This window comes from Rattus rattus, chromosome 18 (genome assembly GCF_011064425.1).
Source record: "Rattus rattus isolate New Zealand chromosome 18, Rrattus_CSIRO_v1, whole genome shotgun sequence".
NCBI classification, from domain to species: Eukaryota; Metazoa; Chordata; class Mammalia; order Rodentia; family Muridae; genus Rattus; species Rattus rattus.
The window spans coordinates 5749904-6032469 of NC_046171.1; the positions used below are offsets into that span (position 1 = coordinate 5749904).

A 282566-nucleotide genomic window follows, 5' to 3' on the forward strand; every position below is an offset into this window, starting at 1 on the left:
AGGCAGCTCGCAACTTTCGAGTACCTCCAGTTCCAGAGGATCCAACACTCTAGCCTCCTTGGGCACCAGGTACATAGGTGGAACCCGTACATACATGTAAGATAACACATATACATCTTAAAGGTTGGAGGGAAATTTTGAGAGCCAAGTCTCTCTTTCTACCATGCAGGTCCTGGGGATTGAACTCTGGTCCTCAGGTTTGGCAGCAAGCACGCCTTTCCCTATGTATAGTTAGAACCTTCCGTTGTGTCCCCTCTGTCTCCTACTAGCATTTCCCCACTTGTGACTAAAAATGTTCTCCTGACATTGCCAAACATCCCCATTGGTGTCGGGTAGTTTGAGACACTGAGTGAGAAACTGTCTCCCAGACTCCCTTGCAGCTACATGTGACTACATAACGTGCTACCGAATGTACAGCCTGAAACACGGATGTACAGATGCCAGGTCACGTCTTTAAAGGGAACAGAGGGCCTTCTACGTCCAGGCTGATCTTCCCACTGGCCGTGGCAGCTCTCTCAGGGTGAGGTGGGAGCTGTGTGTCCGGGTGGTGGGGCCGCCACTCCCACCCCGTGGTTTAAACTTAAACGGCATCTTGTGAGAGAAATAACATCATCTATCATCCTCTATCATCCCAGCCAAACTGTGTCCTTGTGAATGAGAGTCACAAAGCAGTGAAGCTGCGTCTGGGGCCAGAGAGAGGCTTCTGTGGTCAGTTACACTAGGGTAAGGGTGTGAGTGTGAATCCTTAGCTGTCATGGAAAAGCCTAGGGGTGGAGAGAGGGAGACAGGAGTGTTCCTGGAACTCAATCCCACCAGCCTGGCCAAATCAGTGAGGAACCCATAGCAACCTCTGGTCTTCATGTGTGCAAACCCACATGTGCCCCTACACATGCAAGCACACTTAAATATACACTCACACTCAAAACAAACACACACATATATGCACATACATATATACATACAACATATACACACATATACACTCAAAATGCACAGTCACACATACATACATACATACATACACACACATGCACACATACTCCAAACACACACACACTCATACACAGACAGTCATCTATCCATATACACATGCTTACACACATATACTCAAAAAACCACGTGCACATTCACACAAACACTCAACACGTGCATATACACACTCAAAACACACACTTATAGACATACACAAGTTCACACTCATACTCAACACATACATGCACACACAATGCACTCACCTACACATGCACCCATCCACACATGCACACACTCACACATACACACACATACTCAAAACACTCTTACACACTCACACATGCACACATGTGTACACTCACACTCAACACACACATACAGTCACACATGCACACACATCACACATAGGCTTACACAAACATACATTCACACCCTCACATTCACACGCTCACACATGTGCATGTGCACACACACATACACACTCATTCTCCCTCTCCCTCCCCCACCCTCTCTCTCCTACCTGTCTCCACAGGGCCTCTGTTGAGTTCGAGGCTCCATGTCAGGGACTTTCATAAATTCTCTGAGTAACTGAAAAGCATTCACCCTGTGATTCCAGAAGGAGATGCTAAGGCTCAGAGAGGTTGTGTGCGACCTCTCCAGGTAACACAGCTAGCAAGGGTCAGAGTCATGGAAAGCTTCCTGGGGTGCTCCCGGGTTTGGAAGGCCCCGTTCAAGGTGCCCACAGAAAGACAGGGTGAGAACAGGAGCCTAGCTTCAGCCTGCACCAGCTGTGCGACTCGGGCCGACTCCTGTCCCTCTCTGGGCCTGTTTCTTCATCTGCAAAACCAGAGGGTTAGGCTGAGCTACCTCTCTCTCTTTGTCACCTAGTCCCTAACGCCTTGTGGCCACAGGCCAGTGGCAGGCCCAGAGGACCCAAAGGAGAGCTCCCCCTGCTTGCTGCTTCCCACGTCCATGGGTCCATGGCCATGCTGAGCGGAGGCCACAGGCCGTGCGAGCTGCTTTGTGGGACCCTGCTGCAGCATCACACTCCACTTGGCTGAACATCAAAAGGGACGGGAGGGCTCCTCCACAGACAATTGCCGGGGAGCATGCCCGTGGCCAGGCGGCCCCGCAGGGTCACCGCTATGGGCAGTGGGCAGCCTTTTATGGACCCGACATGGGGGATGGGAACAGGGCAGGTTGAGGCCTCATATGTGTGGCTGTTACCTTCCCTGGTCTCTCCATCTCTGACTCCCAACCGCTGTCCCCACTGGGCGGGGGAGATGGGTGACTCCCCCGCAGCCTAGGGGGAGGGGAAGATAAAGTTTTTAAAAGGGAGGGTGGTGGTGGGTCAGAGAGGGAGCAACTACATGTGGGAAAAAAAGAACCGGGTTCATCCAGCAGGCAACAAGATATCGGTGTGACCGCAGTGAACAGCACGTTTTGCCCCTAGAGCCCGAAGAAAGGCAAGAATGCTTATCCTGACCCTCATAAGAACTTACAAGTGCCAGGTCTAGGCAAATGAATGGATGACCTCACCCGCTCCTGGCCAGACCCTATGAAGTCGCCAGGTTTCCAGTGTGCAAGCTGAAGTTCAGAGAGATTCAGAGGCCTGGCCAAGGCTACACAGCACATAAAAGGCGGGGGTTGGCTTTGATCTGAGGTTTCCTGGCCTAGGCTACAGCGTTGTGTGTGAAGACGGAGGGCAGGGGCAGCAGCTGCTGAGCCCGGTAACACACAGCTGTCATCCCAGCGTGTTGGGGGACTGAGGGAAGCAGGATCATGACTTCCAGCCTGGGCTACATAGGGAGACCCTGTAAAGAAAGAAGGGGAGGAAGAGAGAAAAGAGCAAAAGAAAGCAGAATCGGAGCGGGTCTCGGAGGCTCAGCAGCTAAGCTCGCACACCATGAGTTCCAACGGACGAGCTGTTTGGTTCCATCGCCTCAGGATCCGAGGCCCCCTTCTGGCCGTCCCGGGCATTGCACACACATGCACAGCCCCACACAGGGACGTACATAATTAAAAACAAAATCTTTTAAAAATAAAAGGAGGGAGTTGGGGATTTGGCTCAGTGGTAGAGCGCTTGCCTAGCAAAGCGCAAGGCCCTGAGTTCAGTCTCCAGCTCCAAAAAAAAAAAAAAAAAAAAAAAGGAGGAAAGATGAGGAAAGAAACAGAAAAGGCAAGATGGCGTGCTGGCCGAGTGGTGGAGACACTGACTGACAAGACCGAGGCTTGAGTTGCACCCCCCAGGACCCACATGGTGGAAGGGAAGGATCTCGATCCGGAAAGATGTTGTCACCTGTTCCCGACACCTGTGATATGGCCCTTACACCAACACAATAAATCAACTATTTCTATTGAAAGTAGAAATGGTAGCAGTAAATCTTTTTAAAGTTTTTAAAATATTTTTAAATTTTTATTTTATGTGAATTGGTGTTTTGCCTGCATGTATGTCCATGTGAGGGTGTCAGCTCCCCTGGAACTAGAGTTACAGACAGATGTGAGCTGTCTTGTGGGTGCTGGCATTTGAACTCGGATTCTCCAGAAGAGCAGCCAGTGCCAAGACTCGATGGCAAAGTGAAACTTCTACTCTGTGAGGAACTCTGTAGTAGTCAGTTGTCTGGTGATGTGAGCACTCCAGGAGCCTCATACCTTTGCCCTTTGGGGTGTCTGTGCATAGCATGGAGGTAGGCACAGAGACTCTAAGGGGTGGACCACTCTGAGGCTCTGATGCTCACCCCCCAGACCCCAGCAGGGAGCTGAGGGGCTGAGGTAGGTCAGCAGGGGCTGGTCGAGGACACCCAGGGAGTTGCTGGCCGACCTCTCTAGGGGATTCTGGAAGCCATCCCCTCTCAGGAGCCTCAGGTTAGCTGGGATTTCAGAATGTGGGAAGTGCCCTGGTCTCAGGATGGGGTGTCCTGCTCTCAGGGTGGGGTACCCTGGTCTCTTGCCTTTATTCTGCCTTCAGCTTTGGGGTGCTAGCAAGTCATTTGCTTGCCGCTAACCTTTTCCTTCAACTGTGAAAATGCGTTTGGCTCAGGTTGGTTCTGTGGTCTTAGATGATTGGACGTCACCTCAAGACAGAAATTAAGGCTTCCCTGTGTCTTAGGGGCAATGCTGGCAGAATGGCACATGTCAGGCCATCGAGGACCCAGGGGCTTTCCTAAGGAAAAGGGGGTCTTCTCAGCAAGATGGGAAGTGCCTCCCCCCCCCCGTGTCTATCAAGGTGAATATCCCAGAGGGTTGTTGGAACATGTCCCCTGACTGCTGTGGGCTCCTCAGAGGACAAGCAGACAGCGCCGAGGGGGGGGGCTGTGTGAGGAGGGGAGAGGACGAGGAGGGGGACAAGCAAGGAGGGGGCCAGGCTTCAGCTCCCAAAGAGCTGAGGGGCTTTACAGTTTGTGCCCCTTAAATTCATTCGCTTGTTTTGGCAGGGTCTCTCTTTGTAGACCAGGCTAGCCTAGAACTTTCGATCCTCTGGCGTGCTAGCGCTCCACCACTACTCGCTCTCCTTACTCCATTATTGTTGCAAGTCCCGCCAGCCCAGGTCATCCTTGTCCGGTTTTGGTGGCATTGAGGATCAAAGCCAGGACCTCATGCATGCCAGACACGTGCTGTGCCGGGGAGCCACGCGCCTGACGCAAGGGGTGGCGCTCTAGTTCCCGAGCGGTGAAAGAACAAAACCTGAGCTTAAATTTCAACTCTGCCGTTTGCTAGGAATCGACTTCACCTGGAATAGTCGCAGAACTTACAATTCACGTGGCTGAACTGTGAAGGAACGTGAGGAACGCTCGCTTGGGGAGAGGGGTGCGTGCACCCGCTCCATAGGCCAGAGCTTGACACTGGGTTGCTTTCAGGTTCCACGTTCTATCCTCTGAGCCACACTGTCCTCATCTCCAGAAGTCTGTCCGGGTAAAAATCATCACAGCTTCTAGACGCTTGCTGTTCCTTCTTGGGAGGAGGGGCGGGGAGGGTCATGGATTCGCCTGCGCACGCAGCCAGCTGTAGGCAACTGTGCCCTAATTGCACGGGGTCTCCAGGGCTCGGGGAGGGGCTGGAGGATGTAGGTGAGGAAGGCTGAGAGGAGGCAGCTCGGTCTACACAGCCATGGGGAAAATCGTTGTCTTCCGTGTCAGGTGCTCAACTTCCATAGTGGCTACTTCTGGGTCACCCCGCTCTGTAAGTAAGTGTGATAAACTCATTGGTCCCCAGGGTGGACTCGAACTTTGGTTCGTCTCGAAACCTGGGAGATGGGTGTTGTGTGGCTCCCTCGGGGCAAAGGGTTTATGCAACAATCATTCTTCACCTGCCCTTGTGAGGCAGGGTTCCTAACGGAAGCTGGAGCTCAGTAATTGGTTAGACGGACTGGCTGGCCCAGGGTCCTCCGAGTCCTGCCGCTCCAAGTACACTATACCCAGCTGATCTTTTCCGTGGGAAAACTAGGGATCCAAATGAGGTCCTCATCCTCGGGGAGGTCTTTGCCCACTGAGCCATCTCCCCATCCCTGAAACTATTTAACCACTGGGGCAACAGGATAACCCAAAACCAGAAGCAAGTTGGGACGAAGGGAGGAAACATGGACCGGGGGGGGGGGTGGGGGGGGCTTCTGGTAGAAGCGAAGATTCAGTGAGTGACATTTCATAGGTGCTGAATGCGAGCAGGCCGCATGTAGCCTGTCCCCTCTTCCTCACTTTTCCTGTTTCTAAGAAGGGCCTTGGCAAAACCGCCCAAGACTCTTTCCAATTCCCAGGTTCCTCTCTGGAGGACTCAGCTGGCTCAGGCCTAGGGCCCCCGCCTGGGGTCTCTTTGTCCTTTGATAAATGGAGTCCAGGCTTTTTCCTGGCGGAGGCCCTCCGAGCACAGCTCTGGGATTGTCTGGTGGAGGAGCTCTCAGTCCCAGGTGATTAGAGCCGGTAGCTACCAGGAAGTTTGTGTTTCGAGGCCTTAGTCAACATGCGGCTGTGAAAACTCCGGACGAGTTTCAAGGCAGAGTCAACCGTTTCTAAATAGGGACTTTCACGTTAGTCAGACTTCTCAAAACAACATGGTATTTGAACAAAATTCCACTTCCCTTTTCCATCATGGACGGCAGCGGCTAAAGATATTTCTGTCCTGACCAGGGGTTTCCCCAGCCTACATTCAGCTGGCGTGATGTCATGGCGCTGAGGGGAGGAGGGCCAAATTTGGTGAGTTTGTTTTTCTCTCGCTCTTTTTTCCCTCTTTCTTTCTTTCTTTTTTCCATTTGTTGCAAACAGGGTCTTAGGTAGTTCAGTCAGGCCTCAAACCAGCTATGGGATCACAGGCATTCACCATCATGCCTGCTTGAAATTGCTGGTCCATGAGCCTTAGTTTCCCCCTGGCTTCTCATAAGACCTCAAAGCTAAGACTGCTCGAGCCAGAGCCTCAATGGGTTTCATTCATGTTGAGTCTCTGTTCGGCTGACCTCCTGAGACTCCCAGCAGTGCAAGCCACAGCCTCTAAGATGCACCCCCTAAGCCATAGCACCACCCCAGGTTGCTGTGTCCCAGCCTCTCAGCTCCGGCCATCCCTACCATCCCAGGATTTGACAGAGGACACTTCTCACAAAGTATCGTGTGTCCCAGATGTGGTCGCCTCAAGCAGGCCCAGACTCATGCCTTACAGCCTGTCAGACCCGGCACCCTTCCACAGCCGTGAGCCCTTGTCTCGTCGGCTGGGGTTCCTGCCCTTTTGCCTTTGGAATTGGGGTCCCACCTCTGTGGCCAGATGATTAAAGTCTCCATGCTAAAGGGCAGGGGCTACCCCGTGCACCGCACTTGGCCAGTGGAGGCTTTGGGTGAGGTAACCAGCAATGGCTGCCTCAGCCGTGTGACCTTGATAAGATGCTTGCCGGGCAAGCATGAAGACCTGAGTTCAGATCCCCGGCAAACATGGCACGGGCCGAGCATGGTGGCAGGTGCCTGGGATTGTAACAGGGAAGTGAAGTGTTTGGGACTTCAGGCTGGCTAATCTTTCTGTCTCCGTGTCTGTCTGTCTGTCTCTCTCTCTGTGTGTGTCTGTCTGTCTGTCTCTCTCTGTCTCTCTCTCTAATCTTGTGGCTAGCTAATCTTGCTGAATAAGTGAATTCCAAGTTCAGTGAGAGACTGTCTCAAAAACTACATGGAAGGCTGGAGCCCAGTGGCTAACAGTTCTGACTGTTCATGGAGAGGACTCAGGTTCAGGTCCCATCATCACATGGGGCAAGGAATCCACATGGGGTGTGGGGAGAGAGAGAAAGACAGAGACAGAGAGGGGGAGAGACAGAGAGGGGGAGAGAGAGGGAGGGGGAGAGAGAGGGAGGGGGAGAGAGAGACAGGGAGGGGAGAGAGACAGGGAGGGGAGAGAGACAGGGGGGGGGAGAGAGACAGGGAGGGGAGAGAGAGACAGAGAATGACAGAGAGAGAGAATGATAGAGACAGAGAGGGGTTGGGGATTTAGCTCAGTGGTAGAGCGCTTGCCTAGCAAACACAAGGCCCTGGGTTCGGTCCTCAGCTCTGAAAAAAAGAAAAAAAAAAAAGAGAGAGAGACAGAAAAGGACAGAGAGAGACAGAGAGGGACAGAGAGGGACAGAGAGGGACAGAGAGGGACAGAGAGGGACAGAGAGGGAGAGACTACAGGGAGAGACAGATAGAGACAGAGAAAGAGACAGACACAGACACACACATAGTGACATACACACACACACAGAGGCACAGACAGAGTCACAACTGTCTGAGTTTAGTCCCAGGGGATCTGATGCCCTCTTCTGGCCTCTGCTGGCACCAGGTATGCAGGTGATACGTATATTTGCAGGCAAACATTTTATACACATAAAATTAAAATATTTATTTAGTCAATAGTTATTACTGGTTTTTTTTTTCTTTTTTGTTGTTGGTTTTTTAGAGTCAAGGGTTTTTCTGTGTAGCCCTGGTTGTCCTAAAAGTCATTATGTAGACCAGGCTGGCCTCCAGATCTGTCTGCCTCTGCCTCCCTGAGTGCTGGGGGTCAAAGGTACACACCAGCACCACCCAGCACAAATATTTTTTTTAAAGGTGGAGAGACAGCCTCTACATCAGCCTCTGACCTGCACATAACACACAAACCCTTATGCACGCAAAACATAGGAAGCAAATACCTAGGTTTGGTAAGGGATCAGTCACTGTTAGCTGTGGTTATGATGCAGATTCAGCACAACCCAACCTGACCCTGGGTGACTAGGACAAACACACACGTACACACACACACACACACACACACACACATATACATATACACACACATACACACATACACACTCACACACATACACACACATATACACACTCACATACACATACACACATACACATGCATACATACACACAGAACACACACATACACATACACATAACATACATATACAACACACAGACATACACAGACATACACAGACATACACAGACATACACAGACACACACAGACACACCACACAGACACACCACACAGACACACCACACAGACACACCACACAGACACACCACACAGACACACCACACAGACACACCACACACACACACACACACACACACACACACACACACACACACACACACACACACACACCACACACACACACACACACACACACACACACACACACACAACACACACACACACACACACACACACACACACACACACACATACATACACACACATAAGTAAACAGGGAACTGACACTCAGTTAAGAAACTTGCCCAGGCCCTGTGTTAGTTTTGCGCCTTGAGATCTGGGCTCTTGACCTTCAAGTCTGGGTTCGATTCCACCTCAGTTCCTATCCAAGGACCAACGCACTAGGAGCCAGGGGAGGGAGCCAGGCTGGATGGAGCCCAGGGAACTCCGCCCAGATCTCAGTCGGGGGCCCACGCAGGCAGGCGCTGGGCTGGGCACAGTTAATCTCCAGCCCTCTGCGCTGGCTTCACCTGGCTCATTAAAGCCAGACACTTTCTGAGTTTACTTAGCATCCGCATGGAGCGTCTTTCATCTTCAAAGGCTTCTTGGAGCACCGACCAATTAATCCTTACAACTGCCTCATCTCGTAGACAAATATTTATCCTCACTTCGTACCCAGGAAAGCTGAGGTGGGGAGAGAGAAAGACCAGACGGGGTGGGAGGTGGAAGACTGGCCCTGGACCATTCAGCTTCCCAGCCCGTTGGATGCTGGGAAGTTGTTTCCGGTAACACACCTCCCTTCTCCCCCTCCCTTCCCCCTCCTTGTCCCCATCTCTCTCCCTCTCCCCCTCCCCCGTCCCGCTCTCTAAATGGAATCAGAACCTGAAGGAAACACATTAAAAATATATTTTATCGGTTACAAATCTTCATGTCACCAGCCAAGAATGAGGGGCCTTGAATGCAGGGACCCAAAATACATAGAGTCAGCAGCTCCCGGGCAAGGGCTGAGAGGATTTATAGAGTGTGGGCTTGGGTCCACTGGAGCGGGCAGCAAGCTCAGGAGGGAACTGAAGCAGAGCTGTTCTCAGAGGAGCTGAGGGGGGAGAGGCTGCCCAGGGCGGCTTTGATTAATCATTGTTTCTCATTTCTCCTCATGTAAATTGCCTTCCTCCATCCCCCCCCCCCATGCTGTAAAAGTCAGGTTTAGATCTGTCTTGGGAAGATTGCCCTCATTACCTGAGTGTCTGTCAAGGGTGCTCTGAGAGCCATCAGCCCCTAGAAGTGGTCCCCACGTCCGCACACCTCTCTCCGTGATGTCTGCAATGATTCGGGTGGGGGATCCGGAGAGCATGGGCAGGACATCCTTAGAATTAATACATCGATTTCCTCTAACAGCAGGGATTATTTTCCATCGACTTAAAACACCCAAATAAAGCTGGCGGGGTGGCTCGAGCCTTTGGTTCCTGCAGATGTCGAATGGATCTGTGAGTTCGAGGCCAGCCTGCTCTACATACCCGAGTTTCAGGACAGTCGGGGTTCCCTAGAGACCCTGTGTTAAAAAGACCAAAGTAAATACAGCTCAGGGACAGAAAACACGGAGTAAAGCATTAGTGGGTTATGGAAAGTTAGTCTGTTTTGCATGGTTTTGAGGCAGGTTTATGTAGCCCAGGCTGGCTTCAGGCTCCCTACACAGCTGAGTATGAATTCAGACTCCTGCTTCTCTACCTAGTGCTGAGATGGCCAATAGCACTGTATACCTGTGTTTACCTGGTGTTCCAGACCAAACTCGGGGCTCGGTGTATATGCCAGACAAGCGCTCTACCCCCAGCCCTACACTGGTCTTTACATTTTTTTTCCTCCAAAATTTATGTGTGTGTTTCCGAGCGAGTATATGCCATGTGTGTGCAGTTCTCTCGGAAGCCAGAAGGGGGCGTCGGATTCCCCGAAGTCAGAGACAGTAGGTTGCTCTGAGTCTCTTGATGGTGGGTGTTGAGAACTGAACTTGTGTTTTCTCTTTTTTAATATTTATTTTATGTGAGTACACTGTGGCTGACTTCAGACATACCAGAAGAGGGCATCGGATCCCCCATTACAGATGGCCGTGAGCCATCATGGGGTTGCTGGGAATTGAACTCAGGACCTCTGGAAGAGCAGTTGGTGCTCTAACCACTGAGCAATCTCCCCAGCCTTAAATTACTCAGTTTCTGGACTTGGTGATCATTGTGACATACGTGAACCAAACACAGTCTCATAAAAGTAAAACTCGGGGGCTGGAGAGATGGCTCGGTGGTTAAGAGCACTGGCTGTTCCTCCAAAGGACCTGGGTTCAATTCCCAGCACCCACATGGCACCTCGCAGCTGTCTGTAATTCCAGTTCGGGGGGGATCTGACACCCTTATACACAGGATACAAGCAGGCAGGACATTAGTGTGCATTAAATAAAACATTAAAAAAATTTTTTAAAAAAAGTTAACTTTATTCAGTCATTGCTGGGAGGCTCATGTGTGCCAGCCGTTTGTGAGCTTGTCACAGAGAAATACAATCAGCTGTAGACACAGTCGGCTCCCAGCATCATCCCCAGTGCTCACGGGCGAGAAAACGGGTGTCAGAGCCAAGTAGAAAGAAACAGGATTGCTGGGATGGACTCAGTCGGTAGAACCCCTTGCCCAGGTAGTGCGGCCCCGCCCCCTCTAAATCCCAGCTCCCTCCAGGTTGGGGGCAGGAGTTCAAGGTCATCTTCCATTGTATGAAGGTAGTGAGTTTTGAAGGTAGCCTGGGCTAAGAAAACCCTCCTAGGAAGAGAGAGAACAAACCCTGCCTATCTTTTGGGGATCAATAATGACTACTTAGGAATTTTAAACAGCAGGGCTCAGAAGGGCGATAAAAACCCTTCCGGTTTGCCTGGGCTAGGAGGGTAACAGGTTCTGACAGCCTGGGACAGCCCTGGAAGTTGGAAGGTCGTTCACCCTGCTGGGCTGTGTCTGTGTAGTTATTACCTCCTGACTTTAATTGACTAATGGGCTCGAAAAGTGAATTCAAAACAAAAAACAAAACTAGGGCTGAGCCCCTGTGTGGTGTGCACTTGGGAGGCAGAGGCAGGCGGATCTCTGAGTTTGAGGCCAGGCTGGTCTACAGAGAGAGTTCCAGAGCAGCCGGGGTTACACGGAGAAACCCTGTCTCAGAAAAGAAAGAAAGAAAAAAGTTGAAATCGGTTTTAGGGAGGGGACACTGAGGCATGGAGTCCTAGATTTGTCTTGGTGGCCAACAGGAGGGGGGGCTCGGCAAAAGGTCGAGTGTGGCAGTCAGTATGGGTGCCTGCTGTTCCCCAGGTCCTCCGCTCAGGAGCCCTGGCGGGGTGCCAGCCCTCTGCATCTGTCTATTTAATGTTTAGGAGGGAGAGAGGCTGGAACCTTTCTAAACTCCACTCCGAAGACCTTGCTCTCAGCAAAGAACCTTGGTGGGGCTGAGGGAGGATGGGAACTTGAGGCCGTGGGTTGGCCCTCATCCCCACACCTGAGCAGCCAGCGGCTCCTGGGGCAGCCTGGAAGGACCCCGCACGTCTGGCATCGGAGCTGGAACCGCTCAGCACAGGAGCCTGGCTTGCTTTTCAAGCCCTTTCTTCCTTTTCTTTACCCCCCCCCCTCTCTCTGGTTTAACTGCTTTTTCTGGCCCCAGGGGATCCCTGGCAAGTTAATAAAACTCACTACATCAAAGGGCGCCACAACCATTACCCAATTAAAACCTACCCGGGCTCCTGAAGCAGGAGAACATGATTAACCCCGTTTTACGGATGGGGAAACTGAGGTTAAGTGGCTTGCCCCCGGGGCTACCTAGGAAATGAAGTCCCAGCTGTGTTAGGGCTTTGTGGGCTCGTTCTCCTGAGGGTACCCCTGCAGGTGCGGGTGGGGGGGCTGTTTTGACGGCAGACTGATTTTTATATACATTTTTTTTTTCAAAAATACCTTGATTCTTAGAAATTTCCCCTTCCTGCTGGAAATGATTCCTCCTGGTCTGTACTGGGCCTGAGGAACGTCACTGGTGCTGGTTGTCGCCTGGCGGCAGCTCCTGCCTACAACCGGGAGAGGAACCATAAAAACAGACGAAAGCCAGAGGTTTGGGGCAGCAATTTAGGAAACAACTTGGGCCTTCCAGAAATTAACGTTATTTAAAGGTGCCAATTCATCCACCCAGCAGCCTTCAGGAGCTCAATCAGTTTATTTTCTGGACCCCTAATCCTCCTGACTCAAACTCCTAGGGGAAGGGGTGCGGGGCGGGGCGGGAGGGGGAGGGAAATTCGGCAAGAATTAAAAAAAAAAAAAAAAGCAGAAAGCAGAACTTTTCCCTCTGCCAGCCCTGGCTACGGCTCCTCCTTTCCAAACAGCATAAAATTCCCTAATCCTGTTTCTTCTCAGCGGGGCATAAAGCTCAGCTCCCAGCAGACAGTGGGTCCCACGGGGTCTCCACACCACCGCCCCCGCAGCCTCACGTCTGTCCTCTCTATGGGTGCAGCCATGGTGGCTGGGATAATTCCTTCCTTCCTATCCTTTAGAACCTCCCCAGACACCTTGGTGATGCTGGGGCTAAGTGTGTCCCGGCCTGCTGAAGCAGGCTGGGTTATTTTGGGTTTGGAGCCCTGGAGCCTTGCAAGCCTCTCCGGTGCGATCGCAACCAATTACCGTTCACCGAGGTGGGGTACGCTGTGTTTGGGTAAACGATTGCCAGATTTTGGGTGGCCAGACGTGTTTCGGCACCCAAGAGGCAAGCCCAGAAGTTAATTTGGGGAATGGAGGGTCAGATTGGTTTTATCTCTGCAAATCAGGCCAGATTCTGGCAAGTGGTAGGGACACCGGACCCTGGGAGGTATAGGCTTAGGATCCAGACATCTAGGGGATGTGGCTGCCCGCCTCCCCTTCTACTAGGCTGGTTCTGGGAGGGGGATTAGGAAAAGAATCACCCCAACTTGCTCTCTGCTTGCCCTATAAAGGAGTGAAGTGTGGGGGAGGGGAGGGGACACCTCACTTCCCTGTATTTTCTTCCCGGACTACACATCGGCATCTAGACACTGTGGACAGCCCCATCGGAGTCTCCTCACAGCCCACTGCGCTCTCTGTGTTTTTATTTTCCAGCCGGCACACTTGGCACTGGTGCTTATGGCCGAGTACTTGCCTGAAGGGCACTGATGATTGTACCAGAGGGCTGTGGCCCAGGAACCAAAAGAGAGTGTCTTGTAGCCTGGGCTGGCCTCGAACTCCTCTTCTTCCTCCTTTCAGCGCCGGGATTACAAGTGTGCTCCACCAGTGTGTGGGATATTGGGGACGGAAGTTTGAGCTCACCACCTTCTCCGTGAGTGGATGACCACGACTGCACGTAAACCTGAAAGGCTCGCCCATCTGAACTGGATAGAACCATGCCTATAGTCTGTGTTTGGTGCCCTGTCTGGGGTGAGTAGACCTTTTTTCTGTCCCCACCACAGTCAGCAGAAAGGCCTTAGCAGAGGGCCGGGCGCCTCAGAAGCAGCCAGCAGGTACTGGTTGGTTGGGATCACTGTGGCGGCTGGGGTAGGCGTCCTTGGACCTGGCTTCGAAGGCTGAGGCAGCATTGGTCACTCAGAGAGGGACACAGAAAGGAAAGGTGCTTGCGTGGGGAGCTGGCTTCCTCAAGGAAGGACTGCTCAGACCGGGCTGGGCAGGCGGTTAACCGTTTTGTATAGTTACCTACATTTTGGTTAAACAATGACAAGCTTCAGAATTATAAACGAGTTTGGTTCCCGGCACTAAAGCACCTTAATTTTCTAGAGTTTTCCCTCCCTTGCCCTCTTGACCGCAAGTAATGGCCGACCGTGAGAGATGTTTATCACCACCTGGTATTCTTTAACTTTTCCCCCAGCCAACTGCGACAAGATGGAAACACTGCCCTCCCCTCCCCCTCGGCCTTTTCTGCCCTGTGTAACTGCCCCCGCTTGTAAGGAGACACTGGATGCCGGATGCTTTTACCCAGGCCCCCTTCTGCTGGCCTTTTCCAGAATAAACCCTTCGTCCTTGAGTCAAGTCTCCCCACAAGACTAAAAAGGATACATAAGAATTGCCAACACAGAGTGGAGGATCTTGGGAAAGCCCCCCCCCCCCAGATGCCACGAGAAGGAGGGAGTCCATGGACGCTGAGGCCTCTGTTGAATATATCTATTAAATATAGTCTATTCGATGGATTGAGGCCCAGCCTGTTCACTTAGGTTTACACATCATTGTTGGCCTCTCTCGGAGAGAAAGGAGCTGTTTTGAACAGAGAGCCCACATACCCTGGAGTATATAGATATGGCTGCCCAGTGACTTCTGGGAGGGGAGGTCTGCCCACCTCCCTCCTGATCTGCCCCACCAGTGCTGAGCTAGCAGGTATGGGCCACCACACCCGTCTCTCATGCGGGTGCTGGAGATCCGAACTTGGGGTCACCTTCTGCAGGGGGCACTTTCTTGACCCGACCATCTCCCCTCACGGCTCCTACGCCCATTCTCCAAAAGTGTGGTTTCCTCCTCTGGTGCTGCGCTCATTGTATGCCTGTGAGTTTCTGTAAGTCGGAAAACAGTCGAAGGCCTGTGGGCGGAGCTCAGTGCTGTGGGCGGAGCTCAGAGTGCTTGCCAAGCGTGCTGGTCTGCTTTTATCAACTTGACACAAACCAGAGTTCCCCGAGGAGAGGAACCCCAGTTGAGGATTTGGCTTTCTCAGATTCATCGATGGGGATGTGTTCTTGGCTTGCTTTCGCTTACTGAAATTTAAAAAAGCAAACAAACAATTTCACATATAAGCGTTTTTGCCGGCTTTGTATGTCTGTACACCCCGAGGGCGCCCAAAATGGCCAGGAGCGAGTATCCAGTTCCCCAGAACTCGAGTTACAGGTTGCAGGCTCCCCAAACTGGGCACTAGGAACCGAACCTGGTCCTCTTCAAGGTTAGTAATGACAGTCAACCACTAAGCACGTCTCCAGTCCCCAGTGGGGCACGTTCTTGGTTGCTAATTGATGTACCCAGGCCACCGTGGGCGGTAACATCCTGCCCTAGGCTGTGTAGAAGAGACAGAAGCCAGGAACCAGCGTTCCTCCAGATTCCTGCTTAAGGTCCTGCCTTGACTTCCGGGGTGATGGATTGTGACCAGGTAGCCATAAAATGAAATGGGTCCTTTCCTCCCTAAGTTGACTGTCGTCGGTATTTTGTCACCATTGCAGAGAGGCCAGCCGGGATGCTGGTAGACCTCAGGTTCTCCCCTGGCACATGCATTGCAGGTTTGAAGGCTCCATCGATGGTTGGAGACAGATGAGGGGGAAAGTTAGGAATTCAAGGTCATCCGCACCTATATAGAAAGTTCAAGGCTTGCACAGGCTATGTGAGAACTTGTCTTAAAAATGGGGAGGGGTGTGTGTGCCAAACACCCGAGGTCAGGTCTGCAGGAAACCAGATTTAGAAAGTATCGTCTCATCCTTCTGTTTGTGAGCCTGATGTTTAATGGCTCAGCTGTACCTTCAGCCCTTTCTGAGACAGGGTTTCCCTGTGTAGCCCTGGTTGTCCTGGAACTCTCTCCGTAGACCAGGCTGGCCTCAGACTCGAAGATCCTCCTGCCTCAGCCTTCCGAGTGCTGGGACTAAAGGTGTGTGCCACCACTGCCCGACTCTGAAAACATTTTTATACAGCATGTTACTGGGGGGAAAAAGTTAAGCCCGGGTCCGTGTAGTTTCACAGGAAAATTTTAATCTTCATTTGAGTGAGAAATGTAAGAATCGTTTCTAAAAAATAAAAAAAAAAGTCACCCTACTCATCAAAAATGGAATTTCTAAAGAAACTTTGCTTGAATATCATACCAGTTACAAAGATGAGTTGGTTCCAGAAACATTTGGCAAATGCACCAACCATGGGCCTGGGTTTGGTGTAGTGGCTACATAAGATGAGAAAGAATTTGAAAAACAAGTTGGTTTTTTTGGTTTGGTTTTGTTTCGTTTGTTCCAACTACAAAGGAGCATTGGCGGCTGTGTTTACTCTCCTGTCTCATGAAGGGGAGGGGAAGCAGGGAACAGAGGGGAGAACGGAAGAGAACAAGGAGTCTGGACAGTGGCTCAGTGGGTAAGAGCTCCTCCTAGAGGACCAGGGCTCGGTTCCCAGCACCCACTGGGCAGCTCACAACTGTAACTCCAGTTCCTGGGGATCTGGTGCCCTCTTCTGGCCTCTCTGTGGTACTGCGCTCATGTAGTGGTGATTGCATAGACAAGCAGGCCAACGTATAAACGCATAAATAAAAAATAGGATTATGTTTTTAAGCCAGGCGTGGTGGCGCACACCTCTAGTTCCAGCACTTGGGAGGCAGAGGCAGGTGGATCTCTGTGAGTTTGAGGCCAGCCTGGTCTACAGGGTGAGTTCCAGAATAGCCAGGGCTGTTTGTATGAGAAACCCTGTCTCAACAAAAAAGACAATAGAACCCCCAAAGGATTGTGTTTTTCAAAAAGAAAAGTGGGTGTGGTGGGGGAAGGGAAGGAAGGAAGGGAGAATAGTAGGAAACACTAATTTTCTGGTGTTTACCAGCTTCCTGAGAGGGGGAAACAAGACGTCCCTAGGATTGCTTCAGCCTATTTTGGACTAGAAATCTTGACTTAGCCCCTCTATCCTAACAGCCACCATACCCAGTTGTGAATTGTAAATCTAAAAAAAATATCTTCATGTGGGCTAGGGGATGGCTCATTGGTTAAGGGAGCTTGCTGCCAAACTAGGCAACCTGAGTTCAATCCCCAGGACCCTTGTGGTTGAGGGACAGACGACTCCTACAATCTGTCCTCTGACCTACATACACACCAGTGAGCGTGCCTGTGTTTGCTGCACACACATATACAGAATAAAAATGTAAGGAAAGAATAAAAATGTAAGGAAAGCTTTGAGAATAAACGTATAATAAAGGCCGTTTCCTACAAACGTCGGAAGAATTTTCCAGCAGCAGAATCGCACAGTAGGAAATTGTTAAAGTCCCCCAGACGGAGGAAAAATGATGCCAGATGAAACTGCAGCTCTGCCCAAAAGAACAAGGGGGAAAAAAAACCCACAGGATTTTAAGCCACAGTTTATATCTTTTTCAAAGATAATTGACCACTTAAACCAAAAATGTACGCTGTGTTGTGCGGTTTGAGGCGTGCATATGTAAAAAGTGTAACAATAAAAGGCAAAAGGTCAGGAGGAGAAAGGAATTCATGCTGTAGGAAGACTCTTGTATGCAAAATAGAGGAACAGCGATAAGATGTCTGTCTGTCTGTCTGTCTGTGGTCTGGAGAAATGGGACAGTGTTTAAGAGTGCTTGCTGTTGGGGTTGGGGATTTAGCTCAGTGGTAGAGCGTTTGCCTAGCAAGTGCAAGGCCCTGGGTTCGGTCCCCAGCTCCGAGAAAAAAAAAAGTGCTTGCTGCTCTTATAAAGGACCCAAGTTTGGTTCCCAGAAACCAAACTGGGCAGAGTATAACTGCCTATAACTCTGTGTGGCCTCCGTGAGCACCTACAGTCATACTCGCACACGCACGCACATGCACGCACACGTGCACAATGACGCACACACGTAGATACAGAAATTAAAAATAAAAACCATTTATTAAAAAAAAATGGTTGGGGGGTTGGGGATTTAGCTCAGCGGTGAGCACTTGCCTAGCAAGCACAAGGCCCTGGGTTCGGTCCCCAGCTCCGAAAAAAAAGAAAAAAAAAATGGTTGGGTATCTTGGTGTACACCTTTAATCCCAGCACTCAGGAGGCAAAGGTAGGCAGATCTCTGTGAGTTCAAGGCTATGCCGTGAAACCCTGTCTAGAAAAACACAAAACAAAAAGTATTTTAGGAAGGGTGGTCAGTTCACTGGTATTTTTTTGTAGCTTGTTTTTGAGACAAGGTCTCATAGCCCAGGCTGGCTTCAAACTCCCTATGTGGGTATGGGGGGTAGCCTTGAACTTGGGATTCTCCTGTGCTCACAGGTGCCACCGTCCTATCCTGTCTGCGTGGCGAGGGCCGTCAAACCCCTGGGTTTGTGCCTGCGAGGCAAACACTTTACCTGCCCGGCCACACACCCCAGCCTCCATTCTTCCCAGCTCTAAAAGTAATTTCACTTAATAAAAGAACTTCAAAATATGTGAGGCCAAAACTCCAAAAAGAAAATGAGGCTGAAATTTACGAATATAAATATGGTAATCATAATAATTGGCTGCGTTGATATTCCTTAATTACTTATATTGAAAGCGAGTAAGGCTCTGGCAGACTTGGGCGGCACCATCAACTTGACCTCCGTGATCTCACAGACTACTTCATCCAATGGCAGCAGAAACACAAATACTGTTGAGAATCCCAGAGAACAGTTACCAAAATAGGCCATATTCTTTCCATAAGGCAAGACTCAGTAAATTTAAAAAGATTCAAGTAATAATAAAAAAATGTTTTCTCACCACAATGGAATTAAATTAGATGCTAATAATAAAGGTCCTTGGAAAAATCCCCAAATATTTGGGGACTTGGCTTCCAAATAACTCATGGGTCAAAGGGGGAATACAGAGAGACATTCAAATGTATTTTGAGTGGGTTAGAAACCCAGCATGAAAATTTTGTCACCCAAATCAGTTTTTTAGGGATGTCTTCTGTTTTGGTCTCGTTTCTGTTGCTATGATAAAAGCATTCTGATTAAATAAAAACAAAAACAAAAAGTCGTAGGAGAGAAAGGTTGATTTTTTTTTTATTTATTTTTTTATTTTTTTAAGCTTATAGTTCCAAGTTCTGTATGTCATCTTGAAAAGCCAAAGTGGGGGAACTTTTTTTTTTTTTTGGTTCTTTTTTTTTTCAGAGCTGGGGACCGAACCCAGGGCCTTGCGCTTCCTAGGCAAGCGCTCTACCACTGAGCTAAATCCCCAACCCCAAAGTGGGGGGAACTTAAACAACTGGTCACATTGTTGCTCCAGTCAGCTCAAAGAAATGAGCACACATGTTCTTCCAGTACTCAGCTTTTCTCTACTGGTAAACAGTCTAGGATCCCAAGCCTAGGGAATTGTACCACCCATGGTGGACTGTGCCACATCCAGCAAGGCAGTCCTCCACAGACACATCCTCAGGTCAGCCTGATCTAGGCAATCCCTCATTGGAGGCCAAGCTGATTTAAGCAATCTTTCATTGAGATTCGTTCCCTAGGTGACTTAGGTCAAGTTGAAAATTGAAGCTAGGGCCAGGCATAGTGGTGCTCACCTTTAATCCCAGCACTTGGGAAGCAGAGGTGGTTTGGACCTCTGAGTTCAAGGCCAGCCAGGGCTATGTAGAGCGACCCTGTCTCCAAAAACAAAAAAGAAGGAAAGAGAAGTGGTGGTACACATTTTAATCCTGGCACTCCGGAAGCAGAGGCTGGTGGATCTCTGTGAGTTCGAGGCCAGCCTGGCCTACATCTCAAGTTCCAGGACAGCCAGGGCTACAAGATAAGATGCTGCTAAAAACAATGGGGAAAAAAAAAACCCTAAAACCAACTATTGCAACCTCAAACCAGTAACTTTAGCTTCCACCTGAAAACAGAGAAAAACAACCATGGCGACCCAGCTACTCAGAAGGCTGAGGCAGGAGGATCACAAGTTTAAGACCTACCTGAGCAGTTAGACCCTGATTCAAAAGAAGGCAGGCATGGTCACCATGCCTTTAATCCTAGCCCTGGGAAGGAAGAGGTAGGCAGGCCTCTATGAGGTCCAGGACAGCCTGGTCTACGTAGTTCTGGGCCAGCCAGGGACATAGAGTGAGATGTGCGTGCTGGTACGCACTTGGGAGGTTAAGGCAGGGGCTCAAACGAGTTCAAGGATACTTGGCGTATAGTGGGTCCCAGTCCAGCATGTGAGGGATTTTTCTCAAAACAAAAATCAAAGCAGCAAATAACAGTAAAACCTGGAATGATGGAGCCCTGTGATCCCAGCACCAGGGAGGCTGAGGCAGGAGGATTGCTGTGAGCTTGAGGCAGGCGTGGGCTTTTAGAGTGAAAACCAAACTCTCCAACAAGTCTTTTTGAAAAGGTAAATGGGGGTTTGGGGATTTAGCTCAGTGGTAGAGCGCTTGCCTAGCAAGCGCAAGGCCCTGGGTTCAGTCCCCAGCTCCGAAAAAGAAAAAAGAAAAAAAGAAAAGGTAAATGGAATATTCGCTTCACAAAGGAGAACCTGTATGATAAATATAAAGCCTGCTTTATGTCGGACGACAGGGACAGGCAAATTTAAGCACGGTGAGCAACCACCACATCCTGATGGGGCCACAAGACGGGCCCTAAGCCCATGGGACTGGTGTTCTTGAAAGCCAGTTTCAGGAGCGCATGGTGTCTGACACTGGGCTCACAAAAACAGCGCAGAGGCAGCTGCCTCTAAGACAAAGTGGCCAGACCTGCTTAACCTGTCGCCTGGACCGTGGGATTGTGTGGGACGCATGCACACTAAAGCCACACACACTATCTTCATGTATCTTCATGCCTGCACAGGGATGAATCTAGCCTAGAGGTGACGGGGGGTGAAGTGTTGGTTGTCTTGGTGCCGTATTAACCAACCTGGGCACGGAAGAAATAAGAGGGACAATACTGTTCGTGGTGATGGTTACCCAGGTATAATATGGCCAAAGCCCACCTTTGTGTGATGTCACACGTCTGGGATCCCAGCAAGCACACAGGCTGATCTCTGAGTTCAAGGCCAGTCAGGGCTACACAGTAAGACCGTGTCTTAAAACCAACTAAAGGTTAAGAAGCAGGCAGCCGATGCCTCATTCATCCAACTTGTGTCCTGTGCTTAGGGACCAGGGTTTAGTGTAGCTGGAATAAATTAACCTCCCTTTAATAAACTTACACATGGGTCTGAGGTAGCGATAGCCTCTTCACAACTTCCAGAAGCCCTGAGTGCAAACACTGGTTCCAACTTAGTAGAGGGATTGACATTTGCACATTGAGGAGAGGGAGGGAGGGAGGGAGGGAAGGAGGGAGAGAAGACAGAGAGGGTCGTGTGGGGCTGGAGGGACTCAGTAGTTAAGAATACTAGCTGCTCTTCTAGAGGACCTGAGCTGGGTTCCCAGCACTTATGTCGCAGGTCCCTGTAACTTGGCACTCTTCTTCTGGCCCCCTAGGGTAAACATACACATGCATGTACACGCACACACACACACACACACGTGTGCACACACACACATACATTAGGGTAAGCATACACGTACGTATACACACACGCACGTGCGGGTACACACGTGCATCCACATACACACCCTAGGGTAAGCATACATGTGCGTTTGTACACACATACACACATACACATACACACATATACACATAATTAGGGTAAGCATACATGTGTATGTACACACACACTTATACATACACGTACGTACATGCACACACATGCACACACATACATACACTTATACACACATTAGGGTAAGCATACACATGCGTGTACACATACACACAGGCAGGTACACGCACACACATGTGCATACACATACACACCCTAGAGTAAGCATACATGTGCATTCGTACACACACACACACACACACACGCATGCACGTGCACATGCAAGCATACACACACACACACCCTAGGGTAAGCATACACGTGTGTACACACACACACACACACACACACACCCCTTTTGAGGGAGATGGTGAGGCAGGGTCTTGCTGTATACTCTACTCTACATAGTCTAGGCTGGCCTGGCATTTGAGATAATCCCCTTGGCCTCTGCCTTAGCCAGAAACTCAATGGGAAATTCCATAGCATGGAATTTGAGGGTGCCCTGGGAGGCCTCAGTGTTTCTTCTGTGTCCCCGTGTCTCTTACCCCCTGCACATCACAGGCTGTAGGAACGTGAGGGCTACACGTGGGTTTCGGGCACCAGCTTATCTGTTCTTGCTTCCTCTGGACGATCAGGGTCAGAAAAATTCCTGCCATTCCTCAGCGATCAGCAGACTCAGCCCCACCGATCTCCTTTTGTTCTGCTGGGGGCTGTGGACCCTCTAGCAAGGGCAAACCATTCCAGCCGGCGGCAAGGAGCAGCGGCTTCATCACTCGGCCTGCGCTACAGACTCTGGGGAGGGAGGGGAGATGGTGCTAGGAATAACAGAGAAGGCAGTAAAAAGCAGTGTGTGAGAGTGTGTGTGTCTATGTGTGAGAGTGTGTGTCTATGTGTGGTATGTGCATATGTGTATGTGTTTGTGTGTGTGTGTGTGGTATATGCATATATGTAAGAGTGTGTGTTTGGTATGTGCATATGTGTATGAGTGTGTATTTGTGTATGTGTGTGTGTGATTATTGTTAAAGGTCACTGGCTGAGGTGTGTGTGTGTGTGAATGTGAATGTATGTGTGAGACTGAGTGTGTGCGAGAGAGAAAATGTGTGTGAGTATGTACATGGTGTGTATGTGCATGTATGTGTATGTGTGTACATGTTGTGTATAAGTGTATGTATGTGAGCGTATGTGCATGAGTGTATTAGTGTGTATACGTGTGTGAATGTGCATGTATGTGAGAATGTGCATATTTGTGTATGTGTGAGTGTATATGTGTATATATTTGCATGAATGTGTATGTGCATGAGTGTATTAGTGTGTGCATATAGATGTGTGATCGAGTATATGTATGTGAATGTGTATGTGAGTGAATGCATGTGTGTGTGTGAGCTCTTGCTACAACGTCCCGGTTCTCTTGTTGTGGGAAGGGAAAAAGGCCTACAGAAAAAATTGGTGTGTGAGACATCTTCACTATTAGAGAGAGGGGGGGGCTGTGGTGGTCAGGAAGGAGCGACAAGGATGGTCAGCCTTTGTCCAGAGAGGACAGCGCTTTTGTTGAGATGATGGGAAAGGCTTGGGTATAGATTAGTGATTACTCAACATTGCAACTTTAATTTATTTAATGTCCCCGAATTGTCCACGCAGGAATGGGTAAAGGGATAAATATTATACTATTTTACCACAATTAAGAACCCCTACAGCCATGGCCCCCTAACTTCTCAGTCGTTTCTTTTGAGATCAACTTCAAACAGACTGGCCCTCCAATGGCCCCGTTCTTTGTCAGCTCATTCCCGAGGCTCTCGGCACAATCTAGATAATTACATTAGACAGGAGTGATTGAAAGCCGTCTCTCTCTCCAGCTGGTCTGCAATGCCTTCATCCCTGTCCAGTCAGTCCTGTGTGTCCAGTAGAGTCTCTTTACCGGAGTCGGAAAAACTAAAACACAGGCCCCCCACCTCCAGCGGGGCCCTCTCGTAAGGAAATGGGTTCTGTGAAATCCGAAGATTTCGAAAACAAAATTGGTGGCTGATCATTTGCCTTACAAAGGCCGCCTCACTCAACAAAAGGGTTTGCTCAAACCGTCCTTTAAGAAGGGAGGCCCTGGAGCATTTAATGATATTATTGGATTAAAATGAAATCCGTGGACCATTCAAGGACACCAAGTTGGAAGTATATGAATGCATTGTACTGTGTGGAGAGGAGTCAGGGTTCTTGACAAATGGACCGTTTGGGCCCGAAGAAACACACGAAGAAAACAAAACGCGTTTTCTTGGCCTAAAATCCTGGTGGCTGTCTGGGAAGTCTTTAAGGGTTTTGTAAGTGATTTATTTAAGACCAGTCAGGCCCCTGAGGCCTGCGACGTGTCCATTTTATGAGAAAGGGCTGGTGTCATATTTAGAGTCAGAGTCATGACTCCTGCTGACCCCCTGTCACCTGCCCTAATCAGAATGAGTTTCTGGGACCTGAGCTCACTTCTGTTCTGCCAGGGCACAAAGGAAACAAAAAACAAAACAAAAAAAAAGAAACCCCCAAACCTCTGTTGCCAGAAAGCATATTGGGTAGAAATGAGGGACATTATTTATGTCTGCATTAGGTACATTCTGGGGCCCATAAAGGTTTAATTGTCCCTCCAACTTTTTTTTTTTTTTAAAACCCACAAAGAGGCTGCCAGTTTTCCCCGGGAGTTGAAAACCAACTGAATATAGTTCTTTGGGAACAGCTTAAGTGTGTAACTCGCGCCCGTGTCCCGGGCACAAGGAGCAATTGTTTTGGGGGACATAGCTTAGAGAACTTTTTCGAGTTGGTGTTTGTGGCTGCTGGGTCGCCAGAGAGAGGGGTTGGGGGGTGGGGTGGGGGGCCCAGGCTCTCCCGCGACTTTCTCTCTGCCCTCTGCTGCCCCCTAGCGGTCATTCGAGCCCTCCAGGCCTGCTGCTACCATGCTTTCCCCCCACCCCCATTTCAATCCAGATTGATCATAAGGGGCAAACCTGCGACTGCACGTTTTAATGGCTTCTCTGGAGAAAAGGCAACAGTGTGTGCAAAAAAAAAAAAAAAAAAAAAAATCGCAGAGCCTGAGAGTCGCTCGGAGGTGGTGAGGACCGTTGGGGGCATCCACCGGAGTGTGTGGGAAATCTGGGCGAAGTGTGCTTGCAGGGTCTGGACCCTGCAGAGCCCCTTCAGTCTTGTTGAGGAAGCGGGACGTGGTTGCGACTTCCAGGGTCGTCTTTGTCCTGGGCTCGGAGCTTCTCTCCGGGATCCGTCCTGGTTGCCCACCCGCCACACTTCCCTTTGACCCTTAAGGGCCACCTCCAAGCCAATCTCCAGATTACCTCAGCCTTTCTCACAACCTTGGGGTGGGGGGTGGGGGTCGGGGTCGGTGGAGTGAACCGCACTTGTCAAGAGACTAAGACCAATCGTTTGGACGTGCGGTTTTGTGTGCCGGGGAGGCCCCGGGTGGAGTCTGTCCCAGTTTACACGATTCCAACTGGTTCCATTTAAATGTCCCCCGCACTGTGTTTACGCATCACCGCCGCTTCAGCCGGCTGCCTATCTTCCGGTCGGACCGACTGGCTTGGCCTCTACTTAACTTCAGCCTTTACTGTTCAGCCTATCTTGTTTTCCCTCGGAAGATGTAAATATTTATTTACGGTATTGGCGTTTACTCTTACAAAGTTCTGTGCGCCACACAGCAGACACGCTGGGCTGTGGATCCTTCTCGCAATTTTTTCCATAAACTGGTGGCGACCTTGACCCAGTCCTTTTCCATCCCGTGCTCAGAACCGCTTTAGTAAAATTAGATTTATTTTATTTTTATTTTATTTTATATTTTGGCCTTTGGTTTTTACTTCCCCATCCTCACCCAGGATTTCTTTTAAAATTTGAGCTCCCTCATAGCCACGTGGAACCAGTAGGCCACTGGATTTTTTGCTTTTTTGGTTTTTTTTCCAGAACATCTTTGGGGATTAAACCAAATTTCAGTCTAATTTGTTCCCTAAGGTAGGAGTACACGAAACTAGATTTACCCAATGAGAATATGGATTCAGCCTCACCCACGCCTGGTAATGGCCAGGGCTTCAGAGGCCTGATGTTTCTTCATTACTTTCTCTCTTTCTCCCCCTCCCCAACACCCCCTCTCTTCTCTTTCTTCGACAAGTTCTCATGTAGCCCAGGCTGGCCTCAAACTCTCAAACGTAGCCAAGGATGACCCTGAAATTTTGGACCTCCTGCCTCTACTTCCCAGGGTGCTGGGATTACAGGTGTGAAGTCAGACTGGGGTTGGGCAGAAATATCTAACATCTGGTTCTCAGTCTGGGGTGTTCTCAGTCTGGGGTGTGGGGATGCGTGAGGTACATAGGTGTGATAATCCAGACAGGTAGCCCTTCCCTTCCGGGGCAATTGAAGAGTAGGAGTTGAGTGTTGGAACAGAGGTGAGAGGCTGCTGTGGTGTTACACACCTAGAAGCTAGCACTTGGGAGGCAGGAGTATGAGGATCACCAATTTGGGGGAAGCCTGGGCTACATCTTGAGCAGGAGGCCAGCCAGGGCTACAGAGTGAGACCCAGTCGCAGTGAATAAACAAAATCAGAGATACTAAGACTAGAAGTTGGGCTGGAGAGATGGCTCAGTGGTTAAGAGCCACTGACTGCTCTTCCAAAAGTCCTGAGTTCAATTCCCAGCAACCACATGGCGGCTCACAACCATCTGTGATGGGATCTGATGTCCTCTTCTGGTGTGTCTGAAGACAGCTACAGTGTATTCACATGCACAAAATAAATAAATCTTTAAAAAAAAAAAAAAGACTAGAAGTTAAAAGTCAGATGGGTCTGAAAGTGAAGTCCTTCTCGCCTTAGGCTGGTTGGGGAAATGCCTTGCCTGCCTCTTTGGTCTGTACACTGTAACAGGGTTAAAGTGTTGGGTTAGCAAGGAGGGAGAATCCAGTCGCCTTTATGAGAGTTTAAAGATGGGCTGAGGTAGAAGACAAGCCAGGTAGAACCAGAGACTCGGTTCCACAGACAAAGGGCCTTATAGGAAATCTTATGTGTTTGGGACCCCAGATAAAGACTTGACCTGGGACACCCACCCTTTTCTCTGACCTGCCCCCTCCCCCCCCATTCTCACCAGGTCACTGTATGCCAGTTCTCTTTATGTGTGGACAGACTCAGTGTGACTTCATAAGAAGCCCGTGATCTAGTCAAGATCTTGCCCATCCCTCCTTTTGGTAACACCTTGAAATCGCTCTCACCTGGCCTCATACGTGGGGACAGTCCAGCAGGACGCCCACTTTTCTGGGGTGATCATATGCATCTGGAATGTAAAAGCGCCCAGTAAATCATTAAGCAGTGAGTCAGTCAGTGATTAACTAAGACCCCTGCCCCACCAACCCAGAGGAAGGGGGCCATGTCTCGTTTCTCTGGGCCCTCAACCCTAACTTTTGCCTGGTTGCTTCTGATAGCTATTAAAGATAAGGATCCTATGCCTTGCCTGGCCCTGGGAAAGTGCTTCCCTTAGCCTTCCTCGGCCACCTCCAATGCTCCCCTCCTCTTGTGTCAGCCCCACCCCCACCCTGGATGCCCGCTCTGATATTGCCTCACAACCCTAGATCTTAAAAGTTTTAATTACCTGTGTGTGTGTGTGTGTGCGCGCGTGCGTGCGCGCGCGTGTGAGCGCTTGTGGCAGGTCTCTCATGATAGGAGTCCAAGGGACTGAACTCAGGTAGCCAGGCATGGAAGCTGGCTTCTTGGCCCATTAGTCCATTTTGCTGACCCATGGATTTAAGTATCAAGACCAGCAATTTCATGATTACAGATAAATTCCCAGGGGAATTTGGACATCTGGGGAAATCTTTATAGTAGTGATGTTTTTATCGGGAGGAAAATGAGCTATTATCTAAAACAAGCACTTTTTTTTCTCTTGACATTAAAATTCCCAGATGGCCAGGCGATGGTGGTAAATGCTTTTAATCCCAGTACTTGGCGAGGCAGAGGCAGGCAGATCTCTGGGAGTTTGAGGCCAGCCTGGTCTACAGAGTGAGTTCCAGGATAGCTGGGGCTACACAGAGAAAACCCATCATGAAAAACAACTTGGAAAAAAAAAATGTATGTGTTGTGTGTGTGTGTGTGAATACCTTCTGTGACAGGAAACTGTGACGTCATTGCATAGCTTCTGTCCACTTCACAGTTGACCACCCAGAGGGAAATGCCAGGGAGAATGGTGGGGGAGGAAGGAGGCTTAGTGTATGTTGGAAATAGTTTGGGTGGTCGGCGCTGAGGCAGTGCTGAGAACCGAACACAGGGCTACCAACCAAGCTACAGCCTTTAAGTCCTTTCAATAAGTCCTACCTTGCAGTGGCCCGCGTTTCATTACTAAGCGGCACCCATTGTCTGGCCTTATTTTGTTTTTAAATTTAAGTTGCTTTACCTGTTCCGGAACTGTGTAATCCAAGCCGGCCTTGGCCAGTCCGTCCTCTTGCCTCAGCCTCCTGAGTAGCTAGGATGCTGGTTTTTCCAGAGTCAGGGGTTGGAAAACAAACCGCTTAGGTGTCCTGACAACGAAGCTTCCCCTCCAGCACCCACAGGCATTCAGGCATTAAAACCATTTGTAACTCCAATGGCGGGAGATCGCACGCCCTCTTCTGACCACCTGGGGTACTGCATGCACGTGATGCATTTACATACATTTTCTGATGACTTCAGAGTAATGAAGAGGTGAGAAAGAATGTGAGGGAGAACACACCATGTTCTCTCCCCAAATCCAGGGTCCGGGTACCTATTCTATTTAAAAGACTTATGTAGGGGTTCGGGAGATGCATCACACGCATGCCTTGCCCAGCAGGGATGAAGAGGGCGTCTGTTCCTGAGGAACTGGAGTTGCAGATGACTGTGATCCACCATGTTGGTGCCGGGAATCGAACCCTGGTCCTCTGGAAGAAAACCAGTGGTCCCTAAAGGCTGAACTATCGCTCCAGGCCTCATCCTCCATCCTTTTTAAGATTTTTGAGGTGGGCTGGAGAGGTGGCTCAGTGGTTAAGAGCACTTGACTGCTCTTCCTGAGGTCCTGAGTTCAATTCCCAGCAACCACATGGTGGCTCACAACCATCTGTAATGGGATCCGATGCCCTCTTCTGGTGTGTCTGAAGACAGCGACAGTGTACTTATATATAATAAATAAATCTTAAAAAAAAAAAAAAAGATTCTGAGGGCTGGGGAGATGGGGCTCAGCCTATCTGAAACCCCTTCCATCCCCAGCACTGCAGGAACCCATGGTGGTGACTCACACCTGTGACCCCAGCACTCAGGCCGAGACAGGAGGGTCAGCACCCCTGGGCATGTTCTGCAGGCTACCCCTAAGCCCCAGGTCCTAACACCTAGAACCAGTAGGGAAGACCGTCTCCGCCCCGTCTCAGTCTTGCCCTGAGTGGCGGCAGGTGGTTCGTGGTGGGTCTTATGCTGGAGAGGCGCATGTGCCCGGTGTTGCCAGGACACCTAAGCTATTTGTTTTGCAACCCCGGGCGCTCCCACTCCTGCCCCGGTCACAGGGTGGGGGTGTGGAGTGTGTGACAGCATCGACGTGGGGGCTCGGTGGCTCCGCCCAGCTCCCCAGCCCCGCCGCCCCCGCCCCGTCCTCCTAGGTGGTTGAGCCCACACCACCCACCGCTCCGCCTTGCACACCAGCGCCCGAGCCGCCCAGCCAGCCAGAGCGGGCGGGCGGGCAGAGAAGGAAGTGAGCGAAGGGGAAAGAGAGGAGTGGAGAGGGGAAAGGGAGAAAGTGGAGGGGGAGGGCGGAGGATGGGAGAGGCGACTCCTAGGGAGAAGGGGGAAGGGGAGGGGGGAGGGAGGGGTGGGGAAAGGAGAGGTGGATGGACAAGGGGGGGGTGGTGAAGGACAGAGAGGGGTAAAGGTGGGGGGTAGCGTCGGTCCGGGCGTCCGTCCGGCTGAGGGAGGCGTCTGGTGTTAGACGCAGCCGAACTCTGCTGCCTCAGTTTCCTCCCTGCCCCTGTGCTGGTCCTTCTGTCCCCGACGAGCCCCTGTCATTTGTCCCCACCTAGATACCACCACCATTATCGTCATCACCACCACCAGGATGCCAGACTTGAAGGAGAGGGCGGCCAGGAAGGAGCCCGGCGCGGCAGAGAGCGCCTCCCGTGAATCCCGCGGGGGAAACACCCGGGAGAGCGCGAGCAGCGCCCAGGGGCACCGATCGCGTAGGTTCAACCGTCGCTCGAGCACGGCCGCCCTCACCCCAGGGTCCGCGCAGGGGCGCGGGGTACAGACGGCGCCACGAGCTCCCGTGGGCCACGGAGGACTGCGGACCGGCCTGACCTCCCGGTGTCCCCAGCCCTCCGCCCGAGCGAAGCTCCCCTCGGTCACGCGTGGGGCACCGCTTCCGCCATCCCCGGGAAAGGGCCACTTCGGCGCGACCCCGATCTCGCACAGGCTAGGTATCTGCTTGAGGCAGGGTCCCCAAGTGCGGGGACTGCAGGTCCGGACCACCCCTTCCCCTCGGTTCAAATGCTCCCGCGCAAGCGTTGCCATGGATTTCCTGCGACGCTCGACAGTTAGTCTGCCCCCTGTGGCCACAAGGGGTCGCTGCTGCTTAATGCAATGACTTGAGACAAGCCCCAGGTGTAGGGGGTGGAGTGGGTGGTGGGGTGGTTAGGGATGGGGCTGTGCACCCGAGTAGGATCCCGGCCGGAGTGGGGTTCAGGAAGTGCTGCTGCTGCTGCTCTGCTGCCTCCTTTGGGAACCCCAGTTCTTACAATGGTTGGTTGCATCCATAGGTAAAATGACTCCTGAGTATATAATTCAATTCCTTTTGAAAAACCTTGGAACTGTGTATATTAGGCTGGCTTTGTTGTCTTGCAGTTTTATATTTTGGGGCAGGGGGCGATCTGGATTTTTTTTTTTTTTTCGGAGCTGGGGACCGAACTCAGGGCCTTGCACATGCTAGACAAGCGCTCTACCACTGAGCTAAATCCCCAACCCCGCGATCTGGAATTTTTTTTTTTTTTTGGTTCCTTTTTTCGGAGCTGGGGACGGAACCCAGGGCCTTGCGCTTCCTAGGCAAGCGCTCTACCACTGAGCTAAATCCCCAACCCCCCGCGATCTGGATTTTAAAGAAAAAATTTTTTTTAAGATTTATTTATTATGTACACAGAGTTCCACCTGCATGTATACGTGCAGGCCAGAAGAGGGCACCAGATCTCATTATTGGTGGTTGTGAGCCACCATGTGGTTGCTGGGAATTGAACTCATGACCTCTGGGAGGGCAGACAGTGCTCTTAACCTCTGAACCATCTCTCCAGCCCGATCTTAAAGAATTTTATAGCTACACCTTATCTCTACTTTCTGAGCCCTCCTAGTTTACGTCTGGGGCTTGGCCCGGAGTGCTCTGGGTGGAATTTCTGGATGCTTCCTTGCAGCTGGAGGGTTCTTGAGGAGGCCCCGTGGCTTCGAAGGTTTCCTTTCATCTCGTTTGTGTACAGATTTGTGTCATTACCGGCTGGGATAATGAGGGGCATAAGGGCGGGGTAGAGCAGGGGCGGTTCACGCTTGTTTTTATAAAAAGGTTTTCTTTTGAGTGAGCGGATGCCTTGCCTGCAGGTCTGTCTGTGCACCTTGTGTATTCAGGGTCAGAAGAGCTGTCGGGTGGCCCTGAAACTGGAGTTACAGATGTCTGAGAGCCAGGGATGGAACCCGGTTCTGAGGAAAAGGCAGCCAGTGATTTCACAGTAGGAAAATTCTGCCTTTCCAGGCCTGTGGAGGCATCTGAGCAGTTAAAGCTCTCTACCTACACAGGAAGCCATGTGACGGTGGGAGGAGGGAACCTTCCTCCGGCCTCCTCACATGCACTGTGGTGTCTAATAGTAGTAACTTTTTTATTATTTTATTATATATGAGCACACTGTTGCTATCCTCAGACTCACCAGAAGAGGGCATCGGGTCCCATGACAGATGGCTGTGAGCCACCATGTGGTTGCTGGGAATTGAACACAGGACCTCTGGGAGAGCAGTCAGTGCTCTTAACCGTTGAGCCAGCTCTCCAGCCCAGAACATTAATTTAAAAAGACATATTTACAGAAGTAGAATGGCCGGCCGGCTGGCATCCTGAGCCCCCACTTAGCGTTCCTGGTTTGACTTTTATAGGCCTAGATGTGTATGGGTTGTTAAGTAAAATTTTCTCCTTGTCCATACTTGACAGCACAGAATCGGCCGACTGTGATCTTTCTTAAAATCTTCTAGGAAATTTTACTAATCTGTGAAATCCTAAACTCTGGCAACTACTGTCTTAGAAAAGCAAATAACTTTGGTTCTCTGTTGGAAAGTAAGACTCAATGAGTTGAAAAAGCTGCTCAGTAAACAAGTGTTTATTTTTGCAAACCACAAATTGTTTCTTTGTAGCAGCTTTAAGCAGCCTTTTAAAGACTGTTATTTTTTTTAAAAAAAGACTAAAGTGTATGTTTTTTTTTTTTTTAAAAGACTAAATGTATTACTATGAGTACACTGTCGCTGTCTTCACCAGAAGAGGGCATTGGTCCCATTACAGATGGTTGTGAGCTACCATGTGGTTGCTGGGATTTGAACTCAGGACCTCTGGAAGAGCAGTCAGTGCTCTTAACCACTGAGCCATCTCTTTAGCCCAACAGCTTTAACTTTGAATTGGCTTCATTCCGTGCCTTCCTGAACTAGCCTTAGCCTTCATGCTGTCGGACTCCTCTGAGCATGTCTAGCCTGCCCCTGGGGGGCATACAAGTGACTGGTGGAGCGGACTCTGAGATAACCTGGGGGGCCTACAGGCGAGTGACCCTGAGGAAATTAAGACTGGTGTGGGTCGATAACTGTCCACCAGAAGTCCTTCCCGTTACAGGTCTGACGGAGAGAGTCCACGATGCTTCCAAGCTGGATTGCCACTTGGAGGATAGGAAATCGTCAAGCAGGTATCGGCTGTTAGTTTTCTGCCTTTGACTCCCTGACGTCGTTATTTAGCACTAAAGGATTCTGGGGAACTGGGAAGGTGGCTCAGGCGGGCTGACACTGTTGCCAAGCCTGACAACCTGAGTTTAATCCCACATGCCCTTCCCCAATCAACGGACAAACGTTATTCAAGATAAACTCAGCGCTGCGTGGCAGCATTCGCACACCTGTAGCCCCAGTGCTGGGAGGCAGAGGCAGGCAGATCTCTGAGCTGGAGACCAGCCTGGTCTACGAGGTGAGCTGCAGGCCAGACAGGGCCACACAGGGAGACCCCACCTCAAACAAGCAAAGAGAACAACTCAAATAAATATATGTCTCCTTGTGACGAGCTGTGTTGATGGCCATGGTTCCTATTTTGATGATTAAAATCTCTTTGGTGCTACTTATAATGACTTAAAATCCACAGCCCAAACACAGGATACCTTTGGCCCACCTTAATGTTTAAAACCAGTCTCTACACGGCCTCTTTGGGTTGAAAAGATTCTCCTTTCTATATTGAATGGCTCTGTCTTTCTGTCTCTATCCTTAGACAGGATCTTTCACAGTCCAGGATGCCTCCTGAGTATGGAGATTAGATTTTTGTTCGTTTGTGTTTTTGTTTTATTTTGATTTGGGACAGGGTCTCTCTGTGTAGCCCTGTGGGTTCTGGAACTCACTCTGTAGACCAGGCTGGCCTTGAAACCATAGAGATCCCTCTGCCCCCTGAGCACTGGGACTCAAGGTGTGCACCGCCACCACCCGGCTTTTAATTTTTTTTTTTTAAAGATTTATTTAAATGTATATGAGTACACTGTCGCTGTCTTCACACACACAGAAGAGGGCATCAGATCCCATTACAGATGGTTGTGATTGCTGGGAATTGAACTCAGGACCTCTGGAAGAGCAGTCAGTGCTCTTAACCTCTGAGCCATCTCCAGTCCTGTTATTTTAATTTTTTTTTTCTTTTCTTTTTTTCAGAGCTGGGGACCGAACCCAGGGCCTTGTGTTTGCTAGGCAAGTGCTCTACCGCTGAGCTAAATCCCCAACCCCTTTAATTTTTTTTTTAAGGCTTAACAAAGAATGATAACAAAATGTAGGCTTTGAGACTGGGGAGATGATAATGCTCTCAGCATAAAAATTCCCGAGGAAGAGGTAGAGGGAAGCATTTTTTTTTTTGAGACAATTTTATACTTGTGTGGATGTGTGTATGCTTATGAGTGTACCTGTGTGTGTGTGTGACTGTGTGTGTGTGACTGTGTGTATGTGTGTGTGTCTGTGTGTGTGTAGCCCTCACTGATCTTCTGTATAGACCAGTCTGGTCTGGAACTCAGAGATCCTCCTGCCTCTCTGCCTCCTGGGTGCTGGGAAGCCATCACCCTGAGCTGAGTCATATTTTTAAAGCCTGACTGGTTTGAAGATTTTTTTTTCTTTTACATTCAATTGTTGTCAAAAAAAAAAAAAAGAAAAAGAAAAATATTTTCCTGACTTTTATGAGAGAAAATGACGGCTCCATGCAGCAGTGCTTACACACACACACACACACACACGCAGGAAGCAGGTCACACTTGTAGGCGAGACTCACACTGGACCAGGGGGACCTTGGCATCCCACCCGGCCCACAGCAAGCCGTGCTGAGCTCTGCGTGCGTGACCCCTGGTGTTGTCTTTGCGGGGCTTAGATTCTGAGCCTGGAGTGGTTTCTCCGGCTCCGGTTGGGTGATCTGTGCGTTTGACTCCCTCGTAGCCTGGAAACCAGAGGCAAGGAGGTCATGCCCAGTGACTTCTGGGACCATCTGAAAGAACAGCTGTCAGCTGTGCCCCCCGACTTCAGCTGTGCCCTCGAGCTTCTGAAGGAGATCAAAGAGGTGAGGGGGCCACGGTCCCGGGCGGACGGAAGGTTCCGGAGACCTGTTTGTGAGGCCGGCCAGCAGCTAGTGACCACAGAACCCTAATTGCCAAGGTGGCTTAGAAGTCTTGCCCAGGGGTTCAGGAAAGGGTTTGGACTTATAGATAGGGTGTGGGCACCTTGTGGGTGCTGGGAACTTAACCAAGGCACTCCTAGCTGCTGAGCCCTGTCCCCAGCTCTGTCTGTGTCCCGCGCATGCTCAGTGGAGTCCTTGGCTTTATTACTCTTTCTCTTGACTCTGCGACCTAAGAAGAGAGGGGCTGGGGTTTGGGTAAAGGACTGATGAGGCCTGGACGGAGCTTAGGATGTACTCACCCGGCAGATCCTGCTGTCCCTGCTGCTGCCGAGGCAGAGCCGCCTGAGGAACGAGATCGAGGAAGCGCTGGACATGGAGTTCCTCCATCAGCAAGCTGACCGTGGCGACTTGAACGTCGCCTACCTGTCCAAGTACATCCTCAACATGATGGTCTTGCTGTGTGCGCCGGTCCGCGACGAAGCTGTGCAGAGACTCGAAAACATTTCGGATCCCGTCCGGCTGCTGAGGTGAGGAGACGCTAAGTTTGCAGTTGCGCTACCCTTCTCTGGCCCGAGCTGGGAAGGGCTAAGCAGACCCCGGGCGGCCATGGTCTAGACTGTTTTCTTGCCTCCCCCTTGGCCTGTTGGTTCTCACTTCTTCCGAAAAGGACCTTTGGGTCAACCTTATCTCCATAGCACCCTTTGCTTTGTATAAGCCTCTTCCGTAGGGCAGAGTTCTGAGGCATGAAAAGACTGGTCTCGGTTCACATGAACTGTAAGGGACAGTGGCGGGCCCCCTTCTGTTTTATGGCCATGTGGAGTTTGGGAAGTGGCGTTCACACGTTAAAACTCAAAGACAACACCCGCTCCTCGCCTGAATGGAGGAGGGTGGCATCACTTAGAACCCTGCCTTCTGCTCACAGGGCCCTGTAGCCCTCGCTGGGACTCAGAACATGTCCCTCCTTGGCTCTCCCAGTTCAGGGGGGGGGGCGCCCCTCCATTGTGCACCACCACACCCGGCTCTCTGCAGAAAGGGCCCTGGGTCTTTCCTACGTGCCACAGGCCCGCGGTGGGCCCTGTCTCGGCTGCACGTCCTTCCACGCCTGGAGGAGACACAGCTCTGCGTTGAGTTCCTTTACAGGCTCTGGAGCCCTGTGCCTCAGTTGTCCCTCTGTGGCTGTTCCCTTCCTGCGACAGGGGGATCTTTCAGGTCCTGGGACAGATGAAAATGGACATGGTGAACTACACCATCCAGAGCCTCCAGCCCCAGCTGCAGGAACACTCCATCCAGTTTGAGCGGGCTCAGTTCCAGGAGCGCCTCAACAAAGATCCCAGTATGTACTATGGCGTGAGGAGAGAGAGGGTGGAGGGGGACCTTGTACCTGACTTCAGGAAGGGCTGTTCTCCCTCTGCCTCTTCAGGGAGGATGATGTTCTTCACCCAGTGGGGGCAGGGGTGGGAGAGGCCGACTGATTGATTAACCCGGAGCACAGACTTTTCACACTTGGACATAGCGATTTACTTTAGTTTCTTTGTGAAACTTAGTTTCTTTGTGATTACTTAGTTTGTTTCTTCTCAGCCTAAAAACTCACGTTTTCAGGCCGACCCCAGACTTGCAGCATTGCTGCTGTGTCAGCCGCATGGGACCCTCACACGCTGTGCTCCTCCCGTTGCAGGCCTCCTCAACCACACCACGAAGTGGCTCACCCAAGCAGCTACACAGCTCATCGCCCCTTCTGGGAGTTGCTATGACATACAGGACCCCTCCAGCTCGTCGGGGCCGTCTCCCAGTGATATAGCCATCCCGGAGCCTCTCAGCCCCGCAATGGTGCTGTCTCAGGGGTTCCTGAACCTTCTCACCTGGGACCCCGAGAATGAAGAGTTTCCTGAGGTAGAGATGTGGGGAAGGGGGTATTTCCTCATTTCCTGTCTTGAGCTTTTGCCAGAAACCCTGATAGCTGATGGCCTCCTCCTCCTCCTCCTCCCCCTGCTCCTTAGACCCTGATGGCGGACAGATCCCGGCTGCAGGAGCTGGAGTCGCAGCAGAACCAGCTAACCATCCTTGCCTCCGTCTTGTTGGTGGCCAGTAGCTTCTCTGGCAGTGTTCTTTTTGGCTCACCTCAGTTTGTGGACAGGTTGAAACGAATCACTAAGTCCCTGGTGGAGGATTTCAACTCCAGGTGAGCGGTGGTGGTGGGCATCTTTTTTTTAAAGGAAGGAGCTGGGGAAGCGGCTTCGTTGGTAAGGTAAGGAGTTTTCTTGAGCAAGCGTGGAGACCTGGCTGTGCCCCCCAGCCACATGCTCAGCAAGAGCCAGGCACAGGCCCGCTGTGGTCCGCACGCCTTTAATCCTAGCCCTCAGGAATCGGGGACACGCAGATCTGTAAGTTCAAGGCCAGCTCGGACTTTGTAGAGACTGTCTCCAAATAACAAGAAGCCGGGCATGGGGGTGGTGCATGTCTGTGACTCCAACGTTTTTGCGGAGGGTCTGGTAGGTTCGGTGGCTCAGCTAGCCCAGCCAACATTTGAGTTCCAGGTTCAGAGAGAGAGTAGAGAGCTACGAGGAAGACACCGGCCTCCAGTCCACATGATACCAGTGGGTGTGTGGTGTGTGGTGTGTGTGTGTGTGTGTGTGTATGTATGTGTGTGTGTGTGTGTGTGTGTGTGTGTGTCTGTGTGTGTGTGTGTGTGTGTGTGTGTGTGTGTGTGTGTGTGTGTGTGTCTGTGTGTGTGTGTATGTGTGTGTGTGTGTGTGTGTGTGTGTGTGTGTGTATGTATGTGTGTGTGTGTGTGTGTGTGTGTGTGTATGTGTGTGTGTGTGTGTGTGTGTGTGTGTGTGTGTGTGTGTGTGTGTGTGTGTGTGTGTGTGTGTGTGTGTGTGTGTGTGTGTGTGTGTGTGTGTGTATGTGTGTGTGTGTGTGTGTGTGTATGTGTGTGTGTGTGTGTGTGTGTGTGTGTGTGTGTGTGTGTGTGTGTGTGTGTTTGTATGTATGTGTGTGTGTTTGTTTGTGTGTATGTATGTATGTGTGTATGTATATATGTATGTGTGTGTGTGTGTGCGCGCGCACGCACGCCCTGGGGAGAGCCAGGCTGTCCTGAAGAGCTGGGAGCTCTTCGCCAAGCTTCAGTATAGAGCGCTGCTTGCAGAGTCAGCCGGTGTGTTCGGAGGGCATCACAAGGAGGCAGAATCTGTCTGTCATCAGGGTTTTTGCAGTTCTCTGGAGGCAACCCGCTAGGCAGCAGCTTCCTCCTGCCATCCTACAGAAGGTGCCAGCTTCCCTCTGTTGTGGTCTAGGCCGGAGGAAGTGATGCAGACGGTGAGCGATCAGGTGACCGAGGAAATTCACCAGAGTCTCAAGAATATGGGCCTGTCCCCTCTGAGCGGCGAGAACACAGAGTCCCTCATAGGGCAGCTCCAGAACATTGCCAAAAAGGAAAACTGTGTCCGCAGCGTCATTGGTGAGCGCGCCCGTGTTGCGGGCGGTGCAGATGCTGGAGGGAGAGGACCTGGGCGGGTTTTCCAGTTGAAACCACATTCCTTTTCCAGCCACAGGTGGACTCTGGTCCTATGGGAGGGAGGTCTGCATGGGGAACCCTGCCCACCTACCCTAGATAAGGCACTCATGGCTTCTGATGAGTCTCTGTGACATCCACACCCACCTACCGGCAAGGAACGAGCTCCATCAGTTTAAGAGAGCGTGTCTCTGTAGTGTAGGCCCCAGCCCCGTGCTGGGACTTGAACCTGTCCCCAGCTTTAAGCAACTGGGAGTATCAATCGAAGTGTTCCTTAACATCAGACCCTTGATCTAACGGTGGAGCCCAGGTTAGCCTGGGATACCACATGTATCTCAGACTGGCCTTACTCTAAGCTTTCCCCCTGCCTCTGCCTCTTGGGTGCTGGGATCACAGGTGTGAGTGAGTCACACCCGGATACCAAACAGTCTGGTGTGCTTGGGAGGCTCAGTAACAGAACGCCTGAGAGAACTAGAACTCAGACCCCCCTACACCCCCTGTGAGTGACCCGGACAGTGGGCGAGTGGCCCAATCCCAGCTGCTCGAGTTGATGCAGTCGTCGCCTCCTACTCGCCCACAGACCAGCGGATCCACTTGTTCCTCAAGTGCTGCTTTGTCCTGGGTGTGCAGCGATCTCTCTTGGACCTTCCCGGGGGCCTCAGTCTGATTGAAGCAGAGTTGGCAGAACTGGGCCAGAAGTTTGTGAGCCTGACCCACCACAACCAGCAGGTTTTTGCCCCTTACTACACCGAGATCCTAAAAACCCTCATCAACCCAGTCCAGACCCTCACCACAAAAGTCGGTTCCCTCTAATGGCATCGGCTCGGAGCCCTGGCACCTCGGACCCAGGGGAAAGCCCATTTTCCTGGGATGACGTCACCAGTGAGCAGCAGAGCAGTGGGTCCCCTCTGCCCCACCCCCGGACAGCCAGCACCCTGGGGCTGTAGGGACCAAGCATGTAAACAACCGGCCCAAACCCGCTCCATAATAAACTTCCGAACTGCAAGCTGACAGCCGTTCTTCTTTGATGCGGTGGAGGCCAGACTCCGTGACCCGGTGACTCTGCAGTACTTCTCTCTCTGGCCACGTGACGCCCCCCACATTTGTGCACAGACAACAGCCAACACGCTAGGGCGCTCTGGTTTAGGGTCAGCTTCCCGGGAGCCTTCATGTTAACCTGGAGGGTTTAGGTGCCACAGCAGGAGGTCAGGGGATGGCAGGGGCCCCAGCCTCTTCCAGAGCAAGCACTGGAGGGACCTGATGTTGGCTGCAAGCAACCGCCATAGCCAGCAGCCCCTGCTGTCCTTGGCTCAATTCCTCAGGTTATTTAGAGTTCGGGCTGGGACCCTTGGATCTGCTTAGCCCTGGTCCAGTTCTTCTGTGGTCTTAGCAATGGAACACCCACCCCGAGAGACAGGCCACACACGCGTGTGTTCAGATGGGAGCAGACTCCGTCTCTCTCTGCCAGCGTAGGTGGTTTGGGTGGTTGACTGTACCTTGCCCCAGACCGACATCAAGTGTGGGACTCTGTGGGAAGGACCTGGGCTCGCACCTACTGTCATGCTGGTTGCAGCACACTGTGTGGGTACAGACTTGGGGCTGATGAGCGCCTTGCTTCCGTGTTGCCATTGAAGTCCGGAGTAACCCAAACAGTAGAAGTTCTGAATTGATTTTTTCTTGTTCTATGTGGAGGAGACAGGAACCCCATCCTTACGTAGAGAAAGCACTGCTCAAACTCGCCCATGGGTCTGAGGGTACTTCTGTTTGTTTGTTTGAAGACAGGGTCTCACGATGTAGCCCTGGCTATCCTGGAACTCACTCCGTAGACCAGGCTGGCCTTGAACTCCTCTGCCTCCTGAGTGCTGGGATTAAAGGCTTGAGGGCGTCTTAAATTTTTTTTGTGTTTGTTTTCAGTTGTGATAAATACAAAGTCTCTTCATGAGAGGTTATTTCCTTTCATTCTAAATGTGCACAAGTATCGTGACTTTAGAGCCAGTTTCATTACCACAAAAAAGAAATACCAGTAGCCAGTCACCACCCCCTTTTCTCTTTCCTTCAAACCAGGTGACTATGACTCCGCTGTCTTGTCTCAATGGGACTTAAGCATTAATCTATTTAAACATTTTTTTAAAAGACTTATGTGGGTGATCGGATTAATCCATTTAAACATTTTAAGACTTATGTGGGTGACTGGTGTGTCTGCATGACGCATGTACACCAAGCACACGCAGTACCATGAGGCCAGAAGAGGGTGACAGCCTTCTAGGAATGAGGTCACCAATGGTCGTGAGCTGCTGTGTAGGTGCCAGGAACTGAACTCAGGTCCCCTGCAAGAGCAGGGACTGCTCTTAACCACTGAGCCATCGCCCCAGACCCTATATAAATGGCGCTCATGTTTAGAAGCAGAGCATGTAGTTTTTTTGATTGGTTTCTTTCACAAATGTTTTTTTTTTTTCTTTTTCTAAAGATGTCATAAGTGCCCAGGCTGGCCTTGAACTTGCAGTCATGCCTCAGGCTCCAGGGTGCTAGGACTCTACCTCGCCAAGCACTTGTGTATGATGTTTTCCCCAGTCTACTGTTCCTTCCAGATGGCTGGTTTGGAACGCCAGCCATGTGGCAGTGCCACATCTGCCTTGCTGACCATCAGCCGTCAGGCGTGGTGGTAGCCTTCTGTAGCTTCTGTGAACGCTACCACCAGGAACCTTGTGTGGCGCCATATATTTTATCCCTTGATTTGAGTCTCTGCAAACTTGTCAGCCTGCAGCGGGCCACTGTCGCACGACCAGTCCATGTTTAATTCATTAAGGACCAAAAGCATGGATTGGTGTGTGGGGACCAGAGGACGTGAGGCAGGTTTGTCCTCCTGGGTGGACACATCGTTCTAGGCACCCCTGTTGAAGCGACCGCTGGATCTCTAGCCATGCTGTCAAAAAGAGAACCAACCGGCTCTTTGGAAGACTGAGGCAGGAGAATAGCTTCAGGCCAAGGACAGCCTGGGTTTGTATTCAGGCCCAATCTCACAAAAGAAGACACGGTGCACGTAAGTGTTTGTTTTTGGCTCTTCTAGTCTAGTGGTCTGCAAGTCTGCCCTTACGTCAGTAAACTACCACTTTGATTCTATAGCTTTGTGGCTAACCTTTGAAACTGGGAAGTACGTGTCTCCTCCCTGGCCTCTCTTTAGGGTTACTGTGGTCATCTCCTGCATTTTGACACAATATTTTAGCATTGGCCTGTTCACTTTTGTTAAAGGTAGTTGGGAATATCTTTACATTTTATTTAATTTAAAAAAAAAAAAACGCACGTGGGCGCTGGAGAGATGGCTCGGTGGTTAGGAGCACACGGGCTGCTCTCCCTGAGGCCCCGGGTTCAATTTCCAGCCACCCACATGGCGGATCACAGCTGTCTGTAAACCAGGGGATCTGACGTCCACTCACAGACACCTGCAGGTGACACCCTCACACAGACATACGTGCAGGCAAAAACACACACACACACACACACACACACACACACAGTGAATAAATCATTAAAAAATGATGTGTAGGCATTTTACACGCATGTATGTATGTACCCCACATACATGAAGTGTCCATTGAGGTGGGTAGAAGGCGTCCGATCCCCTGAAACAGGGGCCACAGATGGCTGTGAGCCACCATGTGGTTGATGGGGATTGAACTCAGGACCTCTGGAAGAGCAGTAGGGTGCTCTAACCACTGAGCCATCTCTCCAGCCCGACATCTGACAGTCTTTAGAGTACGGATGTCACATGTCCTCGACTCTGGTTGTCCCGAAGTGCTTCTCCTGTGCTGCTGTGAACGGAACTTGGTAACTTCTGCTCACTTGGTAACGTATAGAGATAAGCCCGCCCATCTTGTTCGCGGGGGCCTTGCTGGATCAGGCGCACTTTCTGGTATGGGTGGGAACTGGCATTTTTCTTTTTCTACCCAGGCTCATGTGGACATCAAGAATAAACGTTTGTTGTTTTCCTTTCCAGTTTGACTCTATCTTGCTTTCTTGCCTAGTGGATCAGGTTAGGACTTTGTAGTCCGATGATGAGGAAACGTGGTTAGAACACAAGACACCCTTTCCTTATTCCTAACTGGGGGAGAGGAGGCCTTCTGGCCATTTTGTTTTGTTTTGTTTTGTTTTCTTTTTTTCGGAGCTGGGGACTGAACCCAGGGCCTTGCGCTTGCTAGACAAGTGTTCTACCACTGAGCTAAATCCCCAACCCTTGTTTTGTTTTTTGAAGACAGGGTTTCTCTGTGTAGCTTTGGCTGTCCTAGATCTAGCTCTGTAGACCAGGCTGGTCTGGAACTTAGAGATCTGCCTGCCTGGGTGCTGAGACTAAAGGCATGTGCTAGCCCCATCCCAGTGGCTGCCATTAGCTTTTTCACCATTGAGTCTGACTGCCGGCTAGCTCTACATCAACTTGACACAAGCTACACTCATTTGGGAAGAGGGCACCTCGGTTGAGAAAGTGCCTCTACCAGACAGGCCAGCGGGGCATTTTCTTGATGACTGATGGATTCGGTATGCCCAGCGTTGGCTCATGGGCCTGTAACATGTGAATTGTGTAGAGTGTGTACACTTCTCCCTATGAGGGCCGCAGGGGCGTTAGCCTGTTTATTTCTCATCCTGGTTACCAGGATTTGAATAATGTCCTTCAAAAGGCCATGGCTAGGGCCTGGTGGCCGCCCACTGTACCACCGAGAGGTTTTAGGTTATCAGGGACATGCCGTTGGAGGGCCGTGGGTGGCCTTGACTCTCCCTGTGTCAGAGAAGAGACTGGGGAACTTTAGCAGAAATCTGCCTCTGCAACATTGGTGTTTCCTCTCCTCTCTGTCTTGTTGAACTTTCTCGAAGACGGCTCTATTGTCTGTCATTGACTCTAAACTTTTCCTGTTTTGGTTTCACTACTCTGCCCTCTCTCACTTTGCTTTGGGCTTCTTTGCCCTGGAAGACCTGCCTCTCCCCATGTCCAGTTAGCACTACAACCCTCTCCAGCAGCCATCCGTGTCCCTGCCCCCGCGAGGCAGACTTTCAATTCTTTGTCCCTGATTCACTCCCTACTTCGTAGGCTGCCCTGCCTGCCATTCTGCCATCGACCCCTACGTCGACTCCACGGTGGCTGAACACATCATACGCAGTTTTAAATCTTATTTTGCGAAGGCTCGTTTTGTGGCCCAGAATCGATTCTCTTTTGGTATGTGGTTTGTGGGCACCCGGGGACAGAATGCTCTGCTCTTGTTGGCTGGAGCGTTGGCTCGGGTCAGAGAGAGCCTCATAGTTCAGAGGTTTGTAATGCCCTGCTTTGATTCCCCTGATGAAAGGGGTGTGGATGTCTCCATCTGTATAGTTGTGCAGTATTTTTGGTAGGAGATCCTGGGGATCCCTTTCAGATCACAGGTTTGCACAAGCTCATATATGAAACAGAATAGGAACTGCATATAACCACCATCCGTCCGTCCTGTGCACTTTAAACAGTTGTTATGTACAACAGGCCATTACAGTGTAAATGCTATGTGTGTATGCATTACTTAGGGATGGACCAAAACTCTACATGTTTAGTATAATTAAAAAAAAGCGGAAGAGGGGGGAGCTCAGAGGCTGAGAGCACTGCCTTCTCCTCCAGAGGACTGGAGTTCGATTTCCAGCACCCATATGGTTGCCTTCTCCTAACTCCAGTTTTAGGGGACCCGATGCCCTCGTCTGGCCTCCATACCAGGTGTGCACATGGTGCACAGACACGCAGGCAAGTAAAACACCCATAGGCATAAAAAAAGTAAACTTAAAAACTATTTTTCAGGGGCTGAAGAGATGGCTCAGCAGTTCAAAGTGCTTGCTGCTCTTCCAGAGAACCCGGGTCTGTTTGCCAGCACCCATGTTGTTGGGTGGCTTGCGGCCATCTGTAACTGCACCTCCAGGGAACACAGTGCCTTCATTTGGTCTCTGAACGCACCTACACTCACATGAAATTCACACACATGCACACATATGTACACACACACATGCATACACTCACACGTATGCAGATAGGGAGGGCATTATTTTATTTTATTTTTTTTTACCATAAATACCATAGACCAAGTAAGTGGCGTCAACATCGGAAATTTATTTCTGACTGCTCTGGAGGAAGGAAAGGCACGAATAAAGAGCGGCGAGGCCCAGTTCGTGGTGAGTGTTCTTTCCAGGGTCATAGGTGTCTCCCTTCTCACCTCAAGGGACTTTGTCCTTGGCTCGGGGTGGGGGCGGGATTGCATGTTTGTACACATGGGGTTGGGGAGGAAAGGAAGGAGAGAGGCTGTGGTCTAGAACCTCCTTGTAAAAACTAGCAAACCCAGTGAATTAGTCGTCTCCTAAAAGCCTTAGTTTACCTTAGCCTCCTCATGAAAACTCCACACGTACCATGCTCTGAGGGCTGGAAGTCGGCGTGGGAACTGGGGTGGGATTCACTCCGGAGAATCTGGAAGCTTTGCATTTTCCCTTCAGTCAGGTCTCATCGCACAGCGTCTCAGGCCTCGCTGGGTGGTGCGTCCGCACTGAGTGTCGTTAACACCCTCATGCCACGACCCTCAGTTGTCTTTAATTTGTTCTTCATAAGCGATCTGCGTATTTTCTCTACCTTTAGGACTAGTGTGTGTGTGGGTACGTATGTAACATGTATGAATGTATGTATGTCTGCATGTTATGTACGTATGTGCGCGCGGTGGTTCCCTGTGAGGGTCAAAGGACAGCCGCCCATTCTCTCCTCCTAGCATTTGGGTTCCAGGGACTGAACTCAGGTTGTCAGTCTTGGCAAGAACTCTTCTGCACTGACCCTCTTTAATTAACCAGCTCCCCCACCCTCAAATATATTTACTTTCAGTATGCCTTGAATGCTAGGAGTCCCTTGTGGACATATGGTCCAACCACCCATCCATCCACCCATCCATCCACCCATCCATCCACCCATCCATCCACCTACCCACCCGCTCACCCACCCACTCACCCACCCACCCATCCTGTTTATCTGTGATACAGGACAGCAAACCCAGGCCTTGTGCACACATTCAGGGCAGGTGCCGTTCCATCCAGCAGCGCTCCTAGCCCCAGACCACGTTATCTCTGAAGAGATTTTGAGTGTTTGCCTCATGTGAGTGTGCCCTGTGTGTAGTCCCCAAGGAGTCCAAGAGAGTCTTGGAGCCCCAGGACCTGGAGTTTACAGACAGCCGTGAGCTGCCGTGTGGGTGCTGGGAACTGAACCTGGGTCTGTGCACGGAGCAGCCAGGGCTCTGAACCACCGAGCCATCGCTCCAGTCCATCTGGATCACATCTTAAGGATCTACTGTGCGGATGTTCTACTCCTCCTCTTCCGCCTTCCTCTGATGTTTCGAAGCCGCATGGGTACAGTGCTGTTTTATGTTTCACTTATTAGGGGGTTACCCCGCACTTGGTGTGTAGCTGAAGAGGGCTTTACATCCCAGATCCTCCTGTACTATCTCCCTCATGCTGGGGTCACAGGGAGTGTACTACCATGCCTGGCTCACCGATCGTTTAATCGGTGATTGCAAACAACTCACGCTTAACATTATTGTGGTTGAATAAGAAGCATTTCCCAACAGGTTCTTGTGTTGACTTGATCCAGGCATCCGGAGGTGACCAGGTCACAATTACCCCAGGGGAATCTGTAATTTGATGGCTTTGTTGGGAAGCCTGCAGTAGGAGGCAGAGAACTGATTATACCTTGCTGTAAGCCCCTTCCTTGGCCCTTTCTTGCTTCCTGGCTGCCCCGAAGTAAGTGACCCTGAGACCCTGTCGTTCATACCACACGCTTTCCCCACTGGAGGCATGGCGCCTGCAGCCAGGAGGGACAGTGGCCTGGGCTTCTAAGAAAGTATAAACCTGGGCTGGAGAGATGGCTCAGTGGTTACGAGCACTGACTGCTCTTCCAGAGGTCCTGAGTTCAATTCCCAGCAACCACATGGTGGCTCACAACCATCTGTAATGGGATCTGGTGTGTCTGAAGACAGCTACAGTGTATTCATAAATAAAAATGAAATTCCTTTAAAAAAAAAAGTGTAAACCCAAATCTTTCCTTTCCTGGGGTAATCTGTCATAACAGCAGACGCCCGGCTAACAAACTGGCTTTAGAGCGTAGGCCTGCTGTTTTCTACTTAACATATTTTTCTCTTTTTTTTTTTCTGCCCTCTTGGAATTAGTTGGCTTTTAGATGGGGTCTTGGTGTTGCCTAGGCTAGCCCTAAATTTGTGATCTTCCCAAGTTGCTAGATTATAGGCATGAGGTACACCTGGCACCCCGGCATACGTTGTAGTTGTACGTCACTTTGGTTTATCTGTAGTATCTCCTTTTCCCATAGTAGTATGTATGTATGTACGTATGTGTGTGTGCATATGTGTGGATGCATGCATGCATGCATGCATACATACATAGTCTGTATATAACTTGCCACACTCATCATCTACCAATTCAAGTAACAGAAGCTTTATCTCCCAGCGCTGCCCTTTAAATGTCACTGTCGACGGCTGTGTCTATACAGGCAAGAGCTGAGAGCCAGAGTTTTGCATTAAGTATGCTTCTGTTCCTGTGTCTGACCTCCCTGTGTGCCCGGAGAGCCAAGGCCTCTGTCTGGCTAACTTTCTCACCACCTATTTGAGGACAGTTTCCAGTGACAGAGTCTCTCCATTTTCTTCCACCCACCCCATACCCCAGGTTCTCGCTCACTCCTGAAGAATACCGACTGTTTTCACTGAGGTAGGATTCTGGCTTGTCAACTCGTTCCTCTCCCTCCCCACCACATGATCTCTTTTGGGGTGGGGCTCACCTTAGTCCAGAAATGGACTGGAAACTCACGACATAGCCCAGAGTAGCCTCGAATGGTGGCGGCACGCCTCCTGCCTCAGCTCTCTAAGGTGTAGGATTATGAGACAAGCTGTGCCACCAGGTCCGTGTCGTTTGGCCTTCTCTGTTTGAAGGTTTGTTCATGGATTCGGGCGTTTGTCTGTTTAGTAATGATTGCCCTTTTTGAAACGGTCCCAGCAGATAATCTGGCTGGCTTGCACCTCTGCCCAAGCTGCTCTCAATTCATGACCCTCCTAAAAGCTGACTAGAGACGGGTGCCGCACCACAGGCTTGAGGAGCCTTGCTCCTTCAGGGATCTGGACTCGTCAGTCTTACCTAAACCTGTGCAAGCGGTCGCTGTTTACCACTGCTCCGAGAGAAGGAGATATTACAGCCGCGTAGGGCAGAAATCCCGGTTCCTCCCTTCACCTCAGCTGTCCTGGGGGTTACAGCTGTTCTTTACTGCCTGGGGTGGGAGAGCACTCGACCGTCCCTCATGGAGAGCCTGACCTGCGCTGTTGGGGCAGCTTACGGCAGAGGTAGGCAGGCTTCCTTCCTATGGCATTCAGCTAAAACAGGGCCAAGATTAGCAGCACCTTGCCTTTTGAGGCTGCCTCTTCCCCGGTGCTGATCTAGAACGGCCTTTGCTTGGCTTTTTGAGTTAACTGCTGTTTCCCCTGTTAATCTGTCCCAGGTTTAAACTGTCCTAGAGAGGGGGAGCAGATGTCCTGCTTGCTCATGACAGCTGTCATCAGCCTCCTGTTTGGGGCACAGACATTAACTGCACTTGCTTGCTTTCGTGAATGGTCACACTTGGTAGTGCAGGGATGTTTGGCTGAGCACATGGAAACGGACCTGGGCTGTCACTGCATGCTTGGAAGGGCTTCTCACAGCAAGACCCTGCGGTGGAGCTCTGGGGACATGCGCTGTGGAAGGATTATCCTAGCCAACTGGGGTGGAGCAGTTCTCTCAGCTTAAGCCCCATGCTGTGACGAGGTGCTCAGTGGCCACCTGTGGGTGAGCCGGGCACACATCCCTTCTCAGTTCAGTCTTGAGGTCCCTGCTTCCAACACGGTTGACCGTCCCAGGGCCAGCTTGGCATCTACCTGCTGAAGGATGCTAGACAGGGGATTCCCAAACTGTCATCCAAGCCGAGCAGAGGACGCGTGTCCCTGACCTGCAGCGGTATCTGGCCTGTGTCCACGCTCAATGCCGGCGAGGAAGCTCCCAATTCAGAGACTCCAGAGCTACGACCGGTTTCTACCCTCCTTTATTAGCTGGGTCACAGCTACGTAAGAAACCGAGCTGGAAGCCCAGGGCGTGCGCGCTCTGCAGTGAGGTCAGTCTACGCCGATGCACAGATTGGTTACGTTTGGTACCACAAGGTGTTTATAATTCAAACAAAATTGGACAGACTAACAATTTTTATGTACAGTAAAACAAAAGGGGAATTCAAGTATCAAAATATGGAAACAGATTAAATAACATTTCTTACAGTCCAGTCCCACTGTCCGCCATGGGCAGTAACTCCCGTGACCTGCGGTGCAGGTCCAGGGACCTCACAAGCTAACTGTGAACCGTCTTGATTGCAGCCGTGTGTTCCAAGTGCTCAAAACCAAGGCTTCTCAGAACCCCCAAGTGGGCAACCTCAGAGGCAGAGTCCAAAGTACCCCGTTGGGACGCAGGGCAGCCGGCTAGCCAAGAGGCAGGCCAGGGAGCCTGTAGCCGCTGCTGTGAGGGGATTGGGCACATCTTGCCACTCCCATCAGAATGGCTCCTTCACAGTTCAGGCACAGCCTTGGTTGTCGCAAGGCATGATTCACACAAGGGCCAAAGGCAGGCCCTTCCGTTTGGCACCTGTCCTGAAAAGGAGAGACCCACCCGAGGAGGAGGAAAGGAGGAATCTCTTGAGCGTCCAGAAACCAGTCTTGAAAGAGACGCAGGGCAGACAAGCTGGGACTCTGTGGTAGAAAACCCTGAATAAGACAGCAGCGTCGAGAGGGGGAGGCGCCTGCCTGTGACCCTAGGGCAATGAGTCTGGGTGCCCATCGTAGTGTCTACAGTGTCCCCTGGGCTTGGTGCCCACCACACAGCCCGCTGAGCTCACCTCTGGCACAGGGAAGGGGTTCAACATAACTGATCCAGGAACCTAAGGGTGTCTCTGGGTTCCTGAGAGGTAGGAGCTGAGGGCTGCTTTCCAGGGCCGAGAGCGCGAGGCAGGAAGGGAAACACTACCGCCAGTGCCTAGCGGACGGCCCACAGGTCTAGTGGCGGGGGTGGAGGGAACCCCCTGCTTCCCACTCTGACCAGCCACAGGGTAAAGGCACCCAGGGCTGCTCCGTGCACAGGCCCAGAATTGCAGCTCCCAGCCGCTGTTCAAGCCTCTGGTCCTTTGGACCAGAGTGAGTACCTGCCAGGGAGGCCTGAAGCCTCCTCACGTACCCATGGGCCAGCCCCCCCCCATCTTTCTTTTTTTGCTCCCTACTCTGGGAAAGCTGGTGAGTGGCCGGGGTGGTTCCCCGACCCCAGCAGCCTGCCCCTCGCTGCTCCTTAAGCCCAGGAGGAGGACCAGCACCCAAGTGACTTTAAAAAGCAAAGCGAGCTAGCAGAAGAGTTGAAGCAACGTCAGCTTGACCTCAGGACCGACCACAGCTGGGGGGGGGGGAATAAGACTGTGACCCAACTAGCCTTCCCCACATCTGGAACAGATGTGCCCAGCCTGCCACAGAGGGCACAACAGCCAAAAAAATCAGAGCGAGTCCAGATCAAGTCCTAGTCTTAACTGACACTCCCATTAATGCCCTAAACAAAGCCACTTCTCCCTTCTGACATGGTTCCGACCCGGCAGCAGCATGGGGACAGCCGCCTCCGGCAGTGCTAACACAGACAGGCGAGTGAGTATGAAGGTGTCCCCTGCACCACGAACTGCTTGCTCGTCCCCACTGGGAACCCCATGAACGTCTACGTCATCACCTCGCTAGACAGTGAAGCTCGACTCTGCCCCAGGTTGCCCACAGGTGTGTCGTCATGGCTGTAGCCAGGCTGAGAGCCCATCCCGAAGACAGGCCTGCCCGCTCGTCCGCCTGCCCGCCTGCCCGCCTTCCTCAGTTCCTGTCTTGTATAAAGATTGGCAGCTTTACCGAGAGGCCGGAGCCAGGTGTTAGAAATGTATAAAAAGGATTACTTCTCCTATTAAAAACACATGTCCTGGACCGGCTGCTTCCTGGGCCATCCAGAGTTCCGGTCTCCTGGGTCTTCGCTGCCTCCAGGGCAGGGCACTGCAGGTTGGGGCAGGCCCAGGCCAAGCAGGTGATAGGAGGTCCCACTGCAGGGCTGGGCCTGGGTCTTCAGAGCTGCAGACGAGGCTCTCGGTGCTGGGGGCAGGAGCCTGTGCTCCCCACGTTTCTGCAGCACAGTGCGGCTCCTCAGTGGCTCAGCTTGGCAGAAGCAAACAGTAGGGGAGGAGAGAGTTAACCAAGGAGCCACATGTGGAGGACACGGAAAGGGACACAGCAGACAAAGGTCCCTGCCTCCCGAGCCCTCCGCAGCCTACAGCCCACCGCTGCTGCTGGCCCATCTGCTCAGAAAGGCACGAGGAAAGGCAGGCAGCCGGAGGGCCGGCCCTGGCGTGCGTACGGCCTGGGTGCTGACTGACACTACGCTGCCCGCACCACGGCCTCGGGAATCGCTTCTGTCTCCTGCCATCTACACTGATCTCTCCACATCAGGGCACGTGAGGCTTCTCCGAGACTCTGCTCCACCGGGCTAGCTCCTAGGCAGGTGCCGGGATGGCCGGGCGATGGCTGTCTCGGACCCCACCACCAGAGGAAGTATGAGGACGCTCCCCGACACCACAGAAGTGGCTCAGCTCTGCCCTGTCCAAGGACAGCTCCACTCGGAGGAGAAGGCGCACTTGCGTGCAGGGCACCCCTCAGTGAGCTGGATTCCGGAACCAGGCCCACAGCACAGAACGGGGCCAAGCACACACACGGGTCCCTTGGGAACCTGTAGTTCGGAGGATCACAGCCCGCGGTATCAGAGCCAGCCAATGCACAGGGGCGTGGCTGGTACCACCCTTCCCCCTGACAGAAGTCTGTCCCCGGTGAAGCCGGATCACCCACTGACCAGGAGAGAAACCAGCACCTGAGAGCAGCTGTGGGTAGGGCATCCTGGCACTGGGCAGTCACAGTGGTGGTTGGGTCAGGAAAGGTGACAACTGGTAGCTCTTGGCATCCAGCTGTGACCCGGGCGAGGACAGCAAGCTCAGAGGGAGCTCCTGTGTTTGCTGGAAGACTCTGCCTCCCTCACGGTGCCTGTCCCGAGGCTCTGGTGCCTACGAGGCCCCCGTCAAAGGCAAGTCAGCCCCCAGCTGTCCTCAGCCCAAGGGGAAGATTCACAGTGTTGGGTGGTGGAGGCAGGGGCTGCTGCCAGGAGGGCAGGTCCCAGGGAGGTGGGGCCTGGGTGGCTGCAGCTGGAAGGAGAGCTGAGAGCAGAAGACTGGGTGGCAAAGGCACAGTGGGGCGGCGGAGAGAGCAGCGTTAGAAGATAGTGGTCTCATACTTGGTGCTGAGGCTCCGCTTCGAGTCTGGCTTTGGGTCCACGATCCAGGAAACACTAGCGTGGGACGGGGCCTCTTGGTCAGAATCGGGAGGTTCCAGCTGCCAAACAAGGAGAGAGGGAGGGAGGGTCAGGACAGGACGGCTTACCTGCCCCTCTGTGAAGCTTCTGAGGGACCAGCATCCCCATGGACAACCTCAGCCGCTCTTTGGGGACCTCGCCCCACTAGATTTATGCCCCATGCCTTAGTATGGTCACAGTGGGCAGGAAGGGTCCCTCTGGCGGGGCAGAAGAGCTCAGCCTGGGGCAAGACCACAGCACTCATGCCAGACCTTCGCAGAGGACACAGGACAAAGACAAAGACACACGGAGGGCATCTCCAGGAGGAAAGGAGCATCACACAGACAGAGCATGAGGCCAGGGTATGAGACAGCTCACGGGCACTTGAGGGAGCCTGACACACAAGACAGCGAGAGGCGGAAAGACCTTGGCTCCAGGACTAACAGACGGCAGCGGTAGGTAGGAAGGACGGTGGGTGGTGCAGGTGTGACAGTGACAACAGCGAGAATCGGGGGGCACCGGCACCTGGGACGCAGAGCAAAGCAGACAGACACAGGGATGTCACTAGGTGCTTGCTGCAGCCGTGTGCAGCAGCCCCGTGATGACCATGCCCTGGATTGGGCCTGATAGGGAAGACACTGCCCTCTCCTGCCAGAGGAACCCAGGGTGGAGGGAGCTAAAGGAAGCGGCTGTTTTCCTGGGGAAGCTGCCAAGGAGCGAGAAGACACTGGATGTGCCCAGCTCCACCCGAGCCCTGGGGTGCCTTGGCGGCGGCAGGGGCACGTACTGCAGACTTCCTCATGCCGACCCGAGGCTTAGGCACCGGTTTGGAAGATTTTGTCTCAATCATCGAAGCTGCAGAGGCCGCCATGGTCCTGGATTTCTGGGCCTGGAGGGCCAGCTGATAGGCCACCTCAAATGCCTGCCCCAGGGTCAGGATGATCTCGTAGGTCAGGTTCTGGGGAGAAGCAGAGTGCCAGCTATCAGTGCAGCTTCCTGCAGACCCGCCCTCCTCACAGGGAGCAGGAAACTCAGGGTTTTTGAAAAGACAGATTTGTTTCAAAGTGGTCAGTGAGGAATTCTAGCAGAGCAGTGTTTCTTTAGGGATGATTCTGCTCCAAGCACCAGGAGAGTGCAATCCCGGCGGACTGCATCTATCAAGAGGGAGCACCCACAGCACAGCCCTGGGGACTATGCTCTCTCCGGAGTCTCTCTCTGGCTGGCTTGTGAGCTCTAACCTCTTTCCAAGGTAGAGAACCTAGCGACTGGGGATGGATAACATGCAGAATGTAACCCAAGCCCATCTGCCCATAATGTATGCAGCACGGTGCACTAGGAACATGTGTGCCCGCGTGAGCCACAGGGGGACAGCTGTTAGCTAACCCATGTGATCTTCAGCCCCAGATAGGGAAAGGAGAGGCAGAGTTTCTAGACCATGGAGCTAGCTGCCAGAGGCAAAACCGGACATCTGATGCCACAGGCCAGGGCTGAAGGACTTCTGTGTGGAGGAAGCCCCAGAGAGCTGGACATTGGTGAGTGTCCCTCACCCTGCTTGGGTGAGAAGGGGCAAGGAGGGTCGAGGCCAGAGTGTACAGCTACCAGCAGCCTGGGGATCTGGGAACAGTGGGTCAACAAGTAGCCAAGGGGAGACGGGACCTGTGCCACCCAGGAATGCATAGCTAGGCCACCAGGTAACCCCTAGGCCCAGGGTGCTTCTATGGACGTTGCTGGGCTAAGCCGCCACCGACAGCCAGAGCCTGCACCTGTCACAGGGCCACTCACCACATCCACGGTGCTGAAAACGTGGCAGTAGTGGTGGCTGGTCTGCAGGTCCTTGGTGATGTAGGCAAAGGTACAGAGGTCCTCCGGGTCCTGCGCGGCGCAGGAAATGTTCCGGATCTCATGCTCGGCGATGACATTCTGCCAGGGAAAGCGTGTTCTGGAGATCCTGCTTTCCTCAGGGCGTGCCCCACCCCTTTTTTTTAAACCGGCCTGGAACTCCAGACAGACCCCACTTTTTCCTCACTGGGACTGAGGACTGTGTCTAAGCTGGCTCACATAGGCACAGGGCCTCACCCCTGACCATGGCCAACGGGCAGCAAAATGTCTCCAGGCAGACACAAGCTCCATCTGCCCTCACGGGAGGGCGGGAGATGGCTCTCAGGAGGTGGACCGCAGGCGGTCTGTCTGTCAGTGAAGGAAACCGTAAGACCAGTACCAAGGAAGAGAGGAAGTCGGGTTCCAGGACAAGGACCTGAGCAGTGAGGGGCTGGGACTGGCAGACAGGAGGGGTGAACTCCAGCAACCCCACAGTGAGATGGGCTCCACCCACCGCTGCCCTTTGGACAGGAAGTGCTCCAAAGACTCATGGACTGAATACTTGTTCTTATGCTGGTATTTTGGAAGGTGCTGGAAAGTGTAGGAGGTGGGGCACAGGCAGAGGAAGTGGATCACTGAGAATGATCCTGGTCCCTGTCACCGTTTCCTGTCCGCCACAAGCAGGCTTCCTCTGACCTGTGCTCCCCCTCTGTGACTTAGAGGACTATAAGCCAGACCCTTTGTGCTTTGGTTCTCAGGGTGTGGTCACGGCGACCGGAAGACGTCACAGAAGTGGAGCCTCTGCGGTAGCTAACCTGACCAAGTGGTTCTCACACCTTTGTAAAGACGTCTGTGGAGGAATTCGGAAATGTGGGCTAGAGAAAGATCAGGATGCTGCCGCAGAGCTTGATGGGAAATTCTGGAGGAAGCTCAGACAGGGAGAGGCTGTCTACTGGGGACTGAGCCACTCATGGTGTACTGTGACAAGGAACTTTACACCCCGCCTGCCCCTGGACTGAGAAGCCGAGGGCGAGGATGACAGACGCCTGGACCCAGGCAGAGGAGGCAGCGGGGACACAGACATGTACGAGGGAGTATGGCTAGAGCTGCTCTAGTCGCGCTTAGAGGGAGAACTGGGAACAGTAACCAAGGGACAAAGACGTGGAAAACAAGTAGTTGGGTCACGAGAACCCGATGAAGCCGGCCCAGGGAGGACAGGGTGTCTGAAGACAGTGGGACACCATGAAGGAGAGTCAAGTGCACTGGGGGAACAGGATGATGACTCTGGAGACAGTTCTGGCACCAGGCAGAGAAGAGCCAGCTCCAGTCTGCTTGTCATGGTCACCTAGAAACGTGTGTCTCCAGGATCCATGCGTAACCATCCAAGTGCTCGAAGCCTGCCACAGCCGTGGCCCAGGAGGGCCCCGCTGCTCCTTTAGTGGGTGGCAGATCTTGGGGTCACCTTTGTGGCACTAGTCTTGCTGTTGTGAAAGAGTGAAAATGATGCGGACCGCGGAGGCCTGCACTCCGGGTTCAGAGAGAGACCTAGGGCCAGGCAGCGTGGGGGTCTGCAAGGGGAGCTGTGAGGCTGGGAAGGTGAGGGTACAGCGAGCACAGAGATGGCACCAGGGACATGGGTGCTTTCCAGGAGAGGCTGGGGGCTGGGAGCAGACAGGCAAGAACCGAAAGCAGGGCCTCCCACATCCACTGGCGCTCCCAGGACCGCACCACATGCCCAGGGGCCAGACACACTGTGGGCACTGTTCGCCTTGTTGGATTCTGGTTTGCTCTGGTCTGATCTCGCTATTTTATTTCTTCCTTTTAGAGTGAAACTGTTTATTCTGTACTAATCTTGGGAGCATGTAATTTATTTTCCGATATTGATTTATTTATAAAATAAAATATCTTTTAGGTGTATGGAAGTTTTCCCTGTATGTACGTCCATACACCACATGTGTGGTACACAGGCCAGAAGAGGGCATTAGATGTCCCTGGAAGTGGAGTCATAGGCAGGTTTCCTGCCACCACGTGAATTCTAAAAACTGAACCCAAGTCCTCGGGAGACCAGCGAGTTAACACCTGAGTTTTACAGGGGTCACAATTATCAGTTTGCTTTGAAGCTGGGCATGGTGGCTTTTAACCCCAGCACGTAGGAGGCAGAGGCAGGGAGATCTGAGTTTGAAGCCAGCCTGGTCTATACAGTGAGATCCTGGGTAAAAATGCATTTGCTTTGAATCCCAGAGGGAACTCTGAACTTGTACTTTTGTTAAGTGTGAGATTGTAAGGGCTCTGCGGATGCTTCAAGGGGGACTGCGTTTGCGTTATTAGATGGTCACGGGCCATTTGGGGCCAGCAGCAGAATACTACAATTAAGAAAGCACCCAGTGGTGGTGCTATTCTAGGACATCCCCAGAGAGTTGTTCCTGCCCTCCCTCTGCTGCTTCCTGAGCACCAGGAGGTGAACAGGCCCTGAACCACAGAGGCAAGTGTGCACGGGCTGGCCCTCCTGAACTGTTAGGTTGTTGTTTCAGCCGTCTTGTCAGTGAGAGGGGACACAGAGTCCTCAGAGCAGCGTACCTTGTTGGAGGCGTCCATGAACTTGACACCCTTGTATGTGATGGACAGGATGATGGTGGGAATCTTCTTCATGTGCTCCGTCGACTTCTGTAGAAACACGGGGTGGGCTGAGGGGTGGGGCCCAGGCGGTCATAGCGGGCGTCCCCTTGCTTGCTGTTCTGGTCAACGCCTCCCACCTACCCACAGCTCCCTTCTCGTCCTCATGCTGTGTGTGTGGCTGCTTTGTCTGCGCATGTCATGCGCCTGCCTGGCCTCCGTGGAGGCAAACAGAGGGTATGGATCCTCCGGAACTGGAGTCATGGATAGCTGTGAGCTGTCATGTGGGTGCTGAGAACCGAACCCAGGTTCTCTGCTAACCGCTGGACCATCACGCCAGCCCCCTGGGTGCTGAGAACCGAACCCAGGTCCTCTGCTAACCGCTGGACCATCACGCCCAGCCCCTGGGTGCTGAGAACTGAACCCAGGTCCTCTGCTAACCGCTGGACCATCACGCCCAGCCCCTGGGTGCTGACCAGGTCCTCTGCTAACCACTGGACCATCACGCCAGCCCCCTGGGTGCTGAGAACCGAACCCAGGTCCTCTGCTAACCGCTGGACCATCACGCCAGCCCCCTGGGTGCTGAGAACCGAACCCAGGTCCTCTGCTAACCGCTGGACCATCACGCCAGCCCCCTGGGTGCTGAGAACCGAACCCAGGTCCTCTGCTAACCGCTGGACCATCACGCCAGCCCCCTGGGTGCTGAGAACTGAACCCAGGTCCTCTGCTAACCGCTGGACCATCACGCCAGCCCCCTTACCCGCATTTTGGCACAGGCATCTTGGGTGGACTCGGTCCCGCGCAGATCCTTGATCAGCATGGAGCCCAGGTACTGTGGGGATGGGCGGAGGGTGGGCTTAGGGACACTCGTGCTGCTGTGTGGGATGGCCTGGCTAATGGGCCATCCGGCTGTTACCGGCTTTAGTTTTCGGATCTCATTCTCCTGCTCCCACAGAAAGCTCCCCCCTCCCCGATTCGTTATCCGGCTAGTGTCCCTCGCCTAGCACAGCAGAGGCTGTCCTCTGGGTCTTGGGTCCAGCCTTGCTAACAGTTCAAACAGTTCAAGGGCCCAGGTAAGAGGGGCAGGGAGGGAGCTGGCCATCTTGGGAGGGCAGGAGCAACTCACATTGGCCTCATAACCACAGGATTCGAAGATGAGCTTTTCCGGCCGGTGCTGCCAGCTTTGTACAGGGGCGTAGGGGGCAGCCAGGCTGGGCGGGCGGAGGGTCAGCTTGCTCTCGCTGGGCTCCTCCTGCAGAGCACACAGTGGGACTGACTCTCTGGCTCCAGTGGACCCGATGAGTGGGGAAGCCGTGGCCTCGGCAAGGTCAGGGCAGACTGGAGTCTGAGCAGCGCTGGGGTCGCGGGAGGTGCCCTAAGTGTGCCTAGGCCCTGAGAGGGCATCACAGCCAGGGAGAGCTTGGATGTCTGAGACAGGAGCATGTCCAGGCAGGCCGTGTGGGGAATGCATCCACGGGGACCATTCAGCTCACAGAACTTAGACTGAGGCCATGGAGCCAAGCCCTGGGCAATGGATGCCCTCTAAACAGAGCCTCGCCTAGGAGTCGGGGTGGTTAGGGTGGAGACGCAGGCTCAGGAAATGGCGTCTGCCTCTACTGTGTGTGAGAACTGAACGACTGAGCACTGTGTGAGTAAGATTCACAGCCAGCCATGCTGCGGGAAGGAGGGACCGGGGAGACACCTCGTGACCTGGAATGTGTGCAGGGTGTCAGAGCAGGGGGAGTGAGGCATCAGCTCCCCCAGAAGAGAAGGGACATGGACCACTCTGCGGTCTAGATGGCTGCTTGCAGCAAGGAGCAGAGGCAGAGCTTGGCAAGGCGGGAGGTCAGACAGGCTGGACCGGATGGATCTGAGGGTACGGCTGAGCCCATACTGTCCCGGGGAGGCACAGAGAAGCGGGGAGAGCCTAGCTCTGCCTGTAAGCTAGAGAACACATGGTGCTGGGCTGTGGGTCTGCGGGCTGGGTGGGCCAGGAGGAAAAGGAGCTGAGAGCTGCAGAGGAAGACGTTCTGGGGATGGAGATGGGTCAGAGTGGGACTGCTGTGGGGATAGGCAAGGGCCTGCAGGGCTAGACCATGCTCCAGGAGAGCCCCAGGTCTGATGGAGAGATATGGAAGTGTTACGAGGAGGCTCTTCTCAAAGCTTCTGGAGGCCCAAGGCCTCACCTTGCTCTGGGTAGAGGTAAAGACAGCAGGTGGCACTGCCTCCTGACACCAATGGCCCCTGCAGACTCTGCCCCTCCTGTTACCTGGACCCGGAAGTGTTCTGCTCGAGAGGTGGTCCCGGTGTCATGCAGGCTGTCATGCCGCCTTCTGCTTGTGTCTACCGAGGGCAGCAGCAGGTCTGCCGACCGCCCTGTACAGGAATCATTCTGGCTGAGCGGGGACGATGTCTGGGAGATTAAATCCTGGCACTGTTGGGAAAGAAACTGGTGTTGAAATTCCCAGGCTGGAGGCATCAGACTGCCAAGGGTGGCACGGAGGCAGGGCGCTAAGAGGTGAACAGCAAGGAGCAGCATACAGTGGCATCTTGGCCAAAGCCTGATGTGGACAGAGGCAGCTAGGCCTTGCCTGTTCCGAGGAAGAGCCAAACCTCCCAGGGGCCAAGAAGGTCCAGCAGCCCACCCTGCAGAAGCCTGTACAAGGCTGTGCAGTGGAGAGGAAAGAGTAGGGGCCCCTCCCACATTCACCACAAGTGAAACTATCCGCCCCATCAGCAAAGCAGAGCCCTCTCTCAGGAACAGCCTCATAGCAGCTGACTCCTCCATCAGGAAGCCGGTCTTCATGGCCCTGAGAACTGAGGTGCCTTATGTGGCTCCAGCCCTGGCCTGTCTCAGCTTCCTCACGTGTGAAAGCAGCTGCTTCCTGAGGCTGCTGCCCAGCACAGAGCTGCGGATCGGCCCATCAGTCACAGTTGAGGGGTTCCCAATCAGCAGCCCTGAGGGGCTGTCAGGGACTGGCTGGTCTGAGGAAGCCCGAGCTGACCCAGGCCTATAACTGCTGCTGCTCCAGGATTTGTAGTTCAGAGGCAGGCACTAGGGAGGGCCTACTGTCTGTCTGTCTGTCTGTCTGTCTGTCTGTCCGTCCAGGGATTCCTAGCACTGCCTCAGGCACACTGGAGTGAGCATAGGAAGGGTTTCTTCAGCAAGTAGGTAGAGAGCGGAGTCTAAGCCCTAGATATGGCCCTCGCCTGGAACTGGTTACGCTAACTTCCTTCCTAATAGTCACAGTGGTCCTTCGTCAGCAGGCACCTGAAGGATTTTGGGTACAAGCAAGAGGCCGTCACCTTTAAAAAGGGCAGAAATTACTCTCTTGCACGTGAGCCCAGCAGGCGATGGTTGTGTGCTATCCCAAGAGTCATACTGTTACCAGGACTAACACACAAAGCTCCCTGAACTCACTCTTAGCTGGGAAAACCTCGGAGGCTTCTGGGGCGGCTCCTCATAGGGCCTGTCGGCAAGCGAGGCGATAATGCGTTTGCGGTGGCCCAGCAGGTGGACCTTCAGGACCTGCAGAGGAGCAGAGGGGCGGTCAGTGGTGTGGGGACCTTCGGCCCCCTCGGCCCCAGCCTGCCCCATGCACTCACATTGACGAGCTCCAGCTCCCAGAGGTTCTTCACGGTGTCGATGGAGCTGTAGCCACTGGACAGGAAAGAGTGGATATAGTCCTGCAGCCCCAGCGAGTCCAGCCAGGAGGGCACTGAGGCGGGGCTGACCCCATCATAGCCAAGGGCCTTCACCTGTGGCGTGAGGAGGCAGGAACGGCGTCCCTGAGTCACAGAGCAGGAACCTGGGGACCAAGGGCTACCGGAGCCCTCCCTTGGCACAGCCCATCGCTATTCTGGGATGTAGGGGCTGCTGGGTGTGGGGAGGAGGGGCTCGTAGGCAAGGAAGATGGAGAGGAAGGGTGGGGATGCTGCTCCGTGAACTCCAGGAGTCACTTCCTGAGCTCTGGTGAAAGGACCAAGGGGCACGCTGGCCATGGCAGTGACAGTCAAGGGTGGAGGCTGCGGCCTCAGAGTGGTCCTCTCAGGCCTCTCTGGGGTCAAGATAAGCTAGCCTGGATTCTAACGAGTCAAGAGACTCCAAAGGGGGCTCGTGACAGGCCCCGATGGAACTAGGCTCTGTGCCAAGAGGACCCCTGAACCTCCTCAGGGGTCCAGACAAGGCACTCACTGTGCTGGAGCCTTGCTACTCTCCAAGGGCCCTGAGCCCTGCTGGGCTCTTATGAGGGAAGGCGTGGGATGAGATCTGCATGCCTCAGAGCCACACTCCTTTCCTGCTCTGGGTCTAGCCTAGCGGTCCTCGTCCTTCCTACTGCTGCGACCCTTTAATACAGTTCCTCAGATGGTGGTGACCCCAGTCCTAAAATTATTTTTGTTGCTACTTCATGACTAATTTTGCTACTGTTGTGAACTGTAATGTAAATTTCTAACATGCAGGATATCTGATATGTGACTCCTGTGACCCTAAAGGGGTCGTAACCCACAGGTTGAGAACCTCTGGTCTAGGGGGTCAAGAGGGCCAAGGCCTGGAGTAGTCACCTTGGGCAAGGAGCGTGCAGCCTGCAGCAGCTTCCGCCGGTGCTGGGGGTCACTGATGCCAATCTCCCTCAGGTCCTGGTCTTCCATCACATTAGACCCCTGAGGTAAAGAGAATGTCAGATCATTCCTACACCGAGGCCTGGCGTCCAGTCAGGTCAGCCAGCCGCCATGCCATACCAAAAGTCAGGTCAGCCAGCCGCCATGCCATACCAAATGTTTCTCCACCACGGCCACTAAGAAAAGGCAGAACACCGGACCCCTGGGTAGCAGCCAGTGGAAGCTGTCGCAAATCTGCTTATCCCCGGAGTGCATGGCGCTCTGCTCCCCGCAGATACCTCTTAGTCAGCCTGGGGGACAGATGCTGACAGGAATCAGTCAGGACAATGGGGACAGGGCTCACTGCAGGAGGGAGGGTCCACGCTAAGCTTTATTCAGCTTTCTCACTGCCTTTCCACTACCTGAACAGAGCAGCCAAAGGGTAGAGAAGCTGCAGAACCCTGTCTGACAGGGACAGAGGGGACATCGGCAGGCCACATGCCTGCTTCCCAAGTGCGTTGGCGTGAGCTATCTCACCTCGCAATCATGACAATGTTAGCATCTCTGTTAAACTTGGTCACCATTAGAATTTTCCTGAACTTATATGTGGAGTAGCAGAGCTCAGATCTGAAGCCAGCAGTGTGACTCCGCCTGTGGCCTACAAGGTGGTCTGACTGACTGACTTCACACCTGCAGCCCACGAGGCCGGCTCGCTGTAACAACCATGAGAAGCGTTTGTAGTTTTTTTGTTTGTTTTCTTTTTTGGGACAGGTTTCTCTCACTGCATATAGTTCTGACCCAGAACTCAAGAGATCCTCCTACCTCTGCCTCCCAAGTGCTGGGATCAAAGGTGTGCGTCCTCATGTCCAGTTGTGAGAGCACATTTCATGTAGTCAAGGTTCATCGTGAAGTCTGATCTTTCTTCTCCCCTCCCTATGAGGGGGTTTCAGGTGTGTAACCCCACGCTGGGCCAGATTACACACAGATGGCGCTACCAGAACCCCAGGTATCACACCTGCTAGGCCAGAGCTGCAGAAGGGCACCACTTGCTTAAAGGGTATGGGTCTCCTCAGCGCGGGCTCCCCACGTTGGCAGGGGCTTTTGTGAGCAGTAGCCAGCCCATGGCGCACCACTCTCAGCAGAATGAGAGCTTCTCATCCCAGACAAGGTTCCCGCCTTCTTATTTTGCTTAGGCGGGGGTCCCTGCTTCATGTTCTGCATGTCGAGCATACACAAACCTCTCTTGGTTACTCTCTCCCCGCTTGACTTTCTGTGTTCTCTCCAGTGAGGAAATAGACCTTTCTCTGTGGGCAGGCTAGTTCAGCACCTGCAGGACATATCCCTGCCCACCATGCACAAAGCCAGGGCCAGCTTCTGGGTGATGTCGAGAGATCACCACACTGATTCTGCAGCTGATCTGGAAACTGCCCTTCCAGCTACTTCTGACGTCCATCTTAGCTCTGTTCTCTGTCAGACCCTTCTTTTTACTTCTGAAAGCGCTCGGATCCCATGGGCGTCTTGGTGTGTCAGGCTTGGGAACCCCTTCTAGAGTTATTCTTTAAGCACTGAAATTTTCTTCTGTACGTAGTGATGTCCTCCAACCAGCGTTCCTCCCTTGTAGGCAGAAGCTGTCTGTTTCTTCAGTGCGCGTCTTTCCTACCAACCTGGAATAACACCTGTAGGTCTGGAGCGGCTGCTTCTGGGCCTCTTTCTGGATTCTTTCTAGAACGGTGGGTATTTCGCCCCTACTTGGTACTTAGACGTGTGAAGTAGCTTGGGTCAGTGATACTGACCACGACCTGGTGGCCCCACTGTTGCCTTCTGAGCTCCTTTGTCCTGGGTGTGGGACAAATATCCTACAGAGGACACCACCAGCCTAAGCTTAAGAGAGCTTGGTGGCTCTGCTTTTCCTGGCCCGCAGAGTGTATCCCTGCCTACCGCACAAAAGCCCAGACACTGCCACCACTTCTGGCTGGAGCTAGAGTCTGCTGGTGGGTAAGCAGAGAGGGGGCCACCTACCCAGACTGCCCTTCTGCAGACACAGAAGCAAGGACCTGAGCTGAAGCGACATGAACTTCTGGAAGCAGGCCCCACAGTCACTTCCCACACGCCCATTGTCACTCCTACCAGCTCCAACACCAGACTGGTTCTCTTGTTAATCAAGACCCAGGTCCAGGGTCAGGAACTGTAAAGCTCTGAGAAAGGTGAGTGGAAACAAACAGAGGAAGGGCATGATAGGAATTGTTCCTGCTGTACCCTTCCTCTCCCTGGGACCTTGGCTGTGTGAGCTTGCAGGAGTCAGATCCCTCTGGAAGGAGACAGCGTTTATATGGATCTGTGGATCTTGCTACCCCAACAGGCCCTGCCGGGACTCAGCTCGCGACTTCTTCCCCACTGGTTTACATCTCCATATTACTTTCAAAGCTCAGGGCGGTGCAAGGTTGCCAACAGCTGTTACACAGCATTGTTATTGTGTTGCTTCAAACACCAATGGCTGAATTCGTTGCTATTGCACAGAGGGCTGACTGCACAGAACTATATGAGCTGAACACTCAGACTTTCTAAATAAAACATTGTAACAACTGGTGGTCTAGTAGTTCTGGGAGGGGGGACCTGGGTGGGGATGGAGAGGTTCCAGAGAGGTGGGGCTCAGCTGGGCCATCAACAGTGGGCAAGGACCGGATGGTAGAAGGCAGGTGTTAAGCAGAGAACGAGGTTGCCACTGCCGCTGCAAACAGCACCAGTCTCGGTCTGTATGTGTCACAGGTCTCAGCTCTCAGTGTTCCCAAGGTCAGCTGAGTCTGGGGTCAAGCCCATCTAAAAGGCTCACATACCTTCACCATGGAATAAAAGCCATTTCACAAAGACTAAGACAACCAGGCCCCTTACCCAAGTGACCTAGTTCTTGAGCTGTTAGCCGGTTGCGGCTGCCTTGCTGAGAGGCCTAGGGAGGGGCACAGACACAGGGCTCAGTGGTTAAGAGCACTGCCTGCTCTTCCAGGGGTCCTGAGTTCAAATCCCAGCAACCACATGGTGGCTCACAACCATCTGTCACAGGATCTGATGTCCTCTTCTGGTGTGTTTGAAGACGGCACGGACATGTCTTGGCACTCCTTACACCTCCCACGGACAGAGCGACAGCAGGGGTCATGCGTTCATTCCTGTGTGCCCCTTAACAGCCCCACATGAACATTCGCACATTAGGAATTCTTTCACCACATGACTTTTTCACATCTGTCACAACCCTCTGGCCTCAGGCCATCCAATTCTGCCACCAACACTTCCACGAGGCTGTTGGAGAATGACACAGCGTGCTTGAAGTTACAGGTGTGCCAGCCGTCACCAACCTCCTGCACTGTCCAAATGCATTTGCTTCTTAGTCCCCACAAAGCCCATTTCCTGTGGTCATGGTTTGTGGTGACGATGAATGGGCCATGAGGCAGCTGGTAGGGCTGCTGGCTGGCAGGACGGCCACACTCCCTGGGTGCTGGGTTTCCTGGTGCTAGGGCTGGGCCTCCCATTAGCCCCATTAGCAGAGGGAGCTCATGGTAGCCTAGCCCTCACAGCCCTGACCTCGCCTGTTCTCTCTGCCTACAGGCAAACGGTGCAGGAGAAGTTTAAGCTACAAGGTTTGCTTGCCCAAATCCATCACAACTGTGGGGATGATCAGGAGTAAGAGCACTGAACCCAGACAACAGAGAACCCATGAGGCCACTATAGACTTCAACAGAGCATAAGTGTTGTGTGTGGCCCCGAAGGTGAACCTGAGAGCAGCGGGCGCAGGACCCATTGCAAATATGAACATTACGGCAGCCAGAGCACTGGGTCCTCTGTCCCCAAAGACATCAGGGCAGACTGTCCTGCAAAGCCCCCTTAGCCACACACAGAGCTTCCACAATGGTCACAAGTACACTGACAGGGAACACCACAGTAGCACCTTGTCTGGGAACATGTTTCCAGATGTCCCCAGCATACCTGGATCTGGGCTTACCGGGGCTACTTTGTATCTAGTAGAAATCTCCAGGGAATCTCAGAACCAGGCGAACCATTTCCTGTCTACTGTGAACCAAACTGGATGATCTACACCAGGACCAGGTGCTGGGGAGTTTCAGGAGTGGGAAAATGTATTTTAGCCCCTGCTAAAATGTATCCTTAGGCCACCTGGCAGTTTACTTACAGTCACCTAGGATGCTGTGTCCCTCACTCAGGCCACTCCAGGACTGAAGCAACATCATACTAAACTCGGGTGTGCTCTGCCCACCCCTGGTGGATACCTCTGTGGATGCTCAGGGACTACAGAAGCCCTGGGGGGACCAGCTGCTGGTCACCAGGGTAAAAGGTCATACAGGCTCTGCACCTTTCATCGGCATCTGGCTAGGGGCATGCTTGCCCCAAATGTCATCTAGCCGCTCTCTGGTCTGGCTCTCAGGTTGGGTCAGGGAGTCCTGAGGCTGCTCAAGGACTGGAAAGTTAATCCTTTCTCAAGTTTAGCAGAGCTGCACCATCATTCCATTCACAGACTTAGCCCCTGAAGGACCGGAATGCAGGGAGCGTCTGCACGTCTTGCTGGCAACGGCAGCGTGGCAAAGGGTACTGAGAAGGAAAGACCCCAAAAACCCAGAGCAAGGGCAAGCTGTCCTCCCCACTAACTGAGCCCTCCTCCTTCCTAGTTCATGGTCCTCCTCTAAAGAGCACTGTGAGTCAGAAGTAAGGTTCCAGCAACCGTCAGCACCCAAGTAGCCTAATTTTCAGAAAGGAAAAACAAACTGCTATTTTAAAACTGCAGATTTTTAAAATCTGAGAAAGAACAGCCCCCAGCCTTGCCATGAGAGGGCAGCTTGTTGCGGACTTGCCCAGGACGGGATGGCTTGGTTAAAGCACTCTCCATTGGGCCTTTCCTGCAAGTCACAAGCAGGATCCCCCCCCGCCCCCTCCCCGAGACACCAAACTCTATTCTGACAGAAAAAACCCCACTCATCCCACGGGGTGGACGGTAGACTGGGACTCTGTGCCAGCTCTAAACACGGCTCCTCACGTGAGGTCAGGGCGAATGGGCGCAAGTAAGAGAGCTCTGCTTCAAGGTAACAGTCTGAACCCCCAGGACTAGGAGAGGAGGGGCTAGGCCTCTCAGAGAATGGCGGAGCTGGGCAGATGGGTCTGTTTGCTTACCAAGATACAGAGCATATAAGTGACGGTGTTCAGAGAGGGACCTCTTGCTTTGTCCCTTCCAAGTGTACATTTTCACACGGCCAATTACCGGCAGTGTGACCCTGAGCGAACCACTTAGCCTCTGCCTGAATGTGGGAAACAAGCAGACATCAGCACACAGCCCGTGGTGGGTGCTGGGGAACCACAGAGACCATAGATTACCAAGTGCTGAGATTGGCACCCAGCTCATAGTAAGAACGTGAGCTGTCACAGTCACTGCTGTGACATCGAATGGCCCGCTCCTGCACATGTCTTGGCTCACTAGGACACGCTGGGCAGGGCTTCTTGGAGACGGATGACAGTGGGACCACTGGCTTCTGAGCCCGGGGTGTAAGCTGAGTCCCATCTCGTCAGAGAGCAGGGCTGGCCCTGGGTTTTCCTTTGACCCCTTGTATTCCCTGTGAGTACAGAATGAACCTCGGAAAAGCAACCAGACCAATACTCAGCCCCTCTCTGGTCAGCTCTGGGGCCAGGCCCACGTGAGGCTCTGTTTCCTCCAGGAAGAAAGTTTTGGTGGCCAGGGCCGTCTGCGAAGTGGGCATCAGCTGCCCAGCTGACCTCCTGGTGCCCACGGCCCTCTGTTGGCTCTCCCCTGGGGTAAGGGATTATACACCCTTTCAAACTCCAGCTGGGTGCGCCAGTTCAGTCAGGGAGCCCAGCTTCCAACAAGCAGCGCCAGCCTGGGCCAGCACATCTGACGCACTTACCAGGAAGCGGACATCGTCAAAGCCGTTCAGTAGCAGCTTGCTCTCATACTGCTGCAGGCCGATCGACTCCAGCCACTCCCCGACGCTCTGCTCCAGCGTCCGAGAACCTGACGAGAGAGGAATCGGCAGACGCTTGAAAAGGGAGAGCCCGTTAAGGCGGTAGCAGCGGCACTCAGAGGAAGACAGATGGCACTGCCACATCATAGTCATTACCATGAAGCAGCCAGACTATGTACAAGAGAGCAGAGAGCGGGCGCCCGGCTTCTCTTCCCTGTACTGGCAGGGACAGAGCTGCCTAACGCTGGACAAGAGCCAACTCGTGCGGCTGCTGCCCACTCACACCCCACAGCAGGAGCTGTCGGGGCTGGGACCGAGGCTGCACATGCACGATCTTGCCCCAGGGTTGGGGGAGCCAACCCCCAGTGGTCTCTGGGTCAACTGCTCATCAACGTCCACACAGAGGCATGGCAGAAAGTCTGTCCCCACAGGCACTAGAGGGGGACGCCAGAGCTCCTAAGTGCCCGCCAGCCTGGCTGCTCCTCTCATCCATGCAACTTCTGGAGCTGCTGTGGGGCTGTGGCGAGGGGCTAGTTGTGCGACCTTGCAGCATAGACCAGTCAGGAGAGAGCGCGAGTCTTCATGCAGCTGAGGGACACAGGCACACAGCGAGGGCTCCGGGAAGGAAGCGGCCGCGGTCATGGGGACCCAGCACATGCAACACAAGCAGCACACAGAACGGCAGGGGGACAGAAGGGGCTTTTACTTGTTTTCCCCCAGCAGTCCCGGAATAAGCAGACCATGGCCCCAAGCTCCTTGTGCTCCCTGCTCAGGACAGCGGGGGGCTGAGTGGGACAGGTGGGCTGGCGTGTTGGAACCAGGCTCAGGTACGGCTCAGCTGGGTCAGTGGCATGGTCTTCTATCGGGCAGTGTGGCTGGCCGACTGGGGCCCACCTACAGCCTCTGGAGGACGGCGGCAAGCAGGGCGCCGCCTTCCTGGCCTGGGTTGGTTTCCAGCAGCGTGGTGTTCATGCTCCCCGTCTTCGTCTTCGGCGGTGGCTCCTATGACCTGCCTGCCTGCTTAGGGGACGGCAGTCAGGCTGTTCAGTTCTTGGTCAAAGAAGACAAAACCAAGCAGACGGAAGAAAGGGCCACTTGTCACCGGGAGCTCGGCAGTGTCTAGTCACAGTGTGGGTCTCTCCCGCTGAGCGACACACGCACGGCTTTCTTCCCAGGGTCCCTGCTCTCGAGATCTTTACAGATGCACAGGAACTGAACGTCCTCTCTCTATGCTCGGTCAGGGCGGGACTGAGGCAGCGCTGGGAGGGCCAACGTTCCGTCCCTCCCGGCAGCCCTCACGGGTTCAGTCGGATGCCTTCACACCCACCTGACTTCTTTAGTTCTTGTAGCAGGAACAGGTAAGAGGGGGTGAGGAAGGGGGGACGAGAGGGGAGCAAGGTGGGAGGCAGAAGAATCAGCTACAGAGACACCACCTCCAGGAGCTCTTCTTTGGCACGGTGAAAGTCATCCAGCCGTCACTGGCCGTCTCTGCCCTTCACAGCAGGGCAATGCCAACTTGCTTGTCTTAGGGACCCTGCTGACCAACTGTGGCAGCCTCTGCTCCTCTCCGGTCCTCCGCAGCACAGACGGTGGGCGGTGACCCGGTAGTCTCTGGATGCGGGCTGTGGCAGAGCCCCAGAATGCCAAGTCTGGGGGGTCTCCCGGACTTGCCCTTGAATGGGAAGTCGGCTCCAGGAACCTACGCGGCAGGCTCTCGAGTGCTCGTGAGCTCACGCAGCCCCGGCTGCTGATTCATTCCTGCTTGTAATCCCAGGGCTGGACAGCTGCGGTCCAGTCTGCTGCCGGGAGATGCGCGCCGACAGAGCCGCGGCGGAAGGCTTTGTCTAAAGGCTCTGGGGCTCCACACCGCTGGCTGCCGGCTCCGCTGTCCTTGCTCACTCTCGTGTCTGGCCCTCCCCCTCGTCCCCTCCCACCCTTCCCCCTTCCACACTCAGGAGAATACATCAGGGATCGGACACCGGAGCAGAAGCTGCGGGCGCTGAGGGGGAGGCAGAGCGAGATGACAGGTTTCCTGGGAGTGATGCTGGAGATGAAGGCACAGGCACTAAGGGGACAGCAGCAGCATCTCCAGCTCGGGGCTGGGAACCTCGTACAGGGCACAGACAAACTGTGTCTGTAACTTGGGCTGGTAGTTTTGAGAGCCAGGGGAAGGGACCAAGGGGCACCACAGCCCACAGTTAGGTGACCCCGCTGGCCACTTTAGGAAGCACCGTCCTATTAGCGCAAAGATAGCGAGACAGGTCTATTGCACCTGATGCTCCGTAGATGAGGACACAAAGCCCAGGGGAGAAGCACCTAGAGCAGGACGCTCGGCAAGGGAGAGCCAAGGGGAGGCCTGACCAACTGCAAGTCCAGCCAGCGAGGGACAGCAAAGGTCAGAGGTATACAAGAACCACACGTCACCCCATCAATATGCGGGAGGCGCCTGCACTCAATAGGTCGCATACAGGGAAGCTGTCAGGGGTCTGGGCTCCAGGAGGATGCGCTCAGGAGGTGCTCAACAGTGACTTGGGTGAAGCGCAGGAAAGCCAGGCTACCTCCCGACAACGTAGCCCTTTGTTAGAGAGTCCAGAGTCCTTGGTGTGATGGAGTCTGGTTCCTGGTAGAGGTGCGGGGCCATTGTGACACCTGTCTTTGGGGACTTGGGTATCTAGCTCCAGTGTGGACACGCTGGGGTTCTTGGGACTCAGTGCTGCCATCCTGACTTTGAGGAGAGAACCCGTGCAAAGCCAGTCTTTCTGAGCAGAGGGTGCTGGAGGCTATGCAGAGCCTAGGAGTCTCCTCCTGGACCCTCTCTGTCAGGTGACCCTGGTACACTCTGACACTGGGTACTGGAAATGTACAATGATTCTGCTTTGGCCTGAGCCAGCCTCTCCGTCCCCTGGGGCTCCCTACACGGCATGGTACACGGCTTTGCTGTCCTGGGGGTCCCTGTGCTGTGGTGTACAAGATGGCAGCAAAGTGAGCGTGCGCACAAGAAAAGACCAGGTGCCGGGTTAGCACAGCCCAGCCCAGCCCAGCAGAACACAGAGAAGCCCTCTTGCTACTCCCATGGGAGGGCCGGGGGGAAGGGCAAGAAGCTGAACACACACCAAGGGCAAGGCTCTTCCCAGGAGGCCTGACTAGACCCAGAGGCAGAGCTCTGCTGAATCTGGCCTCTTGACACCCGATGGTGGCTCGGGCTTGGGCTCATGGTCCTTATACAAGGGACAGTAAAGCAGGTGGCCACAAGAAAGCTTAAAGCTCTTGGTCCCAGCTTTGAAAGTGGCCTACACTACTCTACAGACGCCCGACCCTTGGAAACACGTGTGCACGCCAGCACGGTAGAAACCGCGGTCGGAGAGGCATCCAGGGTTCCCAGCTGGGAAAGCCATCTCTGTCACCTCCAGCAGACGTCCCATACCGGCAAGGACGACCTGAGCTCAGTCCCTCAGCTAGGACCCAGAAGTGGGGCTGTGGGAAGGAAGGACCAGGAAGTGGGGCTGAACGCGGAGGGAGCCAAGCCAGGAGCGGATGCTCTGCTCTTGGAGCTCCTTAGCACCACAGACAGAAAGGGGCAGGGCCCCTGTGGACACAGGGCTCCTGTCGCTCTTGAGTCACAGGTGCCAGTGGCAGGAACCTGGCTCTCGGGTGGGACGAGATGACTTACCCTGAAGTCTACATCTAGAACTGGGCAGTGTGTCTCCAGGGCCCAGGCTCTGCCCAGCGAAGCCCACAGTTCCCTCCTCCACTGCACACGGTGCCCTCCCTTGTTAAGCCCCTTAGCAGGGCCACAGGGGGCCTGCTGGTCTAATGCTGAGGGAGGTACGGAACCCTGCCCTTGAGGGTGGCACTCGTCAGGAAGGGGAAGCTGGGCCTCCTCCTGGGTACCACAGTTCTGGGGCCTGAGTCAGGACTCTACGGGGTGGGGTGGGGACTGTGAGCGCCGGCTCTCAGAGGTCCTTTGAGGACATCTCTCTTGAGAAAGAAACCCAGCAAGCATGATGGTCCATTTCACAGAAAAGGAAACCGAGGCAGACCTGACTCTAATGGCTTGGATGAAAAGAATGACCAACGCAGGGATGATCTGCGTAACACCAGCAGATGACTGAGGAAACCAGAGGGAAGGAGACAGCTAGTCACTTCAGGAGACTCTGACGTGCTAACAGTGAGGACACTTGTCTACCCCCCAGGCTGCCAATGTACACAAGGCACGCAAGGGCCACGTTTTCATGCCCAGAGCGAATAAGGACCAGTGTGGAAGTAACCCCAATGTGGGCCGCTCTGATGAAGTCCACACCGACAAATACAATCACGGACATGTCACCTACTAAGCAGTACAACCCCGCCCTTCCCTTAATGAGCTGCGTCAAACTCAGTTCATGTGCACCACGAGGTGGGGATGGCACCGTACCTGAGATCTTCTGCTGCTCCTGAGAGAAGTCAATCCCTTCGCCGATGGAGCTCATGATCTTCTCAATCTGAAACAGAGAGACGAGAAGCAGAAGGGTTAACTTGGGGCCGGCATTGCCAGCCCAAGGCCAGAACCACTTGGCTCTCCTCCCCGAGTCCAACCCAGCCTGGGATGGGGTGGGCAGCCACTCCGCAGAGAAGTGACCCCCTTCCCCCAGCGGTCTGTACATGTCACTGTTCTCGTTCGAGCTTGGGTTCCCTAAGAGGGCAGTTGTCAGCTTTGCTCTGTACCGTGTTCCAAGTCGTGCTTGGCAGACTGTGAGCACAGTAAAAGATAACTGGTGGCCATGACCGCCAGTTCTGAGGTATAGAGGCAGGCACACAGGAAGTTCCCGGAAGCCAGGGGAGGTAGGCATGCTGCCCTGCAAGGAACCCCTACTGCAGCTGGGAGCCCTATTTGCACTTACTGGGTAGAAAGAGTCATCAACACTGTCCTTCCCCTGAACCGTGGTAGAGACAGTTAGCCTCAATGCATCCAAATGTCTTGAGCACGGCCCCTAGTATGGACCACCTGCCTCAGCACCTGGCTTGGGCCACCATGGGCTGGATCCAGGCTGCCCCACCTGCCCCCCAGTCTAGCATTCGTGGCCCTGGGTAGGTCTAGACAGCCAGATGAAGAGCGCCTGTCCCCTTTCTTGGGCCGCAGTGATAATGAGCTCATTCACAGCCTCTTCCAAAGCCATGAAAAGAGGGACCTTTTGTACCAGGGCTTGGATGTTTTTCCCCTAAGTGCAAGCGAGGAGCCTGCGCCTGACAATCAGAAAAACAACTCCCAGCCGGCCTCCAGCTGGCAGGCAGGGGCGCAGCTGACAGCCAGGAGAGCACAGGGCAAGTGCCCCCTCTCTCCCTGAGGCCAGTTCAGCTGCAGAGCTCAGCCCAAGCCCAGGGGCACAGCAGAGGTGACAGCCTTCCGAGCAGAGTGGGGGTGGTGGGAGGGTCTGCACTGCCCCTCGGGGTACACGGCCGCCCACATGCATCCCTCCCTTGGGCTCCAGTCATTTCAGGTGCTGTAGCACAAGTGAGTGTCCCAGCCAGGCAGGGAGAGACCTTCAGCCTCTGAAGGCTGGGATGTAAGTGGGGCTGTGTGCATGACATGGCTCACTGTGGATGCTCAGTAAAAATTAGCCGTGCCCCTGTTTTCCTCCGGATCACCGAAGACTCCAGCCTACCAAACCGGAAGTTTGAAGCCTGAAAAATTATTTTTATGTGTAGGGGTGTTTTGGCTGAAATTATGTTTAATCACCGCATGTGTGCCCGGTGCCGGTGGAAGCCAACAGAGGGCATAGCATCCCCCGTAACTGGAGCTGTAGATGGTCAGAGCCACCAGGTGGGTGCTGGGAATCAATCAAAGGGCCTCTGCCAGCGGCAAGTGCACCTAAACGGCCAACCACCTCTCCAAACTGCTCGAAAACACTATCTTGGCTTTTTTCTTTTGCTGTTTGCTTTTGGCTGGCCTGGAACTCACAGAGGTCCTCCTGCCTTTGCCTCCCAAGTACACTGCTAAGCTTGGTCCTCTCCTCCATGGAATCCTTACATACAGACTACTCAAGAACTCCAAAAGGTTATTTAGAGAGCCGTGTCTGTCCTGCTTGCCCCCCACTACCTTGTTCTCAGATACGGGCAAACACCAGGACAGCCCTGCCCGTCCACCGCAACAGACACCCTGTGTATTGCTTTTTCCAATAACCACGCTCCGGAGCTTTCTCAGGGTTCACAGAGAACTTGCAATGCATGGGCCACAGTGTTAGTGCGGCTCTCAGATCGTACTTCTGTCCCACGAGTCTTTGCTCACTCACAAGCACATGAGTGGGGTCAGCTCTGTGAGTCTGCTGAGGGCCGGCCAGGCGCCACACGACAAGAGCCGGCAGCGTGGTCTGGGGAGGTGGCAAGGGGGGTGGGGGCGTTTGCTGTGAGGCGAGTGACCCCGAGGCAAGGATTCCCCCAAATGCACACGAGGATGGATGTGGTAAGGGGTGCCTACAGCCTGCACACTAAGATGGGAGGTAGAGACGGGAGCCTCCTCCAGAGCTCGCCAGCCCGGGGGGCACAGTGGCAAAGAAGAGACCCGGTCTTAAAGGAGGAGAAGGGTGAGGGGGGTGCTGGCCATCAGATATGCACCATGATGAGGCACACGCTTACACATGAACACCGGCATGTGTACGTGCACACAGACAGAGCCAGCATTGGGTCAGAGAATCCCTCCCCTCATCCACAGTTCTGTCAAAGGTTGCCTGAAAACCGGCGCTCACCGACTCATACCATCAGTTCACCCCGTCTGCAGAGTGTGTCTACTGGCGCCATCTTGTCTTTTTCACAGAGTTAAAGCTTTTCTGTAATTTTTAACTCGGGGGGTGGGGGGTGCCCACCTCCAGACCGAACCCACTCCCCCTGGTGAGGCAAGGCCAGCTCGTGAAGCGCACCTCATCCCCTGGGCATGGCATCTGGAGGGTAAGTTAACACAGGATAGGCAGGCGCGTCCCGTTACACAGGTCTAGCAATGGAGGGCTGTTTTCTGACACCATGCTTCATACAACCGGTGGAGAGAGCTCAAGGTGGGTGGTGGTGGTCCCACCTCATTCCTGAGATTTCCCAGCTGGCCACTTGACAGTAGTGAGTGCTGCTGGTCCCCAGATCCACCCACTTGTGCCTGGAGGCCAGCGCAAGTCAGGGCTCCCACAGCCTGCCCCGTGTGCCTAGTGGACACTGCCAGGAGGCTTTGCCCAACCACCTCACCGTTCTGCAAGCTGCCACAACCAAGTCAGGCAGAAGAGCCACTGTGCAGGGGAACTGGAGGGCACGCCTGTCTTCTGCTAGTCTAGGGAGGCAGAGGCAGTCAGAGCTCCGTGAGTTCCAGGGCAGCCAGGGCTACACAGAGAAACCCTGCCTCAGACAGACAGACAGACAGACAAGCCTTGGAAATGATCCATTTCAGCAGGTATTCACGATGCTTCTGTTCAGACGGCTCCCTGCTAGGCTGCATGGAATGTCTCCCCAGACGGCAGACACTGGCCATGCTGCTGACGTACGCTCAGAGCCCCCAGGATCCATGGGCATGGGCCTGTCCAGCCACTGAGATGGCACCGTGCCGTTCAAATAGCCCTCGGAGTGAAAGGAAAACCTCCTCAAGTCCCCAGGAGAGTTGTGTGTGAGGTGCAGGCAGTCCCTGTGGCGCCCTGGGCCAGCATGATCCCGCTCTTAGGCCTGTGGGAAACTTCCCCTTTGGGCAACCGTGTGGCCAGAGGCTCTCCTGTGGGACTAAGTCATCAGGATAACAGGCACCATTGCGGTGCGTAACTAGAATTTCGGGTTCAATAGGGAGGAGAGGACCTGCCTTCACCCTGTTCTAAGTGTAAATATTAAAGGGGAGTTTCTGGAGAGCAGCAAAGTTGGCTACCGGCAGCTCCCGTTCCTTCCTGGGCTGTCCCCGCATACACAGGATTTCTTAGGGCCAGAAAGCTTGTGTCCTCAGGTGTGCCCGCCCCTCCTCCTCTACCTCACACTTACGAACTTATCCAGAAACTTGTCTGACCCTGTTGCTTCGACAGTCTTAACGGTGTGTCCCAGTGATGTCGAGGACCATCAAGGGGCAAGGCCTGTTTCAGGGCTTTAGATCTAACCCCATGTCTTTTCAGAGCTGGTGAGTGTCTTGGGGGACATTCAGGTCTCCATACGCAGTGGCAATATTCGATGCTCTCACCAGGCTGGTCCCCGAAACTCGAATCGCTCTTATATAAATGGAGAACGTAGGGAAGGTGGCCCACAGTGCCGCTCCTGGGTCTGGCTGGACTCTCTGGCATTCTTTCCTTGTTTTCACACCGGCCCTGCATCCAGGGAGGAATCCCGAGTGCCACTCCATCTTAAACGTGCATGCAGCACAGCCTGATGAGCATGGAGCCGGCTGGGCAGTGTGTGTGTGAGTGTGAATGCTGAGGACTGAGCAACGACCTCTCAGTCCACCAGAGGCTCACCCCACCCTGTCCTGTGACCACGGATGCTGTCAGGGAACCTTAAAGATGCTGACAGTGACACTCCCACACCAGAAGCCATAGAAGAACTCACGGCCCCCTCTACAATGGCTGACTTGCCTCTCGGGGCAGACGGGCACTCAGCTTTGATTCCGTATTTGAAAAGGGGTCACTGACCGGAGGCTACATTATTATTTTTTTTTTTCTTCCCCTTCCAGACTGAGTTGCCCCAGGAAAGACAAAGATGGAGTGAAGTAAATTATGTGTCCTGATTTTCTAATATTGTCAACGGCTTTTAGGAGAGGCCAGGATGGCGTGGAGAAGCGGCGGGGAGGGCGGGAGCTCGGTGTGGGGATAAAGAGTGAGCTGCCGGTGGGTTAAGGGCTCTTCTCAGGCAGGCCTGCCGGGAACAATGGCCAACTTCTCCTCAGAGCACTGTTAGTCTCAGCTTAATTTATCTCAGCAGGGAGGGCACACAGGTTGAGCCCGTATTTACTGTGGTATCCCCTCACTCCAGTTTCCTTCCCTCCTCTGCTTGCCTTCTCTCAGGTCCCTTCTCTTTTTTTCTGGGATACGGGATAACAGAGTTGTTTCATTTCAAAAGTGCTTTGTCCTGCCCTATGAAAAGCCTCCCCCGCCACCCCCCCCCCGTGATTGCTCCAGATGTAGAGGGGCAGGCAGCCTGGTAGAGAAGAGAGGGGAGGGTGCTCAGTCCTAGGCTGTGTCTCTCTACTCCTGTGGCCTGCACCTTGGGGTTGTGGACACCGGACACTGGCTCCTGAAGCCTCTGAGCACCTCCAATCCCACAGCCACCAACAGGGTCCCTTTTCCACCCAGGGCAGGCTTGTGGTGGTTAAATGTCATTCTGACATTTGGACTCCTGTGAGAGCACCTCTTGGCATTTCTGCTGTGGGTGCTTTCCGAGAGGTTTAAGCGAAAAGACCCCCCTGAATGTGCCCAGAGACACCCCACAGGAGCTGGGCTGGACTGAACAAGGAATAGCCTGGGCAGATGTCTCTCTGCCTCCTGACTGTTGGAGCGGCCACACACTGCACCACGCCCTGCACTCTCCCTCAGACTGCAATGAAGTAGACCTTTCATCTGCTTCTGTGACAGTGACAGGGAAGCATAAAGGACACAGAGAGGCCCCATGGCAACAAGTAGCCTTCTCCAGCAGGATGGCCCGCTCCGAAAGCAGCCTTTGACTCACACATACCAGGAAAGTGCTGAAAAGGAGAAACTGGGAGACCCAGATTCCAATTAACTTGATTATTGCTTGCCCCGTAACTCTGGGTTATGCGCCAGGTATTGGCTTCAAAAAGTGGGACAACTGCGTGAGTGATTAATGGGACTTCCTCGCTTGGGTTCTGGTCCAGTTTATGCTTGGCCTGGCCCCTGCAGGAGGGACACGAGCCTAAGGTGCCTGGCTGGGGACTCTCTCCTAGTGTCATACTCACTCTTCAAGTCGTCCCCTGTCCTGTTCTGTGTGTGCCTGTGCCGTGATTAAAGAGGCCAGGGGTTCGAGGCATCACTGCACCAGCACTGTGGGGAGAGCGAGGCGCTCACCTGCTTCTCAGACCTACAGGCAAACAGCTGTCTGTAGTATGGGCGGTCAGATCACAGCGTGCTTAAGCTCAGGAGCCAGCACGCCACCTGCACATCCATCAGCCTCCCTAAGGTCTCCTTAACTTGCTGCCCCTAACGTCCACTGAACAGGAAGAAATCAGAGTAAGGGAACTGACAGAGCCCCAGTCTTATTTCTAGACACTCAAGTAAGTCCTTACCTCACACTCAAGGGCACGCCCTGCACTCTGCTTAGATGAGGTCACAGATCAGGTAAACAGCGGCGGAAGAAAATGCCAGAAGAGTGGGTGCCCAGGGAGGCTTTAGGGTGAGGCTGGGTAGGGACTGACTGGGAAGGGCGGAAGGGAACATTTTGGGACCATAGCAATCTTCTTTGTTCTAATGGAATTTGTGGTTACGTAAGTGTGGGCGTCTGTTGAAGCTTACGCAGTGACAGCTATGATCTGAGCTTGTCTTTGAGTATACACCCCTTCCCATCCCAAACTCTATACAAGTACTCGACTCTAGTTAACGGCACAGCCTTCTAAGCCCAAGAACGATGTACTTATGCAGTTTACCCGAGACACATCAACAATAACATGGCTTGCCAAATGGACAGAGGCATGAAGGGGCTAGAACGTATAGCAGGCCCCGAGAAACAGCCTTCCCAAGACATTCTCCATCCCAATCTCTCAAGTTTCTACAGTTCAAAACTCAGAATGAAATCCTGTGAAGAATGTTTCAGGTGCAAATCTTTTAGAAAATATCAAATTGTACAGCCACACAGATTCCCTTTCTATCTGTAAAGGACTCTGTTTAGCATGCCACACCCGGCAGAGGCCACACAAAGGTGTGGGAAGCTGGCACCCCTGCCTTTCTGTAGTACACAGCTTGGGTGGAGGGTTCTCCCAAGACTCAATGTTGTGATGTCTGGAACCAGGCAAACTCCAGGCCTTGCAGTCTCAGAACTTGAATTCAGGTGTTCTCAGGAAGGCAGAGCGTGGGAAACTGGTCATACCCATCGGGCGCCAGTGGAGTTGATCACCGCATCGGGAATGAAGTGTGGCGGGACGACGTGCACAGAGGAAGCAGCACTCAGTGAGCAGAGCACATTCCTACCCCTCCCAGGCTGGGATCCAGGGGATCAGAGCCTCACCCAGGATACGGAAGGAGCATGGAGCAGGTGTGGGTGTGCTAAAGGCTTGTGGGCTAGTCCTCTCCTGCTTCAGGAGGTGCTGTGTCCTTGGAAGCATTACAGCTCTAGCCTTGAACTCCGCTTGGTTCTGCCCGTGGACCTGGAGGACTGGCCACCAACACGGCTGGCCCTCTCCCATCTTCTAGCCCATCTGTGATGTCTGCGTTCCCAGAGCTTAAAATCTGTGGCTCTGACTGACCGTGATCCACTAGCTTCTAGTGTCCAGCTTGATTTTTGGGCTAGCCTCTGGTCTGTGAAAGCTTAGGGCAGAGTTTCAGGTATGACAGAAGGGCATCACTAAATAAAGGTGGCGATCAGGGAAGAGCAGACTTCAGAATAAAAGGCCTGAGTTCACAATCTTGGAGAGACCATTGGGCTTCCCTGAGCTTTAGCATACCTCCAGAGAGTACAGGAGACTTCCTTAGCTGCCGGATCACTGCTACGGTCAGTGACTTTTCTTCTCCCCTCTCCCTGCTCCCCTGAGCTGGTGTTACTGTGCAGCCCAAGCTGACCTCAACCTCAAGATTCCCCTGCCTCAGTTTCCCCAGTGCTAGGATTTAGGGCATGTGCTAGCATGTTCAGCTATTTCCTCCTCTGAGCTCCAGCTTCCCAAAGGATGCTGGGAAAGTCTAAGACGTGGTAAAAAGCACAGGTGGGAGAACAGAGCCTGAGGCCTGCGCTGGTGCACTTCCTCCATTCCGAGGACATCATCCTCTATGACTCGGTTCTGTGGTTCCTCTCCAGAGGCGATCTGTCTGTCCTTCCCAGGCCAGAGAGGGAAGTTAGTCTTAAGGGCCTCCCTGGCCCAGTGAAATGTGGGCTGGGCTGAAGCGCTGTCTCCTTCCCCTGCTCTGTGACCCACCTGACCAAGTGCCATCCTTCCTGCTCGAGGAAACATCTGTAGTCTTCCAAAACTGCATATGCCAGGCATGTGAGCTGCCTACCACCTCTCACTACTGATTCAGACTGCTGTGACTAGAGAGACTGCTGGAATTTGTATGCATTTCATTCTGAAATAAATAGAAGTCCACCTCAAAACAAGTTAAGAGCCGGCTAGGTCCCTTAGAGATAAACCAGAGGGAAAGGGCAGAAAGTGTTCACAACCTTCTGTGAACAATAGCGCACTTCCTGGACACAGCTGGTGGTGGCTTCTCCATTCAGGACAAAGTGTCCAGTGAGGGAGAGGCTTCCTGTTAAGAGCTCAGGCCTGAGCTACTCCACCGGTGTGGAGGGGGATGGGGTGGGGGGTGGGGGCGCTGGAGGCTGCTGTATCTGCACTTTCCATACCTAGAAGAGTTTGTCCCCAAGAGTTGGACGGCGGGTCACGAAACGGGCAAAAAGCATGCTGGAGTCTGCTCTGGAGGCTCCTGGTTACCATGAGCCACCAGCTCATAACTCTCTGGCCACCTTTACCTCAACTGACCCGGCAGATTAGCTAACTTTACAGCATGTCCTCCTGACAGGAGGCACTGCGCGGCTCACAGCCTGCAGATTTCTGTCAGCACCCACAAGGGAGTGGTGTGCTTATCCAGAGAGGTGGGACTCACTCCCAAACTGATAATGGTGGTCATATCCACAATGACCTCGGGGCTTGAGGGGCTGAACAGAAGGTTCTAGAATCCGGGGCCAGCATGGGCTATACAGTGAGATCATTTCTGAACTTAAAGCAAATAAATGAAACTTAGGGCTGGGACCATGGTTAGTATTAGACTAAGTGCCTAGCACGTGTGATCTCCAGCCCCGCCCTCACACACACACAAGGGAGGAAGAAGAAAATGTAATTAAATGTTACAAACGGACACAGAATGAAACAAGTACAAGTGCTGTTTCTATGACAACCAAGTGGCTACTTCAAAGAGATACAATAGTAGGAAGCCTTCAAAAATGTGTTTTTGAATGAAGTGTGGTTGGTTAAGTAAGTTTGAGAAATTCTGAAAGAAATCTATGCTCAGATTGCTTCAAGAGTGGCGTAATTCTGGCTTTAACAAAAGAGTCAAACTGTAAAGGCCAGTCAATGGAGCATCTTGGCTGTGCCTAGTGTCATGAAGAGAGGCAGAGAACACAAGGTGAACAGAGCCACGGGGAGAAACGCCCAGGTTCCCCTCCAAGAGTGGACGCACATCTCTCGTTAGAGTAACTTAATGTTTAGATTCCTTTAACAAAATCATTGCTTTCTTTACCAGGGTTTGTAATTAGCCTAAGAGCCCCGTGCAAGCTGCTATGCCAGAAGCTCCCATTAAAGATGGGATACCTAGACCAAACGAAAGCCCCTGCGGAAGCCTGGAAGCCTCATAAACAAGGCAGCAGTCACTTTCCAATCACCTTCATCATCGAGGAGATCCGCCTCCCCAAGCAGAATCTCTATCCTCTGCTCTTTCTTAGGAAGTCTCTCCACTGACTAGGGAATGGCACTAGGCGGCTTCCTTCTTCTTCCTGGAAGATGGTTTGGATGGTGTCCTGTGGATTGCTACCTCGGTTCAGGACAAACAGTGGGTCTGTCCTTCCTGACCTCCCCGGCAGAGCACATGGGCATCAGTAGAGCCTGAGCTCTGCTCCGTGCCCAGAGGCCACCCAGGTCCTAGTTCCAGACTTCATTCACACACGTGGCAGGTGGTGAGCCAGAGCCACTCCCAGCCAGCCCAGTGCCCAAGCTGGGAGCACAGAAACAGGTTACGAGGCTAACTAAAGCCCCTTTCTGCATGTGGAGCCCTATCTATCCTGAAAGCCTATTGGACAGGGAGGCAAAGCAGCTCCAAATCTCAAAGACCACTCTGAAGCTCGAGGTCTCCTAAAACACTGAGAGAAGGGTTAAGCTAGGAGGTAGGAGCTAACCTGTGCTCAGCCTGATCTTTGACCCATCAGGAATGCAAGAATCCATAGGAAAGACATCTTTGTGTCCCTGAAGGTAGGTCTCCACACATGAGAATTCTCAGGACACCAGAGCTCAGGAATGGGGCAAAAGTGGGAAGTCTGGCGTTGGTGGACGATGTGACGATGCTTTGCCCGTCGGTCCTGCCCCTATTCCTGCCACCGCGGGTCTCTGGCTGGAGCCAGCAAGCCTCTGTTCTGAACTCACGCCCTCCCAATGCCTCTCAGGACCAGCCAGGTCTCTGCCCTCCCCCGATGCAGTTGGAGCAAGGCTTCTGGTTGGCTGGCCCTTTGAGCTAGATATAACCCACCTAAGCCGGGTCCATGCGTGAGAACCAAACCCCTAACGAGAGCAGCAAGGTGAAATGCAAGCTCACGTGCGTGCTGCACTCACTCACTGGTCCTGTACCCAAGGTTACTGCCTGGAGCTCTAGCAGCAGAGGTGGCCTGGCTGCACACGGGCGTAAGTGAGGCTTGGCCCCGCATGCTCACAGGCCTCTGAAGCTTTCCTCTGTGTCCACTGCTGCTCCTGCAAGGACTGGACCCTGGGTGACTTGAAAGGCTGTACAATGAGCCTTTCGTGAGGTTAAACTCTAACTGGGTCTTAGGCACGGTTATCTGGTTATCTTAGGGGTTTCCTCTTTTCCTCAAGAGGAAAGGGGAGGGGGTAAATACTGGCTCACTCTGAGAGTACAAGGCATCTACAACTGGTGCCTTTCCTCTTGGGGCTCAGGAAATAAAAAGAGGGGATTCTTAGATTCCAAGCCTCACATCAGCACAGCAGACCCTTCATGATTTCCCTGACACACACACCCCAACGGCTCTCCACCCGTCCATCCCCAAGCCCTTCTGAATGCAGCCCCTCCCCCGCTCCTCACACTGCCATCCGGAATAAAGTGTTAGCGCCCCTGCCAGTGGTCAGACCGAACACAGGGTTCCTAAGAGCACAGGAGCAAAACTCTTGCCTCCAGTGCTTCTGGGCCAAAGCTCAGGGGTCAGGGGCTCATTTGGCTGGGGAAGGGATGGGAGGCCACAGAAGGACCGAGGCCAGAAGAGACGTACAGGGAGCAGATCCCCTGGCCACCCTGTGTGCGGACAGCTGGGTGAGTTCCCTATTATCCAAGAAGCACAGGGATGAGCACCTGAACAGAGCCCTAGAGAGGCTCTGAGACCCCGGTGGGGCTCACGGCCAAGGGAGCTGCAAGGTGGGAACTGTGGAAGGGCAGGAAAAGTACTCTGACACCTTTGTGCAGGGAGACCCTTAGGCTGCCCTGCCCATCTGCTGAAAATGCTCTCCTTCCTCGGCAAGCATGGAAACCCACAGCAGCCCACAGCAGCCCCGCCCCCAAGTCCAGTGGCTCTGTAAGCATGGCTCAGTGCCAAGGCTGGGCCTGTGTGTGTCTGGGCTCTTCAGACAAGGAGTGGGTGCCTCCACCTCCGAGAGGAGCCGAGGAAGACCCAGTTTATTAATGCCGGAGTAAGACGGAGGACAGTAAGACCTCAGTATTTCTCCTAATTTTATAAGAGCCTGCTTCTGGTTACTTATTGGGCTTCCGCCAATCTCGGTGTCTCCCACTTTTGTTACAATAATCAATAAAGACTCGGAAGGGGGATGCGTGCTCCTTTCAGTCAGATGCGGCAAAATCGCGGCCGAGCAGCTTTGCTCCTTCCGGAGCTCTGGGCAACAGGAATGAAGGGAGGACTGGGGCAGACAAAGGATCCCGGATAGGACCTAGCCTGGGCTTCCCAGCTCTGCTGTCACTGGGGTGCCTCCTGAGATAGCCCTTGTGCATGGTTGTGAGTGAGCTGTTGGGGTGTGTGTGCACGCTGAAGGAGTGCTCTACACTCGCTTTTCTCCCTCTGAGCTCAGGCTGTGTGCACACATCACACTCTCAAATGCGCTCCCACAGGGGTGAAAGTAAACTGTTCTAGTCAAAACTGTAGTGCACGGAATTTCTACACTTTTCTCCCAGAAGTGGGAGCGAGTGAGAACGGCTAGTGCAGGACCCCTCCTACGGGTCGGGGCAGGGACCCTGTGAGTCTCTAGGTCAGTCAGTAAACCAGGCCAGGAACTGGCTCAGTCTTGCTTCCTGCCTTCGGCTCCCCTGCCCTCTCCCACTCTGTGATAAGGAGTGGCAGATAGGAAGCAGTCCTTGGTGAAGGTGCCCTGGATGGTGTCCCTGAACTCAGATGCTAGAGCCTAGCCTCTGAGGTAAAGTGTGTGGATGAGGCCTTTGCTGAGGGAATACGGTATCTATGAGCCGGGAGGAGAGCCCTCAGGAGGGGGCTGGCTGGTCCTGACTCGTTCCAGGCCTGAACAGCCACAGGACAACGACGAACGGTGAGCACTCCAGCCTGTATGCTCCTGGCTCCACAGCAGAAGAACAGTGCACACCTGTTCTAACACTGGGTCTCCAGTTGGGACACGGTTATGTCCCAGTTCCCCTGGGAGCCAATGACCCTGTGCTCGGCCAAGGCCCACCGTGTCTCTGGTTCCCTGGAGGAATGCGGTGAGGAGCATTGACTTCTCAAGGCACAGACCTGAGGCCAGATGAGGTGGGCCTTGGTGGGCGGGGTCTCGGTGCTCGGAGTGGGACGCTGCTGGGGTGTGTTTATATCCGTTATGAACTATTTCCCCACAGCCAGAAACTGGGGAAACCAAGGACCACTGGGAACTATTCTGAAACTTCTAATATACAACTACTCCAAATTAAACATTGAGATGAAGAAAATGTTCAATCAACCATGGCTTTTCATAAAGGAAGGTCAACCGAGCCCAAACGCTGGGGAGGTCAGGCCTAACCGTGCCTTACTTAGTTCTCTCCTGTAGCCCAGCTGCTCGGGGTGGAGGGAAGCCTCCATCTTCCTCAGCCTGGCAGGCACGCGAGGTGCCACCGTCCTGCCCCAGCTTGTGAGGGTCTCTCTTCCTTCCCAAGTGGGCACAATGACAACCATCGCTGACAGGCCTGGTGATTCTGCTGATGAGACTCCAAGTGCCTGCTCTACACCTGCCTGAATGTCACCAGGGCCTCTGCTCCCACTGTCTCTGTCACCGTCGCCCAGGGCTCTGTTCATGGGTCGTGAGAAAAGCGACTTGATGCCAGCTGTTCCCTCTGCTCAGTTTTGCATTTTTACTCGCTGAACCCTGTTCTTCCTGGCTGACTCTGAGGGCCAGTCCGTCCTCAGAGGACCCAGCCCCTCCTGCTACCGGGCTGCCTCAGCTCCCTGTGCTGCTTGAAGCAAGTCTTCCTCTGCAGAAGGCAGTGGCCATGCTCCTAAGACCCAAGGGGCGGCACACTGGACGGCAGAGGCCTTGGGCTGTAACCTCAGGGTGGGGAAGCAGGTCGCTGAGGGGTCCCCACAGCTTTCCCCACTCAGCACTTGCAACTGTAAGCCTCTGTAGTTCCTGGGAGGGGCCGCCTTAAGTATCAGTGACCTGTCCTGCCTCCCCTGGGGGGAGTCGCTCACACTGTAATCTTCAGCCCTAGCTGCACCTCGGAGTTTAAGAGGGCCTGTGCCCTGCAGCCCGGGAGGTCCCTCTCCTCAGCTCTCACCAGTGCCCACTGAAGTCCCAACTCCAAATAGTCAGCGTGCACTTAATTTCTGCTTTTGGAGATCTCTACCCAAGATAGGTGCTCAGAGGGGAATTAGGGCCACATACCAAGTGCAGGCAGTATAAACAGGGTGTGCATGAACTACCCCTGGCAGTGGGGCGGCCAGCAGACACCCAAAGCTTGGGTAACTCACAGAACGAGAGTTTACAATTAGAAGCGATTTCCTTGAAAGACTCGCTGCAGCTGCATGTATAAACTACTTCCGCTTGCCTCGTTACCCCAGCCGACCACGCACCTACAAATGTGTTAGCTAAAACTCGCATGGAATTTTCCTTCCGTAGCAGTGTTAAGGAGGCCCAAGCATTTGAAACAGCTCCTCACACACTGGGGGGCCTGAGAACTTTCTGAGGGCTGGTCAGAGCCAGTGCACTGGGCAGCTCAGGTGTCTAACTCTGAAGGATGAGAAGCAGAGAGAGAGAGAGAGAGAGAGCACGTAAGCCGTGGCGCCTCTGGAGGCTGTGGCATGGGCTGGCCCATGATCACACTTGGGCAAACACAGCTGAAGGGGCACGAGCAAGGCAGAACTGCAGGCTGAGCTGCCATTGGTGAGAGCAGGGGGTGACCCCTGCACAGACCATGAAGAGAATCAGGCAGCGCTGCCTCAACCTGTATGCCAGGCCCCGGCTCACGCTGGGTCTGAACAATGGGAGCGGACACCAGCTCTCCTCAGGCAGATGCCAGGAGACACCGGTTTGCCCGTGTACAAGTGCCCGCCTGTGCCGCCATGTGAATAAGCAACAGAGACTTGGCTTCCTCCAAGGTCAGGTGAAGTCGGGGGTCACCTCCTTGCTCCTTGTATTTAAGGTCTTCTAGCTGTGGTGCTCACAAAGCAAGGCTGCAGAAACACTCTGTCTTCCTGCAACCAGCCAAGGACTGCCAAGGACTGCCAAGGACTGCCAAGGACCCTCTGGCTGGTCGGAGTCCAACGAGGTTCGATGGGTGCCAATGAAAGGTGTTACCAAGGTAAGATCGTGCCGCACCCAGGGGCAGCCCACAGTGCAGAGGCGCCCGGCGTGAAATCACGTCTTAATTGGCACTCCCCTGGTATATTATGACGGTTAATCACAGCACCGCTGAAAGGAAACCAGGCCCCGCACCAGAACTGAGAAAGCTGAGATAGCCTCAACCGGGCTTTAAATGAGCCCTCCTGCTTGGAATGCAAAGCAGGCAGGAGTGCAGAGGGACAGGGCAGCCACCTGTGAAGGGCATCCACACACAGCGCTCAGTGAGGGCTGGCGCTGCAGAAGCCACCAGGCCCTGACCTCGCAGGCCCCACGGGAAATGTGCAGGGAATGCTCTTGTCTTTTTCGGTTTCCTATGAAGTGACACCCATGGATGACAGCAGAGCTGTGGGCCTGAGAAGGGACAGGAGGGTGGCCCAGGAGAGCCAGCCGTGGGCACTGAGCAGCCAGGCTTCAGGTAGGGAAGAATTCTGTCGTAATTAACTACTCTAAGACCTAATGCTGCTGTGGCAGTAAGGCTGAAAGGCTGGATTAGAGACCTCTTGGCGGACCAACACGGGTCCCGCCCTCTTCTGACACATTTCAGCCTTAAATAAGTAAGAGACCCAGAAAGCTATCCTTGTTGACCTAACACACAAAACCTAAATCAAACAGGGAAACTCACTGAGATGAGCCCATGCCCTCCGTGAACAGCTCTGCTCTCAAAGCTCTTTCTGAGCCCTGCGTGCCTGCAAGCTCTTAGAGGAGTTGTGTCCTTCAGCCCCAGCCCCTTGCCTGCCGGCACCCTGTGCAGCCTACCACACAGAGGCTATCGTAAATACCTGTTGATAACAACGTGAAGGGTCCTGCTCCAGCGAGGGCATCGACACTGAGAACAAGGCTCCTCCAGGGAGGCCAGGCTCAGCGCTCGCCTGTTACTCAGGGAGAGAGTGTTCCTAAGCCAACCCGTCCCACCTCCTCACATAGCAACCAGTCCCTTGGGTTCACAGTGGCCTGTCTCTCGGATCTGCTTGCTTGTGTTTTAAAATACCAGCCTACGTCTCGGTGTCTGTGCTTTCGCTGTGGACGCCAGGATTCGAAATCAAGGCTACGCTGCCGATGTGGCCTCACAGAGTCACACACCTGTCACCCACAGCAGAAGCTCCTTGGACTCAGCTTTGTGGCTTTGTTAGCCTCTGACAATCTCAGGTCAGATCTGTGATACTTCGTTCCCTTTCTAGATAGATAGGTTGGTCTACACCCTACACAGAGACAGACAGACAGACAGTCTGTCTGTCTGTCTCTCTCTCTCCTTTTTTTCTTTAAGACAGGGTCTCACTAGGCAGCTCTAGCTGTTCTGGAACTCACTATATAGACCAGGCTAGACTCACAGAGATTCCCCCTGCTTCTACCTCCCGAATGCTGGGATTAAAGGCATGTGTCACTATACTTGGCTTGGAATATATTTTAGTTAGGACAGTAAAAAAAAAAAAAAAAAAAGAAAAAGAAAAAAGGTGTAAATTAAGCAAATCAAGGGCACAGCACAGACCTGAGTGGGGTGAACTTGCCACAGGCTGGATCTGATCCAGGAACGCTGTCCTTCCCTTGCTTTGTACACTCTGACCGGGGAGAGGGGTGACGTTCCTGCACCATGGCGGCTCCCTATCACGTCACCTGCTCCCCCACCTCATTCACCTTCTCAATCTGCCTGGGCACACACTGCGATGGCCAGCCACCGGGGCTGCTGCATTTTAAGGACGGAGGACATTGAGTGCCCCTCCCTTCCTTCCAGGCTCTTGAACCATTGACTCCCATAGATTTCTTCTTTCTTTCCTTTTTGTTTTCTTTGTTTGTTTGCTTGTATTTTTGAGTCAGGGTTTCCCTGGCTGTCCTGCAACTCCCCTCTGTGGACCAGGCTGACCCTGATATCTAAATGGCCTCTGTGGGCTTGAGAGAATGACCCTGGCTTACTCCCTCGGAAAGGGTCCTGACCTGGCTGGGAAGACAGGTCTTGCACACACAGACAAGAGTACCCACACACACAGTGCCAAGTAACGGGAGAGACGGCTGCCCAAGCAGACGGAAACCCAGGGTGCAGGGAAGACGGGGCTGCCTTTCACCCTAACACGGCCTGCTCCTTGCTGTCTCTTCTTGTGGCTCACTCCAGGCCTGCACAGCAGGGAGGGTGTGCAGTCTCTCCACCTCGCCACCCTCACAGCTCTCTGCTCTTCCTTCAAGAGCCTTTATTTCATCTGTGATCGTCTTACTGGTTTGACCTTGTTCAGAGTGGGCTGCCCTTCTGTTGTCAGCAGCAGAAGGCACTGGCCAGGGCCTCAGCATGCGAGGCGAACACTGTACGCTGAACTATAGACTCTGACCACTGTTTCCTTTTACTCTGTCTTGAGATAGCATCTGGTGCTAGACTAACTCTGCAGCCCAGACAGGCCTTGAATTGGTGAGCCTCCTGCCTCAGCCTCCTGGGTAGCTGGGACTACACAAGGCCACAAGGCGCAGATAAAGCTGTGTATTTATCATGGTCATACTTTCACTTGGCATGACCGACTCTTAGAACCACGCTAGGCATGCAGTGGGCTTTGAATAACTGTGGGACTGGGACTGGGAGGCAGCTTCCTGGGTGAAAGGCTTTCTGCACGAGCCTGACAACCTGAGTTGGGACCCCAAGCAGTTGGGTGCCATGGCAGGCATCTGTAATCCTAATGCTGGTGGTGGAGACAGGTAAGCGCCGGGGCTTGCCGGCCAAACTGTCTAGACAATCAGCTCCAAGTCCAGTGAAAGCCTCTACATCAGAAACTGAAGTGACTTGTGACATGGGGGACAGACGCACACACACACAGACACACACACACGCACACACGGGAGAAGTGGTAGAATGAGCTTTAATAAAAGGTGAATTTCAACACAAGAAATGGAGAAAGGTATCCTGAGCGGCATAAGGTGTGAACTAACAGAGTAAGGGAACATGGCCAGAAACGGGAACAGATGTCAGCAGGGCGGCGACAGAGGCCACACCAAATGCTCTTATGTGGCGAGTCTCAAGCTCCAGCTGAGGACTTGGCTCTCTGCTCTCAGCACCAGGGAGCCCAGGGGGCCCGGGGAGCCCAGGGAGCCCAGGGAGCCCGGGGAGCCCAGGGAGCCCAGGGAGCAGAGAACACAGGGAGCAAAGGGAGCACCAGAGAGCACAGAGGGCAGAGGGAGAGGATGCCTGTGGTCGGGGACAGTGAGGTGAAATGGTTAGGGGCACAAGGAAGCAGCCACCATGAGAGCCTGGAAAGGCCTGGACGCTGTGTCTGTCCAGAGGGGGAGACTGATGAGAAGAGGGGGAGAACGATGAGGACAGGCAGACATGTCAGAGGAAACCTTGGTAGTGACAAATGGGTGGAGGGGTTCAGACATGGCCTTGGCTACCCTCTAGGATCTGGCTTGGCTCATCTATAACACCAGGGCTTTCCTAGCCTCCGTCCGTCCTATTGATTTCAAATAAAAACTGGGACAGAGGCGTCTGTGCTGCAGATTAAGGTCACGGCGAGCGAGGCTGCTATTACAAATTGCTTGAGAAAGTCTCTCTGACCCAGAGCAGGCCGAGTTTACCAGCGGGGAGAACAGCCAGAGCCACTGGCATGAGGCAGGACACAAGGAAGACCTGTGTTGACTGTGCCAAACATGACAGCACAGGAAGAGGCTCTGCTGTGTTTCCTGGGGCAGGAGTCACAGGAGGAAGAGTTAAAGACTGCCAGATGGCTTCGGATGTAGGTCAGTGATGGAGCTGGGGTGTGTGTGTGTGTGTGTGTGTGTGTGTGTGTGTGTGTGTGTGTGTGTGTTCCTATGTTCAATACCCCAGCACCAGAGACAAAAAGAAAGAAAGAAAGAAAGAAAGAAAGAAAGAAAGAAAGAAAGAAAGAAAGGAAGAAAAAAAAAAAAGAAAAGCAATGTGCATTACACAGCGATGGTATCTAGGGGATCAGCACGTGGCCATCAGTGACTGAGCTCCCGGACGGACTGGGAGGCACACGCAGGTCCTAGATAAAGTAGGATTTGGTGAAAGCTCCCTACGGCACACGATGAGTCCCACACGCATTCTTCTGCCCTCCTTGTGGCTCAGCAGGTACAAGCAGGGCAGGGTAACCGGAAACAAGCAGAGAGAGAAGCAGAGGGTAGAGCAGAGAATGAGAACGGACTTCCCAGGACTTCGCAAGAGGAATGACGGGTGACAGAGGGGATGCGGAGCGTCTGAGCCGAAGCTGGCAGGCCCGTCAGGTAACATACAGGGAGTCTGTGCATGAGGCGCCGGGCTATACTGAATTTGAGAACTTAATGGAAGTTGTTATGTCCACTTTGTAAGCCACAAAAGAAACAAGCAAACAAACAAAACAAAGCGAACAGTCTGCCAGGGACGGCAGCAGTGCTGAGCTTTAGGGGACTGGGAGCGGCACTGCTCACAGGAGGCCTCCTCCCCAGCTACTGAGTGCATGCATGGGGGAGAGAACCGACTCCCACACCATCCCCAACTCCCCTATGTGCACTGTGGAATGTGCACACATCCTCACTGAATAAAGTTAACGCTTCAAAGTGTTCTGATAATTGAAACTAGAGCAATAGAAAAATAAAAATCAAGCTTGCCCCACTGCTAAGTCAATCGTTTTGTTAAAAGCACCGCTTCCTCCACTGGTCGGCACGGAGGCCGCAGGCCGGCTCTTTCTGCTTCCAAACTCTGCTTTCCTCCGCTGGAGACTGAACTGAACTGTGGGCTAGATCAGATCACTGCTACAAACCAACAGAGAGCTCACCAACGAAAGAGACATTACAGAAGAGACCAAAGCTGGAACCTGAAATAGAAGCTGTAAGGTTTGGCGGGAAAACAATGCTGCTTTTGGAAGCCGGTGCTTAGGGAAGATCTCCGTAAGCCAGAGGTCAGAGGTCACTGGGAAAAGGCATGTAAGAAAGAAAGGAGGGAGGGAGGGAAGAAGGAAGAAGAACAAAAGAAAGAAGGAAAGAAAGGAAGGAAGGAGGGAAGGAAGGAAGGAAGGAATAATAGGGGTGTGGACAGCGAGAGCTCAGCTCAATAATGGAGCATTTCCCAGCATGCACAGGTCCTGGGCTCCATCACCAGCATGAGAAACAAATCCAAAAGGCAGCTGACATCCTTGAGAAGGACCAGTCCCTTCAGGCACACAGAGCTTCTACAAATCAGTAAGAAAGAGGTACATCAGCAGCAGAAAAGAAAGAAAGAAGAAGAAAACAACAACTGTTTCTTTTTGTTTTTTTGAGATAGGGTTTCATGTAGCACAGGCTAGCCAGAAGTTACTTTGTAGCGGAGGATGATCTTGAGCTTCTCCTGCTTCTATCTCCCAGGTGCTGAGGTCCATGTTACCCCACAGCCGGCTAAAATTTCTGCTGCTGTCATTTTCAAACCGTCTTTTAAACAAATGGGAACGTGCCAACCTCACTCGTAATGAGACATATTGTAATACTCTACACTGATACAGTGCTGCTGAGCTGTGGGCACGGTACACGCCTGCAAGTCTAGCACGGGAGGGGCTGAGAAAGAGAAAATTTAAGTTCAAAGTCAGGCTACACGAAAAAAATCTGCGAACTGAAAGGATGCTGAGAGGGCTGACTGTCCCGTCGGGGTGTAGAAACAGCTCTCTGTGTGCTCTGAATGGGAGAGCGCAGCCATTCAGCTTCTGGAAACCACTGTTCCAGGATCCAGGTCAGAGCAGGGTTCTTAGAGGAAGGGCTTCATAAGAGCCACAAGTCCATCGTCAAGAAACTTCTGAAGTGAATAACAGTGTCTGTGTGCGCTTGTGTGTGTGTGCTTGTGTGTGTGCGAGTGTATGTGTGCTTGTGTGCGTGAGTGTATGTGTGTATATGTGGTATATGCGCATGTGTGCGTGCGTGCATGCATGTGCCACTGGATCCTAGGAGGAAGCTCAGCGTGTCCTTGGTTGTAATCATCACAAATCTATTATTGCATGAAAAGGGATTTGCAGGAGTGCACTCGGGACGGCACCACTTTTTCTCTTAAAGAGAAGATGTTCATTGTGTTGGAAGTGTTTGCTTGAATGTGTGCAGGATATTTCTGGAAGGATATTCACAACGAGGGAGAGGAACTGGGGGTGTGAGTGGGCCGGGGGAGACAGTTCTCACTCCGTGTTCCTCACTCAGTACTTTTGGGTTTGTGGCCACATGGCCAGTGTGGTGGTCCGTGTTTGCAATCCCAGCAACCCAGGAAGAAGGCTGAGGAAGAAGGGTCGAGCACCCAAGATCTACCTGGGTGAAGACCCAGTACAGCGAAGAAAGACATTTCTTCCTGCCCATTAGCAATTATCTAAAAAAGAAAAAAAAAAAAAAAAACCCCACCCCACGGTCTAAGAATTCCACTTTCAGAGTTGGCTTTGCCCAAATTTCCATACAGCTGGGCAGGAGGCTGCTTCAGGCCCGAACTCCATGCAAAGGCACAGAGACAGCTCCGAGACGTGCAAAGGCACAGAGGCAGTTCCAAGATGCGGCCTGGGCAGCTCTAACCTGAACTGTATGAGTGTGGAGACTCTAGACACGCCTCTGTGTGGACACTGAGTGTCAGAATTCTCTACTATCCAGTGGGAAGAGCTGGTGGCTGGAGAGACTTCTCCAGGACACCATTTTGGTGGCAGCCCAGAAGCAGTTTCCCAGCGAGGACTACAGGACCTTGTCCTTGCCCAACAGACACGAGGCCTCACTGGGCTGGAGCACATCCTGCTGAAACCAAGGCCTCCGAAAGCGGAAAGGGAGTGCAGCTCAGGGTGTTTGCCTGTAACCCTCAACCTAGGAAGATCGCTAGGAGCTGCACACCAGACCGACCTACAAGTGACACCCTGTCTCAACACCCCGCCCGTTCATATCTCCCCCCCCAAAAAAAACCCAGAGAGATAAGAAAACGCTGAGGAACCAGGATATCTGCACAAAGCGCGAATTTCTTTGTGTCTGTAATGACTTCGTGGCCGTTTAATCAGGACAGCCGGGAACAGATTGCCAGACAAGCTGTCATTTGTAAGGCCTACTGTGTTCAGGCTGTTTCCCACCTGTCCAGATGGACGATCAGGCTGCCTACAGCTATGGACAAGGGGTCCTGGGGTGCCAGACACTGGGCCATTAGAGCTAGTGAGACACAGCAGAGCCACTTAGCTCCTGGAGGCCTGGGCTTCCTTCTTACCTGTTCACTTGGTGGCACCGAAAGGGACCAGTGCTGGGAAAGGCAGCAAGAATAGAGCAACATAGAAACCCTGAGCTGGAGACCTGGGACTGTAAGAGACCCCAAAGGAATCAAAAGCCCTGGGCTGCCCACTCCCAAGGAAGCCAAAACAAGCTTATAAATTCCCTCCTGGAATAAATGTTTGTATAAAATGTTTGTTCCCCACCCCCAACCTGTCTGAGGATATCACCTTCTGCCTTCATTTCTGGTCCTTAAGAATCTCCTACTGTATACAGACCTACAGATTCCAAGGCCAGAGGTCCCTATAGCTCAGAATTCTGCAACTGGCTATGGTGAATGGTTTGCAAATTCATTATCAGCCTCCCGGGGGAGATGCATGCAAAACAGTTCATGCTCCAGTGGATGCATGTAAGTGCACCAGGTCCTGGAGGGACACAGGTAAGGCACACGGTGCTCCTGGGCATGTATGTAAGGTGCACCAGGTCCTGGAGGGACACAGGTAAGGCACACGGTGCTCCTGGGCATGTATGTAAGTGCACCAGGTCCTGGAGGGACACAGGTAAGGTACTCCAGGCAAGTTCCTTGTGGCAGGGCCTCGCGCGTGTGCTCATCTCCAGACTTCCTTACACCTGATCCGCTGCTGGCTCCAGTCACGGCATCTCTTCCTTAGCAATTCTGAACCCCTTCCTTTGTCTTAGAATCCTGAGCGTCTGATGAGCTCATGGCAACTTCCTTCCTGAGATAAGGGGGCCACCATCTATCCCCTCCACACACAGAATTCACTCCTGGGTCACACCCACCGGACAGTGTAATGCTTCTGAGGAAGCTTCAGGAAGTCAGACCTCAGTATCGTCCCACAGCCTAGAATGGTGATGTGTGAGTGTTGGAAGGCACCGACATGGTCTAAAAGAAAGACAACGAGGAAACCAAACACTGGGAGGCAGATGAGGAAAGACAGGCAGTGGCACTGCACAGAGAGACAGGAAAGGAAGCCACCTCACAGGGCCGACTCTGTGATGACTTAAGTATAGGGTGGAACTTGAGATGGCTTTTACAGCACAGATGAACGGGAAGTAGCTGAATAAGGCCGCCGGCTTCCTCCTCCTCCTACCACATCACCGGCCCAGCTTTTCCCTGTCCTCAAAAGCATCCTCTCTCAGCTGGCCAGCTGCACCCTACTCCTCGACCCGTGGAATTCTCTGGAATTCTCCCGACACTTGCCACCAAGCACACTGCCAGACCTGCTCATTCAGCCTCTCCTTTCTCCTCTACCTTCTAGCGTGCCCATGGCATGAGAGCGAGAGAATTTGTCGTTTTGAACAATGCTGTTTTCCCAGTACCTGGGACACAGCAGGTGCTCAACAAAGTAGCTTGATTAATAACTGTACAGAAAAGAATACACGGGGGGAGGGGGGAGAGAGAGACTCCTACTGTGTCTCAGAAATGGCTGTTTAGAATTATCCAAGGCAAATTACCATGGCCAAAAATCATACAAAACCTTTTTGTCCACAGTCTGTTGGTGCTATGACTACGTAACCGGAGCTGGGGTGAATAAAGAATGTCCTAGAAAGTGAACGCTGGGGGCTGGAGAGATGGCTCAGAGGCTAAGAGCACTGACTGCTCCTCCAGAAGACTGGGTTCAAGTCCCGGTTCCTATGTGGTGGTCCACAGTCTGTAACTCTTAATTCCAGGCAATCTGATGACCTCTTTAGGCACGCATGTGGTACACAGGCATAAATGCAGAAAACATCCATACATAAGTCTCAAAAAACCCCAAACCAAACCAAACATAAAAACAAAACCAACCAACCAACCGACCAATCAACCATGGTGGTACACACCGTTAACCCTGGTATTTGAGAGGCAGGCACGGGACAACCAGAGCTACACAGTGAGGTGCATACTTTAGTGCCCATGTTTGTTTATGCAGTCCCTCTCTACCTGACACACACACACACACACACACACACACACACACACACACACACACACACACACACACACACACACACAGAGCTGACAGATTCAGCACCACAGAACCTGTTGTGTGTGCTGTACCCACTGGGCCCTTTGGCCCCTTGCTTGCTGCAAGGGCAGCGGGGAAGCCAGGCTGGGGGCAGTGTGGCAGACAGCAGTGGGAGGCAGGAGAAGTCTGCGGCTCAAGGAAGCAAGCCCAAATTTGCAGGCTCCAGCTCCCTGCTCCCCAGCATGCTGCCATGATGGGCCAGGAAGGTTAGCCGGTCTGACTACAGAGTGTGGAGCCAGGATTTAGGGGCCCTATGCAGGTAGAAGACAGACCTTGAGAGCCCCTGGATCTGACACAAAGACCAAAAGGCAGAGCTGCGGGGACACAAGTGTGACTTCGGCATTGTGAACAAATGCTTCAAACCTGAAACCAACTGAAACTCAGAGGGTACGGCTGCCACTCCAGTATGTGCCAGGAAGCAACTTAAATAGACATTCCAGGCTCCGAGCTGTCCCCAGAGGTGGGAGGGCCACATTCTTGTTTAGAGTGGGAGGGCTATGCCCAGGATCAAGCACGCCAGTTTACATACCAAGGAACAATGCACACTGCAGACCCGTGGCGAGCTGAGGGTCAGGGGTTGAAGTGCAGACCTCCTCGTGTGCACTTCTCAGGGGCTAGGGCAGCCAAAGCCTCAGTGGAGCTGCACCAATCGCCTCTCCTCTTGATGACATCATGCTGGCTCTAAGGAGCAGTGCTGGAAACGGGGAAGCTCAGGGCTTGGCCTGAAAGGGTGCTTTGCCTCTCAAGAAGGGGCTCAATTGAGGGTCCCTCAGCCACCATAGCAGACTAAAAGCACGGCACTCTCCACATGGACATTCCTATGCAAGAGTCGTTCTGAGCTGCATACAGAGCACATCCCTGCTTTCTACCATCTCGATTGTTTAATATTTATGGAAACTGATTACAAAACACAAATTTATCACTTAAGCCTTCAGCCAAGTGTTCCCTGGCTCACGTGTTTATGCTAAGTACACAGGCAGCCTTCTGTGGTTTTCTCTTCCATAACCTTCAATCCCATTCAAAAGTAGGCACGTGGGGACCTAGCTGACCTCTCAGACATCGAACCACGATGTTCTTACAGTCAGCCTCCACATCTGAGGGTCTGACATCTGGTCTGAGGTTCGACCAATTACACAGTGGAAAGTTAGGGGACATAAAATTGATGCCTACAGCCGGGCAGTGGTGGAGCACACCGCCAAGCACTCGGGAGACAGAGGCAGGCAGACCTCTGCTGAGTTTGAGGCCAGCCTGGTCTACAGAGTGAACTCCAGGATAGTCAGGGCTATGTAGTGAGAGCCTGTGTTGAAAAACAGAAAACAAACTAACAAAACAGTCAACACCCATAGTCTACACGTACTGACTGTTCTGCCTACACTGCCAAGTCAAAGGACTTTATTAGGTACCTAAGTACCTCAGCGCCATGAGTAATCAGGAATGCGTGAAGTGGTTGTAAGTGGCCCTATCTTGCGCAAGGGGCTCCAGTATCCTCGGGTCTTGCTTGGCATGGGAGGGCTGGTTTACAGACCACTATGGTGTGCAGGGCACTTAATTCTGGCATCAGTCACTTTTGCTGCTGTATACATACATGACTGTGTGCAGGAGACAGGCTGGGAGTTTCTCTGAGGAGACTGAGGTACGGTACGGAGCACACCACTGAGCCTGCCACCTTGGCAGGACAGAGCATTGGAGCCTTTCCTATGGCTGGAAGTGGGGAAAGCTTTGAGTTCTGACCCCCTCCCCAGCACCCTGAACACCCAGCCTCGCCGACACAGGGGAGCTTGCTAGAGCTCACTGTCTGCCCCAGCGCACAGCATCAAACCTGCTTAGGGGTGACAGAGATAAGGTCCTCGCTTGAGAAGGACCTCGCATTTCACTGAACCTGGGCACAGTGGCAATGTCATAGGCGGAGGCACAAGGACTATTATGAGTTCAAGGCCAGCATGGACTACCAAAAGATAAACCGAGCCAGCACTTACTTATGCAAACAGCGCCATTACTAAGCTGCTCGGTGGGCCATGGAAGGTAGGCTGCAGGGTCACGTCACAATTGGGGACGCATGCTGGAGGGTAAATGAGGGACCCTGGGCAGACCTGCTGCTGGGCAGAGGCCCTATAGGAATCTAGCCTACAACAGAGGCTCTCCCTGGACTGCCAATGCAGAGCACAGGGCAGGTTAACAAAGGCTGAAAGAAGAGAAGGGATTTGAAGGGTAGGAGGTGCGTGGTTCCACAGCGGCTAGGAACCCCAGCAGTGCCCAGCGCAGCCACACAACACAGCATGGAGCCTTCAGACCCAAGGGCATTGAGACAACCTGGTGGCATGGCGGAGCATGGGGTTCGCATGCTCAGGGTCCTGGGTAGATTCCCGGCAATGGACATACAGGGGCAAGGGTGAGACGGAGCTCCTGCTCTAAATCCTGTCGTGGAAAGGAGTCTACGATGCCCAGTTATCAGGTGAGGAGAGTAAGTCATAAATCAGTAGGCACACAACCAAATTGGGTCATGTGACAGCTACCACACGGGCTATCTGCGTGGGAGGTGCGTGTGGTTTCCCGTCTGTGAGCCACAGGGGTCAGGACAACCTGCTCTGACCTGACTGAAGAACTCAGAAAACACGTGGAGTTTGCTGTCAGAGACCCTCTTGGGAAGCTGTTTAGTAAGCAAGCTCCCTCACTCCTGGGTTAGCAAGACTCTAAGGGAGCGTAAGGAAAGGCCAGTGTCGCTAATGGGTGCTCCTGGACATAGACTTTCACCAGGGCAGCACGCACACGTCCTCTTGCCCAGGGATGTTCACCGAAGGCTGTTTCCAGCAGTGAGCAGCATAACCCCAACTCTATGCTCCCCAGTAACGCCTCAGCCATCGACCAACGCCCTGCTGGCCGTGGTGCATAAGAAGCATGCGGTAAATCCAAGAGGGCTGGCCAGTGTGCACCTCCTCTGTCTGTGACGGGGAGGAGCCAGGTATGAAAGCAGCCCCAGGCAAGTGATACCAGAGCCTGTGGTGTAGCTGCCCGTCCCAGGGAACGCAGGGATAGTGACCGGCACTTACACAGGCCCCTGCGTGGGCCTGCTTCATAGTAAGACAATAACCCGAGAACGCATGCGTGTTCACACCATGTGTAGTGAACGGTGGTACTGGCCGTAGAGCCAGATCTGCAGAGGCCCAAAATGTGTCTACTTTGCTCTGCGTTCTAGAAGCGCCAGCCAGACTCACCACACCACCACCGGGGCTGCAGTTCAGCTGCCCGGGGCCTTTTCCTCCTCCCCCAGGGCCTCTGGAAGGAGCTGACCACACTCTATCTTCTGAAGCACAGCACACATTGGTCACAGGACTGCCCCACCCCCAGCACGCCCTGACTTTGTGAGGCTCAAACATGAATTCTTTCCAATAATGGCTCAACCATCTTTGCCCCTTTTCAGATTTAAAGTACGGCAGTGTAGCCTAGCACAGTAGCACTGCACACCTACAGCCCTAGGGCTCCAAGTTCAAGGCCATCCTAGGGTACACTACGAGACCAACAACTGAACCAAACCAAACCAAACCAAAATACCAAGCCAACAAACCAACCAACAAACCCGTACAGTAATACAGCAAAGCTTCTGACGCTACCACAGAAGTCCGAGTGCAGTGTGGTGGTGCACACCCATGATCCCAGCATTCCACAGCCATGGCAGGCAGGCAAAGCTTAAATTTGAGGCCAGCCTACACCACACAATGGAACCCCATCTTGGGAAAAAAAAATGTGCATGCATGCGTACATTTGTGTGTGTGTGTGTGTGTGTGTGTGTGTGTGTGTGTGTGTGTGTGTGTGTGTGTGTGTATGTAAAAAGGTGGTAACAGCATCTTTTAAGGCAGAGAACACTGTGCACAGGTCTAAGTGGCCCTCTTCACTCAGGCTGGCACTGAGTGTGGCTTACTCTCCAGGGGAAATGCAAGGGGAAAATACCTAAGGCTGCATGCAAGGCCGTACCGGTGTCCATGCGCTTGCCCGGCGTTATGGACATCGGAGGGTAAGGACACCAGGAAACAGCCAAGCTGCCTTCTAGCACATCGGAACACTTCTGAAATGCTGTCTTCCTGTGATTCCCCACTCTCGGCCCCGTTCCAAGGCCTCTCTCTGGTCCCAAGTGCGTTTTCTACCCTGCCTCTTTACCAGCCCGGCTACATGTGCACACTTCCCCGCCCCAACAGCTATCCGTTCAAGTTGTCTAGTTACTGGGTTACCCTCAACCTGGTTTGAACCAGAGGCGTTATTAGTTCCTTAATTCCAGTGTAACTCCACTTCTCCATGGTCTTCCTGGAGGCTCTCTCCAGCAGTGTGGCTCCTGCTTACCCCTCTTACTGCTCTTGACTACGTCCCCACCCCACCCGTGTGCTAACCTAACGATGTTCCGAGGGACATCCACACACACACTGCTCTGCAGTCTCCTGGGGGACACAGTGCCTGGCACCACCCCAGGAACAGCCCACCGAGGCTTTGACTAAGCAATGAAAAATCCTTTGCCCAGGGATTCCTGTGTCTACCTAAACAGCCCTGGGCCTGGTCTTATCTGGAGACAGGGGCAGGAGGAACTGCCCCGCCCTGTCTCTGCAGCTACCTCAGCAAGCTGGGTTGGGGATAAGGGTTACGGCGTGTTGGCATGCGCACGGCCGCTCTGCTGTCCCCTTGTTAGGGAGCTAAATGCTTCTCCAGGTTGTTCCTGGGAGGCACTCAGTCCACTTCAAAGACAGGCAGCAGATTGTGAGGCAGGCCCTTTAACATTCCCAGGGTACTTGACAATCCTTCAGACATGGCTCTTCTACCCCCTAAGACGCTCCAAAGCTCCCTGGGAAATAGGCTGGTTATACCTCCAAAGAGTCAGTAAAAAGGTTGAGAGCTCTAGGTCTCTCAGTGAAAAACGCTATCTTCACACCAGTCCTTGCTTCTTGAGTCTGCAAAGCCTCTGCCTCACCAAGCTGGGAATGTGGGATGGGCGGCACACATCTGCTGGGAGAGGCTTCTGGGTCTCAAGAACATGGCAAGAATAGCCGGGAGGAACCCAGAATAGAACCCTTCCCCGGAACCCTCTGGGCACCTTCTTGCCCAGCACCCGCACCCCGGCCCACCTGCCGCCCTGCTGAGCCTGTTTTCCCTCTGCGTCCTTAGGGACTCACAAGAAGTGCCATGCTGTTGTGAAGTAACTTTAGGCAGATGGGCTCCAAATGTTTCCAAACACATGTCATTTCTAGGAGCCGTCCCTCCCTCAGCCCTGCTCTGCTGGGCCTCCACCCTCAGGCTTAACTATTCGGGGACCTGTCCTCTGGGTCATGGGCTCTCCTCAGAAATGTTCTCGGCGCAGTGCTCAGGACGGGGCAGCCCTGGTCCAGATCCAGCACGCGGGGAGTCAGGGTGGGCTACAGCCAGCTCTGCTGTGCGCAAGCTCTCTGAGGCCAGGACGGACTTACCTCATCCCACTCGGAGGCAAAGGAAGGCGACTTCTCCAACCTCTTCTTCCCAATGCTGCAGTTGGACAGGGACTCGCTGCGGCTCCCCATCGTGGTGTCCTCCGTGGGGGAGCAGGTCAGGAGGTCAGAGTCAGACTTAGACAAACTGCGGCTGAGTTTGAGCTCCGCTTTGGGCTTGCTAGTGGGAGGGGCTCTGCTTCTGGACCCGTCTTCTTCCTCGGCACCAGCACGGTGCAGAGGTACTGTGTGAGTCAACGCGTCGAGGTATGTTCTGCTGGCCAGGGCCGTCAGGCCTGCCGACAAGCCCGCTCTCTTGCTTTGGTCCAGGACGCCAGGCTGCGGGGCCCCAGTGCTTTGCTCGCCCGGCTCCTCTAGCTGCATGCTGGCCTCCTGGCAGGCGTCCTGCTGGGAGGACTCGGGGTGGTTCTGGCTGGGGACAGTAAGCAGCTGGAAAGGGTCCTGCCCCACCTCACACACTGGGGAGGAGCCGTGGAGGAGACCTGAGAACTGCTCCGGGACCTGCCCGTCCTGCCCCTCCACAGAGTCCTGGCTCCGGCTGCCGCCGCTCTGCCTGTGGTCTTGGAGTGGACAAAGAGAAATAAAAAATTAAACGTGGCAAAAATCAACAGAGTTCCTATGCAGCGCTCGGTGGCAGAGCAGAGTTCACAACGGAGAGGCAGAGAGGGGGGGGGGGGCTGGACGGGCTGAGGTGGGGGAGAGGAGAGAAGAGAGCAGGGAGAAAAGCAGTCTCATCTCGTTCACGTTTATGAAGTTCCAAACACTGGCCTGGTTAATGCTGTCTGGCCGCCATCCCCCTTGTTAGGTCTCTGTTAACGTTACCAGCCAGACCTTGCTATATAAGGCAGGGAGAAGCACGGGCTACAGGCAGAAAGGACACGGGTAGGACGGAGTCAGGACAGAATGAGGGACGGCAGGAGTGTACCAGTGGGAGCGACTCCCGGGACTCTGGATACATTTCCATAAAGGCTCAGTGTTATTTAGAGCCACCCGCTTGCCTGCCTGCCTGCCCGCCCGCCCGCCCTCCCTTCCTCTGGCAAGCAGCGACTAGGGGAAAAGGGAGGTCATGACCGCAACCTGCGACTTCTGGAGTTCCTTAACTGAAAGTGCAAAACAAAACCGCGGGCAAGTAACGGCTTCCTTTCTCCTCCAGGCCACTCAGATCCACATCCACGCCTAGCCCATCCGTCCGTCCATCCGTCCGTCCTTCCCCAGGAACACTTTTCCTTTTGTTTTTTGTTTTGGGGAATGTGTGCGCCTCACTGCTGCCGAGGCTCCCAGCTCCTCTTATTTGTCTAAGTTTAACCTTAGCTGATCCACTGGAGAAGGAAACAGTCCAGTCTGTCAAGCCAGGAGACAGCTGCCGCTCTCTAGAAACCCCTCTCACACCCTAGAAACCTGACACTGGTAGTTCCTGAGGCTAGCTACTACTGCGCTTTCAAAACCTGCTCTGAAGGAGCAGAAATAATCAGCCAAGTCCACATCTCCCACCAGTGCCCTGGGATGCCCTGTGGGAACTCAGCCTTGCACAGATTTGCCAGTGCCAGCCCCAGGCAACACCACACCGGGAAGCAGGTCCCATCCCAAAGCTGCGTCTTGGCTCTCTAGGGGGTATCTACTTTACAGGCATGGAATCATCAAACAACTTCCTGGTCCGTCCAAACTGCCCAAGAACCATTCACGGGGCTGGAGCTCCGCAGAACTGAGTGTGGGGTTCCGGGGCTTCCACAGGAGCCGTCTGTGGCTCTGGCCTGGTGTGCTCTGCCCAGGGTGGTTGGGCAAACGTTCACAGGGCGAGGTACTGGCTTTGTTCCTCTCTAGCTGTGTGGCCTTAGCTGTGGTGACAGTCATCTTGCTGAACATCTCCGTTTACAACAGCAGGCTGACTGCACAGTGCTTAAAAATCCCTTCACGGCCATGACAGTGAGGAGAACCCCAGTCGCAGACAGTGCTGCTGCCTCTGAGAGAGCCGCCTCTGCCCACCAACAACCAGCTCACCCCGGGTGCCCGGCACCACTCAGCTCTGGGCAGGTCTGCGGGGCAGAGGTGTGGCAGCCAATTCAATCACTGTGGCTCTGAGCCAACGGGGGAAGCCAGGAAGAGAACTCTGAACACTCTGGACCTCCCAACTCACTCATCCCAGCAGATCCTGAGCAGTGGACAAGGCGTAAACAACTCGATTGAGTTCTCCAGGGAGGGAGGGGGAAAGGAGGGAGGGGGAGGGGGGGGCACACATGAGAGAGTTCCAGTCAACCTAACTGGGGCCTGAGTAAGTCATAACTTTACAGCTGGGAATAGTTACTACAACAATGGGTAGCCAGAACAAAGTTGCCCGTGAATCTGAATGTTGAGGCCTCAGAGAAGGTAACACATGACAACTTAACGGAGGCTCAGGATGGCAGTGCTGTCCTGAGAGACTCACGGCAGCAGAAGCTGCCACTGCCCACAGCTCCTGCCCAAGCTGCACTATCCCTGCAGACATTCAGGAAGGGGCCTGCATTACAGGAGGAGCATGGGCCCCTGCTCCCCTGCATCCTCTCAGGTTCATGGTTAACCATTTGTGGGCAGTTAAGCCACAGAAGGAAAACTCCGCAGCCCAGAACTGGGGCCTGCTTGGCTCATCCTGACTGGTAGGTCTCAAAACCCAAGTCAGAGAATGTTCTAGCTGCTTGCTGGGAGCTGACAATGGAGGCCTTCAAACAGCCACTCATTCATGCCAGCCATCAATGAAGAAAGGGAGGCAGATGCCAAGAGCTCGACACCAGAGGGATGCCAGGGGGAAGCAGTGGGAGGAGGGAGAGCAGGGGTAGGGGCCTGTGCAGGATGGAGATCGGCGGGTAGAGGAAGCTCTGTGAGTCACGGAAGGTACAACTCGAGAATGATCACAGTTATGTGATTTTCCCCAGGAAAGACATCCACGCCTGAAGGGGCCATTGAACCACAAGAACTTTTACCGTGTCGGTTCGTCCCTCTCTTTGTGAATTGAGACAGGGTCTTGTAGGTAGCCCAGGCTGCCTCCAAACTTGCCATCCTTCTACTCAGAGCTGGGACCACAGCCTGCCTGCCTGCTGCTGTGCTCATGGGGATCTCACTGAGCTAGCACGCTGCCTGTCCCTAACCTCAACATGGTGGCTTAAGAGACTTGTCTATTGCTAGAATAAAACACCATGGCCAAGGCAAGTAATAGGGGCGGCTGGGGGCTCACATTCTGAACCATGAGCACGAAGCAGAGAGCGGGAACTGGGGATGCTGTGAATCTTCAAACTTTCAAAGCTCATCCCTAATGCCACACCTAATCTTCCCAGACAGTGCTACCAACTGGGACCAAGGACTTAATGGTCCAAAGCTGTGAAGGCCATCTCATTCAAACCACTGCACGGATAAGACCTGTAATTCAGGTCAGGATTCTGAGGCCGTCCATCAGACTGCACAGAAAGAGTCTCTCTCAAAAGAGCAAGAAGGGGACATAGTTAAGACACCCCTGCACAAGTCAATAGATGGGAATAACTGCTCGATGTCCAGCTCTCTGCCCCAGGTCTTGCTGGGTACCATGGTCTTGCCACCGTCCTGCCTCCAAGTCCGGAATGCAGGGGTTGCGCTCCTGGCTCATGATGGTTTCCATCTGTTTGGGAGGTTAATATCTTCCCTTAGAGACAAGGTATAACAAAGTAACACGAAATCCCAGACCCTGAACACATTATCTGATATCTTTGCCTATTATTGTTACAACTTTACAGAACTGCTAAGGAGACGAACTGTGGATGGGGGATGCTTAGGTCCGTGCCTGGGACACACCAAGCTCAGACGAGATGCTAAGGCTGTCTGTCCACTGCCACAGCTCCACTGTGACACTGCCCAGCCTGTCCCTCGAGAAGATCAACAGAGAAACAACTCGAAACATGAAAAGCCCCTCTGAGTATCTACTGTCTTCATCATCATCCCATCTCTCCACAATGGAGGAAGAAGCAGAGACGTAAAGAGAAGTCTAAAGCCTGAAACTCGGAGGCAACACCGAGCCGCCAGCCATGTGTCCTCGCCGACCGTGTGCGCGTATCGCTGCCTTCAGGGGCAGGCCCGGGTAATATGGAGATGGCGGAGCCATGCGTAGCTCGATGCAGGAAAGGGAAGGCGAGTTCAGAAATGAAATGCAAAGACTGACAGGTGCTCTGAGGAAGTCAAGTGTGACTGGGATAAGCTGGGAGCTCCTGGGGGTGGTGGACTCTAGCCTGGGCTTTGAAGGGGAAGGGAAGTCTTGGCAGGTGAGAGAGAGGCAGGCATGTGCCCAGGAAGCAGACTTCCAAATCCTGCCCAGAGCCTCCTTCTCCTCCCACAGCTAGCCCTTGCCCCACCTCCCAGGACAGCAGGCTAATTCCCGGCATGGCCTTTGTTCATTCTGGTGATGGTGTCCATTCCCTCGAGGGCTGTGGAGGCAAGAGGTCTTCTGTGCTGTTTGCAGGGGTCTCGAGGACTTTGGAATACTAACATTTTAGTGTTTGCACATTTCCAGAAATCGGTGCTCATTTCGACCAGGGCGGAAAAATGCAGTTCATGTGAGGAGCTAACCTGACCAGGCTGCCACACTGTCCTGCTTCCTGTCCTTAGGGTGAGGGCCCAGTCACAGTGAGAGCTCCTCAGACCACATGTGCCTAGCAGACCCAGCACAAGACTCCACTGTTCTCGGAGGGCACGTTTTCTCCAGGAGAAAGGTCCTGACTAGGTGATGCCTACAGACCATAATATGAAAGTGTCCATTCGGGTCCACAGTGACCCAAGAACAGAACGCAAACTGGAATGCGGGTCAAGAGGACTGGTGTGGTCTATCTCAGGGCTTTTCCCTCTTGGGGTCTTTTTTAGAGCACAGACAGCTGGGGCGCATGGGGTGCATGAGGATTGTTCTGAGACACCCAGGTGTAAACCTGCGATCACACCACATCTCCGTGCCCCCTCCCAGTTCTGTGACTTGAATCAGGGTTTCTGATCCAATGGTTCTAGTCACATAGGTGAAGATGTGGTCTGGATTCCGTGGACTAGGGCTTAGGTCCAAGCTCTAACACCAAACCAGCTCTTCCCCCACCCCTATTACATGGATCAAAATAGCCCTACCCTGAAGCTGAGTCTTGAGTTACACACAATGAGGTGACCAGGGGAAAGCACCCAGCATGGTGCTGTGCTGGGCGGGCACTCAGCACAGGGAGCTGCTGCGGTCTCTGTGTCATTCTCTATGCACAGCCATTCCCGAACTCCTCTGCAGACAACAGCCCACACAGAGGCTGGCTGACTTTCCTGACTTAGTAGAGGGGATGCTTTCTTCCAAGTGGTCTTGAAATCAGGCTGAGTAAAACCAAAGCTGGGAGTCCAGCAGCCTTGAGACTTGGTTCTGGGTGCCATGGGCTGGCTAACCAGCTCTCCCTTTTGTGTGCCCATGGGGACAGCCCAGGTCTGGGATTCCAGACTGCCCCACACCAGATCCTGGTGACCTCACCGGTACACACTCTGTCGTTTCCACAGTAGTAGTCCTCTGCCCCTCAGATCCCATTAATAGCCTGGCCTGGATCAGCTTCCTCCTGCCGTGACACCTTCCCAAGCCACCTTCAGGGCACCTGACTCTCTGCCCCCGGCTCTCAAACAGTTCCTACATTGAGTATTCACAGCCATTTTGCCTTCTCTTCCACAGCTGCTGCAGTGCTGAGCCTGTTAGAGTCTGAAGAAACAACTGAGACATAATGCATCCCTCCACAGAGCCATCTCGCCCTTCAGCTCCCCCAGGTTCCCTGGCCAAGCTCGGCATCAGCTGGCTCCCATGGCTTCCCTTCTGCTGTGTCCATGGTGCCTCAGGATTCCCACAACCGTAAAGAACTGTTGTCCCTTGTTTACACGGACGCCAAAGATTCAAGAAGGACTCTGCAGATCCCAGCCAAAAGAGACTGAGCAAGGGTTCAAACGCAAGCCTCTGCTCCTGGCCTGGCCCTCTTACGCCTTTCTTCCTCTGATGTCACCACCAGAGTGACTGTCTCTTCTGTTCTTTCAAACTATCTTTACCCACAGCACCGTCTGGGGACATGACAGTCTCCTGAGAAGACAGCAGCGCAGCCGTCCTGAGGGAACCCAGGGACTGTCGTTCCTTGCTGTCTGTCTCAGGGAGGCACAGCCCCGTTAGGATTTACCAATGGCCTCCCAACCACCTGACACATTTCCTAGAGGCCGTTCTCTAGCTTGGTGTCACTGGCCACTGTGCTAGTGGGCCTCGCACACTCATCCTCCTGTGCGTCTCTGTCCTGGAGTCCCTAGCCACCTGGGATAAAGGGCGTGGTTATGGTTCAGGGCGGCTTCGCTCTGCAGCCCAGGCTGATGTGGAGCTTGTGACTCTTGTCCTGACTCCCCGCACCTAGCTTTTAAGGCTGTCACCTCGGCATAACGGCACCATTGAAGAACACTCAGCTTTTGGGGACTGCCTTCCCAGCGCTTTCTCCTGTGCTAACGGCTGGAGAGAACAGCCCCCTGGGCTGTGACTAACAGGTCCTGACAGCACCACCTTCCGCCCACCCTGAGCTCATCACTGCAGAGGCCATTCAGTTCCCAGGATCTTCAGGGTCTCTCTTCGTCATCAGAGCCACCTTCCTGGCATGATGGGCAGGGTCACACAGACGTTCTCCTAGAACGCACAACACTCAACCAAGATTTAGCACCGTCCCTCAGTCCTGGCCTTCCCAAGTGCCCATTTCTACTGGTTATGTAATACTCTCTCAGTCAGGCTGGAAACCGCCCTCAGCACCCAGCCCTTGCTCATCCATGCCTGGCCGCACCTCTGCCGTCAGACTTGTCCCACTCCTTCCTCCTCCCTCAGACTTGTCCCACTCCTTCCTCCTCCCCTAACTTCCTCCTGCCCCTCTGGGATAGGCTCTCATTACCAGCAGAGACTCATGAAGGTTCCTGGCTGCAAGCTATTCCTGCCTCCGCCGGCCTGTCCCAAGCCCTGACTCCCAAGTTCTACCCTTTTGAGCGTGTGGCTCCTAGGCTGTCACCCCACTCCTCGAGTTTCAACAATACCGCTCTGTCTCTGGAATAAAGACTGACATTTGAGATCCAACACTCTATGACAAGTTCTCTTTGTTCCAGTCAAACTGGAGTCTGGCCCTGATCCAGGCTACTCTCCACCCCCTCCCTCCACCCTGTCGTGTGCCACACCCCTGCCTGGAACCGCTGGTCATCTCCCTCCCCAGTGCTGGCCTTTCAGGTTGAAGTCTCTGTTTCAGGGCTTGGCTCACTCTCTTCACAGACCTAGCTCTGATCTCTTACGTGAACGTAATTTGTCTCACTTTTGAATATCAAATTGCTTTTTAAAAACCATTTTCGTGTGATCTTAACATATTCCGCCCCCTTTCACCTTTCGACTACTTTCTGTAATTATCGTACATGTCCATATATATATATATATATCTGTCAAAACATTCAGACAACACAGAGATGCTACTCACAAAGCTTGTTTAGTCAGAAGGAAAGCGAGCTGTTCTAACCCTGCAGCGGCAGGAGGAGGAGGGAGGCAGCCAGAGGCCTGGCTTCGTCAGGAGCCTAAGTCAGAGGCTGGGGAGAAGATGCTGGCCCATGAGACTGAACTGCCAAGCTTCTGTCCACAAAGTCACAAAGGCGTGCACGCTTCTGCCATGAAAAGCCAGCCCGGACCTTCAGGCTGAGGGAAGGGACTGAGGACAGCACTATTTTCTTTCTGAAATCTGAGTAAGGGGCCCTGCTCAGCACTGGAGAGGGCTCACCGAGGGGACAGGATCACAGGGAGAACTGCAGACAGAGAACAGGCCCCTGCCCTCCAAGAAGATCAAAGTCTTCTTACTCAGGTGCATGCATGGCTCTCGGGAACAACACCCTGACTCCCTCTGGAACCACACTGCGTGGCATTCACATACACCTCAGAGCAGCCACTGCCACTCGTGCTAAGTCACCTCTTCACGGACCCAGAGTGCCGAGGACAGTGCTGTGACTACTAGGCCTACTGGCTACCTTCCTATGTGCTATCCAACATGGAAAGCAGCCACTGCAATCCCGAGTGGTCACACGTCCGGGACGTGCAGTACACAGAGCCAAACCAATGGGGAAGTGGACTGCACGGACAGAAATGGCTCGGTCCCACTGGCCCTGACTTGGGAACAATTTGAAGCACAGAGGGTCCCTTCCTTGTTACAACTATCAGTGCCCAGTGGGCCTGGTGACTTTTGGGAGATGTGTTTTCTGCCTCGTGGATCTGCTAAAGCATTCTCCTGTGGCTGGGTGTTCCCATCCTGTAAGTGTGATCAACATTGCTGGTGGGAATTCTCCTGTGTTGTGGTGGGCTTAGCACTCCTGCTCTCCAAGACTGTTAGTTTTAGGAAAGTAGGGATCCTTTGTGGTTCAAACACAGACACAGGGCCACCTCTGTGGACTGGCCCCCAGAGGCATCGGCTCTGCTTTTTACACAAGATTTGAAGTCACTGAATGCCAGGCTGTCCCACAGTTCCTGACCCCACCCCCACATGCGGCCTGTGTCTATGGCTTGACTTCCCCGCTTCTCTTCTCCTCCTTCAGATACAGTGTGACAGCTGCAAGGAGGCTGGGGCCACAGCGAAGCCTGAGCTGTGTTTGCCCGCACGTTATCTCCACTCCTCCTCTCTGCTACTCCCCTCCCAGCCTCTCTTCTCAGGGTCACTGTGCCACGTAACAAGGCCACCATGGTATATCACAGTGTCACATTTTGGATACGCTTAAAACTCCGGGGCTTAAAAGGCCCTCTGGCCTCCAAATGATGGGACTACAATGTGCATGCATCTCCTCACCCAGACACCATTCATCTTAATGTAAAAAACAAAAATTGACAAAAAAGCAAACAAAACAAAACAAACAAAACAAAATAAAACCCACAAAATCATAGGCACCTCAGAAACTAAATAAGCAGGACTGCACATCTTGAGAAGAGAAGGCATTTCCCAATTTTGTTTTTTCTAGCATGTGTGTGTGTGTACACGCACATGCTGTTCATGTCTGTGAGACTGGATCTCTTACTGAGCCTAGGGTTGTACCAACAGGCTAGGACAGCTGGGGTCCTCCTGTTTCTACCTCCCTGGTACAGGGGTTAGAAATTCCTGTTGTCAGCCAGGTAGTCGTGGCGTGCACCCTTAGCCCCAGCACTTGGAGAGCAGAGGCAGGCGGATCTCTGAGTTCAAGGCCAGCCTGGTCTACAGAGGGAGTTCCAGGACAGCCAGGGCTACACAGAGAAATCCTGTCTCAAAAAAAAAAAAAAAAAAAGGAAAGAAAGAAAGTCACGCTTCCATGTTTGGTATCTCTGTGTGGGCTCTGGCGATCGGACTCAGGTCCTCAGGCTTGCAAGGCGTGTGCTGACAGAGCTTGGCCCCCTGCCGTTGGTTTTTTAAATTTATGTATGTATGTATGTATGTATGTATGTATGTATGTATGTATGTATCTATCTATCTATCTATCTATCTATCTATCTATCTATCTATCTATCTGTGTGCCTGTCTCCCATGTGTATGCAGGTGCCCAAAAGGGCCAGAGGAGGGCGCTACATTCCTGAATTGGGTAAGAAGGCAGCAAGCAGACTGAGGTGGATGTCAGGAGGTGAACCTGTGTCCTCTGCTGAGCAGCGTGGCGTCTTAACTGAGAGCCCACTCTAGTGCTGCTAACATCGCAGTGACAGTGCACTGTGGGGTGGGCGCAGTCTGGAAGGTGAGAGAGAGTGTGTGAGTATGGTATGGTGTGTGTGTGATTGTGATGTGTGTGTGATTGTGATGTGTGTGTGATTGTGATGTGTGTGTGCGTGTGATGTGTGTGTGTGTGTGGTATGTGTGTGAGTGTGGTGTATGTGTGGGATTGTGGTATGTCTGTGTGTGTGTGTGAGTGTGTATGTGTATGTGTGTGTGAGTGAGTGTGTATGTGTGTACAGCAGGCCTGCAGCATAATTTACAGCAGAACCCCCTGGAGACACATACATCCGCCAGCTGACAATGAGAGCTGAGAGATGGGATCTTTAGCAGTGACTAAGGAAGAAGCGGCTGACACGTAAGAACCAAGATGGAACTGGCTTCCTGGTCTTCAGACAAATGCTGTATAAAAAGCAGATTCCCAGGGTGGCTTGTCACATGTGATTCTATGCTGCGTTAAATGAAGCATGACTACCTCACAGCCACTACTGCGTGAACACAGCAATGGGGGGTGGGCCACACTCACACAACTCAGAACAAAGACAGGCAAAGCCTTAGCACACACTATTCTTGTACTGTTTGCTCCCCCCTTTAGTGAGTATATTCCAGTATAATTAACAAGGCCATTCAAAAGCACCCCACACTACAGACTAAGGTAGGCCCAAACTCTGTCTCATTAATGCTGACATAAACATAGCCTTTGGAAAACGGATCAGTTAGTTCTTAAAAGCTGCAAACAGAGATGATATTACTGGGAAAGAAAAAAGGATTTATCCAGTAGCACTGTAGGCCACTGACTGCCTCACTTCTGGGCTGGTAGTTTCTGCTCCCTGACAGGACATGCAGGGCTTCTGAGAAACCAGTGAGTTCAATTTCATAGTTCATGCCTCATTGCCTTCTCTGAAAGTTCCAGTGAGCCAGGCCGAAGGGCTAGCCTGGGCTAGCTTGCAGGCAGTAGGCCATGACAAAGGGCTAGCCCGTAGGCTGGGCACACATACACTATGGTTCAAACAGTGCCACAGCACTCGGTCCCAACAGCCAAACAGGACGGAGCAGCAAGGAGCAGAGGGGCAAGTGTGAGATTATAGGTCCTCGTTCAAAGCTCTCAGGAGCTGGGAGAATTCCTGAGCTTGGGACAGAAAAGCTTCACCAAGGACATTTGGCAGCCAGCAGATAGCCCCTCTGTCAACCTTCCCCTTTCCTTGAACTGCTGAGCAGGCTCTGTATGGACATTCTACATGAAGCCCCTAAAACAATCACCCTCTTTCTTCAAGAAGCACCATCTTCAAAAGCATGGGCCTGTTTCACCAAAGTTAATTTCCATGAGCTTTTTGGAAAGGGGCTCGCACCATAGGCTCACCTGGCCTTCAACTCTGGAACTTATAGTAATCCCCCTGCCTCAGTCCCCAGAGCACTGGGATTACAGGTGTGAACAGCTATGTGGTTTCAGACTCTAGAGCAGGCACCAGAGCCCTGGCCTGTTCCTGATGAAGATGCACCACAGGACGGGCAGGTTTATCAGGCCAAGACACCGGAGCTTCCTGAAACATGGGAGTCAGGACCGACCCACACACAGACCCAGTGTGAGCGCGGATGGAGGTCAGCATCCTGGCTCCGAGTAGCGAGACGCAGGAACTGGATGCTTAAGACACTTGGGATGACGCAATGAGGGAAGGGTGTCCCCAGAGGGCCACACATCCTAAGTACAGAACTTTAATCCAGTACTCAAGAGAGGCAGAGGCAGGTGGATGTCTGTGTGCTCGAGGCCAGCCTGGTCAGCATACAAGTTTCAGGGCATCCTGGGAAGTAATTATATCAATAAATTGGAAACAACTGAGGAAGACGTTTGACACCAACCTCTAGTCTATGCAGCCAGACCTACACGTGCATGTACACCCCACATTCATTCATACACACATGCACACACATGCGTGTACACACACACACACACACACACACACACACACACACACACACCATGGTTATGACATTATGAACTTATTCATCAAAAAAAAAAAGGACAAATTGAACTTCTCCAAAATTAAGATCTCCAAAGCCACTATAAAGATGGCCGTAAACTGAGAGAGAAGCACACTGAATACAGAAGTTGTCAGAGGGTTGTGGTGGCACAGGCCTGTCAACTCTATTTATGGCCAGCTAACGGAACTAACAGGAGACACGAGGCATGCACGGAGGAGGACCTCATATCTACAGAGAGCTGGGAGAGGCAGGCTCTGCAGACAGCACCCTCCAGCCTGCTTGGTGCCCCTGCTCACTCCCCTCTGAGGGCCAGAGCACACACCCAGAAGCACAAGCAGGCCGCAGTGCCAAAGCACTATGGACACAGGTCATGAGCCTGCCCTGGTCAGGACTCAGAGCCCATCATGACAACCTAATCTGCTGGCTAGCACAACAGGCTCCAGCCAGTCTCCACAGGGTGTTGCCACCCTGTGTCCTGCTCGCACAGCTGCCAGCTGGGTGCCCTAACCTGCCCCGCTGCACTGTGGGAGGATTGCATCTCCATCCATTTAAGGGCGTGGTGTCCAGGTACTGAACGAGAGCGAGCACAAGGCCCTCACCGTCCCAGCCTCAGGAGCCCACAGCTGCGGCACGTCCTTTCCTGCGGTGGGAGGCAGGTGGGCGGGCGGGCAGGCAGGCGGGCGGGCATACCTTCAGTCCTCCCGTCTGTGGTCCCCAGCTTCTTGGTCTCTGCTGTGAGCAGCAGCTCATATGGGTGCTCCTCCTCTTCCTGGGGGGCACTGCCCTGCATCCTGGGTCTCACAGCCAGGCCCTACGAGACAGAAACACCCAGAACATGAGGCCAGCACGGAAGCAGGTGCTACGCCACAGAGCTGATTCCTGCTGATTCCTGCTGATTCCTGGCACGGTGGGGCACAGCAGGGATGGGGAGTCGGGCGTCCTGTGAATTCTAAAGTGCTTGTCTAGTTCCTCACCCGCTCTGGCATCTCCCAGAGGCTGACATACTAGAAGTCTGATGTCCAGCGCATCAAGGATGGGACACAGACCGTGAAAGAGCGGGCATGGTGGGTGGGTGGTCCTTGGGAGGCCACGCCTAACAGATCCACTCCCGGGGGAGTTGGAGCTTATGTGACACTACAGGACAGCTTCAGTTGTCACCGTGTGAGCGTGGCACCCCCAAGCCCAACTGCCCAACACACTGCCCTCTGCCACATACTCCCCAAGCTGGGATGGAGCAGACCCCCTCACCGGAAGCGAAGTGGGCAGGCAGAGCTGCTTCATCTGGGCTCTGTGGCATTCCAAACCGTGAGCCATATAAACCCCTTTACTTTATAAAGTGCCCGGATTTGGATGCTTTGTGAAAGCAACAGGAAAACCTAAAACAATTCCTGTGTATGAAATCTCCACAATCTGATTAAACCGGTTTTTTTTTTTGCCCCATTTTTATCCTTCAAAATGAGATAAAATCTAAGCCTCTCCTCCTTCCCGTCTTCCTGTGTTTTCTGTGGGGACTGCTTTCCTAGCAGTTGTTACTTAAGCTGCACCCTAACTTACCCTTTCTCCATGCTTCTTCTCTGACACGCACATACCCAGGATCCAACTCAAAAGGAAAGCAAGATACTCCTGACGTTCAACCCTTCACAGGTACCGGACAAACTGGCCTGTCCTCATCCTCTTCCTCCCCCTCTGTAGTCCTGGATAGCCTGGAACTTGCTATGTAGAGCAGGCTGGTCTCAAACTTATAGGGATCCCTCTGCTTCTGCCTCCAAAGGGCTAGGATTAAAGGCCTCTGCCACCACAGCCAGCTTCTAACTATCTTCTTCACGTACTCCAGGAGCCGTGGGAATGAACTGACCCTAAAGCTAGCTTCTACCATGTTATAAGGCGACTTCAGATCACTTCCCACAGTCTTGAGAGTCAGCTACTGGCAGAGTGGGTTTCTGTGGGCGGCAGCAGCTCCATCTACTGAGACAGGCCTGATCCAAGCAGACAAGCGCCCCGGCTGAAGGCCTTCAGTTAGGAGCGCGTCAGGGGCTGGCTGTGGCATTGGAGCCGAGATGGTAAAAGCACAATGCTGGAGACACAGGGAAGGGTATGGAGACTCCTGCTCTGGTAATTCCACTCACCTGCCCTGAGCCCAGTACGTTTGAAAGGCAAGTTAAGAATAATTATATTCCAGGGGTTGAGGATTTGGCTCAGTGGTAGAGTGCTTGCCTGGAAAGCGCAAGGCCCTGGGTTCAATTCCCAGCTCCGAAAAAAAGAATAGAAAAAAAAAAGAATAATTATATTCCAGCAATCCAGGCAGAGCACCAAACTTCCAGAGCTCAAGTGTTGGGTACAGCCTGGGAGTGAAGGGGATGGGGCTGGGACTCTCTAACAGCAGCAGGTCCTACAGGGTGAAGGGGGCAGGGCTGGGACTCTCCTTTAACAGCAGCAGGTCCTACAGGCAGAGGTCCTTTGCACACACAGACAAGTCTCATTGCACACTGGGAAAGCAACAGGACGGCGACTGACCAGAGTCCTCCTCTGTGGGGATGGTTCCCTGTGAGCACTTCTGAAGAGAGGACGGCACTCCTAGTCTTATCTGAAGGAAAAGCTGATGCTTGTTTACTAGCAGGGCTGCTATTCTGAGGGCCTCTCACTCTAAGTCTGCAGAGCGCAGCAGGCACCCCTCTGTGCAAGCCCCCTGGGAGCTCAGGCTCCTTTATCCTGGGGTCCTGGGCATCTTTATTCCAGCTCTGGTTTCTCAGGAACACAGTTAAGGGAACAAGGAGGGGCCATTAAGTCTGCCCTACAGTCAACTCCATACCCCACGTGCTATTGTCACCGCAGGCAGGCGGCGCCCACAGGAGCTTGTGCCCTGCAGGCTTACACCGTAGGATCCCTCAGGCAGAGCTCTGGAACCTGGTTCCCTGTGTGTTTACCTCAGCAAGAGTTCTCGCCCGGCCCAGGCGAGCTTCCCTGAGTGGGAACTCACCTGGATGGCGGACCTACAACAGAGGGCCCGACAGAAGACTCAGTGGCAGGACAAGTGTGAGCAGAGGCATCACCCACAACAGGGGGGACGCCAGTCACAGCTCGAGTACCTGGTTCTGGCCCATCCATCTGTCAACCCAGCACGCCAGGGACCTGTGCATGGTTACAGCAGTTCACAGCAGAGCTACGGTCACTAAGCACACGTCCTCAGATTCTAATCCAGACTGGCCTCAGTCTTCCTACATCCAAGGTGGACGGCCTCCCCTCTTCAGCTGCAAACTGAGAGCCCTACCTGGACCCGGACCATAAACATGGATGTTCCTGTCCGAGCCCTTGCTCTGACCTGACCAAGCTATGGATTAAACTTCCGGAGCCAACACCGATCTCTTCTTCCAGCCATCACTCCCATGGAAGCGGCCCTGTGTCACATAGTGATGACGGCAGTGATTGAATGGACTCTGCTTTTTCTACATTACTACGTCTTCCTTCTCCCCTCTTCCTCTAGGGCTGGCAGTGACTCAAAGCTGAGGAAGTGCGCTGTCTGCTCTGTGGGGAGCAGCCCCGCTCGGTCACAGCAGAGCTGTGAGCAGCCATCACCCAACTGTAGCTTTGGAGGATCCAGCTGGGGTGCGGGTGGCTGAGAAGACCCAGACAGAGGAGACCACAGCTGCTGTGTGCGTGCGTGCGTGCGTGCGTGCGTGCGTGCGTGCGTGCGTGCGTGCGTGCGAACAAGCGCATGCGGTGCCTGGCATCACGATGGGGTCATTGCTTGAATAGGCTCTCCCACCGTCAAATGCTGGGTCACATGATTGACATCAAATGCTGGGTCACATGACTGACATCAAATGCTGGGTCACATGACTGACGAATAGGCAGCTCTCAAGCTTGGCTTAGCATAAAGTCTTCCTCCCTCAGTACCAGCGAGGTTCTGGGTTTAATCTTCCCAGTACCACAGACGAGGTAAAATGGCCTAAAGTTTACTGACATCAGTGTCTCAGAACGGAGTTTAGGTTTAAAGCTTTGAGAGAGCTGGAAACAAGGGCGGTGGGGTCTTGATGCTTCTGCAGACAAGCAGAGGGAAGGCCCCGGCACCCACTCATAACCTCAGTAACCCCAGTTCTAGGTGATGCGATGCCCTCTTTGGCCTCTCAGGAAACCAGGCATGGATGTGATATGCAGAAGGACAGATATGGAGGGAAGAACTCCCACATACGTAACACACAGCAGTAAAAGTCCTGTGTGGCTCGTCAGAGAACAAGGCTCAGGCCACATCTCCTCTCATTCAAGCACCCGTTGTAACAGCAGATAGCGAGACCAGGGCTCTTGCTCTCGTGTCAGCTGATCTGGAACTCCATGCTATTAGGATGCATTTCCAAAAGATGAATCTCACACACAGAAAGACATCCCATCAGGTGAGATGGCCTCTGCCCCTGACAACCTGTGTTTAGTCCCCAGAACCACATGATGGGCAACAAGAATTCTGTCCTCGGGCTGGAGAGATGGCTCAGTGGTTAGAGCACCGACTGCTCTCCCAGAGGTCCTGAGTTCAATTCCCAGCAACCACATGGTGGCTCACAACCATCTGTAATGGGATCTGACGCCCTCTTCTGGTGCAGCTGAAGACAGCTGCAGTGTACTCATATACATAAAATAAATAAATCTTTTTAAAAAATGCCTCTTTAAAAAAAAAAAAAGAACTCTGTCCTCTGAGCCCCCACATGCTGTAACATAATGAAATATTTTTTTAAAGGTAGGCTGTTCAAATAACTGCCTCCTTCCCTCCCACCGCCATCATAGGCCTCCTATTTTTTTATTTAATTCTATACACTTGATTACTTAATAAACTTGCAAACAACATAAATGTATCACACAGCAAAATTAACCAGGCCGAAGTCTCTATCTTTTCCAGTTGTCATTTGTGACCTGATTTGGATAGTCTCAACCACCAAAACTCAACAACATGGTACTGTTCACAGTGACAAGGACGGGAACTTGACACTTTGTATCAAAAGACAACAGGGTGTTTCAGTGAAAGTCTGACAGTGGGAAGACAGCAGACCTCACTTCCCCTGCGGCAGGGCAGGCGCGCACAGGCTTGTATGCTACAGCCACACCACAAGTCTTTCAGGGTGAAAGGCCCTGCTCCAGATTGCAGACACACGTGCATCCCAGACTTACTAAGCACAGGAGAGCAATGAGAAAGTAAGGAGGTCAAGGCAGGGGATATGGCTAAGGGGTAAGAGTGCTTGCTCTTCGAGCATCGGGACCCGAGTTAGAATCCCCAGCACTCACATTAAAAGCCAGGCATGGCTGTGTGTGCCCGTTCCCCAGCATTGGATTAGGGGCTGAGGGTAGAGACAGGAAGGTCCTGAATGCTCACCAGTCAACTGGCATAGCCAAAACGGTAAGCTTCAGTTTACCCAGAGACCCTCTTACACCAAGGCTGAGGAAGGAAGGAAGGCAGCCACGGTTCCGCTCTGGCCTGAGCACACAGGCACATGCACCTACACTGCACAGTGTGTGTATCTGAACACTCACACACATGTAACGCCGCTCTTCCCCTGAAAGAAAACATCCCGGGGTGGCTCAGGGGTGGAGGGCTTGCACTAGGCTCTGGGATTAAGCCCAGGACTCCAGAGATGGTTCGGCAGTTAAGATCACTGGCTGCTCTTCCAGACTTAAATCCCAGCACCTATATGGTTGCTCACAACTCTCTCTAACTCCAGTTCCAGGGGATCTGATGCCCTCATCTATCTGACTTCCACAGGAACCAGGTACGCATGTGAGATATATATATATATGTGTGTGTGTGTGTATGTATATATATATGTATGTATGTATATGTATATATATGTGTATGTGTATGTATGTACACATAAAAAAATCTTAGAAAAGCAGAGGGGGAGAAAACGAAGCCTCCTTTATGCAGACACTCATCTACCATCTAACAGATGCTATGTCAGTCATGGGATAACCCCCAGACCCTCTACCTCAGAAGCTGCCGAGAGAAGATACTTCTTATCTACGCGCTCTTCCTCGTCTTCATCAGGCGGCGGCTTTGCTGGAGGTGGCGGGCGTTCTCTCTATGGAAGAAAAATAAATAGATTCTACCATCTCTCTTTTGGGTTCACCCTCTTTATAGTCCTTGGAAATAAAGAGTTACGTAAACAATTCCCCTAGGACACTGAAGTTGAGGTCCGGTGTCTGAGCAGGTGGAGAACCCCACCCATGGCCATGGCTTCTGACTTCTGCAGCTAAGATCACAAACACCTCCTTCCTCGGCCGGGCTGTGAAGAGGGCAGGGGAAGCTCAGAGCTGAGTCGCTGGCACAAGACTCCAGACACAGAAAACTGGAAGCAAAAACGCAGCGGCTCCACTTTCAGACTCCACTGAAGAGAAGAAACTTGAGAGTAAAAGGCCCAGCCCAATAGCTCTTCTAAAGCCAAGGATCCGGTGAAGCAAGGGGAAAAGCAGCCGGAGATGGACACGTGTCCTTCCTCAGACCCCGGCCTTATCCGTACGCACCAGTAAAAGCCCGCGTCCCTCTAGCTCCTGCAGCCAGTCAGGGCTGAGCCAGGAGCATCTCAGGCCCCGGAGTCTGAAGTCACCCTCGCTCAAGACACAACATCTCATTTGTTTTTTAAATCAGTGATAGGGTCTCGCTGTGTAGCCCAGGCTGTCCTGGAACTTGCTATGTAGACCAGGCTGCCCTTACACTCACAGGGATCCTCCTGCCCCTGCCTCTGAGTGCTGGGATTAAAGGCGTGCGCCACATGCCCTGCACATCTCGGTTTTAATCACCCCCCTCAATAATGAGAAGCACATGGTTATAGGGAACCCTGTTTGGCCCATTTAGGCAGGAGCATGGCCACTAGTCTCCTTAGGGCTGGGACAGGCCAGCTTGTTCTTAAAGGACCATCGGTTCACTTCGCACTCAGAGAGTGTGGCTTGATTTTTAAAAAAATCTTCCTTCACAAATTCAGGCTGTAACGGGGCTGTAATTGCCACTGTACCCCAACTCGTGGAAGGGGTACAAGTGGACCAAGGGTGGCCAACTTCAGGAACACATGTGACTCCTGATGGCACAGTGGAAGGCTGGGAGGCCATTACGGCCCAGCATTTCCTGTGTTCAGGCTGGCGGGTCAGTTCAGTGTTGCTGGAGCAGCTGAGGTGCGGGAGGCAGAACGGTAAAGGCCTCCCACTCCGCACGCTGCAGAGGCAGCTGTGTTGGGCTTGGCACCCAAGACTGTCCTGTTCCAGCAGCGTCTCTGCTCCGTAGCTCCCCCACGACCCTGTCCTTCCTGGAGTCTCCAGAGGCAGCTCTAGGGCAGCTTATGCTCACACCAGGGCTGTTTGCATTGCACTCCCACGGGGAGGGCCTCACTTTCTCCACCCTTCCTGGTTCTACTACAAGTGCTGGAACGGACCTAGTCAATGCACCCTGTACAAAGGGACAAGCACAGATCCGCTGTGAAGCCAGCCTGGGGACACGAGTGTGGCAGAAAGTAAAATAAAGCAGCAGAAATGGCCCACCTCAGAAGCCTTCCGGATGGTGCAGACCACTGGAGACAGGGAAGGAAACCAAAGTCCCCATGGGTCTCTCCCTCTGAGGCAGATCTGCCACCATCGCTGTGCCATCCACCTACATGGAGGCCTTGGCCATGGTGAGCCAGAGGTCTGAAAACAAGAATGGCTACAGAACATGCATGCAAAGTGCTCACTCGGGATACTCTTGTTTCTGCTTAAGAACAACCACTACAGAGACCCGTGGCGTCTAGCAAAGGCACTTGCGCCCCCTACTGGGCGACACCTGCAAGCCCCACTCAAAGCAAACCTTCCCCCACAACTTACAGTGTGGGTGCCAATAGGAAGACGTAACTGTCCACAGAAACACCGTTCTCAGCACGTGCGTGTGCTCACAGTTCTCGCTAACACCTATTCTGCTGGGCTGCCATAGACTGCAGGGTTCATCGAAACCCACACCCAAACGTGTGACTGCATCAGGACATAGTAAGGGTAAGGAGATCACCAGAGAATGCTCCATGAAGTTCTAGGGCCTCACCCAGACCACAGTTAGAAAGGTCAAGGACCACTCTGTCCCCTGCCAGAACCAGGCAGGAAGGGAAGGCCAACAGGAAAAACAAAGGAACACCAACACCTATGCCCCCAAATCTGTACCAAGGTGGCTGGCACTAGGATCCCGTCAGCTGCAGCCGGGTCAGACCTTCACCAGGGTCTGAAAACTCTGTCAAGTGGAAATAAAGAGGGCACAGGGCTGTAAATGTGGAGCACCCTCTAGGGCAGAAGGGGGAGTCCTGAGGCGCATGAACAAGACCAGAAGTAAAAGCAGGTACTGGACAACACAGCAGGAGGCAGGACCAAGGAGCACACCAAGGAGAAACACGGCGTTGCTCTCAGAAGCGGACACAGGGCTCATCGAGAACCAACAGTTGGCCTGTCTAGTAAATGCGCAGTCTGATTAAACCTTGTTATGCCCTCTCCCCTGGACAGGACCGCACCGCCCACCCACGTGGCTGGTGAGGCGAGTGGGACCGGGGCATCACTGGATACATCTGTAGAAAACGGAGCACGCAGAGCAAGACCAAGGCTTGAGCAGCACTGAGGCTGAGTGAGCGCACAAGACATGGATTTGCTCCAGGGCATGGAGGATGGAGAGCCGCAAACTGGCTACACTGAACTTGGAAACGGCAAACTTCTACCTCAGTGTGAGCTACAGTTTTACCTTCCTGGGCAGGAGAGACTAGACAGAGCACCCTACAACAGCAGGTGGGCTCAGGGGTCCGGCAGCAGACTTTCTCTGGCTAGCACCCCCCTCCCCAGCACCCTACAGGCTCAGGCCGGAGCCACATACAGGCCTCACTCCAGCAGCCCGTGCTCCGGTGGCCTCGGCCTCCTTGTTCACGGAGTCTCTGTCAGACGATCGCCCACTGGCCGTGCTGTCCAAGGAATGGCAGGACACAGCGTTGTAGAGCGCCTCGTAGGGACCCTCCTCCTCAGCGAGGATGTCAGAATCAAGGGTCAGCTCAGTCACTGCCTTCTCCACACTCCCTGGAGGAGAGGACAGAGGGCAAATGATCGGTACGATGGTATGAGAGGGCAGAGCCCGTCCCCGACTTCTCTGTGATAGGAGCTCGCCCAGCACTGGTCCATCGGGAAAACTGTGACTTTGCTAAGGGACCGGAACTGATTTTTCTCTAAGTCAAAACAGGGAGATGAGGCTCAGCGGTGACAGAATTCTACTCTTGGTGCACACATCCAAGGGTCTAGCTCCCACCAAAAAAGGAAAGGACGGTAGTTATATGAGGGACTCCTCCCGTGCCCTTGGTAAGCTCCCTGGCATCTCAGTGCCTGCAAACATTACCTTAGCCTGAAAACGCAGCTGAATGCGTAACTGAAACTTTAAACTGGTGCTTTTGTTTGTTTGCGGTTTACTTCTAAGGCAGGGTCTCACTATGTAGCCCTGGATGACCTGGGACTCTCACTCTGTAGACCAGGCTAGCCCTAGCCTTGAACTCACAGAGATCTGCCTGCCTCTGCTTCCTAAGTGCTGGGATCACAGGTGTGTGTCACGTCCAGCCTCTACTTTTTGGGTCCTTCCTTTCTTCTTTCCAAGATTTATTTATTTTACATATATGAGTACACTGTAGCTGTCTTCAGACACACCAGAAGAGGGCATCGGATCCCCTTACAGATGGTTGTGAGCCACCATGTGGTTGCTGGGAATTGAACTCATGACCTCTGGAAGAGCAGTCGGTGCTCTAACCACTGAGCCATCTCTCCAGCCCCCTACCTTTTGTTTTGAGACGGGGTTTTAAATGCTTTAATCTAAACCCTGAAGCCTTTCTAAGATAAGGTGCTCCATGATTACATGGCTGTCTGCTCAGTGCTGGGATCCAACCGTGACTGCAGAGTCACTGTCAGAGATGGCATCTCTGAGTGGTGTAACAGTCACAAACGTCAGGGTGAGCGAATGCCTTCAAAGTGAATGACCCAGGCCAAGGAAACCGTGTGTGTGGGTGAGAGGCAGGGGTGCAAGGCCAGGGTGTGAGGCCAGGGTGCGAGGCTGGAATGTGAGGTTGGGGTGTGGCCGGGATGTGATTTGGGGTGCGAGGTCGGGGTGTGAGGCCAGGGTGTGGCTGGGGTGTGAGGCTGGGGTGTGACTGGGGTGTGAGGCTGGGGTGTGTGGCTGGGGTTATTAGACCGGGGGTAGGAGGAGCTTGAGAACCCTGTGCAGACAGGCCAGAGCCCGAGGCCATCCCCCTTTCGTGTTGCTTTACTGTCCATTACCGTCTACGGGGACACTGTCATCGCTGTCATTAGGATTTACTTTGTCTTCATCATTATCATACACTGGCTTCTCAGCAAACCGGAAAGGACTCAGCCAATGATGACCACCTACCACCCAGACCACTCTACCCTGGCGACTTATCGCCGCTACTGCCACCAGCACGACGACTGACCAGCAGACCTCATTAGGCACTTGCTTTGGACCAGCTGCTCCCACACCAGCTTGTGTTGGAAAGGAAGCGACACTGACCACACCTTGAGATGATCCTGCCAACTACAGATGTACAAAACAGAGCCAACGTGGGGGTGGAGACGTGCTCAGAGGTTACAAGCACTCTCTGTCCTTGTAAAAGGCCAGCGCTCATTCCTGGCACCTACAGGACAGTGCACAACCATCTACAGAACCCGACACCCTCTCCTGACCTCCGCGGGCTCCTGCCTGCACGCAGTGCACAGAAACACACACACACAGACACACACACACCACACATACACACACACAGACACACACACACCACACATACACACATGCATACACCACACATGCACACACACACACAGACACACACACACACAAACAGACACACAGACACAGACACACACAGACACACACACACAGACATACACACACAGACACAGACACACACACACAAACACACACAGAGACACAGACACACACAGAGACACAAACACATACACACATGCATACACCACACATGCACACACACACAGATACACGCACACACAAACAGAGACACAGACACACAGACACAGACACACAGACACACACACAGAGACACACAGACACACACACAGAGACACACACACAGAGACACAGGCACACACCACACACACACATACCACACACCACACACATGCACACACATGCACACACACCACACACATGCACATGCACACACACACACACATACACACACAGACACACACACACACAGTTTTGTTTAAAAAAAAAAAAAAAGACAGGGTCTTACTATGTGGCCCTGTCTGGCCTGGAACTAGCTTGAACTCCCAGAGCTGTCTATCTGTCTTTCAAGTGCCTGGTTGAATTAAGAAGTGTAAAGGGAACAGAAAGACAGACCACACCCACAGCAGAGCTGCCTGTGCCCACGGACGTCTTAGCTTGGAGACAACAGAGCATCCTGACGACCCTGCAGTTACCATTTCAGTGAAGAACTTCCCACTTTGCCCAAGAACGAACAGTTCCTCTCGGGCCTCACAGAACCTCACCCAGAGACTTCGGGGCTATGGCGTCTGTGCAGGAGAGGAGAGGTAGCTGGGCTGTGGAGGTCTTGTCTACATCTTTCACGCTTCTTCTTCCGGTCATGTGGTCTGTGAGGATAAGTGGTAAAGACAGAAGCTGCACTAAGCATGGTGCCCTGTAGGTTAGCCATGGCTGGCCCAGGGGCAGCGCACTGTAGGTTAGCCAGGGCTGGCCCAGGGGCAGCGCACTGTAGGTTAGCCATGGCTGGCCCAGGGGCAGTGTGGTGATGCACCCGTACCTTCGATCAGCGCAGCTATCTGCTGGCTCTTCTGAGAAGGCAGGTCTCGGACAGTGTCGAGGGCAGTCAGGCCACGGTTGTCCTTGATGTTGACGTCAATTCCTAGAAAGGGAGGCAGATGGACAGACAGGGGAGTGAGCGTGCCTGGGCCAGCCTCAGAAGCCAAGTCCAAGGACAGCCCTAGCTTTGAGGCAGCACAGCGAGCATTCTTCACTCACGGCCGGCTGTCAACAGTCGGGTGTCCCGGAACCGACCGAGTCGCACAACCCTAACCGCACACGTGCGTGCGCAGGTCTCAGACACCACCTGGCCCGTGGGATCAGCGCTGCCAGCCTCACCTGCAGCCAGCAGGATTTGCACCACATCGGTCTTGCCGAACAAAGCAGCTTCATGCAAAGCACTGCCCATCTCCGTCTGGAAGGCAAACGAGAGCGCGCGGCGAGTCACGTGACAGACGGGACGTGGGTGAGGAGGGATGGCAGTTAAGCTACGCAGAGCCCCCTGGGGGCCCTTCACCCTTCCGAGGTCCACACGGCAAGGCCACTGTGTGTTACCTCGGGCCAGGGAGCTTGTGAACTCCCACTGCTTACGGGGAGGCTGACCAGACCAGTAAGACTTGTGCACGCTCCGCCTGCCGGGTGAGGGCATCGGAGCACCTCATGGCCCAAGTGGAGAGTCAGCACCAAGCCTAAGGAAGGAAGCCGACTGAAGCACTGAAGCCCTCCATCAGAGAGGACGGCTGAGTCACACAGCAGTCCAGGCTTTGGCAGTGCAAAAAGGTGGCCCTGGAGTGTGTACGGGAAGGTAATGAGCCTTTCTGTTTTTTTTTTTGTTTGTTTGAGACGGCCCAGGAGCGCATCTTTTCAGGGGTTAATGACCATCTCAGACCCTGAAGAGAAACGAGCAGAATCACTAGACTCACTCCAGAGCTCATCTGCTTCTAAAACGTCAGGGCAGGACAAGGGACACACGGAAGCACGTGAATGTGATGTGGAAACACAAGCAGCCCAGCAGCACTATCCTCGTGCCTCTCCCAAGGACATCGTCCCTTACGCCACAAGAGACGTCCTGCTTGCTACCTGGTAGTTGCTGTCCATGCCGGCGTCCAGCAGCACCTGCACCACGGCCTTGTGGCCGTTCCTTGCTGCCAAGTGCAGGGGGGTGTGCTTCCGCGTGCTGCAGCTCAGGAGATTGGGGTGCGCACTCAGCAGCAGCTTCACCACCTCCAGCCGCCCGTACAGCGCCGCCAGGTCCAGCGGGGTTTCAAATTTGTTGTTGCGCATGGTGGGGTCCGTGAGCTCCTCCAGCAGGGCCTTCACTACCTCCGTGTGGCCGTACTGTGCCGCGCAGTGCAGGGCTGTCTCGTTGTCGTTGTTCTGAGGGTCAACAAGAGCGTCTTATCAGAAAGGCGTGGGGTGGGGGACTGAGCCTGCCCTGCCTGGGTAATCACCCGTAAAACCGCTGAAATTTCAATGAGGAAAACAGCAGCAATACTTGGGGACTCATACAGCCAAACTCCGGGTGCCGCCCCCAAAGCTCAGCCCGGCTGCTCCTGCTGGCTTCGTCCGGCCACAGACCCTGCATGAGGGGAGCATCCTGAACACTTGCAGTCTGTGTGCCTACGGGCATGCTTCCGCACTGACGGAGGGGGACCCTGTGGTAGAAGCCCCGGCATGCATGGACGCCGTATCACTGATATTGCTTCACTGTAAATTTCAACTGGCTTTACGAGCATTTCTTTGTTGAGCCTGTGATCCTGATTCTGGTTGGTCCACCATCCATACCCTTCCACACAAGCTTTATAAGGAGAGATCATCATCCGGTAGCTTCTTGCATGCAAATCAGTCAGCCGGTAAGGAGAGCGACAGAGCAGAACACCGCAAACCACTCTAAAGGTAGCAGCCAGCAGCCATTCCCCAGGAAGAAGGCACAGGCTCAGGCCTGAGGGCAATGGGACCCTCTCCTGTCCCAGGCTTACCGCGGAGGGGCACATGGGCCAGTGCACACAGCTTCTACCACTTAAGAGAACGGGCACGGGGGAAGGCCTTCTCACATAAGAAAGGGACAGTCCTGGGATGCATGGTGGGAGAGGTGCAAAATATTCCAGTGCGACACTGCCCTCCATTCGACTCATAGGCTGAGGGCCCCTGATGCCAACGTAGTCTCCAGGACACAGAGTCTGGGGTAGAGTCAGAGAACTCTGTGCTTTTTCAACTGTCGGACACAGTGTGCGAGCCATCTCGACTATGTTCTCTGCTGAGACTGACGGCACGTGACTGAGGCAGACAGCGCTCGACAGAGCACTGGTGAGAGCCTCAGAGCGCCTCAGCCCACCCAGGCAGTGCCCACTGCTTTGGGGGGAGACACGGCTTGAGAGCACCCGTCCTGAGCCAATACTGTGCACCTTCCTGGAGCCCCGAGTTAAAGATTAACTATGTCTACAGTTGGTTCAACCCTGTTAGTGGCATTAAAAGGAGCAGACGAGGAGTTACCCACGCGTGCGTCAATCCCATCTGCTTTTGACTACATTTTGTTGTTTTTTTTTTTTTTTTTTGTTTGTTTCCCAGCTAAACGAAAATGAGCGAGAAAGATTCAGAGCTGCTGAGACCAAGGCCCCAAGCGGCCAGTGACAGCTAAGAAATGTTTAAAACCCAAACAAGAACAGGAGGAGTTGCAGCGGGTGGGGCACATGCAGAGATAAAAGGCACACAAACACACAGGACACAGATGAAGGAACCAGAGTGTCAGTACGGCCAGCCAGAGCAGCCACAGGACACAGTCCTCGGTGGCCTCTGGCAACACGCCGGCCCAGAGAAGGAACCGGGAGGTCTGGAGGAAGGACAAACTCTGCATAGAAAGCAAATTTGTGGGGCTGGTGTGCCCAGTGGTCATTTCCACCTCCTACCAAGCTAGGGCCTAGGGCCCCTGAGCAAACTTAGGGCTGTCACCTCACTTCCTTGAGACAAAAACAGCTCTGTCGGAAGAGCTGGTGGGAGCTTTCTTTAGAGCGCACCCCGAAGATGGTTAAGAGGAGTCTCTGAGTTTTCTATCTCAACTTGTGCATGACAAATAGGGCCAAGAAATGTCATCCGCTAAAACTTGTCAACTATGAAACAAATCATTACAGCCATGGTGCCTTCCCCCTCTCCTAGGTTGTATAGAAGAAAGTAGGGCTCAGGCACTGAAAAATCATAAAGCTATAAAGACTAAACTGCCCAGCGAGGGATGGAGGGAGAGAGGAGGGCAGACAGACACATAAAGAACATGCTGGAAGTCTGGCTCAGTGAGTGGTGGAACAGGTGCTTAGCACGCAACAGGCCCTGGGTTTAGTCCCTAGTGTAGCCCAGCAAAACAACGAAGCAGAAAGACACGGGGAGTGTGTTTAGGTTTGCTTGCTTGTTTTCATTGGCCATTGGCTCTAACTAGGACGAAGACCGCTGTCCCAAAGCTGTCCTGCTAGGCGCAATCTTGGTCAGCCCTGGCACATGGCCTGCCTGGTGTTCAACACTGTCTGACCACACCTCCCTGGCACAGTGTACAAGCATCTGAGAGTGTATTGATTTTGTCGGACACGAGCTGGCGGTTAGCTTTCTTGAGTTGTCTGTGGTGATCACTGGCCACCACACACTCTCCTGTTTCCTCTTGGAGTTGACAGCTGTCTGGTTAAGGAGTCCTCTGGTTCACGGGCCCTCAAGAGGGGCAGTGAACCCATAGAGAGGCACAGATTGCCCTCACCAGCTATGGCCATCCCTCTCTTCCTTCCCTTCTGAACAACGCTGCAGTAACCAGCTTACCGAGATTCTGCACTGGGCGAAGGCCATTTGGTCCAAGCCAGCCTCGAACCTGATACGAAAGCCTTTCTCAAACCCTCCATTCCTACTCACTGAGGGTAAGTTTTCCCGCTATACTCTATGTCTAAGAAAAACAGACTATTCCTTTCTGCAGTCTCCACTGGACTTCATATATGTGATTTACAGATATACAAATTCAGCAGCGAGCAGAAAAAAATCATACAGAACATGTCCACAGTCACCTTCTCCCGAACCTGTTGAGAGCATCCCGTTACAGCCAGGCCCAGGCATCCCTGTGGATAGAGGCCTGTGCTAAGGAGCCAGAGCCGTAGCTCTCTGCACCTCAGTGCAGGTTCTAGAAACATAAGTGGGAAGAATGGCAAAACCATGTGTCCAAAGTTAAGACAACAGGAAAGTGAAGGCTGACTCCGGGATGGCAAAGGAGATGAGCTCCCTCGAGCAGTGCGATGTGGAAAAGCACACCCGCCCAACAGCTGAAAGGCGCCGGGAGCCTGGGAGCAGATGCTCCATGTGTCATTAGGAAAAGCATGGAGGTGAGAAGGAAGGACAGTCTGCTTAGGTAAAAGGGCGAGGACTCCTCCAGGCAGGAAGTTGGCTCAGACCAGTACATCTCAGACAGACACATTTACGAACTATGTAGGGCTGAACAGTAATCGGTAACTTGCCCAACTTCAGCTTTGGCCAGGAAAGCTGTTAGAGTGTAAGAGCACATGGAAGGACAAACCTATAATCCTAGCAGTCAAGAGTCTGAGGTAGGAGGATGGAGGATCGTGAGTTTGTGAGTTCAAGGCCAGCCTGAACTTCACAGCCAGAACTTGTCTCAAAACAAGGGCTGGGTATTTTGTTCAGCAGCATGTGTTTGCCTAGCAGATTCAAGACCCTCCTGAGAAGCATCTTCAGTCCCCATCCCTCTAAAGAAGGAAACCACTGTCCTCAAGGAGACAGCCACACACCCAGAAGGTGTTACTTCTATGGCATTTCCACCCCAAGCATGTAGCCTGCATCTAACTGCCAGAGCAACAGTGTTGCCATTGGTGTGTGATTGAATGACAAGTGGGGGGGAAAGGGGGAGTAGCAGGAAGGAGGGAGGGAAGGAGGAGGAAGGGGAAGGAGAAAGGTAAAGAAATGAATGACTGGGCTGGAGAGATGGCTCAGAGGTTAAGAGCACGGGCTGCTCTTCCAGAGGTCCTGAGTTCAAATCCCAGCAACCACATGGTGGCTCACAGCCATCTGTAATGGGATCTGATGCCCTCTTCTGGTGTGTCTGAAGACGGCTACAGTGTACTCACACACACACACACACACACACACACACACACACACACACTTTTTTATTTTAAAGAAAGAAATGAGGACAAGCTTTGAGGACAAGCGGCAAACGCGCAAACGGCCCTGTGTTGTGAAACACTTGCCATCAATCTTCCATTTTCCTAATGTAGTGACTGTATCACTCAGGTCTCCTCGCTGTTTTCAGACAAGGTCCTGTGGTACTCCCTGGCTGGCCTGCACTCACCAGGGAGCCTGGGCTAGCCTCAGCCTGTAGGCCAGGATTCCAGGCATGCCCCACAGTGTTTGGCTTCATAAGGGGGTGTCTTTGCTCTCTAATTTCCACTGAAAAGCTGATTAATACTAAAGCTAAGTTTTTGGAGTCAAGACACCAACAGTTTAATCTCAAATGCATCGCAAGCCAATGGCCACAGCTGTACAGGGCGGCGAGAGAAAGGCAAGGGCAGAACGCTCCCAGCTGTGCACACGCAGCCTGCACTGCAGCCTCGGTTGTGCAAGCTGAGACTCCCTCCAACGGAAAGTTGGTCAATTGCTGCTGGTGCTGCTGATGCAGTCAGCTCAAATTCAAGGGTCTTCCGGCTCTGGGACATGACTGGTCAGAAAAACTGGCTACTGCTTCCTGTGTGACTGAGCGGAAGCTGTTCTAGAGCAGGGGCGCATGGCTCCCAGAGTTCCACAGTACCCGCGGCTGGCTGTCATTTTTCTGGGCTTATGCGGCCGGCTGGAAAGGAAAAGTGTTGAGAGGGAACAGGAGAGCTTGGGGAATCCAAGTGTTCCCCAAGTGGTGCTGAGACTTCTAGGCTTGTACCCGAGCCAGACGGGATTTAGCATTCACACATGTGTTAGTAAGGCAAAGCCTAGCTGTGAGGCAGGCTAGTCCAACCCCATTCGGTCAGGACAAAACAGTCAGGTGAGAGCAAGGGGACTCCAGAAGGTGACTCCTCAGCACACACACATGCCACTCAAGGGAAGCAAGCACAGGACAGCACCAGGCAGGAGTGTCCACTGACCCAGACTTTTACTCTTCTGTCCTTGAAACCAAAGACAGGGAAAGCACTTTCAAGGACCAAAGGCCCAGCCTTTAGTCTGAGCGTTAAAAACCAATTTAACCAAAATGGAGACAGACTCCTCAGGCCCCACTTGAGTACACTGAGAGCGGCTTTGCTCCACACCCACCACCCTGGAGACCGGTTACACGGTGCCTTTCCAGAATAGCACAGGTATTTTAGGCCATTACACACAATCTTACCTGCCAGATACTTTCCCCTCATGAATGTAACTCCAAAACAACCCAGCAAAGGCGCTGGTCACATCCCAGTTTATAAAAAGGGAAACCAAGGCTGGGAGCAAACACTGCTAACTCGGGCAGCAGCCTGGCTGGAAGTCTTCGCTCTGGAGCTGAGCTGTCTCCTGCTGCTCTACCAGCAAGAGCCTAACCATGACTGCCTACTCCATGGCCTCCGAAACCAGCACAGGAGATGTAGAAAGTGAGGATGTCCCTGTCACATGCAAACACTGGAAGCCCTGGGTGCTTCGTTGGCCTGGGGCCGCTGCATTCTGGATAAGCACAGAGCACAAACGAGGACCATTCGTGTCCAGACCAGAGAGCAGCTGCAGAGCTGGGAAGACCGCTCAGCTGGGAGAGAGCCTGCCCTGCAAACACAGGGGATGAAAAGGTGGTGAGCACTCCAGCACGAGGCCAGGCCGGGGAATCCTGGGGAGTCACTGCCAACCAGTCTAGCCAATCAGCAAGTTCCAGCCTCAGGGAGCGACCCTGTCTCAAAACTTAAGGTAGAGAGTGATTGAGGAAGACATTCAACATTGACCACTGACCTCTGGCCTTCTACACACACACACACACACACACACCCCACTCATACACATGGGCATGGGAGAGCAGAGACAGACAGACAAAGGGAAAGGGAAAGACAGAGACAAAGAGGGAAAAAAGCAGGTACATGCACATCAGCCCAAGCTTCATCTGAGTAAAACTCAGGGATACTCGTTTAGCCTGTGAAACAAGAAGAAGCCACACCCACCAACTACTAAGTCCCGCCTCTTTACGGAGATGCCGCCTGGTGAGGTAGGCAGTGGCTGGCCAGGTAGGTCCAGCAAAAGCCACTGCAGTCACCAGGGCAGTGTTCTGCAGCTCCTGCTTCAGAGCCCCTCACGAGCAACAGTGGGAAGGGAGAGAGGAGAGATACTGGAGACTGGAGCCCAGGAGGCCCTGCGAGGAGCACTCCCAGGAAGAAAGCGCCAGCGGTTTCTGAAAGAACAGCTTGTGGTCACCTATGTCTTGGCCCCCACATCACCACCATAGCTAAAACCCAAGGTTCTACTCCCAAAGAAGCCTGGAGAGAGAGGAAAAGGAGGAGGCTTTGATCCTAAGCAGCACGGGCTCAACTGTTTTCCGTGCTTACTGAGAAGCCAGCTGACTTGTTTGATGGCCCTCTCTGCAGAATCCCCAGGACTGTACGAGTCGCACACACACAGTAGGCTTACAGTGTGGTCCTACTTTCTACTCTTGCTGCTCGGACGCTCCCAACCTTCCCGGGATCGTATGGTTTTAAAACTAAGGCCTCGGCCCACGGTGTTGTGATTTCCCTAGACAAGCCAAAAGCAGATGGGCTGAAGCAGGCGGCTCGAGGGTGATGAAGAGGAGCCCAGGAGGAAGGCAGAGGGCCGCAGCGGAGGGGCAGCATGGAGAACACAGGACGACGTGGGGGTCCTGGCCGGATGTACACACCTTGGCATTGATATAAGGGTCAAAGGGGCCGTACTTTTTGAGTTCTTTGATCTCAAGAGCATTCTACAAAAAGGAGAGGAAAAGACAAAGTGGTGATGAAGCGGATGAAATATCTCAAAGCAATATTAGCCCTGGGGCCCGATGCTAGGACAACCCAGATCTGAGCTCCCTCGGCTGACGGAGTGAGCTCACGAGAGCAGCTCCAGGGAAGCTCATCGGATCCACATGCCCACTGGAGCCACGCTGGTGGCTTCGAAGTCAAGGTGGTGCTGCAGCTGCCTGGATCCGATGTGTGCTTCCGGGTACTTTGGACATCCCGCCCAGTTGCTGCCTGCAGTATTTATGCACTGGGCTGCCACCCTCCTATCCTGGGCGACTCCAGGCTGGAGGCAGCTGTGAACGAGATAAGCTAGCACACCCAAGTGGCTCAAAACCCCAAGCAGCCATGTTTCAAGGCAAGAGTGGGTGGAGACAGTGTTAGGCATGATGGCTGAGAGTGGCTGAGGGGAGGATCTCCGTGGGTGGCCGGTTCCAACACTGAAGGGCATTAGTTACAAGCAAGCTTCTCTGTGTGCTTCCTTCAGAGAGAAGACTGTCCCTTCAGTCAGGAGAATCACACTTAGGCTCTAAGAAAGCAAGTGTAAGGCCGTCATCACTCCGTCACACAGGCACCCTTCACCAATGGCCTGAGGACCTGCTGGAAGCTTTCCCCCTCCCCGCCATGAAGGAACACAGGACTGACGATCACTGCTTATACCCAGTCTCCAACAGAGGCCTCGGGAACCCACGTGGTTTCCCTCTGGTATCTCAGTGGAAACCTATGTGGGCCTGGCTGGAAGGGGACTTGCCGGGTGATGTCCTAGGGTCTGAGGATGAACCCCATCTACTCCACAGAGAGGAACAGCCTTCTAGGGCTGTATCACGAGGAAGACAGCTCTGGGCTCACTCAAGTGCAGCACAGTGCAGTCAAAGCACCAGGGGCCAAAGTCCAGACATGGGGGCCCCGGGAGCCTTTGTCACTGAGAACAGAGAAGCTATCCCCAGAGTTGATTCTCTTCTCTCTTTTCTTTTTCAGTGTATGCTTGCCGTCAGAGTGGCGTCGGAGGACACAGGAAACGGTCTGTGTGCCACTGGATCACTCTGACCTGCGTCCACATGGCTTTTTCTAGCATCAGCACAAATACTCCCATTTCTGCGCATTGTGATGTCTGTGAAGTAGCAGGATGGCTCACACAGCGCTGACTAACGCTGGAACTGCTGTGCTGGCTACGTGTTGGTGGTGTAAGCAGAAATTATAATTAATGCAATCTCTACGGTTTGAAACTAATTCGACATGATTTCGAAAGATTTGCATCAACTTTTATACTGTGAATCTGTGTGTATGTGTGTGTGCGTGCGCACATGTGTGAAATTCTAGTACAAATCTGCATGAGTTAACTGTATATAAAATGTATCCTCCAGGCTGGGTGAGGTGGTACACACCTTTAACCCCAGCACTTGGGAGGCAGAGGTTAAGTGTCTTGGGTTCGAGGTCAGCCTGATCTACAGAGTGAGTTCTAGGACAGCCAGGGCTGCACAGAGAAACTGTGTCTTGACAATAAAAAAGCAAACAAACAAACAAACAAACAAGATGTAGCCTCCAGAACATGGTCCCTCACCCCTCCTGAGGAGGGAGGGTCATGTCTAGGGAACAGAGGAACTATGTCGAGGACACCCTAAGTGCATGAGGCCAGAGCAGAGGGAGGACGCTCTCTCCTGACCTGTTCGTTGACTCTGGTGTGCGAGGGCCCCTGGTGGATGAGCAGCCGCACTATCTGGGCATCTCCTTTCCACGCTGCCAAGTGCAGTGGGTAGCAGCCTTTCGAGTCAGCAACGTTGGTCAGCGCATCGTTCCTCAGAAGAACCTCGACCACATCCCTAGAAAGCAAAAAACACCCATGAGCTTATAGGTCTTCCCACGGGTGTACCGCAAATTACTCTCTGACCCTATCTCTCCAAGGCCAGCCTCTTCTGAGGCCACTGCCAGGTTTACTCCTAAAGCCCACAGCTACCAGTATGTGGCTGCTAGGTGGCTGACTCACGGTGACCAATGACTCACCTTCTGGGGCCTTTCGAGGTAATCCATCCATGTCCTGCTACTTTGAAAACATCTGGACTCCTTGTCTAAACGGTGCATTAACTCCCTACTTTGTGATAGATAAATAGCATTGGGGGTGGAATTTGCATGACAATGGTTACACTGGAGGAATGATGTCCTTCACTACCTATCCCAGCGCCTTGGGGTGTGGGAGCCAGAGAGAGAACAACAAAACCAATGTCACAGACCTAAGTCGGACACACAGAGGGGCATCTCAAAGCTCTGAAAAGAAGCCTCTCTGGCTTTCTTCCTGGTGACACTGCTAATGAGGCAGACATGCACGTGTGATCATCCCCAAGCACACAGAGCCAATGAAAACCTGCCTGTGGGGGCTGGAGAGATGGCTCAGTGGTTAGAGCACTGACTGCTCATCCAGAGGTCCTGAGTTCAATTCCCAGCAACCACATGGTGGCTCACAACCATCTGTAATGGGATCTGATGCCCTCTTCTGGTGTGTCTGAAAACAGCTACAATATACTTATATATAAATAAATAAATCTTTAAAAAAGAAAAGAAAACCTGCCTGTGAATACAGACAGGCAGGCCCTGGAGAGGAGCCTCGCTAATAAACTGCCACCTTGGAGTTAAGGTGTCACATTAATTTGGGCTTTCCGACTACTTGAGAGGGGTCTCGTATATTTCTTTTCTTTTTTTTTTTTTTGTTTTTTTTTGGTTCTTTTTTTCGGAGCTGGGGACCGAACCCAGGGCCTTGTGCTTCCTAGGTAAGCACTCTACCACTGAGCTAAATCCCCAGCCCCGGTATATTTCTTTTTTTTTTTTTTGCTTTGTGTGCACGCATATGTACACATGCAGAAGTCAGAAGATAATCTTTGGAAGTCATGGAAGTCATTTCTCTACATCTATATGTGGGCCCGAGGGATCAAACTCAGGTCACCTGGAACACAGCAAGTGCTTTACCCTCTGAACCATCACCCTGGCCCTGGATTTACCTTTAGAGTTGTTTTAGAAAAGACAAGGTGTTCACATTTCAAGTTGAGAAAAGATCGATGCTGGAGCAAACACTCATGGTGCACCCCCTGCACGATGGTGTCCGTCAGCTTGGTCACACACTGGATAAGTAACAGAATCCTGCAAGGTGGGGTGAGCCCGTTCCTTGCTATTACAATGTAAACCGGGGGCAGAGGGCGTCATGGGTTAATGGCGGAACGGGAATGTGCACCAAAGAAAAGGCCAGGGAGATGTCAGTGAGGCTCACAGCTCCGGCTCACCAGACTACACTCCTACAGCTCTTCTCCCCTCGGGCTTTGCTTTCCACTCTCCACACCAGCTTTTCTGTCCCCCTGTTTCTGTTCTTCCACATCTGGGCAAATTCACCTCGCACCCTGTGACTTCGGCCTGTGCTGCGCTGAGCCTTCAGTGTCATCCACTGATAACTCTCGGCTCCCCAGAGCCCAGCCTCCCCAGGAGCCTCTCCACACCGATTTCCCACTCAAATTCTGACGACCTCGGCTGCCTTGAGGGGGTGCAGTGGGCCAGACACACACTTTGCCTCTGTTACACGGCTCGGCATGTTCGCAAGGCTGACCTTATGAGGAAGGAATGACAGCAGGCAGGACAACTATCCCGACAGAACGCTAGCTCTTAGGACCCTTCTATCTACTGTGTTCATCAGGGGATGGCACCGTGGGGCCCCACTGTGCTCCTCACGGTGCCATCACTGTGTGATGCTGGAGCCCTCGACAGGAAGGACCACAAGGAGAGAAGGTGAAATACACTTCTGTCTAAAGACTTCCCTGGGGCTGGGGGTGGGGGGTAGAAAAGGAGCACCGTACGCTGAAGGGAAACTTGGTGTCTGCACGCACTGTGCAGTCTGCTTCTCTCTGTGCTCGGGGCCCTGCCGAGCCAGCCTCACAGGAGATAGACACACCTGAGCCTGGCTCCTTGGAGCGAGCCCCTGGTACTCACCTGTGGCCATTCAAAGCAGCGTGGTGTAGTGGTGTGTAGCCAGTGCTATCTACGCAGTTCACGTTCGGCCCTCTCCACATGCTAGAAGGAAAAAGAAAGAGGTGCATATATATATATATTTTTTTCTTTTTCTTAAGATTTTATTTCTTATGTATGTGAGTACACTGTCGCTGTCTTCAGACTCACCAGAAGAGGGCACCAGACCCCATTACAGATGGCTGTGAGACACCATGTGGTTGCTGGGAATTGAACTCAGACCTCTGGAAGAGCAGTCAGTGCTCTTAACGACTGAGCCATCTCTGCAGTCCAGAGAGAGAGAGATTTTAAAGGCTGAAGTTACAGCAAGGTCAGAGACGGCTGGCTAACGGTGCAGTAGATAAGCAAACCAGAGGTCGCCGCAGACTACTCGGGTGGACAGCAGGTGCACAGCACCTGGAGTCGGGTACTGTGCAAGCCACACCATCACCCAGAGGCCAGGTCCGCCTCTGCTGGCCCACCTGGGCTGCACTATTTACTCAGTTTGGAACTTTGGCCTCTGAGTACTCCCAACTAACCAAGATGTCATCCAAACAGCACAAAACCAAAACACCCAGCCAGGCATGGGTGCTGAGAACCACCCTGTTCTGGTGAGTGAAGCCAGCAAGCTACCTGAGTATAATCTCAGACAGCACCTGACAGGGTCAAAAGCGCACCAGGATACATTGAGTTGAGAAACAAACCAGACTGTGTCCCCTTCCTTCAAAAACACAGTTGGCTTAAGGGAAGAGTGGATTGGGCTGTAACAGGCTCAACTACTGTGGGTTGAAATAGGCCTAAAAATGCACGTCTACTGAACACACAGAGCCCCTTTTCCCATCACTGAAACCCAAATGATACAGTCTAAAATCTGACTGCATAAGGGTAAGTGGCACATGATTTTGATCCCAATACTCTGAAAGGCAGAGGCAGAGGCAGGTGGAGCTCTGAGTTTGAAGCCAGCTTGGTCTATATAGTGAGTTCCAGGATAGCCAGGGCTTCATGGAGACTCTGTCTTGAAAGAAAGCAAAAGAAAACAAAACAACAGAAACAAAGGCCTGTTGGCACAGCAGTCACGCCATATTAATTATGGGCAATCAAGAGGTGGTTGCCAATGCCTGGGGGCGTGTGTGGAGAGCATCCAGCGCACAGCATTTTCCATGAGAGAGTCCCGAGTCAGTCTCTGGTAGACACTGGTAAACCAGTCCATCCTATCGGTGGGACTTTTCATACGCTGATAAAATCTATACCTTGTGGGTCTGACCTCCGGGAGAAACAACGTAATAGGGAGACAGCATTACCCCTTTCAACTTGCAAAGCCCTAACTTTAACGATGAGCCTCAGGCATTAGAGGCCACCTTGGTCGTCTCTGATCCTGCCAGCACTGACGGTTGGGGGTGCGCCCCCCCCCCCCGTCTCAAACATTTAATTTTTGGTGAGTTTAGGGGTGGAGCCTGGGGTCTTGGTCAAGCTGTTGCTGAGCTATACCCTGCTCTTTTCTTTTTAAAGCGTTATCAGGAATGGTTGTCCAGTTAAATGCATTTTCTGCAGCTGTAAAAATAACCAGCTTTAACCAGCTTCATGCCCAGTGACTTAGCACGTGGTGGCTGCAGCTTCTATATTAAGCTGCTCTCATTCCTGGGTGACCTTATCTGCTGCCACCTGTGAGGACCTGGCTGGTGCACACTGGGTGGCCATGTCTACTCACAACACAATACTTGTCTGTGAGGCCGGTCCAAAGGTTCTGCCTTTTAGTGCCTCTGCGAGTGGATGACCTCAGTGCTATCTACCCGTTATTATCAGCAAACCGTCGTCCTAACTGGTTTGGAGTTGTTTTTATGTGTCTGGGTGTTTGGCCTGCATGGATCTACAAGGGACCGTGTGTGTGGTGCCTACTCAGAGAGTAATCGGGTTCCGTGGAACTGGTTAGGGGCGGTTGTGAGATACCACGTGTGTCTGGGACATCCTTGGTCACTTAGCACCACTGCATTCCATCTTTATTTGGGACTCAGACCCCGCGGAGAAGCCGTCTAAGTGTAGAGCCTTCAAGCCTGGTGCTGGCTTGATGCAGCATGGCTGGCTACAGGAGTGTTTTAGAAAGAAGCTCCGTCACAGTACAGCCCAGGCGGGGCCGTCCATCACCCCACCACCCTCTCTGAATACGGCAGAGCAGAGACCACGACCAGAGTCAACAACAACCAAAATCTTAAACACAGCAGGTTTTGCTCCGAAAGACCCCGTAAGAACTGATGGGGACGGTGGACTGGCAGCTGACTGACTTCATCTCATTCTCTGCCTGAAGCTTTAAAATAAAACGTCATCAATTGAGTTAGAAGCTGGGGCACCTGCGCCACAGCTCATCTGTGGAGGTCAGGGAACAACTTGTGGGGATGCTTCTCTCCTTGGGCTCGGGATAAACACTGTCTTTGCTTGGCCACCATTGCCCCCTCAAACATCCTGAAGTCTAATGGAGCGACAGAACAGAACCTTACAAACCAACTCATCCCTACAGAGTAAGGAATGACCTCGTCAGCTAACTGTCAAAACTGACATTTTTTTCCCCTTTGCTTTCGTTTTGGGGGTGGCAGGTTCCCATTATGCATCCAGAGTGGCTTCAAGCTCATAGTCCTGCCCCAACCTCCCAAGTACTGGGGTCATGTTTGGCTTTCTGAGAAATTCATGGAGGGAGCCTCAGAGGCCAACCTTAAGCGCTGGCCAGCAAACCCCCATAAGCTGCCTGTCAGTCCTCCCCACTGGGATCATAAGGTGTGTCACCACACCCTGCTTTCCAGTGCTGGGGACAGAATACAGGTCCCCATGATTGTACGGCCAAACATTTTACTGACCTGAGGGGGGTCTCCTTAGCCCCTTTACCTGCCAGTCCTGAAAGGTAGAAAGTCGATACGGCCAAAAGGAAGACACCAAGAAAGACAGGGTAGGTATACCCATTACGTCTGATTTTCTGCCTATCAGATTAACACAGAAGAATGGGGTCATCAAGTGTTTGTGAGGGCAAGCACACTATTGTTGTGATGGTTTGAATAGGCTTGGCCCAGGGAGTGGCACTGTTAGAAGGTTTGGCCCTGTTGGAGTGTCACTGTGGGATTTAAGACCCTCATCCTAGCCGCCTGGAAGCCAGTCTTCACCAGCAGCCTTCAGATGAAGATGTGGAACTCAGCTCCTCCTGCACCATGCCTGCCTGGATGCTGCCATGCTCCCGCCTTGATGATACTGGACTGAACCTCTGAACCTGTAAACCAGCCCCAACTAGATGTAGTCCTTATGAGAGTTGCCTTGGTCATGGCGTCTGCTCACAGCAGGAAACCCTGGATAAGAACTGGTATACGTCTAAGTTAGTAGCTCCTTTGGGAAGATGATTTGGCAGCATTTATCAAAACCAAAAACAGCATTCACTGTGAGCTAGCAACTCCACTTCCAGGCAACCGTCCAACAGAAACATCTGTGCGCGTGCACAGGAGCACGCCCTTACGGAGGACTGCTTCACCTGCACAGTAGATTCTACAAGCCAAGCATATCGGTGGGCAAGCAGTGGGGATGCGGCATATCCACCCACAAAACGAAACACGACACAGCGGGTAATGAAGAACGGAGGAAAGCTGGGCCCACGTGCCGTGCTGTGAGCTCAGTGAGCTGAGAGCTCAGAGAGGTGGGCCCGTGAGAGGTGGGCCTCTCCCCATTTCACAAACGCACAGGACACAAATGCTCTGAAAGTGAGTGAGTGCAGATGAGTGCTCACCAAGAACTGTTCTTAGTGCTGACCTTGGAGACATTGCAGAATGGTGGTCCAGGCTGACGCAGTGACCGTGATACTTAGAACAAGGGCAGCCATGCCGTGCTCTCACAGTCAGGGCTTCTACAGGAAGGACGGACATACGGAGGCAGAGGTTCCTAACAGTCCTTGGGGTGGGGCAGGCCCCTTTCCTAGGGACGCTTTTTCTAAGAGATGTCTGAGCAGCCACAGAAACAACCTGCAGAGGACCCTAAGTGAGGGAGGGAGAAAGCCCCTGCAAGCTGCGCCAGAGGCAATGCCAACATCTAAAACACGTGGACGTGGCTGACTGCAAGGAAACAAACCCATTTAAAGATGGGCAAAGGACATGAAAACTCGTCTCTACAGATGGAGCCTCGTGCAGCTCAGAATGGCCCTGAACTCCCGGTCATTCCCCTTCTACCTCCCCACTCCCTCAAAGCTGGGATGCCAGGCTATTTTACACAAGACATACAAATGATCAACGGATAAATGAAAAATGTCCCATGTCACTAATTCTTAAGGAAATACAAACTCAAAGCTACTTGCTATGACTGCGCGTCTGTCAGAACAGTCAGTGCAAACAAGAGGAAAGGCAGGAGCTGGTAAGGACGTAAAGGACACCTAGACACGGCTGTAGGGAATGTAAACTCAGCCATAGGGAGAGCAATGGGGGTGTCTTAGTCAGGGTTTCTACTCCTGCACAAACACCATGACCAAGAAGCAAGCTGGGGAGGAAAGGGTTTACTCAGCTCACACTTCCACATGGCTGTTCATCACCAAAGGAACTCAAGCAGGGCAGGAAGCAGGAGCTGATGCAGAGGCCATGGAGGGATATCACTGGCTTGCTTCCCCTGGCTTGCTCAGCTTGCTTTCTTACAGAACCCAGGACCACCAGCCCAGGGCCCAGCTGTCCTTCATTTTACAAGAGTCCCCAGCGGCTCCCGCAGAGGCCATTACACCAGCATGCACTCCCTCAAAACCACAGGAGATGACCAGGACATGGCGCGCACATACGTGTACACACACACACACACACACACACACACACACACACACACACGGCCTCTCTATCCATCTTTCTCTGACCTAGAGATCTAGGGGTAGGGTTCACCTAGAGATTTCAGGGTCCAGGGAACGGAATGAGCAAACGAACTCCTTCCTATACGGGAAGGAGGCCTGTGATCTCCTTGTTTGGATTTTTAGCTCTGGACAGGATGGCAGCGACATCCTCTCCACCCAACGGCCTTCCTTCTTGGCAGCTCAAGAAAAGAGCTGTTTACAAATGCCGGTCTTCCTCCCTGTGCTGTCCTCAAGCAGTGAGTACCAAAGGCTGCTCACCCGCAGACACAGCGGAGTACAGCGGAGGTGGGAGCCGGGCTCTAAAAGCGGCCCAGAGCATCCCTATACAAAGCTTCTGTGGGTTCCGCAGAGCCGCAGGGTAGACCTAAGCGGACTCTCTGCAGCCATGGAGCAATTCGGCACCCTTAGCCTCCTGGGATAGCTTTAGGTCCAGGTTCAGGGCCCAGGCTCCATCCTCAGCGGCTGCCCCTCCCCCGTGGCAGGCACAGCACCTGAGCCACCTGCTCACGTGATGCAATGGCCTCTCAGGACTTTCTTCATTGGACATTTCCAGAAGCTAGAGCAGATCCACATCCTGCTGTGTATCAGACGTTGTTTCACGTGCTGTAGAAGCAGCCCTGCCCTACTGCCTCGGAAGCGCCTACATTTAGACAGGACCTCAGAAAACCTTGAAGACGGCAAGGGAGTACAGGAAGGTGTGGATCTTCTTTGGCCCTGCACCTCGCCTCGAAGCTTCTTCGTCCCTGTGTCCCATAGCACGGCCACATCTGCAGGCTCTGAGCAAGGTTTGCAGGACAAATGAGTAGACCATATGACACAAGACCACACATTTGGTGAGTGAGCTCTGGCCAACAGGTCTTGGTCAAGGGGTTGCTCACACATCTGTTAATACGTGAAGTGTGGCCCTGCACAGAAGGCACAGAAAGGTCCCGAATGGAAGTCTTCATTTACAGTGAACAGGAATGGGTGTGCACGCAGGTTCAGGTACTTGGATACCCGCAGGGAGACCAGAGGCCCACATCAGCTCTCATCCTTTCTCGCTCCTCACTGTATGGATTGGGAGAGGGTCTCTCACTGGACTAGGAACCCCCGGGTTAGGCTGGTTGGCCAGTGAGTCCCTAGGACTCCATCCATCTCTGCACCCCCAGCTGCAGGTGTGCACCACTACTCCCAGATTTGATGTTTTGCTGGGGACCAGAATTCAGGTCCCTGTGCGTGCACAGCAAGGGTTTTACCCACTGCGCTATCTTCCTCTCAAAGGGTAAGATCCTGCCCCATGGCCCACTTGGCCTTCTACACCCAAACAGGAAGCTGCCAGATTATGTTTTGGAGACACAGTGACTCCAGAGGAAAGGTCAGGAGCTGCAGATCTGGGAGTTTTTCTTCCCTCTATCACGATATGGGGTACCCCCGACAAGCTCTCCTAGCCTCTGCACAGTGTCCAATTAGCTTCTTTGCCTCAGACTTCCACAAGTGCAGATGACAGAGAGGGATCCTGGGCACTGAGGAAACCTTCAGTATGGGAAGACAACACTAAACACAGGACGACTTCTGAGGTGACATCATTCCCAGCCTGGACCTCTCCAGCAGACACATTACTCTCAATGCTCAAACCGTACGGTATGTTTAGACACCCAAGATCTCAAACTTTGTCGGGAAGAAAACTGGAGGATATGCTGCTCCACCGAACACGTAAGCAGTGAGAAACAGGAAGATGGCTGTCCGGGAAACCAGGCCCAGGGACTCGGCCCGCCAGGGAGTATCTGTAGGACAGGGTAACACATCAATCTGCCTGGGATGCAGGGAGACGCTAAAGAGATTTAACAAGGATAGCCATGGTTTGAGAAGTAAACTCAGGAAACCAAGAGGTTATTGGTAAATGAGGAGGAAGAGGATCGGTGTATTCTGAGTGGCTCAGCAGATGAACTGCTGTGACAGCCACGGCGACACAAGCCGACACTGACCGGCAGTGCACCATCTGCAGGAACGGTGACAAGGCCTCCCCTTCCACAGTCAAGACTACTAAGAGGTACACATGAAAGAGGGAGAGGGACAAAGGGCCATGACAGCAATGACTACTGTGGGGGGGGGGGGAAGGCAGCAGAAACAGGACAGGCAGGAAGGCATAGTTCCAGACGGAACAGAGGACTGGGGACTTGCTGCCTGCTTGGCTAGAGGAGCCTTAGTAAACCCTGAAATGTAAGTCTGGCTGTGTGGGTGTTCTGTGGCTGTGTGTTTTGTTTCAGACGTGTAATGAGTAGCTGCAATACTGAAGGCCTTTTGCCCTCCAGAGGGAGACACAGTGAGAGAGGCGGTACCCCACGTCACCTCTGCACACATGTACCCAACACAGTACTGGGGGGGAGGGGCAAGGGGCAGAGCCACAGGTGACCTCCATTCTGTCCTGCACCTTATTCCAGTTGGCAGGGCGGGCAGACCCATTGCAGGCTGACAGGCGAGCTTCTGGGGGGTCACTGGGAACTCCTGGCGCCTCTTCCCAGCACCAATTTCCACCGCTGTGGTCGGGCGGGTGAGGCGCCGTGCCCTGTACCCTGCCTGCTGATGGCGATGGGAAGGGAAGTAGTCGGAACTCTGGGGCAGAGGACAGGGCAGGCTGAGGAGCACAGCCGCAGGTGAGTCCTAAGAAGCCTCTGACTGCACCGGTCTCATCAATGGTCTCGACCCTCAGGTCTTCAGTTCCTGACCCACAGATGCACATCAGGAGTGTCCGATCAGCTTACAGAATGGTCTCCAGGGCGCCAGCGCTAAGTGGGGACCCTCCATGTCTTCTTGCTAAGGCTACACTGTCCCCTGCCTGCCTGAGACATTGGACTGCACCTTGGGCAGAGCGCTTAGCACTGTGGGGAGGGCAGAACAAGGGGAAAGTCACTGCTTTGCTCTGAAAGGAAATGAGAAGCACACAACAGTGTGAGGCCCTCTGCTAAGGGAACATGGGTGCCATGGTGGTTGACTGGGATCTCACTAGGAAGGACAGGGGACACGAGGGTGATGGGTCAATAGCACCTTCAAAAGAGGCTTCATGGGGTTGGGGATTTAGCTCAGTGGTAGAGCGCTTGCCCAGCAAGCACAAGGCCCTGGGCTCGGTCCCCAGCTCCGAAAAAAAGAAAAGGAAAAAAAAAAGAAAAAAAAGAAAAAGGGAAAAGAGGGCTTCGAGGTTTCTGTATTTCCTGAGCGCCTACTCTCCCTGGCCTCTCCTGCAAGGCCCCATCAGCCCTGTCCAGGGTGAGGAAGGAGTGCCACCTGCGATGCCTCCCTGGCATTGAAAAGAGCTGTGGGTCCCTATCTGGTCGCTTCTCTTGGCAGACCAAACACATTCAGTTTTATCTACCTTGTGTTCTCACTGCCAGCGAAGGGCTCTACCTCGAACCTTCAACACCTTCGTTATTTAAAGAATGAAGGCTACAGAGATAGCTCAGTGGTTAAGGGCACTGGTTGTTCTTCCAGAGGACTGGGGTTCAACTCCCAGCACCCACATGGTGGCTCACAACTGTTTGTAACTCCAGTTCCAGGGGATCTGATGCTTTCTTCTAACCTCTGCAGGCACCAGGCATGCATGTGTTTGCACAGACGTACATGCATGTAAAACACCATACGTGTAACATATAAGTAAATTTAAAAAAAAAGAAAAAAAAATACAAAAAAATTAGGGGTGGAAAGATGGCTCCGTGGGTAAGAGCTTCTCCTGCAGGCATGAAGACCTGAGTCAGGACCCCGCACCCATGAACAAAGCTAGGAATGGTCTATGACCCCAGCACTCGGGGAGGGAAGGTAGAGGGAGGATTGCCGGGGCTTGTTGGCTACCAGCCAGATTCAGGTTCAGAGACAAATCTCAAGGGGATAAAACAGAGAGTGACAGGGCAGGGCAATCGGAATCAGACATCCTCGTCTGGTCTCTTACACAGGCAGGCACACCCCTCCCATACCATTACGTGCACAAGTACACGAGTTTGCATGCACAGGGATTTAAATGATGAACTGTTCTCCTCTAAGTTAATTATTGGTAAATAGTACTGCACGAATTTTCCTAAATGCTGGTGCAGACGCGTGACATTGAGGCGCTCGCTGCCAGGAGAAACAGTCTCTCCATCAGTGGACGCCACTCTCCCTGAGAGTTCTGACAATGATTGACTGTTCGTCCATCCAGTGAGCTGGAGCAGGAGGACAGGTGACGGACTCATTGTTGAGGGGTATGAATTTTGTGCTGAGTTGGTCCTAACGCCTAGCTTAGCCCTGGCAATCCCGCTTCAGAATGAGGTGAGCAGCACTTGGTCTGAACATACACCGTGGGTTCACTTCCCTCCATCTGGAAGAGACAGCTCGCACCAGGAGCTCCCTACATTCCAATACCCGGAACAGGACTCGGGCGCCCGCCATTCCGCCTGCTTGGCTGCTTTCTAAGGCTTTTGGAAACAAGGCCTCAACTCATCCAGACCGGCCTCTAACCCAGCGTGTAGCCAGGGATGGCCTTCAACTTCTGATCCTCCTACCTTGACCTCTCGAGTGATGTGACTACAGTCATGCTCAGTTCTCCCACGGTTCCGTCTGGTTTTGGGAGGGGGCCTTGTGGCACCATCCAGGCTGTCCTTGAAATCCACGCTTCAGCCTCCCTAGGAGCTGGGACGGATGGCGTGCACCACCAAGGCTGGTCTGTTTACACGGTTCACCCCCTGAAACTCCCCCCACAGGAACATGTCCGGGGGCCCTAGGGAGCTGATGTGTGTGAGGTGAGTAATTTACCCAGGGTCACAGAGCTTGGCAGGATGCAGGTGAGGTGAATTCTAAACCCTCAGCCCCACCCAATGCATCTGCTCGACCAATGGCTTTCCTCGTTCCTCTCGCTTCAGCTCTAACCAATGGCTTTCCTCGTTCCTCTCAGTCCTACAGCTCTGACCAATGGCTTTCCTCGTTCCTCTCACTCCTCTACTGCTATGACCAATGGCTTTCCTCGTTCCTTTCACTCTCCTACTGCTCTGACCAATGGCTTTCCTCGTTCCTCTCACTCTCCTTCAGCTCAGGTTCTCCCCTCTCCAGAGTGCTGCGGGTGAAAGCCACTGTCCTAGACACAGAGTGGGTCCCAGTGGGAGATGAGGAGGTGGCTAACTGAAGACCCACTAACGTTTCCAGAAATCCAATTAACTGACTTTAAGTAACAATATAAAACAAAAGAAAACCCAACAGTGCTACAGTGAAAAATACCAACTGATCTGTGTAACCTTAAGGTAGTAAGTTAATAATCCTCTTTGGAGGAAATTAAAATGACAACAATTTTCAATATACTGAATGAAATGGCTCACACAAACAGAACTACATGTTAAAAGTTATCCTCAGACACCAGGTCCTTCAGATGCCACAGGTATTTCCTGAGTGTCCCAAAAGGCCACAGACTAAGGCAGGGTTGTGACTGAGACTAGTGAGTGGGATGGCAGGGGACACCCACAGCGGAGGCAGCTGAGCCCTGGATTAGCTAACACAGCGGCTGCGGTCCCTGGTCAAACCGCCAGGTGGGCTTCATGTGGTAACTGAGATTCCCCAGGCGTTCGGAGTGGCAGCACAGAGCCTGGAGTTGCTCTGTGGAGTGGGACAATAAATGTGGAAAATGAAACCGTAGACTGCAGGTGGAAGTGCTTACATTTGAAATGACTTCAGTTTATCACTGTGTAACCACTGTGTCCAGAGTGAAGTGCGAGACCAGTGTGCGCTGACGGGAAGGAACGGGTCTGCTGGGTGAGGGGAGGCGTCCTGCCTCAAGTGTGACCTTACACCAACATGGCAGGCACACTGTTAGTCCTGACTGGTTCTGGGCATGAGGTATATGATTTACAGTAAAACATGCACTGTGCAGTCCTCTCTGATAGATTCCAGGTCCATTCTTAAAGCCCTGCAGGTCTGCTCAGCTCAAGGAGGACACCCGCTAAGTAAGTTTAACAGTCCCTGACCCCTGATACCTGATTGAGTTTCTGGTCTCTGACCTGGGATAGTTAAGTCTTTACAGCATCTTCAGAATCCCATGAGGTCAGTTCCATCCCTAACCTAGATGCCTCCATTGTGGAATTTCTGTCCAACCCTCCACCTTTTGACAGGCTGTAAGTGAGTGACGCCCAATATATATCTATCCTTGTCCCGCTCCAGGCCGCCACACCCACCCTCGTAGCAGAAGCCAGGTCAATTCCAGAGAGAGAGATGGGTTTCCCATGAGAATCAATGGGTCTCTTATGGGGACATTTATTCCTCCACCTTTTTAAAGGCACCCGTGGTCCCTGGCTTCCAACCTCTGGAAGCTGAGCGTCAATCACTCTCTGTCCCTCTGAAAGGAGCACCTGCATCACAAAGGTGGCTCAAAAATACTTGCTCTGGAGAGCAGCTGCAGGGGAGGTGGCCATAGTGGTCAGTGAGTTCAAAGGCTAGAGGATTTGAGAAGCCCCTGCAGGAGCTGAGAGACAGCTGAGGTTAGAAGAAGTGGAGGGGGGCTGGAAGATGGCTCAGCGGTTAAGAGCACTCACTGCTCTTCCAGAGGTCCTGAGTTCAAATCCCAGCAACCACATGGTGGCTCACAACCATCTGTAGTGGAATCTGAAGCCCTCTTCTGGTGTATCTGAAGAGAGTTACAGTGTACTTGTATATAATAAATAAATCTTTAAAAAAAAAAAAAGAAGAAGTGGAGGGCAGGTCAACAGGGAGTCCTTGTCTTCGTCAGTGTTCTACTGATGTGAAGAGACACCATAACCACAACAACTCTTAAGAAGAAAAGTATTTAACTGGGGCAGGCTCCTGTTTAGAGACTGTGTTCACTGCTGTCATGGTGGCATGGGAGCATGGCAGCTCTCAGGTAGCCATGGTGCTGGAGAGGCGCTGAGAGTTCTGCATCCAGATCAGTGGGCAGCAGGAAAAGAGTGAGTCACTGGGCCTAGCTTGAGCAGCTGAGACCTCAAAGCCCACCCCAGTGACACACTTCCTCCAACAAAGCCACACCTACTCCAGAAGGCCACACCTCCAATAGTGCTACTCCCTGTTAGCCTTCAGGGGCCATTTTCATTCAAGCCACCATATCCCACTTCCTGGCTCTCAAGGGCTTGTAGCCATATCATGCAAAAGTGCATTCAGTCCGACTTTATTTATTTTTTTTTTCATTTTTTTTTCAGTCCGACTTTAAAAACTCCCATCTGTAGTCTGTCACAGTCTCTATGGTTAAAAGTTCAAAGTCTCTTCTGAGACTCAAGGCTATCTCTTAACTGCAGCCTCTGTAAAATTAAAATTAAAAAGCAGATCATATACTTCAAACCTACAATGGCAGAGGACATACATTACCATTCAAAAGGGTAGGAAAAGGAGCATGGTGAGGAAAGACTGGACTGAAATAAGACAGAAAACCAGCAGGGTAAACTTCAAACTACACCTCCCTGTCTGGTGTCAGGGACTTCAGCTCTCTTATTCCTCTCAGCACTGTGGACTGCAGCATTCTCTTAGGCTGGTTCCACCCCGTTAGCAGTTCTCCTTGGCCAGTATCCCAAGGCTCTGGCACCTCCAGCATCCTGGGGTCTCCAAGGCAATTCAGACTTCATCTTCACAGCGTCACACAATGGCCTCTCTAGGCCTCCATGCAGGGAAATGGGTGCCACACACCTGACCTCAGGGGCCTTCCTCAGTTGCAGGGGGAGTTTTCTTCTATCCTTGACTCTAAAGTCACAACCACATGGCCGAAGGCTGCCAAGTTCTGCTGCTTTCTGGGGCTGCAACATGGCCCCCTAGTTCAACTACGCCTCCACCAATTTTCTGCTTTTGATGGTTCCCTTCGATGCTTAAGCTTGGCTCTCCTGGAACTTACTCTGAAGACCAGCCTTGAACTCTGAAATTCACCTGCCTCTGCCTTCCCAGAACTGGGATTAAAGGCGTGCACCGCCACACCTGGCCCTAGGTTCTTCTTTAATTTGTTTCAATAAACCCGAAGCTTAGCTGGGTGGGCTCTTCTCCTGAAGTCACCGATTCCCTGTTCCATTGAGATCAGAATTTAACGTCTTCATCTTTTTTCCTAACACATGATTCAGCTCCCTTCCACTTCCTGCTATGCCCCTTTCTCGTTAACACAGTCAATACTAGAAATCCCCTCTCCTCTGCCAAAGCGGTTAATTCCTAAGTCTTCACTTTAGCCTCAGGCAGATTCTTTTTTTTGGGGGGTGGGGGGGACAAAGGCAGAAAGCAGCTACCAAAATACCTAGAGAAGTGATTGGTCTCTAGGTCACTCATCAATATTACTCTCTGAGAAAACATCTCGATCCAGGTCCCCACAGTTCAATCACCTCAGTACCACTGTCTTCCCCGTTCTACTAAGATGGCCTGTTAAGCCCCACCTAAAGTATCCAATTGTTTTTCTAGTCCAACGTCTCAAAGTGTTCCATATTTCTCCAAGGAATGGTCAATCACGGCAATACCCCACTCCTGGTACCAACTTGTCTTAGTTAGGGTCTCCATTGCTGTGAAGAAGAGACCAAGTCCACAGCAACTCTTACAAAGAAACATTTAATTGGGGCTGGCTTACAGTTCAGATGTCTCCTACATTTCCTACTGTCACGTCAGGAAACATATTGATACACAGGCAGACAGTGCTGAAGAGGCAACTACAGAGTTCTACATCCAGACCAGCGGGCAACGGGAAGAGCCAGACACAGCCTGGCTTGAGCATCTGAGACCTCGGTATCAACCCGGGTGACACCGCAGTGCCCCAACCTGAGATGCTTCCCTTCCTGAGACAACTTCTAGATTGGTCTTTTCATCTTCATTTCCAAAGTCGCCCTCTTACTCTTGAATCAACCCCCAAATGACTGCAATTTAACAAAGAAACATTTTGCAGAAGTTTTCACTATCTCAATGGCTCACCCAGTCAGGTTCTGCTCAGAGCTTCCTAGGCTGCTCTCTATGGAACAGCTCCTCGGCCAGCCACAGGCTGTCAACCCTAGTACTGCCACCAGCAGTGCCAGCACCCGCCACCTTGTGCTCACAGGTGTCAGCTCTGTGTGTCTGCACACGTGCTCTCTCCACTTCATCTCAAACTGAAATCTCCAGCTTCCTTCAAAGCCACACGGCATCCTCACCCTGCTCTCCAGGCTGTGAACAATCGAGTTCCCAGCTTGTTATAGACCTGCCCAGACTCATTCCTTAAAACATCTATCCAACAGCTTGTCTTTATGGGAGTGGTCACAGTGGACACCAGGGCTAGCTGTCAAATGGTGAGCCACACTGGAACCCGGGTTTCTTGGTTGACAGTAATGTTCTTTCCATTACACTAGGCCCTAGGGTGACTTCTTCCTCTCACTTCATGCTCTGGGCTATGGTCAGACTAACTCAGAGGTTTTCAACCTATGGGTTGTGACCCCGCTGGGGGAGTTGTCAAATGACCCTTCACAGGGGTCACCTTAGACCACTGGAAAACACAGATATTACTATTCTTAACATTAGCGAAATTAGTCATAAAATAATTTTATGGTTGGGGTCACCATGACCAACATGAAGAACTGTATTAAAGGGTCGCAGCTTTAGGAACATTGAGAACCACTGGTCCAACTGGGAAGGCTGAACCCTTCACCGTTGGGGAAGTCTGGAAGAGAGTGCCTAAGGGATTTTCTGGTGCTGTGAGGAGCAAATAGGGGTGAGGGGAGTCTAGGGCTCTTAGAAAAAGCTAGAGTGTCTGGGGAGAGGTGCAGCAGAACCCCCCCAAAGGGAACTAACTGGCTCTGGCCTGCCTGGTCCTGTCAAGTGTCTCACTCAAGTGGGCCACACCCCGCCTTGGTGCTGCTTCCAGCCAGCCACAGCCACCCCCGCAGGCTGTTTCCTCGCTAGAAGCTGCACTCCGTTCGGGAGAGAAACATGGTCGTTACTTCTGAAATAGCTGTACAGGTTATGCAGACCAAATTCTGCTGCCTTAAGCTCTTCTGCTTAAACAAATTTTTCAAGAAGTTCTTTCTCCATAATTCAGTAAGTCACCCAGCTGTAACTTCCGTTAGTGAGAACAGCTGAGCGTGGCAAATTACTCGGCAACAACAAAACCGGATTTGGCTTTAACCAAGTCCAGGATTTTCTCGCTCTCTTTGTCTCTATTTGTGAAGTGTTTAAATTTAGCCTAATCCCAGGGCCTGTCGCAGGAACTCCAAGATCTGTCTTTAATCATGTCCCAAATCTGCTGTGGGTCGAATGCTTCATCGCTCTACCCTTCTGGCCCTCTCAGAAGAAGCGCAGTGCTTCGCCTTGGAGCCCTCTACAGTCCTCGCTCCGGACGGCCGAGGTTGGCAGACCCTCAGCTTTCGAAGCAGTGCCACCGTGTGTGACATCTGCTAGGGAGTAGAGACATTGTCACACAGTGAGAGAGGAAACCATCTTCTCATCTACGTGGTGTCCCTACAAACAGCTATTTTGCTTCCAGATTATAAATTTACAAGAAGCAACCAGTCACGACCCAAGCATAGGGAGGGCATGAAGCTTCCTGTGCCTATCATGGAGGGAAGCCTATCACGCCAATGGGCTAGGCAGGGTGAGTCCCTGTCTAGCAGCAACTGTGGCACCCATACTAGAAACACGAGAGGACAAGAGTGCTTGGTGGGGGGCTGGGGATTTAGCTCAGTGGTAGAGCGCCACCTAGGGAAGCGTAAGGCCCTGGGTTGGGTCCCCAGCTCCGAAAAAAGAACCAAAAAAAAAAAAAAGAGTGCTTGGTGGACCAGACTGTCACAGTAGGTGCCGGATCAACTCTGTTTTTCACGCCAATAGGAAAAGAAGAGTTTGCATTGCACAAATTATAACGGGCTCCGTGGTGTGGCATCACCTCAGGAAGGACACACGGTTATCCCGGAACCCGGATGGACGCTCTCTGCCTCACTTGTCAGTTCTACAGTTCTCCCTCCTGTTCACCAATTATCGACCTCAATCCTTAGAGACTTAAATGTAGGTCCATAAAACTTCTGAAAACTTAGAAGAGTCTACGGAGGCCACAGAGTCCTAATGATCCATCTGTTTCAGCTGCTAATCCCGTGCCTTTAAGAACGCGCGATTACTGGTTAAGAAGTAGTAACAGCTGAAAGCCAAAACGTCCCGTTCTAAACTATAATGTGAATCATTTCTAAGCCTTTTAAGATGGAGTGTAAACTATAATATCAACTGAAATCCCACACTTTGAATTACTGCTCTGAGAAGAGGAAATCAATCAATTTGATAAACATTGTCCCTTCCTAACTATGGAAACATAACTTAACACCGGCAAGCAAGGAGTCAGAGGCCACCACTGAGCTCATGGACAGGAAGAGAAAAACGGGGTGACTGTGCCCATGCAACCTTGGGACTTCCAAGAAGTGAGCAACCTGCTTAAAGTTAAAAGCCTCAACCTACCAAACTCGATGAAGAAGAAGCAGATATAAATATTCTGGATCTATTGAAAAAAAAAATTGAACCAACAAGTTCTTCCCTCAGCAAAATGCAGATGCTAGGGCCAGAAAATTTTACTTTCTGGTAAATTCTACTGAATTTATTTAAAGAGGAAATAGTATAGGTTGCTTGTCCTCTCTTCCAGAAAAGGGAAGCAGAGAGAGTAACTCATTCTGTACAACGGGCGGAATCCTAGTGTGCAAACCAGTAAGCAACTTGGAAGAAAGGAAGACAGTAGGCAGGGTAGCACACGCCTCTAAGACTGCCTCGGGGGCTGAAGGAGGAGGGGCAAGTGTTTGAGGTTAGCCTGGGCTACAAAGTGAGAGCTTGTCTCAAAGAAAAAGAGAGAGAGAGAGAGAGAGAGAGAGAGAGAGAGAGAGAGAGAGAGAGAGAGAGAGAGAACACGAACAGAAGTCACAGAACTTTCGGAATCTCTCTCTGTATCGAGGGAATTTATCGTAATGACCGACAGTCTGTAGTCCGACTACCCCAATAGTGGGCAACTGTGGATGGGAAGTCCAAGGAGTTGCTCAGTCCCACGAGGCTAGGTGTTTGAGCTGGTCTTCTGTCGAAGTCGATTCCAACAGACGTGCTGGCAAGTAAGTGCAAGCAGTTGAAAAGAGTGAATCTTCCTTCTTCCTATGCCCCTGTGTAGGCCTCCAGCAGAAGGCGTGGCCCCGATTTAAGGTGTGTACCACCAGGCCTAGATCTGGAACTTGCGTTGTCCCAGGCTGACCTTGAACTCAGAGATTTTACCTCAATCCCCCTGGGGTTAAAGGGCTGTATTATCTTGCCCAGGCCTAAGCATTTCCCAGGAGATCAAGATCTCCAGGCCAAGATCCGGGTCAGAAGCCTGTGTCTTCCAGCCTTAAGGTCTGGACTACAGACCTCCGATTCTAGATTGTAGTTCATTCCTGATATAGTCAAGTTGACGGCCAGGAACGGCCATTACAAGAAGAAAGGGAAAGGAAAATAAAGGACACCGTCTCCAGTGAAAGGAATATAAACACCAGCAGCAAAGGCCAAGCCAATCCAACACAGATTATACACCATGGCGAGTGCATTTAATATCGGGGAGTGAGAACAGTCCAATATTAACATCCATCACCGTCGCTATTCATTACTGGGCTGAGGTGTGTCAGCGGGGAAGGTGCTTGCTGCCAGATATGATGACCCGAGTTTACTCCGAGACGCACACAGCAGGACAGAAGCGGCTCTAGCAAGTTTCCCTCTGACCTTCACATACAGGTCACAGCCCCCCCTCCCCCCCAATTAATTAGTCCTGTTAAGGAGCTAAAGAAAATAAAATCATATGATCGTATCAATGCAAATAAGAAAAAGCATCCTTCATCATAAACGTCTTCAGAGCACAGGGAACAGAACTTGATGAAGAGTTTACAATGGGAGCCGGAGGGATGGTAAGAGTGGGGTCCCCAACACCCACATCCGGTGGTTCCAGCCCCAGGGAGAGCAGGTGCCTCTGGCCTCTGTAGACACTGGCACATGTGCTTATACACGCACGCAGACCCATATGCACACCTGATTAAAATGAAAGAGATAAAATGTTATCCTGAGTTAATAAGTAAGACTAGAAGCTACTACCTCACTTCATGGTGAGAAGCTCAGTGTTCTGGGAGAACAAGATGTGAGTGTCCTTCTCGCTACTGCAGGTGCTAATGTAGCAAAACGGTGTGCACGCACACATCGGCAGGGGAAACACCCATGCACATAAAAGAATGGCTTTCCAGAGAGTAACGAGTAAACCCAGTGCGCTGGCACACGCCTTTAGTGCTAGCACTCAGCAGGCAAAGGATGACGGACTCTGAGTGCGAGACACCATGGAGTACCTAGTGAGTTCCAGGCCAACCAGGGATAATATAGTGTGAGGCCCTGTCGACAGAATAAAATAGATCTTTGGGAAGTGCATGGGCGGGGTTGGGGATTTAGCTCAGTGGTAGAGCGCTTGCCTAGCAAGCACAAGGCCCTGGGTTCGGTCCCCAGCTCCGAAAAAAAAAAAAATACATACAGGGAAGTGCATGGGTATTGGCTCACCAATTATGACAAACGTGTGGGGGAAATGTTTATGTGTCCATTTGTTATGTGTGCACACGTGTTCATGTGTGTGCGTGTGTGCATGTGGAGGCCCATGGTTCACACTGGGTTCCTTACTCTCTCTACCTTTTTAAGACAGGGCCCCTTGCTGGAGCCATAATTTATCAGTCTGGGCTGACTTGCTGGTTTCGAAGCTCTAAGGAGGTTTCTGTCTTTAACCTCCCCAGGACAACGTAAACTGGAAGCTTACTTAAAGGTTTTTGTTTTGTTTGGGAGGGGGGCTTAAACTATTACTTTGAGATTTTTTTTTTAAGATTTATTTATTTATTATATATAAGTACACTGTAGCTGTCTTCAGACACACCAGAAGAGGGCATCAGATCTCATTACAGATGGTTGTGAGCCACCATGTGGTTGCTGGGAATTGAACTCAGGACTTCTGGAAGAGTAGTCGGGCGCTCTTAACCGCTGAGCCATCTCTCCAGCCCTACTTTGAGATTATTAAATGACAGCTGAACTGCATAGTTCCTCACATGAACTTTATAGATAACTGTGGTGTTACAGAGTCAGAAGTTTGGACGCGCCCTTGAGAGAACAGAGAAGAGTTTCACTTCCTCCAGAGTGGTGGCCTGGCACTGGAGGGCCATGCAAATAAGGGTGAGCGGAACCTCCCATGAGATTCCAGTCAGGACAATCAGGTTCCACAGGCGACACTTGGTGGCTGGTACTGTTGAGTTCTGTCCCTCACTCACTCAGAGAGATCTGGGACAGACATCCTTGGGGTTCCCCACCTGTCACACTCTGCTGCTTGGTGATGACAGGGTTTTTTTTTTTTCAAGGAGCAGTCTGGGTCAGATCTCAGAAGTGCCTCAGGATGGTCAAGACTGTCAGACATCAGAGTATCTGACCCATCCATTGTTAAAGAAGAAAAGTCATATGGTTAAGAATAGCTGGTGCTCTGTAATCCATCACCAGAGCGGCCGGAGGCAAGAGGGTGGCTGTGAACTCAAAACCAGCCTGGGCCATACAGTGAGAGTCTTTTCAAAACAAAACAACCTTGGCAATTCAGTACACTTTCATAACAATAACATAGGTTTTAATATATAATATTCTATATTTTAAATCATATTTATATCAATTATGTTACATAAATTATATATTAATTTATACATATAATATAATGTTTGTTTAGGTATTTTGGGGCACAGTTTCTATACATAGCCCTGGACATCTGGAACTAACTATATAGGATCAGGCTATTTTGGAACTCAGAGGTCCACCTACCTCTTCCTCCTGGGTGCTGGGATTTAAGGCCTGCACCACCACGCCCAGCTTCTCATGATTTTTTTAAAGAAAACCAACATGAGGGGCTGGAGGGGTGGCTAGGCGGTTAAGAACACAGACTGTCCTTGCAGGGGACCCAGGTTTTGTTCCGGGCACCCATGTCTGGACAGCTCGCAACTGTGTATAGCTCGAGCTTCAGGGAACCCACCGTCCCTGGTCCCCATGTAAGTAGACAGGAACACAGAGGTACAAACATGACAATAAAAACGCCATTGATGCATTACATGTAAAAAAAAATACAAAGGCGAATCAGGTCTCACCACTGAAAGAAATGCAGACTGCATTTGTATATGACAGAGAAAAAAATAATTTCTTACACATTATGGGGATCCAAAGGATAAAGATATTTTGCCAGTTTTTAAAATTTATTTTTACTTCACGTGCACTGGTATTTGCCTACCCTCAGGTGCCGGAGCCTCTGGAGCTGCAGTTACAGCTGTGAGCAGCCGTGTGGGTGCTGGGAATTGAACTCAGGACCTCTGGAAGAGCAGTCAGTGCTCCTAACCACTGAGCCATCCTCTCCAGCCCCCTATTTTGGAAATTTTATAGTTTTGACTTTCATTTTTTAACCCAAGAGGGCATATTACTTAAATAATTGTAAATGAGCTTTTGTATCATGGGAAAGGCTCGAGTCGTGTCTCCCTTGCTTCATTTGATGTCGAATAAAGCAGGTACAAGAGAGATAAGATTCATCAAGGGAAGTATCTCTCGATTCCGCACACCAGTGCAAACCGAATCACGTCCCATTTCTGTTTCCCCTCTGCAATTCCGTGCAGATTCCCAGAGGTGCTTCAAGGACGCAGGCCCTTCTGAGTGCTCGGCCTAGAACATTCTGCACACGGCTTAAGTACATGCTCGGAGCAGGAGAGACAGGGAAACAGCACACTGCACATGGCCCCATTCACCCCCAGGTCAGCCGGCTGCACGGCTCACCCAGGCAGATACGGACTCAGAGCTGCGGCCCTCCCTTCTCTTCTCCATGCAGTGTTTCTCAGAGCTCGTCTTGTGCAGTACGGACACAATGTCCTCATCAGCGCAGACGCTCCCTTCTTAGACCCAGCTGCTGATCTTGCAGCTCTGCTTGGTGTGAAAAGCAGACACCCACTCTGGAGATGAACTCTGTGGCCATCTCTCCAGGACCCAGATAAAGACACCCAGCCTGGGCCGCAGAGCTTCCTCCAGATGTCAAGTGACTTCAGCCACTCCCTACCGGCTGGGACATGAGGTGAAAAGGCCACAGGGGGCAATATGCCCTGGCTCTCCCAGTTTGCCCGTCTTCTAGGCAGAATGTGGGAAGCATTATCGAACACCGGGATACAGGAAGAGGCAGCACCAGCTGTCCCTAGGAACTGCCCAGCGCTTCTTACTTCTCAGTACTCGAAAGCAAACAGAAGGCAAGCAGTGACTCCACCCCAGTCCCCAGTGCAGGTCAGGGCACCATTAAAACTAGGCAAGCTCACAGGAAAATGCTTACCGAATGCCTACATAACGGGCTGTAAGGAACGCATTCTGACTGGCTGCAGCCTGCGAGCCTGACTTGGGAGGAAAGGGTCCGGAGACACCGGGTCAGTGACTGCTCTGCACCCTGTCTGTGGATGGTAAACGTGTACGTCTGTCTCTACGGACTATTTCAAACTCTTGAGTTGTTTGTGAAATAACTGTATTCACCGAATAAAAGAGCTCGACATCAGTACTCTGGGCCCCGACATCGTCTAAAAACCAGTTTTAAGAATAAAAACTCAAGGGGCTGGAGGGATGACTCAGTGGTTAGGAGCACTGACTGCTCTTCCTGAGGTCCTGAGTTCAAATCCCAGCAACCACATGGTGGCTCACAGCCATCTGTAATGGGATCCGATGCCCTCTTCTGGTGTGTCTGAAGACAGCTACAGTGTACTAATATATAATAAATAAATAAACCTTTAAAAAAAAAAGAATAAAAACTCATAAACTGTCTCTGGAGGTGCTCAGCCGAAGATGGTGAGTTCAACCTGGCCTCATGTACTACACAGTGAGACACACAATACATATACATGCACAAAATAATACACACACACACACACACACACACGCACACACCACACAGGGTGGGGGAACTATTCTACTGCTGTAACACTGAGGAATTTTTAAGAAACATTCGGTTTGTTGGTTTGTTTGCTTGTTTAAGACAGGGTCACACTATGTCGCTCTGGCTGGCCTGGAACTAACAAGGAACTGCCTGCTGGAATCAAAGGTGGGGCTGCACACCCCCTCACACTTGCCTTTTACCAATTAACCATGGGCTAAAACCATGTGGGGTCCTGTCACTGAGTGTAGGAATAACAACAACAATTATGATTATAATAAACAACAACAAGGGGAAATAATGAGAGTTAGTGGTAGGAGGAACAGTAAGATATTTCTGGACCTACAATGACCAAAACTTCATTCAAATCTAGCATGTGATGAATCCGAGGTGCTTCTGGCAGCGCTGGACTGAGTTACACCGCGGCTTCTCTGTGTCTTTGGTTGCATACGGAACACCAAACACTGCTGCCCGAGACCCCTATGCTGAGGTCCGGTAGACTCCATGCTATTAGCGGTGTTGACTCCACACAGCAAGCTCTCTACCTCCACAGAAAAGTGATGGCTATTTATAGAAGACAAAGACTTTTAAAAGGCAGATTCTCAGTCGGGTGCACGCCTAAAGCCCAGCACTCGGGAGTCAGGCAGGCAGATCTCTCCTTAGCTCGAGGCCAGCCTGGTCTACAAAGCAAGTTCCAGGACGGCTAGGCCTACGCAGAGAGACCTTGTCTCGAAACGACAAACAAAAGAAGTGGCTGAGTTAGTAGATCCATAATGGTTTCCTTATGGTATTTTCATACACACAGTGCTCTCTTCATCCACCGCCCCTAGATGCCTCCCTGGCTTCAAGGTCCACTGCTGCTCCCCAGTGGCCTCCTTTCTACTCAGAGATCCCACTACCTTCTCTTGTTCTCCTCCCCTTCCCTACTTCTGATGATCCCCCTTTCCAGTTTCATCACACGCACACACAGACACACAGACACACAGACACACAGACACACACACACACACACACACACAGGATTTAACCTCACATAATGGTGTTCAGCTCCACCATTTCCCTACGAACCTCACGATGACATTGGGATTTACCCCACTGCGTGCCCATGCCATGTTTTCTTCAACCAGCCACCTGCTGACAAGCATCTAGGTAGTTTCCATTTCTTGGCTCCTGTGATTACTGCTGCAATGAGTGTGGACCTTTGAGGACACTTAGGGGACACTGTGGTAAGCGGTAGCTTTTGTTGTCTTAGCCTTCTGAGCTGAGATGCTATGCAGCCCAGGCTCTGTACCAGCCACACCGCTCAAGTCCCATCAGCGGTGACTAGGCCATCCTCACCGGCATCTGTTCTTTGACTTCTTGCTGTTAGCAACTGTGACTTGGGTGACTAGAGATGATGAACGACTTTTCAAATATTTACTGGCCTTCTGGTTTCTTTTCGGAACTGTACGTTCTGAAAGAACTGTGGACTGAAAGGTTTTTGGGGTGTTTGGTGTTCTTTATATATTCTCTGCATTAGCCCCTGTCTGAGGTAGATCCTCCCCGCCCCATTCTGTCTCTTCACTCTGGTGTTTGTTCCCTCTGCTGTACATAAACCTTTAGAGTTCACGTAGCCACATCTGTCAACTCTTGGGGTGCTTTTCAGAAATCTCACCCTTGCCTGTGTCTGAGGAGTTTCCCTCTAGCAGCCAAAGCTTTGCTAGGGTTTCACACACACACACACACACACACACACACACACACACACACACACACACACACAGCCCTCATGGTACCCAGAGGGGCTCCTGGGACCAACAGCTTTAGGATACTGCAAAGGGATGCTGTCCTGTCCTTTCTGCAGTCACTGGCGTGGAGATGCTGTTCTGTCCCTGAGTCTGCCTGCTGTATTTAGTACGTGATGATAACAGGAGATAAAGTCCTCCTTATCTCTCCAACCAACAGGTTGGCCGTTGTGCTATCAGATGTTAGCGTGGCCACAGCAGTGTGGTTGGCTGGTATCTGCTTGGTAGGTGGACTTCTGTCTCTTGGCTCTCAGTCTGTGTGCATCTTATCTGTGAGAGGCAGTGTTTTCAGATTCTCCTACCGTCCTTACTTATCATGTATTAACACGTCAACATATCAAACTGAATCATCGCATTAGACAAACACACCCATCCTGGTAGCATGCAAATTTTCTTCAGTTAGTACGTAATAAAATGGTATGTAAACAGAAGAATTGTTTTAAAATAAATGTCTTTATGGATTGTTACTGATAAATACTTGATTTGTTGACCCTTGTTATGAATCTGTATATCAGAACAATATGAGAACTCCTCGTGGGGAAAGGAAATGTTTGGGAGGAAAACCCAGGAGCAAGAACTGCTAGAACCGGGGCTGGGGATTTAGCTCAGTGGTAGAGCGCTTACCTAGGGAAGCGCAAGGCCCTGGGTTGGTCCCCAGCTCCGAAAAAAAGAACCAAAAAAAAAAAAAAAAAAAAAAGAACTGCTAGAACCCAGCAACCACAGCATAGTCCAGTCTTAGTGAACACTCAGCTGGGACGGAAACCGGCCACGGCTGGAGTGAGGTGCTCCAGATGTGCTGAGCGCAGCAGTAGGGCAGACACCAGTACACACGCAGGGGGCGGGAAGGTCAGGCAAGCAGTGGCACAGGCATCCTTCACAGCAGGTTCACCTGCTCCTCAAGGCCGAGGACAGCTCTCTAGAGTGGGATTCAGAGCCTCCCCATGCCTTGTTCTGAAGAAGTCCAAAGGAGACTGAATTGTTCAGCATGCAGACAAGGGTCGCAGAGTCAACGTCTGCTCAGTGCTGATTCTTCTAAGGAAAAGAAAAGCCTTTAAAACTGCAATTAGAAATTAATGACTTGGGCTGGAGAGATGGCTCAGTGGTTAAGAGCACCGACTGCTCTTCCAGAGGCCCTGAGTTCAATTCCCAGCAACCACATGCTGGCTCACAACCATCTGTAATGGGATCTGATGCCCTCTTCTGGTGTGTCTGAAGACAGCTACAGTGTATTCATATGTATAAAATAAATCTAAAAGTCAGTTGATATACACACATTTTAAAAAAAGAAAGAAAAAGAAATGACTTGCAGGCGATGATGGTGCAGGCCTTTAATCCCAGCACACAGAAGGCAGGGGCAGGTGGATCTTCAAGTTTGAGGCCAGCCTGGTCCCCAGAGTGACTCCCAGGACAGCCTGGGCTACACAGAGAAACCCTGTCTCCAAAAAAGTAACAAATCAAAACAAAAACAAACAAACAAACCAAAATGAAACGAGAGAGAATCAATAAATGGCTTAAAATGTACTTTAAAAATGGGTAAATGTAAAAGGCACCCATTCTGACTGCACTTCCCTTAACTATGAGTCAAGGATGTGTCAGCAAGTCCCTTTCTGAGGGAAGGAAAGAGAAAGAGGTCACTATGAGGCAGTGCCAGGAGAAAGGTCCAGGGGAAGCACTGTCCCAGACAGCAGCACTTACAATGATGACATGTTTGACAGCTCAGCAACACAGGACAAAGGTACAAATAAACAGGGCTGAGTTAAAGGCCATGGTGGCCATGAGGCTAGGTGCTCAGGACCCGAGGAAAAATTGCTACACAAATCCACCCCCACATCAGACTCCGCCCCCACACTAGACTCCGCCCCTCACTAGACTCCGCCCCCACACCAGACCCCACCTATCATGCCAGACTCCACCCATCACTAAGCTACCAGCCCTTCAGGATGAGGCCAAGTCAAGCAGCAATTCCATGGCTGAGCAGCCACATTTATTTTCTTCTTAGCCCTCACACCACCTCTGCCTTCCTCATGTCTTTCCCTACTGCCTCATGCTGCAAGTCAGGGCCACAGGCCCACACTTCCTTCTCTCCTCCTCCACCACAGAATCAAGGCCCACATGGCTCCCTCACCTGTCCGGGACGTGGTCAGAACTGTGGAGCAGTCAGTCCTGCCTACGCCTTGTTTCCATACATACACATGTGCGAGGTAACAATCAGACAAAGAGGAGACACACAGTAACAACTCAGAGCTGCACGGCTGCAGTAGAAGCCATTTAAGACTGAGATGCCAGCCTCCCAGGAGGATCACGTTCAAGACCAGCCTCAGCTACAAAGTCACCCGAGCCGAAATATACAGTAAAACAGCAGCAAGGAAAAAGAACTGCAGCTAGCTTACTTCTGGAATTTTCCACCTAAGTGTTTTGGAATTGCAGTTGACTGTCCGCCAACTAAAGCTGTAAAAAGCAGCTACGTCGGAGCTGCACCCTACCCTGCGAGGTAACACCTTCTGCTGCAGGCTCCCGAGGGCCACCAAGCGCTCTGTGCTTCCTTACTGACTAAATAAAGCACTGGGATCTGGCCTGTGGCTGCCCTATCTCATACCTGAGCTCAGGCCTGACTTCCAAGGGTGAAGTCCAACCATCACTGTCCCCCATAAACAGCTGTGTCTTCCTCTCCAGAGCGTCCTCTAGACTCCACCCAGTAAGAAAAAGGAGTCAAACAAAAGGAACTTGGTATGTCTATGCACGCCTGTCTTTCTCTCTTTAGAAAGGGTCTCACCGTGCTGACCCTGGCTGACTTAGGACTCACACACTCACAAGACCCCCCCCCGCCCACCCCGGTGCTGGGAGTAAAGGTGTGAGCACCCCCACACTTGAACAGCCTCGCCCTTGCATTTACGTGGTGCTCAGCACAAGCGACACACAGAGCAGATGGGGGATGAAATGTTCCACAGGAGCTGCAGAGACTGGCTAAGAGCGCACACTGTGATGGTCTGAATAGATATGGGCTCCACAGAGTCCTGGGTGAATCCTGGATCATAGGGAGTGGCACTACTAGGAGGTGTGGCCTTTTGAAGGAAGTGTGTCACCTGGGAGGTGGGCTTCCAGGTCTCTTAAGTTCAAGTTGTGCTTGTGCTCAGTGTGACACACACTCTCTCCTGCTGCCTTCTGAGATGTAGAACTCCCAGCTCCTCTCCTGCACCATGCCTACCTGCACCCCGCTATGCTTCCTGCCATGATAATGGACTGAACCCCTGAAACTGTAAGCCAGCCCCAATTAAATGGTTGCCTCTGTAGGAGTTAGCTTGGTTATGGTGTCTCTGCACAGCAAGGAAACCCAAATTATGGTGTTGCTCTTACAGAGGACCCTAGTTTGGTTCCCAGCACCCACATCAGGTAGGTAGTTCACAAATGCCTGTAACTCTAGTTCTAAGAGATCAGATGCCCAGAGCCCACACTCGGTCAGCCGGCCGGATGGCTCAGAAGGTAAGGGCGCCTGTCACCAAGCCGGAGAGCCTCAATTTCATCCCCAGAACCCACGTGGTGGGAATAAAGTACCAACTCCCAAGGCTGCCTTTCATACATGCAGAGTAATACGCATGTGCACACGGACAAATGTAAATTCAGGAGGAAACTGTAGAGGCGGGAGTGCAGCACACAGCCGTAACCCTGTGCTGGGGTAGTGATGAGGAGCCCGGAGCTCCCTGGCCAGCGGACGAGCTAATCAGTGAGCTCCAGGCTCACTGAGAGACGATGATGTCAGGAAAAGTAAGATGGAGTAGTTGGGGGTTTAGCTCAGTGACGGTGCTTGCCTAGCACAAGGCCCTGGGTTAGGCCCTCCACTGGGGTAGGGAGGGTGGGGGATTGGGGATTAAGATGGAGGCCAATAAAGACAGACACACAGACACACACACACAGTAATCACATGAACACACACAAACACATATTTATATACACGGGTGCCGAACACTCGAGGGGGATGACCTCAGTCCTCATCGTGGCTGCTTTCAGCTGCCCCTGGGCAGCCGCAGCCCCAGGACAAAGCCCTGAGAGGGCAGGTACCTTGCAGTGTCTTGCACTGGTCTGACTCACTCTACAGGAGGGGCGAGCTGGTCTGCCTGCCTCCTCCTTCAGCAAACACTGCAGACCAGGGGTTGCCACCATAAAAACAGACCCCAGAGCTTCCCGTAGCAGCCCCATTGCCAGAGTCAGGAGAGATCTGATCACCACTGCTCCAGAGCGGTCGTTCCACTCAGGAAATATACCAACCCCTTTCTTTCAAGGGCTGAACAGCCAGTGGGCAGACACAGCAATTACCAATGAAACCTCTCTCTCCTGCCCAGTTGAGGATCAAACCCAGGGTCTGGAGCAAGCAAGACAAACTCGGCAGCCGACCTACATCCCCGGCCCAAACACATAATGTTATAAATGGGATATCTGCTGGTGCACACCCTAAATCCCGGCACTCAGGAGGCAGGCTCAGGCAGATCTCTTTGAGCTGGAGGCCAGCCTGGTCTACTAAGCAAGTTCCAGGACAGCCGGGGCTGCACAGAGAAAGCCTGCCTCGAAAACGATATAAAATGAAATAAAATGTAAAGACTAAGTGAACAAGAAGTGGGTGTCCCTCTGCTACCCACTGGGTCTTTGTTGTTGCTTACTTGCTTTTGTCTCTCGAGACAGGGTTTCTCTGTGTAGCCCTGGCTGTCCCAGAACTCGATCTGTAGACCAGGCTGGCCTCCAACTCAGAGATTCGCCTGCCTTCCAAGTCCCACGGGGCGGTAACTGCAGGTGTTCATGCCTCTGAGTTTAAAAACAGACAAGAAGCAAGGCCAGGGAAACAGGAGCGCAGACCCCCGTACGCTGTCCCAGTCGGTCCTCCGCTTCTCAGAGTCACTGCAAATGACTGACGTCTGACATCAGCAAGTCTGAGAGCGCTCTCTCTCTCTCAGCAGTTTTTGATGCAAGCTGGCATCAAGGCACTCAGATTCAGATGTGAAAGCGAAAGATGCTGAAAAACGGAACACAGGGATGAGGGGACAGCTCATCCAGATCAGTGCTCGTACGTGCATACGCTCACACTCGCGTGCACGCGTGCGCACACACACACACACACACACACACACACACACACACACACACACACACACACGCACACACTCTGGGCCAGCCAACAGTAAAAAAATGCAGTCCAACGACCTTCAAGTGTGTCTAACCAGTAACGCTCTGGAGGATTTTTTTCTGCTAGAGTGACTAGGAATGGCCTCTCGTGGCCTTACTGCTTGCACAGGGAGAGAGACTGAGGAGGGAAGAGGTCTGAACAACCATCCAGGAGAAATTGAGGAGGGGAAGAAGAAAGGCAGGCCGGGTGGGGGTGAGAGGAGAAGAACAAGGCAGGACTGTTCTAGCCGGGACGTGTGGGGAAGGTATTTTCTTTAAAAGTCTTGGCCAAAACAAACAGGTTTCACATGTGTAAGAGCAAGGGCGGCTTGGATCAGGGCCAGCTCGTTGTGAGGCCCGGTTTCTAACACTAGGTAGGAGGCGGCGCTCTCAAGGATTTTAGTCTTGCCTAAGGTTCAGGGAAAGGGATGTAGACCAGAGGCCTGAGCTACATGCAGCTGCCATTGAGAAAACAGACGATAACCAGCCAGGGGTCTGGAGTGAAGCCAAGACAAAGCTCCGCAGAGCCAGGCAAGCTCCGGAGCCCGGTGATGAAAAGCACTTTCACCTGGTGCATATGTGCCCGGGACAGAGAAGGCCTCCCTCCTCCTCCGCTTTCTGCAGACGGTTCCCGTGTATGGGAGGCACACGGAACACAGTCAGCTCTCTGAGGCTGCGTGTAGACTCTTCCCTTCTCTAGCGATTCTTACAGCCTTGGTAGCCTGGTCTAAGGCCACAGTCCTCAGAATGACAGCCCTAAAACTCGGCTCCTGCCACCGTCTGGGAAGAAAACCACAACAAATATGACGGGTGTCCTTGTGGTTTCATGGCTGGCGACTGGACGTGGAGGTGTTCGTGCATACTAGGCAAGTGCTCTACAGCCAAGCTGCGCCACCCCTAGCCCTGAAAATACTTTAAATCGTGTTAAGTTAATCCAACCTGTCAGCATCTCTGCAGAGACACCAGCCTTGACAAGCCTTTTAGAAGACGTCAATCAAAGCCACAAAAGAACTGGAAGAAATCAGGCAATCCAGAGATGTCAGATGTCTAGAGGAAGGCTGTGGGGTTCTGCCATGCGCAGTCTGTGCGGCTACCTCCCCTCCCACACGCAGGACCCTCTGCCAGTCTGAAGGCCAACATTGTTTAATGCTTCCACCGCTAATCGCTGATTTCAAAACATCTCCTTGGGCAGTAATGTTTAGTCTACAAAAGCAGCGATGGAATGAACGGCCAACGACACGAGTGAAGTTCCGGACTCTCAAACGAAACCTTCGAAGAGAGTGTGCTCCTTACGACTCAATAACGAAAAAGCAGACCAACTCCAATACCGCCAATGGTCTTGAAAAGACATTCACCTTCCCGAGAAGTTACCTAAATGGCCGACAGACCTGGAGAGAGATGCTTGATATCATAAACGTAAACGTCTTTAAAAAAAAAATCACCTCATATGGCCACTTAGCAATTCCCCCAAGTTACGCCACAGACTGAGGCAGGGGGATTTCTGAGCTGAAGAGTTTACAGTCATCCTGGAGAACACGGTTATGAGTTCACCTTTGAAGTAGACAAATGTATACCCATTTCAAGCAGCTAATGTGGCCTGAGGTGGTGGTGCATGACTTTAATGAACACTTGGGAGGTGAGGCAGGCAGATCTCTTGAGTTTGAGGCCAGCCTGGTCTAACACAATGAATTCCAGCACAGCCAGGGCTACACAGAGAAACTCTGTCTCAAAATAAACTAAAAAACAAACAAAAAACAACACAAAACAACAGGCTAAAGTAAAAACAGACGGTAACAAGCACTCGAGACAAGAGGTTGACAAAGCCACTCAGGAAACCCTGGCAGGTCTTCAGAAAGTTAAACGTGTTACTACCATAGAATTCAGCCATTTACTGTGAGAAAAAGACAGGCCTGCTAATACGGTGTACCAGTACAACACAGTATTACTGACACGCAGGAGTGTGGGTGCGTCTGGCTTCACCATGGACGAGCTTCAAACACCTAACAGTGAGTGACAGGTCCCCACACAGGAAGGAGATCATGGCGCTTACGGTGGGAGGCGCTGCAGAAACATGCTAGGTGAACCCTAATTGGTGCAGACTCCTTTGTGGAGTGATTATAAACCAGAGTATGGTGATGTCGTACACCCCCGTGGGTACGCTATGAACTATGGAACTGTGTCATACACGGGCAACAACTGTGGTGGTGTCTGACTTTTCAAGAGTGGTTTTACGGGTGCAGTGGCTGGGAATGAAGCTCGGCGGTACAGCACTGGCCTAGCGTGCGTCAGGCCCACGCACACGAATAGCAGAGATAATCTGAGCAAGCACAACGGCTTCTGCTTATCTCCCTGTCTGTACCACAGGGAGAATTCTAGAAACCAGAGGCTTTGGTGAGGAAGGCCCTGGGAAAGCACTCAGACCAATTCCTTTCTTTTATTTTCTTTCTTTCTTTTTTTGGTTTTTCAAAGGTTTCTCTGTGTAGCCCTGGCTGTCCTGGAACTCACTCTGTAGACCAGGCTGGCCTCGAACTCACAGACCCGCCCGCCGGCCTCTGCCTCCCGAGTGCTGGGACTAAAGGTTTGCTCTGCCGCCAGCTTTGCTGCATACGTAAGGAAACTGCACTCAAAGGAGTAACCGCGCTCCCCAGGCAGAATGGAAACTGGGCTGAAGCCATGCCAGGAGGGTCGGTGGTGGAGCGCACGAGCTCAGGTTCGAGCGAGGCATCACCACCACGCGCACGCCACCTACCTAGTGGGTGCAGGGTCTTCTGAACTCTGCTCTGCTGAGATGTGTTCCCCCTGTATCCCCCAGGCTTGTTTCAAAGGCCAAATCCTCCCACCGTGAGCCTGACTCAGGCTCTTTAGGCTCCAAACCTTAAAATCTAGGCATCTGGGCCGGTGAGAAAGCTCAGCAGGTGAAGGTATTTTCCGCCAAACCTGATAACCTGAGCATGATAGATAGCAGGACCCCCGTGCTGGAAGGCAAGAGCCCACGCCTGACCTGCAGGGGTACCTGCTTCACCACGCTATGCCTCAGCCTCCTCACCTGCCAAACAAGTGTATGATTCGCACCGCAGGTCTGTATGACGCCCCAGGTAGCAATGGGACCACAGACAATGAACTCAGAACAAGGAAGGTAATCGGCAAGTGGCATGGCTTGGGGCAGGGGGCACAATAGAAGCATGACCACCCCCAGCCCCTCCAAAGAGGTGGCTGTGAAAACCAGATGACTGAAGGACGACATGGGTGAGGCACAAACAGTGAGTAAAAAACAGCCAGGGGTTGTTCTAATGTCATTATACCGAGAGATGTGAGACAAGACACTGGACATGGGTGTGGCTTCGGCCCAGGCTCCCTGTGGTGAGAGCACACTTCCCAAATTGCCTGGGCTAATGCCTCTGCAGGAGGACACCAGGGTGCTCTCTTATCGCTCCGCTACAGCTCCTGTGACAGAGTACTCCTGACAGGCTGATCGCAAGCATGAAATCCCAGTCCCTCCAATGACCCCAGAAGGCTTGCGGCTACAAAACCCTGTTCCCCACTCCTGCTTGTCTTTCACAGTCTCAAGGTGTAATGGGCACCAGTGCCCAGCAGCAGCCTAGACCCTGGCCTGCTTAGCAGCAGCCTCCGTTTGCAGATGTGGGGAGAGCATTCTCAGGCTCTGGAGGTGCAGAGGTTCTGGCGGGGGCAGAGCCAGACAGCAGCCACCAGGATGCAAAACTGTGAAACAGGCCAGCCTGACAGAGCAGGCCATCTGGAAGCACAAGGAAGGAGTCAGCTCTGTCTCCCTCTGCTTCTGGATTCTAACTACAGACTAAAGAAGCTAGCTCAGCTCAGAGATGGGTCCCGCTTGGTTATAAAGAACCCACGAGGAGTTGTTTCATTCTAATAACTTGCCCCATCCCTTCTCTTTCAAATTCTCTGTCTCTGCCCCACCCCCCTCTGTGTATATGTGTGTGTGTGTGTATGTATGTATGTGTGTGTCTCTGTCTCTCTGTCTCCCCTGTACCCCCATGCACATGCGCACGCGCGCACACACACACACACACACACACACACACACACACACGATCTGTGTGGATCTGGAGGTCTAGACACCTTGCAGTCTCTCTGTGCATTGTCAGCCCTCACACGCTGTACATGCGGTGCTATTCCAAAGCTGCACTCCTTCCTCTATCCCATGGCTGCCACTTACTCCTGACCCATGGACGCTGGCCATTAGAGCGCTTCCTGGCTGGCCTTTTCCCTGTCACAATCCCTCATTCAACACTTCACTTATCCATTTGGACTTCAATATCCTTTTGCTGTTCCAGAGCTTAGAAGCCTGGTGTTCTACATGGCCCCCTGCTGCTATTTTCTTGGTCAGTGTTGGGGATGCCCCTGGGGCCTTACTCACGGGAAGCGAGCACTCTGCCCCCAGTTCCAACCCCAGATCTTAACACTGAGACAGTCTCTCTTAAGTTGCTCAGGCCAGTGAGAACTGATTCTCGCTCAGCCCTGTAAGTAGCAGAGACACAGGCCTGCGTGAGCAGGGCAGGGTTGCAAAGGCTAAGCTTCTCTGTGCATTTATTCAGCCTCCAAACCGCACACCCGCTCTAACTTCCCACTGCCTGTCACTTTCCTGGTGGCTTCTTAGATATATCAAGACCCATTCCCCCACTGGTACCCTTATGCACAGTGCCCCCTTGCTAGGGCACCATCCAGATGTCCTCTCTGCCGGCCCCAATAAGAATTGCCTTTCCTGAATGAACACCCTCCCCTTCCCGCTCGGCCTCCTCCGGCCCCCAGGTGCTCTGAGCGCACACACTCATGTGCAGGGGCAGCAGCGCTAATTAGCTTCTGTGAGCCACTGACCATTCCAAGTGATCTGCGATTACTGGATCCTAATAAGAAACACAATTATCTCCAAGGAGGCAAACTGAGTCACGGGCTAACTGGCCCAAGGTCACAAAGCAGGAACAACCCGGTGCATTTACAACCTGCTTTGGGTTGCACCAAGATCATGGATTGCTCAACAGTAGGACCCATGCTTTCACCACCCATAGCCACGCCCCAAGCCGCACATCACGAATACTGTGCCGGTCGAGGCCCTCGTCAGGGACTGGTTCTGGTGCCTCACAGCAGCTCACACACCGGCTTTCCTCCTCCTGGGAGCTCTAGGGAAGGGCCAAGTACCACAGCAGTGAGGCTGGGAAAAGGCAGAGCTCCCTTTAAATGACACCAGACTGTAGCCAGTGACCACACACCAGGAGGAGTGGACGCACCTCATGTACACGGACAGGACATACTTTGTGTCCACAAGCCCAGGCCCCAGGGCTCTGGTCTCTTAAGTGCCAAGTACTTGTTTCAAGGTACAAAAGCAGCTACATGACAAATTGGAGGTGTCACAAAACTGCGAAGGTTCTTTGTGGAGACACCCTGACTCAAGGCAGTGGGGAAGGCTGTGCCCTCCAAGCCTCTCAAGATGCTGCTGTGTCTCTCTCTCCTGAAAACCATCTCATGCCAGGCCTGATGTTAGAACAGAGGTTAGTCCTGCCTTAAATTGTTGTTGGTTTTTTTCCCCTAAATATACAAACCAGCTGAGTGTGTTGGCACTCGCTTTTAATCCCAGTGCTGCAAGACAGAAGCACTAGGAACTCTGAGTTCGAGGCCAGCCTGGTCTATAAAGTGAGTTATAGAACAGCCAGGGCTACAGAGGTAAACCCTGTTTCAAGAGAACCAAATAAAGTAAAAATATACAATCAGAAGGTCTGTGTGGTGCCTTGGGGGTGGGGGGAGAGAATGAGAGTGTGTGTGTGAGTGTATGAGAGTGTGTGTGAGTGTGTGAGTGTGTGTGTGTGAAGGAGAAGGATCGAGGGCTGAGGATCACTACTTGGAAAAGCCGTGATACTAACAGAAGGTGGAGATGCAGTGGTGTTAACAGGCTGCAGCCCTAGTGATCCATGGATAAGAAGCAGACTTCGTGCCATTTCACAAACCGGCATAGCCTGCCCCTTTCAAAGCCAGACAGAGCCGCAGTAGACCCTGGTTCCTCGTCGCTTGTGTTTTCTTATTTGAAAAACATTCAGAAGAAAACATGTTTTGCCCAACAGTGTACTCTGACAGAAAGTCTGACACAAACTAGTCTTTGTGTGTCCTCTGGGTTACTCTGAGATGGGGGTGGGGTGGGAGGAGACATAGGGCAAGATTAACTATTTTTAACTTTGGGAAAAAGAAGCCACTAAAATAGGTATTTCTGGGCTCCCCTCCGCTCCTCCCACAGTTCCCATGCTGGCTGACTGTCCATGTCTTGTCATCCGGCAGCGCACTGTCTGTGCTCCTGACACACTGCAACTGCAGGAAACAGGCCCTAGCCATGCCGGTCTACAGAAAGCAGCAGCCCCTCCAAGGATCCCGGCCCGTGTCTGTATGGCTGCCAAGATGAGAGAGGCTCAAGGCTGGACAGCAGCTGCAGGGAGAGGGAACCAGTTAGCGCCAAGTCCCAGCAAGGCAGACATCCAGGTCAGAGCCCCCAGCCTCCTGTCCTAGGATGCAGCATTCGCCACCAGGCCTACACAATTCTTTGGGGTGGGAAGGTATGGACCGTGTGGGTCTCCAGTGAACAAGGCTGGCCTTGAACTCCTGGTTCTCCTGTCTCTAGCCTCCGACTTCATTTACATCACTCCCAGACAGCCATGTTAGTGCCTACCTCAGAGGAATTCCTAAAGACAAACCTGCAGACTGACCAACGCCTGGCACAGCAGGCTTACTGGGTGTCATTTCAAGTGTTCTGTGTGTCTTCAAAACCTGCCCTCATGTTTTGTTTTGTTTGGGAGGGGGTTGGTGGTGGGCAGGCATCAGGAAAACAGTTTCAACCTCTTAGTTCTGAATGGGCGAGCAGATCCACTCAACAGTGATTTAGTCAGGGAGGGAAAGGCCTGACATATGGCTACCCCAATGCTTCTAGCACATGGCAGACAGAGGAAAGTCTACCAGGCACGAGGAGAGGATTTTGGCTGAGACACAGACCCTACACACTTCAAGAAGCTGGCTAAACTGGACAGGAAGAGCAAACAGGAAACAACAGTGCAACATAATAAATGTCACGATGAGAGACACAAGCCAGGCTCTGGGTAACAGGGAAAGGCCCTCCTCACACAGGATGGGAAGGCCTTGGGTAAGCACTGACACAGAGGGGTGGCGTTCAGCAACCATTACCAAGAAGCTGTGGTGTGCTGTGGACCGCAAGTCTAACTCGGCACCATGCTGGGAAGGTGTTTGAAAATGAAGCAAGCTTCAGGGCCACCTCAGGGGCTAAGTCCCCTGTAGTCACCGAGCTGGGGTTTGACCTGGCATAGCCTAGAGTTGGGAGCTGGCACAGAGAATATATACCACAGGCAAAGAGGCCTCCTATGAGGTCCGGAGAAGGCCCCTCTCTTAGACAAGCAACCCTGCGGCATCCCATGCGCAGTGCGCAGTGAGCATTAAGTATGGTGAGCACTGTGAACCAGACTGCAGAATACAGGAAGGAGCCCTGAGTCAGGGCTTCATTTCCTGTTAGAGATAATGGTCCTCAGAGGACCTTCGCTGGAGACAAATCCCCAAGTCTTCGATAAAGGACTGGGAGTCGTGTGGTTTACCAGCTAAAACCGATGCTTAGATTTACTTTCTCCTCCTCCTTTACTGTGGTGTTGAGAATGGAACCCAAGGCCTCGCAAGAGCAAGAGTCTTACCACTGAACTACATCTGCACCCTGGACATCAACTTTTAAAAGCAGTTTATAAACTTCAAAGGTAGAGACAGCTCATGAGCGCCACAATCAGAAGGCCTGTGTGGTGATCGGTAAGAAAGTCACACCTTCATTTACCTCTGTTCTTCAGCCACTCAGAAAGCAACAGAACACTTTTAATTGGGCTGTAGAGCTCAGCCAACAGCGGGCCTCTCGGGAGACCATGTTTTCTGAGTGTGAAGGTGCACTGGGATGGGGTGGGTGCAGCCATATTGGCCCAGAGACTTCTCCCAAGCACAGCACGACAGCTGTAACCCGATGTTTACCGAGCACCGACCACGGCAGGCTCTGCTAGAACAAATGAGAGCCTTTGCTCCGCACACCAACTGCGCAGGCAGCCGCCTCGACTCCTACTGTGCTCCCAAGACACACCTGCCCGCTGGGAACTGTGACCCCGCCTGCTCAGGACTTCAACCAGAAGCTTCACACCCAAGGCCTCAACGCTGTGCTTTCCTGATGGCCAAACTCAGTCTCTAGAAGCAGAGAACTGACCTTAAGGATACGTGGTAGGTGAGACCAGAGGGCTTTTGTGGACAGGGTCTGAGGTAGGAGTGGAGGGGGAGTCAGGCCCTGTAGGAGGCCTACTATGAGCAAAGTCAGAGCCTCCTCTCTCCAGGCCCACAGTTCCACAGCCTCACAAGTCGATCAACAGTCCCCGGAGCTCCATGTTTTCTACACTAGCTGGGCCAAGACTCTCTTGGCCTTAGTTCTGGAGGAGAGGCCAGGCCAGAAGCAGGGCCACAGGCTACACGTGCACTCTGCGTTAACAAGAAGTCCCTTCCTCTCCACCCTACTGAAGAAAAGCCAAGAGCTCTCGAAGCCCCTTATGCCATGTGATGTGACTCACACCTTGGCAGGAGCGAGAGGGCAGACACGTGCAGCCTAAGGAAAGTTCCAGTTTACTATGCCGAGGGTCATCACGCCAGCTTTGCACTCTAAACTCCTAACTGTGGTCCTACCTGTCTCCTGAGGCTGCTCACCTGTGTGATGTGTCTTAGCTGAGGGTCAGGTCCGCTCTCTGACAGAAGTCTCTGATTTAATGGTCGGGATCCTTGGGAGACTCTTCAGCCATAGGGCAAATCAAGATGGTGCCTCTCAAGACGTGCACAGCAGAGCACAGCTCTTGGTCTCTCCTCATATTCTGTCCGGTGGGCATCATGGGGTTCTAGGACTATGTCTGGTCATCTTGCATAAACGATGTCACTGAGCACTGATCATCAGGAGCAGCCTTGGGTGTAGTGGGGTCCCTAAGCCGTTTTTACCATGCTCGTTACACAACTGAAATCCCCGCCACTCAGGAAGCCGAGACAGGAAGATAATTCATAAATTGGCGGCCAGCTACACAGTGAGTGCTAGATGAGCCTAGGCCAGAGTCAGACTCTCAGGAGAAAGAGACAGATGTGGGGGCAGATGATAGGGAAGGACAGACCATTAGGTTAGTGTGATGGATATAGAATAGGTTTGGACCGAAGGGCATTTCATTTGCAATGCGAACTCTTCTCACAGAACTATAATTCCCTCCACGCTGTGGTTATAGGGATTTCAACGGGTCACCTGGAAACCAGGGTGGGGCAGCACAGTTCAGAAGGCTTTGGAGAAGAGATTACTGAAGTGAGAAGTGCCTGAATTGAAAGTCACCAAGGCCTCCCCCAGGTGAGAGCCAGCCAAGCCAGCCCACACACCCTCACCCCCCACCCCCCCCTCTCACCCCTGTAGCCCCAGCAGCTCTGTCCTTCCATTCCTGGGCAGGGAGAGCGGCCAGTAGGTTGCTGAGAGTGCCCCTCCCCCTCCCAGCTCACACTGGTGCTACAGAGGCCTAGCTAACATGCAGGAAGGGGGTGGGCCAAGGAAGGAACAGGCAGAGGCCCCGTGTGGTTGGTTGTCCCGGCTAATTTTATATTAACTAAAGGCTAAAGTCATCTTGAGAGGGATTCTCAGGTAAGAAAAGGATTCCTCCTGAGTTCAAATCCCAGCAAGAAAAGGATTCCATAGGATCAGGCTGTAGGCAAGCCTGTGGGGCATTTAGTTAATTAGTGATTGATGGGGGTCACCCCTGGGTTGTGAGTTCTATAGGAGAGCGGGCTGAGCAAGCCATGATGAGTAGGAGGCCAGTCAGCAGCACCGTCCATGGCCTCTGTGTCAGCTCCTGCCTCCAGGTTCCTGCCCCGCGAGAGTTCCTCCCTGACTTCCTTTGATGAACTATCTGTGCTGTGAAAGTTTAAGCTGAAGGAACCTTTCCTCCCCGGGTTGCTTTGGTCATGGTATCTCACCACACCAATAGAAACCCTAAGACAACGAGAGACAACGAGGCTCTGAAACACGGGTGTCCCACAGGAAGGGCTGTGTCTGTCTGAAGAAGGAAAGGCCCTCTCCTAAGCGTGAGCCGCTCTAACACAAGCAGCAAGGCAGGCCGGTGCATATGTGAGGTGGTTGTTACTGTGAGGAAATGCCTGAGGCTGAGCGTGTTATAAGGTAGAGATGTTCTAGCTGTGTTCCTGGAGGTTCAGGGAAATGGTGCTGGCATCGGCCCAGCTCCAGTGAGGGGCCAGTAGCAGACAGCAACATGGCAGGGAAGGGGGTGAGGACAGGATGCCAGGGAGTGAGGCACGGCTCAGCTTCCCTCTCTGCTAACAACACTCTCAAGAGAATCATGGTTCCCCTTAGACGCTGACCACTACCTTTTCAAGGCCGAATATGTCAGCCCAGGACAAATCTCCAGCATGGACTTGGCAAGCAAACGACATCCAATTACGCCAGGCAGCTGGAGGGCTGTGACCTTGAGTGACAAGCCCCTTCCAGATAGCGCTGCTGCTGTGGCTGCTTCAAAGAGCAGGAGCTGTTAGTTCAGAGCAGGGGATCAACCTGTGTGGAGGGGAGGACCCAGGACACACCAATAACCTAAGGAAATGTCTCAAAACTCTGCGGTGTCAAAGGATGCGGGACCTTCTGTCTTTATTTTTATGCAGCGCAATTCCCAAGTGAACCACACGGAGCCACAAACCCAACACAGATGGGACTCGGAGCAGTCAAAATATGTTTATTTTTAAGTTACGTGGGCGTAGAGCATACTTCAGAGCAAAGGGAAACTTTTCCAGTAGACCAAATGAGGAAATGATTCCTTAAGATGAGACATCTGGAAAACCTGGCAATTCACTTCTTGTTGATGTAAGTTTCTGAGACCAAGGTTCTCTCTGTAACATTTATAAGACACTTTACGGGGGTGTGTGTGTTCGTGTGTGCGTGTGTGTGGGTGTGCGTGTGTGTGTGTGTGTACACAAGAGGACAGTTCTGGGAGTCATTCGTCTATTGAATACATTTGCTGTTATTAAGACAGGGTTTCTCCATGTAGCCCTGGCTGGCCTGCGACTTGCTCTGTAACCAGGGTGGCCCCAAACTCACACTAGCCCCACGCCTGTAACCCCAGCCTCTGCGTTGAGAGTACCACAGTGGGGCCAGCCCCCTCCTGTGCGATTTTTGAGCAGGGTCTCTCACTGAACTTGGAGCTTGCTTTGGGCTAGGCTGGTCGGCCAGCGAGCTCCCAGAACCCTCTTGCTTATGCCTCCCCACCATCCGCATTCCATTCAGCTTTTCTTCAACTGGGTCTAGAGATCTGAACCCAGGCCTCACACAATGGGGTATCTCGCAGGCCCCTCAGGGCACCCTGTCTGAGGGCACAGAGCAAGCGATCTCCATCCATAGCAGTTTTACTTCACAGTTTGACTCTGTAACCTTTACTCAGATGCATGCTCTGCATCTTTAGGAGTTCGAAGACAGCTTGGTCTACAAAGCGAGTTCCAGAGAAACCCTCTCTTGAAAAAATCAAACAGAACAGAGCTAAACTAAAAGCAGGCTGTGGTAGGCTGGGGAGAGGCTCAGCAGGTCAAAGTGTGTGAAGTGAGTTTAGTCCTTGGGTTCCACATGGTGGAAGAAATGACTTCTGAACATTCTCCTCTGACCTCTACATGCATGCCTTGGTATGAATGTACTATATACAATACATACATTGAGGTTTTCTTTATTGTAAACATGCTGTGAAGCCGGCCGTGGTGGCACACTCTTGTGCACACTCACGGCAGCCAGGAGGCAGAGGTTGGCAGAACTCTGTGAGTTCAAGGCCCGTCTCATTCTGTAGATGAGACAGAGAGAGTTCTAGGACAGTCAGGGCTATCCAAAGAGAAACCCTGTCTCAAAACTACAAAACAAAGCAGACAAAAAGAAATTAAACAAACGAACGAACAAACCACCTGCTGTTTCCCCCGACCCCAGCACTCCGTGCCTAGCTCCGTCACACGACAGAGCCTTTCCCCTAGACTCCTTCCTCATAGGCTTTCCTAGGCTCCCGGATGCAGAACCAAATACTTTTAGAGGCCAGGAAAGGGATGACTGGCTCAGCCTTTGGGTGGACCCTGGGCAAAACAGAGAGGGGGTAGAGTCCAGAGCCCAAGGAGTGGCTGGCCCACTTCAGGACAACAAGTCCCCTTTTCCTTCATCGTATTTCCCTGTGCGTGCGCAGTGGGGGCAAAGATCAATGCTGGATGCCTTCCTAAACTCATCGTCCATTGCTTTTGAGAAACGATCACTAGCTTAAGCCACCGATCAGGCTGGACTAGCTGGCCTATCAGATCTACAGATCCTCTCTGCCTCTGCCTCCCCAACGCTGAGATTACAGACGGAAAGTCGCCACGCCCATCTTCAACAGGGGTGCTGAGGATCTGAGCTCGGGTCCCCATACTTTCCCAGCAAGCACTTCAGCACATGAGTCACCTCCCCACTCTCCCGTCCTTCCTATGGCCTCACCCATCAATCTAAACAAAGGGGGGAAAACCCTCGGGAAATCTTGTGAATTTGAGGCGCACAGCCCTGTAACCCCTGAGCTCGGGAGGGAGACAGCAGGGAGAGGATCTGCCCAGGCTACTCAGCCTCACCCTGCCTTAAAACAAAAGAAAAGCAACACCATTGTACTAGCTGGAAACGCTGATCCGTTACCAAATCCAGACCTGTGCTGTAGTTAAGATGTACACACACGTGCATACACAGTGCAAGGCAGGCCTGAGGACATCCTGAGTGTGTGGTGCTTCAGGGGCAGGGACACAGAGAGCAAGCCCATGTGTTGATGCCCTAGAGCAGTGGTCCTCAACCTCCCTACTGCTGCTGCGACCTTTAGTACAGTTCTTCACGGTGTGCGGGGATCTCCCAAGCGCACTATCATTTTCACTGCTAGTTCATAACTTAGTTTCCCTACTGTTAGGAAGCGTAATGCAAATGTCTGCGATGCAGGATGTGAGATGTGACTCCCAAAGGGGTCATGACCCACAGGTTGATAACTACTGCCCTAGAGGGAGACAGAGTTCAAAGGATCCCAGACTCGTGTGAAGAGTTAACACTTCCTACTTCAAACGCAAGGACTCTACCTACAAGATAATTACAAAAAAACCCATTTCAGAGCTGAAATACCAGAATAAAGGTTCTGACGGGATGGCTCGTGAGGCGAAGCTGCTTGTTGAGCAAGCCTGACAACCGGAGAGCGATCTCCTGAAACGCAAAAAAGTGGAAGGAAAGGACCAACCTCACTAAGTTTCCCTCTGACTTCCACACTTACACCCCCCCAACTCATTCACACATAATAACACATAAACCATATGTTAAAAAATCAAGCACAGTAAGTGATTTGCCAGAGGTCGTGCAACTAACAGCCTTTTTAGGCAGTATTTCTAAGTCGTGTTCTCTACCCACAGACAGCTCTGCCGCTCACTGCTGCTCCCAGAAGCCCGCACTAAAACCGCTAGGAGAAAACAAACTTAAACTGACTCTGTGGGGGGCCTGGACCCAGGGGATGGGTCTTTGTCCAGTGGCCACAGTACAGCAAGCGCTAAGGTCTCTTCACCTGGGGGCCTCTTCCTAAAGTTCTCTTCCTAAAGCCGTGACAGGGAGACACCGTTCACTGACAAATCTGAAGTTAGTGGGAGCCTGAGGAAATGGGCATTGCACTGCTCCGTTTCTCCCAGTCCCGCCTACTCGGCACTGGCCAGAATTGTTAAAACACAAAATCCTGACCAGGCAGGACTGGCAACCTTTAATCCCAGGGCCTGGGAGGCAGAGGCAGGCAGATCTCTGAGTTTGAGGTCAGGCTGGTCTACAGAGTTTAAGTTCCAGGAGAGCCAGAGCTCCTCAAACTTAAAATATTTGCTATACAGGTCAACAGCAGAGTGCGTGCCCAGCATCTCAGCAAACGGTGAGCCCTAAATCATTCCAGGCTCCTCAAGTCACTTCATGATGAACATTTGGTCAGACAGTGTGTGAGCCTTTAGCCAACACTGTCTGTGACGTGGTGTTTTTGTTTTGCTTAGATTTATTTTACTTGTAAGAGTATTTTGCCTACTTGTTCACATGCACACGATACCATATGTGTGCCTGGTGCCTGTGGGGGTCAGAGAGGGCTCTAGATCCCCTGGAACTGGAGTTACCAGTTGGTTGTGAGCCACCATGTGAGTGCTGGGAGTCAAATCCAGGTCCTCTGCAGGAACAAGAGCTCCCAAATGTGCTTAACTGCTGAGCCATCTCCCTGGTCCTGAGGATCTTTTTATTCCTGTTTGGCTTTTCGACACAGGATTCCTCTGAGTAGCCTTGGCTGTCCGACAACTTGCTCTGTAGATCAGGCTGACTTCGAACTCAAGAGATCTGCCTGTCTCTGTCTGCTTCCTGAGTGCTGGGATGAAAGGATTGCCTTGGCTGCCACCACCACACCGAGAAAAGTGTCACTTAGGTCCAAGTGTTTGATGGTGACTGTTCCTTGTCTGGCTCCCAGGACAGGTCCCGACATAAACAGAAAAACATTTAAAACATTTGAAGAAAGGATAAAGTTCCCTCGCAGAAGCCGGCAGACTTCATAAAGTTCAGGAGAGGATCACGTGATGGGCCCTGTGAACCTCAATAAAAAGGGACCTTACACCTTCAGACAACAGGCCCACAAAAAAACATTTCTGTATCTCTCCACCAAACACAATGGCCCACTGCTACATGCCACAGATACACAAAGGTAGGCCAAACAGTTACTCAAGCCAAACACGGTGATACCAGCCTGTAATGCGAGTTCGAGGCCAGCCTGGGTTACAGAAGAAGCTATGTCTCTATTACCAAGCAGGGACTGGGGACGTAGCTCAGTTAGTAGAATATTTGCCTCGCATGGACAAAACACTCAGTTCAGTCCCCACTCCTACACAAAACAGGATGTGGTGGTGCTCCAAGTAAGTAGGAGGTCAGAGTAGGAGGACCAGAAGTTCAAAGTCATCCTCAGATACACAAGTTCAAGGCCAGCCTGGGGTGTAGAAGTAGGAGTCTGGGGAGGTGGCTCAGTCAGTACGGCACTTGCCATGTGGGCATGAGGACCTGAGCTGGCCCCCAGCACCCACAGGAAAACAACTGAGCCTGGTGCCAGGCACCTGTAATCTCAGCACTGGGGAGGCAGGGGCAGAGTGGATCCTTGGGGATTGTTGGTCAAGCAGGCTAGGCAGACCCATGAGCTCCAGGTTTACTGAGAGACCCTGTCTCAAGAGTTGAGAAGGATCGAGGAAGGCATTTAATGTAAACGGAGGGCTTTCACATGTACATGGGTACACGCACATACACGCAAACAAAAATGCTACTCAAAATTATTTTTATTTCTCGGTCCCAAACATGTCATGTTCTTTCCGATGGTCCCCTGAGCACAGTGCCACAGCACTCCCTAACAGCCCCCTTGGCCAGCTCTGCAGCAGAGCCACACAGTTCTCTAAGCGGACGTCTGTCCAGTCCTTTCTAGCTGATGCGCTATTTCCACCCTCCTTTCATACACACACACACTGTCAACTCCTTCTCAGAGATGGGAGGTCTGTCCTGGGCTGCAGAGATGGTTCAGCAATTCAGAGTCCACGCTGCCAGACTGTATCTCAGCGCTCAACTGAGGGCTCACTGGAGGCGGTAACTCCTGTTCTGGAGATCCTATTCGCCACCACTGAACTCTGAGGACACCGAACACATAAGATGCACGTACATACCCATATACACACGCAGGCAAAATACTCTTGAAAAAAATACCAGGGTCTTTCTCTCCCAACCGGCATGCTGTCCTACCCTGGAAGGGCTACTTGGTCACAGGGTCTACGTGTTTCCTGAGGACTTTAGGTTCTCCTACACAAGCCACAGAGCTGTTGGGAGAATGGGGCTGAGGCCCACCTGTTCCCTCCAGGGCCTGCTGGGGAGAAAAGCCTTGAGGTGTTATCCTCAGAGGGAGGACAGGTCTACATCCAGAGCAGAAAGATACTGAGACTAGTGAGTGATGTGGGAGAAGCAGCGTGTGTACAATGACCGTGAAAATGTGATCTGGCTACACCAGGGGCTCCTCAGGAGAGCCATCCCGATTACCACAGATCCCGGCATGCTTGGCACTGAAGGTGCTGGTTTGCGAGTGACAGTTTTATCACAACATGGCACTCGCTCAGATGGAACACGATCAGCTCTAAGACTGCTACTTAGTAGCATGTCTGTTCCCTTGCAAAGGACAGCTCAAGGAACACCCTGAGTAGATGAGGACCCCTGCTCCTGCAGAGGTGCTCGCATCTGGGTGCACGGCCCACATCCCAGAGAGCCAGGTACTCCTCATGAGGCACACAATACGGAGGCCAAAGGCAAGATGTGTCCTGTACCTCAAGGCCTAAGCTGCCACTGGTCTACTGACTTGACTGGGGATTCTCAGCCCTGCACACCACTGTCCTGCATTCCAAGCCATCAGGGACTCGTGGTCACAGGAAAGGTGAGGCTGGAGTGGGGTGTCTGAATGTGGCTGACTGGAGAGAGCAGATGCCCTTTCCGGTGAAGGACGCGGTCTGTCTCACTGGCCTCTCCAGGTTAGGGCTCTCAGGATCACTAACCACAGAGCCCTAGAAGCTTATTTTGCCTCTTTTCTTTCTTTTAAAGTTCAGATTAGGTTTTGCCTTTTGGTCTGTTTCAGTTTTTGCTTTTTTGGTTTTTCTGTGTGGCCCTGGCTGTCCTGGAACTCCCTGGGTAGACCAGGCTGGCCTCTAACTCAGAGACCTGCCTGCCTCTGCCTCCTGAGTGCTGAGTGCTGGGATTAAAGGTGTGCACCACCACACCTGGCTTCTTTTTTAATTGCATGTGTGTCAGTAGGTATGAGATGGCACCCCACAGAGGCCACAGGCATCAGGTCCCCGCAGCTGGAGTTCCAGGGGGTTGTGAGCCAAGGGACATGGATGCTGGGAACTGAACCCAGGTCCTCCTAGAGCAGTAAGTGCTCTTTTTTTTTTTCTTCCTTTTTTTTTTTTCGGAGCTGGGGACCAACCCAGGGCCTTTGCTTGCTAGGCAAGCGCTCTACCACTGAGCTAAATCCCCAACCCCGTAATAAGCACTCTTTACTGAGCCACTGCCCCAGCCTCTAGTTTTGCCTTCCGGATGTCCTCGATGCCACCTGCATGGTCCTAATGAGAGACAGCTTAGCACCAGGGTGGCAGCCCCTCAGGTTAGGTGTAGGGACCTCATTCCCACTGCCCACCCTGTTGTTATTCTGTGTGTGAGGAGAGAGCTGTTTCAGCAGAGCTCGGACCAAAGATGAGATAGAGTGAGCTGTAAGCCTCGTGAAGCCCTCAGCATCCACACGCTAAGCTCAGCATCCACACGCTAAGCCGTTTCACAGGAAGCACTGACTGAGCTTTTGCACATATCAGTGAACGAATAACTATGTCAAGTCTGATGGCGGAGGAAGGCTGGCCTCTTCTGACTCCCGCTTGGCCCAGGGGCTCATAGGGCTGGCTGCTCTGTGGAATGGTCCCTGGGAGATGCAGCTCTGGCCATAATGAATAATAACCAGCACGCGCTACACGGCTGAGTCTCTGTCTGTTTTGTTAAAGTGGTGCGTGTGCCTTTAGGCTCTGCCGTCGGGAGGGAGAGGCAGGTGGATGTCTGTGAGCTGGAGGGCAGCCTGGTCTACACAGCAAACAGCACACCTAACCTACGAACTCCCGTGAACTTCAGAAGCGTTTGTAGCAAGAACTGCGCCCTCCAGAGGAGAGGCACTGGGCTCAGGTATGACCCACAGAAGACCACTCTGCACAGCACAGGTTTTCACAGCCCAGGCCGTTGTGGGAGAGATGAACTCAGGGCCAACCATCCATCATGACGTCCGTTCATTCCACCTTTGAACAGTGCAATGGCTTGACCTCTTCATACCTCCAGGGGGAGTTTATCGGTCTGCAGCCCTTCTCCATAAATTCACTCTATTCAAAACATGAATCGTTCTCCCTAAGGCAGAAGCCCATCATCACCAGGACCTTCCCGTGTCCTCGAAATACCTCGGCCATGCCTCCCGCCCAGCAACTACCCCTTAGCTCAGGCCTTGCTCTCAGTTTCCTCAGTGTGCTCGGCTCTTCTGCAGCCTGGGGGAGCTCTGGCTTTTCCTTCTCTGCCTGCACAGCTCCTTGGTCTTTGCCGGTCCCAGGCCTTCCCTGTTCCCAGAGAGAGGCTCATCTTTGGCTTCTGGAAACCCCTCAGCATCCTCCTGCCCCACAGCCCTGACCACAGGATTATTGCTTACTTGCTCTCTCTCCCCAGCAGATGGACAAGCGCTGGATGGAGACGCCTTTTCTCTCTGTAGCCCCTCTAGCCAGCAAGGTGATCTGGCACTGGCAAAACACTCATTAAATGAAGAAGCTGCCAATTGTCCTTTGGCTCCGTGTCAGCATAATTCTCCCAACTTCTCCAGAAAGTAGGGTGAGTTTGGATCACTTAAATGCCCTAGAAATGGTGGGCTAACGGCTGTTATCAGGCCCATGTGACTAAAGAAGGCCCTAAGCCAGCTTTAAGTTTGGCTGCTCAGGACACAGAGTGGGGTGCAATGAAGGAGGCATAGGGGGGGATGAGCTTCTACAGTTCCGTGAACCCAGGACGGGTGCTCTGAGAGGAACTACAGGCATTGCAGACGTGTTGGCACATGCAGACCTTCCCCTCTCCTGTCCCACTGCACTGCACAAGCCTAAGTGCACAGTGAGTAACGGACATGAGATGTCCCAGTGCCAGAAGGCAGGGCAGTAGCTGCCTCGGGGAGGGGCCCGCTGGGCCGGGGTGTTGGAGTATACTCTACACAGATGCACTGACAGGTAAGAACATACGGGTCTATACCCGTAGCACTCAGGTACTCAACTGCACTCTCCCTTCTTTTCCTTTTGCAGCACTGGGCATCAAACCCAGGGTCTCACACATTAGCTGAGTACTCTGCCCCTGAGCTGTACCCCAGCCATAAGGCTTGGGGAGCTGGAAAGACAGCTCTGTGTTAAGGTACTAGCTCTTGTTCCAGAGGACCCATGTTTTCCCTATGCTCACAGCAGGGTTCGCAAACATCTAGAACTCTACTTCTAGGGGATCCGATGTCCTCCTCTGGCCTGTGTGGACATCAAGCCCACACCGCAGGCAGTGACTCGGCCTGAGCCTGGTGTTTCTGTAACAGGTCGGTAGGGACACCCAGGGTGACAGAGCGTAGAACAGTGCACACAGCGCATTCCTCACTGCTCCACGCACTGAAGAGCGTCTCAGAACAGCACATAAAGCTTACTTCAGAACGTTACGAGGCCGGCAATCACTTGACTCCAGTGCACCTTTCCCAACAACAGGGGACCAAAGGGCTCTCCAGTCCTGCAGAGACTAAATGAGTTTCTGGACCCTTTTAATCCATCAACTAGCTCCCTAAGAATATACTCCGAGGCCAGCATTCAACCCTGGACAGTCTTGTACTAGCCGACCAGAAGCTTCCCCTCCACTCGCCATGCAAGAGCACCACGATGCTGGCCGGGCAAACAGGTCTGTCTGTCCCATTCCAGCCTCTCCATTTTAACCCTGAGCAAGTCCCCTCCCTCCTCCACGCAATCTTCTCAGTTGTCTGGATGCTACAAAGGCAGGATCCAAACTTGACTTCAGGAGAGAACACTGCATGGTGGAGAAAGGGCTTCCAGACTACCCTCGACTGACTGCCACCGCCTCCCCCACACCCCTCAGTTCTGACAAGTCAGACCCGCAGTTCCATGGCTGAGTGCCCAGGAGGAGGCTGGACTTCCTCTGTAAATATTAACGATCTCCAACTGGCCTGCTGTGTTCTAGCCTCTTTTAAGCACTGACAAAGATTTCATCACTGAAGCGTCATACGACCTCTTAGGAGAGCTCTTCCTTTCCTTCCCCTTCCTCTTTCCTTCCCTTTCCTCTCCCCTCCTCTCCTCTTCTTTCCTTGGTGACTTTAAAGAAGGGTCTCATGCAGCCCAGGCTGGCCTTGAATTCACAGTGTAACAAAGGATGACTCTGAATTCCTGCGACCTTGAATTATGACACGTGCCATCATATTATAGACAGTGGAGATAAGACAAAAAAAAAAAATCAAGAAAGTTGACTGTATCTTCAACTAGCAGGTGGTAAGGGCAAGATCCAAACTCCATTTGATTCTGCATGAGTTCGAACCCTACTCCTGGCATCAACTTGTTTTAGTTAGTGGTTTTATTGCTGCAATGAAACATCACATGACCAAAACGCAGCTTGGGGAGAAAAGGGTTTATTTCAGCTTACATTCCCAGGTAATGCCCCATCACTGAGAAATCAGGACAGAAAGTCAAACACTGCAAGAACCTGGAGGCAGGAGCTGATGCAGGGGCCATGAAGGGGTGCTGCTTACTGGCTTGCTCAGCTTGCTCTCTTATAGAACCCAGGACACCAGCCCAGGGATGGCACCACCCACAATGGACTGGGTCCTTCCACTCTGACCACTGGTTGAGAAAATGCCTTACAGCTGGGTCTCACAGCTGCATTTCCTCAGCTGAGGCTCCTTCCCCTCTGATGACTCCAGCTTGTGTCAAGTTGACACAAAAGCAGCCAGTACAACCTTGTGGTGTATTTTGTTTTGTTAATTGTTTAGATTACTTATTTTTATACGTTTTATATTATTTACTTTATTTTGCCTGCATGTTTGTCTGTGTACCATGTGTGTGCCTGGTCCTCAGAGATCAAAAGAAGGTGTCAGCTCTCCTGGAACTGAAGTTACAGATGGTTGTGAGCGGCCACGGGGATACTGGGAATCGAACCTGGGTCCTCTGGAAGGGCAGCCAGTGCTCTTTTTGCATGTTTTTGAGGCAGGTCTTACTCTATAGCTTAGGCTGGCTCCAGACTTTCAGCAACCCTCCTCCTAGGTGTTAGAGCCACAGACAGGCTCTTGTACACTCATAAAGCGTTTTAAATTAGCATGAAGAGTCCTCCCCTTAGTTCTGAGAATCAGTGACAAAGGTCACAAGCCAATGGACAGCACCAACAGTAAAATGAAACAGGTGTTCTGAGAAATATTACTGGGGGCTGTGGAGAGAGCTCAGCTGCATGCTGCTTTTCCAGAGAACCAAGTTCAGTTCCCACCCACATCAGGCAGCTCACAATGCCAGGGGATCAGATGCCTCTGGTCTCCTAGGGCACCTTCACTCACATGCACATACCCAATGCTTGAGTGCGCGCGTGCGCTCGCTCTCGCTCTCTCTCTCTCTCTCTCTCTCTCTCTCTCTCTCTCTCTCTCTCTCTCTCCCACATATAATTTAAAATATTTCTAGAATAAAGCTATAAAAACTAAAGAAGTCTGTTTGGGGCCTTTGATGGTTTGTGTATGCTCAGCCCAGGGAGTGGCAGTATTAGGAGGTGTGGCCCTGTGGGCGTGGGCTTTAAGACCCTCATCCTAGTTGCCTGGAAGCCACTCTCCTCCTAGCAGCCTTCAGATGAAGATGTAGAACTCCCAGTTCCTCCTGTACCATGCCTGCCTGGATGCTGCCATGCTCCCACCTTGATGAGGATGGACTGAACCTCTGAACCTGTAAGTCAGCCCCAATTAAATGTTGTCCCTATAAGAGTTGCCTTGGTCACGGTGTCTGTTCACAGCAGTTCTCAACCTGAACAACCCCTTCATGGGGACATATCAGATATCTCCATTACAATTCATAACAGCAGCACAGTTACAGTTGTGACACAGGAACAAGGCATGGGTGGGGTCGGAACCTGAGAAACTGTATTAAAGGGTCCAAGGTGAAAGCCACTGGTCTGGAGGTAAGGATGCTTGACGCACAAGACTGGGTCTGAGTTTGATCCCCATAACTCACATAAAGGTTGAAGGAAAAGATGGACTTCAGGAAGCTGTCATCTGCCCGCCACACAGGCACTGTGGCATGCACATACATGTGCCACACACACAATAATAATGTTTTTTAAAAAAAATCAGTTGTATGATCCTCCCACAGAAACATCCTGGGGTTTGCTTCCTCAACTGCTCTTAGTCTCATGACACACTCAGAATCCACATGTGTCCCTCTGGAAAATCACAGATGTGTCTCAACGACTGTGAAACACAGCTCAAAAACTCGGGTCTTCGTAAGTGTCTGACAGTGGGATGAGACGCAGCTAAGGATTTGGACCACAGATGTTCTCTCTGTTACTGAACTACAAAACCGACGTCATCAGGGTGTACTTAACCATACTTCTGGCCCTTGGGAGGCCGAGGCAGAATGATTACAAGTTCAAGACCAGCCTACTATACTACAACAGCCAGTTCGTGGTCAGGATAAACTAAATAGTGTGTGTGTGTGTGTGTGTCTGTCTGTCTGTGTGTGTGTGAGAAAGAGACAGACAGACAGATGGACGGACAGACGCATGCACGCACACCCAAACCAGGAGACAAATGTACATTAGAGAGAGGTAACTGAAATGATGGGAAGTAAAAGCAACAATGAGTCTAAGAGCTTGGAACGGTAAGAAGTCGTTGAAGTCGTTGAGTACATACATAGTTCATTCTTATCAATTTAGTCAACATAAAATTTTACCCACACACAGACATACACAGACACACACAGACACAGACACACACACACACACACACACACACACACACACGATTTTCTTAGCTGGACACAATGCACACCTGTAACCCCAGCTTTAGGGAGGCTGACAGTAGGGTGTGGGAGGGTCAGCATAGACTGAACGGTAAGAGCCCATCAGAGAACAAACCCCGGTCGTCCTTACACACTCTTTCAAAAAGAGAAAACTGCTAACCAGAAAGCAGAGCCATAAATACTGAGCTGTTTACTTAAAAACCCTTTGAAAATCTGCACTGTGTCTGATAACGATGGCAGAATGAACAGCTGAAGAGTGACTAGCCGGGAAATGAGTCTCCAGCTGGGGCTTCCATGGACAATTATGGAGAAAGCAACAGATTACAAGTGACAAATCCAGACACTCTGCCAATTTCCACATCTGAGCTGCTCTTATTGCTAGGTAAAGTAATAGTGCGTCCCAGGACTGCTCGCCACACAGGGCCCAGGGGCTGCTTCATAGCTGCTGAAGCAGTCTGTTTCAGGAGCCATGAGCACCGCACATGGCATACCCTAAAGACTGTGTGGGGAGAAGGGCTGCAACCCTAGGCATGTCTCTTGGCCTCTTTGAAATTCATCAGCAAGATGGCACCGATGCTCTCATTGAAGAATTAATGATTAAAACCCAAGGGATTATGGGGAACAACATTTCCCATCTTACCAATCCAGGCTTCATCTGTTAGCCACAGTCATTTGACCCAGGCAGGTCAGAGTCTCGGAAAATCATTTTCTGGACCAACTAATTATTATGTGAGAAAGCAAGATCTAGTTGTAAAACATTAAGGAGGGCAGGCAAGATTTGAAAAAGGAGAGCCAAAGGCAAGAGCTGCACACAAGCACACAGCAGTGCACGGCTGCAGAAGCACACACAAGCATACAGAAGTGCATGGATAGGAGTGTGTGCACATGCAGGCACATGCATGGTCACACATCTGCACACAGACCTCCAGTTTCTCGTCAGCTGTTCAGATTCACAGCCTCGCACTCACTCTAGCCACAGCTGTTCATTCATCCAAAAGTCTTCGCCACTTTCATGAGAGAGTCCATCTTTCCTCACAGGTAAGGTCCAGGATTCCATGAACCCGCCTTGAGGAAGGTAGAACCCTTGAGAGACTTCTCCCTCTTCATGAGCTCCATTTATCACGTGCTCCGAAACAACGTTAGCCGGTGTGTGCTTGCAGACAGCCCTTCACCCAACTTTCCTATATTCCAGGAAACAGCCAATGATTAGAAATGAGCTGACCTGATTTTCCGTAATCAAAGGGCTCCAGGGGATTCTGAGTTCTAGTCTTGGGAAGAAGAAAGAACTCCAGCTGCTTAGGAACTAAGCAAGAATGCTGGAGCCGGTTGACCTGGGTTCAGAACCAAGCCCCACACTTCCCATCAGCTTGCTCCCTGCAGTATACAGTACACGCCCTCACCCAAAGAGCCGTTACAAAGATAAAGTGAATTGCTGTTGATGAAATACACAGTACAGAGCAAGGTTTGCAAAAGCAACTGTTGTAGGAAATTAAAGCATTAATGAGTTCTCCAAGTGGTCCAACAGGTGCTGGGATCCAGGGTTTGGAAGTTGCAGGACTCTTGGCTCCGCCCTCTCCCGTGTGGCCCTGTGTAGGAACTCTAACTCCCTCTTAACCTTTTCTTTTCATCTGTAGAGTGGGCACAACCGCTGGGCTCTAAAGGTGAACAGAACACAGGGACGCAGAAGTACACAGCGTGCACAGGTGACCACACACACATGTTCACACCCACCTGTTGACACAGCTACCCAAGTGCTCAGGAGCGTTGACAACCACACACACTACAGGATGGGCTTTGCAGGAAGGCTTATCAGAAAAGAAGGCCACCCAGAGGCCACCAGCCCAGTGAGAACAAGAATCGGCACATACAGCTTTCATTGTGCTGGACGCAGGGACATTGATGGTGATGGTTGGGGACAAAGCCAGGCCTGGGCTCCTCTCCAGGCCAAGCAGAGAGTTAAGGCTGTGAGGGCTGGTGCACAGCGGTATCCCAGCATTCAGCGGAGGCTGGAGGAACAGGTCAAAGTCCTTATCAGCTGCACAGTAAGCTCCAGGCCAGGCCATGAGACCATCGCTCAACAAAAGCAAAGCAAAGATGCAAAGAGACGCTCGATTGGCTAAGAGTTTTCCACCTACTCAGGTAAGTGGCCCGAGCTCATCAGTTCTGTAAGCGTGCCTACCGTAGGTCTCCACTTTAATTTACAGAAAAAGCGACTTAAGAAATAGGACAGTTGGGGTTGGGGATTTGGCTCAGTGGTAGAGCGCTTACCTAGGAAGTGCAAGATCCTGGGTTCGGTCCCCAGCCCCGGAAAAAAAAAGAAAAAAAAAAAAAAAGGAGAAATAGGACAGTTAAAGGAAGCAGGAGAGAAAATCACAATGACTGCCTCCTCAGGGAAAGGGAAACAATTAATGGCTGCCCCATGCTGATGGACGGATGGACAGACAGACAGACAAGGCAGGGATGCACTTGGGCAGCGCCTGGAGAGGCATCCGTATTCAGCTAGTGTCATCTCCCGGTAAACTGGGCTGTTCTCTGGTTATCTCACACCTCAGCACTTCCACTCTGCCCACCTTCTCACAAATGAGAGAAACAGCTTGCATTTTAAGGAGTTTTGATTTGAGGTTGGGGGGGAATTAGGACCAGGACTTGAACCCACAGCCTCAGACATGCTAAGCCAGCACTCTGTCCCAGAGCTACATTCCCATCCCTTGTCACAGCTGGCCTGTCAGATAGGTCTTAGTGGGTAGCGTCGCTTGCTGTCAGGTCAAGCCTGATGACCTGGGTTCTATTTCTGGGTCATGTGTGACAGAAGGAGAGACCTACTCTTACAAGTTGTCCTTAGAGTTGGGCACGGTGACACACAACTAAATCCTGGCACTCAGGAGGCAGAGGCAGGATCTCTGTGAGTTCGAGTCCAGCTTTGTATACATAGTGAATTCTAGGACAAGCAGAGCTACACAAGGAGACCCAGTCTCAAAAGAACAACATAACGAGTTTCCTCCGTCACACACACACACACACACATGTAAATACACTAAAAAATTAAAAATTCTATGTATGTTTGCATAAAGTGCATGAGAAGCACTTGGCAGCCATAGAGCAGGCATGGACCTCCTCCTCCTCGTATATGGACCCAAGAGACAACAGGGGCCTCAGAATTATTTGATAAGGGGTCTTAATTCTGGTTGCACATTTATGATTTTGGCGATGGCTGAACACTCGATTTATACCTACCGTCGACTGGGTTTGCAAATGTTATAAGCGTGAGTGCACACAAACCTCAACAGGGACAACTTTGGGTGACAACCACTAAAGACTTAAAAACAGCTAGCAAGGCTGACACAAAACTGACAAATGTCATCAGTATAGAGTATGGACTGAAGTGCCAAACTGCTCCTCATACATATGCACAATGACTTTGCCAATTAAAAATATAAACATGGGGGGGGGCATGACACACGCCTTTAATCCCTGCATTCAGGAGGTAGAGGCAGGTGGATCTCTCTGAGTTCAAGGTCCGCCTGGTTTACACGGTGATTTCCAGGGTTACACAGAGAAACTCTGCCTCAAAGAATAACGGCTCGGTGGTTAAGGGCGCTGGCTGTTCTTCCGGATTCCATTCCTGACTCACACGTGGTGGCTCACAACCACCTGTAATTCCAGCTCTAGGGAATCTGACACCTTATTCTGGCCTCCACGTACACGCTGTACACAGACAGACATCCACGCAGGCAGAGCACCCGTACACATAAAATAAAAAGAATAAAAGAATAAAATAACATCATCACACGACTATCCTAAAAGCAGAAAGCTAAGAAGAAACTCATACGCCCACGGCAGGCAAGGGGTTAAATGATGCTTCCTCAATACCACAGATATCACCAAAGCTCCCAAAACAAGGCTGGAGAGCACAGAAAGGGATAGGGAAACAAGTTACTAACAGAATGATGTCATTTCCATTTTTAAAAAAGATTTGTACAGAGAAAAAGTCCAAGTATGCAGTGCACAATTTTTTTTAATTTATTTATTTATTATATGTAAGTACATTGTAGCTCTCTTATGATACACCAGAAGAAGGCATCAGATCTCATTACAGATGGTTGTAAGTCATCACATGGTTGCTGGGATTTGAACTCAGGACCTCTGGAAGAGCAGGTGGTGCTCTTAACCGCTGAGCCATCTCTCCAGCCCCCCACAAATTTTTTTTTAAATTGCATGTGTGCGCTCTTGTGTTTTGAGATTTTTCTATGACAAAGGCAGGTGTTTATAATCCCAGAATTAAAACATATATACATAAAATAAAACAAACAGACAAACAAAAAATCTCGGCCAAACACAGAGCTGCACTGATCCCAGTGGTGGATTTCTGATTTCGAGGCCAGCCTGGTCTACACAGTGAGTTCCAGTGAGACCCTGTCTCAAACGAACCAACCAAGCAACCAAACACACACATATAAACTGTGGGGTTGTCCCCTGAGTGAGTAGTCAACTAGTGAGCTGCAGACCCGATCTGGGCTGCCACCTGCCTCGGAGCTGCTTTGTCCCTGTCTCATTTAATGTGAACAGGCACAGGATCCACCACAGTACATGGTGACATGTGACATAGCTATATCACAATCCCACTAAAGGGGCTCACTAGGGTTTCTATTGCCATGATAGACATCATGACCAAAAACAACCCGGGGAGGAAAGGGTTATCTCGGCTCACGATTCTGTGTCACAGGTCACATTCCATCATCCAAGGAAGTCAGGATAAGAACCTGGGGTAAGAACCTGGGGCCCGGAACTGAAGTAGAAGCCACTGGGACTATTTCTTACTGGTCTGCTCAGCCTGCTTTCATAGACAACCCATGACTACCTGCAGTGAGCTGGGTCCTCTCACGTTAGTCATCAATCGAGAAAATGCACCACAGGCTTGCTTACAGGCCAATCTGATGGAGTCTTTTCTCAGCTGAGGTCCCCTCTTGCCAGATAACTCTAGTTGACATAAAAACTAGCCAGCACACCCCACAACCTCAAAATGCCAGAGATTCCAAACAGTAAGCAAGGGCTCAAAGACCTGCCTTAGCTTTGCCCCTCTAATGTTTTAAAACTGAGATTCCTAGGACGGGCACGGACCTGTACTCTCCTTTGGGGAGGCAGAGGCAGGCAGATCTCTGTGTGTTGGAGGCCAGCCTGGTTTACAGAATGAGTGTCAGGACAGCCGGGACTACCTAGAATGATGTTATTGGGGGTGGCGGGGTAGGCTGAGATTCATCTACTGTGAACGAATCAGGCAGGAGCCTGCATTATCAATGACTATAATTTAAAATGGCAACATGAGAGACAAGTCCTTCAGTAGGCTCAGTGGTCCAATTCATCAAAGGTGGGAGCAAGTGGCTCCCGTGGAAGGTCCTAGTGGCCGCAGTCTATTCTGACTCACCTGACATTAGAGCGATGGAGACCCCTCCAGGCTGACTCTACCTATGAGGACATAAACTTGGAGACGCTTCCTAAGCTATCTTTGTCACAAGCTATGACTGATGTCCTGAGCTCCAGGGTGGCAGCCTAAAGGCAGCTCAGTCGCCTAGGTCACATCCACCCGAGCGGCTCAGGGACTGCAGTGACAGGGCCTGCAGATACAGCTGGCTTTAAGACAGACAACTGGTTTATTTTAAAAACTCCTTTTTGACTTGTAAACTAAATGAACTTGATCTATAAATTACTGAGGAAGGATAAATTGGAAGCCTACCGTGTAATTTCCCGTGCTGTCGCCACTAACTCTAACCACACCAAAATCACCGAGGATGTACTATGGATGCAACTTATTACACAATGTAATTTCCTACGCCACAGAGAAATCTCCTAGTAATCTTCTGGCTATCAGTGTGGGAAACATTTCCCCAGGATGCGCTCTACAAAGAATCCCTTGCTCCTTCCTACCTGGCCGGCAATGTGGCTTCCAAGACAAGCTCTCTGCTGTCTACTTTTCGGGTTTCCTTGGTGTCTGTGCCCTACAGATCCTGGTGTTTACTTTCCTCCCAAAGACGGGGGACAGAAATGACCTGGACTTCCTTCTGAAGACCCAAATTCACAGCTGTTTGGGGTAAACAAACTTGGAAAGCGGACTGAAGGGGTTTTCCGGAGAGAAACTTTGTATCCATTTTATTTCTACTTTGTATCTGCACCTGTCATGTCTCCCCTTGACTTGGATCTTTGCTAGGAGAAAACCAACCTAGAGAGCAGGACTTTTTTTTGCTGGTCCTGGTCCCTGACTTGTGACAGTGAAGAGACTGAGGCTGAGCCAGACACAAGTCAGAAGTTCTCCCACCCTCTACAACTAATTTGGTGAAAACTGAACCGAGCTGGAGAATGTGGAGAAACCGGGAGTGCCTGCGCCACGTGCGCGCACACACACATACACACACACACACACACACACACACACACACACACACACACACACACACATATACACACACACGCGCGCAATCTTCTGCTCCACATGCTGTCCTACTTAGCTTAAGGGTGGCATTCCCAGCCAGGCCATCGTGGCTTTATCTCAGCGCTTGGGAAGTAGAGGAAGGCGCATCTCTGTGAGTTTGAGGCCAGCCTGGTCTACAGAGTGATTTCCAGGGCCACACAGAGAAACCCTGTCTCCAAGAAAACAAAAACACAAGCACCCAACAGAACCTTCTAGATTTTTTTTTCTCTTAGGAAAGACTCAAGTCAAGCCTAGGCCTGACCGGCGTGGGCAAACTCCAGCCCTGCACTCCATTCCCAAGCCAAGATCCCAGATCTAAAGTAACACCCAGGGCCAGGGTTGCTACTTTGTTTTCTCTTTGTTGTTTTGAACAAAGTAACCATTCTCCTTTAGAGAAAGCCATACCTCAAGAGCAATTCCAAAACTAAGGAAGAGAGCTCCTAGACAACAAAAATCACGCAAAAGAACAGTATCCTAAGAAATTCTCCGGACTTGAAAGATGGCTTAGACATTTTAAAAGCACTGGCTCCCCTTTCAGAAAACCTGGGTTCAGTTTCCCAGCAGCCACCCAGTGGCTCACAACCACCTATAACTCCAGTCCTGGGGGATGCAGAACCTTCTAGAGTCACCCGGGAAGCAGGCCTGCACTGGTACAGACACACATGCACTCATGTAGAAGTTCTTTAAGTTTGCTGGGGCTGTAGCAGAGTCCTTGCCTAAGAGGCTCAGTACTGGACTCAATGTTACCCTCGTACCTAAAAAGGCTTTCTAATGAAGACAGCTCAGTGAAAGGTCCCAGGTGGGGCGGGTCCTGACTTGTACGCTGGTTTTTGTTTTTATTTGGGGGTCTTTGTTTGCCTATGTGTTGACTTAGAACAGGAACTTAAATCGGGCAAATACACAAGACCATACCACACTGCCCACTGCCATTTTACAGGGTTTTCCTCTTCCTTAAAGGGTTAGAACCATCTCTCCTTGTTTGCTTCCTTTCACAAGACGGCAGAGTTAAAAAGGAGCTTAAAACCACATCTATGGGCACTGTCTAGATTCTCAGATCTCTTCAGCAAGCCTCTGTGGTGACAGAATTGTCCTGAACTGTGACAGAGCCTCCTTCCTGACCAGCACCTTTGACTTTGTTCCTCTTGCTGAGTCCCGTGCACCTCCCTTCCCTGTTCCGTCAGCAAACACCAATTCGTAACTCACCACTCAACCCATAGTTCTGAGCAACTACCTGATCAGTTTCACGTTTCATTTTCCCTGGCCCTTTGGCCTTTTAATCTAACTCTTACTGTATTCTCAGACAGAAATTGCTTTCCAAGAAATCAACTGCTTCATTGTAAACCTAAACCCAGCCAGCTCTGTTACAGCAAAGTTTCATGTCTGCTATGTGCTTGGGACTGAAAACACTCAAATCAAGAAGTTTAGCGGTGAAAGGTATCTTGTCCCCAGCTTTCAAGCTATATGCATCCATGAAACAGAAAATGCGCCCAAACCACATAAAGTCTAATCCATGCAGTGCAGCTTCTCTGTAGCACTAAACACTCTGGAGAACTAGCTAATCTACTGATTATTGGTAGAATAACAAAAATTATATCTGCATTATTTTGGATAGAAAATTAAACATCTACTGAACACAATCTTTATTTAATGACTAAAACTCAGAAGAGACAGTACACTAGTGCTTTGGGTCTACTCAGGTGTGGAGAGCTACAAACCTCTATTTCCAAAGCCTCAAACAACTAAGGGGAAAGTGGGTACACTTAGCTGCACATTTCATTTTGTCAGTTTGTCACATGCATACCCTACGTGCATACATATGTACAACGCCTACAAACGTTCTAAATGAACTGTGCATATGGTGAGAAGGGCTAATTCTGACCTGGCACCTTCTCTCCGATAGCTCTGAGGTAAATTTCACAGTGCATCTAGCAATCACTTGGCCCTAAACAAAGCCAATGATGGGTGGGGCTGTTAATGAACAGCATTCAATGTCTGTTTGAGCAGGTCCTCTCTCTTACTGTTTCTAACCTGCCACTGCTCAAAGAAGAGATCACCAAGCAAGAGAGAACACCGTTTAAATGTGTCTGAGCGGAGTATACCTATAATCAATCACAGCACTCATTCAGACTTGGAAGACAGAGAATCAGATGTTCAAAGTTACCCTGGGGTATATGAGTTCAAAGCCAGCCTGGACCCTGTCCAAAAAACAAACACAAACAAACAAACAAACACAAACACCCTTAAATTAAAACATGTCGGACACAGTAATTTGTACAACACAAGTGCACAGGACCTACTGCGTGATGAACTGAGGACCGCTCCCAGTGAGCTCACAGGATGTGTTAAGAACTGTGGTACAGTGTGGTCACCACATTAATTACCCAAGGCAGTATCCATGCGACAGGTACCAGTGTCTTCATCTCACAGACAGTAGGGATCAAAGTACTTAACTTCCACAAGTCCAGCAACAGTCAGTGCTGGCAGAAGAATTCGGACAGCCTGACTCCAGCACTAGTCTAATGCTCTATGCTGCAGAGAGGGGACGGTAAACCACAGGAGTCAGCAGAACACGGTATCTTGTAGGCTTAGATTTTTCAAAACCAGAGTCTCCAAAGAGAGCAGGACTTTGCACTTCGGTGTCTGTAAATGCTGGTAGCAGAGATCTTCTTGGCTGAGAGTGCGATTCAGATGCTCTCTCAGTGGATGAGGGCTGTGGGAACACTGTCAAGCCCATGACCAACAGCGACTTAGGGGAAGAAAGGGTTTATTTCAGCTTAGAGCTCTCAGGCCATACTTTATCGCTGAGGGAAGTCCAGGGTGCCATCGATCACAGTGGGCTGGGCCCTGTGCCGTCCATCATGAGGTCTTCCCTCAAGCAAGGCTCCCTCTTCTCAGGTGACTCTTGCTTGTGTCGGCTGACGAAAAGACAAGCCAGCAAACAGAGCAAGGACATGAGAGCTACAGAGGCAAGCAAAGGGGGGACGGAGAACTACTGTATATGACATATGTGTCCCCCGAGACCTGTGTGCCTGAGGATCATCATGGGGTGTGTGAGGCTAAGACTCAGGTACAAAATAGCTCTATGAGAGATGGGACCTGTGAGGAGAGAAGGGAGTATTTTGTAATTTCAGAACACACCGGAGGGGTTGGTAAGAGGGCGCAGCTGGTAACATGCTTGCTCTGTAGGCACCAGGACCCAAGTTCAATCCCCAGAACGCACCTAAAAATGCCCTCTGCGTGTAAACCCAGTCTTACCAGTTTCCACATATGTGTACACGCATACATGCAGAAAGAATACATACAAAACCTATGTGGGATGACTGGGGGAGAAGGGTCATAAACACATGAGGAAACAAACACCGTGTGGTTCGCAACAGCTATACCCAGTGCAGCTCTAAGCTCCGTAAACGTCAAGATTCCAGTTTTCAGTACTAATGAGGCTAGGATACACCAGTCGCGACACCAAATTAGGAGTCCATGGCTTCCAGTGATAACTCACGGTTCCAGGCAGGAAAAAAGAGTAGGAGTACCTTCCTCCACCTCCAAACCTACAACAGGGGCCTCATGGTTATGTAGATGCGTGACCTTGGGGTTGGAGAGGTGGCTCAGAGGCTGCTCTTCCAGAGGTCCTGAGTTCGATTCCCAGCAACCACATGGTGGCTCACAACCATCTATAATGAGACCTGGTGTCATCTTTGGCCTGCAGGCAGGCATGCATGCAGGCAGAACAATATATATAATAAATAAACCTTAATAAATGCATGGTGCCCCTAATTAATGACACACCCAGTGTAGCAAGGGCCTAAGCAGAGGCCTTCCCTCCCGGCAGGAGACTGAGAGACTGGGAGACTCATAGGCATCTGTAGCTTCTTTCAGACAGAGCAGCCAATGAGGAGTCCAGCAGCGATGTGACTCTAGGGAAGGGACACACCCACTCATGCTTTATGGAAGAAACGGGAAAAAGCACTGTGCTCAACAGACCTGGCAGTCTTGTTTAACTATGTATGTGGCAACCGGATCTCAACAACGTCCCACTGCCTCTGAGGGCACACCAAGAGGAACCTGACCTGTATCAGAGGGCAGAAGATGTGCGGAAAGTCTATGTCCCCCTCCCCCGAGGCAGAGGGCGTCCATGGCAAATCCCCAAGTACCACATCATCCGTGCAGTTTTCCCTTGCCGCTCAGCTAAAGGAGTACGTGCAGAATTTAAAAAAAAAAAAAAAAGTGGGAAGTCCAGCACATGGGAGGCACTGCCTAAAAACAAACAAAAAAAGAAAAGAGGAAAAAAGTGTTCCGTGTTTAGTTGCTGAGCGCCTGTGTGCTGGCTGGTTTTACACCCACTGACACAAACTAGAGTCACCTGAAAGGAGGGAGCCCCAACTGAGAAAATGCCCCCATAAGATCCGGCTGTAGGGCATTTTCTTAATTAGTGATTGATGGGGGAGGGCTCTGCCCACTGTAGGTGGTGCCATCCCCTGGGCTGGTAGTCCTGGGTTCTATAAGAAAGAGGGCTGAGCAAGGCATGAAGAGCAAGCCAGTCAGCAGCACCCTCCATGGCCTCTGCATCAGCTCTGCCTCCGGGTTCCTGCCCTGTGTGAGTTCTGGTCCTGACTTGAGTGACCGGACTATGATGTGGGAGTGCAAGCCATTAAATAAACCCTTTCCTCCCCAACTTGCTTTTAGTCATGGTGTCTCATCCCAGCAATAGAAACCCCAACTGGGAGACTCTGTCTTCAGGTGCTAATATAGGGACTGAGAATACAAGTGTGCTGATACAAGACAGGCTGCTAACATGAGAGCCAAAAGTATACCGATCCATTCTTATTTGCCTTTAAAGGCACGACTACTCAAGATCCCAAGCAGGAAGTCCCCGAGTAGTCCACAAACAGCAAACAAACCCTGCCTCTGAACAGGGTGTGCTTCCTCTGAGCATTCCCAACTACGTGCAATCTACCCAAACCTTGACTTCAAAGTCAGCCTCGGTGCACCTCCCCTGGAGATTCTAACCTATCCCAGAGCAGTGTCTGTCCTCTGAAGTGCCAACCACTACCAGCGAGGATCTCAATTTATTTAGAAGCTGATCATCCCCTGAGGAGATGGCTCAGTCCATAGAGTGCTTGTTCAGCAGACAGGAACCCTTGAATTTGATCTAGCACCCATGTTTAAAGGAAGAATAAAGAGAGAGAGAAAAAAAAAAAAAGCCAACGTGGCTGTAATGTTAGTAATGGGAAGACAGAGGCAGGGAAATCCCTGGGACTTGCTGGCCAGCCAGTTTGGCGCAATCAGCAAACTCCAGGTTTTGGGGGAGAGCAAGTGAGGAAGACGCCAGATGTCAACGTCTAGCCTTCATCGTGCACATGCGCGCGCACACACACACACACACACACACACACACACCACACAGAAAAACATAGGCACACACACACAACCATTCTACTAGAATCAGTACTTTTTATCTATTCAAAAAACTTTGATTACCACCTATGAGCCAGTATTCTTCAAGAGACTGAGTGCAGCCAAACAGAATCGGCTTTTTCCCCATCAAAGGAAGGGGAGGGTTCTTGTATAGTGCTTTTAAAAATCTTCCTGAAAATATGTGGGTTGAGACTCAGGACTGAATGAATACCTATTTATTAAAGCCGTGGGTTTCCTGGTTGCAACCTCTCCAAGCTTACTTAAACTGAAGGTGCATGAACCTACAGGGAACAGAAGCTAAGGAAGCCACTTCTAAATGAACTTCCACTTCTTAAAAACCTCAAAAGAACAAGGAAGGAAAAGAAAACAGCTACGAAAGCGCTGCTGAACCAACACATTTTGTGCACTCTGACAGAGCATTTCAATCCCCCTTGTAAACTACAAAGAGTGACCCCCTATTCCCTCCCGACGCCTTGCAGCCCGAGATTCAAGCGTCTAAAAGATCTCAGAAAGTTGAACGCACCTCAGCTCCCTTAAGCAAGCCTTGGTTTCTTTGCGATTAAGTCCCAGGGGGAAATGAGCAGATGCCACTTGGACGAACCCAGCCAGAGTGACAACAAGGAAACGACAAACTGAGCTTCAGGCGCCAAGAGGGGCTCACAGACTGAACACCTCGTGCGCGATCAACGCAGAAACAATTTTAAAAACAAACAAAAGCTGGGTTCTGCACAGCCCGGGTGGAAGGTTCCTAAGTTCCTAAGAGAAGGAAACGAGAATGTGCTCCAGGGGAGCCGCGAGGCTGCGCGCGGCGTGGGAGTTCCTGCAGGATGTGAGAGGGATTCCGCGAATTCGGTCTGCTCTGAAGTGGCTTTTGTGAGAAGCGACAGCTGGCACCTCACGGCGGGCGAGGGTGACGCCGAGCTGTGCCATGCGGCGCGGGCTGCCACCTGGGCACTCCCCCCATTCTCCGCAGCCGCGACGCCAGACACGAGAGCCCCGGCCTGCGCCGCGCGCGCCGTAGGAGCCGCGACCTCTCGGGGGAGCCCGCGCAGTCCGGACTGCGAGCCCCGGCGCGCGCACTCACCTCAGCAGACTGGAGAGAGGGTGGCTGGAAGAACCGAGGCCGCCGCCCCCGGAGCCGCCGCCGCTGCCGGAGCCGCCGCCGCCGCCGCCGCCGAAGCCGGAGGAGAGCCGCTTCCCGGACAGCAGCTTCTCCACGGCCGGGAGGTGCCCGGTGCGGGCCGCCTCCAGCAGCTCCTGCTCCTTCCCCATCCCCAGGACCGCCACCCCTCGAACCCCAACCCCGAGCCTTGCAGAGCCAGCTCAGGCTCCTAAACTTTCCGTCTCCGGGCAACGCACCCCTCAAACCGGCCGGGGACGCCACCCCCTCTCTCCCCCTCCCCGCCTCCTTGGTCTCCCCCTCCCCTGGTGGCGCGTCACTTCCGGGATCCGGCGTCACGCGTCACCGCGCCCCCGCGCCCCGCCCCCTTGCCCACCTAGTGGGCGGGGCTCGGCGCCGCCTTGCAGGTGACCCAGGGTGGCAGAGTGGAAGTCCGGGCGTGCAGAGTGGAGCCTGGCGCAGACGCGGTTCACGCCCAGCGAACCCGCCCATTCGACAGGTGGGAGAGAAGGAAGGCAGCACACTTGTTGGAGCTTTCCGAAGTGCTCTCATTCCCAAAGGTTTGGGACCTCATGGGACTGGAAATGCGCTCATTGGTCCAGGCACCGTAGAAACAAAAGAAAGGCGGTAACGGGTACCCATGTTTTCAATTCCATTCAAGACACATAGATTAACTACGAAATAGGCGCGGAGACCTAGAACTAGACTTGAAAAATCCCGCCCTCTGGTGCTTCCTTGAGGGAAGGCCAGAGAGTTTTTACGATGCTGTTAGCCTGGCATTGTAGCACTCGCCGTTTGTCCCAGCAGTCGGGAAGCAGAAGCCGCCGCATCTCTGCGAGTTTAAGACCAGCCTGGCTTACAAAGCAAGTTACGGGCTAGCCAAGGCTACATAATGAGACCCTATCTCAAAAAGGGGGGCGGAAGAGGCGGTACGGGAGTGGCTGGAGAGGTGGCTCCGTGGTTAAGAGCACTGGCTGCTCTGTCAGAGGATCTAGGTTTGATTCCCATTCCTTGTGGCACCTCACTGCAGTCTGTAACTCCAGTTCTAGCGGATGTGATCCTCTTCTGGCCTCCCAGGGTACCACGAACGCGTGCGGAGCCCAGACTTATATGCAAAACACCCATACACACGAAAGAAAAAGTTAAGAAATCTTTTTTTAAAAGATTCATTTATTATATGTAAGTACACTATAGCTGCCATCAGACACACCAGAAGAGGGCATCAGATCTCATTACAGATGGTTGTGAGCCACCATGTAGTTGCTGGGATTTGAACTCAGGACCTCAGGAGGAGTAGTCATTGCTCTTAACCACTGAGCCATCTCTCCAGCCCAAGAAGTCTTTTTAAAAGGTATATCCTCGCTCTCCATCCTACTAATTCTTCCAATAAATGGTCAGAAGAGACCTTCTTTCTCTTAGTTGTCGTGAGAAACATTTTAAAAGATTTGGGGGATCAGTCCCAATTTTTAATATTGGTGGGCTGAGGGGAAAAGGTAATGGGAAGAAGACGACTGTTTGCTTGCTTATTGTTTTTTCTGGTTTTTCTCAGGATACTAGCTAGCCCTGTTCTAACGCGAGGCAGGTGGCCAATAGTTGAGACGATGAATGAAATTCAACGTTCTGGCTACGTTCAACGAGTTGGCTACGTTCTGTTGGCACTAGATAGAGATGCTTGCGAAACAGAAGGTAAGCCCAAGCAGTTCCCTGGTGGACACAAGCCGGTGGTCTCAGTTCTTTAAAAAATACGAGGTTGGGTCGCTGCCGGAAGTTGCTCAGTCCAAGGCAACAACAGGGACGAAGTTTTCTCCCTGTTCCCTCGACTTTGCGCTGAAGGAGTCAAGTTAAAGAAGGATTCATTGGCATTGCATTCCCAGGAAGGAGAAGAAAAAGAAGTCTCTCGGTAAACGAATGTACGCTCTTTCAAAAACGCTTCTTCCCTAAAGCCGAGGCTCTATACTAATACATTTCTTTCTCGTTAAAACAAAGTCAGTTTACATGAAGCCCCTGAGCCATGAACGCGCTTCCGAAAATGACCCCTCCCAGGAGCCGTGAGCGTGACGTCATCGCGGCGCGACGTCAAGCCTTAAGCAGCAGCTCCGCGGCACGGATTGCTGACCCTCACTCCTTCGCCCAGTGGTGCTGTCATCGCCTCTGACCCCCTTCTATCGCGATGGACAACCTTGGGGAGTCGCCCACGGACAAAGCCGGGGAGCCAGGGGAGTCAGAGGAGATGAGGGCTACTCCTGGAGCCCCGGTGTCCGCCGACACTGAGGGAATCCCGGAGGAAACTGACCGGGTTGGAGACGCGGACTCGAAAGAAGCCGCAGCGGAAGAAAGCGAGGTAGGTAGAAGTTTGTAGATAAGGCTGCAGGAGTACCCGGGTTGTGCTCTCTGACTGCTTCCTGGTTTCCAAAGCCAGGAGAATTAGAATTCACCACGACTCTATAAGTCTGCAACCTTGAGGGGCAGGGGAGGAGACGCGAAGGTGTAAGTGTTGTTTCGGTCCCATGCAGTCAGCTGAAGAAGGAATGGATTCCAGAACTGCCTGAGCTACAAAATGAGTCCTGCTTCTATCCCAGGTCCTTTGGGAGAAGGGTTGGGGAGGGAGGAGGAGACAAGAAGATAGAAGATGGGGAGAAAATGATTCAGGATAAATACATTTAAAAATCTGAAGCACAAAGGTTAGAAACATGCATATGTCAGTAGTGGAAAGTAAGTTGAAAGGGCTGTTAAATATGTAATGTCTTCTCTTTCCCTCTCCAAATTTCCGTACGAATTTAAATATGAATTTATTTCTCTCTTCGTCGTCGTCGTCGTCGTCGTCGTCTTCTTCTTCTTCTTCTTCTTCTTCTTCTTCTTCTTCTTCTTCTTCTTCTTCTTCTTCTTCTTCTTCTTCTTCTTCTTCTTCTTCTTCTTCTTCTTCTTCTTCTTCTTCTCCTCCTCCTCCTTCTCCTCCTGTGTGTGTGTGTGTGTGTGTGTGTGTGTGTGTGTGTGTGTGTGTGTGTGTGTGTGTGTGTGTTTGAGACAGGGTACCCTGGCTGTCTTTGAACTCACCCTGTAGACCAGGCTGGCCTCGAAGTCAGAGATCCCCTTGCCTCTAACTTCCAAGTTTCAGTATCAAAGACATGTGCCACCACTGCCCAACATAGGTTTCATTTTAAAGGAACCATTAAACCTCATTAATGAGTTTTGATGTATTAAGATTCTATATTAGGTTGGTCAGGACAAAATGTGGGTTACTCTTGTGAACAAAACTGTTAAGTGCTTAGGTGAAGAGGGACGCAAATAATAAACATAATAATAAAATAATAAAAATAGTAAAAGTTTTTAGCTTAGGGCAGGCAAAGTGGTTCAGCAGGTAAAACCTGGGAACTGGAGTTTGATCCCCAGAACCCACTGTTTCCACAGAGTTGTCTACTTGCAAACACACACACACACACACACACACACACACACACACACACACACACTCTCATACTGTATGCATGAATGTGTGTAATCATTGAAACTTTGTGAGTTTTTAAAAATACACTTTTACTATGTGAGTGTTCGGCCTGTGACTGTTTGCCATGTATGCACCTGGCACGTTCCCTGTGGAAATCAGAAGAGGGCGTTAGATCCTCTGAAACAAGAGTTGCTAACGACTGTGAGCTGAAATGTGGGCGTTGGTAATCAAACCTGGATACTCTTCGAGAACAGCCAATGCTCTTAACCTTTGAGCTATCTGCAGTTTTTAACTTAAACTCAAAGTCATGGTACAAGTCTGTAATCCCAGCAAGGAGGCTTAAAGCAAGACAATTTCCACACGCTGGAAACCAGGGAGTGTTGGGCCACCAGTGCAGGCTACAAAATGAGACCTTGTGTCTTAAGTTACAAAAGAAAAAGTAAAGGTTTCAAAACTGGGCGCGGTGACGCACAGCTTTAATCAAAGCACTCTAGAGGCAGAGGTAGGTGGATCTCTGAGTGCCATGCCAGCCTGGTCTACAGAGAGAGCTGCAGAACAGACAGGGCTATGTAAAGAAACTCTGTCTCAAATTATTTTAAAAAAAAAATGTTTCTAGTCTAGTAATGGGAAAGATCTCATGGTCCAGTAGAGAAAGGATCAGAACAGAGCACTGTTCAGGGGGGTGCTCCCAAGACACACACGGAGGAGACTGTACTGGCATCTTCTACGGAGTGAGGCCAGAAGGGTGGGCCCAAGGGAGAGTGGCTGTTTGGACCCTTGGCACTTTCCCCATAATGTGATAAACAGATACAGGATCTCTATGTCATCGTGGCTAAGCTGGGAAACTGGATTCTTCAGTTTCTTTCTCAGCTGGACCATAATCCTCCTTGAGGAGATAGACCGCCTCCTATGCAGGGGGTCTAGGCAGTGCCTAGAACCAGATAGCCACAGCATAGAGCTGCTGGGCTGGAGAGAGGAGGGTGTCTGCGGACCTTGCCCCACCCTGAGAAGTGTCCCAAGTACGTAACGAGAGCTTCTGTCTGTCTTTCCAGCTCAAGAGTCAGGATGTCTCAGATGTAACAGCAGCTGAGAGGGAAGACCCATCATTACTTACTCCTGCAGCCAAAAAGCTGAAATTAGACACCAAGGACAAGAAGGAGAAGAAGCAGAAGGTGGACGAAGACGAGATTCAGAAGATGCAGTGAGTCACTAGCCGTCCCCAGCCCAGGCTCTAGCTCCACTCTGCACATTCACTCTCAGTCACTTTTTTTGTTTGCCTTGAGGTAAGGGCTCATGAGGCTTAATAAGCTAGTCTTGAACTCCTGATCCTCCTGCCTCAGCCTGCTTAGAGCTGAGATTACAGGCATGAGCCACTGTGCCTGGATATAGTTTCAGGCCAGCAAGATGCCAGGTAAAGGTGCTCCACTGAGCTCCAATTTGATCCTGGGAAACCATGTGGAAGGAATGAGTTCCTGGAAACTGCTCTCTGATCTCCAAACAGGCGTGCTCCTGACAGACACAAAATACATACATGCATGCATGCATACTGGGAAGGACATTAAGTAGTTGCTTTTTCAAATGCTTTCTTTGTATACTACATTTGGTCAATGTTTTTCCTTTTCGTTAAATATAGACTCATTGGAAATGACTCAGAATACCACCCCACCCCACCCCCCAAAAAGCCCAAAATCCAGCTGCTGGAGCTTATGCCAAGGGTGTATATCTGGGAACATTGGTGCAAACAGGGTCCTCAGGAGCATCAGTGCCTTCTGGGTGTACTGTATCTCACCCTGTGTGTGAATCACACCGTCAGCCCTGCACTTACTCTGGCTAGGATTCAACAGCACCGTGTTTCACCTTTGGGACACCTCTACATCTTCTCTGTTTCTCTCTATGATAAACTAGCCATATTAACTACTGGTATGAATGTTTTCAACATATTTCTTGGTTGAGGAAAACTGTGATCTTGTTTTAATTGAGTTAACATTTCAAGTTCCTTGGTAATACTTAAGGTTTTGGGTTTCTTGTTTTTTCTCCATCTTGATTAGCCGTTGATATTTTTTGTGAATTTTCTATTAAGTGATGGTTCATCTTCTAAAACTGGCTCAACCATCTTTTTATTTAAAAGAATGAAAAAATAAAGGGGACTAGAGGGACTGCTCAGAGGTTAAGAGCCATCTGCACTAACCGAGGACCAGGAAGGCTCAGCTCCATAGCAAACTGCTTACAGATGCCTCCAGCTCTAGCTCTAAGGGGTCTGGCACTCCTGCTGGTTTCCATGGACACCTACGCAAATGTGCATGGCACAAGCAAACTGACTTACATAGATACGTCAGTTGTTTTGGTTTTATAAAGAAACACAGGGCTGGTGATGTGCCCAGCAGGTAAGGGCACCTGCTCGACAGCCTGAGTTCAATCCCCATGAAGTTCAACTCCCTGGAAGGAGGAAGCTGTCTTCCATCATGGGTGCCCCTCTGCCCACCACAGACATAGGAAATAGACTCAGTCATTTAAAAGAAAAGTGTTGGGGCTGAGGCTGGAAGGCAGAGCTAGGAGGATCACGGTGTACGCTTAGCCTTGATTTCCCTCTGAACTTAATACTGAAGAACCCTGATTTGAACATAGGGTTCTGTAGTAGGTGTTTACAGTCGGTGGGACACACAGCCAGCATAGTACTGTTTTCTCCTCACATTGCTGTCTTAGAAAGAGCAAGGTGGCCTCCACCTCCTGAGCAGGCAGGCACCACCTTCCCAGCTGCCTTTGTGTTTCCCTTTTCTCCTTCCAAGGTTCCTGGGAGTGGAAATGTTGCCATTCCTCATTAGTGACCCCTGAAACAGTGTCTGCCGAGGCTTGTGTGCTGACTTGGGACTTTAGTATTCATTCTCATTAACCATCCTAATTACTCAATTCTTGTCCAGAATCCTGGTCTCGTCTTTCTCTGAGGAGCAGCTGAACCGTTATGAAATGTATCGCCGGTCAGCTTTCCCTAAGGCGGCCATCAAGCGGGTAAGGCTGGGCTTGTTTTCCTCGTTAGGAAGAAGTGAGGCAAGGCTCCACAGCCATGGTGTCCTTCAGCATTCTGAAGTGAGATGGCTTAGGGAGAAAGGATCACCTCTCACCATCTGGCCAACTCCAGCAATTGAGACCATTGGTCTTTTGCTGGTTTGGGATTGGTTTGCTCTTTGACTGCTGTGCTGTGGGTAAATACCATGTGTGTTGGTGCCTGTGAAAGCCAGAGGAGGGCATCAATCCCCTTGACTAGAGTTAGAGGTGGTTGTGAGCCACCCAGTCTGGGTGCTGGAAACTGGACTCTGGTCCTCTCCAAGGGCAGCAGGCACCCTCACCACTGAGCTGTCTCTGTAGCCCACGTCATTTGGCCATCAGCCGTCATGTCACTTCCTGGCACTCCATCCTGAGCCAGCCATTGAGCATGCTAACACCAACTCTCTCTCTCTCTCTCTCTCTCTTCCCAGCTGATCCAGTCCATCACTGGCACGTCTGTGTCCCAGAATGTTGTCATTGCCATGTCTGGGATCTCCAAAGTTTTTGTCGGGGAAGTGGTAGAGGAGGGTGAGTGCCGTCGGTCCCCCTCATGGGGACCACATTCCCAAGGCTGTCTCCACCAAGGCACGTTAGGGTCCCCAAGGTGGCCTTGTCTTGAGGAGAACATCACTGATTTTATTATTGGGTGTGTGGAGCTGGAGGGCGGGGGTGAGACCACCTAGGAAATTCCTCTCCTTAGCCCAGAGTGACAGAGACAGCTCTGTATTTTTCATCAGCAGACCTTGTTTCAAAAGCAATGCCTTCGGGGATGGGGATTTAGCTCAGTGGTAGAGCACTTGCCTAGCAAGCGCGAGGCCCTGGGTTCGGTCCTCAGTTCCGGGGGAGAAAAAAAAAAAAGACAGACCTGATCAAAAGCACGCCTTGATAGCAAGGCCCTGCTGGGAGCTCTCCCGATCAGGGAGAGAGCTTCTCATTGCTAATCTCTGGCTTGTGGTATATAGTACAGTCCCTGCAGGATATAGTAAAAGCCAGCGAGAAGTACTTTGTAACATCCTTTTCTCTTTTTGGGGGGGTGCGTAGGGCTGGTGCTTTTTGAGACAGGCTTTCTGTTTAGCCTGGCTGGCAGTTTTAGAACTTGCTCTGTAGACCAGGCTGGCCTCAAACTCACAAGAGATCCACCATCTCTGCCTCCCAAGGGCTAGGATTAAAGGCGTGCAACACCACGCCGTTCTCTTAAGTTTCTTCAGCAAACTTCACAAAAGACAGAATTACAACTGGAATCGTGATTGTAATCTTGTGATGATATTGTTTCCTTCCCCCACACTAGCCCTGGATGTGTGTGAGAAATGGGGAGAAATGCCACCCCTGCAGCCCAAGCACATGAGGGAGGCCGTCCGGAGGTTGAAGTCCAAGGGGCAAATCCCCAACTCAAAGCACAAGAAAATCACCTTCTTCTAGATCTAACGGAGACTGTTCCAGGCTCATCATCGCTGGGCTTCTGTGGTGAGGCGTTGTTGGCAGTGTGCCAGGACGCATGATGCTGACTTTAATGTTTCTGTTCCACCTGCAAGGCATGCAGTGGGACTCAGACTTCAGTCAGTCACGGACTATCCTCGGGCATGGTGAAGACTCTTTGCTAGTTTGAAGAAATATACAGGGGCCATTAGTATCTTCTGGAGAGGGAGGTGGTTTCAGAGAAAAACAAGAGACTCTAATGGCTTCACATTGAAGCCTAAAGTTGCTAAGATTCAGGTTGTTTCTTGCTCTGGATTTCGAAACATAAACTTGCGATCATCTGCCGTGTAGCATTTCAGGTTCTCCTGTGTATTGTGTGAGGGATCGGTAAACTTTTCCAACCTGTAGGAAAGTTTATTTTATTTTGTTGAAGACAAAACTCATTGTTCTTCCAATAAAACTTGGCTTTTTTTTTTTTTTTTTTTTTCTTTCTTGTTTTTCAAAACAGGGTTTCTGTGTTGCCTTGGCTGTCCTGGTGCTCATTCTGTAGACCAGACTGGCCTTGAACTTGTAGATCTGCCTGCCCTGACCTCCCCAAGCGCTGAGATGAAAGGCTTGGGCTGCCCCCATCCCTACCCCCAGCCCCCAGCTTGGTTTTGTTCTTTGTTTTTTCCTTACTTCTTTTTTTGACTCAGTATCATTGTGTAGCTCTGGCTGTCCTGGAACTCATTATGTAGACCAGGCTGGACTCCAACACACAGAGCACCACTATGCCTAGGACTAGTATTGGCTTTTTCATGTAGGAAAAAAAAAATCTGTTTTTGAGACAGGGTCTCATTATATAGCCTTGGCTAACCAGGCTGGCCTTGAACTCAAAAGCCTGCCTAGAACTCTTGAGTTACACGGTGGCCATCACACTTGGCCCTTTTTACCATATTCATAACCTTAAATCTGGACCTGGAGAGAATGCTTAGCAGTTAAGAGTAGAAGATCCAAGTTCAGTTCCCAGCGCCTGCATCAAGCCACTGACAACTTCTTATTCCTCCAGCTCTAGAGGATGCAATACCTCTTCTGGCCTTCACAGGCACAGACACACAACATACACTCAAGACAAAAAACCCTCAAGTGTATTCATGTAACCAAGAGGACAACTTGAACTTGTGATCTTGCCTTACCCAGTACTAGGATTCTGGGTGTGTGCCACCATGTTGGATTGGTTTATACAGTGCTGAGGATCCATCGGTCTGAGGGTTTCTGTGCACACGAGGCAAGCATTGTTACAGCCGTGGAAATCCCGTATCTGACTGGGAGAATCGTGAGTTCGGGGTCATTTTGGTACATAGCAAAAGGAACCTATCGTAAAAACATAGAAACCCTGTACTTGGACTCGTATAAACACACTCGAGGACCGATGCCATTCAATGGTATCATTTATTTTGCTTTTCAGGTGGTTCACAGAACCAGTACACTTGGGACTCGATTAGCTATTTCAACAGTAAATTTCCCAATACTGACCAAGGTTCAGTTCACTGTATCCATTCTCACTGCTCTCCTCGGAGAATGAAGGGCATTGACAGTGATTAGCAGTAGTAAGGCTACCTGATGTAGTTGGCAATCTGCTGGCCCGCTCCCCATGTGCTGCTGAGTGTCACAGGAAGCAGGCTTGGAAGCTGTTTTCTTCTGAAGCTTTCCTGAGCAAGTCTTATTTTAGCACCCTGAGTTAGGGAAACAGCTCAGACTCACGTAATTGGACTGATCTAACTTAGGAACTTACATTGAAACTCACTGGCTCAGCCAGTGCAGAGGACGCTTCTGTGGGGGCACTCCACAGAAAGGTGTAAGACTCAAGCTAACTCTTCACCAGAAAGTAGTAAACTGACAAAAAATTTCCCTCCCAACTCCAATAGGAAATTCTTAACACACTTTGATAAAGGATACAGGATAAGAAACACAGCAGCAGAACAGGAAGCTCAGATCTCAGGCCTGGCCACTTTAGCAAGGCTTAACTGTTAAAAGTTACCAAGTGTTTCCCTGTGCCTTGGGGGCAGAAGGCCTCTTTCTTCACTAACAGCCACTCTCCATACCTACCCTGGAGAACTGGACTGGAGAGAGCGGTGGCACCTGCAAGGCTCTGATCACCCAGACAAACGTGCATTGCCCATCTCCAAGAGATCATAACTACGAGTCCTGGCTGTCGTGGTCTTAAGCAGATGTTACTCTGCTAGCTTGGGTAGTTTATGCATCAAGATGAAAGAAAGGGGTCAGGAATACAAAGCTCCCACCCAGGAGACCTCACACCACCTCTGCAGGGCTCAACCTCTGGAGCCCCTAAGGAAAACCCAACACAACATAAAGACAGCAGATACTTGGTTCCGGGCTTTGCTGAGTTGTGGTAGCGACCCTTTCTACTTCACATGTCCCGTTTCTCTCAGCACAGAGCACATAAAGAGTGCAGCCCATAGCTCGGTAAGGTCAGAAAGTGAAACTGAAAACAGCTCATGGGGAGAGAGAGAGAAGCCATGTTGGCACCATCAGAGACTCCGTTCATCATTCCAGTAAACTGAAAATGAGTTTGAGCCACATCCCTGCAGCCCAGTTAGCGGGCTCAACTCTAAGTCTACACACACCAGGGAACACTCCCGGCACAGGCATGTAAACAGGAAAGTTCGACAATCACAGATGATGCAGCTATAAAGAGTTTTACAGCTGAGGGCCATGTGCAGTGACTGAACACTCTGAGGGACAGTGTTGCGGTCCCTGCAGAAGTCTCGAGGTATTTCGTATTGCAAACTGCAACTTCACAGCTGAACTTCAAAAGCACTGCCTGACGGTTTCCCGTACCCTTACCCTGGAGATCCACACAGCCAGTTGCATTATGGCCAAGTCTCTCCTGCTCATCCCCAGTGAACAGGGCAATGGAATCGCAAGACACTATTGAAATGCCATGGGATGATAATCTTCCCATGCTTCCTTCCCGAGGTGTGATTTCAAGACACAAAAGGCCAAAGCATAAAGGGGGCCAGAACTCTACATCTCTGTTTGCACATGGACAAGAAGCCCTGACTCCCTCAGCTCAAAAACCTGACGTTCTGGCCATTAAGGCATTGTCCTTGACACAAAATAGGTTTCTACTGCAAGCTCAAGGGTAAAGTGCACCAAGTATTTGTCAGAAATCTTTTCCTGAGGGAGGGGATGCAGTGAGCGGAAGAGGAAGGGATTTGATGTAAGCCAGGTCAAGTGACCCTGAAGCCGAAAGATCCTGTTTCCTAGTTACTGCTCTCCCTTCCCTCCAAGAATGTCAGAAACACAGGGGCCGCTTCTCCAACAAGCCCTTCAAGTTCCTGACTTTGCTAAAAGTGCTTTCTTTTTCCCTGAGGCAGTGACAGGGCCCCAGAACTAAAGTTTCAAGATTGGGTCCCCGATCCTGTGTGTGGTCCCTTGCTCCCCTCAGCAGGACAATGTCTTCACCTTGATCACTCTCCAACTCCCAGATAAACAAGTACAACTGAAGTGCCCAGTAGGGGGATGAGGGCACTCCCCTGTGCTGGGGCACTGCCGGGCTTTAGACCACAGCATCACACTGATCCCTGCTCCCTCAGCAAGGCTCTGGCTTCTTTCCTGAGTGTTTGGTTCTAGTAGTAGTGGCGGTTGTTTAGACACACACAGTCTTTATTTCTGTGACAGAGTTTGTGATCGTGGCTGAGCCCAGGCCCTCACGCGTGCCGCTCATATACTCTACTACTGGGCTCCACCCCAGCCCTCCTCTGTGCTGAACCTCTCCTGTCAGGTTGCCGGTTCACAGCCTTGCTCACTTCCCTGTGGCTTTATGGTTATTTCTCTCTTCTGGTCTGCTTTTCACTGTCTACAAGTTGTGTGACATCGAATGTAAACAGAATGGCATTCTGAAGGATAAACAGTTCACCATTTAAAGTTCTAGGTCATTTATAAAAAATTTGAAATGAGGGAACTTCACCTGTTAACACTGTCTCCAGAAGATGTTGTCCCCAAATCTGTGTCTCCTCAGTGTAACCAACCAGTTCTGTAAGACATGGTGTTCTGAAATTTGCCTTGGTGAAGAACATGTCTGGCCCTGCAAGTCTGAACAGTGTGACCTTATCCTTCCATAGCTGTGCTCCTTTTTACATGGAATGGTGCTCCTCCTTCCCTCCCTCACCACAGTCAGGACTCCAGAGCATCACCAGCTCACGACAGACGGACAGACCATCTGCCAAGTAAGCGAGTCAGCCAGGCCGTGCTTCCACCCAGACAGCACACCACAGAGCCAAGCTCTGACAACCGGAAGGAAAGGGGAAACTTCTACAGGACCAGAAGGAAACCTCGGAAACATGATTTTAAAAAACCAAATAGAGGGGAGTGAGGCCGCATACCGAGGGGGTGGAACTAAGTTTAGCTCAGTCGGAAGCCTACCAGAAGCACGGGCAGAAGGACGAGGCAGTCCTGGGAAAGCAGGTGACTCCAGGAACAGAAAGGAAGGGCCCCGTCACGGACAGCTGTGAAAACAGCAACTGTATCCCCACCCTGTCATGCTCTCAGCTGAGCACTCGGGAGCAGGTGAGCCCTGTCCTGACTTAAACCTCAAACCAATTCTTATGCAGGCAAAGACGATCTAGCCACTTCAGGGTCAAAGCATCACAACGAAGAAATCCTACATGAAAGCTTGGCCCAGAACATCAGCCAAGATGACACGAGCCTAGCTCCCGGTCCACTGAGGCGAGTCCATGTTGCCCTGATCGCAGGCCTCCTCTGCCTCAACCCCTGAGGATCGGCTATTGCTCGATCTACTTCAAGACTCAGGCCAAGGACCTCTCAGGTACGCCACAGGAAGCTCCAGGACACGGGATCTTTGGTGGCTGTGTGCATGACTCGGTGGACACCTGTTCACACAGGCCATGAAGGAAGCAGACACTGCCGTGACACCAGGAGGTGAAACGCTCTACGATGTAGAGAAGACTCCTCTAGTGTGCAGAGGACTACAAGGCTACATTAATGGCAAGACGCAGTGCAGGGCCAGGGACAGAGCCACCCCATTCCTGGGTGCGGCCATGCTCTGCCGGCTCCTCCTCCACCCAGGCTGGCAGCCAGCAGGAAGCACACAAGGAGTGAACGTGTGCTCCTGGCCCCGCTGGCTCCCGGGCCAGCGCCTGTCCCAGGCGGCACTGTTGCTGGTGATAGCTTCTCTGTGGAGCCTGGACGGCTGAGCCGCTGTCAAAGCTCAAAGAGTGGGTTGTATTTCCTAATCTCCTGGAGCAGCTTTTCTCTGTCCTGGGTGGCAATGGCCAGTGCTTGTTTGGTGTCTGCAAGTTCTTGCTGCAGAGTAGGCGAGCCTTTCTCCTGAAGGAGAAACAGTTCACCACTAGAGAACACAGTAGCATCTCCTTGAGCCTGGAGAGGGAGAACGGGGAGGAAGCACCCTCAGGGCAAGGATCAAAGAGCTCGAGCCGTCTCCCAAGTGCCCAGGTCTCTCTGAAGAGCCCAGCATCAGCTACAGGGACACGAGCAGCAGTGGCCACACCCCACCAACTCCTGTGTACAGCCTGTTGTCTCCCCAGAAGCTGCTGCACAGGACAGGTGACCTCGTGTGCCTGAGTTTTACTGCTTCCACTTACTGCCCCTAGGTATTTATGAGGTGCTCCCATCTAGTTAGGCCTCACCTGGCGTCCCAAGCCCTGTCCTGTGGGCACCAGGGGCACCTGCTCTTTCGGGAGCTGCTGCTTCTCAGGTCCTTCAGCCAACGGCCCGTCCTGAGCAGGAGCTGGAGAAATAATGACCCATTTGAGTGACCGGTACCTGTCAAGAGCCAGACAGCTTCTACTTGCTTACCAGAGAGAGGCAGAGCAGAAAAGCCAAGAAGCCTGACTCACCACCAAGGTGAAACACACCATCATCACCCCGCTTCAGCACGAGACGCTCCATTGTCAAAGTGATGGGCACAGGGCCAGGGGATGTTGGATAGATTGGAGGGACATCATCCTGAAGGGGAGAGGGGAACCATGTGACTTACCCACCCAGCCCGGGGCAGCATAACCTCACTCCTGCCACCCAGCCCGGGGCAGCATACCCATGCTCCTGCCACCCAGCCCAGGGCACTCTGATGCCATTGACTCTCCAGATATTCTTTGGTTTGTCTGAATTAATGTATTTATTATGCATGTATCTGAGTGTGTGTTTGTGAGTGCAGTCCAGGGCTCTCGTGTGGAGGTCAGAGGACAGTTTGTGGGAAGAGGGTTTTACTTTCAGAGATGAAACTCACGTCAGCAGGCATGGCAGCAAATGTGTGTGCCCATCCCAGAGACGGTGGAGAGGAGATTCAGACAAACCAGGACCCTGGCTTGGTTATGTTACACGTCAGAGTGAGGATTAGGGGAGTGTCGGGGGTGTGCACGTGTGTGCACGTGTGTGCACTCATGCACGTGTGTGCACGTGTGTGCACTCATGCACGTGTTCAAGTGTGTGCATGTGGAGGCCAAGGTTCTGCCTTACTCTTGCTCTGCCTTACTTTCTTGAGGTTTCTTTTACATGTGTAAATGTCTTACATTCATACGTGGATATGTAACACATGAATGTCTGCTGCCTGATGGGGCCGGAAGACGGTGTCAGATCCCTGAACTGAGCACTGGTGGTTGGTTGGGAGCCACCTGGATGCTGGGAGAACCTCAGTCTGAAGAGCAGCCAGTGCGGTGAGCCGCCAAGGTCACTCCAGCCATCTCTCTCACTGACGCTAAAGCTCGCTGGCTAGCAAGTCCCTGGAATGTTCTTGTCTTGCACCCTCTGAGGATGCATGAGCAGCCAGCACATCAGCAGCAGAGCCATCTTCCCGCCCACTTCAGGCTTTTACCTGTGAGTGGAATCCGCTCTCTTCACTTGCTCACACACTGGGATGGCATGGAAGACACTGCCGCTGCTACAGAGCCCAGGCTACGCGGTCCCTCTCACCTTGAGAGTAACACTGCAGTCCAGGAGCTCCATCTGCATGGGGACTACCACCGGGACGCACTCATCCTCCAAGAAAGGCCCCAGACCGTTGAGCACTGAGGTGAACAGCTCCAGGTCACAGCCCCGAAGTGAGAACCGCAGGAAGCCATTCTGTGCAGCCAGCGGGGAATGAACAGCTGCACCAGGCCCCACCTCAAAACGCAGACCCACAGCAGGCCTGGTGGAGTCAGTCTTCAGGTCCGAGGGTCCCTCAAAGCTTGGGCCTTTGGGAAAAGAACCGAGGAAAATGTATTAACCCAGGACTATGGTAAGCCCTTCAGCCATGCCCAATACTCATGATGACCCTACACCACCCCACCTCGCAGGAGTGAACTGAGCCCAAAGTCACACCATCTTGTATAGCAAAGGCAGGGCTGAAGCCAGGCGGTCGGAGCCCATGAACTTAGACTTCTTGTTAGAATGCCCCTCAAGGCAGAGGACAGGGAAAACGCCCTGCTGTGAAATCTGAAGCACTGGACAGCAGAAGTGCCTAAAAGAAGACATGCGACCCCTGCCACCACGCATCTCTCCTGCTCTAACGCCTTGACCCTCACATCTGTCACTCGGCCATGCTAATCCCTCCACGAGCCATAAAGAACCACCTGGAGTTTATCGAGGGAACGGTTTATGTGTGCAGAACAACTGAGTGGAAAGCCTGGCAAACAACCACCTAGAGAAGCCGAGCACCCCGCTCTGGTGAGCTAGAATCGGTACTTAGGGCAGGGCCTCAGGGACATAAGACCTAGGCAAACTCTTCAACATGTGCACTAGGAAAGACATACATGGATGACCGCAGCACCTCCCCTGCAAACAGGGACAGACATGGTGGCACATTCCAGTGAGTGAGGAACTCAGGAGGCCCAGGTAGGGCAATCAGGAATTCCAGGCCAGCCTGAGACATACAGTTACACTGCCAGCCAGCGGGGATTGCATTAATGAGACCTTGTCTATAAACAACCAGGAAAGGGCATGAGCGACCGAAAACTCCTCCATCACAAATAGGCTTTTGTTGGCAGCCAGAAGGTAAGGGAGAGGCCGCTCCAGGGTAGGTCTGGAGGGGAGGACAGACACTACCCAAGGAACATGAAGCACAGGCTGCTCCAGGACGCCTGCTGTAGACCGGATTGGCAGAGACTTTCCCCCAGAGGCTGCTACAGAAAAGAGAACTGTGGGGCCTAGAGCTCCGCCCTTTACAACACAGGGCCAGTGTTGGCTACGCTCTCCTACCTCAGACAAATCCCACTACTCTAGAAAGGCCATCGCCCTACCTGGGCACTGTCCATGTAGAAACTGCCAGAGTCCCACGGTGCCGAGCTGCTGCAGGGCCAGCTGCTGTGCTTGCAAGGCTACGGCCAGGTCCTCACCTCGAACCTCGAGCCCAAGTGACACTTCGCTCACCTTTAGGACCAGAACTGACACCTGTCATGAGAGAGTCTCAGTTTTAAGTCCCAGGCTTCTCAGCTGGCACAGAACCTACCCTCTGCACAAAGAAAGCAGGGCAGCTGACCGAGTGCAGGGCGAGGTCTCCACTGGCTGACGCTGAGCTGTTGGTCTCGGGCAACCCCTGGCCACTGCTATCCATGACAGGGCTCCCTTGAATGCCACTATCATCCAAGACGCTTGTCACAGATCCTGGTGGAACAGACTCTGGACCAGACTCTGCATGAAGAAGGCAATCAAAGATTTAAATTCAGAGTCAGAAAGACTGGTTCACATTCAACTTCTCAAACACGAACTGAAAGCAAACAAAACAAACCAGAGGGCTGATGGACTTAGGGCTGTTGTCTATGTTAGGGAGCAATACGCATTGGGTCAAATTGAACACAGATCTAAAACCTAAATAGAAGCGACCTGTACGTCCTCTGGTGGTCAACAGGTGATCAGCCTATGGCAGGTAATACCCGGAACAGCATACACAACAGGTAATGGTAAAGCATACAGGACAGATCTACAAAGAACAGTATTTGGACTTGAAAGGAAATTCTATACTACACGCAGTACAACTAGAGTCTTGTGTCTATACTGCATTAAATAAAATAAAGAAATCATGAAAGGATGATCAAGCAGGTATGGCAGCACATGCCCGGAATCCAGGGGCACAGGAGACCAAGGGGGATCGTGGGCTGGAGGCCAGCAGGGCCTACACGATGATAACTCAAAAAGCCAACAGCAGAGACTAAGAGATGGCTCAGTGGTTAACGGCACTGGCTGCTCCTGCAGACATGGTTCTGCTCCCGGTGGCTAATGACTGTGACTTCAGCCCCAGAGGCCACCTTTGGTTTCTGAGGCACCAGGACTTATATGCACAAAGCCACACAGACACAGCCTTACAGCATCTCTCTAAAACACCAAGCCCTTCTCCAAAATAACAGAGAACAAGTGCTGGCAAGAATGTGGAGAAACACTGGGCTGTGTGGCACACGCCTTTTGTCCCAGCCCTCCGGAGGCAGTGGCAGGGGACCTCTGAGTTCAAGGCCAGCCTGGTCTAGAAGAGAAGTGAGTTCCAGGACAGCCAGGGCTACTCAGAGAAACCCTGTCTTGAAAAACCAAAAACCAAAACAAAACAAAAAAACAACAACAAAAAAGAAAGAAAATATAGATAGGAAGAAGAGAGAGAGAGAGGGAGGGAGGGAGGGGGACGGGTGGATGTGGAGCAGAGGGAGTCGATCCCAGCGTGAGGGGACACTGTTAACCAGTCCAGGCATGTGGACAGCAGCAGCTCTCTAGAGTGACAGTTCCCACACGACCGAGCCCCCCCACTTGCAGCTCTATTCAGAGGAATACAGCAGTTACTCAAGGAATGTGTGCACTGCCATGTTTATGGTAGCCTATTCGCAATTACCAACATGTGTTCATTGTCCAGAGACTAGAGGATGTGTGTGCCCAGGTGCAGGAGAACCTGTCAACCTGTCACTTGAGACAACAGGGACAGAAGGGCACAACCCACACACTGTCACTTCCCATGTGGTATAGAACACAACCAGGCATGGCGCAAATGGAGGGACGGTTAACTGAGAACCGGTCAGTGATGAGAATGTAAGGATGATGGTGGGACGGTATCACCATTCAGCTGTACAGGAGGGTAACGGGGCAGGCGTGGGATAACGTATGTGACCTCATAAACACACATTACGACTCCTCGATATCCAATGAAAGGTAAAGGAAAACAGGAAGAGACCAAGGGTGGGACAAGCCTTGCCCAGTACACTGACAGCCTCGATTAGAGCAACAGCAAACCAGTAATTATAATAATATCAAAGAGGGAGACAGAAATGTGCTTTTCAAATCTTATGGAGGGATCATTTAAAAGTTTCTATTTTGATAAGTGACTGTGTGTCTTCCAAAAGTGGCAAATTTAATTGCTAAAAGTTAATCAGTATATGGGGATGAAGGGCTGGCTCAGCGGTTAAGAGCACTCATGGACTGCTCTCCCAGAAGTCCTGAGTTCAATCCCCAACACCCACATGTGGCTCACATCTAGGGAATCTAACACTCTCCTCTGGCTTTATGGCACTGTACACACGTTACAAAGACATATTTTTTTAAGTTAATCATTATATCAACAGAAAAAAGCTTCATTATTTTCCAACAATAAAACAGGCAAGAGTTGAGAGCACCAGCTGCTCTTGCAAAAGACCCACGTCAGAATCCCAGCATCTGCACAGCAGCTCACAACGGTCCTTGACGCTGGTCCCAGGGCATCCGGCACACTCTTCTGGCCCCCTAGGGCACCAGGCATACACACGGTGTGCTTACACACATACAGACAAAACAATCATACATGTAAATCAATATAAAAAATAATATAAAAAAATCTTTCAAAATAAAAAAATATATATACAGGCAAAACGAAGATCATACAGCAAATGGGTGTCACTGACAGCAGGCACAAAAACCAGCCCACTGCCTGGTCAGCTGATGTCGTGGGTTAAGTATTAGACAGTAACCGGTAAGCGATAGAAATGGTGGCGTACGTCTGTGACCCCAGAGAGGCAGAAGAACAGCGACTTCAAGGCTAGCGTGGATTACAATGAGACGCCCCCCACCAAACCCCATAAAAACCCCAAAATCTAAATATAAAAATGACCTAAGAAGTGTGGAGACAAAGCCATAAAAACAAGTGTACTAAATTTTCGTTCTTGTTTGGTCTACTCCACCCGAGTCCTGCTGGTGTGAGCCTCAGACACCGAGAGCCCCCACTGTGCTCCCACCTACCAGACTCCAAGAGCATCACAAAGCTGTCACTGCCATCGCTGTCCACCGAAATCCGGTCTTCGGGGCCCCCGCTGTCCAACGAGACACCATCGAATGACTGCTGAGAGACTGTCCTCTTCATGGAGAAAAACCGGAGCCGGGCAGGACCTCCACTCGCTGGGGCCGCCACCCCCTCGTCTGACTTGGCCATGGCCTCCCTGTGTGGGGGAAAAAAAAAAAATCAACAAAACCACCAGCTCATCACCGGACACTGGTTTGTCCTCAGGCTAATCCAGTTCCCTAGTGCAGACGGGCAATGTGAGCACATACGTGCCCGTTTAACCTTAAGCAGCTGGTACCCTTAAAGGTCATTCAGGGTCAGCCATCCACTGAGGAGGCCAACTATCTGCCACCCAGGGACAGCAAGGGAATGCCGCTTGCATTCACTCCAGTCTGGTTTCTGAACTTGCGTGTGCGTGTGCGCATGTGTGTAGGGCAGTACATGCATACACAGATGCATGGTCCCTGAAGCCAGAAGAGGGCAATCGACCCCTGGAACTGAGCTCCAGGAGGCTGAGCTGCCCGATTTGAGTCCTGCAAGGGCAGCGAGAGCTCTAAAGGCTGAGCCCACTTCTGCAGCCCCACTCCAAGAGTCTTTACTCAAGTGCTCTGGGAGACCAGTGCAGGGTAGGTAAACTGACTCAGCTCTATATTAAATAGTAATAATTCATGTTCCAGAGGAGTGGGGTGAGCCTCAGCGAGCGCCCACCCAGTGGCTCACAACCATCTGCAAACCCAGCCCGAGGATTTGATGCTCTGTTCTGGCCTGCAGGTAAAACATCCATACACAGAAATACATTTATTTAATACAAGAAGAAAAAAAAAAGCTCTAATTCCTGGGCTGTGGCACCATGGCCTGTGAGCCACCAAATGTCCCAGAAGAGGCTCCGCACGCTGCACTGTCTTTCCTAAGACCACAGAAGCTCACAGGAAAGCCCGCTATTCCAGCCCTTCTGACTACGCCTCTCTGTTTCCCTCAACCTGCTGTCTCTAAGCTTAGCACAAGCCCCACTCTACCAGCCGTTCTTTCTCTGAGAGCGCACACAGGAGGGAGCCGGGCGCCGGGAGCCGGGTGCCCAGTGGTCAGAACTGGAGGAAGAGCAGAGGCTTTTCCTCAGAAAGAGGCTGAGGACACTCACTTGGCAGGAGGCAAGGACAACATCTTGTGCATGGTGGAAGTCATTCGATCTCTACCCAAACTGAAGGCATCCCTGGTCAGGGACACAGCCTCCTTGGTGAGGTCCACGGTAGCGTGGAGTGCCTCTTTGGTGGCATCCTTGGTCATGTGAATGGCACTGGACAATTCCCCCTCAATGCTCCTCAAGGGAATGGGCTCGCCTTGTCCATTCAGAGCAGCATCCCTGTCCGCAGCCGGTGGGCTGGTGGCGGTTTGAGCTCTGCTCAACTTCTTGGCCTGTAAAGACTCGACCGCCTCATGGCTCTTCCCTGCTGGCTGCTGTGCGAGCGGACCGACGTCCTGTAGCTCCCCATCACTGTGTAGCCTCTCCTGGGACGCATCCAGATTTTCAGCGCTGCTGTCCCTCAGGACCTTCTCAGGGCTCACTGGGCCCTGGTCTGAGGAGGCATCAGACTTTGGCTCTCGGTCCTCTGATGGCGACAGCTCTGAGTCTATGAGGCTGGTGGTGTCTGAGCCCGCAGAGTCCGCGTGAGCGGCCCCGGGGTCTGGGGGCATGAGAAGAGCCACCTCAGCACTGGGGAAGAGAACTCCAACACACACTGTCTGGTCCTGCAGGGGAGACCCAATCATGGCCTCTGTGTCCTTGGTCAGCTGCTCCTGAAGGCCCTGAAGCACCTCCATGAGGCGCAGCAGGGCCAAGTACTGGTAGTGGTCCAGCCTCACTCTGACATGGGCGGTGGAGTGCACAAGCATGTGAATGTCTGCCACATCCTCCAGCTCAGCCACCTGCCCTCTGTGGTCCACACCAGCATCACCCTCTCTCACAGCCCCCAGGCCTTCCCCCGAGCCGGAGAGGCTTTTCAAATCTCGTTCCGTCTTTGACCTCTGATGGGACCCGGACTCGGGGGCAAGAGCCTCAGAGTGCACAGGGCTGCCGAAGCTGGCTGACGGTTTCAGCCTCCCCTCGGAGGCCAAAAGGAGCCGCCGAGCCTGGGCTTGCTGCCAGCGGAGAGGAAGGCAGGCCCAGATGGACAGGGGGAAGGGAGCCACAAAATTCAAGGCATGGCCTTTGACATTCTCTGTGCCTTCGAAGTCCAAGGAAATCTGGGTGAAATGCAGGGACCAAAGGTCCTGGGACGCCGCTGGCCTCTGAGGAGGCAGGGAGCTAGGCTGAGCGGGAAGCGAGTCCATCTGGAAGGCGTGGTGCAGGAAGAGCATGTGCAGGAGGCTGAAGCCCCCTGGAACCTTGGGAAAGTGACCGTAGCTGGAGCGGAAGAACTCGGCGGCAGCAAAGCCCCGGAAGAGGCCCTGGAGGTCTGGACAACCGCAGTGTGGGGCGTGCCGGGTGTTGGTGGCAATCACGCCCGACGCGGAGAGGACAAGCGCCTGGGGACGGTGCAGCTTCGCCAGCTCCCTAGTCTCCAGTGGGAAGCTCACCTTCAGAGAGAGAATGGAACCAATCTCCCGGCTTCTGCCGAGTGAACACAGCAGGACACAGCCTTGGAGGAAATGTAGCTGTGCCACCAGCAAGTGACCCAGTCCGGCTCCGTCCCTACCTTCAACCAGAACGCATCCAGTCGGATGTCCAAGTGCTCATCCTTGCCCCTGGGGTCTTCCAGCTTGTAGATGGCCTTGAACTGCTCCAAGCTTCGGTACAAGTCCAGGCAGAAGAGGTTTCCCCAGAGCAAGCTGACGGGATCCACGGTAAGCGTCAGCCCGTTTAACTGGATGTAGAGATTGGGGCACGGAACTGGAAGCAGCAAACACAGAATGTTGGGAACAGAGCGGCAGCGAGACTCTCACTGACCCGCTAAAGCTGCACTGGGACAACGGCACGTGGCACCGTCTTCCTTGTCCTGCTTGTGAGATGGGGTCTCACAGACTCCAGGCCGACCTCATGCTCTCTGTGTAGACTATCAACTTCTGATCCTCCTGCCTCCACCTCCCACAGTGCTGAGATTTTAGGTGTGCATCTGCAAGGCAATCACGCACACTGGGCAAGCACTCTATCAACTGAGCCCTCACCCCAGGAGAGTTTTAACGGTAACCAGACTGACTGCCACAGTGAGGCGGTACAGAGCGGCCTCGATGCTGACAAAGGTGAGGAGCGTCAGAGGGAAGGGCAGCCCAGCTTACCTGGAAGCTCCTGATTATCCGGGAAGTAATACTCTGTGAACTGTACATGGATGGCAGCCACCTGGCTCGGGAGGCGGTGGCGTTTGCGACTGCAGGAGAGCAGGGTGGACGGCTTCTTACTTGGCTGTCCGGCTGTGGAAACCTAAGTAACCACAAGTCACTGTGAGCCTGTGTCACTGCACCCGGAACACCGTGTCCTGAGGAACATGTACCTCCGCCATCCTCCCCATCCTTCCCCAAGGGGGCTCAGAGCTACACGCTACTCACGCACACACAGAGAGAGAGAGAGAGACACACACACACACACACACACACACACACACACAGGCACACACACAGACAGACACACACAGGCAAACACACACACAGAGACACACACACACACAGACACACAGACACACACAGACACACGACAGGCACACACACACACAGAAGACACACACAGACACACACACACACACACACACACACACACCGACACACACACACACAGGCACACACACACACACACACACACACACACACACACACACACACACACAGCACCATCCCCAAGCCGTTCTTCTTTCGGTTTGGGGATTGGCCTCCTGTAGCCAGTGCAAGCTGGTCTTCAGCAGGAGGTTATAATACGACACTACGACACTCCAAGCACACCAAGACCTTCTTCAGAGGCCATGTTCAACAGCAACTGACCAAACTGTCCATCTCCTCAGGAAAGAAAGAGGCCAACAGCCCCGGTTCTATATCTTGGTTCATGTTGTTCCTGAACTACCCCAGGCCCCCACTGTCCGCCTGTGTCCCTACCTGGTGGATATCCAGGTCATCTACTCGTACAACCAGGCAGCTAGAGCGTAAGCGACTCCATGCTGGAGACCCAAAGGCAGCTTGCCGGCCCTGAGTAGGGCTTTTGTCGAGAGGGCTCTTTCCAGGACTAGAGAAAGAATCTAAATAAAAAAGGAAAAGGAAAAAGAAGTAGATACATTCATTGCTCATTATTAATAAAGTAGAGAAAGGAAAACCCAGGGTCAGTAATTCCATGACATAGCAAAGCGAGCCCAAACCTCCGGTGGGAACTCGGTGACTGGCTGCTAACAGACAGACAAAGGGGGCTCCAGAAGAAAAGGCCACAGGCATCACACCAGGAGCAGTGGGGTGAAAAGACACTGCTTCCTCTCCACCAGCTATTTAAAGCCAGTCAGCAAGAGGCTGAGCAACTAGGCTCTGCGGGGTCCTAAAACCTGCCTGCTTTCTTCCGGAAGGGAGGGTCTACCCCCAGATGCCACGGTGGCTTCACACTGCTCTCCTCACACCACTTCTCCATCCTACTCTGAAACTCTGTCACCAGTTGCTGGGCCCAGTGGCTTCGGGTCTCCATGGCCTCACAGTGCCGCACCCAGTGTTTACAGCTGTCACCTGTGGAATGAGGAAGAAACCGACTTCAGCCCAAGACCACAGTCCAGTGCCCCAGTGATTTCTCCACAGTTCAGCACTTCCTGGGATAAGAAGAAAATGTGTTCTGAGAACACCATGCTCTTCCAAGCTCCACGGCAACCCTCATTCCCTAAGGGCTCTCAGGGGCGCTGGCGCCATGGACCATTATACAGAGGTTTTAAACCTACCGATCCTGAGCGACTTAGAGACCACCCAGGTTTATAGATGTTGTCTTGGAAAGATTTCAGGCACCCCCTAAGCACATGCAGCAATGTCCCGCACCCTTTGCCAGCTGCTCAGTATAAACCCAGAAATCTGTCCTTAAATGTCTGGGGCCAAGCTAGAACAGGGTGAGGCCCTCTAACCTGCCCGGTGGAAGGGGTAGTAGTCGAACGCCATCTTGCGGAAGGTGAGCTGCATTGCACCTCCTGTGAGTCTGTTTGCAGAGACACCTGTGAGAGAAGGCGCGGGTGAACAGCACTGAGGAGCAGAGAAACCTGAGCACCACCTGAGCCACTAGGAAGCCCCCTGGGGGCTGAACCCTGATCCTCCTGCAAGAGTGACCTGTGTTCTTAATTGACGAGCCCTTACCCGTCCTGTATACTAAAGAGAATACATAAAGATTCCTCTGTTCAACTCGTGCACGAGAAGCAACAATAACTTTTATATTAGCTACGTTAAAGCCATCAGTATTGAACTTAAATCTAAACCTATGGGCTGGAGAGATGGCTCAGCGGTTAAGATCACTGACTGCTCTTCCTAGAGGTCCTCAGTTCAATTCCCAGCAACCACATGGTGGCTCACAACCATCTGTAATGGGATCTGATGCCCTCTTCTGGTGTGTCTGAAGACAGCGACAGTGTACTCATATATAATAAATAAATCTTTAAAATAATCTAAACCTGAAACTACTGACAATGCTTTGGGGGCTTTTGTTGCTTTTTAGGCAACGTCTCATGACTCTCAGGCTAGTCCATAACCCATAGCCAAGAATGACCTTGAACTGCGATCCTCCTGCCTCCACCTCCCAGCTGCTACAATTATAACCTGCACAACTACAACAGTGCGCTCTTCTTATCTGGAGGAAGGGTGCTCTGGAGACAGGGTCTTACATGTGGCCTGGGCTGGCCTCAGACTCCAGGATTAAAGGCATTCATCACCACCCCAAGGCCTTAAGCAACACTGGGAAGAAATCACTACACAGAAATAATTGTGTTCTAATTATCACTTCCTCTGGAGCAAAAGCAATGTCTGTGCTGCCCTTGCTCCTGTGGAAGTGGAGTTACTGCGAGGGTGAGGAGGAGCCAACCAGACCACATGCTGCTTGGGGACAGACACACGGCACGCACACGCCCCTGAAGGTGAGGCCTGGCCGAATTACGGAAGGAAAACAGAGAGAAGGTATAGCTCACTGGCGCAGCACCGCACAGAGCTCACAAAGTGCTGGGCTCGACCCTCGGCACCGGTGGAGTAAGGCAAGAGCAAGCGCTGTCCCACGGGACCATGTGCAGTCGCAAGCGAGAGGGCGAAAGGGGAAGGGACAGCACTGACGGGCTAAGCTGGGAGTCACAACCAAACTCCAGGTCCCCAGAGCCAGGGCAGCAGCTCAGAGCCTGACAATGGCTGTGCAGTAAATGAGACTTCACTCGCCTCCTGCATGGAGACAGACGAGGGTAGGCAAAAGGTTATTGGCTTCTGCAGGAATCACAAGGAAAAGTCTGTCCTTCTGAAGAAACAGACATGCACATGTGCGACACTAGTCTGAGTACGCCACTAATGTAACATAGCCTCCCCACACATATAAATACAATCCATAAAACCGGGGGAGGGATTGACACAGGGTTGCTCTGCGTAGTCCTGCCTGGCCTTGAACTCATGGAGACCCGCCTGCCTCTCTCTGCCTCCCCAGTGCTGGGATTAGAGCTGTGACTATCACAACACAGTACTAAAGTGACTCAACTCTGAGCATTCTGGTTCTGGGCGGAGCTGGGGGCAGAGCACGTGTCTGTCCTGCATACATATGAGGTCTGTGTTCAGTCCTCAGCTCTAACAAAGAGAAACCTGAGAACTCTGAGGTCTCCTAAGGCTCAATGTATTTTTCCCAAAATCCTCCGCCAGGGGTTCTCACCTCTGGTGAACAGCAGCATCTGGAGAAGCGTGGGGGAGACGAGGGTCATGCTGGCTGGGCTGGGTCTGTGCAGCTCTGCATCAGCCATGGTGGGAAAAGGGCCTGCCCCTGTGTACTACTGTGTGACAAGTGGCTCCAAGATACTCTAAGGCTGGAGAGCATTCCCTCGTGCCAACATAGAGAGTTACCACAGGAGGGCTGGGTCCCAAGCCAACCCTGCGACTACGGGAGCCAACTGAAGCTAAATGCCACAGTGTCTGTAGGGAGAGCCTTCATCCGAGGCTCTGCCCAAGACCCACAGTGATGGGTGGGTGCTAGGCTCAGGCCTCTGCGTACCTGGCTCTCGGGACTGGCTGTCGTCACAGATGTGCAGGTCCAGGCGGGAGATGAGGAGGTGGTACGAGGACTCCTTCACATCAAATTTCTCAAAATACTGGCTGAGGCGACTGCTGCTGCTGTTCCCCTGGCTGCCCCCGAATGCCTGGGTCCAGGTCTGCTGGGCGCTGGGAGCGGGTGGAGTGATCTACGTGTGACGGAGAGAAGGACGTCCGTCCATCAGGGGCTGGAGAGGAGGCTCACTGGTTGACAGCGCTGGCTGCTCTACCCAGGTTGATTCCCAGCACCCACAGGGCAGCTCACACCTGTCTGTCACTCCAGTTCCAAAGGGATCCAATACCCTCATATAAACACGCATGCGGGCAAACCCACCAGTGTATACAAAAGAAAAGAGGGGAAAGACGGGCAGACAGACATGCAGACAGACAGACATCAAGAGGCTCCTTTTGATGCTTTCTGTAAGCTTAGGTCCACATGAGTAAAACCACAGGTTAACACACCCCTTCCTTCTGTCTCGTAACTGCTGTGTAGCCTCTCACTGAGCACGACCTTGAGAAAGCAACTCAAACCCAACAGCCCACCCACACCAAGTCTAGTGACTGTGTCCTCAGGCTTGAGTCGCCCTAGTCACCTCTAGCGAGTCCTTGCTAAGTGCACTGTCGTGCTGGTGGGCTCTGTGCCCTCAGCACACGGGGTTTACCTGTTACAGCACCTGCCACAGCACGCGTGAGCAACTTGTCAACTGTCTCTCCTCCAAGACATGGGAAGTCCCAAGGGCAGGGACAAGAGGCTCAGGCCACTTCCTCCCTCCAGAGGCTAGCCCTCCATCTGACACACAGGGAACCCAGTGAGCAGAGGCTAGCCCTCCATCTGACACACAGGGAACCCAGTGAGCAGAGGCTAGCCCTTCATCTGACACACAGGGGGAACCCAGTGAGCAGAGCAAATGAGTGAAACATGCACAAGCGACTCCACACGTGGCGAACCCCATAAGCAACTCCTCACAGCACTGGCACGAGTTAGGGCTAACCACCTGCCTCCCCAGCCCGAGCAGACGCCCAGCTGCCTCTCACCTGCACAGGCTCGGGTGCCAGGCTCTTTCTCTGCTGGGCCGACTTCTCCATGGCCTCGCTTAGCGACTCAGCATACTTCATCATCGCTTTGAGCTGGGAGTCTGTCAGCACCCAGAGCAGGTCGTCCAGGAGGAACGTCAACTTGGAGGCAACCACGTTGCAGTCCTTCGTCTGAGGGGTCACAGAGAACACGGTTTAGATGCTTGTGTCGCTGGCAGCCTTTTGCCTTCCAGGAGGTGAGAAGGGCCATCAAGCATTCTGGCGAGCTGGCCTCTTACACAATGACTCGGGTTTGCTTCTTTTACCAAAGACCAGCCAACCGCGAGATGCCTGGGCTACTGCCTGCATAATACAGGTGGAAACTGGTTTCTACAAGTACCAGAACAGGACGGGAGCTTCTCCCACACCGGGGAGGCCAACGGCAAGGACAGTGGCACAATACCAACTTCCAGAAGTTTCCTGGCATGGGGAGCACACTCACTCTTCTCTTGAGGGCTATCTGGATCCGGCCTTGGTTGGTAATGAGCCTCAGCGGGGTGGTAACTGGGTCCTGATCACCATTTTCTGTGGCGTCTGCCTCGACTCGGAGCGTCTGCCAAGTTATTTCCTTAAATGTTAAAACCTGGAAGGAGGGAAAGGAAAATGCTTCACTCTGTGGGTCAGAAGACCCAGGGGGCTGACCTGCCGCTCTCGGTTAGCATCCTGACAGCGCAGGATCCAGACCTACAGCTGAGCAGTGACTCTGGACGGAAAGGACCCCAGGCTTCCCAAGAGTGGGGACAGCTCCAACAGGGAAGAGGGTCCTTTAGGGGCTCCCCTGCTTGGAATCCCTCCACTCACCCCCCTCAGAACGCTAAGGCTGTCACCTCTCCTCGGCGGGGATCAGTGATGCGGGTCAGACGCAGGTCACTCTGCTGCCAGTTGGGGTTGACACTATAACCCTGGAGCTGCCACAGTTCAAAGGAAGCGTGGAAGGCCTTGGAGTGGATCTTGATGGTGATGGAGTTGACCACGATGAACATCCCCTCCACCACCTTCTCAGCAAAGCCGTACTCACTGTAACACATGAGGGAGGTGGCAGTCAGAGCCGGGGCAGCAGCCAACATGACGGCTTCTTTTTCTTACTTCTCTCCTTGCTGCCCCTCAAGTTTTTGGCTGGGGATTTTCGTAATAATTGTCTGATTTCTGCTTACTTGCGTGAATGCACTGCCTGCGTATTTCTGTACATCTCGTGGTGGTTGTGCCCAGAGTCAAAGGATGGAGTCGGATACCTGAACCTGGCCGGAGTTACAGGCGGAAACAGTTGCTCTGCGGTGCTTAGGGCAGAACCCAGAGCCGCTAAGAGCAGCCGGCGCTCTGCAGCCTCCTGGTCTCTATAATCTTCCAGGACACAAACCAGTGTGAAAAGGGAGTAGGAAGATGAAAGAAAGGCAGACAGGTCAGGGGGCTGATAGGACCGGTCCTGCTCAAGAATGCGCCCACCACCGCCTTGCCTTCTGTAGCCAGCAGAAAAATGACACTTCTCCTTCACTGAGAAGCCAGAGGGGGCGGGGGGGGGACAGAGAGAGAGAGAGAGAGAGACAGAGACAGAGACAGAGAGACAGAGACACGCACGCCTGGAAGGCCTCACTCAGACTGTGGAAAGCACACTCTTCTTTCTTACTCTTCGACAGCCTCCCACATGCACACAATGTACTCCGTCATCTTCGACTGCCCCGCCCACCTCTACCCTGCCCCGCCCCTCTAACCCCATCCTCCTAGGAAATCCTCTTCCTACTTCAATAAAACATTCTTCAAAGCAGAATTTCTTTCCTTTGTCTTTTTTATTCTTATGTTTTAGGGACTGGAAAGCATCCACCCGAAAGGGGTTCATTGTAAGCTGCAGTGTTGCCTTGGCCAAGGAACTGTTAAGCTAAAACCAATTCTGGAATTTTTTTCATCACAAGAATAAAAAAAAAAAATCTAGAGCCATGTGGTGGCGGCGGTGTCTCATGCCTTGGATCCCAGCACTCCAGAGGCAGAGGCAAGTGGATCTCCGTGTTCAAGGCCAGTCTGGTCTACAAAGAGTCCCAAGATGACCAGGGTTACATAGAGAAACAAAGACAGGAGGATACCTAGACATTTAAACTGAGAGTGAACCTTCGCTTAGAAGCCACGTAGCCACGCAGGACTAACAAACAGTCCAAGAGCCATAAGAAGTGGAACAAATACACAGTTCCCAGAAAAGTAACACTGGCCTTACCCACAAGTCCAAGCTCAGTGAGTGTGGCACACCAGCGGACCACTCCCTGCTGGGGTGCAGGCCTTGGGTCTGATCCCGAATACAGTAACAATGAAGAAAATGGTGGCTCACACCAGCAATCCCAGCACTTGGGAGGCAGAAGGGGGGTGGGGGGTTGTCTGTGAAAAATCAGACCAACCTGCTCTGGGAATTCTTTACTCTACCTTCAGCACTGACACTGCAGGTGGACGCCCACACCCACCTGGCATTTACACAGGTGCTGGTCGCCTCAGCTCCAGTCCCAGTTTTTACCCCAGAGACAGAGGTGATAGGTGGATCCCTGTGAGTTTGAGGCCAGCAAGTAAGTCCCAGGCCAGTTGAACAGTGAAAACATGTCTCAAAAAGGAGAGAGAGAACGAGAAGAAAAAATAGATAGAAGGAAAAATTTTTGAGAAGTTATATTCCTTTAGAAGGAAAAAGAAGCCCCACCACCACCCCCAAAAAAGAAATGTGAAAAGAGGACCTGAAAAAGTGTATGAGACGTTAAAGGCGGACACAGTCTGGTCAACTGTGGGAAGAATGAGTTTCTTCCATTACCACCTGTGATAGCTTACATATGCACAGCCCAGAGAGTGGCAGGATTAGGAGGTGCGGCCTTGTTGGAGTGGGTGTGTCACTGTAGGCGTGGACTTTAAGACCCTCGTCCTAGCTGCCTGGAAGCCGATCTTCTGCTAGCAGCCTTCAGATGAGGATGGAGAACTCTCAGCTCCTCCTGCACCATGCCTGCCTGGATGCTGCCATGCTCCCACCTTGATGATGATGGACTGAACCTCTGAACCCGTAAGCCAGCCCCAGTTAACTGTTGTCCTTTATGACACTTGCCTTGGTCATGGTGTCTGCTCACAGCAGGAGACCCTAAGATGCCACCTAAGCACTTCCGCCCCAAGGCATTCACCCGAGAGAAACACTAGCACATATCCACACAGACGCGTCCGAATGGATATTCACGGAGGCCAAGAAGTGCACGTGAAATGAGCTCCGAAGGGGTAGAAAGCTGAGCATGGTAGCACCGCCTGTAAGCCCAGCTCTTGGGATGGGAAGGCAGAGGGATCAGGAGTTCAAAGCCAGCCTGACCTACACATAATGAATTCAAAGGCAGCCTGGGCTACCTAAGACCTCCTAGGGTTTGGGGGCAGGCTGAATTGCACTATACAATGGGATATAACTCAGTGCTAAGCTGGTTGTACCCCAAGTTCATACTGATGTATAACAGAGAATCTGGGATTTGCTTTCAAACCCCGGAGTACTCAGGACACAACACTGGCAACATGTTGGTAATTGTTGAGGTCTGATGTTTGTAACACGGGGATTTGAGGTACTAGTCTATCTGCTTTGGTTATATGTCTGAATTTTTAAGCAATCAAAGTTTTACTTTATTTTTTTAAAGATTTATTCATTTGTTATATATGAGTACACTGTAGCTGTCTTCAGACACACCAGAAGAGGGCATCGTATCTCTTTTTGAGATGGTTGTGAGCCACCATGTGGTTGCTGGGAATTGAACTCAGGACCTCTGGAAGAGCAGTCGGGTGCTCTTAACCGCTGAGCCATCTCTCCAGCCCTCAAAGTTTTATTTTGAGCCAGGAAAAATGAGACAGACTTTTTATTCATACAGTTTCACATATAGATTCACAGGCTGATGCAGGAAAATCGTAAGTTTGCAGCCTGGACTAAAAAGCAAGACCATAGATCCACCCACCCATCCATCCACCCATCGATCCATCCACTCATCCATTCACCCACCCATCCATCTATTCATCTATCTATCCATCTACCCACCAATCCATCCACCCACCCATTCACCCACTCACTCATCCACCCACCTATCCCATCCATCCATTTATCCATCCATCCATCCATCCATCCATCCATCCATCCATCCACCCATCCACCCACCCACCCATCCACCCACCCATCCATCCATCCACCCACTCACCCATCCACCCATCCATCCACACACCCATCCACGCATCTTCGTTTCAGCGAGGCTCACAGTAACTAACCTCTGTCCTGAAGCAAGGGCGATGGGAGACTGTCCATTGGGGGGGCGAGGGTCCTCACAGGTTTTCATCTCCACCTCCACCTTATCCAGACACTGGAAGACAATTTATAGAGAAGGAGGTGTCCACATAAAACTCACACAGCACTGGTAGAACAACAGAACTGTGCTAGAAGCCTTGCACAGCCAACACAAGCCACACTTGAAACTTCCTGTCTGGATCCCAAGGAAATTTGAGGCTGGAGCTTGAGCAGTGAAAAACCAGTAATAATCCCAGCGCTTGGGAGGCAGAGGCCAGCCTGGTTTACACACCGAGGCTACTTAGAGAGACCCTGTCTCAAAAAACAAAACAAAATGAAACAAAACAACAACAACAACAACAAAACCCAAACAAACAAAACACTAAAACGAAAGATCCCTATCAAGTGGGAAAGACCATTACCAAGCAGATCGGATGTGTCTTCAGCTTGGTCCACTGGATCTGAAAGGAAAGCAGAGACACAAGCCTGTGACAGCCGCTCCTCAAGAGAACAAGGCTGCCGGCTCGGGACAGCTATAGCACTCAGACTCCACTCTCACCCGGATGGAGGCCCTGTTGCAGTAGACCCTGGTGATGGCCAGCCAGGTAGGCAGTTCCAGCACATTCTGCAGAACCTCTTCATCCAGCTCCAGATGGGTCAGCTGACCCTCCCCTTTCAGCGTGCTCAAGTTGATTTTGTCTGGGGAAAGATTCTTCGTGAACCTGCAGAGAGTGACAGTAAAACATCATCGCCAGCCAATCACCGCATGCTCTCCACCGTTACACCAGTGTACCAACACCTCTCCTCCTACTTATGATGGCCACCGTCCTCCTGACAATGTGCTGGGGAGTCTGGGAAGTGGCTGGAGGAGTGGCGACACATCCTTCTATTTCTACTTCTGCATCCCCACATAAAAGTCCCCTAAAAACAGAGCAGCTGGGCCAGATGCTTGTGCACACCCTAGCCCTTGTGTGTTGCTGCAGATCAAGGCCACAGTGAATTCGAAGCCAGCCTGGGATGCGAGTTACCCTGCCCCAAAGGCCACAAAACAGCAAAGGGCCGCCACTAAACAGAAACATAAATGACGACAGCCGATGTTTCGTCTTCCTTTCAAAATGTATTACCTCATGTGTGCGCGTGACTCGTGTTTGCACAAGCACACCATGGCTATATTTATTACCATGCGTGCGCACGTGACTCGTGTTTGCACAAGCACACCATGGCTATATTTATTACCATGCGTGCGCACGTGACTCGTGTTTGCACAAGCACACCATGGCACACGTCTGAAAGTCAGAGGTTGACTTTTCCCACGTGGATCGCCAGGCTCCATGGAAGAAGGAGCCGCTGATGGCCTCTCACAGCTCACAGTCGAGGGGACCCAGAGGAGCTGAAGGTTATGTTCCAACAGTGCAGAAAGATGGCTGCTCTTTCAGGGAACTGGGTTTGTTTCAGAGCACCCACACCACGCTGCTCAAACTACCTGTTAATTCCAGTTCCAGGGGATCCAATGCCCTCTTCCAGCCTCAGAGCACCCACAGACATGTGTACGTACCAACACACACAAATACTAAGTAATCTTTAAGGAAATCAGTGTCTCCTGCTCACCTGTGGCTTCTACCCTCGCTGCCGCACGACGCTGGCGTGTGGGCTATGGCTGTGACTTACCCCAGCCTCCACACAGAGTCCACTTCCGACCTGCCAGAATGCACCAGCAAAGACCCACAACCAACAAATCACCTTCTAGATCCAACCAGTTATGACCAGTAAGACTCACCAGATGACCTTCCAGAATCTGCAAGTGATGACCTACTCAGTCCAACTCTTGATCTAGTAGACTCAGTGAAGACCTACTAGATTCAATCACTGACCTACGAGACTGAGCCAGTAACCAACCATTTGATCAAGTGGGGACACAGTAGAATTAACTATCGATTGGCATTTGTAACCACGGGAATCGTCATCATGTGACATAAAGGAGTGCTCTGGAAGGAACTGGCATGACACAAAAAGTCCAGGGAGCAATACCTGTGGGTTGAGGGAGGAGGCTCACAGGAAGCTCCACCCACAGAAGACACTCACTCCAATAGCCCGCCCCCTCGGGAGGTTTTCTAAAGTCCCAGCAGCTCCTAGTATGTGCACACAGTGCTGCAGAGCCATTCCTTTCTGGTCCAATTTTGTGCTTCCAAGAGTATGCAGCCCTACTGAGTGCTCACTTGGGCCTCTTGTCAGGACTCTGTGTGCAAAACAGATGGGAAGGATGACGCCGTGTCTCCCTCCAGGACAGAGAGCAGGCTTGCTTGCCATGGACTCCAGAACATCAGGACTGCATCAGCCACTCAGGCATGGATCCAAGGAGGCTGCCATGCCAAGGTGGGCCCTGGGGATGGAGGCATTTCACCACTGTACTCACCACTGCACTCACCACTGCGCTCCACTGCCTGCTTGCCTCTGCAAGCATCCATCTAAAGTAGCAGGTTGTATCTATCAGCTTCTAAATAATGTTGGAGCTCAGAAAAACCACCTCCAAATATGACGCCCAGCGTGCTGACCATTGCAGTTCAAGGCCCTGGGAGGACAGCAGATGCCCAGAGTGGTTTTATTCTGACCCACCTTTATGTACTTCAAGAACACACACAAGAGGGGGAAGATTACGTGGGCCTTTTTCTGAGTTTCCACTCACTAACTTCACATCTAAGGGAAGAAGAAGAAGGTGAGCACACCCGGGCAGAGTTTTATCTCTGATACCAATTCAGTTCCTGAGAGAATCCTTTTCCCAGTGTACTGTCAGGCCCTGGGCCTCTCATTACTTTCACCACCTGTCAAAATCCTCCACTCATGAAGAAAGTCACCGGCTAAACGCACGCACTGTGATTGTCCCTGAGAATGTAAATACATGTGAAAGCCACTCTACCCACAGTAACATCCTTCCAGCAAAGCATCTGAGGGGCAAGGGCAGGGCTTCAGTTTAGTTTCACGATAGGATAAACAAAGTCCCAGACTTTAACATAAAATGTGACTGATTGGGCTGGAGAGATGGCTCAGCGGTTAGAGCACTGACTGCTCTTCCAGAGGTCCTGAGTTCAATTCCCAGCAACCACATGGTGGCTCACAACCATCTGTAATGGGATCTGATACCCTCTTCTGGTGTGTCTGAAGATAGCAACAGTGTACTAGTATACATAAAATAAATAATATAAAAAAATATATGACTGGTTTTAATTCATTTAACATGCGTGCGTGTGCACATGTGTGCACGTGTGCACATGTGTGCACGTGTGCACATGTGTGCACGTGTGTATGTGTGTGCGTGCACTGCTGGGAACTGAAGGCAGCCTCGTGTATCCCAAATCCCTTTAGGGAGATGGTGTGCGTGCCTTTAATCCTAGCTCAACACTGGGGAAGCAGGAGGTAGAAGCAGGAGGATCTCTTTGAGTTAGAGGATAGCCTGGTCTACAGAACTTAGCTCCAGGACAGCCAGGGCAACATAGAGAAACCCTGTCTCCAAATAAACCAAACACCAAAATCAAACAATGAGAAATTCTTTAAAATCAACTAAGTATGACCCAGTTCTGTTCTTTACACCAGAGAGCAGCTGACTACCAATGGGTCCTTTCCTCCGAAAACTCTCCTTTCCTGAAATGAACACCCACCCACAAGCGAACAAAAATGTGGTGAGAAAAAAGTCCGTCTACTTGGAACACTTGCTGAAGAACAAACCAAGAAAAACAGAGGGGGAGTGCACAGGCCCGGGAGAGGAGAGGAGGCCCCAGGAGAGGCGGCCCTAGGGAGGAAAAGCAGGCAGAGCAGGAAGCTGCACATCTGCTATCACAGGGCACTGGCCAGCTTCCTCCACTTCTTCCTCACACTCCCCTACCTGCCTTCCTCAAGGGGGACAAACCAGGATGAGAATCAGTGAGATGAGCCGCTCTCCCTCATCATCACCCCGGGCTGGCCTCACACTGGCAACCCTGCCTTGGCCTGGCGAGCCCTAGACTGCAGCTATGTGTGGTCCTGTCCACTTAGGAGCTTTCAAAGGAGACGGGAAGGAGGAGGGGCCTGGAGAGAGATCAGCGGGGACGAACACTCGCGGGAACCCACACTGACCGGAGAGAACCAACTCCCACACGCTGCACACACATGCATGCTCATACACCAGTGCACCACATACACGCCCCGACATATTTAAAGCCCACCCAGGGAGAACCATTATTCCATGCATATATAAAAGGGAAAGTATCTGTAACTACATGCTCCCTTGGATAAGAGATAAACTATAAACACAGAATACGTTTTCTTTTTTAAGCTGAGGACTGATTATTCTAAAGATATGACGTAACTAATTTCTACATTGTGTTCTTACCAAAATCTCTCTCCAGAGTTTGCTATAAAATAAGTGGCATTTCTCAGGGCTGGAGAGATGACTAAGCGGGAGGAACGCTTCCCGCTCCTGCAGAGGAACCACTTCCAGTTCTCACCATCTGTGTGTGTCAGGCAGCTCACAACTGCCTGCGATTTTATTTCAGGGAGACCCAGCCCCTTCTGGCTTCCACGGGCACCCACACGCGGGAACACACGCACGCACGCACAAGCACACACTTACACATTTTAACAATAGCTTCCATCTCGTTACAGTGAGTCTGTTTTGAGTTATTTACCAGGTTTATTATGTATGTATACAGGGTTCTGCCTGCGTGTGTGCCTGCAGGCCAGAAGAGGGCACCAGATCTCATCATAGATGGTTGTGAGCCACCATGTGGTTGCTGGGATTTGAACTCAGGACCTCTGGAAGAGCAGACAGCTCTCCAGCCCTACTTGTATCTTATAGTCAGGTCCTCTCAGATTTACTCTGATGCTCCTTCATCTGTTAATCAACCATACAAATACCAAAATCTCTAAGTGCTCATCCCTTAAATAGAATGGCATGCTTGTTTATAAACCTTTACACACCGCTGAATGTATTTGGTTTCCTGAAAGTGGGTCTTGAATACAGTGCAGGCTGACGGACGTCCTGACCCTCCTGCCTCAGCCTAACAAGTGCTGGGATTACGGCTGAACCGCCACACTAGGATCCATTTCTCTTCCTGCTGTTAACAGTTCATCCAAGAACGCCCAGTCTCTACCATGAGGCTGGCTGGTGACCAGAGAATGCACCAACGGTGTCATCAGCTGGATGGTCAAGTACAAAAGCAAAGAGCAGACGATCAAAGGCAGAACACTGCTACTCCGATTCCTTCAGGTTGGGGACGGGGACTTGGATCAATGGCAGAGTGCCTGCCTAGGGAGTGTAAGACCCTGGGTTCGGTCTTCTTCAGTACTTTACCGACCACAGTACCGCCTGTGAGGCTGCATGGCTTACAGATGGGGCAGTCTGGGTGATGTATCCTTAGGCAATGTTGCCACTGGACATGCATGCACGGCTCTAGATCTAACCGCATGCTACACATGCACTCTGCATATCTGCTCGGGCACTGGCGAGAATACTTTATGCAATTTCTCACCAGTGATAAACACATCCCACCTCATAAGCTTTTCCAAAAGAGCAGCCAGAATTCCTTAGCGGTAAATCATGGGCCCAACACACAAGAAGCCCCAAGCTGGACCCCTAGGGCCAGAAACAAGTAAGAATTCAGAATGCAGTGGTACCTTTAACCCCAGAACTTGGCAGGTAGATCTCTTGATTCAAGGGCTGCATGGTCTACACAGTGAATTCCAGCACAGCACAGCCAGGGCTACATAATGGGACCACCTTTATTTAAAATAAACAAAATATACTCCCTAAACTAGTATTTCCTGAATCTTACAGCGATGATAAAGAAAAGGCTTTAAACGGTGAACTACAACACCAGTTGTTATGGGGAAGGGCGGGGCACGCTGGACTGAGGCTCTGAGGAGATACAAGAACCCAAGCCACTATCGCCACCTACACAGACAATTCCAGCATGAACTCAGCCCAGCAGAGGGGTTGAGATTACACTGAGACCATTATCATGAGACTAACTGTCCTACGTCAGCCTTGGGAGCCAGATGAAACCCTCAGGGAACCATAGGAGTCTGAATGTTTGAGGAGAACCTTGCTCTATACCTCTCTGTCCTCCACAGTCCCTGGCAACAACTTTGTTCAGCGTCCCTCATAGGCCGGGGTGGCTAGAAGGCTGATGGCAGCCTGGTACCGGTCCATACGGGTATGTGGGAAAACACTTCCAGGCCATCTGTCACTATTACTGAGCACAGAGGCTCAGATGAAATCAAGTTGGAGAAACAGACAGATCAACTCCATCTCTGCCAGAGAAATGCAATCTGCAAGAGAGGCAGCAGGGAGGCTCTCAGTCATTGCAGCAATGTGTGACACAATTTTAGAAAGCCAAAGTTTTAAAATGCAGAGCAAAGAACTTCCTTAAGTCAAGGTGTCAAGTAGCCCAGGCTGCCCTTGAAATCAGCACTTCGGTGAGTTCCTGAGTCCGTGCCTTTCTTTATTAGGTGCGTTATTAGGTGCATGTATGAGCACCACAGAAACGTCTGGTACCCGCAGACGCCAGAAGAAGGTGTCACAGTCCCTGGAACTGGAGTTACGGACAGTCTTGGGCATCCACCTGAGTGCGGGGAATCCAATCCTGGTCCTCCAGGAGAACAGCCAGTGCTCCCAACTGCAGAGCCTTCCCACCAGCTGTAAACCTGAAAATTATTCAGCATTTACTGAGCAAGATATGGCCTACCCAGTTTACAGGGGGCGGGGTATGCATTTGAAATGACAATTCTGCAGGTGTCATGTGTGGTATTCTAGGAATCTCTCTATATAACACATAAGTAGAAAACTCTATGTACGGCTTAGATCAGTGAACAGGCACCAGTGTGGTCTTTTATAGAAATAAGAGAACCACGGTCCTTTTATGTTTCTGGTGCTCTTCATTCTTTTCTGAAGACCCTAGCTGTCTTAGTCAGGGTTTCTATTCCTGCACAAACATCAGGACCAAGGAGCAAACTGGGGAGAAAAGGGTTTATTCAGCTTACACTTCCACATCGCTATTCATCACCAAAGAAGTCAGGACTGGAACTCACACAGGTCAAGAAGTAGGAGCTGATGCAGAGGCCATGGAGGGATGTTACTGGCTTGCTTCCCCCGGCTTGCTCAGCTTGCTCTCTTATAGAACCCAGGACCACCAGCCTAGGGATGGTACCACCCACAATGGGCTGGGCCCTCTCCCTTGATAACTAGTTGAGAAAATGCCTTACAGCTGGGTCTCATGGAGGCATTTCCTCAACTGAGGCCCCTTTCTCTGTGATAACTTCAGCTCGTGTCAAGCTGACACACAAAACCAGCCAGTACAATTGACCCCTTGTCAACTTGACACACAAAGATATCACTATTATGCCTCAACCCTCACTTTCTTATTCATACCCCAAGATCAAAATAACTGCAAGAGTCACACAGTCTTTACATATGGAAAGTTCAATCCCTTTAAAATATCCACTATCTTTTAAAATTCAAAGTCTTTTTAAAATTCAAAGTCTCTTAACTGTGGACTCCACTAAAATACGTTCTTACTTCAAGAGTGAAAAGTATCAGGGCATAGCCACAAGCAAAAGTGAAATCAACTCTAAGCGTCCAATGGCTGGGATCCACCCAGGATCTTCTAGGCTCCTCCAAGGGCTTGGGTCACTTCTGCCCTTTGTAGCACACACCTTGTCTTCTAGGCTCCAGATGCCTGTGCCTCACTGCTGCTGCTGTTCTTGGTGGTCATCCCATGGTACTGGCATCTCCAAAACACTGCTGTCTTCCATTGCAGCTAGGCTTCACCAATAGCCTCTCACAGGCTCTTTTCATGGTGCCAAGTTTCAACTCCTTTGCAGGACCCCTTCAGTCCTGGGCCATCAATTGCACCTGAGGGTGCACCTTCACCAATGGCCTCCCATGGCCTCTCACAGGACCCAGCCTCAGCTGCTCTTCATGACCCCTTCATGCCTTCAAAACTAGTACCACCTGGGTGACTCTTACATACTACCAAGTCCAGCCACAGCACGAGTTACAACCTTGGCTTTCTCTGGAACACAGCCTCTTTGTGATCTCAGAAAACACTTCCCAGAAGATTTCACCTCAATGATGCTGGTCTCTTCTTAATCACCACTAATTTCTTAGCTCCGGCTGACCAGCATCAATAGTTCCAGTAATGCAAAGGTTTCGCTTTAGTAGTTCTGGTATCTTGTTAATCACAGCTGATTCTTCAGCCCCAGCTAACCAAAACCACAGAATCTTCACAATCAAAATAGCAACAGCCCTGATAAGAGTTTTAACCTTCCCTCTTAAATTTCACAAGCCAGGCCTCCATCTTTCTGCACTGTTCTCAATATTATCTTCCAAGCTCTACACAACATCCCACAGAGCTTTTAACATCCCAATGGCTCTTCTAGCTCAAAGTTCCAAAGTTCTTTCCACAGTCCTCCCCAAAACATGGTCAGGTTGGGGTTGGGATTTAGCTCAGCAGAAGAGCGCTTGCCTAGCGAGCGCAAGGCCCTGGGTTCGGTCCCCAGCTCCGAAAAAAAGAAAAAAGAAAAAGAAAGAAAGGAAAAAAAAAACCAAAAAACAAAAACATGGTCAGGTTGTTACAGGAATACCCCACTCCTGGTACCAATTTGTCTTAGTCAGGGTTTCTATTTCTGCACAAACATCGTGACCAAGAAGCAAGTTGGAGAGGAAAGGGTTTATTCAGCTTACACTTCCACATGGCTGTTCATCCACAAAGGAAGTCAGGACTGGACCTCAAGCAGGAGCTGATGCAGAGGCCATAGAGGGATGTTGCTTACTGGCTTGCTTCCCCTGGCTTGCTCAGCCTGCTTTCTTATTGAACTCAGGACCACCAGCCTAGGGACGGCACCACCCCAGTGGGCTGGGTCCTTCCCACCTTGATAACTAGTTGAGAAAATGCCTTACAGCTGGGTTTCATGGAGGCATTTCCTCAAGGGGGGCTCCTTTTTCTATGATAACTACAGCTTATGTCAAATTGATACACAAAACCAGCCAATACACTAGCTTATATTTACTTTCATTCCTCTTCTTCCATCTGAAGATTGCCCTTCAGGAGTGTACCTCATATTAGGGCTAAAAACCTCAGTTTTATAACTAGAAATATCTCTATCTCATCTTCTATTTTGTCTTACTTTTCTATTGCTGTGATAAAATACCAAGATCAAGAAAACTTTAGAATAATGGTTTAATTTTGAGTTTACAGCCCCAGAGGGCTAGAGTCTAATGACAGAGCAAAAAGAGCCCAGACCTCATGTCAAACCACAAGCAGGAGACAGGGAATAACTCAAAATAGCATGAGACTTTTGAAATATCAAAGCTTACCCCTGATACATACTTCCTCCAGCAAAGTCACACATCTAGTCCTCCCCAAACGACAACTGGGGACCAAGTATTCAAACGTCCAAGACTTTCGGAGGAAGTCTTTCAAATGACCATGTACCTTTACAGGACATTTTAGCTGGGTATGAAGTTTGTAGAGTTTCTTTCAGCTATTAAAGTTTCATCCACCATCTTCTGTTGCTGTTAGAGTAATCGCTCACTACTTTTTATACAGTTAATTTGCAGTTACTTTTATGTTTTTAATCTTTCATTGTCACTAATATGAGCATTAGGTCTCCAGGAATGATTTTGTTATTAGTTTAAGACAGTCTCTCTCAGAGTCCAGGCTGGCCTTGAGCTTCTTATGTAGCCAGAGATGACCTTGAACTGTTCCTCCTGCTTTTGAATTCCAACTCTAGGCTTGGTGAACGTAAGCCTAGTAAGCTATCCCCAGACCAGAAATGGTTTTCTTTGTTCTCATCCCATTTTGGCTGAACATCCTGCATCTAATAAAGCCTGCCTCTGATAACACCTCCATGGAAATACGACCACATGCCATACACATCTGTTTGCAGTGTACGAGTCAGTGACTTAACGCTGTCAGTCGTGCAACCATAAGTAAACCAACTTTAGAGCAGCTTCATTACCTCTCACTAAGAAAACCCATGCCCTAGCTGTTACCCCCAACAGTCTCACAGCAGTCCTAGTCAACCACCAGTTTATGGTTCTGCCTATTTGGGATATTTAATACAGCAGGAATCATATATGGTCACTCTTTATTTAAAATAGCACAAAATCGTGCACCTGTACGAGGAGGGGCGGGGGAGTCACCACAACATGAGGAACTGTATTAAAGGGTCCCACCATTATGAGGATTGAAACCACAGGCTTAAAAATAAAGAGGGCTGGAGAGATGGCTCAGCGGTTAAGAGTACTGACTGCTCCTCTACAGGTCTTGAATTCAATTCCCAGCAACCACATGGTGGCTCACAACCATCTGTAATGGGATCTGATGCCGTCTTCTAGTGTGTCTGAAGACAGTGGCAGTGTACTTATATATAATAAATGAATGAATGAATGAATGAATGAATAAATAAATAAATAAATAAATAAACAAATCTGAATTTAAAAAAAAAAAAGGGTAACCAATAAATGACCAGACCTTATAAAAAAAGAAACAAGGGGGCAGTTCTGATGCTAAGGTCTTGTTCCCCAGTTGTTTCTCAATCTGTCAGTAAAGAAAGCTGGAGCTTGATTGCTGGGTGGAAGGTACAGGTGGGACTTCCGGGTCTCAGGAGGGAAAGGCTGCAGATGGAAGGAAGAAGAGGAGTTTTCTGCCATGCTTTGGAGGAAGAACACAACAACCGTGTGAGGTCTGGGGGGTTGAGCTCACAGCCATCTGTAATGGGATCCAATGCCCTCTTCTGTTGTGTCTCCAGACAGCTACAGTGTACTCACATACATTAAATAAATAAATAAATAAATAAATCTTTAAAAATAAATAAACTTTAGAAAGGAAGTTAAACATGGGAACATCGCATTTATTTCCATTTAGTCTAACTTACGACTCATATTCTGTAAAGAGAAGGTAACTAAATGCCCCCTAAGGGATCAATCAGTGTACACATTCTGGTTCTCCCACCCTCTGGTGGTTTGAATGATGACAGATATGTTTGAATGTTTGCTCCCCAGGGAATGAACTGTTTGGAAAGGATTAGGAAGTATGTTCCTGTTGGTAGTTATGTCTCTGGTCAGTATCTCCACGTCTCCGCGTCTCCGCGTCTCCGCCCGCTACCTGTGCATCAGGATGCAAACCCTCAGTTACTAGCAGCTACAGCGCCATGCCTGTCTGCTTCCCGCCATGATGATAATGGACCAATTCTCTAAAACGGTAGGCCAGCCCTCTCAGCCCCCATTAAATGCATTCTTTTATAGGAGTTGCCTTGGTGTTAGTCTCTTCAGAACGACATAACAGTAACTAAGACACACTGTGCTGAGGTCCCAGTCTCCCGCACAGCATGTGCCGTGCATGAGAAGATGGCTTCTTTCTCTTTTCAAGCTCAGTGAAAGAGCATTCAACCCTGCTCCATTACAACATCTATCCGTGTAGATGGAAGGAAGGCAGCGTGACAGCCGGCCTGAAACCACAGCCTCAGAAGGCAGAAACAGGGCAAGCTCAAAACAAGATGGCCACTGAATTAGCCGTGCTGGGGAGTTCTGGGTTTGACTGACAGAGTCTGCCTCAAGGAGTAAGTCACGGAGGACAATCCCCAGCATCAACACTGAGCCTCTTCTTGGGCACACAAGTGCCCATATCCACACATACTCAAAGTCATGCGTGCACATGTGCACAGCACATGGGAATATGAAAAGTGGGCAGGGGAATGGCACAGCAGGTAAAATACTTGCTACCTAGAAGGATGACCTGAACCTGGCCCCAGAATTCACATAAAGTACATACAAAGAGAAAACCGATTCCATAAACTTGTCCTCTGGTCTCTACACACACGTGGGACTCACACACCCTGTAATAAATGTGTTAGTCTTGTTTTGGTTTGGTTTGTTTTTTTTTTTTTTTTTTTTTTCCGGAGCTGGGGTTCGAACCCAGGGCCTTGCGCTTCCTAGGCAACCGCTCTACCACTGAGCTAAATCCCCAACCCTGGTTTGGTTTTTCAAGTTAAGGTTTCTCTGTGTGGACCCAGCCTGGAAATGGCTCTGTAGAACAGGTTGACCTAGAACTCAGAGATCACCTGCCTCAGGTGGAATGTTCCAGAGAAGAGCACAAGGCCCTGTGCCAAGATGACACAGTGAGGTTGTCAAGTTATTTTTAAACGTGATTTCTACCTTGGCAGTGGACACGTATGATCTCAGCACAAGGGAGGCTAGGACAGGAGGATCATACACTCAAGTGCTACACAGTGAGACCATGTCTCAAGAAGAAACATGTAAGTTGGCCCTGTAGCCCAGTTGAGAGCATTTACCTAGAATGTACGACCCCAGATTCAGTGCCCAGCATTCCTCTGTGGAGAAGAACCAAGTGCAAAACAGCACGGGTGGAGTTAGCGATGAGGAAACTAAAATTTCAAGAAGCTAAAAAACTTACTGAGCATACAGCTTCAATTCACGGAAACTGAGTCCTAGCACGCGCTTGAGCCCTCTCTTTCCCTCTCCCTCTCCCTTCCTTCCTTTCTCCCCCCCACCCCCCTCTGCTACACTGCATGCTCTCAACTGATCTCCCAAGGCAAGCACGTCTCACTGCTGAGATCCATTCCTGTTGCACTGCTGAAGACTACAGAGGGCTCTGAAATACGCTAGATGAAACTGCTGTGTTCTGCCCCCAGGCTTCCCTACAATTTTTTCAGATTGATTTTACCCCACGCGTATGAGTGTTTCGATAACATGTATGCTTATATACCAACTGCAAGCCTGTGCCTCAGACCTTAGGAGAAGGCATTGAAACTGCAGTCATGGATGGTTCTGGGCACCAAGTGGGTGCTGGGAACTGAACTCAGGCCCACAGCAAGCACAGCAGTGCTCTTAACTGTTGAGTCATCTTCCGCCCCAGACTTTCTGCTTTTAATAAAGTATTACTAGAAAAAGAGGCCATGAACAGGCTGGGAATATGCAGGGGAGTTAGAAGAAGCGTGAGTCTGACGTGGTGGTACACACACCTTTAAACACAGCACAGAGAGGCAGAGGCAGGCGGGTCTCTCTGAGCTCAGGGCCAGCCTGGTCTACATGAGTTCCAGGACAGGCAGGCTTACAGAGGAACCCTGTCTTGAAAAACAAAATAGAAGTATTATCTTTTGCCAAGCACAGTGGCTCAGCCAATCCAAGACTGGGGAAACTCGGGCAGAGTTTCCAAACCCAGACTAAATCAGCTACACAGAGACTCTCGAGCCAGAGCGTAGCCTAGCAGCTGGCAGCTCCTAACAGAAAGCCAGAGTGGCGCGGGGTTGGGGATTTAGCTCAGTGGTAGAGCGCTTGCCTAGCAAGCACAAGGCCCTGGGTTCGGTCCCCAGTTCCAAAAAAAAGAAAAGAAAAAAAAAAGAAAGAAAGAAAGAAAGAAAGAAAGAAAGAAAGAAAGAAAGAAAGAAAGAAAGAAAGTCAGTCAGTCAGAGGGCCTGAGTGCAATGCAAAGGGTCACGTGGCAGGAGAGTGGACTCTGCATGGCGCAGGTGCACTTGCACACAGACGCACTGAAACAACACATACAGATGTAAGACAGAGGGACACTGTCTTAAAAATCATAGGAAAGGGGGCTGGAGAGGTGGCTCGGCGGTTAGAGCACTGACTGCTCTTCCAGAGGTCCTAAGTTCAATTCCCAGCAACCACATGGTGGCTCATTTGCCTTTTCATGTGCCCTTTTAAGGTTGTCAAGGTACTTTAAGAGGTTAACCCAGAAGGGTAAAGGAAGTCTCCGTAAAACCCAAAGAGGAAAACTGCACCTCCTCTTTGGATCCTGTCTGGAGTCACAAATGAAAAAGAAAAGAAAGAAAAAAAAACAAAACAAAACAAAAAAAAAACATGGGGGCTCACAACCATCTAATGGGATCTGATGCCCTCTTCTGGTGTGTCTGAAGACAGTGACAGTGTACTCACATACATAAAATAAATAAATCTGGGGTTGGGGATTTGGCTCAGTGGTAGAGCGCTTGCCTAGGAAGCGCAAGGTCCTGGGTTCGATCCCCAGCCCCGAAAATAAATAAATAAATAAATAAACAAATGTTTCTTTAAAAAATAAATGAATAAATAAATAAATCTTAAAAAAAAAAAAACACCATAGGAAAGTTATGCAATTCAAACTGACGTGTCAATGGGTTGCTGAGATTACAGAGCAGAAGACCAAATACTTAGCAAAGCCCCAGCTATTTAGAAAGAGCCTCTTTCCTCATGTCTGATATAAGTTATTTCCACAGCTGCCACATCCACGTTAGACGTGCAAAGCCTGTAAGTGCCCCATCTCCACTGTCCCTTTGTAATTCGAATGTTATTCTGGAATGACAGCAGCTGTGTAGGGATGGGGCATCTGAGTTTGAAGAACGGAGACCAGGGCTCTCTTTAGCTCAGTCAGCACCGGCCAGGCAGTGTGCGCGGCTCCAGTCCTCAGCGTCACAGAGAGTCAGCTGTGGTAGAGCAGGTTTCTAATCTGCACTAGGGAGGCAGAGACAGGAGGATCGCAGGAGTGCACTGGCCAGCTAGCCTCACCCTAATCAGTGACTTTCAGGTCCCAGGGGGAAAACTGATGGACAGCTACTGAGAAATGATATATAAACACAGGCAGGCGCACACACACGTGCACACACACACAAAATGCTTAAGGCAAACAGCAGATACAGTGGTGTAAACCTGTAACACATGCACACATAATAAATAAAATGCTTATAAATATGTGTGCATATGTATGTATATATGTATGTATGTATGTATGTGTGTGTATGTGTATGTATGTATGTATGAATGACAACGATGGGCTAAGGACAGAGCACAACTGACAGTGTTTACCTTCCTTGCATGAGGCACTCACTGGGTTCAAACTCTAGGACTCCAGGGTGGGCAGTGGGCAAGCTACAAGCAGTAGTACACACCTCTAAATCTTAGACTTGAGAGTTTGAAACCAACATGGGCTACAGAGACTCTTGTCTCAAGAAATGAAAACTAGGGATGTGGCTCAGCTCAGGGGCAGGGCACTTGTCCCAGGTGCACAAAGTCCTGAGTTCTAGTCCCTATACTACAAAACCAAAATATCAATGTAAAGGTTTTTTGGAAACGTATATACTGTCCAACCCCATTCACATAAAACAAGATGGCTCCATTTTGATGGAGAGGTAATTCGGAAAGAAAGCAGTGGTGGGGTAGGAAGCCTCGGCCTGCTGGGAATACTGCTTTTCCAGAAGGGGCTTCAAGGTGCTGGGTTCGGTCTGCCACACGGAACGGAACAGACGTGGAGCATCGCAGCGGCGGGGGTTAGCGGGCAGCTCCAGAATAGAGCCCGCACTGGACTCTCCTCCCGTCACTCACTAGCTGTGACTCTGGGCAAGTTATTAACCTTTCTGCTGAAATTCTCCCTCTGTAACGTGAGCTGAACGCCTGCAGTAATCACTTCAGGATCGCAAGACCGCAAGATCCTTATTAGTACAACATTAAATGTTTGTTGAGTAAATAAGTATGAATGATTTATTGTTTATTCTAAAGCAACATTAGAAGAAGGAACAGGTTTTGAGCGTTAGTAGAAAACGCACAGAATACTCAACGGAGAGGTGATGGTGATGGTGTCAACCACCAGTCTAGCACAAAGGACCTACATACAAGGCAAGACGAGCCCTCCAGACTTCCACCTCGAGGCCGCTGGGAGCTGCAGTCTGCGAGGTCCTGGCTGCAGGCTCGAGGGAGCCAGTCCATCTCTAGGAATCCAGTGCTTTGGCACTCTGGAGTACTAGGAGGCACTGGTCGACTCAGTCAGGCTTTCCTGTTCTCCAGAAGGGATTCTGAAACTTCCTATGCCTCAGGAATCCAGTACTTCCATTTAAAAATTGACATTTTCTAGTCGCTCTGAGGAAATAACTGAGACTTCCAATGAGTTTCTGAAAGACGCAGCTGGCCCTCTGCTGCCCGCCTGGGCTTTGACCCTGACCCTAACTCCGCTGGCCATATTTTACAACTACCCTCTTTATTACTACCACCACCAGCACCCCACCACCACCACCATCACCACCATCACCACCACCAGCACCTCCACCACCACCAGCACCTCCACCACCTCCACCTCCACCAGCACCACCATCACCACATCATCACCATCACCACCTCCACCAGCACCACCATCACCACCATCACTACCATCACCACCATCACCACCATCACCACCAGCACCACCTCCACCACCTCCACCTCCACGACCACCACCACCACCATCACCATTATTATTACTTTGGTCTTTTTGACTTTTTGGGTTGTTCTGTGTAGTCCTGCCTGTCCTCAGACAGCCTGCTGCTTCTGAGCGCTGGTATCATACATGTGTGCTCCCACCGCCCAGCTACACCTCTCTTTATTAAGCCCTCCTTAAATGTCAGGCGCTGTAACAAATACCATGTCCAAATCCTCAGAGGCATTCTGGCTAGCTTCCATTCTTCTTGTCACTTACGGCCAACAACAGCTTAGCTGGGAAGCCCTCCCTGACCAAGAACAGCAAGGCTAAACCTAAGCTCTGTTTGGTCTGGCTCCAAAGGCCACGCCCTTTCCATGAACAGAGTGCCCCTGGCGACTGCACACCCTGCCTACACCTTCTGTCCAATCCCAGGTCATTAGCTGAGGTGGTCTAAAGCAAGAAGCACCAAGCTTGATGGCATGGTGCTGACAACGCTGGCACTCCAGAGACTGAAGCAGGTGGGTTCTCAAGAAGGGAAAACTGAACCACAACACGAAAAACCTGATCCAGTGAAAAAAATCTATTTTAGCATTTATTTATGAAACCGGGTCTCCATAAATGACCCACGAGGGTCTCAAATTCAAGGCCTTCCTGTCTCAGTCTCCTAAATGCAGGGGACTGCAGGTACGCGCCACCACTCCCCGGTCATCCTGACAATTTTCTAAATAAATAACTATTTCATGTCGATAAACAGAGCTCTTCTCACGGGTCCGCTCCAATGAACGTTTAACGGGCATTAAAGCTATGCGTATTGGACAACGGTCATCCAAGCCATGGATGAAATTCCAGCAGCCTCTCTGGCGCCTTGACCAGTACCTAGCTAGAGGAAATGCATTCATTCAAAACAAATAGCTGAAATTAATAAAAAGTACCGGAATGCAATTTGCTGCCCGTGGCCTGTCCTCTCTGCTGCAGGACACTGTCCCTGAAGGTACACAAAGCTGCTGTCACACTACAGTTAACACAGGAACTCTGCGTATCGGCAGCTTTCTTCCCCCTGTCAGGTTCTACAAGCCACCGAGCAGCGGCTCCTCCCCTTGCCGGTGGTAGCGAAAAGGACACACACCCACCTCTCGCTGCACTGAGGAGTGAGTCTAAGGTAAACAAAGGCCCTGGGAATTTGGCCTTTCCAACCAGATCCGCATCCTACCGCTCTGCTGGGAGCTGAGGTGGCTGCCGGAACACAACCTCTTCCTCCTTGCAGCCCCACAACTGGGAAGTCAGACACACTAATCCTACTTTACTTAAAGCATAAGGGCTTTCTGCCCCTAGCAATCACCAAACGTGTCAGGAAAGACAGTCTGCTGCCAGCTCCGGTTACATGACCCCATATCTTAAATAAATAAATGAATGAATGACTGGCTCCAGGGCGTCTCATTAACATTGTATGCTCCCAGGAGAAGCACAGTCCACGGACTAGGAAGCTGGTTCTGACCACTCCGTTATCTTCTAGAAAAGTCACTTTCCCTTGTGCCCTGGCTAGACTTGCTTCCTCAGTCAAGGGCCAGGGGTAGAAGCCAGGCACGGTGAAATACTCCTCTAAACCCCAGTGTTTTGAGAAGCAGAGGCTAGAGAATCTCTAGGACATTGAGACCAGCCGGGTCTACAGATCAAGTTTCAGGACACCAAGACTACACTTACTGAGATCTTGTCTCAAGGAAGGGAAGAAAAAGAAGAGGGGAGTGGAGGAGCTGGACTACAGCAAGGATTCTTCACTTATTCCGGGATGCTCTGAGAGAGATTCAGATATGTGCATTTCTAACTCCCACCAAAACTGCTATAAAAAAAAAATCACCTAAAACCAGGAGGCATGGTGGCAAATGCCAATTACTCTGGCACTTAGGAGGCGAAGGCAGGAGGCCCATTAACTCCACGCTAACTCAGGCTACAAAGTGAGGGAGGCACTGTCTCAAGAGAGAGACAGACTACGAAAAGTCAGCAGGAGGCGTGGGCAGGGAAAGGTGTTTGATTCCCAGAACCCCCAGTAAAAGTGGAACTAGACAACTGACTCCCCAGAGTTACCCTGCAACCTCCACATGCACACTGTGTGGTACTTCTGTACCTCCCTGAACCCACATGACACACACACTCATTAACATCAAATAACCACCCACACAAGTTATAACCCCACATAAAAATACCCCGGGTCCTACCGAGCACTCCCTGTGTGTGAGGCTCTTCAACACATCTTCACATACAAAAACTCATGCAGTCTTCTACTTTCTCTACTCTAGGCTGGCCTTAAAACTGCACCCCTCCGACCTCAGCCTCCAAAATGCTAGGACTGAGGATGTGTGCGCCAGAGCAGCCTACGATAATCTCTGAAGTATATACTAGTATTATCCAGTTTGAAAGTGATCAGAAGTAATGAAGAGCCCAGACTCCAGGAGCCCAGTACATAACAAACGGGGTATCTGAATGTAGCTGATAAACTCTAAGATCACATAAGCCACTATCAGCCAGGAAAAGGACACCACCCACGTCAGAGATAGAGGCTCACACAAGCCTTGGTGTTCCATGTTGACTGGCAACACACACACGCACACACACACCGCACACACGCACGCTCGCGCTCCCTCCTCCCCCTCAAACCACTAGCCACTGTGCAGCCAAACTCTGGATCACTAAAACTACTGAGACCACGTCAATTAACAACCCTCACCAACCCCAAGGTAGAAAAAGGAGAGAAAACAAACTGCAAAGCTAGCCCCCAATTTTTGCAGCCACCAGTTCTAACAAGCTGCTGCATCACGTAGGGACCCGGAGTCCTTCAGGTATGGCTGAAAAGTTATCTTGCCAGCCAATCCCTCAACCTCCAAATACCCGGCCCGACAGAAAGGATTATCAGAAAGCCACAAAGCACAAGTGGACGCTGGCTGTCAAAAAAACCCTCCATGGCATCTTAAAGGGAAGGTTGCTGAAACTTTATCCCCACCTCCGCTGACCTTTCTCCAATCTGTCCGTCTGTGTAATGAGAAGAAAGCGTACCCAGAAAGGAGGGAGGTCCGAAAGGACGACCAGCCTCGGTTTACATCTTTTTCAAGGGTGATGCAACAGGGTCAGACAGAAGAGGAGGAGCTCGCCTTCCAGAAGGAGAGAGCCAGCGTCGGCGCTGCAATCTAAGGGGACCTGGGTAATCCAGTACCGGGTGGCAAAGCCAGAAAGGAAGCGGCGCTGGGCGGCTCGGGACGCGGGAAGAGGCCTGGACCGCTGGCCTGGCTGGGTTCCGTGCGGGTCTAGGAGGTACGGACAGGAAAGGGTTGGGTGACCCGCGCTGAGGAAGGAGGCGGCGGCGGGGGTGGGGAAGGAGCCAGCCCGGGCGAAGGAAGAACGCAGCGCTGACAACGGCCCGCTAGAGTTGAATCGCGACTGCCCCGGAGCCGCTCGCCCTAGCGCGGCCCGAGGGAGGTCGGAGGGCTCGAGAAGGGAGCGGGTACGGAGGGTGGCGCTCTCACCGGGACAGATGCTTCAAGATCTGCTTCTTAATGATCCCGGCCATGCTGTAGCCGCGGCCCGCGTGGAGTGCAGGCAGGCGGGTTGTCCTGGCCTCCTCAGTTGTGGTAAAGAGGCGTCCTCTCACCTCGCCGCGGTGCGGGCACCGACCGCCGTAGCCACAGCAGCCGCCATGGCGCTCTGTCGCCCCTGCCGCAGCGCCCGGAGTTCCACCACGTTCCCACCCACCCGCGCAGCGCCGCAGCCTCCCGCGAAGAACCGCGACCGCACGCCGCCCTCTCGGCTCCCCGTGGCGAGAGCGCACGGCGAGGGGCGGGGACGCGCGCCACGGCACAGGCGCACGGGATGAGGGGCGGGGCGGCTCAGAAGGCAGAGGGCGGGGCCTACGGCGTGGGCGGGGCTTAGAGGGTAGGAGGCGGGGTTCAGTCTTCCAGAAGCTGGATGGTGGCACGCACCTCGACTCCAAACTCTCCCGGAGCAAGAGGCAGACAAATATGGGAGCTCGAGGCCAGTCTAGATGGGGAATTCCCGGACAGCCAAGGATACATTGAGAGACCTTGTCACCAAAGAAATACAAAAAGTTTTAAAGATTGATGTGTCAGCCTTTGCGAGTATCCACTTATCACGTCAAGCTGAGGACACGGCTCAGGGGTAAGGCGCTTGCCACCAACATTGAGGCTGAGTTCCATCCACAGACCCAGAGGAAGGCGCCTCAAACCCTGAAGCGCAAGGACAGTAAGAAACATTTCCAATAACCCTGGCTGACACTGTTCTAGCAGCTGATTCTGAGCCAAGAAATCTAATCTTTAATGCTTCCAGTTTCAAGAAAAATGTCTGCGGTTATTATCTTCTGTTAAACCCATAAGATCTCTGTGGTAAACAACATTCTAGGCAAGCCTCGGGGACACTCCATCAAACACCGGGAGGCTCCTTCCACTCTTCACTGTATCCGGAAGTCTCCGATAACCATCTGACCAACGCTACGCAACTGGGACAAGGGCTGAATCCTGTTTCCATGCATGAAGATGGCTCGGTGCAAGGATCTCATTTCTCAATGCACCACCCTGACAAACTGCTGAGGTCAAAACTCTGAACCACGGCAACCTAAACAACATGCTTTGCTTAAAGCCTTCTTTAGGAAATTTAAATAAAAACTCCAATCTAGCTATTGATCTTTTGAGTACACATGACTCAAAGAAGAGAAAAAAAAAACAACTCAGCAACATACTCAACTGCCTTTTGAAAAGAAAGCAATGAAAACGAGCATCTTCAATGCTCGCCATTGAGTGTTGTTTTGCTTTCTTGGTTAGTTTGGCAGGGGTAGGGATTAAACCCAGTGCCTCAAGCAAATGAGAAAGTTGCCCAATTCAGACGCCATCCCCGCCCCCCTAAGACTATTGTTTTTATTTATTTGTGTGTTCTTATGTGAATGTGAATGTCAAGTGAACTCAGGTGCCAGCAGAGGCCAGCTGTCAGATCCTTTGGCACTGGAGTTACAAGCAGTTGTGACCCACTAGTTTTGGGTGCTGGGCACAGAACCTGGGCCCTCTAGAGCAGCACTTAGCAGCCCAGCCATCTCTCCAGCCCCCAGGTCTTTAAAGTTTACTTTTAAGTTTACAAGGTGTCCAGGTATTGCTCTAGATGACCAGAGAATTGCTATGTAGCTAGACCAGTATCATACCAAACTTGCAGCAATCCTCCTGTCTCTGACTCCCGAGCACCAACAATACAGCTGTCCAAACCACACCTAGCTATACTGTTTTAGTCACTGCAATTAAAATTCATTGAGCTTTCACAAGTTGCCAAAAATTTTTCTGAATCTTTATTCCAAAACTAGCAATGTTTCCAAATGGAGATGTAATCAGAGAGAGAGAGAGAGAGGGAGAGAGAGAGAGGATTGAGAGGAAGGGAGAACTATCCGACAATAGTTGTGGTGGTGGTGGTGGTGGTGGTGGTGGTGTTTATTGAGACAGGGTTTTCCTGTGTAGCCCTGGCTGTCCTGGAACTAATTTGTAGACCAGGCTGTTCTAGAATTCTGAGATAGACCTGCCTCTTCCCCCACCCCCTACCCCAACCCTGAGTGCTGGGAATAAAGGTATTCGATGCCATTCCCACTCTTCGGATTCCCAGTCCTCATAAGCTGAAGTAGTTCAAGGCCATCCTGGGCTATATGATACACTCCCATCTCAGGATAGCAGCCAGGCATGAGGGAAGCACCTGGAAGAAGCAGGACTTCGAAATTTAAGGTCATCCATAGCGATTTCTAGGTCAACCCAGGTTCCTTGCCACCCTTCTCTTTTACCTATTTTACATATACGAGTGCTCTGTCTGCATAGACACCAGAAGAGGGCATCACATCCCACTACAGAGGGTTGTGAGCCAACGTGTGGTTGCTGGGGATTGAACTCAGGACCTCTCGAAGTTTAGTCAGTGCTCTTCTTAACCTGCTCTATCCTGGAGACCACATCTTAAAAAAATAAAAGAGGGGGTTGGGGATTTAGCTCAGTGGTAGAGCACTTGCCTAGCAAGCGCAAGGCCCTGGGTTCGGTCCCCAGCTCCCCCCAAAAAAAAAATAAATAAATAAAAATAAAAAATAAAAAATAAAAGAGGGGCTGGAGAGATGGTAGACGGATAAGAGCACTGGCTGCTCTTCCAGAGGGCCTGGGTTCAATTCCCAGGACACACAGGGCAGCTCACACTATAATTCCAGTTCCTGGGCTTCGGACACCCTCACACATATGCATGCAGGCAAAACACCAATGAACATAAAATAAAAATAAATTACATGAGAAAAGCTAAAAAAAAAAAAGTTTTGGTTTTTTCCAGGCAGGGTTTCTGTTTGTAGCCATGGCCGTCTGAGAACTTGCTCTTTATAGAGTAGGCTGGCCTCGAACTCTGCAATCTACCTACCCGTGCCTCATGACTGTTGGGATGAAAGGTTTGCACTAAATGACACTCTGCTGCCAACTGGATCTCTGGAGGCAGAAATGCCAAATCAAGTGGCCTGGAGACCAGAGACCCTGAAGTGGTAAATCAGTAAAATGATTACCTCTGTGCTGTGGTGTAGTCAGGCCTCTCAGCCTCCACCTGCCGCCTCTGGATTCTGCGCAGTTGGCAATTCCAGGAAGCACAGCTAGATATGTGGATTATTTCAACTACACCGAGTTAGACCAACTAAGATGAACCTGTCTGACTTTACAAATCGTGCACCTGTCACCACTAGCTGACAAGAAAGCTGGGTGGGGAGCACATGCTGGGTACCCCAGCATAGGGACAGGAAAGGACATCAGGTCAGGGTCAGCCTTAGCTATCCGGTGAGGTCAAGGCCAGCAGGACCATGGGAGAGCCTTTCTTGCTCCGTGCCCCTCACCCATACCCCCTCATGGCAAAAGGCCAAGAAAGGGATCTGAGAAAAAGGAGTAAATGGTTAGAGTGGGTAGCTAAAGGCATGGCGTACAATCGCAGCTCACTCAGAGTAAACAGTCCATCAGAGATCCGCCTGCCTCAGTTCCCTGAGTGCTGGGATGAAAGATGTGTGCCGCCACCACATGAAGTGAAAACGTTAAAATCCGATGTGCCAGCCAGGCATGACGCATACACCCATAATCCCGGCATCAAGGCTGGCCTGGGCTTTACAGAGTTCACACGGCTGCTAACACCGCAGAACAAGCTACAGAACACAGCTGGCTTCCGCTCCCTAGGACGTGATGCAGGACGGAAGGAAGGAAGGGAAGGAGACAACTTTAACTAAAAGAGCTGACGACTTTATTTTCACATTTCACAATGTAAGTGAAAACCGCACTTTTTTGTACCACTTCTCCCTCCAGAAGCGTTCTCTCTGTTAGGAAGGGAAGTTCCTCGTCATGCACCTAGGAAACACTCAGGGTCAGCACCAAGATCTCCTGGCGAAACAACAAGAAATACAAAAGGATAAAGAGCGCTTCTGCTCTTATCTGTCTGGCCGGGTCATGCCAGGCCGTGTGGGCACCATCATAGGGCGGGCGGGAGGTCTCATCATTGGAGGCCCGGGCATCATGGGCATGTGGCCTCCCATGGGTGGTCTCATCCCAGGAGCTGCAAAACAGAACAAAGGGGAAAGCAGTGAAAAACAACATTCGGGAGACAGTGGATGGGACCTCAGTTAAAACCTAACAGTCGGGAGACAGTGGATGGGACCTCAGTTAAAACCTGACAGTCGGGAGACAGTGGATGGGACTTCAGTTAAAACCTAACATTCGGGAGACAGTGGATGGGACCTCAGTTAAAACCTAACAGTCGGGAGACAGTGGATGGGACTTCAGTTAAAACCTAACATTCGGGAGACAGTGGATGGGACTTCAGTTAAAACCTGACAGTCGGGAGACAGTGGATGGGACCTCAGTTAAAACCTAACATTCGGGAGACAGTGGATGGGACCTCAGTTAAAACCTAACATTCGGGAGACAGTGGATGGGACCTCAGTTAAAACCTAACAGTCGGGAGACAGTGGATGGGACCTCAGTTAAAACCTAACAGTCGGGAGACAGTGGATGGGACTTCAGTTAAAACCTAACAGTCGGGAGACAGTGGATGGGACTTCAGTTAAAACCTGACAGTCGGGAGACAGTGGATGGGACTTCAGTTAAAACCTGACAGTCGGGAGACAGTGGATGGGACTTCAGTTAAAACCTAACATTCGGGAGACAGTGGATGGGACCTCAGTTAAAACCTAACAGTCGGGAGACAGTGGATGGGACCTCAGTTAAAACCTAACATTCGGGAGACGGGACCTCAGACAGTGGATGGGACTTCAGTTAAAACCTAAAGGAGAGCAGGGCGGAGACAGTGGATGGGACTTCAGTTAAAACCTAACATTCGGGAGACAGTGGATGGGACCTCAGTTAAAACCTAAAGGAGAGCAGGGCGGTGGTGGTGCGTGCCTTTACTCCTAGCACTCAACAGTCTGAGTTCTAGGCCAGCCTGGTCTACAGAGGAAGGTCCAGGACAGCCAGGGCTACACAGAGAAACCCTATTTGGGGAGAAGGGGGGAGGACATCACACACAACAAACTACAGATTGGACCTGAAAAGACACACAATAGAAAAAAAAAGTGACAAATTCAAATGTTAAGTTACTTAAGACACGCTCAGACACAGAGGGAAGGAAAGGTCAGCACAGGAAGTGCAGGCAGGGACCCTGGTCCGATGACAGCAGCACTATAAATAGAGCACTGCTCTCAAGACACCAAGGACACCAGCTCTGTAGACCAGGCTGGCCTCAACTTGCAGTGCTGAGATTAAAGGCATGCACTCCCATGCCTGGCCTGCTCAGCTTTTCCAACCAGTTATCTCCACCATGTGACCGGGCGCTGTGTCCTCCATGTGCAGGCACAGAGGCCAGTCTCAGCACTCAGCCACTGTTGGGAACTATGGGGAAATGACTAGGCCAGGTTAAAAACCTGACAGTAACCGTTTTAGCTCAAGTCATAAAAAATAACAGGCATCACATTAAATAGAACACACCGAGTTCCATTTTCTAAATGCAGTTTAGAAACTATTACTCATCTGTTGTTATGCACTACAATGTTTCTGCTATGTGAATTCCTTATAGTACCCATGCTTTCAAGCACACCAGCCCATCCTGTAATCCAGCACAGCGCAACAGAGACGGGAGCACTGTAGCAAGTTTGAGGCCAGAGTGGTTACTTAATACGGCCAGGCCAGTCGGTTACATACAAGCCTTTATCTCAAAAGGGGAAATCAAAGTAAGTTAGGGGTAGGGAACACAGAAATTACAAATACATCATTGTATCCTATAAATGTTTCTTTTAGTTAATTTTGATTAAAAGCTCGTGGTATAAATAGCTCAAGATATAAGCATATTCAAAGTTGGATGTGGGGTACATGCCTGTAATGTCAATACCCTGAGGGGACAGAGGGCTCAAGTTTAAGGCCATCCTAGGTTATAAGAGTAAAACTCTCGGGGTTGGGGATTTAGCTCAGTGGTAGAGCGCTTGCCTAGCAAGTGCAAGGCCCTGGGTTCAGTCCCCAGCTCCGAAAAAAAGAAAAAAGAAAAAAAAAGAGTAAAATTCTCTTAATTCAACATTCCCTTCCCCCACCATAGGAGGGCAAATGATGTATGGGGAGCTCTATCAGGCAAACCCAGTAGGTCCAGAAGCTACAAAACCAGCGGCAAGGATAGCATGCAATGCTGTCCTAAGTGAACAGCAGGTCGACTCTGGTGACCTGTATGTTACTGTCCATATAAAACATTACCAACTGGATCTCCTCCTTTCTCTCCACAGTGGATTTAATTCAGATTTTCCAATAATGAGATTTCATATAGAGGTCTTAGTTTCCTTTCCACCTTTTAACTTTACCATAAAGTCTTGGTTATGTGGGGTAGGAAAAAGGGTGTGGTGGCCCCAGGTCTTCACAGCCTCTTTTCCTTATCCATGATTTATTTGTTTTTATACAAATAGGGTGTGCTGTACTGCCCACAGTGCCTCAAACAAGTGTCCTTGTGACTAGCTGAACTGCTCAGGAAGGACTACAGTGAAGGCCACCACATCCAGCTATGAGGCTTCTTTCATGGGCCACCCATTCCTGGTTCCCAACATTTTTAAATTCACTGTCATGGTTTGAATGTGCTTGGAACAGGAAGTGGCACTGTTAGGAGGTGTGGCCCTGTTGGAGGAGGTGTGTCACTGTGGGCCTGGGCTTTAAGACCCTACTCCTAGCTGTCTGCAATCAAGTCTTCCACTAGCAGCCTTCAGATGAAGATGTAGAACTCTCAGCTCCTGTACCGTGCCTACCTGGATGCTGCCGTGTTCCTGCCTTGATGATAATGGACTGCACTTCTTTTTTTTTTTTTTTAAAGATTTATTCATTTATTATGTACACTGTAGCTGTCTTCAGATACACCAGAAGAGGGCATCGGATCTCTTTACAGATGGTTGTGAGCCACCATGTGGTTGCTGGGAATTGAACTCAGGACCTCTGGAATAACAGTCAGCACTCTTAACCGCTGAACCATCTCTCCAGTCCTGGACTGCACTTCTTAACCTGTAAGCCAGCCCCAATTAAATGTTGTCCTTATAAGACTTGCCTTGGTCATGGTGTCTGTTTGCAACAGTAAAACCCTGAGACACTCACTAAATGTTTTATTTAGTGACACTGCTTTAGAGAACAAGGTAGTCACAGTGACACATTCCTTTAATTCCAGTATTTGGGAGGCTGAGGCAAGTGGATGCCCATGAGTTCAAGGCCAGATTGGTTTCCACAGTGAAGCCCTGTCTCCATCTATCTCACGTGGTTGCATCTTGAGCTCATAGGCCAGTGCGGTGGTCTGACCAGGTTTGGCCCCATGACTCAAGTGTTTGAAGGCTTGGCCCATACGGAGCAGCACTATTAGGAGGTGTGGCCTGGTGGGGGGCTTTGAGATTTCCTATGCTCAAGCTACGCCAGCCCCAATTAATATAAGAGCTGCCATAGTCATCGTGTCTCTTCGCAACCATGGAACCCAAAGGCCACAACTCACCCTCCTGGCTGGAAAGCTGCCCTGATTTATCCCTGTGCACCTTGTTTCTCCAGTGGAGTTGAAGGAACCACTCATTTACTTCCAAACCTTCCTATGTCCACCATTTTTATTACAATAGTTAATTTAACTATGCTGTAACCAGTGACATTTGAGAACTTGATACAGCTAGACAGACGTTCTGTGGTATGTGGGTGCCCCACGTGCCCACAGTTAAAGATCCCCAAGGCCACGGATGAAGCCACAGGGTCTGGCCTGGCAGGGCATGGCGAACACAGTGTAAGGCATTGGACAGAAATCACCCTTCTGCTTCCTGAATTAAAAACCAAAATCAAAGACTCCTGGGCACAGTGGCACAGCCCCTCAATACCAGCAGGAGGAGGCAGAGGCAGGAGGATCTGCAAACTAAGGCCAGCCTGAGCTACATAGACAGTTCCAGGACAGCAGGGCTTCAAAGGGAGACCCTGTCTCAAACACAGAAAACCCTCGAAGCCAACGGTGTCTCTTCTGCTGGTTAGGGACAGTTCATCTCCGAGAGTCACTCTCCAACAGGAGGAAGTTCACCAACAAATCAAAATCCAAACTACCTTTCCTTTACTCCCAAGAGGCAGCAAGCTGATCCACATGGTAAGTAGCCAGAAGTCAGACTGAGGGGAGGAGAGCGGGAGGAGGGGGAAGCAGCCTCACCGCTGCTGTCAGCAGCACAGAACAAATCGTCATCATTAAAGGTTGATGAAATTCAGGGGTACAGTACTGACAACTCTTGACAGCTAACAAAACCCGCCCTGAATGCAGACCTAATGCTACACAGTAAACTGTGACACATTCCAACTCACCTGGTCCCACAGGCATCATCCCAGGAGGAGGGGGGCCCATCATTGGCATCATGGGAGGGCCTCCCATGTGGGGTGCAGGCATCATGCCAGGCCGAGGAGGACCCGCTAAAACACACAAAGAAGCTTCGGTTAGAGGCTTTCCATGCTGCACGATCCTCAGTGAAGCTAAGAGGCTCACACCTGGATCGACACGTAAGTAAAAAACGTCTTCATTATTACAGTTTCCGAATCTAACAGGGGATGCACAAGAAGAGCCTGTCATGGTGCATTTACCAAGATCTAAGATAGCCATCACTACACAGAGGAAACAAGTCTCTAATAAAGAAAACATGAGAGAAATAACAAACTGGGTAGACAGAAATGTAAAAACACTCAGAGCTCAGTGCACAGCTCAGTGGTAGAGCATGTGCTTAGCTTGCACAAGGCCCTGGGTTCCATCCCCAGGAAAATTACCTCTAGTAAAAACATTTACCGGGGTTGGGGATTTAGCTCAGTGGTAGAGCGCTTGCCTAGGAAGCGCAAGGCCCTGGGTTCGGTCCCCAGCTCCGAAAAAAAAAAAAAAAAAAAAAAAAACATTTACCAGTGTGAAATTGAGAAATCATCTTGAAAAAAAGAAAACAAAATTATCAAGGGCTAGAATAATGGCTCAGTGGTTGGAGCACTGGGACTCTTCCTGAGGTCCTGGGTTCAATTCCTGGCAACTACGTAGCAGCTCACAACCGTCTAACTCAAGCTCCAAAGGGCTTTTTGGATTGGTTTTCTTTGGTTTTTCAAGACAAGGCTTCTCCCTGTAGTTGTGGCTATCCTGAAACTCACTCTGTAGATCAGGCTGGCCTTGAACTCACATCTGCCTCCACCTCCCCAGAGGAAGGGATTAAAGACATGAGCCACCACGGCCACAGCCTGGCACCTAATTCCAGGGATTCAATGCCAACTCCTGGCACCAGGCACACACACAGCATACTTAGATATATGAAGGCAAAACACCCACACATAAAATCAAATAAAAACTTACAAATTCTCTGCAGTGTGCTTGGTTTTGTTGTTGTTTGGGATAAGCACACACTAGATAAGAGGATCTGGGCTAGCCTTGGAAACTGAAACCCAGAGGGGAAAGAGCGGAGGCACAGCAGCCTGAGAGCCCCACAAGTCCCTAGAGGCAAGCAGCCCGCTTCTTCGTTCACACCCGTCATTACAAGACTTAGCTGGTGTCTCCCAGGCTCTCCCAGGGGAGCAAAAGAACAATGACTGTGTACAAATACACCCCTGCCACTACATGAAGAACAGGCCTTCCCAGAGAACAGAGGCTCATGTGTATGTGTATGGGGTGTACATGTACATGCTGGGCTATGTGGAATTCGGAGGACACACAAACGCACACGCACACACACGCACACACACACACGCACGCACGCACGCACGCACGCACGCACGCACACACACGCGCGCACACACACACACACACACACACACACACACACACACACACACAAAATGGGACAGGCACACCTATAGTCCCACCATTTTCGAGGCAGAGGTGGGCAAATCTGTGAGTTCTAGGCCAGTCTAGCCTACAGAACACGTTCCAGACCACCAGGGCTACAGAGAAACCCTGTCTTGAAAAATCAAAAATCAAAAACAAAAGCAATAAAATGTGCGCATTTTACACCCACATAACAGGAAATTATGCGGGCAAACAATTAGTGACTACCCAGTCAGTCACCAAGATCTGGAAACCAACAATGTGAGAAGCTAACGATCTAATCAAGGGCTGACCTGAGCAGCCGCACACCTTGACACAAAGTCTGACACTTACGGAGACTGGGGGGAGGCGGGATCATGGCCCCTGCAGGCGGAGGAGCAGAGAACGGAGCTGGAGGGATCTTCCCTTGTTGAAATGCAGCCGCTTGAGATAAAAAAACAAAAGTGATGTGTTAGACTGAACAACTCGTTCATGAAAATATCTGTCTTTGAAATCTGCCTGTATTGACTTCGCTTACCAAGTATTCTACAGGTCATACCCATGGACCGAAATACTGCATTGTTACGATAGCAACGAACTCATTTCCTGAACTAAGGTTCCTAGAAGTCTTTTTTTTTTTTTTATTTAACATGTATACAGTATTCTGCCTGCAGGCCAGAAGAGGGCACCAGATCTCATCACAGATGGTTGTGAGCCACCATGTGGTTGCTGGGATTAACTCAGGACCTCTGCAAGAGCAGTCAGTGCTCTAACTGCTGAGCCATCTCTGCAGCCCCCTAGAAGTCTTCTTGTAATGTAACCATTGTAACCTGTGCTTCCCACTGCTGTGAGGCACGGTGCACACCTCTGGCCCCAGCACTCAAGAGACATTGCTGGAGAACTTGAACACAGGGGCTTGCGACTGACAAGCATATGAGACAAGTCTTTGCACTAAAAAAAAAAAAAATTAGTTTTAATCAATTTAAGCCAAGCTGTAAAACATGTGCATTCCCCTTCCTGAGTAAGGACTACATACACTCCTTGTTCACCTGAAACAAATGCAGTGAACCAGATGAGGAAGAAACAAATATTTGAAAGCAAGAGATGACACTGAAGGAGCCATTACACTAACAAAGGTCTACCACAGTCAGCCCTCTCCTGGACCACATGAGTCGGCAGTGAGAACAGAGGAAAATGAATGTTATCCATGCAGACATGAGAACAATCACATCGCTAATACACGGGCCAGAGCCGTGACCCTAGCACTGGGAAGCCGGTGCCACGAGGCTAGGAGTTCAAAGGTAGTCTGGACCACAGAGCAAGACTCAAAAACACAAAACCAAAAATCCCCTAAATAAATAAACAAAGCCCACTCTCAGGGACCAATGCCCAACTCCTGTGGCCTACCCACTCCATCCACTAAGACAATGGCGGGCAGACCATGACTAGACCTGGCCCCTTCAGGGCTTCTGTCCGTGTAGGGCTTTTCCACTTGGAAGAGCGCTGTCCACATCCTATATAGGCAGCCTGTAGAGTAAGTGCGGAGGGAACAGCAAACTCATATCTACTTAACTCTGGACATCACAGCAAGTTCCTGACAGTCTCCCTCCCCTACACCACAAGTCTACCACTGAGAGAATTCACTTAGCCCGGTGTGTGGCATTATTGGACTTCTCTCAAATCTCAAAATAATTGCTAGAAGTTCCAAAATACCCAAACGAAAGTGGAAAGACACTTCAGTGCATGAGCGTTCTTGCTCAAGCCTGAGGGCCAGAGTTCAAATCCCTGATACCACATGACGGCCAGGCATAGCCATGAATGCCTGCCTGTAATTCCAGGACAGAGGGGCAGACAGAGGAGCATCTCCGCTCACTGGTCCAGCGGGCAGCCAACTGAAATGGCTTCAGCTTCAATGAAAGGCTTTATCCCAAGGGCCTAAGGCCAGAAGTGCTAAGAGCAGAGTCAGGCCCAGTGACAACTGCCACTAGTTCCAGCTCTCAGGAGCAGAGGCAGACAGCCTGGTCTAAATAACAAGGACAGCCTGGGCTACTACATCTGAGATGCTATCTCCCACACAGAGTGACAGAATAAGACCCCAACACCTTTTCTGACTTCCACATGTGCATGCATGGCCAGACATCACACATAGGAGAAAAAAAAAATACCAATTATCTAAAACAAAACAAAACAAAAGCAGACCAGGTCCATGTCTGTAACTCTCATGCTTGAGAAACTAAGACAGAAGGATCTAGGATACAAATCAGCCTCCAACACACAAAGTGAGTCAGAGGCCCACCTGTGCCACATGAATGAATTTTTAGAAAAGGCCACGTTCTAAGTATACCTCTATAATTTAAAGTAAATACAAAGTCTTGCCAGGGTTTGGGACCCAAAACACAGAAGGTTCCTATGAACAAACAGGTCCAGCAAGCAGCCCACATCACATGGCTGTTCTTTACCATCAGGTTTCCCCTGACTACTCCTCTCTATCAGTTACAAACATGAAACCCAAATAACGTCTCTCAAATGCATCCTGACCTTTTCCAATCATCACGGAAAACTCTCTACATTGTGGCTCACAATTTTCAAAGACAGATGCGCATAAAGTACTACAAAATCTTGCCATTAACAGGAAAATCCTAGGCAACTCCATCTTCTCTACCCATCCCCGAGCCTAACCAAAACACTTGACTGTCCTCCGAGGCATTGTCTTAATAATTAATATTAATGTGTCCCCATATTCCTGGTAAACCAGTGAACTTCCATTCTACTCATTCGACCCAAGCAAATGGCCCGGTATGTCACACAGTGAGCTGCTGCTGTGGAAAAGGGATGGAAGAAAATGAGACCACTCTATCCCACCAGGACCACACTGTGAGACACTCTATCCCACCAGGACCACACTGTGAGACACTCTATCCCACCAGGACCACACTGTGAGACACTCTATCCCACCAGGACCACACTGTGAGACACTCTATCCCACCAGGACCACACTGTGAGACACTCTATCCCACCAGGTCCCACCAGGACTCTATCCCACCAGGACCACAATGTGAGATACTATCCCACCAGGACTCTATCCCACCAGGACCACAGTGTGAGATACTCTATCCCACCAGGACCACAATGTGAGATACTATCCCACCAGGACTCTATCCCACCAGGACCACAGTGTGAGACACTCTATCCCACCAGGACCTATCCCACCAGGACCACGCTGTGAGACACTCTATCCCACCAGGACCACGCTGTGAGACACTCTATCCCACCAGGACCACGCTGTGAGACACTCTATTCCACCAGGACCACAGTGTGAGACATACTTGTTTTGTCAATCAGGCTCTGGGCCTGTTCTTCCATCCATTTCTGATAATAGTCTTTCACATTCTCTTTGTGTTTCCGACCACTGCAGTGTGTCTTCCTCACAGACGGCTGTAAAACAAAAAGGTCATGGCAGACACAGAAACAAAATCATCAAACTAAAACAGTTTCAGCTTTGCCTCTGGGTGGGTAGCCTACCTAAGACACTGAAATACCTTTTCCACACACTGCCATTGGTAGACATCTTTACTGGACATATTAACTAGACCAGAGACCAGCATCCTGGGGCCCCGAGCATATCTGTCCCACCAAGACCACAGTGTGAGACACTCTATCCCTCCAGGGTATTTGCTTTTGAGCACTGGGGCACACAGACCCCTGCCTCCTGGCCTCCCTGCACTCCACTCAGAGCTTCTGCCTTTTAGACATGCGCTCTAAGGTTACACATCAGCCAACAACTTCATTTATTTACTGTCTGTGGCTTCTGTCTACAGTTACAGACTGTTATAGAGAATCCGTATTTACAGATCTAAGACACAATTTGCTACTTTAAGAAAAAAACGTGCAGGGGTTGGGGATTTAGCTCAGTGGTAGAGCGCTTGCCTAGGAAGCGCAAGGCCCTGGGTTCGGTCCCCAGCTTCAAAAAAAAAGAACCAAAAAAAAAAAAAAAAAGAAAGAAAAAAAAAACGTTGCATACCGCTTATCTGAACCCTAGTGCTATTTTAATGCCCCCATGCTTCTCTTGGGAAAATAGCAGCTCAAAAGGCACAGAGGCAGCAGGCCAGCCTGCTCTACGTAACAAGTTCTAGGCCAGTCAGGGCCACATAAAGAAACCTTGTCCAAAAACAAGTCAAGGAGGTTGTGGCGCACAACTTTAATCCAAGCACTCCGCAGCAAGAAACAAGCAGCTCTCTGTGAGTTCGAAGTCAGCCTGATTTACAAATCAAGTTCCAGAACAGGCAGAGCTGTGTCTTGTTTTGTTAGGGAAAGGGGGAGCAAATAAATAAATAATTTAAAACTATTAAAACCACACCACCAAATTTGGTTGTTGCTAAAATTAAATTTTTTTTTGAGGTAGGGTCTCCCATCGTAGCTTTAAACTCATAGCAATACTCCACCTCAGTATGCTGGGAAGACGACAGGCACGAGCCCCACTACCTAACTTTGGTGCTGGGTAGTTTTTATCTTTCCCAGGGCCTTGTGATTGCTAGACAGCAGGTGGCACTAATCACATTCCACTAGATTCTTCCAATTATTTCTGATGATCAATAGATAATGGGGTCCCCACAGAAGCTAGGAATGGAGCTGCACTTGTACAAGCTAAGACATTTCTTTCCATTTTAACCGACATTTGAATAATGTGACATAATCAAGTCTCCAAGTTGTAGGAACACATTCCTGTTTTGTTTTGGTTTTTTTGGGGGGAGGGGGTTGGGGGAAGTGTTATTTTGACAAGGCTTGAATATGTATCCTAGACTGACCTGGAATTTGCCAACTTCCTGGCTCACCCTTTCAAGTAATGACATTAAACGTGCATGCAGTTTCTGTATATGCAAATGCCTTCATCTTAAAGCTTGCTAAAGTTTTACCATTCTGCAAATATCTTCACATTACAAAGACGTAGCCAGAAGGGTGTAAAAAACACCCACCTCCTACCTACTTTCTAGGAAAGGTAATCATAAATTTCCAGGAGGTTGCAACGCACACCCCTGGACCTAAAGAAAAAGAATCTTGCATAATTTTAAGGCTATACAAAGACGCGCCACTTACAGAATCGTGGGTAAGATACGTATCACAGTAGTCACAATAAAACCTGAAATGACAAAAGAATACGTCAACAATTAACAGTTGTCCAAACAAACTGACAAAAATCCCAACTTATTCGGATTCTAAGTCAAACGAAGCGTTCTGACAGAATCCAAGGCTTCTCGGGGGAGAGGGGGTCCGACCCCACTCTCAAAGGGTGACCGGAGAGCCTGGTTCCCCACCCGGCATCGCACCAAGGTGCTCCCTTCCCCTCAGAGCTTCGAGAACCAGAAACCGCGGCCCTCCACCTTCACCAGGCCCCGACGGATCACCGTAAGTCCGCAAAACCCCAGGGCACACTCACTTGGGCATGTTGCTCCACAGGCCGTTGGCTATCCCGGTCCCCGCCGCCAGGAACTGACGCACACAGGCTGCGCCGACGTAGGGATGCAAACGCGAAGAATAGGACTTCTGCTTCCGGTCTTTACTGAGGACGGCCAGGAAGTGGGCTATGGGTGCCTCTGAGGTTCAACCCGCGCTCACTTACTCGTGATTGGTTAGTCCCTCTCGGAAGTGCGTTACTTAGTTCCCTGAACAAAAAAAGTTCCAAAACCCTAGGTCAGCGGTTCTCAACCTTCCTACTGCCGCGGTCCTTTAATACAGTTCAAGTTGTGGTGACCATTCCCCAACCATAATTTTTTTTGTCGCTACTTCATAACTGTAACTTTGCCACTCTTACGACTAGTAATGTAAATATCTGTGTTTTGTGATGGTCTTGGTTGACACCTGAGAACGGGTTGTTCTACCCGCAAAAGGAGTCAGTATCGCTGCCCTAGTATGTTACCGGCTCTGGTGTAAGTGCTGAAAAACAGCAGAACCAAATCAGGTAAAAGTTCTTTGACACCTGATTAGCAGTAAGCTGAAATCGATCAAATCAATGGACAAGGGATCAAAGTCCTATGCTGGGGAAATGAAGCAGGCAAAAGAGCAGCTCAACTTTAGGGAAGACAAAGAAAATGTAGGAGACGACCACTGAGAAATTAATAATTGTTGTCGAGCCATTAAGATGTGAATTGTAGAGACGCACTCCTGGGTGAGTGGGGCGGGTCTCTGTAGTAGAGTCCCAAGGTTTAAAACCTGACTTACTGCTTCGCTCCTATCTGTGCTACTTACGCTCTCTGAGCTTCAGTTTCCTCATCTGAAAAGTACACGGAATGACTCGTTTAAGGAAGAATCAAATGTAGAAATGCTTGTTCGGGGCTGGAGAGTTGGCTTAGTGACTATGCATTTGTTGCTCTTGAAAGGATCTAGGCTCGATCACCAACGCGGTGACTCCCAGATACCTGCAGTTCAAGTCCCAGAGGGTCTGGTGGACCTTTTTTTTTTAATCTACTCCCAGCGCTAGGCTCACACATGCTGCAGTTACATACGTGCAAGTTAAACATGCATAATCTAAAAAAAAATTAATGTTCATAAAGCATCAAGTGAAATATCACTTAGGCCACATAAATGGTAGTTACTTCATCGGAAGAACTTGGTTGGTAGCAGGACCTTGCCAACTAAAAGGTCAAACTTACACTTTGCTCTCTCTCATTTTTTTTTAAAGAAATACTTTATATGAGGTATATGAGTACACTGTAGTAGCTGTTCTCATTACAGATGGTTGTGAGCCATCATGTGGTTGCTGGGATTTGAACTCAGAACCTCTGGAAGATCAGTCAGTGCTCTAACCGCTGAGCCATCTCTCCAGCCAATGGATTCCCTTTTATTTGAGTTCCAGAGAATGAGGGAGGAGTCATACTGCTCGCTCGCGCTCTCTCTCTCTCTCTCTCTCTCTCTCTCTCTCTCTCTCTCTCTCTCACACACACACACACACACACACACACACACACACACTCACGCACTCACAAAGGTAATCAGAAAAGTTACTATACCTAGCCAGTTTGCAAAATCCAACTCAAATGTAATGTCACTTCAAAGCAGTGATCTTCTTTTTTAAAAAAGAAGATTTATTTAAGTATATGAGTACACTGTTGCTGTCTTCAGACACACCAGAAGAGGGCATTGGATCCCATTTACAGATGGTTGTGAACCACCATGTGGTTGCTGGGATTTGAACTGAGGACCTCTGGAAGAGCAGTGGCCACCTCTCCTGCCCCTAGCGGTGATTTTCATTGTCACCTTCAGATAACTTTGGTCTTTATTAGTTCCTTAATAACCCAGACCTTTGGCTGGGTGGTGGTTGTACGAGCCCTTAGTCCCAACAAACAGGAGGCAGAGGTAGGTGGATCTCTGTGTGAGGTCCAGGACACCAGGAATACACAGAAAAATGTTGTCTCAAAAAACAAGTGAACCAAAATAAAATAACCTAGGCCTAGCCAGGCAATGGTGGTGCACGCCTTTAATCGCAGCACCTGGGAGGCAGAGGCAGGTGGATCTCTGTGAGTTCCAGAACAAGTTCCAAAACGGCGAGGGCTACAAGGTGAGAACATGTTTGAAAAACAACAAAATAATCCAAATCTTCCCTCAGCCTCCTAGATCCTCCCCCCAACCCCCATACTAAAGTTACAGAATGTCGTGTCTGGTGTGGTAACACACCTGCAATCCCAGCACTTGGGACAGAGGGGCAGAAGCAGGAGGATTGCCTCAACTTTATGACCAGCCTGGTTTACATAGCAAGTCCAGGTCAACCAGAGGTGGAAGTTACATCCTGAAACTGTCTCAAGAAGCCAAAATAAGGAACTGGAGATACGGATCAGTAGTTAAGGGCACTGGCAGATCTCCCAGACAACCCAGGTCTAGTTCCCAGCACCCTTATGGTAGTTTAAAAACAGTCTAACTCCAGTCCCAGGAGATCTAAAACCTTCTTCTGGCCTGTGGGCACTTGGTCCATATGTGCACAGACATACATGAAAATAAAACACCCATACCTATAAAAAAAGAAAGAAAGAAATATAAAAGCTAGTCAGGATATATGATGTGTCCAAAAATAATAATAAAAAAATACTAATGCTACAATTACCTTGCCATGACGGTGGCTTCCGGGTGGCAGAAGACACTGTCTTTGGTTAGTGAGAAGGAAATGATTCATTAGTTCTGTGAATGTTTTGCCTCCACCCTGGTAAACGCAGAGTTTACAGCTAAGAATAGAAAAGGCTGACGTCCCAGGCCCCGAGGAATGTGCTGTCCTTTGAACCTCTTTATTAGTCTAAAGCTATTAGAGAAACAGGTTTGTTCATCAGGAGGAAGTCCGGGCAAGAGCAAAGAGAACAGGTTTAGCAGGGAGGCTCTGAGAAAGACTCTGCTGGAAAGGAGTTACTGCTCTCGGTGTCTTTTAGAGTCTACGCTTGTTATTAGCACAGGATGTTTCTCAGTCCAACTCGATGGGTGCCCTGCTATATAAGGTAGGACGGGAGTGGAGGCAACCTTCGTATGGCGTGACACTCCAACAAGACCTGAGTGTGGGAAGGACACACATAGAAACAAAAAGACACTGCCAGTTATTAAGCCAAGTCTGTATCAGAATCAGAGGAGTCGGTTTTTTTTTTTTCTTTCTTGTTATCTGATGGGATTCGGCTTTGAAAGCTTTTTACTGATAACCAAATTGAGCACCACAGCGGTGACATAACTTGGGAAAAACAAACTGCAAAGCTAGTAAGTGATGAAGTCATTACTTGGGCTCACATAGCCAGAGTCCATGGTACACACAGGGCTGGTGTATCGAGAACCTTCCAAATCCCAGCCCAAGTGTACTGGTAACCTCCTGATGCCTTTTACTGTGATTGGAGAGCCTTATTTTCTCAGGTAAGTTTTTGGAAGTAAACTGCCTTTATTCAGGGACAAGATCATGGCCCTAAAATATACCTTAGTCATGCCTGGGAAGTTCCTGAGATCAGAGGAATACCAGTCCAAAGATAACATGTGCTGCAACAGTTCAAGGGCAGCCCAGGCTCCAGAGTAAGATCCTGTCACAAATGAAAAGGGGCAGGGGCTCTGGGGCATAGGTGGTCAAGTGTTTGCCATGAAAACATGACACTCTGAGCTCTGCCCCCAGAAGAGGCAGGCACAGGCAGATCCTTGGGGTTCACTGGCTAGCCAGTCTCACTGAATCAGTGAGCCCCAGGCCAATGTGAGAGACCCTGCCTCAAAAAAGCCAGGTGGATGACTCCCAAGAAATGACACAAGGTCGACTTCAGGCCTAAACTCACAGGGACACTCACTGGTGTACGCACGGATATGCACAGACACCTACACAAGAACAAATTAAAGATCAAATCGTTTTAAGAGGCAAGTTGATGGGGAAGAAAAGAGGCTGGTAGGAAGAGGCACGACGCCACCTGTCCTGGTCATTACCGAGAGACCACTCGGTGGACGCATCCTGCTTCAGAGTGAGTGCCACCTCACTATACAGCACAGCCTGTCTCCCAGACTGGCGCCTTGAACTCCCTCCACTACCAACTACTAAAGCCCTGCTGCAGAGGCCGGCGGGGCTGCTTTGCTATGTGGACACACGCTGTAGGCGAGCCTCGGATGGTCCAGCGATTGTAATCCAGGCTCCAAAGATGACACCTGAGGCTTATTTTGTTGGGGAAAGCACGTACTAACACCGGCCTTGGATTTCAGACCTAAGAAATACAAAGGAAGGTGTGATGGGTCACACCTGGAGTCTTAGGGTTTTGCTGCAGTGAGCAGACACGGAGACCTAGGCAACTCTTAAAAAGGACAACATTTGGGGTTGGGGATTTAGCTCAGTGGTAGAGCGCTTGCCTAGCAAGCGCAAGGCCCTGGGTTCGGTCCCCAGCTCTGAAAAATAGAAAAGAAAAAAAAAAAAACAACAACATTTAATTGAGGCTGGCTTACAGGTTTATGTTGTGGTTTGCCCTGAAGTTATCTGTATTTTGATGCTAATTCCACTCCCCCAAGGACAGCTGCCTAGTCACTACTCAGAACTCAGGTGACTTCACCAGAACCACCTCCCCATTGAATTTGTAAAGTACAGGTGAGGGGCAGGTACAGATAGAAGGAGGCCTGTCATTGGAGGAGAAGGAAGGATGGGTGGGAGAGAAGTTTGAAGGAAGAGGAGGAGACTAGGAGAGAAAGGAGGAGACAGGAGACAGACGGAGAGAGGGGAGAAGCCATGGCAGGTGATGTTAAGATTCTGCTCTGTGTATTTACAGGTTGTTATCAATGTTCTTAAGGAATGGATGGTACCGGGCTTTGTATGTTTAAGGGGGCAATTATATCTTATCAATTGGGTCAAAGATTATTGTGTTGTGTGTTCTTTTATGTGAGGGTTTGAGTGTAAGAAAGCGTGCAGCTGGGATGTGTTTCCGCCCAGATATCTAGCAGATATCTTGGGCACCGCGGTGGGAACCTAACGGGATAAAAAACAACCGTACTTTTTTATTAATATATTTTTACAACAACAGGTTTAGAGGTTTGGTTCATTGTCATCAAGGTGGGATCATGGCAGCATCCAGGCAGGCATGGTGCAGGAGGAGCTGAGAGTTCTACATCTTCATCTGAAGGCTGCTAGGAGAAGACTGGCTCCCAGGCAGCCAGGACAAGGGTATTAAAGTCCACGCCTGGGGTTGGGGATTTAGCTCAGTGGAAGGGCGCTTGCCTAGGAAGCACAAGGCCCTGGGTTCGGTCCCCAGCTCCAAAAAAAAAGAACCAAAAAAAAAAAAAAAAAAAAAGTCCACGCCCACAGTGACACACCTATTCCAACAAGGCCACACCTCCAAATAGTGCCATTCCCTGGACCAAGCATCACATCCAACCATGACACCCATAATACCACCACTTGGGAGTCTGAGGCAGGAGGATTGCCCAGACTGGTCTACATAGTGAGTTACAGGTCACCTTGGGATACAAGGTAAGACCCTTGTCTTTTCAAGGAAAGAAAAAGAGACCACAAGGGCTGTTTCCGTAGATCAGCAGGTAGGGCATACATTCACCAACAAGTACAAGGTGAGCTTGACTCCCTAAATCCACACAGCAGGAAGTGAAAGCAGACCTCCCACCTCTGGTCTTCTGACAGCCATAGGAACACAGTGGCACTCCCGTGCTCATACTTACAAAACAAATGAAATAGAAGACGTCTGTATAGCCTGTATACCAGGTTTACCCATAATCCCAACACCCTGGGGGCGGGGGAAGGAGGGTCAACCCAGGCTCCAAGACAGACTGAACTACACAGCAAGACTGAAAGTGGGGGTGGGGCTCGAGCTGTTTCCTCTCGAGCCAGAAAGATGACTCAATGGGTAAAGGCACTTGCACCAATAGCCTGATGACGTAAGATGGATCCCTGGAACTCACGTGGCAGAGCTCGCCGGACCACAGGTCATCCTTTGACCTTCACACACACAAACACTTTTTTTTTTTTTTTTAAGTTAAAGGGATAGAGATGGCTCGGTGCTTAGAGAGCACTGACTTCTCTTGCAGAGGAAGGGATCAGTTCCCAGCACCCACAGCTCAGTTCCGGGGATTCCACTTCTGTAGGAGGGGTTGGGGATTTAGCTCAGTGGTAGAGCGCTTGCCTAGCAAGCACAAGGCCCTGGTTCGGTCCCCAGCTCCGGAAAACAAGAAAAAAAAAGTCGGAGGAGGTGAGGAGGGGGAGAAGACAGAGCGGGTGGATGTCCTGTCTGTCCACCAGTGTGAACATTTTACCACAGGCACTTGGAAAAGCACCAGGCAGTTCCACACCCTGAACACAGCTCTCCATGGTCCAGGTATTCTATTCGAAGCCACCTAAGAGAAACGAAAGCTCGGTCCACATAAAGACCTGCCTAAAATCATTCCAAGAGACTTTTTCATGGCACCAAACTAAAAACTAGGACTTTTATCCCTGTGGTAGAACAAAAACTCCACACTAGAACCCCACTCAACAGCGGCTGCACTGTCAAGAACAGGAATCGTTTGCTTTGTTACAGGGTTTAGGGGTGATTTGTTTGCTGCTGTTTTGGGGGTTTTTTGAGAATGAATTTTTCTGTGTAGCCCTGGCCCTCCTGGCACTTGCTCTGTAGACCAGGTTGGTCTTGAACTCTGAAGATCCATCTGCCTCCTCCATGCTGGAATTAAAATCATCCTCTGCACCACGAGGCTAAGATGAATTTATCTTTGAGATAGGGTCATAGGGTTGGGGATTTAGCTCAGTGGTAGAGTGCTTGCCTAGCAAGCACAAGGCCCTGGGTTCGGTCCCCAGCTCCGAAAAAAAAAAAAAAAAAGAGAGATAGGGTCTTAGGTAACCCAGACTGGCCTCAGGCCTCCTGGTTAGTCCAAACTGGCCTCAACTGTTCCCGATTACCGATCTCTGTGCTTCGTCTCCCAGATGCCGGCTTCACAAGCGTGCGCCGTTGCACACAGAGCTCTTGAATGAGCTGTAAGCAAGAGAGATGAAAGATCCCAGGCACGGGAGTGTGCAAAACATTCTTCCAGTTGTGTGACGGTCTGAAGCAAACTCAGGGTAATGACCCGCCAGGGAAAGTGCCAGGATTACAAAGGCAGCGTTCCCAGTGCAGGGCTTAATGAGTAATTTTCCAGGCACACTGATCCCCGGGATTTCCTGAAACTTGGGAAATTCACCTGCCCATCTCGAAATAATTAACGTTGACAGCCCTGCCCTCCCCAGAAGAAAACCCAGAAGAAAATAAATAAGATGGTGCCAGGTCTGGGGTTCAAGCCCCAGTACCACACATGCAAAAAGTATTTCTTTTTTTTTGTTTCTATTCTTTTTTTCAGAGCTGGGGACTGAACCCAGGGCCTTGCGCTTGCTAGGCAAGCGCTCTACCACTGAGCCAAATCCCCAACCCACAAAAAGTATTTCAAGGCAAGCACTGTACTCCCATGACTTGGGAGGTGCACAACTGTAATGCTGGCCCTCCCAAGGCGGAGGCAGGATTTCTGTGAGTTCAAGGTCAGCCCAGTCTAGACAGTCTCTCAAGCCTGCTAGTGTTTTATGGTGAGACCTGTCTCAAAAACCCACAAAAACAAAAAGAACTAATTACCAGGCCGTATACTTAAGATCTGTCTACCCTGCCAACCCCAAACCTGGTGAGTTTGTCCACCACACCTGTAACTCCTGCATTCCTGAAGCATAGGTAGGTGGATCTCTGAGGTAGAGGCCAGCCTGGTCTACAGAGAAAGTTCCAGGATGGCCAGGGCTACAGAGAAACCATGCCTCAAAAATAAATAAATAAATACATAAATGAAAATAAAGAGGGGCTGGAGAGATGGCTCAGCGGTTAAGAGCACTGGTTGCTCTTCCAGAGTCCTGAGTTCAATTCCCAGCAACTACATGGTGGCTCACAGCCATGTATAATGGGATCCAATGACCTCTTCTTCTGGTGTGTCTGAAGACAGCTACAGTGTACTTATATATAATAAAGAAATCTTTTTTAAAAAAAAATCTGGCAGACAGGTTCACAGGCCAGTCTGGCCTGTCTGATTTAGGTAAATTCCTCAGTTCAAGTTCCCTCTTCCAGGTCTCGGCTTTCAGGAGTAACAAAAGAGCTTATCTCTCTTTCCCTCCTTCTGTCCTTCCCTCTGTCCCTCCCTCCTCCCCTTCCTCCTCCCCTCCCTCTCTGGAATTAATTAGGATGACTCACAGACTGTGGTCCAGATAATCCAAAAAATGGCTCCAACAATTGAGAAGTTGTCAGTCTCCGAGGCTGGATGTCTCCCGTAGCCTTGGGTACATGCTGGAGTCCTGAAGAAGTCGGCCGTGATACCAGTGAAGGCAAAGACCTAGGCTTCCTTCCTCCATCTCCTTTAAATACGATTTCAGCAGAAGGAGTGGCCCAGGTTAGAGGGGGTCTTCCTGCCACAGAAGAGCTGGATTAGAGGCGGGTCTTCCCGGTTGTATTAGATCGCGGATGGCTTAGGTTCTTAGAAAGAACCCAGGCTGCTCTACCACTCTCTGTTGCGACAAAGCTGTCCGTGAACCCCGGACCCTCCCGATTCAGCCTCCCAGTGATGGAATGACACATAGGCACCGCCAACCCAGCTTTGAACTACAATTTGGATATTTGGTTTATCTCAGCAAAACTCTTACCGGGAGCCAGGAGGTGGTGGCACAAGCCTTTGACCCCAGCACCGAGGAGGCAAAGGCAGGTAGATCTCTGAGTTCAAGGTTAACCTGGACTACCGAGCAAGTTCCAAGACAGCCAAGGCCGCACAGAGAAATCCTGTCTCAAAAAAAACAACAAAAAAACCCGCAGTACTCCCCCAGTCTGAGGTGAGGTGGTTCGGTGGGTAAAGGCTTTTGTGTTTGACTAGAGACAAACACAAAAGAGAATTCGGCTCCCAGAGACAGCATGGAAGTGAAGAAAAGTGGTTCCTTATGGTTGTCTTCTGACCTACACAGAGAGACAGACAGACAGACAGAGGTAGAGACAGACAGGGACAGACAGACAGACTACAGTTTTCTAAAGCATTCACACACAGGCCCTGGGGAAAGGCTTAGAGGGTGAGTCCTTGCTGTGAAAACAAGAGAACCTGAACTGACGTCATTCCAATTGGTGTGAAAGCCAGGCATGGCTGGGCGTGGCAGAGAGATGGATGCTGGGAACTCCCTGGCCAGCCTGCTTAGTCTAGCTTGAGGTTGAGTGGGAGACTTTGTCTCAGAAGATAAGGAGGGCAGGAATGCATGGAGTGCACATAAATGCATGCAGGAGAATCTCCTATCCACATAAAAAGACACAGAGGTTCTCTGTGAGGACCAGGCTGGCCTGTAGACCAAGCTGGCCTCAAACTCAGAGATCCACTTACCTCTGATTGCTGGGAGTAAAGACCTGCGCCAGCACACCCAGCCAATACAAGAATAAAATAAAAAGACAGAGGGCCATTGAGGAAGTTATCCAATATTCTTCTCTGGCCTCTACATGGGTGTATACTCGTGTATTCCCCAAACAAAACAAAACAACTTCATATACCAATATAATTTTTACTATGTTGTCGTCTAAATCAGATGTCCAAGTTCTCTCGGTCTGATGGACTACCAAGTTTGGGAACACAGAGCAAAGAACAGATTATAGATCAAATATGGTACCCACGTGAAATACAAAACTGCTTTTACCAAAGCCTTTTCTTTCACGGCGCCAGGGATTGGACCCTCGTGCTTGTCAGGCAACCACTCTACCGGGGCACCACATTCCCACATCGACTGGAGACTCCCGCACCACTGTATGCTAAGATTAAAGACCTGTGCCGCCAGCAGCCCTGAAGTCTTAAAGTCCAGAACTCGGCTCTTCCCTGCAGAGACAAACGCAGCTCCTAGTTCTCTGAGAAGCCCCTGGATCCTCAGCTTCCAGCCTGACTTAGTGGCTCAGGTCACGTGGGCTGGTTCGGGGAGTCCCTTCTTCTCTGCAGGGGCAGAGTCTGGGCAGCCTGTTGCCTCTGCTCAGCGGTCCCACATTGGGTGACAGACCCCGACCCCTTGGACTCTAGACCTTATTATATCTGTCTCAACTCCTGGTCACAGTCCATTTCACCCTCACCTCTCTGTGGACCCCTTTCTTTCTTTTCTTTTCTTTTTTTTTTTTAAAGATTTATTTATTCATTTATTATATATATAAGTACACTGTAGCTGTCTTCAGATACACCGGAAGAGGGAATCGGATCTCTTTACAGATGGTTGTGAGCCACCATGTGGTTGCTGGGAATTGAACTCAGGACCTCTGGAAGAGCAGTCGGGTGCTCTTAACCGCTGAGCCATCTCTCCAGCCCCTGTGGACCCCTTTCTATGGCTATGTTCCAGACCCCAGGAGACCCTGCCTCACGAGGCTCAGTCTGACCAGAGGACCTTAAGCAGGTCCCCTTTATAGGGTAATTCCTGTGTGTGGGGGGGAAGGTCATCCATTACCATATACTTCTGGTACTCCTGAAGCTATGTAAGCCAGAGAATCGCTGGGAAGTGTCACATATCCAGTGTTAATTTTGTTGTTGTTATTGCAGGATATTTGGTCATACTGTGAACCGGGGAGATTGTGTTATGGCCTGGCTCAGCCCTCACACAAACCTTTAATCCCTCTGACTGGGATACAGACGTGCCCTTAGTACACACCGTTAATCCCAAACAAGGAAGGTAAAGTTTATAGAAGGAAGCACCTGTGTTTGAAATCGATGTCTAACCGAGAGGCAGACGAAGTGAGGAACCAGAGAAAGATTTGACAGACTCAGATCTGCTCTCCCGAGTCGAGAGGAGAGGGAAACAACTTAAGGGAGCAGTGCAGAGAGGGAGGGAGGGAAGAATGAGGCAGTTTGACTGGGAGAGTTTTTACAGAGACTGGGCGGAGACCTAGCTAGAGAATGAGAAGGACCAGAAGATTAGAACGGATTGCTCTGTCAGAAGAAGGCCAGGCAGAGCAATTCAGGAGAAGCCGAGAGACGCCAGATTGAATCAGTCAGCGTGGAGAGGCGTTTGAGTCAGAACAGCCGAGTTGAACCAGCCAGCCAGAGCTCAGAAAGAACTTGGAAGGGTGGGCTTATTGAGCAGCAAATCTCAGAGGCTGAAAACATTTCTGGTCTAGATCAGATTGTACATTGTACAGAGGTTAGAGGCTTCCAGGGCCAGACCTATACTAGCAGAAGGCAGTAAGCCGCTGAGATGACGATTACAATTACATCAGGCAAGTAAAAGATACCTTTTTTGTTGTGTAAGTAGGGTTCTGTCAGGGAGGGACAGGGAGGCTGCAGTTCTCCCCTTGGGGCCATGATTTCCACCCAACCCCACCTAACATGACAATAAATGTATGAGTGAAATTCAAAGAAATATTTGTTGGTCATCGGTGGCACACCCCTTTAATCCCAGCACTGGCAGAGGCGGTCGGATCCCTGAGTTCAAGGCCAGTCTGGGCTATAGAATGAGTGCCAGAGGGGTTGGGGATTTAGCTCAGTGGTAGAGCGCTTGCCTAGGGAAGCGCAAGGCCCTGGGTTGGTCCCCAGCTCCGGAAAAAAAAAAAAAAAAAAAAAAGAATGAGTGCCAGAATAGCTAAACAGGAAAACAGTGTCCAAAAAAAAGAAAGAAAAAAATAAAAGGAAAAATCGAAATCAAGAGTGTCATTGTCATATCACAGAATAGCCAGGACCCCATAGGCCCTGTCTCGAACAAAACAAAACACAAGAGAATGTCCTATCAGCCAGGCACCGTGGCCCACCTAAGGTTCAGGGATATTATGAAAGGTTAAAAGCCAGACGAACAGGGGGTTTGCTGTGAGGAATGTCAGAAGCTACACTTATAAAGTCTTACCAACAAGGCTGTCAAACAAGGACAAGCTCCCAGAATGCCCCAAGCCCACACGGCCACAGCCCGACACAAAGAACCAAAGGCCAGCATTGCTGACAGCAGGAGAAGCCATCTCTCCTGGAGGGAGGGGAGCACAACACCAAATCATACACAGGAGTAGCATCACACACAGAGTAGGTTGTACATATATGTACATACATGCACATATATGTCTGACGACAGTTAATCGACAGTTAATGAAAAAAGGCAAACCTACGGTATGCCGAAGAAGGCTTTAGACTAAACATCCGAGGGAGGACAGGGAAGCCGAAATTATGAACACATTTTTTTTAATTTAGGTGGCCAAAACCAAAACGGTTTTAATTTAGTACCTAGTACCGAATGTGCTTCCAACATATTAAAATCACCCAGACACAGGAACGTTACAAATTACTGCAGAAACGTATTTGGTACAGGAATGTGTTGAACTGATTTGATATTAAAAAAGAAACAAAACAAAACACAAAACAAAAAACAAGCCGTTGGGTCGTAGGAGTCAGATTTCAGGCTGAAGAAATCAGGCCGTTCCCACCCAACAACTTGGTTGTGGGGCTGTTTTTTTTTTTTTTTTTACAGCCTCTAGTGTGTCATCCTGCCCCAGACCACATCACATGGTGGGGAACTCCCTAACGCCCTCAGAAAGAATATAAAAGTCCAGGTCAGATGCTTCCTTTTGATCAGGAGATTTCCTTGAAAGCTTTCCAGGACCTCTTCACCTTGTCTCCCCCAACTCCTGCCCCTCCTCCCCTCCCTCCCCTCCCTCCTCTTCCCCATGTCACCATCTCGTTTTATCTTCCTTTAAGCTTTCTCTCCTAGCGAGGCTCCTCTCTGTTGTTCTGTGGTTTGTTTGGAGATGGGGGTCTCCTATGGCCCTGGCTAGTTTGGAACCCACAGCCTCTGCCTCCTCAAGTGTCAGGATTAAAGTCGAGCCAACAGTGCAGGGATCACCCCTGGGCTCTATTTATATTTATTTTATGTAGATTGGTGTTTTGTCTGCATGTACACCTGCACACCAGATACGGCATCAGACCGTAGTGAACTGCCCTGTGGGTGCTGGGAATTGAACTCAGGACCTTTGGAAGAGCAGTGAAGGCCCCCACTCCCACCCCTACCACCGTCCCCAGGTTTTAAATAGAAGCCTGCGGTTCCATTAAGGCATCCTTACATCAGCTCTGTAATGATGCTGCTTCTAAAATGCTCTCCCTCCTCCGGGCCACACCCATGCCCTGCCCACCATGGTCATGAGGTTCCTCTCCTACATTTCTGAAGGAAGATTCCCTTCTGGGAGGGAGATCTCCTTTTTCTAACACAAGGAGGTAACATCCCGCAGTTGTGACCAGCTAGTTCTACAAACTCACGTGATAGAGCAGAATCGAGACCGAAAGCTGCAGAACGTAAGAGGGAGGGGAGAAAAGGAAGTCCCAGAAGCAGATCTACACACTCCCCACACCCACCTCCTGCTCTAGGGGCCGATGGCTCCCTACAACTTGTACCAGAACTTTCCTGGGAAGAAGGTGTTAAGACAGGGCCTGAGGTATCTCTGCTACTTGGTGGACTCTTCTTTCTTCCCGCCTCCCAACCGTCTAACACTGGATAAGAGAGAAGAAAGGACAGAGGGGAAAGGAAAGAGATCCCCGAGTAAAGTCAGGGGTCGGAAAGGGGTGACGTTATCATCAGACTGCTTCCTGCTGATTACGGGAGTCGAACTGCAGTTTCTTGGGGCAAGTTTGATCTTCACAGTCAGGATATATAATCCTTTCTTCCTTTCTTCTCTTCCTCCTCCTCTTCCTCTTCTTCAAGCCTGACTACCTAACAAACCACGACCAACAACCAACAACCCCCCATGCTAGCTTACGGGCAGTTCCTCTGGCCTGCTCTCGGGGACCTAGCCATTGCTTATGTCCCGACGGGCCACTGCCTCAGGTGTGACATGTGTGTGCTGCGTATAAAAACCCACCTGTCGGGGTTGGGGATTTAGCTCAGTGGTAGAGCACTTGCCTAGCGAGGCAAGGCCCTGGGTTCTGGTCCCCAGCTCCGAAAAAAAAAAAAAAAAAAAAACCCCACCTGTCATTCAGCAGCTCGCTCTCTCCCCAGTTTCCCCTCTATCTGTTCTCTGCAGGCGTCCTCCTTTCTCTCTCTCTGCCCTCACAGTTCTGCTCCCATCTGTCTGTCTGTCTACTTGTCCACGTGTCTGCTTCTATCTCCTTCCCAGGCCTCCGCCCCTCCCCCTCCCCCAATAAACCTCCTTCCCACCAGGTCAGTTGCGTGGCATACCGACTCAGGAGCACCAGAGGCACCCCCCCTCCACATTGTATTTCACAACACACCAACCACAACAACCCTGCCTCTCGGGGCCCTAGCACTCACACTTGCTCTCAAAGTGTCCAGAATTTCAAATGTCACACCATCTGAAAAACTATCTGCTCCTGGCAAAATCACGCCCCTGCATGAGGCAACTCCGGGTCAGTGGCTGTGGACCATCTGAAGCGGCCCCATATCCCATGAGTCCTAAATTCCATTATTCATGCAGAGGACCAGAGGACGGTCCCCAGTGCCCATGTCAGGTAGCTCAGAACTGCCTATAACCACAGCTCCAGGGACCTAACAATCTCTTCCAAACTCTTCAAATATCTGTACTCATACGTACACACACACACACACACACACACACACACACACACTGTGTGCAGACTTTTCTTTTTTTCTTTTCCTTTTTTTCTATTTTTTGAGCTGGGGACGAACTCAGGGCCTTGCGTTTGCTAGCCAAAGCGCTCTACCACTGAAATAAATCCCCAACCCCCCCATGAACTGGCTTTTAAACATCACTACCTTCTGTTGAGCTTCTGTACCAGGGACTTCCCTATACCAAGCCTCTGGGAAACCTAGACCACACCCATTCCTTTTCCTACCAAAGTCTTATGCGTTACCAATCACAATTACTGACTGACAAGTCGCTTCCATTTCCAAGCCCTTTGTGGTGTAAAGACGTTTTAAAAAAAACACATTTTATAAAAGCTCACAGCGCATTTTCAAGATGGCTTGAATCTGGAGTTTCCTGAACTCTAATCCTAAATCATTCCAAATAAATAAATATATTTTGCTGTTGACTAGATAGGCATGGGGTGGGGTGGGGGTGATACCTATCATTCCAGCCCTTGGAAACCTGAAGCAGGAGAATCAGAATTTGACACTAATCTGAGCCATATAGTAAAACACTGCTTCAAAACAAATACGTAAATAAATTTTATTTTTTTTTTTATTTTTTTTTTTTTTTGGTTCTTTTTTTCCGGAGCTGGGGATCGAACCCAGGGCCTTGGGCTTCCTAGGCAAGCGCTCTACCACTGAGCTAAATCCCCAACCCCATAAATTTTATTTTTATTACATTTAGTTAGGGATGGATGCGCATGTGTGTGTACATGTGTGTAAGAACACATGTCAGAAATCAGTCTCCCCTTTTCCCATTTGGATTCAGAGAATGCACTAAACTTATCCAGGCTTGGCAGCAGGTGTCTTCACACACTAGGCCATAAACAGGTTTTTAAAGTAAAATGTAACCGATAATTTGAGAAAGCGAACTTTAACAAAAGGAACGTAGGTAAGGAGTAGCACCTCCAAGAGGTTTTCTTTGGTTGGGAGTCCTTCTAGAACTCTACCAAGGCAGTGAGAGAGTGCCAGAATTCAAGACTCAGAGTTCTCTCAGGCTCCAAGGATGGACAGAGTCGCTGAATAATCTCCTGCCTTGGCTTCTCCAATTTAGAGAGAACAAAGGACAGAGAAACCCTGGGGCTTTTTCCAGCTCGGCCTCTGAGGGTTCACCCACCTCTGAGGCTGCTGTGTGTTTCCATCGGTCTGCCATCTTTTTGTTGACTTGCTTGTGATCTAAAAGATCTTGCCGTCAGAGTAAACAAACGTATAAAGAAAAACCCCTGGGGATTTTTTCTGCAGTGAGAAAGCCGAGTTCTGGGTACCTGAAGCTTTCCCAAAAACTATCTGTGGCTCTGTGACCTTAGGGACTTTCCTGAAAAGGTCCAACCATTTTTATCTTGAGAAAAATAATTTGGAAAGTTAAGGACATGGGGCAGTTGCTATATTAACTCAAACTGAGAGGAATAAACTTTCTTTTTCTTTTTTTCGGAGCTGGGGACCGAACCCAGGGCCTTGTGCTTGCTAGGCAAGCGCTCTACCGCTGAGCTAAATCCCCAACCCCGAGAGGAATAAACTTTAATAAAAAGGTTATTGTAAGTCAGGTGTGATTTATGCCTCTAATCCCAGCACTTGGTATACAGAGGCAGGAGGACAACACTTGAAGTCATCCTTGGGTACACAGAAATTTAGGACCAGTCTGGTCTACATGAAGAGATCCAGGCCAG

The 282566-nt window shown here is 51.3% G+C and overlaps 5 protein-coding genes and 1 non-coding gene across 9 annotated transcripts; 3 read left to right on the forward strand and 3 right to left on the reverse strand.

The window, feature by feature from the left end:
* The first annotated feature begins 29373 nt into the window (after positions 1-29373).
* Positions 29374-39058, forward strand: Tcp11 (t-complex 11). Its single transcript, XM_032888669.1, has 10 exons — positions 29374-29390; positions 29716-30108; positions 32535-32604; positions 34364-34484; positions 34848-35068; positions 35738-35874; positions 36217-36431; positions 36539-36720; positions 37835-37998; positions 38633-39058. The coding sequence occupies exons 2-10, from the start codon at positions 29751-29753 to the stop codon at positions 38863-38865; spliced, it is 1701 nt and encodes a 566-aa protein (XP_032744560.1). The 5' UTR covers positions 29374-29390; positions 29716-29750; the 3' UTR covers positions 38866-39058.
* Positions 39059-51227: 12169 nt separating this feature from the next.
* On the reverse strand, positions 51228-199884 carry Anks1a (ankyrin repeat and sterile alpha motif domain containing 1A). Of its 4 annotated transcripts, XM_032888304.1 has the most exons (25): positions 199579-199884; positions 135223-135303; positions 132920-133076; positions 131160-131222; positions 124394-124690; positions 123653-123728; positions 123315-123416; positions 123043-123144; positions 120359-120555; positions 117477-117569; positions 112201-112321; positions 99809-100386; positions 70924-70990; positions 66453-66559; positions 60502-60600; positions 59545-59697; positions 59360-59467; positions 58208-58372; positions 57065-57190; positions 56699-56770; positions 55903-55989; positions 53290-53427; positions 52295-52465; positions 51934-52032; positions 51228-51548 (listed from the first exon to the last, which is right to left on the reverse strand). In XM_032888304.1, exons 1-25 carry the CDS (start codon positions 199764-199766, stop codon positions 51429-51431), a joined length of 3567 nt encoding a protein of 1188 aa, XP_032744195.1. In that variant the 5' UTR covers positions 199767-199884; the 3' UTR covers positions 51228-51428. The 4 variants fall into 4 exon arrangements, with proteins under 4 accessions (XP_032744195.1, XP_032744197.1, XP_032744194.1 ...); XM_032888306.1 differs by lacking the exon at positions 51934-52032 and having other exon boundaries at positions 199579-199883; XM_032888303.1 differs by lacking the exon at positions 131160-131222 and having other exon boundaries at positions 199579-199804.
* A 95-nt stretch (positions 199885-199979) lies between these two features.
* Positions 199980-207995, forward strand: Taf11 (TATA-box binding protein associated factor 11). The gene is made up of 6 exons (XM_032888308.1): positions 199980-200113; positions 201164-201955; positions 204112-204260; positions 205978-206065; positions 206533-206629; positions 207390-207995. The coding sequence occupies exons 2-6, from the start codon at positions 201785-201787 to the stop codon at positions 207518-207520; spliced, it is 636 nt and encodes a 211-aa protein (XP_032744199.1). The 5' UTR covers positions 199980-200113; positions 201164-201784; the 3' UTR covers positions 207521-207995.
* A 934-nt stretch (positions 207996-208929) lies between these two features.
* Uhrf1bp1 (UHRF1 binding protein 1) lies at positions 208930-252078 on the reverse strand. Its single transcript, XM_032889207.1, has 22 exons — positions 251975-252078; positions 251033-251413; positions 231866-232028; positions 231729-231767; positions 231291-231382; positions 227873-228062; positions 227488-227628; positions 227007-227177; positions 225934-226120; positions 223835-223921; positions 223281-223451; positions 222843-222982; positions 222039-222180; positions 221459-221652; positions 219904-221339; positions 218726-218922; positions 216018-216169; positions 215779-215929; positions 214472-214734; positions 213400-213508; positions 213190-213290; positions 208930-212920 (listed from the first exon to the last, which is right to left on the reverse strand). Exons 1-22 carry the CDS (start codon positions 252076-252078, stop codon positions 212744-212746), a joined length of 4788 nt encoding a protein of 1595 aa, XP_032745098.1. The 3' UTR covers positions 208930-212743.
* Positions 245009-245129, forward strand: LOC116887741. Its single transcript, XR_004386247.1, has one exon. It is a non-coding gene; the product is annotated as a small nucleolar RNA SNORA26 (small nucleolar RNA).
* Positions 252079-254772: 2694 nt separating the features above from the next.
* Snrpc (small nuclear ribonucleoprotein polypeptide C) lies at positions 254773-266359 on the reverse strand. The gene is made up of 6 exons (XM_032888929.1): positions 266278-266359; positions 265938-265980; positions 264170-264278; positions 261198-261287; positions 259382-259486; positions 254773-255104 (listed from the first exon to the last, which is right to left on the reverse strand). Exons 1-6 carry the CDS (start codon positions 266283-266285, stop codon positions 254980-254982), a joined length of 480 nt encoding a protein of 159 aa, XP_032744820.1. The 5' UTR covers positions 266286-266359; the 3' UTR covers positions 254773-254979.
* Positions 266360-282566: the final 16207 nt, after the last annotated feature.

What these genes read in the sequence shown, in the direction of transcription:
- Tcp11 (XM_032888669.1), top strand. Translation starts at nt 29,751, where the DNA reads ATGCCAGACTTGAAGGAGAGGGCGGCCAGGAAGGAGCCCGGCGCGGCA. An exon ending in AGAATGAAGAGTTTCCTGAG is followed by an intron (nt 36,432 to 36,538) that starts GTAGAGATGTGG and finishes CCTGCTCCTTAG; the next exon opens with ACCCTGATGGCGGACAGATC. An exon ending in GTGGAGGATTTCAACTCCAG is followed by an intron (nt 36,721 to 37,834) that starts GTGAGCGGTGGT and finishes GTTGTGGTCTAG; the next exon opens with GCCGGAGGAAGTGATGCAGA.
- Anks1a (XM_032888304.1), bottom strand. Translation starts at nt 199,766, where the DNA reads ATGGGGAAGGAGCAGGAGCTGCTGGAGGCGGCCCGCACCGGGCACCTC. An exon ending in CACAGACGGGAGGACTGAAG is followed by an intron (nt 100,387 to 112,200) that starts GTATGCCCGCCC and finishes GTCCACTCCAAG; the next exon opens with ACCACAGGCAGAGCGGCGGC. An exon ending in CTGTTAGTCCTGGAGCCAAG is followed by an intron (nt 51,549 to 51,933) that starts GTCTTTCCGCCT and finishes CTTGTTTGGCAG; the next exon opens with CTGGAACCTCCCGATTCTGA.
- Taf11 (XM_032888308.1), top strand. Translation starts at nt 201,785, where the DNA reads ATGGACAACCTTGGGGAGTCGCCCACGGACAAAGCCGGGGAGCCAGGG. An exon ending in GACGAGATTCAGAAGATGCA is followed by an intron (nt 204,261 to 205,977) that starts GTGAGTCACTAG and finishes ATTCTTGTCCAG; the next exon opens with AATCCTGGTCTCGTCTTTCT. An exon ending in CTAAGGCGGCCATCAAGCGG is followed by an intron (nt 206,066 to 206,532) that starts GTAAGGCTGGGC and finishes CTCTCTTCCCAG; the next exon opens with CTGATCCAGTCCATCACTGG.
- Uhrf1bp1 (XM_032889207.1), bottom strand. Translation starts at nt 252,078, where the DNA reads ATGAGATCCTTGCACCGAGCCATCTTCATGCATGGAAACAGGATTCAG. An exon ending in TTGTCCTTGCCTCCTGCCAA is followed by an intron (nt 218,923 to 219,903) that starts GTGAGTGTCCTC and finishes TCCCCCACACAG; the next exon opens with GGAGGCCATGGCCAAGTCAG. An exon ending in TGTGATGCTCTTGGAGTCTG is followed by an intron (nt 216,170 to 218,725) that starts GTAGGTGGGAGC and finishes TTCTTCATGCAG; the next exon opens with AGTCTGGTCCAGAGTCTGTT.
- Snrpc (XM_032888929.1), bottom strand. An exon ending in CCCGCCTCCCCCCAGTCTCC is followed by an intron (nt 259,487 to 261,197) that starts GTAAGTGTCAGA and finishes TGTGTGTTTTAG; the next exon opens with CGGGTCCTCCTCGGCCTGGC. An exon ending in GATGATGCCTGTGGGACCAG is followed by an intron (nt 255,105 to 259,381) that starts GTGAGTTGGAAT and finishes TCTGTTTTGCAG; the next exon opens with CTCCTGGGATGAGACCACCC.